The sequence below is a fragment of the Pseudorasbora parva genome, chromosome 19 (assembly GCF_024679245.1).
Source record: "Pseudorasbora parva isolate DD20220531a chromosome 19, ASM2467924v1, whole genome shotgun sequence".
Lineage (NCBI taxonomy): Eukaryota > Metazoa > Chordata > Actinopteri > Cypriniformes > Gobionidae > Pseudorasbora > Pseudorasbora parva.
The window spans coordinates 11,215,341-11,469,261 of NC_090190.1; the positions used below are offsets into that span (position 1 = coordinate 11,215,341).

Genomic DNA, 253,921 nt, shown 5'->3' on the forward strand with positions numbered 1-253,921 from the left:
GAGAACTCAAGTTCTGAGGTGTCCGGAACGCAGGATTGGACACAGTAAAGGAGAAATTCCTACTAGTAACCAATAGACTCATTGAAATAGCATTAAATATTTACCTATGCACATGTTCACATGTTTGTGCTATTTGACAGTATATCAAGTTTTTCATTATAGACAAAGATAGGTCCTTACTATATTTCATTTATCATTGTTATAGTAAACTGTGTGATGTCATTTACTTGTCATTTAAGTCTGAATCACACTGAATGCATTTGCGCCATTTCAATGGCTTGCTTCATGACATTCACGCATGTTCTACTTCCTAATACAATCTTTAGATTGAGGTTCCCCACAGAAGGCACTGGCCACATGAAGCCACCAAAATTCAGATACATTTAATCCCAAGATAACCCAATGTCAGACCATTGCTTTTGTCCATAAAAAAACCCTAACCTTTTCAGCAAGCTTTTAAGGACTGCTCTTGAACGACAGAATGAAGTGCACCTGTGGATTTTTACTGTGACAGGTGCTACATTGACATTTGTATTCCCTATTGTTCCCCCATAGCAGAGCTCTATTCTCACGGTGGACAAAATGAGCTGTCCAGTTTCAACCTAGAATCTTAAGTATCGCAGAAGTTGCCTGAGGCTGAGCTTTCCGGATCATGTTAAAATTGATTTCTTCTTTGCTTTTAATTCACTGAAACATTTCAGATTTGTGTTCTTTTTTTATAACAGCGAGCAATCCTGAATCCAGAATCTAGCTCCAACCCCAGTTACACATTTTGACCCAGCTAATCTTCAGAATTACAGGTTTAGATTTGGAGCAGTTTGAGTTCAAGAGATTTGAATGAATTGGTTACAGTTTCCTGGTTACAGTAGGCGTTTTGTTTACTTTAGATTTCCATGCACTAGTTTGTACATTTGATAGATGTTGACTGGGTTGCAGTGTCATCTTAAATGTTAAGGAGCTCTTACGTTCTTAGTCCCAGTTGTAGGTTTAAGCGCATCCATAATGCCCGAGGAAAGGGCACTAGCCTTCATCAGGCTTCTCTTAAATAAAAATAACTTCTTTCTTCATCCACATCTCTCCCTTTGTCTCATGACTTGTGTATGTCATCAATTAGAATAGAAATTCAGGAAAGTCATGTACAAAGGAATCCCCCTTTTCATCATGCGCATGGTACGTCTTCTAACATCTCAGAATGGGCTCACAGATGGCTGTTGGCTGCAATATCTATTGTACATTCGTAGTGGTGGATAAACAGCCCATTAGGCTGGTTTGTAACTATAGAAAGAGTATGATGATCAAGCGGTTTCTAACACACTATTGATCTCTTTGGGTGTGTATGCAGCCTGTGAAGTGCCACCCTGCAGGACACACTTTCATCCCACAATGTTTTTTAATCTGCCAAACTGCTATTCCCAGCTATTTGGATTTGGATTCAGGCACCAGGGTTGAGTGCCAGCCATGGCCTTCTATGCTAAATGTGAGCTGTCCTGGCAGTGATCACTTTTGCCTGCTACAGCAACACTGCCTGTCACGGCTTTACCCAATCCGCAAGGAAAAGCCCAAAAATATTAAGCATTGTACTAGAATGAAAGACAACTTGTTAGCATTAAACTGTGGAAGGCTGACCTACTTCTCTGCTTCTTTACAGACAAGTTCTGGTACTGTCGATTGTCGCCCAATCATAAAGTTCTCCACTATGGGGATTTGGAGGAGAGCCCTCAGGGAGAGGTACCCCATGATTCTCTACAGGACAAGCGTGAGTACAGCCTGCATTCTGATTACGGTGTAGTGGCTTCACTCTATAAAGATGGAATTTAATAGGCCACACCCTACCCTGTCTTATTAATTATTCTTTGTTCCCTGTGGCAGTTCCTGTGGCTGACATCAAAGCTGTTGTCACTGGTAAAGACTGTCCACACATGAAGGAAAAGGGAGCTCTGAAGCAGAACAAGGTGAGCAAAAATGCTCTTGAATATCAAAAGATCAAATTTTCCTTTGATGCAGTGGTGTGTGGCTTGGTGACAAAGGATGCATTAGTTATGCCTTGTAGCTTTGTGAGTAATGATACATCAGCTCACTTCAGTTTCAAATTCACCCTTTCTTCTTCCCACAGACAATGTCAAATGTATGCCAAAACTGTAAAAAATAAAATAAAAATGACTCCGTTGACTGAATTGATTAAACTTGAAGACAGGATATCAAGTATAGCTAGAACTTTCTGGCACATCCCCTTAATCCTGATGACACTGACTATAGAGTAGAGTAGTATTGCATCCTTCATATCTCCGAAAAGTCTTTAGTTTTATTATATTTATAAAATAAATATGGGCTGTACCGAGGAAAAAACCGAGCGCCTGGAGGCGTATCGTGTGGGCGGAGCTAAAGAATGACGAGCGCAAAGCGGTGACGTCCTCAAGCGTGGAGAAGCCCATTGCTAACGATCTCAGCTAATAGATATATGATCCAGAATCAGGCTGAAATAAATTGAACAGGAGAAACAGCAACAGCAGGACGTCCGTCTCTGTGGTATGTACTGTATTTAGTGGCCTGTCAACATTTGTGTGTGTTTACTCGCAGTTTATGAGGACATGATTCGGTTTATGGACTATTGTATGCGACTAAACCTTAGCAGTAGCAAGCAAAACTGTTTTGCACGTCAGACTAGTTTAACGTTATACATAGAACAACAATGAAGTCCGTTAGTGCATTTGAATGAGGAAGCACGCGATCGTGTCGTTTACTGATGTTTACTCACGCGACGATAGCCAACAGCACAGACATTTGAAGCAGTTTTACTCACCGGCTGCTTCCAAAGCAGGACCGAACCTTTATCGCTGGGACCGCTCCGTCAAAAACACACTTCTTTGGTATGATTTGGTAAAGTCCTGACAGCAGTGAACGGTGGAGATCCACTTTTAGACGCGACCGAAGCGATGTTGTGAAGCTTCCCTTAATTTCTGCGTTCAAATCGGTTCAAATGCAGCAGATCCTTTAAGATCCTAAACGCTGCCTTCCCGGAATGCTGTGCTGAAGCGTTGAAGTCGCTCGACGTCACCCATAGGAATAAAGTGGAACGCGGCGTGACCATAGGGCACGTCAGAAGTGTTCACGGATGACCGGATCTGCACCTTGAAAGAGTGTTTATGGGCGTGCATTTCCTCTCTCGCTCTAGTCACACACGCGTGCACCCTACCGGGAGAAGAGCCCGTACGGCCCATACAAGGACCTTCCGCTCTGTCTGACTTTCTAACACAGAAAGTTTTTGAAACTTTGTCTATGTTTAGGATGGGAATCCAAGTCTTTAACAGTGTAAAAAGCTCAGTATGCATGAAACAGCACCCCCCCCCCCCCCCCCCCCCCTTAAGTAACATTTATTTTAATAGGAATTTGACTTAAAAAAGTTCCATCATCAGCTGCTAAAAGATAGACAGTTGTATTCAGATCGACTTGATTGTCTGTAAACTCATCTCTACGTGGATGGATGTGAGGGGTCAGAAATGTATGCGTTTGCTCTCATTTGGATGTGAATGAGGTAGCTCTCATCCAATGATCCTTTAAGCTGTTTGGATGATCGAGTTTCATCCTGTTTTTTTAGGTTAGTTGACCCAATTAAGACGATTAGAGATGATGTGAGGGCAGATTTGATAAAGGCTAAGTAGCACTTCACCAGTAATGCCTGTAGTGAACTCAAGCAAAGAAAAGGATGTACTTTTCTGGCAAATAATTTGTCATGGACTTGTTTATCCTCCAGTGATAACTAGATACTTCTAAACTATGAAAATAACTATATTGTTATCACTGGAGGATAAACAAATATGGTCATTCAGGAGAAAGAGACTAGATACTTCTTAACTATGAAAATAACTATATTGAAAGTACAGTCTCTTTCTCCTGAATGACCATATTCCTGTAGATTTTAGCTCCAATCTGCATGGAATTTTTCTAATAATCCTGAAGACCTTAATTAGCTTGTTAATTAGATTTACAGCCACAGTCTGTAGATAGGCCCAGTAGCCATCACTGTACTAGGAAAGGAAGGAAATGACAAGACAAGGAACCTTAACCCCCAGTTGCTCCCAATACACCACCCCAAAAATGGCTGCTCACTACCCTAATTTGTGTGCACTAACTTAGATGGGTGCAGTGGACAAATTCTGAGTATGGATTACCATACTTGGCCTTCACATGTTTAACTTTTTTTAAGTAATTCCCTACTCGGACCCAGCCCCCTGCTTGAAAAAAAAACTGCTCTACAGCACTTAACTCTCTTGGTTGTTAGAGCTTCATCTTAACACTTTGTTTTAACTACCTGCATCTATTCTCTCATCACATTTGTGAATAAGGTCAATACATTTAATACTGTGTCAGCCATATAAAAATAACCTGGTATAGCCAAGGGGGTAATCTAGCGCTCGGAAAGCGTTCCACCCCTAGGGGCGGCCATTGCTAACCAAGCCATTACCTGCTGTTAGCATCCCATTGACTCCCATTCATTTTTGAGTCACTTTGACAGTGAATAACTTTACATCTGAGGCGTTTAAAGACTCCATTTGTCCATTGTTTATTTATAAAGAATACAATGCATAAAAGGCTCTATTACCTTATATCTTACACTATCGCCCCGTAGAAGCTGTTTTTGTAAAAATAGGCTAACTATTGCGTCATAACCAACGCGGCTCTGTTGTACAGTAGAGAAATTACCGCAGGAGGAGAAGCTCAGAAACAATCTTTTACTGTCTATGAGGCAGTCGGGGGGACGTGGAAACAAAGTCCGATAAACTCAAGGGAGAAGAATAGGGAGAAGCCGATAGTGAGCCAAAAGCAACGGGAGAAAATATTTAAACAACGTGATTCAGATTTCACTTTCCACAACTACTAGAAGACCTACAACTGTCAGACAGGAGGCTTACGTCACATCTACGTCGTCAAGCTCAGTCTGAGCCTGCGCAGTTCGCTCAGCCAGCAGGAAGTGAGTGCCTTTGATTGGCCTCATTTTTCCGCCGTTGAAGTCAATGGGAGCGCTCTGTCCATTTCTTTTAATGTCTATGGGTATAGCAAGCCTATTTAGTAGAAGTAGATTATGAATGAACAAAAAAAGTCCTGGTTTAGTTTAAACCGTCTGTTTAGTCAGGTCTAGACTGTCCAAGGGGTCTGAAAAGTGTTGTTAAGATTATTTCAAATATGCCATAAAAAGGATTAGATTGTTGGCCAATTAAACAACGAGTCCCTTTCTTAATTGAATTTATGACTTTGCTGGCATGCACATTTCGACAGGTTTGTTACCAAACACAATTACCCCAAAAGCTACCACAAAAACTACTCTGTGTATTTTCTGTGTAGAGCTGAGTCAATGAGACTCAAGGATCTTGTTAAGGTAAAGCATTTATGCACTTCTTGTGCTGATCATCCTACTGCTGTCTCTTGGTGCCCGGCAGGAAAGGCCTGTATACGAACACACACACAACAGATTGGACCATCTGCTGTTGTAATATGCTCGGAAAGGATCTGCAAAAGTCACGCAATAGGAGGCACACAAACACAGCAGCCCCATTAGCATTTGACAGACGGTGTCAATTCTCTTTCCTTCTTTAGGAGGTGCTGGAGCTGGCTTTCTCTGTCCTCTACGAGTCTGATGAGTATCTAAACTTCATTGCCCCTGACAAGCACGAGGTGAGCAACCAGAAACTGCAAGCTACAAAGTGGAAGCTGTAACACCTCCTTTGTGTGATTTGGACTTTGTGCATGTGGTTTAATGTCATTTTTTTCTGGCTGTTTTTCAGTACTGCGTGTGGACAGATGGGCTGAATGCACTGCTGGGGAAGGAGATGACCAGTGAGTTCACTCGCTCAGACATGGACACTCTTCTCAACATGGAAATGAAGCTCCGCCTCCTGGACCTGGAGAACATCCAGATCCCTGAAGTTCCTCCCCCAATCCCCAAAGAGCCAAGCAATTATGACTTTGTTTATGACTGCAACTAATCCCCTTTCACTGGACTGGCTGATTTTTCGTAAATGCATACTGGAAGAAAGAATCTTTCCTGCTAAAACTTGGCTCTCTAGTACGCCTCATCACAATGGATTTGCTGAACTTAATGGATTTGGCTTGCAAGGCCTATGAACCATCTGGTCTGGTTGAAGAACCACCACAAACTGGTCCTCAGGTCCTAAACTACTCTAGTCCGGTCGCAGTCATTTCCAGTCATCTCTTCAAACAGTTCTTTTCATTCTTCAGCCCACCTGCTCTGGCTTAAAAATTGTTATGTCAAGAGTTTTTGTCCCATCATCTTTTCTGGCTGTTCGGAGTGGGATGCTCCATGTAGAGTGTGCAAAAGAATCTAGGGAATTGTGGCATGTAGCACTCACTGTAGTATGTTTATCACTCCAACAAGCGGCAGCTATATTGCTAGCAAAGTCCAAGTTTGTTCTTGATTTCTCCAAGTACCCCATTCATGCCTCTTATACTGTAGACTGTTAAATTAAATAGGCAGCTTCATGCAAGAGGTTGCCTTTTTTTGTCTTAAACCATACCTGCTTTGTGCGTACATTATCATTGTCTGACTATAACGCAGGCATGTAGATATAGCTCTTTCGTTCACTTGACATCAACCAGACTCATGGCAGACTGCTGTAACATTCCAAAGCAATATTGAGCTTCTGTTTTTGTAAGCTGGTATAAACTTTTGTGATATTCGTGATTGCTGCCAAGTAGTCAGTATTATATACATTTCTGTGTGTTAAGGAATTTTATTTTTCAGGGCCGTAAAATTACATTTGATTTTATCATTTAATTTAAGATTGTGGGTATTATAATTGTTATGATTTATGATTTTTTTCCCCTCATGTTTGTTATAGGTTTAAGAACGCAACATCCTGCTGTTTACATTAAAGATGGATTCCAATTCAGTTTTCAGTTTCAGCATTTCTTCATCATGTTGTCTTGAATACTTTATATTAGGGATGACCGGTCCTGCTCCTAGAGGCACACCTAAAACTGGTTTAAATAATCAATTCTTCTGGAAAGTGGCGCTCCAGAAACAGGAATGGACTCCTCTAGTTTGTAAGTATTATTATTTACACTGATCAGGCATAACACTGATTGAAGTAAATAACACTGATTATCTCTTCATCATGGTACCTGTTAGTGGGTGGGATATATTAGGATTTTTTTCCCCCTCAAAGTTGATTCATTACAAGTAGGAAAAATGGCTAAGTTTGACTGGGTCAGAGTATCCCCAAAACTGCAGCTCTTGTTGATTGTTCCCGGTCTGCTGTGGTCCAATGAAGAAACAGTGGTGAACAGTTGGGTCATGGGCGACCAAGGCTCATTGATGCATGTGGGGAGTGAAGGCCTGCAAACAGACAAGCTACTGTACCTCAAATTGCTCAAGTACTTAATGCTGGTTCTGATGGAAAGATGTCAGAATGCACAGTGCATCGCAGTTTGTTGAGTATGCGGCTGCATAGCCGTAGACACTCAAGGTGCCCATGCTGACCCATGTCCACCACCAAAAGCGCCAACAGTGGGCACGTGAGCATCAGAACTGGACCACAGAGCAACGGAAGAAGGTGCTCTGGTCTGATGATTCACGTTTCTTTTACATCACTTGGACGGCTAGGTGAGTGTGCACCGCTTTCCTGGGGAACACATCGCACCGGGATGGACTGCTGGGAAACTTTTGGTCCTGCCATCTATGTGGATGTTACTTTGACATGTTGAATAAGCATTGTTGCAGGCCATGTACACCCTTTCATGGAAACAGTATTCCCTGGTGGCTGTGGTCTCTTTCAGCAGGATAATGCAACCTGCCACAAAGCAAAAATGGTTCAGGAACGGTTTGAGGAGCACAATGAGTTTGAGGTGTTGATTTGACCTCCAAATTCCCCAGATCTCAATCCAATCGGCCGAACAGTCCGATCCATGGAGGCCCCACCTCGCAACTTACAGGACTTAAAGGATCTGCTGCTAACATCTTGGTGCCAGATATCACAGCACACCTTCAGGGGTCTAGTGGAGTCCATGCCTCGACGGGTCAGGGCTGTTTTGGCAGCAAAAGGAGGACCAACACAATATTAGGAATATATATGTCTCCGTTATGCCTGATTAGGGTATATGCTTACATGTATTTGCTTGTATTTATATTTTTCTAAAATATTTTGTATAAAGTTGTGGGAACCACCTTTCATAAGTAGTGATCTCCAGAAGAAGTGTGTACACGTACCTCTCATATTACACAACTAGGAACATGGAATACTGCTGACTCAGGGCGTTCCAGAGTGTTCTTCACAGCTCTGTGGTAATAACAGGGCCAGGGTGTCAATAATCTACAGCCTGCTGGTCTTTGTAACCCCAGCATTTACATTAACTTTCTCCTCACTGCAACCTCATTTAACACCTGATGTTTCAACCTCAACAATTCACCAATGTGTTAACATGCAAGGTTTCAAGAATATGCTGTATTTAAACATTATGAGAGGTGCAAATACTTACTATGTTTATGGTGTGAAAATTAAGTTCCTGAGCTTAATGTTTGTTACAAAAAAGGAAGCACAGGGGTTGAGAAAGTGTTAAAGCCAGAAGTGGATGATTAATGACAGACTACAGTAAAAAAAAAGAAAGAAAAGAATGTAAGATAAACTATTACTTTTACTGTTGCCTAAAAACTGAGAAGAACCAAAAGAGAGTCTTCAACGTCATTCCTGAAGAAATTCAACATGCAGGCTTTATGGTCTAGACTAGATTTGATTATCCTTACCCTACCTTAATAAACATAAGGACAGGGTTAAAGGTGTAAAGATAAAAAAGACATCGGCACGTCAAAAAGAATATGTAGATACACATATTTACACATAAGTATACTGACAAATTAAAAAATTCGTAAAATGAACGGCTTGGCCCGTACGGGGATCGAACCCGCGACCTTGGCGTTATTAGCACCACGCTCTAACCAACTGAGCTAACCGGCCTCGAGGCACTGGAAAAAAAGACGTCATTCTTCCTGAAAATTTTGGTTTTGCCTGCATGTTCGTTTTAAATCCTATACAATATATTATTTACTCACCTTTATTTACTGGTATTTTTCCATTTTACTTTGCCTTCGATGGATATTATATTATAAAACATATGTTCTATTTTATTCAATTTGAATGACTGAACGCCAAATTTAAAGTGCTCCTATTATGGGTTTTTGAAATTTACATTTCATATATTTTGCAACATCTCTAAGTGAATGAAAACAGCCTGCAGAGTTTTAAATCTGAAAGTGCACCGTCCGTATATAAAGTTATTCTCTCAAAAGTAAGCATATTGCCCGCACCCATTTTCAGCCTGGCTTGGCATTTAATACAGTTCACTCGTGCACCTAAATAAATTCGGCAATTCTAACAAATGCCAATAAGACAGCAAGATTAATCAAATTACAGCACGTCACTAGAGACATTCTTAGTCCGATTCTGCATGATCAATCGGCATGCAGGTACCATAAACTCATAGAATGTAAAAAACAAAAAAACACACAATTGACACTTACCATAAAGTTCTGCTCCAGTCATGTTTGCGATTGATCAGCAACTCTGAACGTTTCCTCGTCAGACTCGAATTGGTAAAATTGATGGCTGTTCATATTAGCCTAGAAATCTAGACGCACCCTAGCGGCAGCAAATTTAATCTGCCCGCAAATGTCATCTAGCAACTCTCAATACACCTCTGAGCTGTATTCCCCTAACTCTTGCCGGGCCAATCACATCGTGTATAGAGTCGGTGGGTGGGGCCATAATGACGACGGCCGAGTTGCGTTTGCGTGCTTCTAGTAAACACAGAAACTGGCGAACGGCGGTCTTTCGAATCAGCTCTGACTCTGGAAGACTTGGAGTTCAGCTTTTCTCTGAGAAAAGGACAAAGAACGGCAGTAAAGTCATTCTTAAAAAGGGAAGATGTGTTCTGAGTTTTGCCGCCCGGATACGGCTAATGATCTATCAAAGAGCTCTGCTTCATCTTTGTTGCTCTGGTTGGTTGTAGCGCTATCCTATCGTGTGCAGAGGGAGTTTGAAAGACAACCGTTTATCCCGCCCCTCGGATTGAGCTGTCAATGGTGAGTTTCCAGGCCAAACATCTTGATGTGGGTCTGGCTTGTCAGGCTAACATAGTATAACATTTTCAACACGTGACAAAAGGCAATCCAGCACATGCGACCATCACAGCTGACTGGGCCATCTGACCATTTACCAAATTAGTCACTGCAAGAGGGGTTTGGAAAAATAAATCTTTGAACGAATCCTTTGGGAGCAAATGAGTTAAAAAATAAAAGCATATTACAAAACAAATAAAGTTTTTTTTTTTTTTGTATTATTTTTTTTCTTACCTTGCATGCATGTAAAATGGGAACCTTTCAAACGCCATTATGGGCACTTTAAAGTTGCAGTCGTTACTTTTAGCGCTCTTTTCTATGTCTATGGCAAGTCACTCAGGGACTGTGCTCCTCCGCAGCGGTTCCTACCAGTCCGGACTAATTTTGTCAAATGATTCATTAGTGTCTTTTCAAATGTCTTTTTTAATATATTTATTGGTAAACCAGTCATTTAATAGCATGCAAACAAGTTTAGCTTTCCAAGAGGGCCTTAGGTCACATTTCACAATGCTTTCCACACTATCTAATCAGCCTGGGGCATTGTTTCAAACTCTGAGGTCAGTTAGCTTAACTGCTGAGAGAACGCAGAAAAACGCAACCATACTCATACCAGACATTTTGACAGTTTGCTTCAATAAGCAGCTAAAGGAAGGACCGAGAACAAACTGAGGAACAACAGATAGGTGTACTAAGGAGGAATAGTTTGCCTTCCTTATTCGTTGGATAGTCCACAAGGCCAAGGCATTTGAACTGATTTATCCTTTATGTTAATGAAGTGAGAATTTAAATAAAATTTAAATTGTTAATAGAGATTCATACTTGATACTGATACTATCCTGAGTGTATAATAAAGGATGGATCTACAGACTGAACTGATGCACGGTGCCCTACTGAGAGCAATTTCACTTGTTTCATTAATTTTTTTTCACAAGCCAGTACCGTGACTGATTCTATTCTAGTCCCATGACGTCACTTGTTTTTATTCTGTTTTGGCTGAGATATGGTTTAATGGATCTTCTGTGCTCATGTGGTCCTTAGTGTAAGCCTATACAATACTAACATCAGGGGCCAGAACAAAGGCTGGCTATATTTACCTCAGCAGAAACTGCTGCATCAGGCTGTATGTGTATAGGCCATGGTGCATCTTGCAGCAACTCTGGATTCAGCTTAAAGACTTGTGAGAGGAAAATCCAAATGTGCTGAAAATGTGCCAGGAACATTAACTATAATCCAAGGTTCAGAGACAGCTGTAGCTCCAAGGCATGTCCTAAGGGGGACTAATGACTATGAAAAAAAATCAAAAATCAATTTAGGAGAACTCAGATCCTGGAGGTCTGCAGATGTCAGTTATCCACAGAATAAGCCAAAGGCCTTTACGGTTGATGAAATAGAAGATTCTACTCTTCTACAAAGAGAAGGACACACAGGTCTTTGAATACAGATTGAAAAATATCCATGTAGGAATTTTAAACAAACCAATTGGCTTTTGAATTGTAGGGATATACTGCCACCAACTGGTTGTGGTAAGTATCCATTGATATTGATGCAGAAACAGCAACAACATTGTCACATAAAAAAATAGCATTCAAATTAATTATTTACTATTTATGAATAATACCACTTTTGGATATACACCATGTTCAGTTATACTGAGGCATGTGCAATGTATCTGAGGCACTGAAGAAATTAAACAGGCTTCATAATTCTAAGAAGAATTGTAATTTATTAAAAAGTTAATTAATTACATACATATATATATATATACACATATATATATATATATATATATATAATATACACATTTTTTTTCTTTACAATATACTGCTTACAGCAGCTAAGCAAATTTAGCAAACACGTCACTTGATAAACTTCAAAATTACCTTTAAATTATTTGTTCAGTGTTACTGAATTCAAGTCAAATTATTGATACATCCCTCTACTTAACATTGCATGTATGCATTTGCTCTTGAGGCGAGGAGTAAAAAAGACCAGAATGTGTGATACAAACCAAGTCGAACATATCACACAAAAATGCACCTTCTAATGGCCTGAGCTGTATTAATCTCTGCGAGGCTCTCATTAAGCCAAGGTCACCCGCTGACCTGCTTTTAATGAAGCAGTTCTCTGAGACTTGCCTTCGTTTGAGGCTCCGAAAGACTCATATCTGCATAATGGAAGGAGAAAACCAACAGAAATATGTGATTCAGCAATGCAGTGGTCTAAATTGTGTAATTGAAATGTGTAAAAACGGTGCACTCACAGTTCAGTGTATCTCCTCCAGTCTTCTCTGCTGACAGATGCCCTAGTGTTAGCCAAAGCAGTGGTCAGGTGAGTTTGGCATATGAGAGAGCCAGGCTTACTGGGGCCAGCCTGCACCAGAGATGATTCATCCTATGAAAACAGAAGAGCAGCAAGTCTCATCACCTGGGCAGCTACACAATCTAATAGTCTTCTGGATGGATGGATGGTAAAATTAGATGGATGGATGGATGGATGGATGGATGGATGGTTGGATGGATGGATGGATGGATGGATGGATGGATGGATGGATGGATGGATTGAAAAATTAGATAAATGGATGGATGGATGGATAAAACTATAGATAGAAACATAGATGAATGGATAGGAAAATTAGATAGAATGATAAATGGATTGGAAATCTATATAGATAGAATCATAAATGAGAAAACTAGAGGAATATAGTAATGGATGGGAAAACTGGAAAAAATAGATGAATAGAATGATGGATGGATAATGATGGATGGATGGATGGATGGAAAAACTATAGAATCAGGGATGGATGTATAGATGGATGGGAAAACTATAGATGTAATCAGGGATGGATGGATAGGAGAACTAGAGGGATATAGCAAAATTGAATAGATGTAATGATGGATGGGGAAATTAGATAATAATGGATGAATGTAGGGGGAAATTAGATGGATGGGTGAATGAAACGATAGAATGATGAATGGATGATGGATGGATGGATGGATGGATGGATGGATGGATGGATGGATGGATGGATGGATGGATGGATGGGTAAACTAAATGGACATAATGATGGATAGGCAAGAAAACTAGTCATACAAATGAATGGATGGATGTGTTGATGGACGATGTTTGAGAAAGGCAACTGACCGTGTTTTTGCGGTAACTATTCTTAATAGTGCTGACTTCTGCTCGGAGGCGTTCCGACTGCTCGTGGCTCAGTTCCTGAAAGCCCTCTTGCAGACAGGACATAAAAAAGGGAGCCCGACAGGAGCTTGGATCCCTCATTGATGCCCCTGTCAGGTCGGGGGCAGTAGAATTGGGTCCAGACAGGCACTGAGAATTCTGGGAGCAGAGCAAACCAAATGTGATAGTCTCATAAACAGCTCAAAATCATTAAATTATCAAAGTAGTTGGAATGACATAGAATCAATTATTTTTAAATATACCATGAGCACATTTAGAATCTCACCAATTCAGATAGAGACTGGTTATCCAGTTCAGACTCAAAGGAGCTCCCGAAGTAAAGGCGCCAGATGTTGTGACGCGGGTCTTCAGGTGGGAGCTCACTGGGGTCCAGGAGAACCATAGAGTGCTCCAGCCCTGTGTCCCCCTCCCCAGCTGAGTCATCTGATCCACTGCTTTGGTTCAGGAAGATCAGGGAGGAGAGGCTGACATCACTGTCTGACCCTGAGCCCAGATCCTATAAAACGGCAGAGTCAAATTCACACACAAGCTTTACATTTAGCACTGATGAACTAACTACTTTTTATATAATTTCTATATCTAGTGTAGTTATATACTTGTATATGGACCAGGCCAGTTATTGATTACTTTGAGATTATCAGTGTTGATCACTTGGCTTGGCCAATCGTGTGTGTGTGTGTGTGTGTGTGTGTGTGTGTGTGTGTGTGTGTGTGTGTGTGTGTGTGTGTGTGTGTGTATACACTCTCACCTAAAGGATTATTAGGAACACCTGTTCAATTTCTCATTAATGCAATTATCTAATCAACCATCCAGTATGCTGCAGTCCTGTGGGCGAAAATGCCTTGTTGATGCTAGAGGTCAGAGGAGAATGGGCCGATTGATTTAAGCTGATAGAAGAGCAACTTTGACTAAAATAACCACTCGTTATAACCGAGGTATGCAGCAAAGCATTCGTGAAGCCACAACATGCACAACCTTGAGGCGGATGGGCTACAACAGCAGAAGACCCCCCCCGGGTACCACTCATCTCCACTAAAAATAGGAAAAAGAGGCTACAATTTACACGAGCTCACCAAAATTGGACAATTGAAGACTGAAAATATGTTGCCTGGTCTGATGAGTCTCGATTTCTGTTGAGACATTCAGATGGTAGAGTCAGGATTTGGCTTTAACAGAATGAGAACATGGATCCATCATGCCTTGTTACCACTGTGCAGGCTGGTGGTGGTGGTGTAATGGTGTGGGGGATGTTTTCTTGGCACACTTTAGGCCCCTTAGTGCCAATTGGGCATCGTTTAAATGACACAGCCTACCTGAGCATTGTTTCTGACCATGTCCGTACCCATCCTCTGATGGCTACTTCCAGCAGGATAATGCACCATGTCACAAAGCTCGAATCATTTCAAATTGGTTTCTTGAACATGACAATGAGTTTACTGTACTAAAATGGCCCCCAGAGTCACCAGATCTCAACCCAATAGAGCATCTTTGGGATGTGGTGGAACGGGAGCTTTGTGCCCTGGATGTGCATCCCACAAATCTCCATCAACTGGAAGATGCTATCCTATCAATATGGGTCAACATTTCTAAAGAATGCTTTCAGCACCTTATTGAATCAATGCCATGTAGAATTAAGGCAGTTCTGAAGGCTAAAGGGGGTCAAACAGTATTAGTATGGTGTTCCTAATAATCCTTTAGTTGAGTATATATTAGATTATATTATTTTAGGCCTTTTATATTATTGTATTTTGATCAAATAAATGTAGTCTTGGTAGGCATACGAGTCTTTCAAAAACACTGCAAAATCTTGCCGACTCTGAACCTTTGAACATCAGTGTATATGTTGACCATTGGCCACTTATCTTTAGAAATGGCCATCAGCCACAGAAAAACCCATGTAGATCCACCACTGATCATGTGTCTAGGGATGTATGTATGGGTCAATGTTTGAGATTGTGTGTAACGTACATGCAGAATGTTGGGCCCCAGGCTGCTATGGATCGCCTCTAGCTGAGCGTTATAGAGAAGGGCCTTCAGGTCGGCTCCAGTGAATAGCTCTGTCGCCACAGCTATCTGCTCCAGGTCCACATCTGCAGCCAGTGGCACAGAATGAGTCAAAGCCTTCAGGATCTCCAGCCGTGCTTCCTGAAGGACAGATACGTATCAGTGAAATAATATTATAGATCTTTTAGATGTAAAGATGTTAAACTGATGTGCGGCAGAAAACATGCTGACTCGGTCAGGAGGAGGGCAGTGGAGAGACTTGTCCAGTCGCCCAGGTCTCAAGAGAGCAGGGTCAATCAGGTCAGGACGACTGGTGGCAGCCAACACATACACCCCTGGAAATAAGAAAAGATGCAGTGACTTCAGACATCTCGCAACTAGAACAATGTGATCTTTCAAAAAACAAACAAACAAACAAAAAAAACAGGTATTTCACAACAACCCTGCAATTCTGAAGTCACAATTGGCTTTGCTCTACAGTTTCAGTCTTGGTTTTTTTGTGCTTGGCAAAAGAAATTGTTATTTAAATTTAGAACTAGATTGTATCAAGATAACTTGTCTAACAGCTACAGTATAAGAAATAACCACAGCAGAAAGTAAAGCAAGAAACTGAACTTCTCATAATTTTCCTCTTTCTTCCCAATTGTAATATAATACAGTTTTTATTAGAATACCTTTTTTTTTTTTTTTTTAATGAATTTGTCACTGCAGGACTACTGAGCAAAATATTGAATTAAAATGGAGGAAAAACCTGGTGACTTTACCATATACATACACTACTATTCAAAATTTAGGGGTCAGTATGATAATTTTTTTAAATAATTGTATTCAGCAAGGATGCATTAAATTGATAAAGTGACAGTAAAGATACTTACAATGTTACACAAGATTTCTATTCATCAAATAATCCTAAAATATTCAGCAGCACTGTTTTTAACATTGAGAAAATTATGAGAAATTATTCATAAGCAGCAAATCAACATTTTGGAATGATTTCTGAAGGATCATAAGACACTGAAGACCAGAGTAATGCTGAAAATTCAGCTCTGCCATCAAAAGAATATAGTACATCTTAAACTGTATAAAAATATAAAACTATTATTTTATGAACATTTTACAATATGACTTACCATCCCCAGACTTTTGAACGGTAGTGTAAATGAAAAACTTAACCTAACCTTACTCAGATCAACAAACTTAAACTATGAATCAGGTCAAATCGGAACTACCTCAGGTTGAACCCAGGTAAAAGTGTGAGCGTTTGATCTTCAGTACTGATGTACCTGTCAATCCTTCCACTCCATCCAGCTGAGTAAGTAGCTGATTAACCACGCGGTCAGTGACCCCTGTGTTGTCATGACCTCTTCGAGGGGCCAGAGAGTCAAACTCATCAAAGAACAGTATGCACGGCTTAGCTTGTTGAGCCCTACAGCAACAAAGGCAGACATATGGTGACGACTTGAGTAAACTGCAATTCTATTTCATATAGAAGAGCATTCGGACTGACCTCTGAAACACATCTCTAACTGCCTGCTCACTGGCACCAATATATTTGCTGAGGAGTTCGGGACCCTGGAGAAACACATAGGACATTGCAATACATCAGTTTCAAATCTGATATCAATACACATACTGTACACTTTCCCTTACCTTGATGCTTATGAAGTTCATGCCACTCTCTTTGGCCACAGCTCCAGCCAGTAAAGTCTTGCCTGTACCAGGAGCACCATAGAGCAGCACACCGGAGCACTGACGCATGGGCAGACTGGAGAAGAGCAGCGGGTACTGGACACATGACACTATTACTTCAATCACACACTTAAAGGGTTAGTAGACCCAAACATTTTAATTCTGTCATTAATTACTCGCCCTCATGTCGTTTGACACCTGTAAGTCCTTTGTTCATCTTCGGAACACAAATGAAGATATTTTTGTTGAAATCCGATTGCTCAGTAAGGCCTCTATTGACACCAATGTCATTTCCTCTCTCAAGACTCATAAAAGGCACTAAAGACGTCGCTACAAAGTCCATCTCACTACAGTGACTCTACAATAATTTTATGAAGCGACGAGAATAGTTTTTGTGCGCAAAAAACAACAACTAAATAACAAGTTATATAGGGATGGCCGATTTCAAAACACAGCTTCGTGAAGCTTCGTACAGTTATGAATCAGCCTATTGGTTCATGATTCGGATCGCCAGTCACGTGATTTCTGTAATTTGGCTGTTTGACACGCGATCCGAATCATGAATCGATACACTGATTCATAACTGTTCGAAAACACAAAGTGGTGTTTTGAAATCGGCCATCACTATACAAGTCCTTATTCAGTTTTTGTTTTGTTTTTTTGCTCACTAAAACTATACTCATCACTTCGTACAATTATTGTAGAGCCACTGAAGTGAGATGGACTTTGTAACGACGTCTTTAGTTTCTTTTATGGGTCTTGAGAGAGGAATTGACATTGTGGCCAATGGAGGCCTTTCTGAGCCATCGGATTTCAACAAAAATATCTTAATTTGTGTTTGAGAGATAAACAGTGGTCTTACGGGTCTGGATCAGCATGAGGGTGATGATAGAATTTTAATTTTTGGGTGAACTAACCATTTAATATTCAACAATATTATTGCTTTGACTGGACTGACTCTAAACTGAGCTGGACAATGACACACTTTCCAATACTGCTTTATAGATGAAAGGATAATTGATGATCTTTACACTGGAACTGAAACAACACTGAACTGACTTCAGTTGAACAGTAGCTGAAATGCATTATTTGTTATCACTGTAATGCTGCTTTGAAACAATACGTACTGTATAAAGTGTTATATAAATAAGAGTGACTTGACTTGGCATGAACAGGGATGTATAATGAAAATTCTTTGGGTTAAAAACTGTGGGAACTCTACGTCTCTCACAGTCATGTCTCCCAGTTATGATTACTGGTAAATGGTTTCTGCCACAGAAATCAATTTATAGAGATAGATGAATTCATATTTTGAGTTAAAAAAATTACACTTGGCATCTCAAATAACATTAAAAAAAACCCACCTGAGCAGTGTTATTTTAGTATCATTGATATACGGTAAGGTTTTGTTCAATTAAGATTTTATTTTTAAATTGTTGGTTATAACTTTAATTTTAGTTTAACTTCTAGTAATTTTGTTGTGTCTTTGTCATTTTTATAAAAAAAAATTGTCTATATAGATTTTTTAATTTAGTTTTAGTTTATATGGAATGCTATTTTAGTGTTTCAAGTAAAACAAAATTAAAATGAGAAATGTTTCCTTGGCAGGAAGTTATTTTATATTTTGTGTTATTTCAGTTAAAGGTAGGGTAGGTAAGAACGATCTAAAACATTTGTTTAAACTTTCTATATATGTCAATACATAATTAAAACGTAAATACTCTGAAAAAGAGTGTATAAAAATCGAGTGACTCTAGACCTTTTAATCTGCAATAAACACCGCTCATTATTTTCGTTCGGGACCAAACAAGTGATTGGATTGGGCGACTGTCACTCTCTCTGGCTACCTTGGCTACCACCACTTTCGCTACAGGATCTGCCCACATGCGCGCACCCCTAGGAAGAGCAAAAGCATTCAGAATTCACAGTGCCGGGTTTTGCAGTCAGTGAAGGCAAACAATGACAAAAAAGGAAGACAGTACAAGAAAAGGCAGTGCACAAAAAAGTCTTTGGATAAACAAAGAAATAAAACATGAGTAAATATCTGTGTGGCTTTTCAACGATGGCGAGAACTGAGGGACCTGAAGGGGCTGAAAAAGGACTCCTTGCTGGCTGTATTTCTGCTGGACAGGTAATCTTTCATTTTGATTATACATTTTTTTGGTTTATGTTTTCATGAAGCATGTATCAAGAGCACGTGAAGCAGCCAATATAGCTAACATAACATTACTTAGCATAAAGTTACAATGTTAAACACTTAGCCATTAGTAGAGATGATAAATACTCAATATGCTTAGCTCAAGTTGATCGCTGTCGTGTTGAATTTCGCTTTTTTTTTCCTGCAAATTTAACTTTAGATAACAAAATGCATGTGTTAGGACTAGATGGAGGCAGATGATTCGCTGTGACGACCCCTGAAGGGAAAAGCTGAAAGAAGAAAAAGAAGATAACAAAATGCATGTGTAAAAGCTAGTACACCGCATCTAGAAACTTTTTTTAGAACTAAGTTAGCTTTAACTTCTACTAATCAACAATGCTTTCACCATGGAAACTCTTACATGCAAAACACATTATATGTTATGAATCTTACACGATATTATAGCTATCATATATATTCTAGCTAGAATATTCGGTATTCTAGCTTAATAGTGAGTACTACAAGACATCTTATTTGTTTATTTTCATACTGATAAAAGTTAGATTTTTTATTAGATGTGATTCTGACATGATGTCACTGCAAGCACTCCGCTCGTCTGAGGTAAATAATGTGTCTTCCAGCTGAGCGGTCGGTGAGGCGCGTTCATGGAGAAGGTGGAGTGAATGGAAATAATGAGCTGTTTTAAAACAGTCGTGAGAGGTCTACAGACACTCAATTTTTATACTTTCTTTTTCAGAGTACTTACATTTTAATTATGTACTGACATATAAAGTAAGTTGAAACAAATTTGGAAAAAAAAGTTTCCAGTAAATTTTCAGACACTTTCCAAAAAACCCTGGAAAGTTTCTGGACACGTTGAAACCCTAAGCAAAACTGAATAAAATTTTGATTTAAAATAATCCCATGACTTTAAGATTTTTTGAAAATGAAGTCAGTTCAGTTAGATTGCCCTTTAACACAGATGTGTGACCTGTCTAGTTGATTCGCCAAATCTTCTTGCACATTAACTGGATTTTTTAATTTAGAAAAGGTGGTTTTACACTGAAAAGAACAAAGAAAAAAGATGTCTTCACACTGAAATTAAACTTTATAAACAGCGCAACGTTTCAACCAGTCAGGTCTTCATCAGACACAAGCTGGAATTTGAGCTGGAATTTCAGAGCATGGCCATTATATTTATTGTTGTTTATATATTGTTTTATCTTTTTGTCCTGCACCTGAGCCCATTAGTTTTTTTGGATGTGCACACATTTTTGTATTTTGATTCTTACACTGAAATGGACATTGCGAGCACAAAAGCTGTTTTACCTTAGCTGGCAGCAGTATAATGTCCATTAGGAGCTGACGTGCCTGATGAAGTCCCCCAATACGCTCCATGCCGGCTCCGGTTGGAGTCTGCAACTGAGCCCCCCAGAGGGAGGGTGGAGTGAAGCCCTGAAGGGCCTGTCTGAAGTCCTTATAGCTCAAATCTGTGGAACCAGAAAACTTTTTTGATTTAAGATTTCAGAAAAACAGCTGAATCATAAAAAGGTATAACTAGATTAAGCACTTGCCTTCAGAGTTGCCATTGTTTCTGCTGTGTAGAGTGTTGGCATGGATGGCCCTCTCAAGCAGCAGGTTAAGGTCTCGTGCCATGAAGCCTTCGGTTTCTTTGGCAACACTGTCCAGGTCAAGAGTAGTTTGACAGTCTTGGAAGTTTTTTTTGACTGTCAAAGACCTCAGAATCTCAACCCTTTGAGCCTATAAAGAGAAACCATCCTTTTACAGTTATTTAAAAAATAAATAAAACTAGTCTTGTGTAGCCAGACTTTTCACAACAGGCATACTGTTCAATAACAAGGATTCAATAACAGAAATATGACATTTTAGCAAATACAGTAATTTTGACTAAAAAATGACCATTGTATCCACCTTTGAAATGCAACACAAGTGCAATTGTTTTGTTATATTGCAGTAGGGCTGCATGATTCTCAATAAAACTGAAATTGTGATAGGGCTTTAATATTAAATTTAAGAAAGACACTCATAAATATATGTATTGTAATTTTTCTTAAGAACTTAAGTTACATCCGAGGACGCATGTTTATTTATTATTGCAGTGTTTTTGCAGTGTTGCAATTAGATTTTTCATACATTCCTAGAATTGCACTTTCATGAAACCCACCTGATCTGGTGTCTGAATCTTGCAGAAGCTTTGGAAGAAGTGTGAACCCTGCACCACAGTCAGAGTCTGATGAAGGGAATGTTCACTCTGTGCTGTGACTATCAGAGCTATGAGACTGGAGCGCACCACCATCTCATCCACCAAATCCCTCAGACCTGAGGAGAACACGCAAAGTACAGACGTCCATTAGATGATTCAGAGATACACGTAGAGCCAGGCACGTCTGTTATGATGTCTTACTCTGTGCTATTTGCTGCCGCAGTACGGCTTCTGGCCCATGCTCGTGCTCAGGTGAGGTCGCAGCACCGGTCACATGATCCAAGTCATCCAGCAGGACCACTGAGGGTTGTCTCCAAACTGCCTGCTCGAAAACCTCTTCCAACCTCTGTCTGATGTTGTCTGCTCTCTTACCTAACAAATTCATTCATAATATTGAGAAAATTAAAAAATTACAACACACAGTAAAACAGGTCAGTCTAATGTTCTTGCCTACCTTTCAGTGTCTTGCAGTCCACAACTTGAATGTGGGCATCCGACTCTTCACTGGCCTTTCGACACAGTGCTCTAGACAGAGAAGATTTTCCACTGCCCTGAAGAGAAAAGCAGGACATTTATCACATACATCCTATTTTCGTTCATTACTTTCACAGTATAAATGAACATGTCTTTGACTGTTACTGGAATTTTTTTTTAAAAGTCACAAAATTTGACAACAATTTAATCATCAAGGGTTTTGTTTAAAATGTCAAACTTCCTACTAAAAACGCCACCTGAAAATCGAACAAATAATTAATGCAGAAACGTTTAACCCCAAATGGTAATGCAAATGTACACTACCATTCAAAAGTTTGGGTTCAGTAAGATTTTTTTAAAGACATTGGGTGTTTTTTTGTGCGTGAAATGTGTGTACGAACGATTTTAAGAATTAACATTTTCACCAAAGATTTTTTTTTTTTTAATTACAAAAAAATATATAGGAACAACTGAAACCACATGTATGCAAAACGAATATACTCTGTATGGCTTTATAATGTTGTTAAGAAGTTATATTTCATCCTAACATGACTATAATTACATTGAAGTGTATTGCATTAATTGCATTATATTATCCATTAAAAAATATATATAATTAATTTATTCAATACAATAATTCAGCTGCGAGGTTTCTCTGAATAACGCAGATAAGGGTATGTACAGTTGGCTAATGAAATAATCATAATCTGGGTCTTTATTAAAGGTGTTTATTGTAAGAAATGGTGAAAATGGCACAGTTGGCATTGCTCGAGGGTCCAGGTGAGAGTGTGTCTGCGGTTTGACAAGTGACGAAGCCCTTATATGCACATGGTTTGGGCGTGTTTTATGCAAATGTCTAACCTTGTGTACGTGACCACTCATTTAGAATACTCCAAATTCACTAACATCAGAATGAGGTGACGAACAGATTTATGTGTGAACAAATGTTTTGTGAATCAGGTGGAGATTTTTCATGAGAAGTACGAAAAATATGAACGAAACCATGCAATTATTACTGAATGAGACCCATTAATACTATTATTCAGTAAGGATGCACTGAAGTGACCAAACATGACAGCAAATACATTTATGTACAGTATAACGTTACAAAATATTTATATTTGAAATAAAAGTTTCTATGCATCAAAGAATCCTGAAAAAAGCCTCACAAATCAGTAAATTAGATTGATTTCTGAAGGATCATATGACACTGAAGACCGGAGTAATGGATGCTGAAAATTCAGCTTTGCCATCACTGGAACCAGCCACAAATTTTTGAATGGTAGTAAACCTGATTGGTATGGTCCTAATTAATGTTTTCTGTTGATACTCGTAAATCTGTAAAAACAATTACTTGCATAAATAGAAGTATCCCACATCTGACTGAAACGGTCATAGCATATGTGTGTGAAGGTTACCTTTGCACCTGTGATGAGCAGAGCTCCACCCCTCAGTCCACGTCCTGTGGAGACCAGCTCACGCGACAGAGAACCTCCCATTAGAGCGTGAGAGATGTGCTCCAAAGCAGACTTGCTGATGTCCTCTACGCCACTGAGCAAACAGATTCAACAATCACAAACAACAAAGAACAGCTACACTGACTTGACTGAAAGTAAATAATGGATATTAAAAAAATAAATTGACATTTCCATACCCAAGAGAGCTGAGGGAAGGAAAGCCAAGATACAGATCTTTATCATCCTCAACACCACTGTGGTCAGAATCATGCGGCTCTCTGACAATCTAAACGGAGATTGAGTTGGTATGTTGAGCATACACGAGAAGGAAAATTCATTTCCAAAAATGATATGTGACTTTATACCTGCACGTCTGTTTTCTTTAGTAAACTGGATGATAGAAAGAACATCTCATCCTCTTGCTGTTGCTCTGGTTTTCCCACAGTCAAGTCAAACTCTTCTTTTCCTGAGAAGAGAAAAACCCCAAATGGTCTCTAATAATTGTAACATTGAAAACATCCATTTTGATGTTTCTTCCTCACACCTTCAGCACAGGGTAAGAGAATGACATTAGAGCGTCCGCTCAGACAGGTCAAAGGATGATGGCTCTGAGCATGCAGCCAGTTGAGGAATGCTGACTGAATATCTTCTTCTTTTTCACTTTCTGCCTGCAGACAAAAAAAGGGAATAACTTCACGATGCAATATTTGCATTACCTGACAATATAAAGCATTAGTCTGAAAGAAAAACTTACTAGCGGTTGTAAAGGCCGAACCGTGACTGCTTCTGCTACTCTTGGCAATGATCTCAAAGGCTGAATCCTCACAGCCGAGTGAGGCTCTATCCTCAAACGCCTCTGCAGCCCATTTGGGATCTACAACAACAAGTTTTTACCAGGGATGCATGTGCACAATATATCTGAACTATGTCAGTTATTACCCTAGATTAGCTTTTTTCATATTTGTATCGGTAAAATACACTATAAAGAATATTTCTATGAAACATTATAACTGAACTTGAATGTAATAACTTACCCAAACCTTCCCAGAGTAAATTTCTTCACATTTACAGAATTTCTGGTCTTCCTGCAGCCTTTTTATATTGTGACAAAGCATCCTGACCACAACAGCGTTCTCCTTACATTCCTCTGCGTCGTTCCCTTTGTGCGGTCCCTCTCTGATTTTCTTCTTCTCCATGGCCTGCTTGACTTTCTCCCTGAGTTCTTTAGGAGAAAGGATCTTTGAAAGTCTACCGTACGTTAAGGCAGACTGCCCTGGATTCCAGTTCCCTTGTTCTTGCAGGTTCCATGGAAGTATATGGACATCTCCATTAGATGAGCCTAAATGGCTGACAGAGCTAGGAGGGGTTCCACATGTTCTGAGGATACAGTCTTTCAGGATGGTGGGAATTGTGGGAACTGCAAGATTCTCCTTCGGCTCAAATCTTCTAATAAACAAGTATCTAAACAAGCTTTTCAGATCAGCTATACCTCCCCAATGGCCTTCATTGTGAGTCTCCAGATGATCATTAAGCGGTTCCCCATGGATAATTGAGCTGGAGGAAGACCTGACATCATCATTCTGGTGCTGTAGATGTTGGCTTGGCTCCACTGAACGAGTTTGGTGTAGTTGTTCATTTCCTGGATGTAGTTTTGGAGAGACAATGAGCTCAGTGAACTGCTCCAGTCGGCCATAAGGAACAGATGGAGATATAGATGCTAAAAATGGAAGAATCGTTAAAGTACAAGAATCAGCTCATACCCTACAACCACTTCAATATGGCAGACCTTTAAAATAGGGCTGACTTACCTATCCTGATATAGATGACAGTGTGCTGGTCCACCCATACAGGGAACACACCATCACTGTAGACCACTCGGATTTGATCCAGGAGTCGCTGCTCCATTGCAATGCTGTGCAGCTCCTGGAACAAGTTCAATCAAAATTTGACTGAAAATGCATTCACAACCCATTTTACTTGATTTAATGTATTTGTAAAGTAAAAAAAGGGTGTTCAATGAGAATTTTTTTTTATTGTTCGGGTCATGAAAAGTGGGTGTTACATACAAATTGAGCAAGATTGTAAGAATGTAAGTTTGCAGTGGATTTTGAAGGACTAACTTTATTGTTTTTTCAGAATGACATGCACTAATGTATTGTGCAAAACAGGATCAGAAAATGTGTATTATGAAAGAAAAAAAAGGGTCGATTTAAATTTCAACTAGGCTTTCTATTTATATGCATCATAATGGAAATACATCACTATAAGAAGACAGATAAATTATGCCATTATGGCCTCACCAGTATCTCCCAGTCATCTGGAGACAGAGGCTCTACGAACACCTGCTGCACTGACTGCACCTGAGGACATGGCCGCAGATACCCCTAAACACATCACAACCATGTTATCTACATCATTAGATTGACTACAAGGCACCTCATTGTCCACCGCAATATTTATTTATTTATGATTTAACGCCACATCAGCAGCAATGGCTATATTCATGGTCAACAACAGTATGACAATAAAAAAAAAAGTAATTTATTACAATATCACATCAATAAACTATTTAAAATAACAAGGCTTGTACAGATACTGGAAAACGAAATTCCAGGACTTTGAAGGTCTTTTCAAGAACTACTTTTTTGATGTTCAAGGACTACAATCAGAGATCTCACTTATAAAAACAATATCTTAATTATCTTTTAAATTCTAAAAAAGGTAAATAGATAAATAAAAATATACTAGTAAACAAAATGCTACAAATAAAATGCAGCACATGCAAAGTATGCAATGACTGTGGAAACTTTAAGAAAGGGAACATTAACAAAGCCCTAAAGTTTTCAGTGCACAGAAGAGCATATAGAAAGAGGGCATAAACTTCTTGTACAATTCTTATAATAACAGAAGAAAAGATTTCAAGTCCTTCATTATAACTAATTACAACGTAATTATATTGGAATCGAATGACTTGTTTGCATTAAAAGTTTATTTTTAAGGTTATGTTTTTTTTTTTTAAACTGTATCATATACTTGCAAGCAATATAAATTTAATAACCATGTGAAATGGCTCTATATATAGCCTGCAGCATTGATTTTGATGAAAATTTAAACACTAATTTACTGTCCTTCAATAAGTCATTTTCAAGTACCTTTGTCAAGAGTTTTCCAGGACTTAAATTTCAAAAAGTCAAATTCAAGTACTTCAAGCACCTTGTACACACTTCAATAATATTCAAAGGCCTTGTGACTTTCCCAGTTGTTCATGATTTAATTGATAAGTATAAGGACACACATTTATTATATATAATAATATAAAGCTCCAGGATATATATATATATATATATATATATATATATATATATATATATATATATATATATATATATATATATATATATATATATATATATTACACATACACACACAAAAAAGCTCATGAACATTTCCCAGTCTAGAAATCACACTTTTAAAATGAGGCATATATCCATTTCACCCCCTTACAAAACTAAAATGAAACCTGAAGTATCTTCATTTTAGTTGTTTTATTTTAATGCTTGTGTTTTGTCTTATTTTAAATTATCCCCATAGTTGGATCTACAGCCACATTCATCAAATCACTTCATATCTTAACCAGTGACAAACCTGTTCTCCCTCCTTGAGCCCAAGTTTTTCTCCCAGCTGTCTGCTAATCTCAACTCTGTCCTCTGGACCTGAAGACCTGATCCAGCTGAGGAACACGGGTGCAGAAACACCCCATGACAGCTCCAGGATCTGGTTCTGACATCACATTAGTGATACATGACTCTCAAAACATTCAGAATCAGAACGTTATATGCGATGGAAGGTTAAAAAAAACCTACAGCAGTTGCAGACTAGTAATTGGCGTGTATTATATTAGTGTATTATAGTATTATATTAGCAGCTAGCTAGACACGAACCTCATGAAGACAGAGATGAGAGGCGAAGTTTGATGACAGATGAAGAAAGCAGTTCTTGGAGTTATTGAAGCCCAGAGTGACAGGTTGAATCCCATGGCTTCCCAACATTTCCTGCAAGGACGAAGAAACTTTGCTCCTAATGCAAAATTACCCCTTATTGAAGTTAATCTGAGGTATTAAAGTCAGCATGCTAGAACTGTCAACATAAATTGCACGTCAGACATTATAAGCCAATGGAATGTGTCGATCAGTTGTAGGCGAACATTTTCGATTAGTTGTGTCTCGCAGTATTGCCAGATTTCACTGGAAAACCCATCGGGAAACAAGCAACACGGACTGATTAAAGCGACTAACCACATCAAAAATTATTTCGGAAATAATACCCAAAATACCGCAACCTACGACAGTCTATTTTTATAAGTGACTTTATTAATAAAGAAACGCCAAGTTGCTTATAAAAATCAGACATGGCAACACTCCTGCAACTTGATAATGGTTTCAAAATATTTTTTATTTACCCAGAAATTTCGTTAAATAAATAATTAGACGCAAAATAAAACACTGTTTTTAAGGTACTGTGTAAATGACTGGATTAAGTTAGTTTAAGTTACTGTTTATATATTCTTATATAGGTATACCATTATATCAAAATACCGAAAGAAAAACGGTCTAGCGTTCTAAGACTTTTATTCTGAAATGTTACATTACCGGATGTGTTGTGTTTGGTTCCATCGGTTTCATGCGCCTGACTTGCAGATGATTTCTGTTAAAATAAACAGCAATTCAGTTATTGTTGGAAAATAAGTTAAACCGATGGAAACTAATAATGTGTTTATCGTTTAGATACATTTTTACACAAATTTTATTGCTCTGAATATTTAGTGAATTTTGACATGGAGGAAGTGGAGACAGCAGAGGAGCTGTTAGCCAAACAGCATCGCAAGGAAAAGAAAGACCTGCAAGGTAAGGCTTCAGTGACATGTCGCTATTACATCTATAAATATTATTAGACTAATGTCTTAGAACTTGAGAGGGAGTAAACTGCAGAACTTTCCCTTTGAAATACCACAAAATGCATTGCATGACACTGAATTTGTGCTCAATACCAAATCTAGATGTATTTTTAATTTCACAGCAAAAATACAAACTATGAAAAATGCTGTTCCCAAAAATGATAAGAAGAGGAGGAAACAGCTGACAGAAGACATCGTCAAACTAGAGACCGAGCTCAATCAAAAACATGAAAATGAGCTCAAACAACTTCAAAACTCTTCCCCGGTAAGTCAAATAATGATGTTGTTGTTAGATGTTCAAACCTAGAAAGCACATAAACCAACTAGCTGCACATGACTGCAGCTCACTCATTCTGATATCATGGATTGCTGCAAGGCGGAGGAGGTTTCAAATGCATTGGATTCTGTGAGTTTGGCAAACAATGAGGAAAAAACGGAGTCAAGCAAGCAAAGTCGGACGTCTAAAGCCCAGAAAAAACGGGTGAGTTCTTTATCATATAAAGTGGCTGTACTTAAAGGGATAGTTCACCCAAAAAAATAAATTCTGTCATTGATCACTCAACTCTAATATTGTTCCAAACCTGTAAAAACTTCAGAACACAAATGAAGATATTTTTTATGAAATCCAAGAGCTCTCTGACCCCTCCATAGGCCCTGAAAGGTAGTAAAAACATTGTTAAAATAGTCCATGTGATTCCAGTGTTTAATTTTATGAAGATATGAGTACTTTTTTTTACACACACACACAAAAAAAAAAAAACTATTTTATTTTTATTTAACAATTTCTTCTAGCCTGTGTCATACTCTTGCGCTGTTGACACAGTGTAAACAGTACAGCGCTTCCAGAACACCGGCCTACCATTGGCTGCCGCTGTTCACGTGAGCACCACGACACATGCACAAGAGTCGGTCTGCCGTAGAACTTGGAAACACTGCACTGTTTTCATCATAAATATCTTAATTTGTGTTTTCCGTGTTGAACGAAAGTCTTACGGGGTTGGAAAGACATTAGGGGGTGAATAATTAATGACACTATTTAATTTTGGGTGAACTATCTCTTTCTATTTAGAAAATTCTTGAATAATTTTTTTCCTCTTCAGGACAAAAAGGCTGCTCTTGAGAAGGAGCGGGAGGTCCGGATTGCTGAAGCTGAAGTGGAGAATCTCTCAGGCTTCCGTCATCAGGAGGGTCTGAAGCTGAGACAGAAGCTGGTGGAGAGGCACCTGCAGATTAAAGAGATCTCCTCTGACGGTCACTGCATGTATCGCGCTGTGGAGGATCAGCTGAAAGAGCGAGGCCCCACTCTCTGCCTTAAAGAGCTTCGCGCTCAAACAGCTCAGTACATGAGGAGCCATGCAGACGACTTCCTGCCGTTCCTCACTGACCCCAATTCAGGAGACATGTACACTGCAGGTGAATGTCATAAACTTCTGTGGATAGATATATAGATATTGATAAAAAAAATTAAATATATGATTGAATATAAAAAATTAGATTATACAAGATCTAGACGAAAACTTGATGGAAATTACATCACATTTATTTCTATCAAGACAATAACAATGCAAGAGTCGAGCACTCTGTAAAGTCTCCTCCAGCACATCTCAAATGTTTTCAATTAATTTTTAGGTCACAATCTGAGCCTGATGAATATGGAATATGGCCATGATGTGTCTTCATACATGGTTGTTTACTAAATGAAAAGCTACACACTCCATCAATTAGGGTTAGATCTTAGAAGAATTGTTGCCAAACATATGACATGCTAGACACATAATAATCACTGCAGTAATGATCCAATCATTGACTCTTAAACATTTACCAATTTATATCCAGCAGACATCAACTTCTTTTGTGTGTATGGATGTGCAGAACTACTGTTTGTCATAAAGGCAAATGCTTGTTGTTACATAATATGAATGGATTCTGTTGGTAACTGTATATTAATTTTTACTTAAGATGAGTTTGAGAAATACTGCAATGATGTTGCAGACACAGCTGCTTGGGGTGGACAGTTAGAGGTAAGAATACCAGCCATTTATCCCAGCAACAAAAATGAACAAGTCATAATACATAATACCATTTGCCTATGTTTTAATATTTGAATATTTTCTCCATGACAGTTAAAAGCCCTTTCACTGGTCCTCCAGCTACCGATAGAAGTCATTCAGGCGGAATCCCCCTCTATTATTATTGGTGAAGAATATAACAAGCCACCTATCACACTAATGTAAATACCTCCAGTTGTATTTTTATTTATTTAAAAAGAATATTCTGTGCCCTAGCACAATCTCTACTGCTGTACTAAAGTTTGTTTCACTGTCTCTTTCAGTTATATGCGGCATGCTTATGGACTCGGTGAACACTACAACTCTGTGGAGCCTCTGAAGGATTTGGCAAATGAAGAAGAGGGCTGAACCAGTCACTGACACACATTAATATATGCATATGTGCATAGTGAACCCATAGAAATGGACCTTCTGGAGTTTGATTCTATTTTGCTAGGATGAGCAGAATTAAGGTTGTTCAGTCAGGATGCTCATAGAAGATACTGAAATAACACATGCTGGTGACTTCAATAGCAGTGGACAAGCTTTATGAAGTAGTCCTTGCTTGACAGTGTTATTTATGAATAAACTGCTATGTGCTTTGTGTCATATGTGGAAAACTGCATACTGCAAGTAATTTGTTCCAAGAGGTGCTGAAGCATGGTCATCACGTTTACTTCATCAAATAAAATTAACTTTCTATCAATATCAACAAGCTTCTGTCTTAAAGGGATAATTCACCCAAAAATGAAAATTCCTTCATCATTTACTCACCCTCAACTTTTGTTTAGCTCAAAGGAAGATATTTGGAAGAATGTTTGTAACCAAGCAGATCTCAGCAGCCACTGACTACCACAGTATTCCCTATTATCCCCTGAGATCTGCTTGGTTAAAAACGTTCTTCCAAATATGTTCCTTTGTGCTCAGCAGAAGAAATGTATACAGGTTTGGAACAACTTGAGCTAAATAATGACATAATTTTCATTTTTGGGTGAACTATCCCTTCAACAGCACATTAAACATACAGTCTCCCTAAAATGTGGATTTTGGCCAGAAATAACAAATTAGTGCATTAGTTTCACATACAAGGATTAAGATTAGTCCCAGACTAAAAATGCAACTTTGAACTGCTTGCACTTATATATCTCCGATATATCTAAAGATTTTAATTCTGTCATCATTTACTAACCCTCATGTCATTAGAAGGCTCACTTTTGTTCATCTTCGGAACACAAATGAAAATCTTTTTGATGAAATCAGAGCTTTCTGCCCTCCATTGACAGCTATGCAACTACCAGTTCATAAAGAAATCAGAAAACTGTTCTCTATATGAATTATATATGCCATTTAGTCAAAATTTCTTCTGTGAAGAGAACCAACACATTGGTTCTTGCTGAAGCTAAAGAGAATGAACTTCATTGGTTCTTGCTGAAGCTCAAACGTGCTGAGTAACATGCGAGAATGAACCTCATATTTCTGTTATGAAATATTATGATGACAAAATATTTAATATTTACTACATGACTACATTCTACTACCTGATTTAACCCATTAAAAAAAGAATGAAATTCCTTAAAATTATGATGCTTAAGCAATAATATTATTTGGACACTTATTTGTCATTACATTTTATTTTGTTTAAAGTTTACTACTAAAAATGCAGGAATGTAATCACACAAATCAGGGATCTAATAGTCTTAGTTTAGTCGTCCAGAGAAATGTAGTAGAAATACAAATTATCAAGATTTTCTCAAGGTTGCCCTTTCACTAAGCATTTGCTGGAAGAGTTTAATGGAAAAAAAGTTGAATTTCCTATTTGCTATAATATTCGTCAAACTTGATTTCCTGTACGTGGTCAAAATTGAGGCGCCATGCTATACTCATTTAAGCCGTTAGGCGGCGCTAGTGGCCTCAGGCAAGTTGCGTTGCATCTCCATAGAAACGTGGGGAACGTTCAAGAAAAATGGCTAATAATTCAATTATCAGAGCTTTAAAAGCGAAATCAAAGTCGCTTAATTTGAGTTCTAGCAAAATTACACACCTTCCAGAAGTTTTTGCGAGGCTCGCATGGATTGTTGTATTAAAGTTGAATAATAATTATCTGTCGAGTCTGCCGTCTGAACTGATGTGTTTAGAGAAGGTGAGTAACGTTACAATAGCATTGATTTAACAAATATTAACAAATATGTTAATAACTTACAATTTTAGTACAGTTTTTATTCATATTTGTGAGTGACCCAATGTTGAGCGATAGAAATAGGTAAAATACGTTTAACCAACAACAAACCATTGTAATTAGAAATTACAACTTAACAATGACAATTGAATTATTGCAAAGCCAAAATCTAGTATTTTGATCATGATAATACAAGTTAATTAGTTTTAATGTTTTCAGTTTGTATTGTAGCCTACATTTATTAATGTGCCTCTTAAGTTGACAGAGCTCAATCTGGGAAATAATGTTCTTGAGGAGATCCCGTCTGTGTTAAAACACCTCTGCTGTCTTAATAAACTTTATTTATATGGGAACAAAATCAGCCATTTGTCACCAGAGTTGCTGGGTGAGTTCAAACTCTTATTCATGTTTATTTAATTATATTTTATCGAACTGGGTTTTAGTACTGTTTTATGTATTTTCAGAGGGTCTACCAAACCTTGTGCTTCTCAATTTGAACCACAACAGAATCAAAATCATTCCTGCAGAAATTAAAAAGTAAGATGAATCTTGTCTGTTGGCATTGTGACATTTCACACTTTTCATCTATATATATATATTTTTAATGTTTCTTGATTATTTGCAGACTGTGCAGTCTAAAGAGCATCAGTGTCACAGACAATCATTTGCAGCAGATTCCAGCTGAACTGGGCTTGATGGAGAGTTTGACTGAGATTAACTTCACTAATAATGAACTGACTGAAATACCACAGCAGCTATACAATTTATCACAGCTGAGGAAGCTGTACTTGGCCCGAAACAACCTGACAGAACTACCAGAGGCAAGAGCGACGATTATCATCATACTTATCCTATTTGTATATATATTAGTTTAAGATGTGTCTGTTCTTTGCTTAGGGTGTTCTTGGTTGGAAAAATCTGAAGATCTTAGATGTTGCTGGAAATCGTTTATCTTTGTTTCCAGTTGGTGTAAGTTATTTGGACAAATTGCCAGCCAGCATTTCAGTTGTTTCTTTAAATGATTTTTGTTATTTATAATAATTATGTCATCCTTTAAATAAGCTTATTATAATTTAAATACATAGCCGATACTAAATGCTAATTAGTGGGACCCTAGTCCTCGAAATAAACACACAATTACCGTATTACCTTTATTATTAACACACACACACACACACACACACACACACACACACACACACACACACACACACACACACACACACACACACACACACACACACACACACACACACACACACACACACACACACACACTTGAAATGTGTTTTTCTCTTTTAATGTTTAGTTCCAGTTTCTCACATTGGAGGAACTTTTCTTTGAAGGAAACCGTTTAATTCCATGCACACTGGTGGAGTCCATTCAAGTGAAAGAAGTCCTCTCATTAAAAGTAACTTGTGTTATTATTATTATTACTGTATATATTTTATTTATTTAATTTTTATTTTAATGTGAGTGCCTGGCTTGTACTGCTGTACCATATTTATGGCAGGTTATACCTAGCAGTGTTATTTTAGTATTGAGATACTATTATATTTTTCAGTAGGCTAATATTTTGAATATGAATTTAGTTCAAGTTTTAGTAATTTTGTTGTGTGTTGACATTTTTATTTATTGTTTGATATTTTAGTTTTGCTTTTTTGTATCTATATAGTTTTGATTAGTTTTTATTTTTTGTTGTATTACTACATCAGGTTAAACTAAATTAAAATACAGTAAAAGTATAAGGTCATCTTTTACATCTTAAAACTAATGTGCCATTTTCTTTTTTTGGTTCCTAACCAAAAGAACCAAGACAAACACAGGCTTTGGCTAAATGTACACTGCAGGACTTGATTCCCAATTCTGCTTTGTTAACTATATCCAATATTTTGAAGACTCTTTCTTCAATTCTTTTAAAAGTGACCCATCTCCAATACCTGTATTTACACTATACACTCAGCGAAACAGGAAAAGCTCAGGACGAAAAAGAATAAAAAGTGCCACGATTTGCAATGGATAAAATTAAAATACAAGCTTTAAAGGTCAGCAAAACATTTGTCACTAAAGGCGGAGGAAAAAAAAGGAGGACAGCCATTGTTGCAGCATGGACACTGAAAAGAGTCACCGCCACTGTCAATTTTCAATGATGTATGTCTCACATTGACGGGAATATCCAATCTGTCCGCTTACATGGCAGACGCAAATGCACACATTTAATTAATTTCAGATTTATTTCCACATATGAGACCTGAAACCGATCTGAGAATATCAGAATCCATGTGCTTTTTTTTAGTTTATTTTTACTGCGTACACATTCGTGGGTCTTTTTCAATTTTTCACATGGGTGTAAAAAAATTGCAGTTGGGACTTGAACAATGTAATGTAAATTCGGTCTTAGTTAGTAACCTATAATAAGCCTGGTACCTTGTATGTGCTAAATGAAAATTAAAAGTTAGTTTTAACCATTATCACTGTAGATAACGTTACACTGGTGCTGATTGTAGTTTGTGTTTAGGAACTCTCAGCCAGGCTCATCCTCCAGGAGAGCACTAACAGGTTCTCAGTGATGTCCAGAGATCTGCCAATGTACCCAGAGCTGCAGGACATGCTGTCTCAATGGGGCCAGTGTAGCCTGTGCTCACAGCCCTTCCTCACCACCTGGCTAGAGTGTGTGCAGTTCATCAACACCAAGAAGGTATCAGTTCATACTGCATATTACTTTACCATAACACCAATGTTCAGCATTCAGCGCCCGTGGCAATACATGCAAAAAAAAAAAATGGTGCTGTAGTAAAGACTGACAGGACATGCTTCACTCATGTTTGATAACAGTGTAGTACACTATACCCTGGTTACACAGAAAAGGCTAAATATATAGTTTCAGACTAAAATCATGTTTGAGCTGTTTTAAATTAAGGCAACTTTCTCTGACATATCTTAAAATATGTCAGTGCCATTGTTTTGTCTCAAGATGCACACCATCATTTTTCCAAGGAATTAGAAAAGGCCCTAACTGAACCACTGTAGGGACTAATCCTGGTTTAATCTAAACCCTGTCTGTGAAACCGGGATTATTTGTATTTAGTATGCAACATTTGTTATTTGAATAAACATATGAACAGGGTCACAATTTAACTGAACTAATATTAGCAAAACAACAATGGCAATATTTTTCTTGCATCTACAACTTTTTTCTGCATGATCCTCACTGCAAATCAATAAAAATACAAGAGAACATTAGACTATCCTTCAGTAATATTCGTCTGTTGTATTGTCTTTGAACAGCACATGGGGATGAAAAGCTCACAGTCTTTTCCAGTGAGAGTTTTGCTGTGCTCTTATGACTGCTTCAACAGAGATGACCACCAATACTATGGGCTTGTTCGATTATAAATTAAAAATGTGTCTTTTTACTTTATCCCATGACTGATCATGATCTAAATCTCTTTTTATCACAAAGAATGAATATTTGATGTTCTTGTAATACACCAGCAGATGGCAACATTTGATCACTGATATTCTTTGATCTGGTTGTCAGATTGATATCTGCCGAAAAGAATAATTCCAGTCATTTATTTTTATAAATCTCACAATAACGCACATCAGTATCCTTGTTCTATTTTAATAATTAAATGCACAATATGACTTGTATTGTTGGTGGTTATTATACATTTCCCCATGAGTTTATTTTTTAAGTAATCTGAAGCACTCTGCCACAGACTATTCCCAATTTTTTCTATTAGTATTTTCACCCTTTCTATAGTATAGCTTTATGCTTGCCATTATAATTTCCTACAATGAATGCACTCCATACCTCAGTTTGGGCCAATGGCATCTGTTTTAACCTGAGAGGAAACTTCATCTCTCCAAATTAATTTCTCATGCAGGCCTCCTGAGCTCAGAGCAGAGTCTACTGAGTTGGGCCTGATGAATAATGCAGCAGGTTTAATTGCAAAGCCAGAAACTAATGACTTTGGACTGGTTAACAGCAGGGGAACCATACATCTCTGCAAACTGAATGAAAAATCAGTTCAGAAAAAAGAGGGGGGGGGGGTGGAGACAGAGAGAAAACGCTAATTGATGAATAATTAAAGCTTGAGCTAAAGGGCATAATTGTGACATTTTGTTTCAATCAATTTAGAAGTGCGGGGAAAAGTGCACTTAGGAAACTAATGGTGACTGTGTAGATGTCCACTGAAAAGTGCCACGAGACTCAGTCATTTATTATACAGCCCTCAGTCAAGCTCAGCCATTATTCCAGAGCAGTTGCCTCAATTTCCAAGTGATTGTGCACTTGGCGGGCGTTAATGTGCCTCACAAATGGTATATGGACTCCCGGTGAAAGGAGGAGAGGAGATAGTGTAAACAAGTCTGTTTCAGTCTGATGTTACTAAATTACTTTCTTTGAGGCGAATGTACCAACATGCAGAAAGCTGTCAGGAGAGCCGCCCGCTCGGCCATGATAAGGCTGTATTGTATTCAAACGTCTGCAAAATCAATCAACAAAAAGACAAGGCTCTCAATATAGCACTTCCTGAACCATCACAGCTGTCTATGCAAACCATCAAGAGTACATACCGATCTTTTGTTCATGGTTTGGCACATTGATGAAAAATCACACATTTGTGTTACATTTGATCCAGCATGCAATTTTTTCAGAAATACTCAAAAACGTGAATGAGTTTGAATCTACATTTGTTAGACCATATTCCTCCCAAATGTAAACCTGACTACCGGTAGCCTTTGATTGTTGTCTGAACCAACCGTTTCATATTGAAGGATGTTGCTGATTACTTTCTGATTTCAGGCACTCAGCATGCATGAATAAATTAAGTGGTTACCATTAAAAGATTATTAAAAGAAAAAGCTGTTGCTTTTTAATGCTGTTTAAGCAGCATCACAACAAGAGTGATGATATCCAAATGCATGGCACAAGGCCAATAGGTAATATCACAGCTATGCTGCTATTCAGAACAGTAATTCAGTGTGATATTAATTTTATACAACAGTTAATGTTGAATAAAGGTGCCATTGTACTGCAACTTTTTGCAGGTGAAATCCAGTGATTTCAGTAGACTTTGTGTATAGCTGCATCCCTTTTCAGCGCATATAATGTCAGGAATACACACAATCATAATTTGCACCAACAGAAGCTACTTGTTTTTTAAGCTATATACTTCTGTGTGAACTTCATACAGCGCTACAAAATGTGACAACTTGTTAGAAAACATTTCTGTTTAGCTTGTCTATTTGTGCTCTTCCAATGATGTTTTAAATGAAGTGGCAGCAGAATTAAATGTTGCGTCTCCAAGTAACAACGCAGCAGTGTCTAATTTCTGAATGAATCAGTGACTCGCTCACTTGACACCACCTATTGGGGTTACGAGAAAGATAATGGCTGTGTCTGAAAACTTAGGTAGCAGGTTTGTTGCCATGCTGAAATCAGGCAATGGCTTTGCAGGCAGCATTTGCATAAAGATACCTCACAAAACCGATTTCGGACAAATTTCGGTTTAATGCTTTGGTGATAACTAAGCAAATATTTTAAATACTGGTAATTTCTTACTAGAAATTACATCAAAAGTGATAAACGTAGGTCAAAAACATACATTTACACACGACAGTGGTCACAGAATGCGGGCAGGATTATGAGATATCAAAGGCAGTGAAGGATACATCTGTGCTGCCTTCTCAGGAGTCAGGAAGTGAAGCTAACTTTGGATTTGATGATTTGCCTTGATGACTTCCTACCTTGGAATGTGTCCTCCGTAGGCAGCATTTTTCAAATTTCAGATGCATCCAATGTGACACTGTTGTGGTCGACATAAATGCACACTCTCTCCTTCACAGTGGTAAAAAGAGGGAGCGAAACACTTAAAAACCCTCAAACCTCATGTTTCCTTCAGAAATGGATCAATTGCAGATGCTACTCTGGGAAGACTCTTTAATTGCAGCAAAATGTTTTTTCAGCTGCACACCCTCAGAAACCAATTACTGCCTTGATCAGTAAGATCCATTGTACATTCATATCTTGTTAAATGCTTATTTTATATTTTACTATATATATATTGCCTCTTATTTTATTCTTGCTTTAGCACCCTAATTGAATACTTTTTTAGTGTTATTTCTTATTATAAAATGTTATATTTCTTTTTCTTGTCATGACTTGAACATAATGCGTTGGCAATGTACAAAATCTTGCCAATAAAGTGACAAATTGTTAACAACAAAAACAGTCCTAATCACTAATGCACAGACTGACAAACTGTTTCTGAGTGGAAAAGTCCCAGTGATGCTAGTATCAGCACTCGCTGAAGCTCGGCCAATCAAATTCGGGAAACAGAACATTCTGTTTGTATGTTGTTAGTTATTTGTTTTGTGGCAATGTTAAGAGCTCATATTTTACTTGACTCGACATTTGACAATTATTAAGATAATTATTGAGAGAACATGTGCAAAAATACATTTTTATAGTGCGTACTGTAAGATTAAAAATACATAAAGGCTAGAGGGGCTCTTGATAATTTGTTTGTGTTGATTTACATTAGGAAGCACACCAGCCCGGATATTTCTTTGTGTGTCTAGACTGAAACAGTCTGCCTTTGTGGCAGAGCCCAGTGGCAGCCATTACTCAGTGCACTGGAAACAAATGGTGCACCAGTCTCCTCCATCTCTGTAGCTGGATTGCGAGTGCCCGAGGACAGCTTTGAGGCTACCAGAGCAGAGTTTACCGCATGATCTGTGGCCTTTGCATTACAGGCAGATCACCGCTCCATTTTAAAAAGAGAGGGAGCATCTGAAATGAAACATGCATTATTCCAGAGAGCAGATGTTGGGGTCCTGGAGCAGCAGGACCGCCTCAGGCCCTGTCTGGTGTCAGCGCGTGTGTGTTTGCGGATGTGTATATGTGCGTGAGCAGCTCTCCTCTGTCAGACCACTTTGTTAAAACAGAGCCCAGCCTTTCCTCTTGTTTTGCTAACCTCGTTTCACACAAACACTCCACTGTTGTTTTCATACATCAACGATGCGGGAATGTCACGACACGTCTGGTGTGCCCGATTCCCTATTTGTGGGCATTTGTGCCGCCTGAATAGATTGAATGTGTTTGATTGACATTAATAGCAATGCAGAATATCTGTCAGTGGAGAAAATATCACACAGTGGGAGACGTTGTGGAGAACTGAGAGCATTATGCCTCTACACTCTGAACATGTATGCCATATGTTAATTAGGAAGTCTACACTGATATAATTACTGAAAGGGAATATTGCCTATGGTGAGAATATCTCCCCACCACCTCATGGGGAACGTAAAGGAAGATAAAGTAGGTGTGCATAAATTTTAATTTACTAGCCTTGAAACGGGAAGAGTAATGTTGGCAAATTCACTCAGGATGATCTATTGGAAAGCCAGAGCTTTATTACATTTCTCCTTTGTCAGACTATTTAAGCTCCTATCAAGCCCTTACACACAAACATGCACAAATTAAGAACGCTTCAGTAGCTACGTTACAGATAAGATCTCTTTAATTAGGTTTCGTTTGACCCGTTTCAGAGATTTCACCGTAATGCGCCGCGGCATCACTTATAACGTAAAATAGGGTTTTACACACTTAAATATCAGCAGTAATGGGTTGCATAATGCATTTACTTTATTGACCTGCTGTCAATATTTCAAGCTTCCTTTATTGTTTTATTTAAGTGTCCTTACGCAACATGAATTGTTCATAAGATGCTTCTCAGAGGGCTTTATTGTCACTTTGGACTTTGGTAGATCAACCAAACAAGATTTCATCACACCATATTGCTTTCATAATCTCTTACACACAAGTAACCGGAAAGAGATTGCTTTGATTGTGCTTTTGCCCGAGGCATCCCTGCTCATCTCTCCCACCCGTGCCCAGTCTCCCGGGTCCATCTTTATAACGTCCTTGTGTGCTGGTGAGAAAATTTGACCCTGTTTAATTGTAGGAATATGCAATGAAAGAGTGAAAAGAGACAGGAAAAGAGAAATGAAAGACAAGCATCGATGTATAATATAATGATGTGGTCATTTGCATCAAATATTCATAGGGAAATGTTGGTGTTATTTTATCACTTATTGAGCAATAGGGTATATGGAGCCGTTTACCTCCAGTCTTTGTGCTAAGATAGGCTAGCGGGGGAAGCATCAGACAGAGTTATGGCATGCACAGAGATAAAAATGGACTTATCTAACTCTGGGGGATACGGCAAATAAGCTAAAGTCCCAAAGAGTCGGTGTGTTCCTTTAAGATATGCCTGCATGTGCAAGTTACTTTTAGTTAAAACAGGTTAAACATCCCTGTTTATCATATTCTGGTTTTGTCTTAGCTCATTTAAAGTAATGGCTTTATATATTTTATTTCTTGGCAAATCTTAATATTTGATGCAAATGACCACATCATAATTTTATACATCAATGCTTGTCTTTCATTTCTCAAATATGCCAAATCTCTAGGGAGAATAGGCCTACCCCTCCTCCGAATATGACTGGTGTGGGTCGATTTTTAGTCCAACAACCAGACCTGTTATCTTCTGTGTTCAAGTATTAAAATTAGCATCATTGATTGGTGTATTGGACTGCTTCTGAGAAGGGGAAAAACAGCTACTCAATACCACGCAGTGAACCACTGTCAAGCTACGAAGAGCACTCTCCAATCAGGGAAATCTATTGTCTCGCATCTTATGCTGAATGAGGGCTCTCCTATTGAGCTGCTGGCATGGCACCAAGGCGTTGTCAACATGATGGCTCCACAATCAATCTGCCACACTCCTTTCTAGGCGCCACTAGGAGGCACTGTGCCTCTCTGGTAAACATCTCGACAGAGCTCAGGATTGAAAAACATTGAAGCGGAGCCTGTGAAAGCATCTAAGAGGATGAGAATACCACACTAAACAAAATGGCTGAGGAGGGCTGGAGATGTGCCAAAATGTAACCAGAAAATAATCAGAAACACTGACAATAGGATATTTGAGGCACTGCTTTAGCCCAAAAAGACTGAAGGTCTGAATGAGACCTCATCAAGCTTTGCATATTGTCACGTTTATTCTTATATATAATTGTACCCAAATCAAAGCCAGAACTCTGTGTTTAAAGGAAATGTGCATCTAATGTTTCAAATACTTCCACAGCAACATTTTTCTTGTTATATTGTTCAACATTTTTCTTGGTATATTGATTTCCTTAAAAGAAAGAAAAATACAGTGCATTCAGAAGCATCCCAGCCGTAAGCCTTTGTTTTTTTTCTGTCTTGGCTCCGAACATATGAAAGGAAGTGTTAGAAAGAGTGAAGCGCAGAGGCTTTGAGGTGAAGATGAGGCTGTACCATCATTGGGTCTCTCCTCATTAGCTGGAGCGCTGCAGAAAGGCCCTTTCGCTGTGGCAGTTTTGGGTCATTCGCCCCTTTTTCCAAGTGTAAAAACACCTCATGTTGTTAAGAGCAAGAAAACAGAAGAAGCAAAAAACTTCAAAGAGCAAATAAGCTTTAATCTTGTTTCGTGCTCTTTGAGAGTTTCAGTAGTCACAATAATGACTGTAGACTATCCATAGGGAATTATAAACCTGGGCCTCTACTTTTGAGAGGCTTTGTTTTTCTCAGAGAGTTGGTTTTCAAGTTTTGTAATTTGAGACAAACTACAGCGGATGCACCGAACCAAACAATCCTTTGATGCACCTTGGTTGAAAGAAAAGGAAAAAGGAAAAAAAAGGTCAGCAAATTGTGTGCACAGACACTGAGGATGATATGAGCATTGAGTTATTAGGATGAAGATTCTCTGCTATAATTCCATCTTGCTATAAGTAGACATGAAATCAAAACGGAATAGTTTTAAACATTGCGCATAATTCTCAATGGACATTATTCAAACCAATTCAAAATGTTGTGTGTGTAATCTTTCATTTACATGACTTCCTCCACCGGAACAAACAAATAAACAATGTTTACCAATACCTCATTTCAAAAAGAAGAGTTACTGCTGGGGAACGTCATGATGCTCTTGAGGGTGAACTTGACCTCCTCAAAGGTGGATGTTAGTCGGTGTTTCAGGATGAAAGTAGCCTAGTCCTATTTTTTTCTCTCCTTGAATATCCTTCACCTTGAAATGTGTGCACATACAACACACACACAAAAAAACAGATTATTGTCAATAGATCTTCAATCCTCATGCTTGTGAAACATGAAAGCCTTATTCTATCATATTTGGTAAAATACTGTACATGAAAAAAATGTTGCAAATGTTGTTGACCTCAACCATTAAATTTAAATTAAATTTAAATTAAAGTTTTCTATATTTATTTTAAAATTTCCCTTCGTACATGGAAGTGTTGTGTATGTACATTTTGCCAGTCAGCATAATGTCTTGACCATCCCAGTGTAGGTGTCGTCTACTGTCTGTGTTTCGGTAATATGGGTCTGTTTTCCCCATTACTCCCGGATGGCTCACATGGCCCGAGGAGCATGCTCAATGTGAGAGTCAGCTGACACCAGCACGACCCAGGTAGAGGCATCTGCACGCAGGATTTTTCTGGAACATGCCGCGCCTGTGGCATTCTACCTCCACCGGCTCAACATCTGTTTCATATGGAGGGACAGGAGCAACGTCCTTGAGGAATATGTCCGCTGTATTCATTAATCTCTCTCTCTCTCTCTCTCTCTCTCTCTCTCTCTCTCTCTCTCTCTCTCTCTCTCTCTCTCTCTCTCTCTCTCTCTCTCTCTCTCTCTCTCTCTCTCTCTCTCTCTCTCTCTCTCTCTCTCTCTCTCTCTCTCTCTCTCTCTCTCAGTAACTCCCCACCACAGCATCAGTCATTGCCCTGTCATATGTTACATTTACCCTATCACATTGCCATATGTCTGGCTCATATGTGCACTCATGATTAGACTTAAAACGACAACAGGATTTTGACATCACATGCATAACAGATCTTTTAAAGGGACTTTTTTTTTACATTTTAACTTTCCTTACTCTGTAAACCCGAATAAGTTGGCAAAACACAACTTTTAAAAGTAAGAAAGTTTATTAAATTTTGTGCGCATACATTTTAATTGCTCTTAAATTGAACATTTGAAGTTAATTTGATCCTTTTCTTTAAAATGATCATGTAATCTCAATTTAAATATTTTTAGTAGTGGAAATTTAGCTAACTATACCAGCTAATTCAGCAAATACCATATCATAGCAATTGATGAACGAGTATACACAAACCTAAAGGATTATTAGGAACACCATACTAATACTGTGTTTGACCCCCTTTCACCTTCAGAACTGTCTTAATTCTACATGGCATTGATTCAATAAGGTGCTGAAATCATTCTTTAGAAATGTTGACCCATATTGATCGGATAGCATCTTCCAGTTGATGGAGATTTGTGGGATGCACATCCAGGGCACGAAGCTCCCGTTCAACCACATCCCAAAGATGCTCTATTGGGTTGAGATCTGGTGACTGTGGGGGCCATTTTAGTACAGTAAACTCATTGTCATGTTCAAGAAACCAATTTGAAATTATTTGAGCTTTGTGACATGGTGCATTATCTTGCTGAAAGTAGCCATCAGAGGATGGGTACATTGTTGTCGTAAATGGATGGACATGGTCAGAAACAATGCACAATTGGCACTAAGCGGCTTAAAGTGTGCCAAGAAAAAATCCCCCACACCATTACACCACCACCACCAGCCTACACAGTGGTAACAAGGCATGATGGATCCATGTTCTCATTCTGTTTACGGCAAATTCCAATTTTGGTGAGCTTGTTTCCTATTTTTAGTGGAGATGAGTGGTACCTGGTAGGGTCTTCTGCTGTTGTAACCCATCCGCCTCAAGGCTGTGTGTGTTGTGGCTTCACAAATGCTTTGCTGCATACCTCGGTTGTAACGAGTGGTTATTTCAGTTGCTCTTCTATCAGCTTGAATCAGTCGGCCCATTCTCCTCTGACCTCTAGCATCAACAAGGCATTTTCGGCCCGTCTGGCACCAACATCCATGCCACACTCAAAACTGCTTAAATCACCATTCTTTCCCCTTATAACATTCAGTTTGGAGTTCAGGAGATTCTCTTGACCAGGACCACAGCCCTAAATGCATTGAAGCAACTGCCATGTGATTGGTTGATTAGATAATTGCATTCATGATAAATTGAACAGGTGTTCCTAATAATCCTTAAGGTGCGTGTAGTAAGATGCTCATTTCCCACTTGTCATTATGATAGAAATCCCATCCCAGTTTCATGTAAATTGAAGTTTATCTAAATCAAAATAAATAAGTTTATAAAACTTAAAACAATAAAACAAATTTATATTACTTCAAATTTGTGAACTTAAAAGAAAAAGAAAGTTCTAAACTAATTACTAACTAATTTGTTTATTTTAAGTTCACCCTACTCAAACCAATTCATTATTTTGATTGTTGGGTTATTATTGGGTTTACAGTGTTGCTGTTTGAGCATAAACACATCTGTAAAAGGAGTTATATCAGTAAGCACTGTTTCCAAACTTCTCTGAAATGCCTTGACTGTAGTCTTGAGTTTTCTACTGGGAATGTACTCATCACAATATTCCTCATTTATATAATTTCCACCAAGCATATGCAAAAAATGTTACTTCCATAGTAGGAAAAAAAAAATACTATGGAAGTCAATAGTTCCAGGTAACTGTTTGGTTACTGACATTCTTTAAAATATCTTCCCTTGTGTTCAGCTGAAGAAAGAAATTCATACAGGTTTGAAACATCTTGACAGTAAGTAAAGGATGACAGAATTTACATTTTAAAGTGAACTATCCCTTTAAGTCACAGATTTTCAACCAGTTTCTTTGTGTGTTTTTTCCAATGTATATTATGAATCTATTAGATCTTGTGGTGCAGGTCTAGTGCGGCATATGGAAAGGCTGAGTTTGCTCCAGCAGGTGTGTTTGTGGAAGGGAAAGCGCTCCGAATGCTGGTGACGGGCGGCACTGCAGCCGTATGTGCTGGAACATAGCCAGCCTAATTGAAGCACCTGGCTTAAGTCAACCTCCGCAACCCACCCATTAATGCTACCGCTCTGTTAATGCAAGGAACATTTCTAAAATGAGACGATGAAGACTGTGAGTGACCCATTGAGACTGATATGCAGACTGTTTAGTTAGGAGCTAGTAGCAAAAATGATTTCCGGTGAGAAGAACTGCCCATATTTTTGACGAATAATATTAATAAGAGAGATGATGATTCCACATGTCTCATGATTACACCATACCACATAATAATAAAGTAGACTAAGACAGGTCCTTTTTCAATACTTTTTGTTCTTTTTGTCACTTTAATTTATTACTTCTCAACAGATGACATAATTATAGGGGACAGTGTATCAACTGTGTCAAACTTCTGTCAGACACATGAGCACCATGACTCATTATGACATGCTCACCAGTGGGTCATTGTTTCAACATGGATTGATTGCAAACTTTTTGACTAGTGAATCATTTGAATAATTTTTGTATTATTATGCCCAGAACGGTGGAGGGTTGAGCACCATTGAAGTGGTTTTGAAGTTCCTTCTTTAACAGCCAAAAATGTAATACAATTGAATATCGAAATTTGAATGAGATGACCTCGTAATCATGACTTCAGAAGTGGGAAGTATGAAAATTTTGATAGCACGTGAAGGCAGCTAGCCTGACAAGCCAGACCCATATCAAGTTGTTTGGTCTGGAAATTCACCATAGACAGGGCTCAATCCGAGGGGCGGGATGAACGGTTGTCTTTCAAACTCCCTCTGCACGCGATAGGATAGCGCTACAATCAACCAGAGCAACGAAGGTGAAGCAGAGCTCGTTGACAGATTAAACATTGGTCGGTAAAACTCCGAACACATCTTCCCTTTTTAAGAATGACTTCAGTGCCGTTCTTTGTTCTTTTCTCAGAGAAAAGCTTAACTCCAAGTCTTCAAGAGTCACGCTCAAAGCTGATTCGTAAGACCGCTGTTCGCCAGTTTCTGTGTTTACTAGAAGCACGCAAGCACAACTCAGCCGTCATTATGTTAAGCCCCGCCCACCGACTCTATACACGATGTGATTGGCCTGAGCAGAGTTTGGTTTTTACACCAAACATTTTTTTACATTTTGCTTGTGATGAAAATCATGAAAAAAAGAAAATGTTTATGTTATACCATTTGCAAATCATTTTATCTTGTCTTGTTTTACACATAAACTTCATGAAATCTTGTTATATATTTGCTCAAAATGTAATAAGATTATATGCTACACTGTAAAGAAATAAATAAATAATAATAATTCAGGTCTCCAACTGAACATTTTCTACATTTTTCAGTTGGCTAAATTGAATTTCTGTGAATTAAATTCCATCAATTTACAGAATTTCAATTTACAGTGTATAAGTCTTAATATGCTGTGCATATTTTTGTTTAAATATTAAGAAAAATACCGCTACATGTATTTATTCATTGTTATATTTTATTAGTAACATTTTGTATTTATTGAATTATTGTTATTTAGTTATTTTTTATTTATACTTGTTTTTTTTTTGTTTTTTTTTTAAACAAACTACTCCACAGAAAGTCCCTGGGCTAACCCTGGGCTAACCAGCTTTGTGATACCATTAATTTCTTGATTTTTAAAATTTATTGAAAGAGTACATTGTTTCTTTTTATCAGATGCTGCAGGGACAATAAAGTCAAGTGTCAATGTGTAAACAATCCTGACTTATACATTGATCATTATTCTTATCATCTCCATACAGCCATCTTAAAACTCCAACTTGAAGTGTGCCGCACAAATGATCAGCGGAAAGGAAAAATCAGCACAAGGAAATTCCAGCGTGTTCCATCCTTGATGTATTCAAGCCATTCAAGGTGGCAGAATCCTCCTCGGCACATCCGAATAAATCACTCTCGCTGAGACAGACAAAAGACCGTCTGTAAATATTTATCTGGAATCTATATAATTAAACGGGCAAATGTGTTATGTCAAATGTGTCAGGTTCTTCGCACAGCTGAATAATACAGTGGAACAGCTTGGTCAAACATTTGTTTTAGATCTGGGTGGCATCAGTCATTGTAGATGGATGGCTGGGACAGAGGGTGAGGAAATCTCACTGCTGAGCCCAGCGACTCACTGCTGGAGGGAAGTGCAGGGTATGAAAAACAAAGATGTATAATGCTGAAGAAATTATAGAGGGTAGTAAATCTGCATGATTAAGGCAAAGCATGACATTGAATGTGAGGGTGCAGCTACAATCCGCCCGAGGGGAGAGAATGGAACATGGTTTAGTTGGCACAGAGTCTCATTTACATGGGCTAGTGTCACACATTTATCTTGTATCCACAGGGCAAATGCTGAATACAGCTGCAGACCTACACTGCCTACAGGTACTATGTACTAAGTATGCCACAGTATGTTCTGCATCCCTTCTTTACCAGTGGGAATACAGATTTTGATCTCTAACAATAAACAAGCAATGAAAAATGATGATTACATTTTTTTTTCAATCCATGACCTTAACGATGAAACATAACATCTTTTCTTCCGAAATGTGATGTGCATCCAAGAGAATGTAATGGATTATAGAAAAAAATAAAAATAAAGGTACAGTTATATCTGGCTATAACCAGACCAAGCTCAATTTAAGATTGAACATGTCTGGGGAGTCTGCTCTGTATTTTCTACTGCACAAGAGGCGTGATCAACGGGCATAATTCAAATGAGTCTGTGCGCAATTGGATAATCCTTCAACCAATCAGACCACAAGAGGCGTGATCAACGGGCAATGACCCATCGCTTCTCTATCTGTCATCATTTTAAACCCGTCAATAGTGCACCAGGTGGATAAGCCAGTCTGTGATTGGATCCCACAAAAATGTAACAGAAGCAGAATAAATGAATGCACAGGTTTCTGGACTGAGCTGGTGGGTGAAATCAAATCACCAGAATATATATGTATATATATATATATATATATATATATATATATATATATATATATATATATATATATATATATGGGCATATATATATGGGCATATACAGTATATATATATATATATATATATATATATATATATATATATATATATATATATATATATATATATATATATATATATATATATATATATATATATATATATATATATATATTGTACATATATTTAACATTCGTTCACTAACGTTCTGTAAGATCTATAGCTCACAGAGTGAATTTTCCACTCAACACGTTCTTACAAGTTTACTGTTGTGAATCGGGCTACGGTAAGGAGATTGTTTTCAACACTGGCTGGTTACGTACTTGTCAAACATTTATTTTGGATAATTTTTAAACCATAAAAAGTTACACATTGCAGCTTTTTTTTAGCCATGAACTTGTATTTTAGGGTGCGTTCACACTTGTCATGTTTGGTTCGATTAAAACAAACCCTGGTGCGATTGCTCGTTTAGTGCGGTTCACATGAACATATGTGAACACTGCCATCCGAACCCTGGTGCGCACCAAACAAGCGGACCGAGACCCATCTTTTTAGCGGTCCGCTTCCAAACAAACCCTGGTGCGCACCAAACAAGCAGACCGAGACCGCTAAAAAGATGGGTCTCGGTCCGCTTCCAAACGAACTCTGGTGCGGTTCGATTTATATATGAACGCAACATGGACCAAAGACATGTAAACGGACCAAAAACAGGACATAATGTCACAAGATGCGACGCATAGTCAGCTGATTTGAAGACGCGGAAAGATCGTGTATCTAAAATGAGTAACGTTAACGTTAGAGGGCAAACGTGGAGCAACGAGGAAGTGCCTCATCAATATTTGGTCCGACGAGCATGTTTCGAAAATGCTAGAAAAAACGCACAAAAAGCACACCTGGTTTTTCTCATCAAAGGACCTGTGTTGCCCATTATTAGCAGGTACAGACGACAGAACGGCCATCTCTTTTGCATCAGAGACGACCATCTCTTTTCTGCACAATGAAGGAAATCCTAGTGCTGTTTTGAATGTTTTGAACATTTTATGAGCTCTTCATGAGTTCTCAGCATGTACACGCATAAAATGACCGCGTGTAATCCAGCACACAGCATTGTTTTAAATGTACGATAAGCAAGCTCCTACGTCATATAAGTCGACCAATCAGGTTGTGACCGTCTCCTTATGCTTTTAGTTCGGTAACTTTAGGTTCGCTGTTAAAAATGCCATTGTGAACGCTAAGCGGACCAGGACTATATGTTTTGTTTTTGTTTTTTGGTCCGGACCGAACAAACCGAACTGAAGTGTGAATTGGTTAGTTTAGTTTAGTCCCAGTTTTCCAATTTTAACTAGGTTGTATTTTTATTTCAATTAACAAAAATGTTTTGATTACATTTTTGTTTTAGTTCATGATAACACTGCCACTAAGCAACCACTCTTGTACCACTCACGTTTCCACTAGTAAATGTAAAAATCCAGTAGTTTTGCCCCTCAGAGGTTTCGGAGGATGAGATCATTCATCTATGCGCATGAAGGTGAAGATGAAAGAATTGTGGCATACGAGACGGGGTCTGTCTCACGAGGGGTTAGAGGTGTCGTCGCTGCCACTGGATTGATCAAGATGAGTGTGAATAGGGCGACTGTGCCAATCTTGACATGTCTTGCTCATCTGCTCTCGATGATCTTGCAGCTTGAAATTAATTCTTTTTTTCCCCTCTCTGTTAGAGGGCCCAGAGCCCAGATGCATATTTCAGTGTGATTTCAAATCATCTGAGGGTCTTGGGTGGGATTCCCATGTGAAGATAAGGTGCCTTTTAAGTCTCAACGCTATAAAAAATTTAATTTACTGAAAAATCAATTCCACATTTTGAAGCATCGGCCATCCATACAGATTCCCATTCCAACAGGGGCCACTTTTATCACATCTCATCAAAGTGTGACTGAGGGAGGCGGTTTATGCGCTTCCCAGAGACTCTAGGAATCTGATCTATGACGCTTGTCAGCATGAAATATGATTTGGGGGCCTGATAAGCAGACTTCGAGAGCTTGCTAATTTTAAATGCGGCAGATGCGTGATTGCTGCATTTCGCATTGAGACCCGAACAGCGTTTACCTGCAATGCTGTTTTGTTTTGCGCGTTTTTTTCTCCATCCTAACTCTATCGAGCACCTGCTGGGTGCTCGCGCTCCCTCACCCCTCCCTCTGTGGCCTGTGAGAGATGGATGGCTCGTCTCTCTCCCGGGCCCACGTCCAGGTGTGGAACAGCTGGGGAAGACCGTGATGGGGGGACGGCAGAGATGAGGATGGGGGGAGAGCGCGGCAGGAGCTATAAATTGCGCAGGAACTCTGGGTACTTAACACCGGCGTGTCTCTCTAGCACTATTAATCATGCGCAGGAGCTCAGGTGTGTCCTGTCACTCCTCTGGCCGTCAGCTGCACTTATTCACCTCCAATCCTTCTCTTGCTTTTTCTCTCTTCTACGTTAGCTCTCTTTTGCTCTATATTTCTCATTTGCCGCCCTCATGCCGTTCCTCTGTGCGTTCAGTAGGGAGAAGGATGGGGGAGGGGGAGGCCAGACGGAGTCCTACTGATTTATGACCTCTCTCTGGTTGTTTATTTGGTGGAATGAAAGGCACATCACCAGCTTCGCCACACTGAATTTCTCACATCCTCCATTTCCTAAGTGATCAGTGCAGTCGTGTGTGTGAGAGGAAACTTGAGTACAGATCAACGAGGATATTCGACTGACCAATTCACTCTACTTTTGAAGTAGACCTGTGGTTGACTTGCTCTCAAATTCAACACAACAATCTATCCACCTTAAGAGCGGTGCGAGGACTCTAGTATCGGCCACAAGTTATTTTAGCTCTACAAGAACAGTCAATTATGTTGCTTGATGTTGCAAACTGGTATCGTATTATTGTATGTATCATCAACACACTGGTTTTTAGAACTAGTAGGTTTACCATTTACTTCATTAGTTCTGTCATGATAACTCTTGGAGAGATTGGCATTGTAATGTAATGGATATGGCAATGTTAATGAATTTGGTCTTGAAAGAATAGATCTGCTACGCTGCTGCTGCTGCTGCTGCTGCTGCTGCCAAGTACCAAGACTTGCTACTGCCAATACACAGACATGCAGCTGCTGCTGCACATGTAACGTACATGAAATAACCCCCCATAGCAGATCTATACAGGTGGAGCTGGGGAAGGTGGAGGGTTGTGCTGCAGACAGCTAACAGCAGCGATACCAGTATTTAAACGCAGATGCCACAGAAACCAATCAGCGGGCTATGAAGATAATGATGTGATTGCTACCAAATAAGTTAAGTACCTATCAGCCTGCGCCATCTAGAGTTCCATTCCAGAACTTAAACCCTAACGCTCAAAATAATTAATCGGTTTCAATAGGGTATACTTTCATGATTATTACAACCCGTTCTCACTCCCAAGGCGTCAAAATCCGAAGCATAGTCAAGTGCCTTCCGCGTCACAATTAAGACGCTAAAGGTGCCCCTGGGCGTCATTTTGCGATGCGCTGGGTGCTCCATTCATTTCAATGAGAAACCTTTGGCGTAATAAACAGACGCATTTAATTATTTGCGTTTATAAAAGCAGACATGATTTTATTAATATTTAAAGGCTACTTTTATATTTTGGAGCAACTAACTCCACTCCTACCCTAAACCTACCCATATCTAATCAATATAAAACACTTACCAGGCAAATAAATGTACAGTCACAAGTATTTATTGCAAAAACTGACCAAAGCAGTATAAAAGTATTAACTCATGTTGCATTCCAAGTCTTCTGAAGTCATACGATGTCTTCCTGTGAAGAACTGAGTTGATCTTGATGTTTTAATCGCTGAAATGATGATCCCGCTGCCCCGTGAACGAACTCATTCAAATTATTCAAAAGACTCCTGAGCATGACGCAATCGGTCACAAGACACACGAGAGCCAATGACATTTTACAATCAATGCTGACGTAATGACGCAATTGGTCACAAGACATACGAGAGCCAATGCAATTTCACTATGAAATCTCACGTAACGGGCGCCAATATTTGAAATTTGATGTGTTTGTTGATGATCTTCTGCGGATGGAGATGCTGATCGCTTTTGGGGATTTTCTTCATGCAAATCAATCGTTTGGCCTCGGAAAACTTGGATTATTTAACTTTTTTGAATAACTTGTGTATGCAGTCGTATATGTCAGGCTATATCCTGTGTTTTATATCATGTTCAGACAAATGGGTAGGTTTAGGGATGGGATGGGGTTGGGTTACATGTTAAGCATGTCTAAATAGCGTAAATAAAATAAATGTAAATAAAATTATGCTTTTACACACATTTATGCTATTACACACTCCAACATGTCATAATGGCAAAATTATAAACGAATAAAATTTCACCATGACGATAACATTACTAATACCCAGCGCGTCTGTGTATGACGCCAAAGGTTTCTCACTGAAATGAATGGAACACCCAGCGCGTCGAAACATGACGCGTTGGGGCACCTTTAGCGTCTTTATTGTGACGCAGAAGGCACTTGACCATGCTTCGGTTTTTGACGCCTTGGGAGTGAGAATGGGTAAACATATTATACATTTTACTTATATAAAAGACAAAAAATTACATTTAATTGAAACTGGGGCTGGGATTTCTATTTTCCAGCATGCTTTGCCATGATATTTAAAGGGGAGAGTAAGTGCTAAAATAGTGTTATATAATTTTTTTTGTGCAATATTAATGTACAGTTGGATATTTAGTAGTGTTTAATGTTTTACTATGCTAATTTCGAAGATGTTCTATAATGACGTTTCTTTTGTAGGGTTACCATCATGATGGCAAGTGGAGCATGAGCTTGGTTTGAGAACAGGTTAATGTATTATATTGTCAAACTTGTTCAGCAATTGCTATGCTATACTTTTGCCATTAAAACATGTTACCAATTAGCAAGTTAGCATATATTGAATTAGCTATTTAAAGATAGACACAAATTAAAATATTTAAATTGAGATTACGTGACAATTTTAAGATAGCTCACTTAAATGCTTTAAGTTAAGAGTAATTAAAATGTACAAGTACAACATAAAACATCTGGAAGTTCTTCTTACTTAACCATTGAATTTCAACTTTAAAATTTTGATGTAACTGATCACCTAAAATGTTTTGAGTTTTGCCAACTTATTCAGGGTTTACAGTACGTATTTAGCCCAATGAACAAAGTCTTGCACATTCACAGGAAATAACTTACTAATAAGTTTGTTTTATTCTTTATAAACAAAAATAACAAAAATGAGAAATTGCTTTGAAACAACAGATAATAACTTACATTTGAGCTACAATATCGCCAGTGAGTTGTCTATGTCTATATTTTCTACGCTATCGCATTTCCCAACAAAGCCGCAGCTAAGGTTACGCATCTCTGAGCATCCCACAGCAGTGGTGCTTAATTGCTAAATTAATCAGTATTTCTGAACAAATTGTTCCATTAATGATTTAATGCATTACACATTTAAACTTGTTTCTTTCCTGAATGAATCATTGTTTGTGAAGGAATCGTTTGGGTGAATGATTCAATGACACATTCATTATAGTTGTGCTTGAAATCGCCCCCTATAGCTTTAAATAGGGCACTATTTGAGAGAATGGCTATTTGTAGTAGTGTCCGAAACCAGATGTTGAATGCACTCATTCAATCCCATAATGCACTGAGTCACGCTGACTGAATTCCCACATCTCGTCAGAAGGTGGCGTCTGTAGTTGAATCATCCATCCATCAATTTTCCGTAGTATCATACAGTTATAAATTAATTTTTAATTGACTATTAAATAGTTGAATTAAGGTTTGAACATAGTTTCCATGACAGGAATGTTTTCATAACTACTAAAGCTGCCAGTTTGCTCAGTTTCAAATGGTTATTAATTTAACTGCAAGCAGTCTGAATTCACTCGCTTGTTTTTATTCACTCCTTCAAGTGGACAATACTAATGGAGTAATGTAGGAAACAGTGAATGAGGATATAGGGGGCGATTTCGAAGGACTTGAATGAATCGGTGTTCTTAAAAAATAATTTCAATGAACAATTCAATGACTCACCCTCTACAAAGGCCTGTTCACAAGTATGATAACAATAACTATTTAATAAAGTTTGAATAATCATTCTAATTCTATGAAAATAGCAAAATTCACACTGAAGCTACAGCCACGACAGGAATCATATCAGATTTTTTTTTTTCAACTGATGAATGATAAAAACACTGACAGCCAATCAGAATTCACCAGAATTTAAAGAGCTCAAGCATTTTTACGCGGCAGAAGGCATAACTGGAGCACTCAACTATAATAAACAGAATGTGTAATATAAGCTAATATAATTATCGATCTTGGTGTGAATGGGCCTTAAGATATAACCTGCAGAAAGAGTCACTTCAGCATTGTTGGAATGCCACAGAACTAACTGTTTGTATAATAAGTACGTGTTTAATAACTGTATAATAATCATATCAAACATATTATTAAAATGAATGAGAGAAATAATAAAAGCTTACTTCGGATATTACAATAAAACTTATATTTGGCTCCAAAAGAGGAGGACACGTATGTGAGGCAGCACCTGACCCAGCTGCTCTACTGTATTGCTTTTTGCTGGCAAACTGAACGCCACATTTATTTGTAACCATTTATCAACATAATAAGCACTTGGAAAAACACAGTGTATGGGATCTCTGTTTACTCTGAAACTTGCCCGCTGTGATCTCTTTAGCAGCGTTTCTCAAAACAGTTTACAAAACAGATTACAAAAATGTATCAGCTGGCTGCAATATTCCGACGATGGCAGCCTGGATTGTGTTGGTGTGATATCTCACATGAGAAATCCTCTGTGGAAGACTATATTAGCAGAATGATGGATAACAGTCCCACTTCATGAATTCAGACGATTCTAGTGCCAAAATCCTGGAGGGGGAATGTGATGATTCAATGGTCCCAAACTTAGAGATAGAAACATTAATACCAAGGGCTTAACCACACGTCTTCATTTTACATTGATTCTTCATCAAGGTCATAAGATGAGCACGTGCCTGTTTCACAGCTGCATTAGTTTCAAGCTTAGCCAGCTGACAGTATGCAGAGCACATCCAGTGAGGTCTGAAAGTTGTGGGTTCCATATGCCTCCTAAAGTTTTATTGTGCATTAGGCTGGCTCTCATAAACACAAAGTTTGTATTTAAGTCAGCAAGTGCTGCCCTGTGTGTTTAGAGCAAGCTGTTCCTGTGAAGAGGGGGCTCGGGAGCCATGAAAAGCATCAATCACGCTTTAAACACACAGTGGGTAGCAGTCGGCCTGGTCCTCACTCTACTCTCATTAGCCATCAGTCATCTCAGCTGGGTAAGACCCACAGCTCTGGGCTTCTGGCGGTGTGCACGTCGGCACTTTTTTGCAAACCCAGGTTCAGTTTCAGGGGGCCTGCAGGTGATTCTCCTGTTCTGTCTCATCACTGCATTTCCAGAGGTGTGTTTCCCCTCCTGACCAGTCCTCATTAATGCACACTATCTAGGTAATTGTTTCTCAAATCAGCTTGTAAGTGTTGTTAAATAGGGAGACATCTAAATCATTCTGGAAAGTCGGTCCTGAAAACTAAAATTGACAAATACTAATCTAGGTGATGTTTTGTGTGTGGTTGTTTGTAAGGGAGATCAGCTAGTGAAGAGCTATGCAGGTAAACCTCACTCTCCTGACCTCAAGAGGCACACTAGCGCCTGACACTAGAGGCTACAGCCATTAGTGTTTTTTTTAGTGCGCCTGTCTCCCATGGCCGGAAAATGGGGCAATGGTAGTAGAACTGTTACACTGGTGCCTTGACCCAGATATGAGTGAAGTTTAGGGTCATGAGTGTAACAGAGGCCAGCTAGTAAAGAGCTGTACAGGTAAATCTCACTGGCTCCCTAGCTTTAAGAGGAGCACTGGCGACTGATGCTAGAGACTGCGGCCTATGGCGTCCTCTTTGGTGCTCGCCTCCCATGCCGGCAAAGCTGATTCGAATCCCGCTCAGAATGGGTGGAAGTAGGACCAATTGGATTGGTGCTGTGACCCGAATGGGAGTGAGGTTTAAGGGGATGAGTGTAACAGAGGCAAACTAGTAAAGATCTGTGCGAGTAAACCTCGCTCCCCTAGCTGTAAGAGCACACTGGTGACTGATGCTAGAGGCTGCAGTCTATGCAAAAGATATTGTTAGTGCGCACCTCCCATGCTGGTGACGCTAGCTTGAATCCCGTTTGGATTGGGTACAAGTAGACGCTAGAGGCTGCAATCAAAACTCTAATGGCGGACACACTAGTTTGAATTCCACTCTGAGCGGGGCATATTGTCTCTTTTTTATTTCAATATATTCCATACAATCTCTTAGTATAACAAACAAAAATGACAAAACCAAAGCACACACTTAATCGAAAATAAAGGATTCTCCAGAGCGTAGCGTTAGCTGCACTAACTAAAACAAAACTTACACAAAGTGGCACCCTCTCTGGGGGCTCGTCCGGGATCCACCTGCGTGTAGTGATCTCGGTTGTCCTTATTTCCTCAACAAAAAGATCCTAGATTTACACATTTTTGAAACTAGAGTTTATATGTCCACCAAGAACTATAATGGATTACACATTTTCTCGGTATAGCAGATTTTAAGATGGTGTGAGAAAGAGCAGTGTTGATCACTGGATAAATATAGGCTTGAGCTTTTTGGCCCCTGGAGATAAACGGTAGATATCTTTCAGTTCTTTTTTTCCGCCCTGTTCATCAGCAGGGTGCCGTGGAACCATTAGCTGACATTTAAGCAGTACTTTTGTCACTGACAGGCCGCATCCCCCCCACTCTCTCTCCATCACAGCCCACATCTTCTGTCTAGGATGATGGAGGGTCGGCTACATGCCTCATTCAGGCCTGGGTGGAGATGCAGTACTCCACTTCCTTAATAATGTCATTATGCTTGAATGGTATTAACAGATTATCCAGGCCCGGGGCAGTGAAGCATGTGCTGGAGAAAGATAACCTTGTGTTCTGTAATTTAATCAAAAATGTTTTCTCCACAGAGTCACTTTGCCCCCACCATAACAGGCCTAATATGCTCTCGTACCCCCTAGTTGTATTCCTCTGTGGTTGCAGAGAAAAAAAAAACCTATTACAAGAGAGTTTCACGAAGATTCCTCAACGAGGTGTTTCGAATCACTCAGCGCCTCATTCGTGGATGTGGGACTATAAACAGCTTAGATGAAATCAGATTTAAATCCTTAAATTTAGCTGGGCTGCATATCAAAGAGACACTCTCTCCCGACTCTCAAAGGCAGAGCGTTATTTTCTCCTCCGTCACTGAAGGCCTACAGTAATATTCCTCGCCGCATATCAGGTTCAAAAAAGCACGGTGAAATTCTACGACACAGTTTGATTCAGAGGCAAAAAATGTAAACCATTTAAAGGCGAACTCTTTATGGAGTTTAATCCTGCGTTCCATCCCTGGAAGCCGAATTTATATCCAGCATTAGCTCGTCGGAGTATTGCTCTTTTCCTCGCATGAGCGTTTTGGGGGCAGACGGCGGCCCTATCGCTCATGAGCACATGCACACACAGGCATTATGGGCTTATCTCATCTGGCGCAGCCCGCGCTAGGCCGCGGCTCGGTCCTCCGGGCTACTTTACTAATAACCTTTTCCTTATCAGGCACTCCGCACCTCTGCCTGTGATCAAAGACCCAATTAATAGAGCGGGGAAAGGTGAAGCATTCAAATAATAGAGACAGCTGTTTTTCTCTGTTTGAGAGAATCCATTTGTATTGTTATCGGCGGAGAACAGTTCTCCGGACCCTGCTTAATTGAGGGTCTGTCAATTCTCGGCACTTGATAAAAACGCGAGTTGAAACGCAAAAGGTGGTAAATGGCAGGAATATCTCAGTGTTTCAACTTATCCTTAGCTTTATGATCTCTTAAATGGTAATAAAAGCAGATAAGGGACATAAGAGGTTCACAAAAGCTTGGACCTCTTGGAAGAGTCCTGTGAATCTCTGAAGGTTTTGTAATGGCTCAGCAATCGCCAGGGTTCATTTTGGCGTGGCGTGGGGGGCGGGCGCATTTGTAAAGCCTTTGGCCGGGGCGAAGGTAATTGCTGGTAAATGTGTTGCCTCGTCAATGTTGCTGTCACATTTCAGGACAAAGTGGGCTGAATATTGCACATATTAACATTTCAACATTAGGTAAAATGTAAAAAAGGGGGACATGGGAATTAAGTGACACTTTAAATACAGACCTTCCACACTAATAGCTTTCCTTCAGAGAGCATTTACTCTTCAGTTCCCAAGGCTATTTACATTGGGTGTAGCAGGCATTTCAATGGCCTTTCAATGCCTAAATCTTTCACTCCAAGCTTCGCTGTTCACGTATACATGCATACTAAATCACTTTTACTCAACCTTTAACAGTACGTCTACACTTGCAGTATAGCTTTAGTTTTGGATACATTTGTTGCAAAAAGGTCATTTGAATTGAGTTTAGAAGAACTAAGAAGTCTATAATTCCCACACCTTTTGACCAATAACCATGAATGTCTCAGTCAATCCAAATCATTCTTGGTAAATCATAATTAAAATTCATAATTATGATAAAAAATACAAAATTACGAGATACTAAGACATTATTATAAAATAAAAAGTCAATAACAAGAAATTGTGAGGAAAAACTGACATAACAAGTAAAAATTATTACATAAAAAGTAATAAGACAAAAACGATTATAGGATAAGTCAAAAATTGACAACAAATTCAAATTCAAATTTTTTAAATTAGGACTTAAGTTATAATTATGACAGAAATAATATGATACAAAAAGTTGAAATTATGAAAAAAACTAGTTACAATTATTACATAAAAGTTAGATTTGAGACATAAGGTAAAAAAGTCTTAATTATTTTAGTATATTAATTTCATATTTTGTGATAATAATAATAATAATAATAATAATAATAATAATAATAATAATAATACATAAGATTTAAAAACACTTAAGGATATAGCATTCAGGATTTTTTAAGTCACATAAATAAGGTTTTCTATCTCAATTTGGACTTATGTCATAATGATTTACTGTGGGAATCCTGTCATTTAATAATAATAATAATAATAATAATAATAATAATAATAATAATAATATTCTCTATACTTTATTTCTTACATAGGCCTATATCGCTATTGTAGTCTCTACTCTGAACAATCTAGAACCACACTTTATTGTATTTCTTATTTTCTAAATTGTTAAATGAATAAATGCTAATGTAACGCATATGATGTATCCAAACAGAATGCATCCTGTCCTGTAGCATGCAACAGGTACTTTTGATTTCAGAGTACTTTAAAAAAGGCAAAAATAAATCCACAGTCTCCAATGCAGGTATGAACATATTTATTACACAGTAAAGAGTACAACAATACCAGAATCATACTGCAAAGATTCACAGACTGACAGACCATTTACTACAGCCCCCAAAAACGAGAGAATAAAATAAAGAAAACAGATTAAACAAGAAACCACAGTTCTGACATAGTAGACTCGAAAAACCCTAGAGTATACCGAAACGGTGTGACGAGAGACCACACCCTCCCAGCCCACCTGTAACCTGTGGTTCATGTTTCCGTTAAGTATTGCACAACAACTTTCATGAGTTTTTTCACAATAAAGATTTTCGAAGAACCCTATGACTGCCCGTCCTGAACCCACCCCACCAAGTTTCCACTGTCCCTTTAATATCCCAAAGTTTAATTAACTTTACAAACTGGAGAGAAAAAAGAAAAAGAAAACGTAAGAACACCTGGCAAAGGCATGCGCAAATTCACCAGTCGTTACTTTTCGCTCACGTTTGGTGCGAATCCCCATTAACACAAACCTAAATGACATTGACAAGCGGCCAAGAGTGTCTCACAACAGAAGACATAAACGGGGGGAAAGGGGGTGCAGGAGAAGAGGAGGGCAATAGGAATATATCACATTTCTCATTTATTGAATTATAGTGTATATCAAATGGAGTCAACACTCTGCAATCTTTTTTTAACTTTGAGTTGACTCAAAGCGATTTGTACATGTGACAAACTTAAAATGAACATAACATTTTTTTCCCGTTTTTTTATTTTACGTATTCTATTTATTAAGTTTTTTTTTCATTTTTCTCATGAGGTCTGCATTGTTACCAAGTAGTGATATGGTTTGCAGCTATATGAGCTTTTAACTTTGGGTTTAAGTCCTGTTCTCATGTGCCCATTTGGTTTGTCTAGACCAGTGTCCACTCGGCAACTGGTGCTCCTAACGTGCTGTCAGAGGTAGAGTGAGACTTTTTGCCACCGAGGAAAAAAGGTTGTAGCAAAACAGACGTACTAGAGTGGGAAGGAGGAGTTTCGTAATGCTTTGTCCGTGCTTATTTTATTCAGGTCACCCTGATTGAAGTTACTACACTAACTGTATGTATTTTTCAAAAATAGTACACTAGTGTGTCAAGACAGCTTAGCTGACAGGTTCTCTGGAGATGTGGACAGGTGTCTTACACCTTTGTTTTTTTGGATTATTTAACCGTAGCATGCCGGAGGAGGCCAGCCCCCCCTCCTAAGAGGTCAAATGCACAGCGTTTAGCACCATGGTTTGGAGGGCGTGAGCCATCGGAGTGCAGCTAAGTGCTCATTTAGACCCCTCTTCATCTTAAGCCATTGACGAGGTTGTTTCGTTTAGTCTTAGTTTCTCACATGGCTTTTTATCTTGAGCTGAAACACTTGAAGGTTTGGTTATGCGCCGTTAGTGAACGAGAAGAGCTTCGCTTCAGTCGGGCAGGTAGCCTTTTGGGGTGACGAATCCGTTTCGAGGAATGACAAGGAAAGAAAAAGGACGACAATGAAACGGTTGTGAAAACCTATAGCCCTGGAGGATCTAGATATGGGATCCATCTTTTCAGTTATTGCTCAATCATTCAGACCGCCTCATCCACACGTGAAACCCTCTTTTCTTAGGATCTGCTACATGGTTTTGAGTGGCTCCTCCTCCCTACGAGCTGAACAGGGCTGGTCTTGGCTCTGGACAGGGGAGAGTTAAAGGTTTTCAAATGGAAACATTGCTCAATGCGGCTTCCCCTGATAAACACGTTGAGAAAACAAGAATGCATTTGAGTGAGTCTCTTTTGTCATGTTTAAATCTTGGATAAAATCAGGTTTTGGTCCTTCATGTCTGTCTTTGGCTGTCTTCCATGTTAATTATTTTGTAATACTGTGTATCCTGGTGCTCTGCAGTGTTAAAGCTGTCTGTTTATCACCTCTGCATTTGGAAAGTTTGTTTCGTAGTGTCTTTTTTGTAAATTTTTTTCTTTTTTGTAGAAAACAAAAACAACATATACCATAGCGTTCAGTATGCATGTGCATGCACTGTCCTTAACTATTCAAAGCAAAATGTTTAGAAAAAAATGTTAACAAAAGCAGATTGTGATACTTCTGTTTAGTCTTTTTTCTATTTTCGTTTTGCTCTTTTTTTCATACATTTTCTCCATTTTTTTTAACAAGAAAAGAAAATCACAGATATGTAACGAAGCACTCCAAAGATAACCCAATGAAGTGAGGCTCCCTATGGAATAAAAAAAAAACTGCCAAAAGAAGCATGCCGAGAGAAACAGTGACAGTGCAAATACATTTATGTACGTCCCATGTACAAAAACATTTATGTTAGCATTCCATGTAACATGCTAGTTCTCAGAAAAAACATCTGAATGAGACTGAAGTAGCAGCTCTGAGAGATAGCGTTTGTCTTTCCAGGACAATGGGAAAAGGGTTTTTTTCTTCTTAAGAGAACTACAAGGGGACTAGCACAAACACATACAAATAGAAAAGCAGCTTGCGAGAAACAGAGAGCGACAGAGAGAAAAATATGAGAAAATATGTTCTTCCTTTTTGCACCTAGAAAGACTAAAAAGTTGTGACTGTGATTTAAACGATTAATGCGTCGTCACAATTGTCCAGCACATGTACAATAAATAACCATTGGAGACGGCACAGGACACAAGTGTTTAACACAATGAGATCTAGAAGGGCAAAAAGAAGCAGAACGAGGACTGATGGAGGGTTAGAGATAGGCAGGACAGGGGAAGGGCTCTGGACTGGTTCCAGTAGCCAGTGATTTATGGGTAATTCCTCAGCCCTTTGTTTCCCAGCGGCTGTCACATTGAGGTTCTGACAGTCCTGCTCTGGTGGGCCGATGACTTCACTTCCTGTTTTGGGAGCTGATGGAGTGCATTTGGGATCGGGGCTCAGAGCGCATCCTTCATTACGCCGTGTGGTACTCAAGATCCAGCACGGGCCCTCCTCACCCCCTACATTCCTCAGTGAAACAGCTTTTTATTTCTCAGACCATTGACCTGGATATTATCTTGCAGAAGAGGGACGAACATCTGCGTTCCTTCACAATCTGCTGCACATCTGCAGAGTTCAGCGCGTGAGCCAGAAACGCCGTCCGCCGTCTACTCCACCACGTCCGACGCAGATGCCCTTCACGGCATGTTTTTTTTACTTCTCAACGAGTTTGCAATGTCTTCTTTACAAGGAATGCTGTCCTAATAATATCCGGAGTCTCTGCTTACATCAGCTATGAAATATTTCCTTGGTTTTTGTCATTTAAAGTGTCTTTTTATGAGGTCAAATAGTTTCATATCCCAGCTACTGGATAAAGAGTTTTGAGAACAGAACGGAGGAGGGGGAAAAAAACGACAAAAACAAAATGAAGGGGAGGTCAAATATACTCATCAAGAGGTCCCGGCTGTCTACTCCATTTGTCTTCTTATTTACAAGAATGCAAGAGAGCCACAACAACAATAAACGACATTACCAGCAGTTATCGATAATAGCTGTAGTAACAATAAAAGAACAATGAGAATTTCAAACAAAGAATATCTTTGCGTTCTCTATCATGGCAAGTCAATATGACCCGAAATGGACCTCCTGTGGGTGATCGCCCTAAGTACAGTCTTCTTTCTTTGTTAGTGCGCTAGCTTTAGCATTTTGGAGCGAGTGAGGCAGGTGAGTCAGTCCCCAGTCTGCTGAGGCGTCAGAAACGGTCCGCTTGGACTCTAGCGCGGCGTGTTCTCTATGGTGGAGGGCGTGCTGGGCGTGGCTGAGCGGGGCGTGGCGGCGGACGGGGTGTCCGCTGGGCTGCCGGCTCCGCTGCTGGGGGTGGCTGAGGAGCTGACGGTAGCGGGGGTCTCGCCTTGCTGCTGTGCCTGCAGAGTCTGGCCACATACGTGGTGGTGCTTTTCCCAGTCTTTGTGCTGGCAGAAGGAACCGCAGTAACGCGCCGTGTTGCAGCCGCTGCAGGTCTCACTCGCCTTGCGCCCACAATTCCAGCAGCTCTGCACAGGAAAGAGGGGGGAGGGAGGTTTAAGCGGCGGTGTATTCAAAAAACGTGCACTTCTTTCCTTGGGTATTGTCCCAATTAGCAAATAATAGCTGCACAGACCTTTGAGAAAAGTGAGCGAAAGTCTCGGCTCATTAGCAGCAAACATTTCCCATTTGAATTTAAGTGTAAATACAGAATTCAGCTTTATTTTTCTTTGGATTTCCCTGCTTTGAAAACATGGAAATAATGAGCTGGCTGGGGAAAAACGCAGTCATTTTACCCAGTTCCACATGGCGCTATGAGAGGACACATTTGTAACAGGTTAACTACAAAACCCTCAAAGATCACACAGAAACTCAGGTTACCACTGTGGCCTCGTTGCGTTTGTCTGCGGGCCAAATAAGAGCAATTATCACAAAGTCTCGAATGTGTCCCAGAGACGAGAAGCCGGAGTTATAAACGGCTACCGATACAATCCTCCAGAGAGACTTGCATAAACATGGCTCGTGCAATTAAACTCAGATGCGTGCCGCCTTTCTCTGCTAACTGATTAAACGAGCCGTACCCCCGCTGTGCACAGACACTCGGCGCTCCCTTCCCAATTTCCCTCATCCAAATCAGTACCACCTTAACTGTCCACATGTTTCATTTAGTGGAGGAAAAGCACCACTCTGCCTGAGGTGATAAATGCAATGTTATATTCCTCGGCTCTGCGTGACACCAGCCCGCATGAGGAATTATCTGGGACACGCTTTCTCTTCCCCCTGTGCTTTTCATATGATCTCCATGTTTTTCTACAGATTTCCAAACTAAGGAGATCAATTGTATGTCATGGAAATAAAACTTCCCGGTAACACTTTATTTTGAGGTTCAGTTATTAACTATTAACTAGTTGCTTATTAGCATGCATATTACTAGGATATTGGCATTATTATTACGCCTTATTCTACATCCCTTAATGCTACCCAATACCTAAACTTAAATGCAACAAAAAATACCTTACTAACTATTAATAAGCAGTAAATTAGGAGTATTTATTGAGGCAAAAGTCGTAGTTAATAGTGAATATGTGCTCCCCATACTGAAGTGGGTAGCACTTTATTTTAAGGTTCAGGTATTAACTATTAACTAGTTGCATATTAGCGTGCATATTACTAGGATATTGTCTGTTTATTAGTACTTATAAAGCACATATTAATGCCTTATTCTGCATGACCTTAATCTACATCCCTTAATCCTACCCAATGCCTAAACTTAAATGCTACAAAAACTACCTTACTAACTATTAATAAGCAGTAAGTTAGGAGTTTATTGAGGCAAAAGTCGTAGTTAATAGTAACCAACTCCCCAACCAAGTAAATCAGGTATGTACAAATCATATAAAATATAAGAAAATACCCAAGATAATATCTAATGCAAAATATAAGAAAGTATGGAATATATTACCATCCCATTGAATCATTGTGCAGTATGCGAATGCTGCAGCTGTTCACTAATATAATAACAATGTGCGGTAGGCGTACAAGCTGTTACCTCACTAGAGTCCTCCTGCTGGTTGATGACTGACAGCGCGTCCTCCGCCGCTTGCCTCTTGGCCTCGGCCACCGTGCGTTCCATCTTGGCTCGCTCTGTGCTGATCATCTCGTGTGCCTTGCGCTCAGCCTCTGACACAGCTTTCTGCAGCTCAGACATAGCCTGCCTCTTCACCTCATTCACAGCCTCTTCTGAAAGAAAGAGCATAGTGCTTTTAAGTGTCCATGGCACAGCAACGAAAACCCAGAAAATAGTGCAGAAAGAATAGCCGATATGTGGACCCTGGATCACAAAACCAGTCATAAGTCGCACGGATATATTTGTGGCAATAGCCAACGATACATTGTATGTAAATTTTTATCAAAAATTTAAGTAAAGATCATGTTCCAATAAGATATTAAGTAAATTTCCTACCGTAAAGATATACAAAAGGTATTATTAGTAGTAATATGCATTGCTAAGAACTTAATTTGGACAACTTTAAGGGCGATTTTCACAATATTTCGATTTTTTTGCACCCTCAGATTTCAGATTTTCAAATAAAATGACCTGGTTTTATTAAAGTCAAATATTATTTTAAATGACTTCATCGACCTGTCTGCATTGTGTTACATCAAGTCAATTTTAAGGGAAATTGAAATAGCTCATTAAGTTAACAACGGCACATGTTGAACTGTTGACATGACATCTCACAGTTAAAGATTGTCTTCTAAAACAAAATTACCTAATTGTTCAAATTAATAGATACAAATTATAATTAAAAAAATAGTATCTGACATTATTTATTCCTTCAAAGTAACAGAACAACTTATTATTGTGCATTTTGAAAACTATATGTACGTTGTTTAATAGATCCTATTGGTTTGTTTTGTTCAAAAGCAGCCGAGAGATTAATCAGGGGATTAATTAGAAACATCAATTATTATTTGAATGTGCTCAGATGACTTTCTGTGTTTGCTGAATACAAATAGACAAGAATGAAATGCTTTTGTTTAGCCGCGAACCAAAGACTCTACTGTAGTGCACAAGACAGATTACAGGTAATCCTCGATATTTTTCCCTCTGAAGTATAAATGTATTTCCTTGAACTCGCACTTTATCTCTACTTTTACATTGTTATCCCATTAACCGTAAATACTTCTGGCTGGAAAACTCATCTCAAGAGCAGACTAGGGATTTTTAGTGTTTGTTTGTTTTCATTGTTCAAGGCTGCAGCCTGACTAATTGCATATGCAAATCTGGCAATTTATATTTAAATTATGCATTTCAATTGTGGCCCCAAAGGACCATGCAGATCAGGATATGGCACTGTGCGAGAAAACGGTTTGAATATTCATCACCTACTGTACACTGACTTTCTTTAAAAAAAAAAAAAAAGGACATTCACCTCTTACCCTGGGGCAACTTGTGAAGACCGCTTTAAGGCTGACTCTTTTTACTTGAGTTAGAAAAAGACTATTCTTAAGGAATTATAATAGACTTAACTGTCATGGCAGTCTCTTGTTTTGCAGAAATGGATGGCTGTGGTTGTGCAGACCCCAGTCTTAAATATGAAGGATAACAGAGCCAGAGACATTTTCATCATGACTGGACTGAATTGTAAAACCATGGTGGTTTGGGTGCACAAAGTCGTCTTCTTGATGGGTTGAGGTCACGGAAAATGCACCACATTCCCTGATATGTTTTATTGCATTTATACTTGAGTATTCAGATGGAATTTCAATCAGCAGTGATTTGTTTAGGGTGTTACTACCGCTGTTGTGTTGCAAATACATTGTATTAGTTGAAACAAGCTTCTTAGAGTCTCTTTTGTAACGCCATTTTCATGGCAAGGTTTGTTTGCTTTTATAAAGCCTTTGGTAAGACCACACAGTGAAGACAAACTGCTTAAGCAGATGCGTCGGTCGTGTAGTAGCGAGCTGAAGCCAAGGTAAACAATCTGCTATTACAGAATCCATCACTTGTCATATTTCACACAGATCAACTGCTCTTTAAACAAAGCCTTTTAATATCTTTATCCGTCTTTTAACCAGCTCCTCTGCTGTGATAAAACAGAGTGCCGTGGAGAGCGGAGAGCCTGTTGCACAGCTAATGGCAGGAGTGCTGAAGTGCTGTAAAGGCTGGGAGCACTTATGTGTCCTGTTCAGCCAGTGCAATAAAAGAGCTTTATGATCTGACATCACTGTTGGAATGTGTAGAGGTGCTTCCAGTGAAAGCCAATCACTGAATTGCCCAACACACGACTCAGGGACACTACAGAAGTCAAACAAAATGCCACAAAAACAGAAGTTTCAAAAGTCACTCGAGAGCTCTAAGACCTTCTAAGCTCCAAGTGTTTTTTATTCCTCTTTAAATGTAGGTTTTAAATGTAAATGAATGGTGAATTTTTTTAATTTATTATTTTAATAATATATATATTTTTAATTATCATCTGAAATGTGCATGAAATGGAAATAATTCTGTTTAAAAAAACATTTTAAAAGCATTAAATCTTTAACAGATATATGAATTAATTTATTATATTTTATTTATCATTTGTTAATTTATTTATAAATATGGGTTAATGTATTGAATTTTTTTGTTTTATTTGTGCATTACTTTACTTTAATTAACCTGCAATTAAATATACACATAATTTTTTTGAAAACAAACAATTTGGTGTGACACCGACCAGGAACTGACTCTGCAGTTCTGCATACAAATAACTGACTGATCTGACTGATTGAATTTCCGAGAGCTTTTAAATCGCAGACAGGCTTTTGAAAGAGCTCTGTGTGAATAATTTAGCTTTGATTTTCCACCTGTGCTTATTGAGTATGTGTACAAAAATAAGACAGCATGCTAACCGGCTTTCTTCCAGATTTCTTCAGGTACATATCCAGACACTGGCCTGTGAAGGAGCTCCCTATGGACATCTGTAAAAGAGAAAACAAAGGCCACTTAATTTACAATAAAATCAATAGACAGCATTTCCCCCCCAGTAAAAAATAACTCATATATCATTATATTGTCATTAAGACAATTGACTGTAAATCTGGTCAGACATATCAAATAGATGTAGGAAATAGGACATGATGCTTTCCAGGTGATACAGACATCTCAAACACATCCTGAAGCTGAATATGTGTTACCTAAAGGATTGCTTTCTTGGCTGGCTGGGCTCTGCTGTCTGGACTGAGTGCTGCTGGAGCTGCTGGTCTTTTTAAGGTCTTCAGCATCACTGTAACGACGGATCCAGTAGTTGAGCTCCTCCCGGTCGGCCTCCTGACACCTCCGCAACACCGTCAGCGAGCGACGGGTCTTCTCCACCATATCCATGATGCAGTTCAGGAGCTGTGGGGGAGATGCATGCAGAGTGTTACCAACATAACATCTTCAACATATCCAAATTTAGATATAAATATATATATATATATATATATATAGGCTTACATCGAACACTAACGAACACAGTGGTTAAAACACTAATGCTCTGAGGAGACTTTACAATTGTCTCAGATGTTTCTCCTGAAAACTCTTTTGACTAAAATAAGCAATTGTTCACAAAATTCTGATATTTGAACAACAAAAGTTTGCATTCATGGTAAAATCTCTGGCTTTGTTTAAAATTTATTTTTATTTGAAATCACATTTGAGCTCAATATAATCTCATTGCTGTCTTGGAGAAGTGCTTTTGTGATAAAGCAAAAAACACATGCAAAACACACATAAATGTACTAGCAAACACCCTTCTCGTGTTGTATACTTTCTCACTCTCTCTCACACACACATACACTTTGGATAGTAATAAAAAGGTTATTACTTTTCTTACATGGTCAAGGTGCTTCCACTCTTCTGCCCATTCTCTGTCTGTGAGCCTGTGATCTATGACTTCCTCCTGGCGTGTGCTGCCGTGCATCCCTGACACAGAACGAGAAAAAGAGAGAGAGCGAGTGTTAAACGTGTTACTATTTGGGCCTCGGTTTTCCATTTCTCTTGCTTGCCCTCAGCGGCATGTCGTGCCCGTCTGTTTCACAGCCATAGCTCACCCGCTTCCTGACATCCTCCATCGCTCACGCACTCTTCATTCCTCACATGCTCTCATCCCTCACTCCGCTCTCCTATGCTGCCTGCGGGCACGCTCCCTCTCTCCATGCTGCACCAGAGCTGCCAGGCTCATGCATATCTTGTGCATATATCACTGGCTAATGTGCGCAAGTATTTTTAGCACATTTAAACTTGATATGGCGAGTTGGCTTTATGTAAACCTCAAATCATTTTTAAAGAAGTTTATGTTCCTGATCCAACTGAGTCTCGCCTGGTTTAACTTCTAAGAGTGTGAGCGGCATGCAGTGGACTTTTGAGGATTTGAGGCATTGGCAAACTCAGCCTTGGAGAATGGGGCTCTCATAGTGCTTTTATTGTCAAATTAATTTGAAAAATGTATTTAAAATATTAACTGCACATTTCTTATTTTTGCAAATGTATACATATATATCATTATTTTTTAGTTAATTATCATTATTTTATTATTATTATTATTATTATTTAATATACAGTTTAATCAAGTGCACATTTTCCTCTAAAAAAGTCCTTTTATCTGGGACTTTCTATATTTTTGCTTATATTGCATGTCTCAGGCTCTAACAATCTTTCACAGCACAGTAAAGCTGCTGTAATCTGCCCTCTCTTACCTAGAGGCCGAGGACGGTCGCGGAGCTCACGGTGGTTGGGGTGGCGGTATGAATCTCTGTAGTGGTGTGCGATGGCCATGTCGTCCAGGCGGTAGTGCTGCGGAGGGGGCGGGGTGGGGTGTGGCAGGCCGTTGGGCTGGTAGGAGAGCCCGTTGGAGGGGCTGAAGCGCTGACCGGGGCTTATAGTGCAGGGCCTCTTGCTGGGGTGTTCGGGATGGAGTGGCTCCCGCTCAAATCCGTTCTCTTTGGTTCTGGAACGAGAAAGAAAATTCCAGAGTGAGGAAGAGGAAGGAAGGAGTGTTGCACTGACGTTACACTAGTGTAGAATGTTATCGCAAGACAGATAGATAGATAGAAAACAAAGACAGACAGACAGACAGACAGACAACTGGTTCTTTCCAAGTAAGGGAAAATGTTGACTCACTATATTTTTTTATTTTTTTACCACTCCAATGAGACAGACACTGGCATTGAGATGTCTTCTGAGGACAGTGTGTTCATTCATGTAATGTACTTTCCTTCGCTGTTGGTCAAGGGAGAATGTGAAACTGCTCCTGAGGCAGTAAGAGTCTGTCATCTAATGTGCTAAGTAGAAAAGCAGCTACTATGCCTCCGTCGAGCACTTTGTTGTCTGTAAAAGGAGGTCTTGACAGAGCACAGGAGGACCATAAGAGATGTGCACTTACAGGACTGTTTCAGCGCACCTAAACCCTGGGGCTTTCACATTGCTCTGCCCTTCACTTTCATGTGTCACGGGTCCAGGTGTTCGCAGATGCTGGTACTCGTGCGTGTGTGTGTGAGTGTGTGAGTTGTGAGGCGGTCGTCCCTCGGTTATCTCTGAAAGAGACTGAACTTCCTAATGAGCTGCTTTTATGAGCTGCTAATGTGCATCCATCACCGTCCATATGCTCCTCAAAAGCAACCTCTCTCCTCCACCCACACCTCCAAAACACAGCTGCCTTTATTTTACCCCAGTCTCATACATTTTAATACCAATTCTAATTCTATTCATTCTTCATGGACTTGTGTCTCTCATTCAGGTACTATATGCGATTTTCATGAGATTCTCCATCTTGCTTTTTTCCATCCACAAACATTACAATTTATTTTATTTTATTACACAGGTCTGAAATTCAGAGTATTACCTAGAAAACTGTTTTACTGTATTTTTGATCAAACTTTTTTTTTTTTTTTTTTACAATACTGTATAAAAGTAAGATCCCACTGATATTCCTTGCGAGTAAGCATTTTAAAATCCGCTTTTGAGGACCACTGAAAGCTGTGAACTGAATCTGAACCTTTTTTTTCTTTTTTCCCTCAAATATATAGGGGTCATGCAGCACAATGGAATATTTTATTCAAATAAGTCTCGGCACACATTTCTCTTCTAAATGAGGAGAGCGTACTAAGAATGCGTTGTGGGGTGCGCTCCTCTCCGTAGCCGTATTCCTGATTCCTTTGATATTAATCAGACTGAAGTGACCGTATATTGTACTCCATGATTAAGGACAGCATCGCTCCCTTTCAAATTCCAATATTGCTTTTTCTCTCTCTCGCACCTCCTCATTCTGAGCGTGGAGAGTCGAGTCGAGCTGAGCCGAGCTAAGCAGAAACAGAAGCGCTTACCCAGCCGTATCTGAGCTGAGTCTCATCTGTATGTGTTATCAGCCATGTCCCCAGGCTCACCTAGCCATACATTAGAGCTCACGCAAAAATGCAGGTATTACATTTAAAAAAAAAAAAAAACGAGAAAGAAAGAGAAAAAGAGAGAGCTGTATGTTCTTCTCTAATAACCACAGGGACCTGAGCTGATATGTATTCATATAAGATAGCATATTAAAAATGATGTTTCTTCACTGAAAAGGGGAAATAATTCTGAGCTTCTGGGTGTGAACTGATATATAAAAGCTTTTATATCTTTTCTCTCAGTGCACAGACTGTAGATTTGCTCTGGTTTTGCAGTGCTAATTCACGCTCCTCTCAACAGGAAGTCTCCAAAAAATCTACCTGCATTCTCCAGATGTGTCTGGTTCCTCCAGGTTCTGCTCCATTAAAGGATGAGAATCCAAATGACGCATGACAAAATAGACACTCATAACCCACTGCGACATTTCTACATCACTCCAGCTGTTTTACAAGCATGTATTCCTAGTCTATATATTTAGGTGCCTAAAGTCCAGTCACTACCAAACAAATGGTCTATTAAACATTTATCTCCTTTCATTATCTGGGCTCAACAATAAGAAAAGACCCATTGACCTGAGGCCCGGTGTGAGAAAGTTTGCATTGTCAACAAACTTACTTTTGTTGTGTTTTTATTTCTTGTAAACTTAAAGGAGCTGTATGTAAGAAATGTATTTCAATTAATCATAAAATGGCCCTGATATGTCACTAGACATTAAGAAATCGTGATAATTCCAAATACTTATATCACTGACAACAGTAGTCTGGCCAGGATATTGTCATTTAAAAATTTGTTGTAGCAGCCCACAACTGATGTTGATGTTGACATGTTGTTTTGGCCTGAAGCTCCGACCTCCACCTATCGACCAATCACAAAGGCAGTAGTGTTTGGGCATCCGGGTTGCCAGATCTGCTCTAGTTACCACAGCTGCAGCTACAAACATTCCTGCTGGATCCAGCAGCATATCTGGCAACCTCAAGGGATAGGGGATACACCCCTCTACAGTAATTTGAAAGTGATTGCAATACCAGTTTTAGGTTTTGCAATACCAGTTTTTTGGCCACAGTCTTACATACACTTCCCATTTGGTATTATGCAATGAATTGAACACTGATTTTGTCAATTCTGTTCAGAAAACTGTCAGAAAGTTTGCCTTGGAATCATTAATTTGAGCGTTTTAAGTATTCAGTGATGTAATATAAATTGCATTTTTTGCCTCAAAGCAAATAATATTTTATGTTTTTCTGGTGCAGGGGCAATTTTAAATACAGTGTGACTGGCTAAATACCAACCAAGCTACATGAATGATTGATGATGACAATTTACAGTTCGACCTCACCTGTCAGGCGTCCTTCTCTTGCCGTTCTCGTTGACATCCATCAAGAGTTCAGAAGAGTCGACTGGTGATGTGGTGCTTGTGTCCAGCAGGAGCTGCTCATGTTGGGCGAGATACTGAGCCGGGTTCTGCTTGGCCAGCCGCGCACAGTGCACCAACTCCCTCTGCAGTAGTGGCAGGTTGGCCTGTAGGGGGAGATAGCGGTCAGGTTGAGCTGAGCAGATGTAGCACTATGAAGCTGTCCACGGCCAGAGGCTCTAAACACCATTTCTTGTTTAATCATTATTATTATTACAGGTACATTCTTCCAAAATAAAGACACTCTCGCACTGTTTTGAGCAGCACTCTATTGTGACCTGAAACATGCATTAGTGCCCTGGGCCCTTGATATGAGCAATCATGGTCAACATAGAAAGTGACATCTTCAAAGCAGATGGTTTGGAGATGGGGGGGCAACGTTCGCTTTCTTTCTGTCTCATTTCCTCTGCATCTCCGTCATGATTACTAGCTGGCTTGGCTTTCTCCGTAAGCACTTGGAGGCCTTGCCACTTCAAAGACACTACGAGGAGCATTTTCACGGCAGATGAAAGGTTTTTGTGACTCCCCATCCAGCAACAGTTGGACTATTGCAGCATCTAAACAGCACAAGGTGTTAGTTGAAGGATGATGTCTATTTTCTCTTTTTCTGTGCTTTCTTCATTTCTGTTTTCTTTTTTTCTTTCTCTCTGGCCTGTGACTGTGATCTAAGACTATAATCAGACATCTTTTCAGCTCTGGAATATTCTTCAGTGTACTCCCACAGTGTGCCTTTTCAGTGATGTAATGGCTAAAATTAGGAGCAGTGCGTTGATTGAATATTGAACGAGACACAATGAAAGCCGTTTTAGACTTTAAAGGAAGCGTGGAAAAAAATCTATCCGTTGGTCATGATACAGATTAAATGGCAAAAATCTAAAAGTAAAATACAACAAAATGTAAATAAATAAAACTTATTATGATTCATTTTAATGATGATAATGATTGGGATTGTTTATAAAGGACCTCTTGGTCGCCAGCTGTATGAGGTAATGGTCTGTTAGTAGTTTATGGTGATAATTACCAGAGGCAGTGAAATTGCTTTGACCCGAAATGACCTTAAACTTTTATTAAATGGAGGTCCTCATAGTTAGTGACAGTTCACATACAGCTGCTGCTCACGCAGTGCTTAATGTACAAAGCACATTACAGTATTTTTGTCTTGCTTTCCAGTATGGTATGAATATCTAAACATTCTCATAACATATATTTGGTTGAGAAGCAAAATGACATAGGAATATAAAGTTCTCCGAAAAAAATGATCAAAATGTGACAAAATTTATCTGCCCGTAGGGTAAAAAAAAATCACATATGATTGTTTTTTTTAACCCCCTTGGGAGATATTTTTAGATATAATTTCTTTCAAAGAAAACAAGACCTAATATCATGTAATTTTGCTTTTCACTTAATTTATCTGGATTTTAAAGAGGGAAAATCATTTTTGCAGTGTATTTTCCAGACAATGAATGAGAAAAGCTTATTCATCAGAAGAACATTAATGCAACAGTCTAATTTCCGTCGTGTGCAACTCTGTATAAAAGCATTTTGGATAATGACGGTAAAAACAATTTGATCATTGTATTTTTTATAATACAATCCAGTAGCTTTATAAACATGATTATGTCTGAGTGTGTTCTCCAGCTCCTGTGTGGTCCATTAGCACACGGCTATTTGGAAACCAGCATATCAAACACAAGCCGCAAAGCAGTTTGCCATGTATATGTAATCCTCACTTCCTCTGCACTGCTAGCATGTGGTGAAGCGCCGACTATGTCACGCTGAGTACGTCTCTGAGCAATGAGGCACAGAGCCGCAGAGGAACACATGTGCTTACAGGCTTTATGGAGCCTGCTGAACGAAACAGCGGCTAAATATTACAAATTTATCTGATGAGGAATCCATTTGGAGAAATCATAAACAAAAGCCATCAGCACAAAGGCCGTCAGCTGGCGTCAAATTCGGATTACATCATTAGCGTGATGCACGCTGCCCTTCCTGTAAACACTTCCCCGCAAAACCCAACTCTGACGGGAGGGTCGCTAGACAACATTAGCCTAATGAAAAAATGCTGCTAATGCACATTGTTGCAGCTGCGCTTCTGCACACTTATAAAAGCCCCTGTTCCCACAGCCATATGGTATTTGTCATTAAAGGCTCCTTTGAGGAAAACCACTAAAATTAGACGAGAGGGAGAGAGGGAGCGAGGAAAAAAAAACACAAGTTGCATCTTTGATACCACCCCTCCTGACTGGATGATACAGTAACCATATGGTGTGAAGTTGTGTGAGAGCGAGCGAGTCAGGGAAGTGTCCCTGTATGCTTCTCTGCATCCGTCAGCGACCGACGCAACCCCTAATGGGACCGGTTTCTGCACGACAGAGCCGGCCAGGACACGCAGTGGACAAGATGAAATGCTTTCAAAATGGCATGCCGCGAGAACGGAGGCCCTATCAAACCGGCGGACCCATTCCATCATCTTCTAATGGAGTAAACAACACAGATTTGCTCCATCTCCACCGGTCGCTTATTTTATTATTATGGAAAGGAAGACGAAGGAAAGCAGAGCACGAGAGAAAGATGGGAAGCGGGGGAGGGGGTGAAGGTTAGACAAAGAGGGAGGGGAAAGGGTAGGTTGGTGCGTCGTGTGTAATAGCTGTCACTTACTAGCAGATGAATACGAATGGCTAACGATTGAGGGTGGATGGATACAGCAGTCACCATATGGATCAAAGCTCATGAGAATTTAATCTCTATCAAGCACTGATGTCTATTTGCTACATATGTCATAAATTAACAAATTATATATTCGCTCCGCAGGCTACAATCACTTTAATCTCGAACACGATAATGTGATACAAAAATGTGTCATGTGTAACTCAAATACTTCCCTCAGTGGAAAGAATAATATGCAGAGTGTTTATTTGAGCGGTTCGTGTTAAGTGCTCCAACATAAACAGGCCCAGAGACACATTTAACTGTAATGAAATAAGGGCCGTAGTGACAAATGGGCGGCAGTGAGGGCAAAGGTTGATGTTCTCCCAGACAACAGATCGTCTTACTGTGGTAATGGTTTCAGATGTGCCCTGCCCTCAGAAATTCAGCGTGTGAGAAAAGCAGTGGTCGAACAAGGGCGTCCGTCGACACATATGGATAAATAGAGACATTGTGCTGTGGGACGGTCCCGTATGGTGCTGTTACACTGAGTAATGTGGGTTCACATCATGCATTTCCAAAGAGAAATTAAAAAATAGGTCCCAGCGACCAAGAAACCTGATGCCTCTTTGCTCATGAGGAAACCATGTATCCATTTAGACCGTTTAAAAGCGAGCGATGAAAAAAAACATAGAGAGCTGGGAGAAATATGTACATCTGTGCCTCGGTTGTTTAAATGTTTTCCAGATTGCTTGCTTGTGCAATACCTTCAGAAACGGGATGACAAAAGGTCGGAGTGGGAAGTTGGTCGCTTCTTGCAGTTTGGAATGAAATTCCTCAATGGTTAGAGTGGAGTTCTGCAGGGAGAGAGGAAAAAAGACATGAATACATGTGGAAAACATTATGTGATAATATTACTTATTGGAGGCAAAACTATATCCTGCTGAAGATTGAATGATTTGAAGACTATAATGGGAGGCATATGGATGGCTGTGGTGAAAGGCCTCATGTGGGGAAGTTTGATCTGGTGGCTTTTACATGTGCACGCGCTGACCACATCATCATTGCATCAACAAACAGACACAAATACGTAGGATAACACAACTGCAGATGCAGTATTACACCATGCAGCTTGCTCTGTGAGATAAAACACGGCATAAACATCATAACACGCACAGAAGATTATGCAGCTTTTAAAAAAAACATGTCTTGTTCCCTACCAAACTGACACATATCTCACCCCTGTTATACTTGGCAGTGTAAAAAGAAAAAGAAAAAGGAGAAATGACTAATTTCTATCTCTCCTACCCTCTGCTCTATCATCTTTTAACAGACTGATAAGACTGATAGGACACTATTTTCAATTTTCTACATGTATTTTTTCTGAGAGCTAGCGGAAGGAAAGATGGGAAGGAGAGCGGGGAGTCGTACGTTTGAGAAAAATACACAGGCTTTTTTTCCCTCGTCTTTTCCCAGACCTGAATTTTGTTACATTAGGCTTACATCTGTTCGGCCAGATTGCAGCGGCCTGTTTTGACAGCCAGAAAGCCTCCTGAGCTTTTCTCCAGCATCGGCGGCGCTAATTAAGTGTGTCACTCTTTTCAATAAGGCAGAGTGGGGAGCGAATTAAAAAGAGCCATGGAAGCCAAGGGGACACAAGGAAGCCTCTGCGTGTAGACACAGTGAAGAATAAACAAATGCCCGCTGAAAAAAAGAGCTTTCCTTTGGAATGGCTAATTAAAGCAGCCCTCCTCTAGTACAGGCTGCTATTTCGCCTTTGTTTATTCCATAACTACATATTAATGAAAATAATGCTGTGGTACAGCTTATGGTGCACATCTTGTCAAGTGGATCGCTTTTTTTTCTCGTTATGCTGCCATCCTTAGCAACAGATGTGTTCCATTTGGTTTATCACTGTTGGACAAGCCATTATTTCCTATAATGAAAGGCAAATAAGATTTGGTGGCATAACCTTTTAAGTGACAAAAAAGCAAAACTATCAATTTTGACTGTCTGTTAACTTTTCGGGAGACACAATAATCACTAGTATCCTGGCAGTATAACTGACTAGTATAACTGTTTTTAAAGTCTTAAAGGTGTCATGGACTGGCTTTTAAATTTTTTTTATACTGTTGTCTGAGGTCAACTTATGAAGTCTGTGTGTTTTTTACATTAAAAAACATCATAACTAAAAAGTAATAGGGTATTTTTTACACTGGTTTTGAGGCTCTCTCCTGAACCCTGGGTTTTGATGGGCGTGCCGCACTGGAGACTTGAAAATAAAAGCCCACTGCTAGGATTGGATAAGATTTGCATATTTAATGAGCATCAGCTTCCCTGTAAGTTCAGTTCACATGAGGGAGGGATTGCTTTGAAAGCGGCAACCAGAATAATTCTCTCAAACACAGGGCTCGTAAATGTCTTTATCAAACAAACAATTTCTCATCAACCTGCGATTGATTGGAATATTATTTTTGTATTACTTGGCCTGCTCGATTGGTGCACACACACACACACACAGATCAAGAAAGGAGTATTATTTTACTATTTGAGATTAACTGGCCTGCCGACGGGCGTATGTTGTGATTGCCTGTCTGGAAAACACATGGCCCCGGGACTACCATTACATATAAAAAAGACATTTTACTCACATAAGTGTGTTGCACCATTCCTGTCGGATCCAATATAGAAGGCACAGCATTGTGTTTTAATCTCAATTTGTCTGCAAATCCAGCATCGACCTGAGGCTTGTTTACAAACGATTCCACAGTGAAATGAAGCGAACACGCGTACATGTCGCCCCTACGTGAGCTGGAACTTCATTAAAAATAAAGTTCAACCACACATTCCTAATATTAGGATCCGAAGGAAGCTTATGCAGCGACTGTGTTCTTCCACAAGCAGGAACAGCGCAATATCTTGCTATCTTCTTCGGCATGTTTATTGCTGCTGGCTATCTTGATTCGAACAGCTCCATGAGTTGGTGGGGGTCTAAAATGAATTTAGATGTGCTTTTAGGTGGTGTTTCGCGCCAGATGACGTCAAGATGCTTACACGATCATTTGCTGAGCCTGGTGTCTATAATAGCATTTCTTTGACTAACAAGGAAGTTTTTAGCTCTGAAACTTACAGGATATTCTTATATTACTGTGACCTTTTATATATCAAAAGCTCAAGGGAAAGTTGATTCCTCAATTCATCACCCCTTTATAGAGTCAGAGTCTATATTTTAGTCAGAATATAGACAATACAGTATGTTAGAAAAAATAAATAAATGTAGGTAGCAGCAGATATTTTCTTCCGTATTGTGACGTAAATGTGAGTGTAATGGCTTATCGTGAAAAAAAAGTTAAATTAATTAATATCTTATTGATTGGATTTTGAGATGTGGACGTTGCACTTAAAAACAGAGGCTGATGAATGTGAGAATGTGACTGCGGACTCACCACAAGCCCCAACACCAGCGTGCGCACTCGTTCTCCTATCTCGGGTGAGATGTCATTGCCGAACTGCTGCAGTGTCGTGAGGAAGCGTTTGAGCTTGCTGAGCTGCCTTGCGCCACATGCCGGTGGCAGCTGTTGATTGGCCAGTGAGGATGAAGATGACGATGAAGGCCCATTGCTGAAGCCATTGGGAGGGGATGGAGCTCCGTTCAGCGCAGTGGGAGAGTGACTAGTGCCATTCGTTACTGTAAAACAGAAACATATTATTTCACAAAGAGAACATTTTCATTTATTTTTAACCCAAGCATATTGAATGATCTAAACCCAAAATATTCATATTAAGCACTGCCAAGGAACATTCCTCAAAGGAAGCAGCAAGAGGATCCTTTGTCAAAAATGACATTGGCGTTGTGACTGACGGTGCTTGAACGAGGCTCTTGTGACAGTGGAACATTTGTTTTGAATCAGCCACGGCAGCTTTGAGAAGGAAGCCGTGCGTTCTTGCTTCCATACATCAGACACATTAAGTCCAGAGGAGGAGAATACATGTGGTTGAGTGCCCCCCATGCCACGATGAGAAACATACGTGGCGGAGGGATGCAGCTTGGAATCAACGTCTCTCTAATGAGATTAGGCTGCGTGATAGCCTCGTTTGCCTGGCCTCCCTCCAACAGAACAGAAACGAGATACTTGAGCTGCATCTGGTAACAATTACATGGAGGGGAAATCAAAGCGCTTGCTTTGTTAAACCTTCAGAATGTATAATTAGAGTCTGCCTTTAAAAAGGCTCCGGATTGCTTCAGACCCGGTTTGCTTTTTGTCTCTTTTTTTCATAAGCGCTAATTGCAGAGTCCAACTGATCTGTTTTTAGGGATGTAACATCAGAGAGAGGAATGTGTTACTGCTGTTGACGGCACACCACTGCTCAATTACACTGACATGGTGCTGGGAGGCTGCGGCACGGACGGCTTTGATAGTGAGCCACTCCAGCGCTCCCCTGAGCTACCATGTGTGATGCTCTTTGTGGCATCAGCCAACGGGCAGATGCACAAATCTACAGGTCAGAAGAACTCATATCAGCTGTAATAAGGGGAGAGCAAAATTACATATTCTTTTAAAAATGATCTGAACGGCTAGTCAATCCTTGTTATATAAATAAAATAAATCACTATTATTAGTACTTGTATTAATTAGGATGATTTAAGTTGCCATTCCCACTATATTTGACATTTGTGTACAATTATCGCATTTAAAGATTTTTTGCAGTGCAAAAACATTGGTAATTCTCACCTCACGCTCAGAGTTTTGATTAGAATGCATCACGTTCGATCTAGCAGTTGCATATGCTTTAATTATAAATGCTGTAAAATAATTTACAAACCAAAAGCTCAGATCAAAACATAAAGGGTAAGTTCATCCATAAATGAAAATTCTGTCATTAATTACTTACCCTAATGTCGTTCCACACCCGTAAGACCTTCTTCGGAACACAAATAAAGATATTTTTGTTGAAATCTGATGGCTCAGAAAGGCCTCCATTGACACCAATGTCATTTCCTCTCTCAAGACCCATAAAAGGGACTAAAGACGTCGTTTTAAAACCCATCTCACGAGAGTGGTTCTACAATCATTTTATGAAGCGACAAGTTTTATAGTTGAACTATTGACAAGTCAATAGTTTTTTTGCGCAAAAAAACTAAATACAACTTATATAGAGATGGACCGATTTCAAAACAAAGTGTCAAACGGTTATGTATCAGCTCATGGATTCATGATTCGGAACGCATGTCAAACTGCCAAACTGCTGACATCACGTGACATTGGTGATCCGAATCATAAATCGATAAACTGATTCATAACGTTCCAAACTTTGTTTTGAAATCGGCCCATCGCTATGTCGTTATTTAGTTGTTGTTTTTTGCACACAAAAACTATTCTCGTCGCTTCATAACTGTAGTGAGATGGACTTTGTAACGACATCTTTAGTGCCTCTTAAGAGAGGAAATGACATTGGTGTCAATGAAGGTCTTTCTGAGCCATTTGATTTAAAAAAAAATACCTTAAACTGTGTTCCGAAGATGAAGGGAGGTCTTACGGATGTCGAACAACATTAGGTTAAGTAATTATTGACATCATTTTCATTTTTGGGTGAACTAACACTTTAACATATGCATAAGACAGGAATTCCAAAGCTCCTCTACTTCTCTCCATTGGATACAAACACTACTTATTTAGTATTTAATGACTGAGTTGCTGTAAGAGCATCTTCTATAAACCAACTAGTCAACAATTCTGACACATCGCAAACTGTAAAATGCAGCAAGATGAATAAATAAACGCTCTATATACGCCCTCTCTATAAACCAAATGAAAAAAAACTGTACTGCAGTGATCTGGGTAGGCTAACTTGTTTAAAAGAGTTTGGATGCTGAAATATATTTAGGTTTGCACACTTTTCAAGAAAGAACAGCATTGGATTCAGTATAAAAGGTTTGCTATGAAAATATTTATATTACTTCATATATTTCACACTTGTGTGCCATTTAGACTGAATGGTTTTTCTTTTGTGGTGTTGATAGGCTAAACACATTGGCTACATTTGAAATCACATACTTCCCTAAAACAGGCGAAGAACAGTATGTGAGAAAAGAAGTAACTCCGAAATCATAGTACTCATAAAAGAAAAGTACCCGGATGATCTACTTCATCTGATGAGATTCTAATGTGTGCATATGATGGATATTATACCATGAGGCCACAGGAGAGGATTTATCATTTAGTGAAGCGAAGTAACTGACACAACACAACATGGTGCATGTGGTACGTCCAGATTACATTCATATATAGAACATACTTTTTTAGTGGTGTTCAAAATAAGTATCTACTCAAGAGAGTATGCGATTTAAGACACAGCCGGTGCGTATGAGTACTCACATGCAGTTGGGGTGAAGGAGCTGGTCCTGGGAGCTCCCTGTGTGGTGGGGGGAGGAGGCATGGTGGGTGGAGTTAACCTGGACTGTGTTTTCACATCAGCAGGTGAGTCGGGCATGGTGGAGCGCTTCTCAGTACGATCTGCAAAAGAAAAAGTGGAACAGTTCTTGTGAGACCTCAGTGATATCCCAACAGCTGCCTCTCCACAGCACCTGAGCTCCTGTAAGATACACACACATAGCTACATACACGGTACACGCCTTTAGAGAGTTCATAGATAGTAACACCAGTCAAATTCCAGCTGTCATCCCCATTTCCCTAATGATCAAAGACACCGGCAATACTCTCATTAAAACGTTTCAGAAATCTGGAGGAACCCCACAGAGATCTCCAGCATCTTCAACAGACAGGTAATATCTAAAGTACTCTGTTCTTCCAGATTAAAAAGTCAGTCAATCCATTTTACAGTTGATTATTGTTAAGAATAATAGAAATAGGTACATTAATAATTATTTTCTTGCATGTGCAAAAATCGCAGTTATAAGTGAGTTTTATCATGTGTTTCTATGTGGTTAGGGCTTGTGAGTGGTTTTCTTGAGCATTGCTAGGTGGTTCAACTTCATTTATTTTGTGTCAGATAGATGCCAAGGCATCCGAAAATCTAAAATCTGACTGCTTAGAATAACAAAAAAATACCTTAATAGTTTCAACAAACCCATAGCTCATAGTATGCTCATAGCTCCTTAAAGGTGCACTATGCAACTTTCCATCCACTAGAGGTCGCTCATTCTAAACAAAGGCGTAGTTTGATGACGCCAAGTTTGAGTGCAGTATCTTGGGACATGTGGTCTTCACCTCACAGCCGGTGGAAAATAGAAAACGGGCATAAATCATGTTCATGGATGCGGTTATCAATGTTACTGTAGTATGAAGCAGAGTAGGACCGAGTGTTGTGGAGCGGAGCATGGCTGCTGGAGTGATTGATACACAAATACCCGCCTCGCGAGCACCGGGGCTTTTATTATGACGGGACGGGACACAGTCGCCGGGCGCCCGCACTTCCGCGTTTCCGGTCATGATTATAAGGTAAAGCAGCTCTGTTTATCATATTAGATACATTTAAGTGTGTTTAAAATTATGTCATGACGTTACTCTGTGCGTTTGCTCGGTGCTGCTGTGACATGTTCACACTGCTAAGAGTAAAGAGCTTCTGCAGAATAAAACTGAAGGTAACACAGATATGACACATATGACAGGTGACTCCCTCAAACGCTATGCTGACACGTCTCGGCTCCTTGGTTAAAATAGCAATTTTCTTACAATTTACAAGTAGTTGGAAACATTTGGGATATTGTATGTACTCAACTGAACAAAATATATAACACTGGCCTAGTGGTTTTCGGATATTTTACAGCAAAAACACTACATAGTGCAGCTTTAAAATGCGAAGTATACTTCAGGGTTTAAAAAAAGCTAAATATTTAGCAAATACAAAGCCGATTGTGGGGAATACCTAACAAGACTGATCAGCATCTCTCTGCTTTGACAAAGATATCATTGGTAGAGATGGAGAGATATTTAAAGATGTTACTCATCTGTAATTCTTTCTTTAAATTTCGTCTAATGCAGGATCCTGCCTACTTATCTCTATTTGGTTAAAGGTGTCAGTGTTGCTTTTGATCACTAAAAATAAAATTATTAAAAAGTGCTTTTGTTAATTGAAATGAAATATAAATATTAAACTGAAAAACTGAAACGAAAATTTGAAATGGTGTCTTGGCAACAAACTGACATAAAATAAGTTAAATGTTTTGCTGAAATTACTATAACCAAAACTAAAAGAATTTTTTTATATATGTATAAAATCGGATAAAAATTACAAAAGCATGTAACAAAATCACTAAAACTTAACCTAAATAAAAACTTAAATAAAAGTATATAAATAATACTAAAACAACACTGTTTATTAAGAGAAGGTCTTCAAAACCCTAGATATAACGCACAAAACATGACATTTAGATAGTGTTTACTTCAGAAGGTCGTGACTAATGCTGGGGTTAAGGTGTCCTTTAGCTGCTATAACAATTACCCTTAAAAGCCCCCTTATCTATCAGACTAATGATAGCAAAGTCGCTCTCATTTTAGTTGTTTTACAAAATCATCATCTCTGTTTCTTATATATAGACAGACATGTACGTGTTGTACCAGCTGTGGGAACATTGTGTGTCAGGGCGGGCAGCCGCCCTACGTCTGGGACATGTAGCCTGACTTTACTGATTACAACTGTCCTGGGTGTCCTCTTGACTCTGATAACAGCAGGGGCTCCTGTCTTTCCTCTTCTCTTTCTCTCACCACTCTCTTTGCAGCAAGTCTTACTCCACAGAAGAACAAAAAATACAGCCAGTTTATAATGGCTTTACCTCTCTTTAAAGATGTTTCACTAACAGCAATCCATCTCACTGGCCATGTACACATTGCAGAATGATCTAAAAAGAAACCATAGTCTGAGCAGGAAAGCAGAAAAGATACAAATTTCTTAGACACCTCTACGGCTGTATGTGTGCACCAGAACCTAAACATATGTCAGGCTTAATCTGCCCCATACTTGCTCCCCATGCACTCAATATTTTCTCAAATTGATAGTCACTGGAGCTTAAAACAAAGCCAAAGCATTATACATTACACAGGGACACATCCATCTATCCCAGCCTGAGCTAACCTTTGATGACAGAAAAATCTATGCTGGTCTTTATTCCACGCTTACACATGTGCTAATTAATAGTTCTGTATCTGTATTGTAAAAATAAATAAAATGTATTATATATAAAAAAGCTAATAATATAAAGAATCCAGAGATGATGGATAGACTACTTTAAAAAAACAATGTTGGTAATGTCAATGTGACATAATTATTTCTAATAAGGCCACTCTGCGTTCGGTCTATGATATTCATTAAAAAACAATGATAGACATGAAAGATTCTTGAGTCAGTGAAAGGGACGAGGCAAAGCAAAGTGGCTTGATTCAACATTAAAATCTCAGTATGGGGTTAGTTATTACCTTGAAATGTTAACAACGTGACAAGTGCAGGCACTATAATTTATGAGAGCCACAGTACAAGTCTGAAATGAATAAAATAGCCCAAGCCCTAGTGCGAAAGCTATTCTAAACCAATATGCCTGTCAGATCGTTATAATTGGAAAAATATCATATGAAATTGTGAAAAATTATATTAATTGTCCAAGTCAGATAAGGTCTACGAGAAAGCCTTTTATTCGGCTTTGGTCTCAGAAGCAGCCCAGGGCAACCTAACAAGCAGTTTGTGGATCTACATATGTAATTGAGGATTAACATCTGGGTCAAAGTTGGGATTGGATTGGGAATCGGGAAAAGCGAAATAACCCTTTGGCGTCTAAACCTCATCCTCTCTCTTTACCTGTCGAACAGAAATGGATGATAGGAGGTATAGAATAGGCTGTAGTCCGTGCACACATTCATGTGTATGTTCACAGACATACCAACATGCACGCTAAGATTCAGATAACACAGGAAGTAAGGTGAAATATGAAAGTGGTGTGAACGTCCTCCATTAGAATATGTCAGCACAACATATCCATTAAGTCTCATATTTCCTTCACTATTTTCTGCCGGAATATTACACATCAGACAACTTAAAAGCATTGCACTTCCATAGCATGTGTCATCCTGTATTTGAGTGAAATAATAATCACCATAATACGTCTCACTTTTATACTGGCAGGATAGATGAATTCCACATCAAGTACAATCAATGACTGTAAAAACCCATCTGAAGAAAAGGAAAAAAAAACTTATTCAGGTAAAAGTGTTCTCTACTATTTATATTATAATCTCACTATTTCCATTAGACTAAGAGTGTTGGAATAAAAGCTAGGTGTTACATACGTAATATGGAGTGCAGGGTACATACGCACAATTTTTTATATATTTTATCTCCTATTAGTCAAAGCAAAAAGGATTGCCAATAAAAATGTATTGTACAAGAGCAGCATTAAACCCACCTAAAAGTGGTAGACTGTGCAAATATGCTGTGGGAAAAAAAGAGATGCATAACTCAATTCAAATGAGTTCCCTCTTGGAGTGGAAAAGAAGCAATTTTGCATTTTAAACAGGCTCAAAAAACATACCAGAGTGCACATCCATCCTGCTTTGATTTCGTAAAGTTAATCTGCGCAGAGTTAACGCACATAGTGCATTTGTTTGGCAGTTACCTGGCCTTTCAAAACATGAAATTGGCAGACGAGCGGCACAGATGAATATTAGGCGGGCCACCACGGATATTGATGCAGCAAGAGATTTAATGTGGCTCCCAGGAAGGACGATGAAGTGCTTTCCATTTTCCTGTTCGCCAAGGTCTTTTATTGCTTTTCAAAAGAGCTCTCGAGTAATATGGATCGCCATTAAACGGCACACCAAACTGAGCATTAGAAAGCACAGACTCGCTCATCTTCACTCCACGCCTGGTCATTTTTCATGACCTGACAGTGGCAGCGAATATCTTGCAAGGATGTGAATGGCTCTCCTAGCCCTTCTCCTTATATCTTTGTGCTTATATCACTAATTTGCATGCACAAACAAATACCAGAAGTCAAAGAGGAATAGCAAACTTTCGCATAATTTTTATGAAACCACTTTTAAAGACCAGCATGATTTGGTGCAGAACTGAGTCACATCCTTCAGGGTCAGTTAGTCAGTTCGCCTCTATGATCTAAACACTCAGCTGTGCATGCTGTCTATTTCTAGTCTTCCATGAAGGTGAATAATCCTGTCTATTTAAGAATTTATACTGAATAAAAAACATGCCTGAGCAAATGAGTGTACAGTTACAAGAAAATGTATGTGAACCGCTTGCAGAATCTGTGAAAATTTGAATTTAATTTTAACTAAATAAGCGAGATCATACAAAATGCATGTTATTTTTTATTAAGTGGTCTACTGAATAAGATATTTTACATTTAAAAAATTATTTACATAGAGTCCACAAGACAAAAAAAAAAAAAAAAGCTGGATTGATTAAAATTACCCCATTCAGGCTTATAAACTATTGGTTCTCAATACTGTCATCATCCGGATGACCCATTACGTTTTGTTTTGTGATGGTTGTTCATAAGTCCCTTGTTTGTCCTGACTAGTTAAACTGCCCAATGTTCTTCAGAAAAATTCTCCAGGTCCTGCAAATTCTTCCGTTTTGCAGCATATTTTGAATATTTGAACCCTCTCCAGCAGTAACTGTTTGATTTTGAGATCCATATTTTCACACCGAGGACAATTGAACGACTCAAACACAACTATATAAGAAAAAGATTCACTGATGCTCCAGAAGGAAACAACGCATTAAGAATGAATGTTGTTCGTAATACTGCCTACGAATGTACAGGCGCGGAATGTTGCCGCCGGTGTGTGTACACTCATTGAAAACAATGTGTTTGAATTTTAAAGACGTGGTGCGGCGCTGAGCTTCACACCAAACGCGAAGCTCAGTGCCGCACAGAGCCGTGCCACGTCTTTAAAATATTGAGCACCCCCATATTGCCAAAATGGTATGATTCTCTTTTCATACTCGTGAAGATTCGACTGTGAGATCGGTGGTCGAATCCGGCTCCGCATATCGATGCATCAAATCTTCGACTATTCAGGGTTACTTCTACCCCATTGGGTAGGTTTAGTGGTGTGGGGTGCGCGCATATAAAACGTTATAAAGTGCATTATCATATGCACTCAAAAACGGCGTAACATATGCACGTTAAAAACAAATTTTCGCGTATAAATCGCACGATAAATACAATACGTGCTATAGATACGCATCTGCATGAAATCGGGCTGGTCTCAAAGTCTAGATAGAATTAACTCAAAGTAAACATAGAATTATGTTACACATTGTTACACATACTTTTTCAATTTTAATAAGAAACAACTCTGTTTCATGGAGCAAATTTGCCTTAAATTATACAATCTACACAATATTACACAGAAACACAAAACTTAAGTTACGGAAAATGACTAAATACACCTGGTTTCAAATATTAAGCTTCATGCCAATTTAAAGCCTGCACTTTTGTATTCTAGCTATCAACATCAGTCTTTTATCCATCAGTCTTTTCTGCTCCTTTCATACATGCGTCAGAATCTTTTCTTCTGATAACATGACCAGAAAAATCAGAGAAAAAAAGTATGTTTGACGCACACAACTAGACTTGCAAGTCTCTTACATCACTCACTGCACAAGTGGTAATGTTCGGCTCATTCCAGGGTTGGTAAAACAGCCACCTGTGTACATATCCAGTACGTGATGAAAAAGAAGGTCACGAATCATCTCATTAATTTTCTTGTTGTGTATTAGAAAATGTTTCTGAAGCAGCCCTCCCCATGTGCAAACACACTATGAATTTAAAACCATAATCACGTAGGTGCATCTCTGCTTTTGTGTCATCATTGTGAAAACGGTAAAGCTGAAACTACATTCATCCTCCCACATGCCAGCTAAACTTGCTTATTCACTTAGTGACTTAGTTTAGAAGCTTTGTGAAACCTAATCTGCTGTGATGATTCAGCCATATATTTCTGTAGTGCCTGCAGCAATGCATAAATCCCCACAGATATGTGTTTGCAGGAAGTTCAGGAAGGGTTTCTCTCCATAAGAAAATTGTTTTTTTTCTCCTCTGAGAAAAGCTGTGACCAGTAATGTGAAGCATGACGTACAAAAGCTACAGGAAGCCAATCAGCTGCATACTAATGCTGACAAGTCGGCTGCTTTTAGTGGCCTCGTGCTCATCAGATCAGGGTCGTGAGGTGAGGGAGGCAAAGATAGAGAGCACCTTTTACAGGAGACATCTCGCGGGACAGATAGCGCCTTGAAAGGAGATGACGAAGGTGGCATTACAACCAGCTGCTGTGCTTTAGAGCCACCGTTCATTAAAGATAATGAAGTCAGTAATGTGGTGAGAACGGGAGAGAGAGAACATCGACTCTTTGGCTAATTGGAATTCAGATGGCGTCTCAGGTATCTGAGGCCGAGGGTGAACAGGGAGAGCGTGTTGCGTTGGTATGAATACATTATGAACTTGCGCACGCCGATGCACGATGCAATCATCTCCGCCAGATGGAACGGCGCACAGAGCGTGGCCCATCAAACCCTGCCGGCTTGTCAGGGAAGATGTATGGATGCCCCCACCCTCCTGGAACTCATTCCCAACACTTATTCCGCTCATTCTCCCTGCAACAAAGCCTGTCCCTTTGGATCTCCTTCTTCCTCTCCGTCTCATTCCCTCTCTCCCTGAGCCCTCACTTTTCAAGGCTTCTCCCCAGGCGCAGTTGTTTTCCCGGGCCCCACTTGGCCGGCGCCAGGTGGTGTGCCAACGTTCCATTCCATCCCATCAAATGTCGCGCGCTGAAGGGACCTGCATCAGTCTGTGCTCACTCAAGAGTTACCAACCCACCCAACCACCAACTGCAGCACACAGCAACCTGTGCACTCCGATATTTAAAGAGATTGCGTTCTTCCGTCGGGCTCATTCCTCAGCACACCCAACCGAGATGTTATTTCTGGATTACAACAGATGTATGAATCATTCCTCCTCTTAAACGCACCATAAATGCCATCATCAGTTACCGATGGCAGTAACCTTTAAAAGAAAGTGATTTCACACTATAGCTACCCACTTTGATGCCAGTCGTGCTGGCTTAAGTGGACACTGACGAGTGGGCACTGTTAGTTTTACAGTGTGGCTATAATGTGAGATAATGCGTTCCTGGAGCATTTCTGCAGTAAATAGGAAGGGCCGGGAGCCATCTGCTGATCCATTTCAAAATATGGTCTTGCGTCAAAGGAAAAAAAAGGATTGACCAATAAAACAGATGCAGCGTTTATATTGGAAGTCACTCTTTTTTCCTTTCGTCCTCTTCTTCAAAATGGATTTATCTTAACGTCTGTTTTAACCATCTGTTGAAATAAGGCCTCGTTGGCATGAAGCGAAGAGGAAGAAAACAAGTGTAGAGGAACAATAAAAGTGATTCACGGTTGCCGTTACGCATCCGTTGAAATCGCAGAGATTTGTGTGGTATCTTGTTGCCAGACTTTTAAAAAAATGAGGAAAAGGATACATCCGTAAAGGCTGTGAGAGTGTAAGACCTCACAGGGGAACTCGCATAAAAACACTTGTAATCTCCTCTTGTGCCTCATCTACAAACAGACGATCATAATTGAAATACGAACAATAGAGGTTTTGCAATTACACAACGAACACAACTGCAATTTTCAGCATCTTTTGAACAAACAGTAAATAATTATTTACTGACTTCTTATCTAGAGAGGCAGAATTAGAGCATTTTTTCAATAAAAGGCCTTTCATACTTAGATTAGTGCTCTCAAACACTAGTATGAAGCTCGTCCAACTCTCAAGTCAATGACTCACTCAGCTTACTGGCATGAGCAGATGCCAGCTGAAAAGTGGGGAGAAAGAGAGAGAAACAGAGAAAGATGGCACACGCAATATGGCTCAGCACCTAGACACATGGCTTTAACTGGCTATCCACCAACACTGCTGTGTTTTTCACTGTGTCCCTCATTAGCAGCGTGTAGGTTAAAGTCACACACGTTCCTATGGGATTTGTGCTTGGTCCACAAGCAACACTCTGTCATTGAAAAAGTTTGTTTGGTGAAAACAACATCACATAAACAGAATGTAACATAGCCAGAAAAAGTAACAACTTGTGATAGACCGATACTGAACGGCATTTGGCCATTTTGAGATTGTAACTTTGGGTGCGTCTCAATCTGCTCCCTAGTTCAGTTGTCAGTGCACTGTTCAGGGAGTCAGCCCATTGACTTATGTCCTAATCAGTGCCCTGAGTAGTGAACTAGGGAGCTGATTGAGACGCAGGGTATGTCTGCTTGGCGAATTAACAGAAGTAGTACTTCGCCCTTGTGCAAGGTGACAGTCCTGTATTTCAGCTCTATTTTTAGTGTCCAGAAATATTCTAAATATCTGTTTTTTTTTCCGTTCTAGGTATTCATGAAAGAGAGTACACTCTTAAAAATAAAGGTTCTTAAATGGTTCTTTAGCATGCTGTATGGTTCTATGAAGAACCTTTAATATCCAAAGAACCTTTCCATTACATAAAAGGTTCTTTGTAGTGCAAAAAGGTTCTTTAGACTATAAAATGATTAGAAAAAAATGTTTTTTTAAATAATCTGTTACTAAATGGTTATTTGGGGAACCAAAATGGTTCTTCTATCACCGTGAAACCCCATTTCTGGTTCTTCCTAGCACCTTTATTTTTAAGGGTGTAGTAGTCTTCTGTCACACGAGAATGGCTACCTTTGATCTTGTCATAGTCTATTTTTAAAATTATCATCCAAATCACAATTTGTTATCGATTAACTTGCAGCTAAGATCAAGTCAAAGGAGATTAAGTCATATCCAACGTTGTTAAAGAAGTGTGTGAATACATATAATGTATAATTAATGTGCACTAAAAAATAACTCAATGTGGTATCGCGCTGAATGACACACACCAGAAGTGCTCTCTTAGACAATGTGCAATTCCCAATTAATTTCTCTTTGAGCCTGAATGGTCAAATACAGACACAGTTGTAAAAGTGGCCAACATGTGGAGTATCTCCCGTAAATACAGAAACATCATGTGTCCAAAGCTTTGACTGGCCAAACAAGTGGCAATATCATTTCAGCAAATTTAAATAGTACGCTATCATTAAATAATATTATGTATGTACCTGTATCGATCAACAACATGCAACTACTAGTCTAGATTAAAAAGAGTCCATATAGAACTTCATGAAGTTCCCACACAGAGCCCTGAAAGTTCTCAAAACACTAAGAAACACACGTCAGTCGGTTTTATCCATATCCGTATACAGCTCCCATCCTCTCCTGCAGTTCAAGCAGACTGCAATTACCTCTGCACTCTGCTCATTGCCCTCAGCACCACTCAAACCTGCAAATTGTAGCCCACTTTATCCACTTATTCACTTTATTCATTTCAGTCACTTATTCTCACTGGCTGTGGCAGCTATGAACGGACGTCTCTCCACGCTTGGCAACAAAAGCACGGCAAAGTTTCTGATGCTAGGACGAGTCGAGCCCACGGCGATGGAGGCCAAATCAATTTTCGACAGATAATAAAGAGGCTCATGTTTTACATTAACGAAACGCTATATTACTACACTCAAAAATCTGAGCTAATAATATATTGCTCTCGCTAACTGAAAACACAGTTATGTGATAAAAGAATAACTGACAGGCATAGGGGAGGGGGGGAGGGGGCGATAGCGGAAAAAAAGAAAGACCCTGGCGGCAGAATGACGGTTTATTTCTGCTGGGACCTCTGTCTGCAAGTGTTTTGAAAATATCACATGACAGAAGCCATGTGTTCAAAATTAGAGTGAGTTAAGTCCGCTACGCAGAAAAATATGTCGACAATTTATGAAACGCAGTCCTGGATGGAGATTTACTAAGTAGAAACAGATTCAGAAAACAACTACATCCCCCCATCCCCTGCCCAATTACTACGCACACACACAAACTGTCTCTTTCTCGATCTCTCTCTCTCCCTCCCTCCTCCTCTTTCCCTCCACAAGACCTTAAAAATGGTTCGAGTCACATCTGGCAGGCAGGAGACGCAGGAGATGGTGGAGTATGACCTAACGTCAGGGCACTTCCACCCTGAGCGCTTTTCTGTGTGTGTGCGCATGATTGTGGCTCTGGCCACAGTTTGCTAATGGCTTTCAGTACAAGGAACTGAGGCGTAGCTCCAGGCAATGACTGCCCCTCAACCGATTGGCTGCCATCACTGAGTGGCTTCTTAATGACTAAATACACTCTAGAGAGGCTGTCTTTAATGCTTAAACTTGGGTCAAAAGCCTTGTTGCAGGGAAATTGCATGGGAAACATGTGACAAAAACAGGGTCTCAAACAAAACACTAACAAAACTAGAGGAAGAGATTTGCTACTTGTTTTCATGTTACCTGTAAGAGAACATCCTTCTCATCGCATTTCAGCTGTATAGCACCAGTAAAATACTGCAAACTGACGAAGTGGATTTTTTGTTTTTTCACAAAATCAGCCTTTACTCAAAAAAACAACAACAAAAAAAACATACAAGACTACAGGACAAGAGTATTTTTCCATGTCTCAAGAGAATTACCTCTTTTGGATTTTTTTGTTGATGTACCATACAGTAAAAACTTCCTTAACTATTTAAGTACAATCAAATTGGCTGTTTAAGTTATTTCAACTTAAATTACATAAAAAATAACTTTCGAAAAAGGTGAGAAAAAAATAAGTTTTTTGATGAGTTAAAGCAATGTAAAAACAATTATGATGTCATAACGTATTGGTTATATAATTTTTACAGTGTAAATAATACCGATTGATGGCACTTACTGATGTTTTCAAACTTTTTTTTTTTTTTACTTTTCATTACAATAGATGAACTCAAGCAAAATATTAAACTAAGCAAGTATGTTTAAAAAATATCGCATGACACTTTTGTATACAAATAAGCTACAATGCTACAGCTTTTTAGCCTTATTTATATATTTCCCAGGAAACATAACTAAGAAAATGCATTGAAAATATTATATGAAAACTGCTGCTAACAAAAAAAGCTACAAAAAATACCTTGTTTCCAAACTAACAAAGAACAATTTGTATCATGTTAGAGTAGCATTAATTGCAAGTGAAATATTGCGAACTAAGAAAGTATGTTGTACGAAACACTTTAGCTTAAAAAAAGATACAAAAACATGGATGGTTAGCCTTGTTTCTACACTACCCAAGCCTACACTACAAAAGTACATTGATAATGCATCATTCGACAGTCCTTGTTGAGTAGCATAACTTGCAACTGAAATACTGCAAACTAAGAAACATAAACGTATACTGTACTAAAACACTGTACGTAACAAAAACGATACAAAACTACAGGCGATTAGTCATATTTCCATATTACCCCATAAAATGACCTTTATCTCATTACAGTAGCATATTATTGCAAACTGAGAACATGCGTTATAAACACACTGTACGAAAACACTCTCGCTAACAAAAAAACCTATAAAACTACAGGCAGAGAGGAAGGAGCCAAGCTCTGCTCAGCACTGAGAGCTTCAGTCCCTGCCACAGATGGACGGCACTGTGTTTGGCATTCTGCCAGCGAGTGAACAGATTGTCCGTGGCGGCGGCCTGGAGGAACGGTAGCTCCAGTGCAGATGGGTGTCCGAAATAACCCGGTGTCAGTTCTGCTCAAGTGTCCCTGACCTGGCACACGCGCCTGCTTACAGCTGCTTCCTTCAGAGCTTCCCAGAACAATTCTACACATGCACACACGATTCACAAACACACACTGTACACAAAGGCCAATGCTAACAAACACGTTTTAAGTGGGCACTTGAAAATCATTCAGTAGGGAAAAAAAAAACAAGAAAGACATTTTTGCTTCATATATACCATTCCAAAATAAAGCGCAAATGTAGAAATGCAACTATCCGTAACTCCAGTACAATATGAACTTAACCAGAGAATTGCATCATTCAAAAAGCCACAGTTGCATTGAGCCAAATACGCAGCCAACAATGTTACACTTTCAAGTTTAGACACAAACAGAAAGAGAAGTCGAGGCTGGGTAGATGAGAGGGGGAGTCAGAGAGGTGGGCACCAGACGGGTTGGCTGGCAGAGAGGTAGTGGCCATGGCACACAGGAGAGCAGCAGTGCCAACAGAGCTTGTCTCACAACACCATCTGTGAAGAGCAGCACTGAGATCTCCCTGCAGCCTGCATACACACAGCACGCCAGCTGCCCTCTGCAACTCTCCTCTCTCATTTTCTTTCGTTCAGTCTGCTTTCTTCACTTTCATGCTCCTGTACAGTGATTTTACTGTTTCTATAGCAGATCTCTGATCTTCATGATCAGGGCTCAAAATAAGGATGTGAGAGAGATTAAGGCCCGTTGATGTACTGTCAGGCCAGTGCTGTATTGGTACTACATTTTACATTTCTTGGGCTTGTATTTAAGATTTCATAAGAATTTCATAGGATTTGATTTTCTGTGATAAACTAAATGCTGCAATTTGTGTTGATTTAAATCAGTGACCAAGATAAAATTATAAAGCTAACATAGAAAATTACTTTATGAGTATAGGAAGTCTTACTGAAAAAGGGTGGTAAAAAGTACAAAAGTTGGGTTTTAAACAAATGTGAAAATTTTCCAGGATTGGATTTAGATTATAGGGGCATAATTTGCAGCTATTATTGCAAATATTTTGCACCAAAAACGTAATATTTCATGTACATTAAAAAAGAAATGTGACCTACTGACCTGAACAGGCCACTAGAAAAAAAAGTATTATTGAGCCCTGTATTATTTCCTCTTTTATATCTTCTTTTTTTACATATTAACCAGCATTCCCTTGCACAGGCTGACATACCATTCAGCTAAGCTAATCAAAAAAGGACTCAACTGTACATAAAAAAAGACTCCTGTTAGTTAATAACAATAACTCGATAAATCCATTAATTTGAACAAAACAATATAAAAAAACAGCATTATTTGAATAAGGTTTTCTTCCAAGGCAAAAACAGCAGTAAAAGTTGTCCAAAATCCATATTTTACAAACTATTAACATTCGAAATGTAATTTCAAAATGCATTAACAAACATTTATTTACAATCAAAATGCCATTTCCCACTGACGGTCAAACACAAAGCTTCCCAATCTTACCTGGCATCATAGATGATGGAGACAATCTTATCAAATAATCCAGGGTATTTTTTCTATTTCTACCAGCTTCCCTGTCACCAAAGTCTTTTTGCGTCTTTCTGTGCTCGGCGAGGGGCACGGGGGTGGCACAGGACCCTAGTGCCGGTACGCCAGGTCCAAACGAGAGAGCTGAGCAGCCTGTCCTCCTGCTTTCAGAGCCTTAGAGGGACAGATGGAGACCTGCCTCTCGTTCTGCTCTGCTTCCAGGGATGCCCTGCACTAACGAGGGCACGTGTGGCCGCTGGGGCCTCGCGCTATCCTGCACACGCTTGCTCCCTGAGCCCGCAGACTGAGACAATGACAGCTAGAGCGCACGCAAATGCGAGAACACACGCTCTCCGCCTCCTCTGCTGACCCCTCCCAACTGATGTGCAGCAGCCACACAAAACACAGCACGCATTGGAGCGCGCGCGCGCGGGGGGGGGGAGGGGGGGTTAGATAGATAGATAGATAGATAGATAGATAGATAGATAGATAGATAGATACAAAGATAGACAGAAAGATATATTTGTGCTGTGACTCTGTCCTCTCATATGCTCTGAATTAAGTGCAGTCTTGCAAAAACAACCCTCTTCTGGTCAACTGGCCAATGAGAATTCATTCACATCTGCTTCTGTTTAGCCAGATTCACTCCATACTTTACTACTACATTCATATCAGATTAAAAATATAGATCTGCGGTGAACGCTGTGTTTGCTCATGTTAGTGATGTCTAGATGAACAGATTCGCTTAACAAGCTCTTGATTCATCCGCCTAAAAATTTACTGTGCGGATTCTTAAATGCTTTAGATCCATCCAAAATACCGGCATACAGCCATCCTGCCTGCATTAATCAGCCCCCTCCACCATTTCTTTTTGCAAGCAGAGGAGGGAACAACCTCATTAGAACCAAGAAAAATCAATTTGGAGAGTCCAAACAAAGGCATGCATCTGCCTCTACTGCTGTGTTATAAGTCTCTAGAGTGGCGCTCTTCCCCCTCTCCCCCCACCCCTCACACACGTTCTTTTTCTGCTCTCTTTCTCAGATTTGTCGTTTCTCTCTCTCCCCTCCCAGACTGCCATCACTGCATGTGATTAACATATGTCTGGGCTTTCAGCCCCTGTCAGCTTGAAGGCATTTCTCCCAGCCGCCTTAAACAGCAGATGAGCTCCATGTGGAGGAAACACTCAGGAGAGAGAGAGAGAGAGAGAGAGAGAGAGAGAGAGAGAGAGAGAGAGAGAGAGAGAGAGAGAGAGAGAGAGAGAGAGAGACAGATTTGTTGTTCTTGCACGTTTAGTGGCGGATCTTCTCTCTCTCTGCACCTCAAACCTGTCTCTCCACTGTGGGACAATTATCCTTTTTGTATTATTACCCATCTCTCCACTCTGAGATGGGTAATAATACAATAAGGATAATTGTACTTTAAATGTTCAATCACCAGCCCAAAAAAAAAAGAGTGACTTTTCTGAAATTCCTTACTGGCATAGCGTCAAACAATGCTGATTTGTTTTAATTGGCAGCGGTTGCATTCACATGTAAATGACCAAAATCTCCAACGATGCTAGAATGCCTGATTTGCTTTTTCCTGCAGCTATAAATACTAATGTAACATGCAGTGCAGTTATCAGTCATACAAGGCAAATTACACTGCTATACTGACAGAAACACTTTCAAACTTTGTGACTGACACCCACAGCAGCTCTTTCATAAAATGTAAACATAATCAAACAATTATATGATGATCACATACCATGAGGTAAAAAAACAATACTTTTCTGCATTTATATCCTGCAATGAGGAGTGTGGAAAAGGCCTTTCGACTTCTTTTTTGTCAGCATTTACACACCTTCATGTCCACTCAGCACAAAGCCAGATTCATCAATTCCCCTAGCCTCTAAACGAGTACATTTTTCAAAATGCGCTACATCTATGATTTTATTGAAAGGCAATGTAGCAAACTAAATATTCAGGCTTTTCTGTGGGTCCCTTCCGTCCCCTCCCTCCCCTTAAAACCAATATGACAGCCCTTTCAGAGCCGGGAGGAAGAGAATATATTTCCAGCCCAGCTTGATAAAGGCCTGCTTTAAGAGTTGGCTGCATTAACAGACTGAAAGAGCAGGAACGAGACAATGCAAAATGAGGAAACTGTGAGCTGAAGGGATTCCACTTCTTTGCGTTCCAAGAACCAATAGCACCAGATTATTTTAATTTTTTTTTGTGACAGGATTAGGAGCCCTTAATAAAAATCCAGTGAGCATACAGATACCTCTACATTAGGGTCTTTTCCTGCTAAGGTCCCAACTGTAGCGGGACAGAGTTGCACACATGCAGTGTCCCCACACGCTCACCCCTTGACCTGTGCTGCAGGCCAGGTTACACAGGGCGAACATGTTTTTTGTGGTCCGCTGACGCTAAAAAAGGGGCTCAAATTCGTTTTTTTGGTTACATAGTCTACTTCTCGACCCAACCCAAAAGGCTTTATCTTCCACACAGCTGGAAGTCATTAGAGCTCTCTGATGATCTGCTCATACGCAGGGTGGCTGAGCTGGAGAGGCTGCAATGAAAGAGAAAAATAGAAGCAGAGGAAGAAGGGAGGAAAAGTGGAAAGAAAGACAATCATTAGATCAGCCGGTATGTTGCTGTCTCTCAGAGGAAACCCAGAAGGGCACGACTGAGGGCACAAATCACAGAATAAATGTTTCTCAGCCACAACAGACAGCAGAAACCACATGATGACGCTCCTTGCAGGAGCAAAACACTGGATACAAGAAGCAAACACAGCATAACAACTCATATTTAGACTGAATGATAGGAGTCCTTGTGTTTCATCTCATGCTGATCTGCTACAAATATGAAGACTCAAACAGGTTGGAAATGATTCTGTTGATCTTGTGCTATCAATTCACACGTTAATATAAAGCCATAGATAAATTGTCTATATAATGCAGGAAATATTGTTATGAATGGATGACCTATGTTATGCAGCGATCCCATTGACCCTCCATTTTCCTATCAACCTGAAGTGTAGCCTACTATATGATAAAGGCAAAAAGCAATAAACAAAACATTAAGTGTTACTTTCTGCTTTATTGTGATGCACCGAAATGTCAGCAACCAAAATTTTTTGTATGAAATAGTTTTGGAGGGCCACAATCATTGCCCGAAACCAGTGATGTTTAATAAGCACTTCTCTGTTAATGCTTTTTGATTGTGTCAGCATGCATTTCATGCACACAATGTGTGATAAGATTTGCACTTTCTTGTAACCGAATATGATTATAGAGTAGCAATATGTTGAATAACCGAAGAAACTCACCAAAGAACTTTACTATGACTGGTTTCATTTATCACCAAAAAACAAGGACACCCAAAACAGCATAGAGTTCAATAACCCAATTACCCTAACTGAATCACCAAACCAGCTGAATGGAAACTTTACTTTGTTTCTGTATGTCTTGTGCAAATGAAGGCACCATGGCTTTCTTAGCCACCTTGGTGTTGAGGGTCTGCATGAAAAAAAGAAGAGAAAAAGCCAAAGCAAGCATGTGTGTGTGTGTGTGTGTGTGTGTCCAGTCCTGAGCCATCTGTCCGTTCTGCTGTCCCTGAGTCCCAGAGCAAGCTGTGGCTGAGGGCCGGGGCCAGATCTGTGTTCCACAGCTATTCATGATTTTCCCACTCCACCTTTTCAGCATGACTGTGGCACACAGAGCACGCCAATCAAGTTGAACAACTGTCGCCAGGTCCAAAGAAACCCCCCTGCTCGCCCCCTGTGATGGCAGAATGAACCCGCTCTCCAGTCTTTATAATGTGTGCAAGTATCATCTGAATGTACGGCTCACACTAGAAAGTGAAACAGGCAGTTGTGCTGATTCATGAAAAGCATGTCGTCAGTAACAAATCAGCCCCCTCATTCGGACCCGAGCCAGACTCTGCTCTCAGCCCAGTCCATGCACCGTCTGACAGCTGAGCCGCTCTTTCGCATTGCGGAAAACAGAGCGTGTTTCATTAGGCAATGGAGTTTAAATTCTTTTGTCTGTATAATAACAGAGAGTGGTACGTGAAGTAGAGATGCCTACATGGCTCATCCTTTAGTGTTTGCACACTAGGTGGTGCTAGTAATACATACTTCAGATATTACATTTTCACACATGCACGCACACACCAACACGTACAGTGTGACAGATTCATTGTGTCTGGTTTTGCATTTAGGTAACGAACAAAAACACCTACGTCTCCTTTCTAAATTCTGATCACAAGCCGTTCGGTTTTTAGAGGAGAGTCCAGATGCGCACTGACAGATTCACCAGCGAATGCTGAAGAGAAGAAAAAAAATGTTTCTGCTTTAGAACATTTTTGTCAACTTTTTCAAAAGTGAGGATACCAGCTGTCCCAGCTTATGTTTAGATTATGTAATGGAAACATATTGCGGAAAGAAGATAGAAACCGCACAATGCAGCCTCCTCTCAGTTCTGATATTACTTTCAGTATCCTCAAGAGTGACTTACACAAAAAGAGAGAGAGCAAAACAAAACAAGAGGAATCTGTCAGTGGGACCGGAGCTGGCTGAGCGAGAGATCGAGCCCAACAGGAACCAGTCATTCCTGGCCCAGCCCTTCTCCACACAATGGCCTTTAGAATGGAAGGAACCATAGGCCCGGCAGAGATAGCCCACTGTCAGGAACCAGGACGGACAGGGCCCGGCCTTCCCGGGCAGGATGTCGCTGCTGCGGGAATGCGCAGCCCGATATCCCACGTTCACACACTCTTCCCCCACCAGCAGGCCGGGATGTTTTGCTCCTCAGGTAATTAGAGTCGGAAGCCCTGAGGGCGGGCGGGCGAGCTCATGGCCTGACCTCCACTGTCCTGGTCGAGAGGTTGGTCCTGCTATCAGGCTTCCGCAAGCCACGGCTGCGGCTTCAACAAGCTGCCGCTATCCGCCGCACTCTCGCCCTTCTTTAGGAACACCCAGCAGGAATATGAATGGCAGAAACTACAAAGATTTCTACCAAAAAAAAAATTATGCTTGTCATACATAAAGTTATACATGCTCCTGCCCCTTTTTCAAAGGGACAGTTCCCCAAAAAATGAAACTTTCACTCTCATCATTTACTCACCCTCATGTCTTTCTGCATTTTTGTCTTCTAAACAATACTAAATAGGGGCAATATCAAAATAATGATATTGTGGCTGATATACAGCTCTGGAAAAAATTAAGAGGCCACTTAACATTGATTTCTCACAATATCTGTATCAGCTGATGTATGTTCATTTTAATGTTCTTGTTATCATCCCGATAAGAACATTTGCCTGATATATTAAAGCCATTAAATAATGGATTATTTCCTTCAGCTGAGACACTTCAGACACTGTTCACCGCATATGTTTTTGAATTGCTTGAAATATGATTGGAATCACTTCAAAAATGAAAATACAGTATGTGCAACAAGTCTTGGAAAATGGATTTTAATGGTGAAAGTTTTGTTTTTGTAATAAGGCTCTTAATAATTATTGAAAAATATGGATTTAGATTCAATGGGCAATATATCGGTTATCGCTTAACAAATATAAAAAATGAACGGTATCGGACAAAATCTTCATGCCTTATACTGATCCCTCGAAGAGGGGCTGAGGTATGGATTTCATAAACGTCCAGACTCAACACTCACAGATTAGGATAAAACACTCATAGCATCCTCATGAAATATTCACTAGTCCCCGTGAGGTGAGGACAGAGAGGGCTGCGTTTCTGTGGCACACTGACCCTGGGTGTCCCAGGCAGACTCCGAGCATCCCTCTGGTCAGCACTGCTCTACTTCAGCACACCTCCGACCACAAAGTACCGCCAGCCGCCCGCAGCAGTTGCCATGACAACAGGCACTGCAGATATGTTGTGAGGTGAGCAGCCTGTCAACCTGCAGAGGTGCTTTTGTGTGTGTAGTACATGCTAAATAAAGTCACCGCCACAACTAGAAAAAGAAATAAAAAGGACATAAAAAGAGAAACTCATCGCTATTAATAAAATATACAGCGACCAGCGCAACAGTGGATGAATTATGCTTGACCTCGCTTGAATCAAAACCATCAGAGCCATAAAACTAAAACAGTCCTCTGGCATATGTGTGCAATTAACATCACTTGTCCATTGCTCAGAAAGCTTCTTAGCCACTAAATCAAACCCACAGATGGCATGAAGTCTGATACGGAGTGGAGAGGCATTGAAGGAGAGAGGGGGCTAAACAACTGCTACACTCAGTTCAGTGTTTACATTGCTCTATCAGCCAAGGAAAACCAGGGACATAACAGCCTCACCACCTGAAAAACGAAACGTTAAAAAAGGAAAAAATTCTAAATTATTGGTTTACTCACTTAAGAATGAATTTAGACAGAAAAAAAAAAATCAGCAATTAACAGTAGTTTCCCCCCTCTTATTGTAATATTAAGAGTATTTTGTCTTTTAAAATATTAAAAAAAATACTCCCTAATTTTGTACATATTTTATTTGTTATTATTGAATTACATGTATCTTCTTCGTCATGAAAAATATATAAATATATTTTTTAAATTTAATTTCAGAATGTGTTCAACATTGGCAACAGACAGACAGATGCATTTTAATCAATATGTATAATCAAATTTACATTTCCAGTGATTCTGGGATTTGGAAAAAAGAAGTCCTTTGGCAAAGTAATTCATGACCCTAAGTCATTTTTCAGCCTGGAGCCCTGCACAGCCCAAAATCCACAACAGTAAGCCAGTAAACACAGACATGTGCAATGTTACTTGTGGGTAATGAACGTATTTCCACATCAACACAACTATGTGCTATTAAAAGTGTTTTATAAAAAACAAAAAAACTCAAACAATCCTCTGCTAAAACTCAAGAGATCAAAATGAAGACAGCTGATCAATAAAACTGTCAAGCACTCCAAAGTCAAAGTCTGAAATGAATGGCATGCACAGAGGCAGACGTCTTTGAACAAGTAAGATCTGCGAGAATGAGGACAGCAGGAGTTAATCGAACTCTCTATAGCCTCCAGCTACATGCTTCTACTACAAATGCAACATTTCTACCACAAATGTTCAGTTCTACTGAAATATTTTGTATTGGTTTGCATCATCACACTAATAAAAAATACATGAATCTGTAGTTATTTTGCTCTGTATAACGTATAACATTACAGCCTACATTATCCATAAACGAGGCAATCTGATTATAACATTATTCCACAAGCCATCGTAAATAGAGCAAGTGATTATGGGTGAACAAGCGCAGCTTGCAAGAATGAATCAAATCTCCACATTAAAACATGATACTGTGATGCTTCTCAATGTGCCCCTGTACAGACAATCTCCTCCCGTTTCATTCCTCCCTCACTTCTTCCTGCTTCTATAGTTTGTGGCATCTGGCACAGTGACTCTGCGTCTGTTAAATCGCTCTGAGCTCCACTCTCAGTCTTCTCTCTCTCTCTCTCTCTCTCTCTCTCTCTCTCTCTCTCTCTCTCTCTCGTCTCTCCCAGGGTTGCCTGATCTCCTCCTCCCTCTGGTTTCCTCTGCCACGTCCAGACTGGTCCTGCTCAGTGCTGATATAGTCCTGGCCCATAGACCTTCCCATCAATCTCAAGCCTGTGCCATCATTGAACACAGGAAGGCCCCACCCCGACAAATGCCTGTGAAAACTTTATTCCATCCAGTCCTTCTCTCTTTATCTTTGTCGTTCCTTGTGTCCTGAGGTCAGTTGTGACCCGGCCCCTTGTCTTTCCCAGCCTTTTTGCTCTATGCCGTCTGATTCCATCAGATCAATGCCTTGCTCTCTTCAGGGGAACGGCGAGCATGAGTCAAGGTGTGTCCAATAATCATACAGATCTGGAATTCTAGTCTGCTCTGATTTCGTTTTACTGTCCACTCTTCATCGACTCTCTCCGTTACCCATAATCCACTCTTTGGCTGAACTCCATTTTCATCTCATCATGTCTGATAGCATATTCCCAGAGGCTCTCTGGTTGTGTTAGACGGAGAGAAAAAAAATCACTTTTCTTTTCATGGTTCCAGATAACCCGTCACCCTCCCTCCGCGATCACACCCACCTCCGTCACCCCTTCCCCCCTCCCAGAATGTGGATAAATAATTGAAAACAAGTGCAGGGATTTGCCAGACTGTAAGCTTCCTTTCATATGTTAATTACTCACAAACAGTTGTTTTGAATAAAGGCATTCTCTTCTCTCTCCTCCTCTTCGGGCTCCAAATCCTATGTGGAGAAAAACGTGGTGCCAATCTCAGATAAATCCAACTCTCTGTTTATAGCATTAATCCATCTTGTGCACACAAGCATACGCACACACATACAAGCGCCTCCAGCGCTCAGCTGATGCAAGGGGCCTTTTAAGAGAATCGTGTTTGGCGTGGAGTGACAGGGAGCACCAGACGGGAGCCAAAAGTGAGATCTGAATAAGCATGCTGTGTGCGCACGCTCTCTAATCAGCCGCCGACTTTTCCGTTTACACTGTCATTAAAAGCAATAGCCTAAGGCAGTGCATGACAAATCATCTCTTTGGCAATAAGTGCGCAGGGAGGCTGCGTCCAGAAGGACCCCCTTGTCAGTGACGAGTGCCGTCTTCCACGCTTCCATGCTGTGCACAATGATGGGGGCGAATCACCCCAGGATATATCTGAACACCGTATTAAAAATAGGAATGGATCACAACGGTCAATTAGTTGTCTAAGAACTGACTAAACAATTTGGGAGGTCTATCTTTTTTCTATTAGTTATTTTAGCAGGGGTACTTTCATTAGCCTGCTGTGCTTTAACTGTTAGAGAAACTGTTCTTTAAACTGTTTGCACTGTATGTTTCATCGGGTCAGGTGAACCTAAAACCAGCCTACTTGTAAAGGCCTTTTTAAAGGGATAGTTGACCCAAAAATAAAAATGCTGTCATCATTTACTCACTCATGCCCTTCCAACCCTGTATGCAATGTTCAATATAACAATTACATGAAACGTGTAAACTTGCAAAACGAAGTGAAATAAGTTTGTTGAAATACTATAATTACTAAAACCGATATAAAAATATTAAAACTATATAGGAGATATAAAAAAAAAAATTACATTGAAAATATAACCATATTAATAGCATACACATAACACTAAAATAGCACGATTGGACCTTAATATCTTAAGCATATTATATTCCAAAATAAAATAAAAATCATAAGAGGTTTGAAATTATATGAGGGTAAATGACAGGATTTAAACTTTTTGGATGAACATCGTTTTAAGACAGATTACTCAACTACTCAATTAAAAAAATATGCTGTTTTGCACATCGCTAAGAAAAACACCTCAGGGTAGCTGTAGGTAGCTATACAAGGGTGAGCATTCAGACCGTAACCTGGCGAATGCAAATTCTAGATGCGATTAGGTCTCTGAAGGATGGAAATGTTCAGAATTAAGTGTCTCAGGGTGAATGAAACCATGACAAGCTCCTAATCCCTCTATTGAGAGGGCACGCTACACTGCGTGCAACTGCAACACAATCTAACCATCAACCGCACATAACGCTGTGCCGTATCGTACGCACAAACCCCTTTCATTTGACTGTAGCAGCATCTCCCATATGGTGCCGGGAGGAGGAGGGGCTGGAGGGAGACGGTGAGAGAGACAGAAAGAAAGAACAGTTAAAATTCGCAAACATAAAATTACAGCTGCACCATTATATTTCGTCCCAGTGCAGCTGTGAATTATTATGTGGACAATTTAATACTGCCAAAGAGGAAATAGCAGATTAAGATCATATCTTTGCATCGCTGCCAAAGTGTGCGCACGTTTCTGAGCCCCGAGCTTCAGAGGAGATGGGTTCGTTACAGACGCATCTCTTTCGCTTTCTCTGTTGGTAAGGTATGCAAGGAGGTGCAGACAGGACTGTGCTCTGAGGGATGAGCCATTCCCGTTTCACTCATGCAGCCCCGAATGCCCTGCGAGCCAGTAATTTGTCCAGTCACCGGGGGAACATTAAAACCAGACCAAAATAATTCTTTACAGTTATGGAAAAAGTGAAGAGAAGAAGAAAAACAGTCACATGCACACATCTTTCCCCTGAAAAGTTATTACATTTTGTCAATGGTATGGAGTAATGGCAATCATATGTGGAGCTGAACTCAGAGCGGTAGTCAAGGCTAGGCTAATCGCGCGAGCAGGACTGGGAACCCTTGACACATAACGGATACTTGTTACTGAAGTATTGCTTACAAAACCAGATGTTGATAAAGACACATTAAGACAGATGGGAGAACAATTACTGGCACACACAACTGTCCTGAAACAACTTAAAACATTTCTGACCTTATAAGGCAAGATGGATTTATAAGCTCTGCCATTTTATTGCTCCATGAGACCCCTTTCCAATTCGGAAAGGGGTCTCTATTTTGCCATAGCTGCGCCACTCGCCGCAACGTGCGGCTATTTAAAACACTGGCGCTGAAGTGTATTTTGAAAGGAATAAATCAGAGAGAGACCGCGGTGCAATGAAATACCACATAGTGCCATTCAAGTCCATACGTACCCCTTTATATTCTTGGATACGTTGTTGCGAAACCTTTCAGCCAAACTGAAAAAAATGCCAGAGATCACCACTTCATTGGGACTCATGCAATTACAAGCCTTAAAGTCAACATAAAATGACATTTGCAACGTATGTGGCGTAGAGTATTAAACAAGAAACTCAGTACTCAAACAATGCCTACATTTCTATTTGCCTACTAGTTAACATTATTTAATAACCCGCACGATCATCCCAGATGTGGTGCAAGTTATTATATTTTGATGAAAGATTATTCCTTTGGAATAACATGCACTGATGAAAAAGGGATCCAATCCAAGAAATGTTTTATGTTGACATTTCTCAAGTTCAAAACCAAATGCATCATAATAGTCAATATCATTGTCCACCCAAACCGAAATTATTTGATATTTAATGTATTAATAAATGATTAGATTTTTAGAACCTTCCACTAATGTTCACGTAAAGTTAATCTTTAAAAACATGAATAATTTTATAAGGCTGTTGATTGTTAGTATTGTACTGTGCATTACTTTTCACTTATTTACACATAATACAGAAAATTCAGGAATTGGTGCATCCTTACTACAAACTTCCAGGCAGCATTTCAGGTCTTTAAAGGCTGTGCCACACACACACACACACACACACACACACACACACACACACACACACACACACACACACACACACACACACAATCTACACAAGCTGAAGTGTCACGGATCACTGCTCTCCTCTCCCAACCCCCTCAACTCAGACCATATTGATCATAATGAACCGCTCCTCCACAACTACAGCACACGAGTCACATAATAACCATGAGCACTACATCATTTAGCTGGGCTTGATCTGCTTTGATGATCTTCGGAGGAGTATGAAATGTGATTGACGTGTTGGAGGTCTGTGGCAGCTGAGACCAGTGCCCATCTGTGGGTTCATTCTGTGGTCATGTGCGTGCAGTGGAGCTGGGCTGCTAATGGCGGAAGTTCTGAGTGACCAGGAATGGCTCCTGGCAGGGTGAATTCCTTCCCAGCTGTTTAAAAAAAACACACTCACATCCATACGGCCATAAACAGGATCTGAGGCAAGGTTCATTCTCATTTCACAGCTTCTGTGAAGTCTCCATTCAAGAGTCTTTTCTGAGAAACCTTGTTTGTCAGGAAACTTCCACTGGTACCGTCTTAGCTGCCATAATCAGTATGAAAAAAAGCATTACGTTTAAAAAAGCAATTGAGTAATCAATGCATTATCATCTTGTTCTTCAGTGTTTCATATAGTGGTATATTTTGACTTTTGTGTTAAATCGGCTCCTTTAGTCTTTCCAATGGCGATGATGGAAACATGGGGAGATAATGTCAAGTAATTCAGCCCAATTCTCTACTTGTTCTGCAGCTCCAAACACTTTTAATGCGGCAGGGGTGCCCCCTCCATTCACGGATAACAAAAGCTTAGATGCAACAACGTTTAACAAAATGACTCTTTTATGCTAAGCCGCATTGAAAATGAAGAGGTTCATCCACCCAAGCCCATGTGCCTCTTTACCTGCTCCCCACACTCTATCTTCCTCTACTTCTATACTTCAGCTCTGTCTTATGAATCACCTCTTCTAGAAATAATTGACATGGAGCGTTTATATCGAAGGCACCTGCTGATCGTTCAACTACAACACAATCTTCTAGTGTGCTACACCACAGAGCTATTGTCCCACCACAGTGTCTGTGACACTAACTGCCAACAACAGGAAGCCCAAACTATAGCCTCAATACAATTTGGACTAATTCGGAGACAAACCACACACACAGACACACAGACAGACACACACACACACACACACACACACAAATTGCTTTTTTGAAATAGTCTGTATACTCAGTTTATGAAGAAGCTTTTGAATACCAGGTGTTATTTTCTCTAGCTGTGTTAGAATCTATAGACGTTATAATGAATGCACACCATATGGCATTGTGTACTTTGGAAAATCACTGCGTTACACAATTGCATACTACATTATTTTTCATTTATTAAGACCATACAAGCATTGAGTACAATTCTACCGATCCATCTTGTTCTTGCCGTCTTTCTGCTCGCTTGCTTTCTCCTTTTCTCGGGAGCTCTAATTGACTGAGCGTGTCAATATGTGTAGTGAACACACAGGGGTCTACTGTCTCTGCCTATTGATCCATAGCTCTTGAAGGAGTTGAGCCTCTAGGCTCAAAACAAATCTTAATTACACTCCTCTTTACTGGGCCACAGAGGCTGCACTGGAGTGGGTGCCCTTTTCATAAATACATATCAGAATCCATAAATCAAAATTAATGGGCGTGAGCGGCCCATGAATCAAACATTAGTGACCGAACAGATACAGCTGACAGATTCCCACTCTGATCCCATAAATTTCAGGGGAAAAAACGGTAGTCCTTAATCCATCTGTGCTCCATGTAAACTGAGAACTCAGTAATGTTGTAAGTAGGGATGGGTATAGATACTGATTTCTCAAATTCAATTAGATTTGGTTTGATTCAAATTTCGATTTGATTCCGATTAATTTGGGTGTATTTCAGACATAATGTATTTTTACGACATCCCAGATAGCGCCTTATCCAAGTTAGTCAAAATTATCTGCTTTATAATGGCCGTATTTCTGCTGTTGGAAAGCAAAAATATATATTTTTGTTTTGAAATAGTTTTGGAGCCCCAGGATCTTTGACCAAAACAGTGATGTTTAATCAGCGCTGAAATGACTCAATTTGACCGTGCAAGCTTCTATTTCATGCACAAAAAATGGATGAGTAACAATTTTCCGGTTTCTGTAAAAAAATATTTTGGTGCATTACCATTATGAATCTTATCTTTTTAATTTGCATCAAGAAAAAGAATCAAATACGGTTTAGTGCCCCTCGTTTCTTAAGTATTTAAAGGTACAATGAAATCAATTAATTGAGAAGTTTTGTCAATCTGTATTGGCCATTGTAAAAAATTAATAATAAAAATACATTACATGTATGAACTATAGTAATAACTATGAATTAGGCATAATTACATGCACCTAACCCTAAACCAAACCCTAATCCTATACCCTCACCCTATAGTAAGTACATAGTTACACATTAAAATAAAGTGTAACCAAATTATTATTTAATAAAACGCATTATTACATGGTTAATTAATATATACAATATTTTTGGGTTGAAAATCCAGCATATTGTGTTAACTTTAAACTGTAAACGAAGCAAAGGGATAACTGAAAAGGATATTTCTGATGTCTCTTTGGCAGTTTGTCACTGACGAACACGTTTTTTTTATGGAGGAGCTTTATAGACTTTCTCAGAGAGCTGAGTCCATCCCTTAGCAATTGTTACCTCATAAAAAGAAGTAAATCCTAATGAAGCCATTACACAGTCCATATTCTCCATCAATCATGCATTTACACTGATACGCCAAAGCGTAATGTTGGTCATGTGCCATTCTCACCTTCTCCTTGGCAAAAGCAGCCCTTGAATCCACAGACAAAACCCAATTACAGATAACAATGTGCTAATCTCTGTTCCCAGGGAGCAGAGAGTCGGTCTGGAGAGAGATAGTGATGCCGCAAGGCTGAAACGCAGGCCAGATACAGCCTGTATGACAGACCCTGTTTTTTGTTTGTTTTTTTTGTCTCCTTCACTCCTTTCTGCTAAAGTCACGCTCCCTTCGACCATCCCATCCCCCTGCCCCCTTCGACACTCACACATACACACTCATCCTGACACCTTCACCACCCTGAATCTTTTACCCTTTTACGGCTAATCTTTAAATGTAAATTCTATGACGGGAAAATAGAGGAGGCATGAGATAACAGGTTACATCTTCACTCCTGCGCCGCTATCGTCTTCTGCATCGCTGAAAAGCACCCATTCAATAAGATTACCTTCTGGCAGAGTGCACGGCGACACACCGCGGCTTTGTATTCATTAAACACACATCCCGGCTTATCTGAAATATAAAGGGGCTTGTCAGGATGGCACATTGTGTGTGTGTCTAAGGGGAAGGCAATGTGCATTAGGGCGATTACAATATCAGCCTGGTCCAGATGGAGGCAGGAAAATAAACAGAGGGGGAGAGAGAGAGCGAAAGAGAGACAGAGACAGAAGACAGAGAGGTAGTTTAGCGTGCACGTGACTGCGCTTGTGTGTGTGAGTGAGTGTGGCTGATAGATGTGAGTGAAAAAGAGTATGTGTTGGAATAAGAGAGGAAGGGAGAGAAAAAGAAGTTAATTGGAAAGTGAATCTTGGATTAACAGAGAGAGAGAGAGAGAGAGAGAGAGAGAGAGAGAGAGAGAGAGAGAGAGAGAGAGAGAGAGAGAGACAGAGAGAGACAGAGAGAGAGAGAGAGAAGGACAGATAGTGAGCAGCCTGGACACCTGTCAGCTGGGGCAGCGGTTTGTTTAGTTAACCCTGGTGTCGGCCACAAAGACGGCTCAGGTTCAGATCGACCTCACTGCAAGTTCAGATACAACTTTATAGGAATTATTCTGTTGTTTTAAATGAACCACAAAAGGTATTTCAGTTTCAAGGGTTTTAATAATTACCTGATCAGAAGCATCCGAAAAACAAATGTTAATAATTTTTGGTTTGACTGTATATATATATAACATTTGTTTCGGATGCTTCTGATCAGGTAATTATTAAAATCCTTGAAACTGCTGAATATATATATATATATATATATATATATATATATATATATATATATATATATATATATATATATATATATATATATATATATAGAGGGGAGGAGACAAAAAACTTTTTTTCAAAGGACAATGAAAAAAAATTGTCATTAAGGTGGACAATAAGGGGACTGCCTGATGTCCTGGGGCCAGCGTGAAAAACACTGGGCCAGTTGATAATTTTTAAGCCATGCCAATTTAATTAAAGTGTCTCTCAGTTTGGTACTCCTGAAGAACAGCAGCACACACCGTAAGCTATGAATATTCACACAAAATTATGTCAAAATGCCTGTCTTGTCGAGTATCATAAACTAGTTGGTTATGTTCTAGTTAATGTAAACATGAAATTTGCTAGTTACTGCCAGGGTATTTAGTCATTTACACAAATTTCATGACCCACCGAATATATTGTATATATTTTATGAGTCTCTGCTTTATACTAGCTTCATGAATTGTTTTTTTAATAAACACTTGAATGTTGTAAGTTTCATGTAAAAGCTACATTTTGAGCATAAAGATGAAATAATACATTTTTTGCAAAATACTAATATTATGTCCGGATGTGATTCAGAACGATGATCAAAATGCACATGAAGTAGATCGAGTCCATTAACACACTTTTTTTTGGTAGGGCCAGTGAAAACTTTGGCAGGGCAAGTAAAAAATTTAACCAGTAGAAAAAAAATCATAAGCATTGGGCTCTAATATATTGGGAAAACATTTTTAAACACGTATGCGCACAAAAACAAATCTAGGGAAAACACTGATATATTATATATAATTTGAAGTATATTACATTTTTACAAATTTAAATAGATAGAATAGAATTGATAGATAGAATTTTGTAAAAAAAAAAGCCCCATGTAAATTCTTACACATCCCCCTTGACTTTATATTGCCTCATTATAGTGTACACTCCAACCCCACGATACAATAAAAACCACTCATCCTCTTCTCTCACATTATGCTTTCATGTTTTATGAAATCCAATAACCACACGCTAAATTCCTCTCGTTGAAAAATTTGTAGCCATTATGCCCCCTATCGATCCGAAGCATGGATTCTGGGAGATGGCGGCCACCTCAATCATTCATGGCCTGCTCTCCACAGAGACTCACGTCGAGTCAAATCTACAGCCCCAGCAAATAAGGGGTCTTTCTCCCCCTGACAAATCTCAACATCTCGCGTCGCTTATTTACAGTGCAAGATTGAGTGTGTCAGCAAGTCCAACAGTAGCCCTCAATGAATATAAAGAGCCTCATACATGATATAGCTCAATGGAAAGAGATGTGAGTGAAATACCGCTAATGTATTTTGGGAATGTTTCCCTTAAGAGCTGAAACATTAAGAGCGCATATAATGCACTTGGCTGATGTCGCGTAACTGAACTTGCTCGTTTTTCTTTTCTTTTGTTATTACAATTTTTATTCAACCAGAGAAATTATATGGTCTGTCAGATTAGACCTTTTTGCACACATACAGTTACTCGCTGCAAAATTTACAGTGTGTGTTTCTGTATCCTTATACACAAAGACCATGTTTTTGATTTAAATGTGCATGAAAGAGAAATTGTGAAGCAACGAGACATGCTGTCTATTTGTGCAAGTGTCTGGTGAGAATGTCTGCCAGTTTATGTATGGGGTTAATGACATCACTAATGAAATGAGTTACTGCAATGATAACACGCTTGGCTTTCGGCCAGAACGTCTGCTGTTCGTCATTTAAAATGCATAGTAAGCACTTAACTACAAATGTTTTTACGCTGCTGTGTTTAGGGTAAATGAGAAGCACATTTATCAGCAGAGGAACATGCAATGCCTGTCCTTCATGAACACAAAAACAAAAAGACTAATATTTTGCAATGCATGATTATTTTGTAGTGATGCATGATGCATATTTACAGATTGTCCATTCAGAAAGTATTCATTAAATAAAATATAAGCTTAAACAAATATGAGTAAACATCTCCCAGACATATTAGAAAATAATGGATGAGTATTTCCATATCACTCTCACACACACACAGCTGTGCGTGTTGGTGTGGGCAGCCGAGTCATCTCTTCATTATGCTGTGGCAGTGTCTGGTTTCATACGTTTGACCCGTGTGAGGCCAGTGGGAGTGGAGGAGAGGGGAACAGGTGTGAGGCAGGCAGGCTGGTGGCTGTGCAGATGGCCTCAGCCAGAGGATGTTGCTGCCTGCTAATGCTGGCTTCAAACACACGCACGCACGCACATGTTGTGTTTCCATGTTTTATGGGGACTTTCCATAGGCGTAATGGATTTAATACTGGACAAACTGTCCTCCTACACTGCCCCTGCCCCTAAACCTACCCATCACAGGAAACATTCTGCATTTTTACTTTCTCAAAAAAACTCCTTCTGTGTGATTTATAGGATGTTTTCCTCATGGGGACCTAAAAATGTCCCCACAAGGACAAGGATTTCAGATATTGCCATCTTTGTGGGGACATTTTGTCCCCATAACGTAGGGATTACCAGGTCTCGCATACACACACACACACACACACACACACACACACACACACACACACACACACACACACACACACACACGCACGCACGCACACACGCACACACACACGCACAGCTTATCGCTTACCGAACCCTCACCTCCAGCCACAATACACCAGGTTTGCCTTTAATCAAGGTACGTTCACTACCTGCACTGTCCCTTGGTCTCCAGTAAGAATCTCATGTTGACAGAAGCAGAGGGCAATGAGTGACCTTAATTAGGGGATGACCAAATCATAGTGGAGAGTGTCATAGTTACAGCATGCTGGTCATTGCCTCCATTCAACCAACATATCCTATATTTCCTGAATCATATTATATATATATATATATATATATATATATATATATATATATATATATATATATATATATATACACACAGTCAAACCAACAATTATTAAGACACCAGATATAATTTTTTACTAGTGGGTGCAAGAAACTCTAGTTAGTTCATGTAAGTGAGGATAGCAAATTAAAGTAAACTGTGACATATTATACCCAAACATTCTTCATACAGTGGACTACCAGTAAAATTGATTTAAATTTGAGGCCAAAACTATTCAGACACATTGATCTGATCATGTTCTGCTTAAGTGTTTTTTCTTTAATTGCTTATGCAACCTTTTACACGACAGACTGAACAAAATTAAGCATTGCTTGGTCATTGGTTGACGTAAATTGGTATTATCTAATTAAATACTTAATTTTAACAGCTGACAGCCTATTGGTTGATTGTAGTCCATTAAATACCTTTCTATCAAAGTTATCTGACATTATAGAGATGAATTTGTTCTGACAGTGTTCTGAGTTCTTGTCACATTTCATTACCATTTTCTAAACGATACTGAATAAACTGTAATGTGAAGTGTCTGAATAAACTTTGTTTTGACTGTATATATAGCAATACATATCAATAAAGAATAGCATGTCATCAAAAACCAGCAGAAACGATCCCTTTCAAAAAATACAATGAAAAATTGACTTGAGAATGTGTATGAGAATGTGAAGTCAATTGTAAAAATAAATAAATAGCCCTGATAAAAAAAAAAGCATACATCTTTGACATAAGCAACAAACAGAGAACGAGCATCTTTCGACAGAGAAAAGCATCTGCAAAATCCCTCTGGGTTTTCGTGTGTGTGTCTTAAATGCCCCTGAGAGCAATTTAAATAAAAATCTACTTTTTCATTTTATCTACTTCAGCCTTAAACTTCAGGAACTCAACTCTTCAGTCAAGAGAGAGCTTAAGCGCTGAGAGTGGACTATTCACATCATGATGGATTGAGAAGATGAGCTTGACAATTGTGACGGGAGAAGCTTTTAAAAAGCTGGCTCAGGCACAATTGATAAGCGCATCTTCTCAATTCACTGGGATGTCACAGTTGTCAATACAGCTTCTCAATCAACTGTGATGTCACAATTGCCAATGGATCTGTTCAATACATTTGATATCACAGTTGAAGACATTATCTTAATCTGATGTGATGTCACACTTGTCAAATGCATTTTAATACATTGCGACGTCACAAAGTAAACGGATCTTCTCAAATTATATCATTTTCGTTAAAACGCCTTCTCAATTGTGATGTCACAATTGTTCTATCACAATTAAACACATCAGTCTTTTAATCCACAGTGATGATATCCCAATTGTCAGACGCGTCTTCTCACACTTGGTTTATCAACATTGTGGTGTCATGTCTTGATTTGATCAAATTTGCAGCGCGTGAGAAGCTCGCGCACTGGCCAGCAACAATCCTCAAGCTTATTAGAGACGTTAGTGTGTTTATAGACGGAGGTGATATCGCATTCGGCCAACAGCTGACATGTCAGTTAATGTTTAACTGGTTGACTTCATAAATTACTACGAATATTATTAAATATCTGTCAGAAAAGAATATTCTTCTGAAAAAGACGAATAATAAATCTAAATCTGCATTAAAATAAAGACAAGCAAGGCTATATACGAGTGAAACTGAGCACGTGAGATTGTAGACAGCCTGTTAACTATATTCACAATATTACAATCTTCAGCGACAAATACAGTCTTTTTCCATCTCGCACCCTAGTTACGGAAAAAAAATTGATAACATTTTATTATGATATAAAATCCAGATGAAATCCATGCGCGCAAAATGAGAGAAAAACGCTTCGTATGATCGTTGATTATTTATTGTTTACGAATAGAGTCAAACCTTGTTAAACGTCATTTTTTGTTAAGATTTAAAGCAATAATAACGACAGTATAAGTGACCGTTTAACTTTTTTATGGGGAAATATGTATTGTTGGTGATATACGCTTTTCATTGTGAATAATATTAAGCCATGTGGGCAAAATGAGCGAGTTATAGGCTACTCTCCGAAATAAAAATAATTGTTTGTCATTAACCCAAATCCACATTAAAACATACAAATAAATGTAATAAACGTGTCTTAATTGCACAGACTATAGTAAGTATTCATCTGAGATCATGAGGGGGAAAAAAGATGAAGATAACTGCGCGACTTACACTGAAAAGAGGTAGAAATTCCCACCATGCGTAACGGCGTTGTGAGAGAAAAAAATAATTTCCTGTCCTCGACTCCGGTCGATATATTAGTGATGTTTCTCAGTCATAAACGTGTACTTCCAAGACGAAGAAGAAAATGTGTCCGTCAAACTCCAGTGCACAGCTCTACAAATGCTCCAGTGTGCTGAAGGGCAGTGAGCTCGAGGCTCGGATGAAGCTCAACCTGACAAGCGGATGATGCTGTTTGCTGTGTGTGTGCGTCTCGAGCGCAACTCATTTAGTGCAGCGTTTTCCTTCAACTGTCCGAGTGCATGAACACGAAACACACGAAAACGTTTGATTCTGGTGTTTGACAAGAGTCAGAAATTCTTCTAGAACAGCGAAGTAGTGATGAAAACGGTTTCTTCCGAAGAGCTTCTAACGCCCGCCCGGCTGCTTAGAGAAGCTGTGGTACTTTGCCTCTAGTCGGCGAGCTTCGGCGGGAAACCCAGGTGCAGAGTAGGCGGGGCTTTCTCTAGCGGTGGGCGGGACCTGATGCAACCGGCCTGGATATAAATATGTTAAGGTTTACAGGATAAACAGCATTTAGAGCGGGCGTATGGGATTATATGAGAAAGGGATGTGATAATAATGCATAAAGCTTGTTGTGGTCTCTCTGTCACACAGCTTGCGTTAACTTAAGGCAAACACTGGCCCATATAAGTCCTGTTTACACCTGGTACAAACATCTGTTAGGACAGCACTAAATACTACGGAAGCCATTTCCACTTCAGAGTATAGGCCTATATAAATGTAATTATGACAAAATTTAGGCTTAATGAATAAATAAAATCACACTGTGAGATAGTTCACCCAAAAATTCTGTCATCATCTGAACCTGAACACAAAAGAAGATATTTTGAAGAATGTTAGAAACCAAACCGTTGGGGGACCCCATTGACTTAGCATTTTTTCCCCCTATGAAGATCAGTGGGGTCCATTTACTAGTTACCGAAATTCTTCAAAATATAACATTTTGTGTTCAGCAGAAGAAAGAAATGTATACAGGTTTGGAACTTCATGGAAAGTAATTTATGGTGGAATTTTCATTTCATCCCTTGGTGTTGGAATGGTGTATATATATGGGTGTTTCTGCAACTACGGGCACTTTTAAGTCCCAGCAGTGAAATTTTAGATTTATGTTAAAATTTGTCATATAATGCTTTATAAATATATTCACAGTGCCATTACACACCTTGACAAAAAATATAATTACTGAGTAATGTGATTTAATATAATATTATGAAGCGTTTATAGCTCAAAACACCATTTTTGTTAGTGTCCCACACCTGTGGTCTCAATGTTGAGATACATAACATAAGCTAATTTAATTAAAATTTGATATTATTTCAAATGGACTTGTTTAATATACAGATTCATTTAAATCATCTTAAAATTCTTTGTATTATTTACTGATCATTTTTATGATTTTTTAAACTAAATGTGCCTGTCCCACACTTTTGAGTCCTTACCGCAACAATGAAAAAAAACTTTTATTATGAAATGTCATCAAACACAAACAAGTCTAGTTTTTATAGAAACAGAAATTATCACTTGAGCACATTGCTGACAGACTGGGCCACCACACTACCTCACTCAGAAGATGCCAAAAAAATAAGGTAAACATGATCTTTTCTGCTCTAGTATTTATTGTGCGTCCTTACCATTCAGCTTAATAACTGTGTATTTTGGACTACATTCAAAAAATAAATGTAAATTACTGTTGAATTATTGTATATTAAGATGCTAAGAGTCAAAACTAATGTAGTAGGCATTGCTAGCTGCAATTAGCTAAAATATTAGCAAAAATGTCATTACCGCAACATGTCTTTACCGCAGCAAATTTAGGTGTTGCGGTAAAGACCTTGTGTCGCGGTAGAGACAAATTCAAGGTTTACTTTACATTCTTTTTAAATTTAAATGACAGTATTAGTACTGAAATATATATATATATATATATATATATATATATATATATATATATATATATATATATATATATATATATATATATATATATATATATATATATATATATATATAGTAGGTACGGAAAGTATTTGTTATATTGCAGCCATTTGCTAAAATCATTTAAGTTCATTTTTTTCTCATTAATGTACACACAGCACCACATATTGACAGAAAAACACAGAATTGTTGACATTTTTGCAGATTTTTATAAAAATCTAAACTGAAATATCACATGGTCCTAAGTATTCAGAGACTTTGCTGTGACACTCATATATTTAACTCAGGTGCTGTCCATTTCTTCTGATCATCCTTGATCCACACCTTCATTTGAGTCCAGCTGTGTTTGATTATACTGATTGGACTTGATTAGGGAAGCCACACACCTGTCTATATAAGACCTTACAGCTCACAGTGCAGGTCAGAGCAAATGAGAATCATGAGGTCAAAGGAACTGCCTGAAGAGCTCAGAGACAGAATTGTGGCACGGCTCAGATCTGGCCAAGGTTACAAAAATATTTCTGCTCCACTTGGCACTGTGGCCTCCAGAATCCTTAAATGCAATACGTTTGGGATGAACAGAATCCTTCCTAGAGCTGGCCGTCTGGCCAAACTGAGCTATCGGGGAGAAAAGCCTTGGTGAGAGAGGTAAAGAAGAACCCAAAGATCACTGTGGCTGAGCTCCAGAGATGCAAAGCTGGGAGAAAGTTGTAAAAGTCAACCATCACTGCAGCCCTCCACCAGTCAGGGCTTTATGGCAGAGTGGCCCGACGGAAGACTCTCCTCAGTGCAAGGCACATGAAAGTTTGCATGGAGTTTGCTAAAAAAACACCTAAAGGACTCCAAGATGGTGAGAAATAATGATTCTCTGGTCTGATGAGACCAAGATAGAACTTTTTGGCCTTAATTCTAAGCGGTATGTGTGGAGAAAAATATCACCAGCATGGTGGTGGCAGCATCATGCTGTGGGGTGTTTTTCAGCTGCAGGGACAGGACGACTGGTCGCAATCGAGGGAAAGATGAATGCGCCCAAGTACAGGGATATCCTGGACGAAAACCTTCTCCAGATTGCTCAAGATCACAGACTGGGCCGAAGGTTCACCTTCCAACAAGACAATGACAACCCTTAAAATGTTCTTGAATGGCCCAGCCAAAGCCCTGACTTAAACCCAATTGAGCATCTCTGAAGAGACCTGAAAATGGCTGTCCACCAACATTTACCATTCAACCTGACAGAACTGGAGAGGATCTGCAGGAGGAATGGCAGAGGATCCCCAAATCTAGGTGTGAACAACTTTCCCAAAAAGACTCATGGCTGTATTAGATCAAAAGGGTGCTTCTACTAAATACTGAGGAAAGGGTCTGAATACTGAGGACCATGTGATATTTCAGTTTTTCTTTTTTAATAAATCTGCAAAAATTTCAACAATTCTGTGTTTTTCTGACATTATGGGGTGCTGTGTGTACATTAATGAGAAAAAATGTTGTGGTGAGATGTTGTTAGTGCTATGGGTTTGTGTTATTTTATTACTAAGGTTTGTGCAGCATCAACTTTAGGAGACAATGTTTTTAGCACTTAACTATCCATTAATTTTTGTTTGTTTGTCCCAAAAAAAAAAAAAAAAAAAATAGTGTACCGTGCTAATTAATTGAGATTTCTTACAGCTCTTACAGGTTGTTGGCCTTGTTTGTTTCGTTGATTCTATTGCTCTCCCCTTTTTTGTAAGTCGCTTTGGATAAAAGCGTCTGCTAAATGATTAAATGTAAATGTTTTTAAAGTAGTTAAAAGAGTTAATTAAAAGAGTTATTTAGTAGCATTTTTGCAGTATCTTGCATGCAATACCTGTTTCTTTTACTGTTGTTCTTTAGCCTGTTTTTGATTTCGTGGCACTTTAACAGTGTCCTTACCGACACAAGATGTCATTACTGCAGCACTGCTCTTTTTCTATTTTTTACACATTTTCATTTGCAAAAAAAATATTTTAACACTTAAGCTGACATGATTTACACATTCAAATTGCAAAATCTGTTACAAAAAAAAATAAATGTTAAATTTTGTGCGTATGGAGACAATTGACATCTAAGGTTACTGTAAATTTTTTACATGGCATAGAAAAAAACATGAAATTCCCTATTTTGTATATTATCATTTTTATATCAGTATTTACAAAACTGTGTAAAATTTGAAAAAGCTATTTAAATATGATATTTTTTTTTAGAAACAAATAAAGGAAAATGTATGAAATGAACGTTATTGTAACGTTGCGGTAAGGACACTTTTTAAGAAGATGACCCCAAAAACATAAAAAATAAACATGTTCCAGATTAAAATCTTAACGACTACATTACATTTTGTGTACATTGTTATGTGTATTACAGACCATGATGGTTAAAATGTAAATTCAAAAAGGTTGATTTTTTAAAAATTGGGATAGTCAAAAGTGCCCGTAGTTGCAGAAACACCCATATATATATATATATATATATATATATATATATATATATATATATATATATATATATATATATATATATATATATATATCCAAAGTAAAAAACGATGTTGTGTTGGATTTGCAAGCTATAAACTCTAAGATGATGTATTTATTGAGCATGTGAGATTGTAGACGGAGCCCATTGACCATATCTCAATATCTCAAAAAGAGAACGATTTTATAGTGAATTTTTTATAGGAATTTTTTTAAAAGAAAACTGCAATTATTAATTTTTTACTAAGCTTACAAAAAGTAGATTTAAATGGAGCTATACACGTGATATCAGACATACTGTAAAGTATACATTTTGTACACCAATACATTTTTAATACTGTTGCTGTTTCACAATCTGAATAGAAACAGAGACAGTAACAACAATGGATAGATACTCATAGCTTTAGTTTAAATGAGTACACAGACATTAATTGTTCATAAATGTTGTAGAGAAATACATTGAACAATGAAACTTTCTAATGTGCATGTGAAAACTCTCCGCATTTGTGCAAACTATCAAATGCATTATAAATGAAAGCCACTTGACTATGTGCAAACGGTATTTGTAAAATTTAATTAAATAAAAAAGACACAAAAAAAAAAAGACCAAAAAAAAGAGACAAAATTCTTTAGGCTTAAATAATAAATGGCAATGTTCTTCATTACAGGTACTCCTCCAGTGACAAATCAAAACAAAAGTGTTCAAAGGAGACATGGAAACACATTGTAAACGCCAATGTTTCTCATCTGACCACTTCTGATTGGATCACCCGAGATCAGGTATAAACAGGGCCATGAATATCCCCAACGTTCCCCTAAACCAAGCCAAAAAACAAAACAAAAAACCACACAAAAAAAACAAAGATGGATTTGTAGTCAATCAATATGAGTTTTTCAATGACCCCTTCTTCAACTTTTACATTTGGTCCCCCCTCAATCTGGAATATTTGGTTACATCCTTGGGCAAACACTTCTCCGACCATCTGGACTTCATCTCGGCCCGCCGAGCCAGGAAAAGCAGAAGCGCCATTTACAGCCCGATGATAACAACCTCTTTCACACAGACGCCGTTCATGAAGTTAATGCGTCGCAGACTCTCTCTCAAATCTTGCTTTTAACCCCAACTCGACCCATACGTTGTATGCTTCAAGTGAGATGTGTATATTCTATGGGGCTTATTTTACAGTAAGGTTCTGCAGTAAGATTATGAAATCATTTTGGCAGCTACCATCAACTTGGCCACAGCCCAAAATGTGATGTCTTGTACTCATGTTAACAATGTTCTCCTCTTGTTTCAGTTGCTCAATTGAGGATTTATTTGTGTAATTGCATAGAATGAGCTTGATTCTGGGTATTTATTTTCTCATTTTGAGTCGTTACGGTTTCTCAGAGATGATGAAAAGTCTGGAATTCTGACAAGGCTTCTCTCACCGGAGTTCGTGATGTGCAGGTTTGAGCCTTTGTTCCTCTCAGACAAAGACAACTCGGTGAGATGCCTCTCAATTTGGGAGCCTGCGAGCCGCCGGCTGAATGAAACGTGTTTGTGTCAGATCAGCACAAACAGACCCGACCCTCTGTTATCACAAGGACTCAATCCGATCTTTTTTGTGCACAGCGTGCGTTAGAGAAAAGCTTCTTGTGGCAATCACAGGGCAACATCTTGACACCGGAGGCAAAAGGATGGTGGTTTAGGAAACCTGCAGGGGCACGAGCGGGTGTCGTGTCCACTGATAACAGAACAAGAGACCAGGAAACACACAGTGCTGTTTTTGCCGCTGCACTGATAAAAACAACTTGTAAGATTTACTTGATAAAATCTTTGTAACAATTTGCACTCAGTTTTTCTAAGTAAAATTTACTGCTGCGATATCAAGTACAACTTACTTGCCAATATCAAGTAAAATGTACTTAACTATAAATGTAACATTTGCAAAGACATTAAGTAAATGTTACTTAATTATATTTAACTTAGCATGTTGTATTTATTAAAGGTAATCAAGTAAATTTTATAAATCTGTATTATTTACTCTTATGAAGTAATTAAGTAGATTTTATAATGTTTGTCCATTTGACATTTTGAATTACTTAGTTGAATTAATTTATATTAATCACTATTATTATGTAAATGTTGCTATTTTAAACCAAATAAATGTAATAATTTTCTCTGCATCAAATACAATTATCACAAATCACACATAAATACAATAAAGTTGAACAGTTTATTATGTCAAAATTTACAATTAACCATTAAATCAGTAATGTTCACATCAACTGATTAAGTAGTTAAGGTACATTCATTATAATTTACAATAACTGTAGAATTAACCATGTATGGTTCAACTAAACATCAGCAGCCAACAGTGGCATAACTAACATTAAAGGGTTAGTTCAGCCAAATATGAAATGAATCACATTTGAGTCCAAAAATAACAAAAACTACGACTTTATTCAGCATTGTCTTCTCTTCCGTGTTTGTGTTCAATCCTCAAATAAAGATTCAAACGGTGAAGAGAAGCCAATGCTGAATAAAGTCGTAGTTTTTGTTATTTTTGGACCCAAATGTATTTTGGATGCTTCAAGAGACTCTAATTAACCCACTGATGTCTCATATGGACTACTTTGATGATGTTTTTATTCCCTTTCTGTACATGGACAGTATAGTGTGCATACACTTGCATATGCTCTCGGATTAAATATCTTAAACTGTGTGTGAAGATGAACGGAGGTCTTACGTGTGTGGAGCGACATTAGGGAGAGGAGTTAATGACAGACATTTCATTTTTGACTGAACTGAACTAACTTAACCCTTTAATGACAAGCACATGCATAGTCCAGCTGAAACAGAATGGTCACTTTTCCTTAATGCTCATTCATCGACTGGATCCTCTCGATCAGCTCCATGGATGACCATATTAAGGATATGTTCAGCAGCAACACTGCGACTGTCCTCCTGCATACAGTTTGTAAGAAAGAAAGAACACAATTCCATTTAAGAAATAGAATTAATGTCTTTTGTTCAGTGTGTTTATGGTTTATTTGTGGCACTGGGTGGGGATTGGGGTATGTTATAGGGTTTTGTACAAGGGAAGATCTGTACAGTCTATCCTGTATTTTGTACTGAAATGTAATATTAAAACCCAATAAATATAATGTAAAAAAAAGAAGAAAAAAAAGAAATAGAATTACATTTATAACATTACATTTTATTTTCATTAAAAAGGTGACCGGACCTTCATGTCGTTAGCTCACTAAAATAGAATTGCTGACATTCATGCACTTGTTGCTAACGTTATACATCAATGCTTATTTGGTATCAGAGTTCACCTGCCATACAAACTTTCCTTCTTTAGTGCAGAGTGCAGACTAACTTATGCTTTGATAAAATGATTGCTGTGAAATTTTCAGTGGATATAAAAACAACTTAGACACTTTAAAAAAATGCTAACATTAGCTAGAGGACACACACACAAGCAGCCAGCACTTAATCACGGCCAGCTAACATTACATTATTTTGAAGTTAACCAGACAGGGTGACTTTTTCTACAAGAACGTGGCTAACTACATTTAATCCCCTCTATCTTTGACTAAACACCAGTCTCAACTTTATAGAAGTGGATAATGCTTTAGCTTTAGCTACCGCTTTTAGCTATTGTGATTAAAACTCACTTTTAGTCAATTTTAAACCGTAACGTATATGCAATAATCAAACCATCAAAACGAAGTACATCGTTATCACAAATCTAAAATAGAAAGGTCAGAACTTACCGAGAATAAGTCAGCCATGTAAAAGCGACATCCCAAACCGACCGTCTCTGCCACTGAACCGGGATCTTTTTGAGCAACAACAAAAATGGGCGGGCAGATTCACTTTGCTTTTCAGATTAAAATTTACTTAGTATTTTTAGGTGAATGTGCTGTGACTATAAAACATTAAATACTATTTGTAAATATATGGTAAAATGTACTCTTTCTTCTCAGTTAATTTATTACATTAATAAATTGTGTAAATTTTACATAAGATATATAGTTCCAACTTTATCTTGATTTTACAATGTATAAATTACATGAATTAATGTAATAGATTTTACAATACCACAGAGTCATTTTTTTCAGTGTGGGGTTCCTGAAAGTTAGCCGCCCTGGGCGACGGGCCGCACACACACAGGATACCTCGCCTCTGCTGAGGGAAAAACATGCTGGGTCTGACACACACAAACGGCCTCACAGACTTCCTGCATTTCCCCACCTACCGGTCAGCCACCTGTGGCATGCATGCGAACATGTTGAATCAAGCCACTGTCTGGGAGCTCTAACACAACAGTAAAACATATGCTAATGGTGTGTGTTGACATTTATATTTACTAATCAATATAGCAGACACTATTAAGAAGGAAGTAACTTGTATAAAAAAGTTTTCATTTTTTTTGATGAATGTAGCGAGAAAATACTCCTACTAAAGCACCTACTTGAGAAAAAAATAAAAACACCTCAGTTTTATTCAGATGCCTGAAGTGAGCCAAATCTGTAAACTGGTGCAATTGTTGTCATTGATATGGGCGACTCAAGAATAACCAGGGACTCACCGCACCTCACAAAATGTTTTAGTCTACACACCTCTAGGTGAGTTGTATATACCAAAAATCAAAACAGGAACAAGATTTAAAAGAGGATTTTTCAATGCCTAATGAACAATACAAATCAGTACACTGTAAAAAAAAATGCAGGCCTCTCCAACTGAACATTTTCTAGTGACTGGTCACATCTAAATTTTTCAGTTGGCCAAATTGAATTTCTGTGATTTGATAAATTCACAGAAAATCAATTTGGCCAAAAAAAAAAAAAAAAAAAAAACAGTGTACAGGAGCCATCTTAATATAAGAAGTCATATGGTTATATCGATCACATGATAAAAACACATGACAAACCAAACCAAGATATGCTGCATTCACACATGGGCGTCGGAACCATTGTGTGTGGGTGGGACAAGACCCACCCACTTTTTAAGAACAATGAATTGGACCCACTCACTTTTTATCGTCTCTAATTCAGCACATGTCTGTTTACCTTGACTACCAATTAACCGAGAAACTTATTAAGAAACGTATTATTAAACACATGTTAACGCTTTTCTAATATGTTCTCTTTTTTTATTGAAAATAAATTTTCCGATCTGATATGTGATGGATCTTTTCCGATCTGATATGCGAGAGTGGCTAAAGCCGGATTCAAACCTATGTTCGAAATGTGTCAAAACTTAGCCACGGTAAATAATTTAGTGATTTCTTTGATTTTGTCTGGCCCAATAAATCGTTTAGTAAACGGCACTTTTTCTGTCTAGACATGGAGGACGGAGCATAAAAAACATGCAACTTGTTCATTATCATTATCTGTGAAACTGTTGATTATGGCAGTTAAATGAATATAGCCTTTTTATTAGACTATTGGTATTGACTGGTTTGAGGTCTTTTTGGTATAGGAAAGGGATATGGCCTAAAACGCACCATAATGCAGGAAATCACATCTATGAAATCATTTTTTTTCTGGGGGAGAACCCCAAGACCCCCCGCAAAACAATTTCCCCACCTATCATATTTTGCCTTAGCCGCTACTGACCCACCCACTTTTTATTTGCTTCCAACGCCCATGCATTCACGCCATGTGACGTTCTAGTTATTCACATCCTTTGATTGAGAATTATGTGTTTCAAGGTAATATAATCAAAGCCTAAGTGAATCTGCAGCTTCAGGTGGTACAGTAGATCCATAGTACAGGTAGGAGCTCTTTTTTTTCATTGTTGCACTTTGAGATTCTTTGGAATGAAAAGTGCGTTATAAATAAAATCTAGAATTAGTATTTATTATTATGTACAAATAAAATTTAAGCGAACCTAAAATTATTAGTATTTATAATTTTTAATAAAAAAAATGATATATTTATTTTATATATTTATATATTTATATATTTAAAAAAAAATATATATATATACATATATGTATACATATATGTATACATATATATATATATGTATATATATATATATATATATATATATATATATATATATATATATATATATATATATATATATATATATATATATATATATATATATATATATATATGTATATATATATGTACATATATGTATATATATATATATTTTTTTTTTCTAAATAGGCACCCTCTTAGTCTTAAATAAAATCTAGAATTATTATTTATTATTATGTACAAATGAAATTTTATGAGGACATAAAATTATTAGTATTTATAATTTTTATTTTAAAAAAGTATATATTTTTTATATACATACATACATACATACATACACACACACACACACACACATATATATATATATATATATATATATAAATATATAAATTATAAATGTAGGCACCCTCTTAGTCAAAATAACCCTCACCCTCAACACCCTCTTAGAGCACAAAACAAAATAACAGAATAAAAGCGGAGTGATGAAATATTGGATTTTTAAAACGTTTAAAACTCCAGAGTGCCTCATGCAGTTTAATCCTCCATTGGAGTTGCTATTATCCTTAATGGAAAATAATGTCAATATCAACAGAAAGTGCACACTTTACAGTTGTGTCCTATTTTCGCTCATTTAAAGTTTGCACTGCACTGTCCAATGTCTTGCATAGCAAATGAAATGTATTATTGATAAGGATGCACAAGTTAACTCTACGGCCAAAAAACTGTTTCTGCAAAAGTCATGACTTCATTCGAGATTTTTCTTGCAAAGAGACAGTGCAGGCTCACGGTTCACTTGGCATATTATTGAATTCAAATTCCGTCTGGCAGCTCCCTTTTCCTGAGAGTGAAGGGGAGAATCTAAGTGGGAAGAAATTGACAAGCGCTTCTACCTCTGCGATAATGTAATTAGCAGGTCGTTCTCCAGAGCTTCACCTAATTCTCCAACCAAGTTCTTGTCAGAAGGCTGAATATTACCGGATGATGTTTCACACCTTCCATTTTCTCCACAAATCACACTTGCCTTTACATTTACTTCATTGTTTAAAAAGAGAAGGGAAAAAAAAAATCTCTCAGACAATTCCTCAGATAAATCAACCAACAGGCCTCTCTTTGTGTAAATGAAAATATGGAGGGAAGCAATACAGTACAGTCCTGCTCTTGGGTCTCTCGTAAGGCATATCAGTCCAAAGTGGCAGATATATAAGTCTCTCAATGCTGAAGTTTGGGGATCTGGGGGCGTCCTCGGTTGCTGGGATCTGTACAGTTCTTTTTGAAGTGCACACATGTGAAAAACACATCTTAGTGCCTTCAACCAACTCAGCTCCCATCGGCAATAAAAGTTGACAGACAAGATATATGAAGTGTAACGTTGCCCTGCCTGTCAGTCACAGATGTATAAACACACACACTCAGCACACAGTCTTTCTGAACCCCGCTCCTTGAAATACGTCCCAGTCGTTGTGCCATGAGAATGAAAGACAGTGTATTGATTTGCCCAGACCTGCCTTGTTTCAACAACTGGAAGTGCTCTCAGTCAAATGGATTTCCCACACATCAGGAGAAGCTCGTCTGTGAAGCAGACAAATTAGGAAGCCAGAAAGAGGAAGCATTAACACAATCTGGCATACAGTACATATGAGGACACCCCTTACACACACATTTGAAACATTAGATAAACATGATTTATGTAGCTAAGGCCTGCTTTTGGAATAGTGTTTGTTTGCATCGGGAGAAGACATCAACATACAAGAATCACCTCAGTGAAATGGGATATTAACAAATATGTTTTTAACCAGGGAGTATTCTGAGCTTGTGTTTACAGGCTTGGCCTACCTTGATTCACATAAACTAAATGAAGCAAAATGTTATGAGGTTCTCAACAGAGACACATATATGTATATACAATAAATCTTGTATATTGCAAATATTTTATATAAAATATAACCAATATTTTATACAAATATATAACCAATGTTTTACCACTTTTTGAAGGGGCTTAAAAGTGTGATATGTACTAACACATATCCCTGTTTTCTGTCATTAATGCCCTTGTCCTTCTGCTTTGTTTGATTGGTTTGCATCCAGTGTGCCCGTAACCCAAAATGGAAAAATGGCAAAGGATAGCTTTCTCCGGGTATTATAGACATCCATGATTCTAAAGGCTCCATGGGTCTGAATCTTAGTCTGGTATTGCCAGTCACTGTGCTAAGAAAGTGTCTGCTAAGAACATAAATGGTAATTTAATATAAGTCTTTAGGCGGAACTTGCTATGCACAGTAGCCTCTGGAACAAATGAGCTCTGCAGACGATTTATGTGCAGAGAACATCTGACCCTCAAACTGACTGCTCGAGTCTAGAGACTTCCCACACGCTGCAATTAATGGAATAGTTCACCCAAAACTGAAAATACTGTCATTATTAATTAATCCTTGCGTGGTTCCAAGCACGTTGGACTTTCTTAACTCCCATGGAACTCTAAAGGTGAATTTTTGAAGAATAGCCACTCTTGGCCACTCAATGTAATGAAAGTAAACGAGTGCTGGGGCTGTCAAACATCAAAAAGCACCATAAAACTATCATTAAAGTATCCTAAAAAGTAGCCAAATGAATCACACACTATAGTCCAAATGTTCTGAAGTCATACGATAGTTTTGTGTGAAGAAAAGACTAAATGTCATTATTCTCTGATATTTTTTCAGGCTGTTAACTGTTGAATCTGAACTATTGAGTCAGAGAACAAATCATTCAGACTGATTAAACCTTCAAAAAAAAAATTGGTGTTATTTTTATTTCCATTATATTATACAGTAAAGTGTAGCCAGGATATTCATCAAAAGTGAACCATGGAAGAAAGTCCTTTATGTTTGGGTCAACATGAGGGTGAGAACATTTTTGGGTAAACTATCTCTTTAAACCTGCCATAGTATACTTTTCCACTGGTAGATAGGAGAAACAGAGAAGAAGAGAAAACAGACCTTCTTTTTTTTTGGAAGGAGAGAGCCGTCTCTGGCTGAGGAAAAGAGAAGAGAAAAGTAAAGGAGAGCCCAACTGCAGAGGAGTGACACTGCCAAAGGTAGGCCTGATTGGCAGCATCACTTCTCACCATTCATCACACAGGAACTCCAGACTTCCCAAATCCTTCAGCAGATGGAGCGGCCACTCGGTTTAAACACCTGATATGAAGCCATCCGTCATGCTGTAATGCGGCAGTTGGGTCTGCAGCTGGGCCCCCGATACGGTGCGGCATGGCTCTGCCGGGCTTGGAAAGTAGCCTGAGTGCACCCGTGATGGACTAGAGCCAGGCAGGCTGTACCGCACCACGCTCTCCCCTGATAGCATTCACAGCCCTCCACTGGACCATGGAACAGGTGGATATGAGAGAGAGAGAGAGAGAGAGAGAGAGAGAGAGAGAGAGAGAGAGAGAGAGAGAGAGAGAGAGAGAGAGAGAGAGAGAGAGAGCGAGAGAGAGAGCGAGAGAGCGAGAGAGAGAGAGAGAGCGAGAGAGAGAGCGAGAGAGAGAGAGAGAGAGAGAGAGAGAGAGAGAGAGAGAGAGAGAGAGAGAGGGAGTGACTTGAAGCGTAGTGGAGTGAGGGCAAGGTTGAAGCAGAGCAGAGGATAGAAAAATGCACACAGCTTCCTGTGTTGAATACCAATGATTTGAGAACCCAAGAGCTGTACACCAACTCTACACTGATAAATAATCATTACTGTCCTTTAGTCAAGAACAGAATTTTTTAAAACTTTTTCATCAAAATAAACCAGGTGCAGATGCTCTGTTCGTAAACGTAGTTTGCCGCCTACTAAGGCAGCCTTTTTAGGCAAAATAAAAGCTGTTCCAAAAGATAACTTAATTATGCAGCGGCCCTTCTCAAAAATTAGCATATTGTGATAAAGTTCTTTTTTTTCCCATAATATAATGATAAAAATTAAACTTCCATATATTTTAGATTCATTACACACCAACTGAAATATTTCAGGTCTTTTATTGTTTTAATACTGATGATTTTGGCATACAGCTCCTGAAAACCCAAAAATCTCAAAAAATTAGCATATTTCATCCGACCAATAAAATAAAAGCGTTTTTAATTCAAAAAAAGTCAACCTTCAAATAATTATGTTCAGTTATGCACTCAATACTTGGTCGGGAATCCTTTTGCAGAAATGACTGCTTCAATGCGGCGTGGCATGGAGGCGATACTTCGATAGCGGCCTTAAGCTCATCCAGAGTGTTGGGTCTTGCCTCTCTCCACTTTCTCTTCACAATATCCCACAGATTCTCTATGGGGTTCAGGTCAGAAGAGTTGGCAGGCCAATTGAGCACAGTAATACCATGGTCAGTAAACCATTTACCAGTGGTTTTGGCACTGTGAGCAGGTGCCAGGTCGTGCTAAAAAACGAAATCTTCATCTCCATAAAGCTTTTCAACCGATGGAAGCATGAAGTGCTCCAAAATCTGATAGCTAGCTGCATTGACCCTGCCCTTGATAAAACACAGTGGACCAACACCAGCAGCTGACATGGCACCCCAGATCATCACTGACTGTGGGTACTTGACACTGGACTCATTTATACTATATAGAACATACTTTTTTAACAAAGTAAGTTCAAATTCAAGGGCCCTATTTTACTGACCTGAGCGCGTGGTTTGAAGTGCATGGTGCAGGTGCACATAGGGCATTTCCGAATACACTGAAAATGGTCAGCGTGGTTTAAAAGGGTTGTACCTAGTACCTAGTCATGGGAGTGTCTTGGGTGTAACGTGAAAGAAACCAATCTCATCTCCCATTCCCTTTAAAAGCCAGTTGCACTTGCACTGTGTCGGATTCGCTATTTACATGATGGAATTTGCGAGCGGGAAGACTAAACACTTCTCCAGAAAAGGATTCCATTTATTTTTAAGATTTAAATTTGTTTGTGTGCTGCTGCCCTGTGTGAAAGGCGGGATGCTGCCCCAAAAAGGCGGGATGTGGGCATAACTCTGGTGACGCAATGACTGTAGACGGCAGATAAATGACTATCCACTGGTCACTCAAAGTAACCAAGCCCTTAATTATGCAGAACTTTATGGCTTTATATAATGTAAACGAATGAGTTAAAAAAAATTCACCCCCCTCACAGCTGTCATGGCGGTCAAAATTAGCCGTATAGACCAAAACCACAATTTGTACCAGGCTGTAAACATGTTTTTTTCCTGCTGTAAAGTTGGGAATTTTAACATGGGGCTCAATAAGATTCTGCTCCCTTCTGGAACCTGTCCCTAGTGGTCAGTTGACGAATTGCAGTTTACATTACTTCCGTATTGGCTTCAAGAGATCACGGGAGGTTGCGTCTTGGCTTAAACTAACAAAAAAACACTTGTGTTGCGCCTGGCGCCGCATTGTGCCAAGTGCATGATAGGGCCACAAATGTAGTACCTACTGAGGCAGGATCCGCCAATTATGTATACAGCGATTGTTTTATAGAATTTTAAAGAAATTCAGTTAGCTTAGCAACATGCTAATATCAAACTCTTAAAATCAACTGCAAGTCGAGTTCACCGCAGTGCTCTCAAACTCTCACCCAAGATGTTCTGTGATGGTTAGTATGCTCCCTGACAGCTCCCTGGCAGCTGACTATGTTGGCAGCGAGTCAACTTTTTGGAACAGAGCTAAGAAAGTCTCTTTCTGTCTCTCTCACACACAGACACCAGACACACACATAAGGATTGTACAGAGGATCTCTCATTAGCTGGAGCTCTGCTGTAGGCTTTGTGGAAGCCTCGAGTCTGAGGGCTAATTTGTCAACAAAAACAATTAGGGGGAATGATCCGTTACACTGGTTTTAATGAGTACAGTCAGGTCACAACACTAGAAGTGACAATGGAAAGGTCATCACAGCACCACTCAGATGCCCACCCACCCACACACACACACACACCCACACCCACCCCACAGACTGTGCCGAATGAGTTGCTTATGAAAACTGCAATTGTTCAATACTTAAACACAGCATGAACAGGGATGCCTAAGAGTTCGCATTCGTAAAGACACCATTTCAGCTTTGCATTCAGCTATTAAAAAGAGTCAACGGCGCTATCTGTAGTTTTTCATCACTGCGTTCACAAACATTTTATGTGAGAGCTTTGTTTATTTCTATGACCTTGGCGATGCCTTAGTGGATATCTAATAGAGAAAGTGGTTGCTGTAGCTATGGTAACCATGACTACCATTTGTGGAGGATTCTAACTTTTGTTTGATTTGAATGGGAATGTCTTTACCCAGTTAAGCTTGGCATTGCTTCACGTATTCTGAGAGCAACAATGTCTACAAATCAAATGAGTGTCTTAACTACAGTTAATTAAAAACTCCAATTAAAAGCATGTGTATTCATACATGCACGGTAACCTTTTTGAAAAATGTGAATTGTTTCGAATAATAGTATGTTTGATCAGCTTTGGTCTGCTTCTTTGAAAACAATATCATTAGCGTTTTAATCTATTACTGACGCACGAATGCTAACAAACTCGTCCGAGCACATAACATCAAAGTGCCAATTGAAGTTGATCAATACTGCATTAATTACAGCATCTGGCAAATTGGGTTCAGCCTGGGTAATTGTACTGGCTTTTAATAAATAAATAAAAAATAATGTTACCATTAAAAGCTCATTTTGCTCTCAGAAATGAGGACACTTTCCAAAGCTATGTGTTCCTCCCTGTCCTTGTCCCTCCATTATCTGATTTCAGGCTTTAACTATGTAGAAAATATCTTTTTTTTGTCACGGATCATTGCTTAACCTTTACAAATGCTTCATCTGCACCCCATCACAGACCTTTGTCGTCTGTCTGCTGTCTGATGGAGGAAATGGCTCACATTTGTGGACTCTCTACCTTCCCCCCACTTGTATGAAATGCATTTGAAAGCAGGTGAAAAAGAGGGCAGATGGACTGCAGGGAAGATAGTGTATGCTTCTAAAAAAAATCTGTATACGAATATTACGTTGACCCACTACATTTGTCCTAATGCTCAGTATATTTAATTGCAGTCCATCTCAACCTGACGGCCAATTTCCAGTGAAACAGAAATAAATTATTGCATATTTCTTGACTTTTCCTAAAGTTAAAGGGATAGTTCAACCAAAAATGAAAATTCTGTCATCATTTACTCACCCTCATGTTGTTCCAAACCTGTATGAGTTTCTTTCTTCTGCTGAACACAAAAGAAGATATTTTGAAGAATGTTTGTAACCAAGCAGATAGAACAACCATTCACTACACACTTCATTTTTAGGTGAACTATCGCTTTAACTTCCGTTAAGGCCCATCGATTTGCTTCAGAAGGCTTTTATTAACTCCTGTAGTGGGTTTACTGGATTGCTTTTATAATGGATGGATGCACTTTTTTGATCTTCAAATTTTTGGTTGCCATTATAATGCAGGACATATCTGAATAAAACTTGATTATGTTAGTCTGAAAGAAGAATGTCAAATACACCTAGGATGGCCTGAGGGTGAGTAAATCATTTCTGTGTGAAATATCCTTTTAACGTAAATTGTTGTTTATTTTATTATAATTTTTTTTTAAAAAAACTTGATTTCTATCATGACAACTCTCAGGAGAGTTTAGTATGGTGACATGAGACATGCTACTGTCAACTTGTATTGCTGCTTCACAAATTGCATAATAGGATCTTTACAGATGAAGCTGTGGAAGATGGAGGATTTCAGAGGAACTTTGAAAGCGTGCTGCAAACTGCTACAGCAAACACTGACCAACTATTTAAATGTTGAACAGCAAGCTCATTGGCTGCAGATGCAACAGGAATCAGCTTGTGCCTTGTAGTTAACAATATAATTGTCAGCAGGTTGCATTAAAGGGGTACTTCATCCAAAAATGAAACTTTCTGACCCCCATAGACAGCAACGTACAAAAAATAGTACACTGTATATGACTACAGTGGTTCAACTTTAATTTTATGAAGCAATAAGAATATTTTTGTGTACTCAAAACAAATGACTTTATTCAACAACACTTAAAAAAAAAAAAAAAATTCTCCAATTGAAAATTTTCTGGTGACTGATCACATCTAAATTTTTCAGTTGGCCGAATTTAAATTCTGTGAACTGTGAATTCAATGAAATTCAATTCAGCTACCTGAAAAATGTAGATGTGATCAGTCACCAGAAATTTTTCAGTTGGAGACCTGATTTTTTACAGTGAATATATTCTCCTCCGTGTCAGTCTCTGAGGCTGTTTATTTGACGCAGGAGCCAGCCAGTACTAAGCAGGCTTTCTTTCTTTTTTACCCAGAAGCGCTGCTCTGTTGTTATAATGTGAGTAGTGTCTTTACTACCTTTCTGGGCCTTGAAAGTGGCAATTACGTTGGGGGCGGGTCAGAAAGCTCTAGGATTTAATTCAAAAATATCTCTTCGGAACGACACTAGGTGAGTAATTAATGACAGAATTTTCATTTTGGGGTAAACCAACCCTTTAAGGACCCATCAGCCTGTGCCATTTATATACTTCTGTTTAAAATGTGTATTGTGCCATAAGATACTCCTTACGAGTATTAAAACAGTAGACAGTATATAGATTTTATATACTATATAGAAGTATAAACACCATAATTTGTCTAAAGTTCGCTTTAAAAATATAATTGCAATCATTCAATCAAAAATAAAGAAAAAATACAGATGGAGTTGTACTGGTAGTGTGGCATGCTCGGGTTGTGTCAGTGCGGTGGTGTTGCAATTAAGACATGGTTGATTTGTCTGATCAGGCATGTGAGCAGAGAGACTGGAGCTGTCAAAGACAGCCTGAGCAATTTATGGAGGTGCAGCCGCCTATGAAAGGAAATGTCATCAGAATCGGTGAAAAGCCATTATGTTAGAAGGGTAGAAAACGCTTTGAAGGTAATAATGCACTCGGTAATTAAATGAATATGAATGCCAAGTGTCCACGCCACTTTGAGAGAGTCGTTTTCACAAAGAGATCATTTTCTTATTGTCCAATCAATGGGGGAGGGCGGAAAAACCTGAAAAATGAACTCTTCGCATCAAGTGCTTCTCGTTAAGCGAGGTATTTCGAGTTTGTCGAGGGTCAAGGTTAAAACGACAATGCAAACACAACACACATCTGGCCATACCTACACAACCACATGTTGAGTCTGTGAAAGAATGCAGGTAAACCGAGCTTTGCCGCACACAATGAATGAATTGACAGAGGAGCATTCTGACTCTTATCAGATAGCTTTTATTCTCTGGTCTGGTGGATCAGGCCATTTCATGCAGTGAGAGCTGTGCAGTAGGGAGATAAGGAGAGAGCCTCTACAAAGAGCTCAATTTATGAATGCGGTCAATATCCGAGGCATGCAACACTTAGTCACATCATCATGCTTCTCCAGCTGGATGTTATCAGAGTCTACGACAAAACACGAGGAAGAAAGAGGGAGTGTAGAGAGAGGAGAGAGATTGTATTAATGTGAACAGTACACACAGTTGGACAATGCCACCCCCCCAGTGAGATAATTTCCTCTCAAAATTGCAATCAAAGCTGCCGAAACACTTCAGCAACAATATTAACTCAACGGCTCCTAGGGGGGAACTTTTTATCCCTCTGTTTTTTGCCAACCCATCCTTTCTTTTATTCTGTCGTGCAAAATTGCCCCTGTTAATGTCCTCAACATTGACGTTTAATCATAAATTTAAAGCATGCTGAACAGGGGGCGTTTTTAATTTCGGGAATAATAAACGTCCTTCAAAGCCTAAAATAACAGTGCAGATCAAAAGTACTTGAGCAGAAGTATTGAGCAGACCCTTAAATCCCTATTCTGATTACATGGAAATAGCTGTGAATTCATAACAGAAATTTTACTTTTTCTATCAGTTATAATAACTGAACCTTTGTCTAGACATTCTGAATTGTAGGATGTGTGAGGTTCATAACAGTGTTTTCAAATTCACCAGAGGAATGTATTGCTCAGATGTTGCTCTTTCATAGCTTATGAGACTTATGTTTTAAGTAGACGTTTTTCCTAAAGGATTAAAAGACACAAATACATTCCCTTTAAAAGCCAATTGCACTCGCCAATGGATCACCCTTTACAAGGCGGAATTTGCAAGCGGAAAAACTGAATGATTCTCTAGGGAGGAAACGATCTGCTTGTCCAATAATGCCTGCTTGCTCGTCATTACTGCAAATATATAGGTTAATTCTGATATTTTATATAAAATTTAATTTTAACCAAGGAGCCGGGACGCCTGAGAATGGCGTCTGACCGAGTCGTGCGTCATATCTGCTTTAACCTCAGTTTCCGGTTTTATTTGGCAGAAACGCTTTATTCTTATAAGTGTGCGGCAAGTGTCACAGCTGCTGCTGAGCGAACGCACAGAGTAACGTCATACTATAATTTTTAACACACTTAAATGTATTTAATATGATAAACAGAGCTGCGTTACCTTATACTCATGACCGGAAAAGCGTAAATAGCGCCCGCGACTGTGTCCCGTCATAATAAAAGTTCAGCTGCTCACGAGGCGTGTGTTGCTCAACAATCGCTCCAGCGGCCTTGCTCAGTTCCCTCAACATTCGTTCCTGCTCTGCTTCATACTACAGTAACATTAATAATCGCATTAATGAACAGTAGTCCTATCCCGATTCTTTTCCACCAGCTGTGAGGTTATGCGCTAAAACTTTGCATCATCAAACTACGCCTTTTTTTTTTTAAATAGGCGCCCTCTAGTGGATGGAAAAATTACATAGTGCAGCTTTAAAGGGGTCCTTAATTGAGGAATCAACTTGTAACACAGTTCGTAATAAGGAAGGAGGAGGCGGGAACTGACGAACATTTAAAAGACTTTAATGAAATAAACAAGCTGAAAGTAAAAGCGGCAGTTCCTCATGGACGACTGTTACTCACACACATAATAAAACGTAAACAAAACATAACGTAAAGCCCTGGCCTGGTCCTTTCTCGTCCTTCACTGGTGCCACTCGTCATATGCCTCCGAGCTTTCTCACGCTGTCTCCCCCCACGTCTTTCGCTCGACTACCTTGCCACATACCCTCATTGCCCTCGCAGGCCGGGGGGGGTACACACGAGACGGCGCCTGCTCCTCCCCGGGGCCCAATCTCCGCGTCTCCTGCGTTTGGGGGTATGGACAGATGAGACGAGAGAAACAGGAAAAAAAATTCAGGTCCGGCTCCCGCGCCTATAGTCGGCATTACTAACACGTTATTTAAATAACCCCCCAAAAATTGTTCCATTGACTTAAAGGTCCCTTTCTTCACGATTCCATCTTTCAAACTTTAGTTAGTGTGAAATGTTGCTGTTAGAGCATAAATAATACCTGTAAAATTATAAAGCTCAAAGTTCAATGCCAAGCGAGATATTTTATTTAACAGAAGTTCCCTTTCAAAGCCTACAGCGAACGGCCGGTTTGGACTACAGCAGGAAGTGCAGGGATGTAATGACGTCACTAGAACCATTTGTTGACTAACCCTCCGCCCACAAGAACACGCAAAATAGGGGGCGTGGTCTTGTTGCTCTCCCACGTGGAGAAGAGCGCGCATTCCGCGCTTGCATCTCCCCGTTATGGTAAGAGGTGGGACCTTTCTGGGCAAAGTGCGCTAAGCTGCTGTCCAATCACAACACGGGAAGCGCTGGCCCAATCAGAACTCGTTACGTATTTCTGAAGGAGGGACTTCATAGAACAAGGAAATCATCAGGCCGTTTTTAGGACAGAGGAAACAGCGGTGTACAGATAAGTCAATTGTGTAAAAAATACTATTGCACACTGTAAACATAATCAAAGCTTCGAAAACACGCGAAGAACGAGACCTTTAAGAATAGGTGTTTCTTGGTCAGTGGTTCAGCCTTTAAAATAGCAATGGGGCAACAATGCTGAACACCTCGTTTTCAGATCAGCACGCCCATGGATTCACAAATGGCCGCAAATGCATTTACTATTTACACAACGTGGCACTGGACATGTCTCGTGCCGCACCTGCGCCGGGCGTATGATACATTACATTTTACTGTGCTATCTTTGCAAACTTTTTATATATTTTTGAGGTCTCTTCTGAAATGCACATGATCACTGGGGTCATTATTAATTTGCTTGCCATTTATTTTCATTGATGTATATAAGAACCTTTTGGTAACTTCAAAAGGACAGTCACATTTTCACTCTTTTCAATAAATATTAACTCAACACAATTAACTCCCATTCATACGCATTTCACATTTCGCTGTGTTCAAGTTTGGCATAAAGTCTAGTGTGACCTCGGCATGAGACACCTAAAAAAATTGCATTGTAAAACTGTTACAAGCAGTTACAGTGAAAGTGCAGCTTCATTCCAAACCTTTAAAGTAGACCTTTAAAAATGTCTGGAAATATTGCATGGTGCCAAAAATGTGCAAAAACAGTCGCAGACACCCATAGCATGTTTACATAGAAAAACAAATACAAACCAGTGCAGCCGAAGTGTAAAAAACAGTAGTTTACCATTCACACAGCCATTCAGTAGTACCATTCATCATACTGTACATTATTAAAGCACCTCTATTCCTATGCTGCGTCCCAATTTGTCTACTTATACTATAACCTAAAAGTATGTACTCTTTTTGTGAGCAGTCTGTAGTAGAAGAGTATGCAAGCTTTAGGACATACTACTTTTCATTTTTAACAGCTCTGTTGCTTAGCTAAAATGCATCCTGTCACCTTTTAAACAGCCTTGTCCATCATCTTGTCAGAGTTAAAATAAATCATCCACATTCAATTTAATTAAATTTCTTAATGTATCAGAGAAAAATGTAGTAGCACGTTGATCTGCCCGTCGTCTTTCATGCGGACACTCTCCTTTTGTTTGTGCAATTTAAATATAGTGACGCATTTAAAAGTGAATGGACAAATGTTTTATTACAAAAGTTCACAATTCTGTTGCAAATTAAATTTAATGTGGATAAAATTGAATAAATATATTTTTGTCACGTTAGATACTGATTATTACTCAGTCAAACCCCTTTATCTAAACCTCTTTTAACCGTCAGACTTGCACATCTGTCATGTTTTTAGTTTTTTTTAAAACACTTTTTATCCGTGTCTGTGGTTCTAATCAAATCATTTTCCAGTTGATTAGAACTACATTAATATTAGTATATATTGGCTAATATTGCCAACAGGTTGTGGGCAATATTAGCCTTTAGAGTGATCATCGATCTGCACTTTTTTATGCAGGTCTGGATCCACGTTCTCTGTTAGAATAAAATCCCTTATTCTAACTATAAGCTTTGCAGGTCTTATACATCTACAAAGGGATACACAAGGAAGGAAAAGGAAAACATTATGCCCTCTTTAACTCATTTGAACTTGAGTTCCGTTTTTACTATCATGCGCAAGACACCGCAAAAGATGAGAGATGTGAGCACAACGGTCAAGGACATCTGTCTAGTGCATGTTTACACAGAAAAACAAAGCAAAAGCGGAGCAGAAGAATGCAAAAACACATTCTGTGTGAACGGACCCCAACGACTGCAAGATTTTCATGATGTGACATGCTAGTCTGACTGTTTCCTCTGCAGGGGCAAGTTGACACTAGGACTATTCCATTACTAGGAAAGAAGTCCTCAGACCCGGAGTTTGTATGAACTCCTCTATTTGTCATAATTACTTGATTGAGGGGGACGTCTAGGAAAGGTCTAATCAATCTGATTTAATTAAGTGCAGCCAGACAGTTGAAATGAGCAGAATGGAAGTAATAAGCACATTTAAATCTGCATATTTGAGCTCGACTAACATCGCCAATTCAAGGCACTTACCCATTTGCCATTCTTTTGTCTCCAGAAAAAAAGGAAATCTAACACGTGTCTCTCACTTAGAATAAAGTGAAGAAATTGTGTTTTCAGCTTGATTATTTTTGAAGGATTTAAAGAAATAATGTTCATTTTCTAATGTAACGTGCTATTATCTACTAAACTGAAGTGCCCTGTTTTTCAAGGGCACAGTAGGGTCAGGCACATTTGCAGCATTACAGCTGGAAATGGTGCAGGGGAAGCTTTGGTTTCTGGTGAAGCTAGGGAGGGGTGTAGACAACATGACAAACCAGAAGAGACAGAGGATCATTAGGCTTCCCTCAGGCCAAGCACAGGCACTCATGGAGAAAGGAAATGCTCACTAGCTCCTGAAAGAAAAGACAAGGTGACTGGTACAAAACTGTCCAGTTTATGACAGCCCCTCAAACCAGCGTCCGCCCCTCTGACATGGGCTTCAGCAAAAGGTGACATTGGGTGTATTCAAGGGGGTGTAGTAGAGCTGATACACAAGCCTGTCTGTGCATCTGACAACACATGCTGGACAACAACTTCAATATTTGAATGTGTTACCGTTTGATCAGTATACTATATAAAGCTACGTGTTGATGCCAACCAAAGCAGAATCCCAGCTTACAGGGAACCTTCTCAGAACACTGGCTAACATTTATAAGTTGTTTATGTTTTTGTTGGATGTTCATCAAGTCTTTTTTTTAAAAACGTTTTACTTGTCACATTTGAATGTTCTCTAAACATTCTGAAACATTCCTTATATTGTTTGCAAAATTATAAAATGGAATGTTCCCTTACATTTGAATAACCAAAAAAAAAAAAAAAAGAGAGAGAAAAGAAACAGAAAACGCTTTAAACAGTCAGAGAACATTAAAAAATAATGTTTTTATAACAAAGGTAACGTTAGCAAAAAAATGTGTTACATGTTGCGTTTGAGCTTCTGCAGAACCAGTGAGGTTCATTCTGGTGTTACACAGAACATTTGAGCTTCCTCAAGAACCAATGAGGTTCATTCTGGTGTTACGCAGAACATTTGAGCTTCCTCAAGAACCAATGAGGTTCATTCTGGTGTTACACAGAACATTTGAGCTTCCTCAAGAACCAATGAGGTTCATTCTGGTGTTACGCAGAACATTTGAGCTTCCTCAAGAACCAATGAGGTTCATTCTGGTGTTACACAGAACATTTAAGCTTCCTCAAGAACCAATGAGGTTCATTCTGGTGTTACGCAGAACATTTGAGCTTCCTCAAGAACCAATGAGGTTCATTCTGGTGTTATGCAGAACATTTGAGCTTCTGCAGAACCAATGAGGTTCATTCTCATGTGTTATGAAGCACGTTTGTGGTTCCTCAGGAACCAATGAGGTTAATTCTTGTGTTACGCAGAACATTTGAGCTTCTGCAGAACCAATGAAGTTCATTCTTGTGTTACACAGCTCATTTGAGATTCTGCAAGAACCAATGAGGTTTGTTCAAACACGTCAAGCAAGGTCAGTTCAGCTTTTATTTATGTTCGCAGATCAATGTTTATATGTGAATGACAACCTAAATGTAATCTGTTTATCATATAAAGAAAATTTGGACTAAACTGCTTAATTCATATTAATTCGTTTAACATCAAAGTGATAGTTGTGTATCTGCAACTGAGGGATAGAAAAGCTCTCAGATTTGATTAAAAAAATATCTTAATTTTTGCTCCAAAGATGAACATAAGTCTTACAGGTTTGGAACAACATGAGGGTGAGTACATAATAACAGTAAAATGAACCAACCACTATACGCAAATAATGAAAATGTGAGGTAAAAAATTGTTCCCTTGCAAAAACAATTGTTTGAGACAACACTAAAAATGATTAGTGTCCTAATCAAGACATTTCTTCAAATAAATACTTTTAGCACAATCAAATCTTGCTCGTTAATGCTATTACTGGGTTTTGCATCTGATAATTGGAGTTGGAGTCTTTATGATGATAGTGGAGTTTGGTAATGTGTTTTAGCAGATAGCAGGTGTTTCTTAACATCAGCACCCTGTCAGGTTTTGAAGAGGCATTTAATAAAGCTGCATATGCCTTTTGTCTTGTCTCAGCCATGTGTTTACATGTGCCACTTTCAAATAAAGAACAGAAGATATATGCGCTTTGTTGCATGACCCAAAAAAAGAATGCCAACAAAGCACATATAGATCAAGATCAAGCGTTTCGTCAATCAGCCTACAGTGAATCATACCATAGGCTGAACCAATGAATCTTGATCTTTATGTGCTTTGTTGCAAAATAAAAAGCGAATAATTCATTAAGAAGACACAAGTGAGTGCAGATCTTCATTTTAAAGTTTTGCAATTTTCACTGATCTACGCACCCCCCCCCCTCCCAAAAGTGCAGTGATTTTATATATTTTTGATCTTTTACACGTCAGCCATCTATAAGTCAGAGTTAGTCTTGTATTTGATATAAAATTGTAAGCATGATGCTTAGCATTGATAAGCCTGAGGCAATCGATGCAGTTGATTTGCTTTTAATGCAACTGTGTAACGGGGCTTGAATACAAACTAATATTTTTTTATGGGTCTATGCTGACCTAGAGCAGGGTGATCAGTAATAATAATACGTGAAATATTCTTTGATTATAGCAAATAAAATTAATTTAAATGAAGACTTACACTATATTAGCTTTTAATAATATTAGTATATACTAACCAGAGTTAAAGGGATAGTTGACCCTAAAATGAAAATTCTCTCATCATTTAGTCACCTAGTTGTTCTAAACCTGTATGAATTTATTTTTTCTGCTGACAGAACAAAAGCACACACATAAACGCACACATAAAAGCATAAACCTGTACTGTACCAGTGATTGGTTATGTATAATTGAATATCACTGAATAAATGTATGGAATAAGTGTAATATTACATCCCGTTTCTGGTCGACATGGAGTGCCGTGCAAAGACAGTTTCATATTGAAGATAACAAGTGCAGAGTTGATTTGGGAGCTACTGTGAGTGAAAGTGTGATGTGCTATTGATTATGTTTGACATTTTTTATTGTAAGACTCATCCAAAAAACCCAGCATTCAGAAAGATACAACAAATTACAACTCCATAAAACAATTCAAGTTAAGTAAAAAACAATTTCTAAGGGTGCTTTCACACTAGCACTTTTGGTACGCACCCAGGTTCGATTGACGTTTGGTTCGTTTGGATGATGTGAACGTGGTCTTCCGAGTCCGCTTATAATGGTGGTCTGGGGTTCAGTTCATGTGAATTCTGGTATGGTTCGCTGCTGATGTGAACGCAATCGTACTAAATCGTGGAAGTGAACCGCTATTAATGACGTACGATAATAATATAATAATAATATAATATGAACAGAGTCCAGCCGGGGCAGGAGAGGGGGGGGGGGGGGGGGGGGGCAATAGAAATCGGGTTCGGTCCAGGCAATCAAACCAAGTGTGAAAGCACCCTAAAAGCAAGCTTCAAATTACGTTCTCACATATTTCTAAGACACTTCTTTTAATAGATGATGAAATCTGATTAACCACATTTCTATAATTGACCATATCATAAAATATCCAATAACCTAAAGAGCTTGTTTCCACCACTATAGGAGCTCTCATTGGCTGTCTCCTCCCTTTCCAAACCAGCCTAAGATGGATATGAGGTGATTACCCCCAAAGTCCTGCTGGGGAGGCCCAGCTCTGTGTGCTGCTTATTAAACATAAGTACCATGTAACCTCCCTGCACTAAATCAAGGGACATGTTATTGGTCCCCGGTGAGAAAGCAGGGGTCAAAGGGCCTTGGAGATGGGTTGTGCTGTACTGAGCTCATCCTGGGGAGACACCAGCTGACAGCTGCCACTAAACTAACACACACACACACACACACACACACACACACACACACACACACACACACACACACACACACACACACACACACACACACACACACACACCAGGGACGTCTGTCAGCATAACTTGCACACTCCATGGCAAATGTGGCCCAATCAATACTCATTGGAAGTGAGAGGCTGAATAGAACATTAATGAGGGAGAAGAATTGGGTGGAAGGCTCATTTCCCTCTCATCGAGCATTTTCCAGGTATTTCAAGCCTATTTATGGTGGATAAATAAATCCAAACATCCACCATATTTAAATATTCTTTCCAATATAAATTTGGCTTATTGGTGCAATCCTAAATTTCCAAAACGGTTTATTTTTCGATAATTTATAATGTATAACCACTCTTTTAAAACATGCTTATTATTATTATTTTTTACTTTTGCACCAGCCCTTTTTACACATCTTCTTGCTTTGTTTTACACGGCATCAGATAAGCTTGTAAAATGTTGGGATTAACTTTGAAGCAAATGCAAAAGCAGGTTTTAAAAAATCTGCTCACTTTAATAATAATATAAAATATAATGATAGGGCTGATCACACACACACACACACACACACACACACACACACACACACACACACACACACACACACACACACACACACACACACACACACACACACGTTTGAAGGAAACGAAGGAAACTTTATGTGAAAATGTTCAAAAAACATCACTTATTCAAAAAACATGAATCACAAAAAAAAAAAAAAAAAAAATCACAGGTTATTTAAGCTTTTTTTTGTCATGCGGACCAAATAAATGAATGTGGATTTTAGATATTGCCATCTTTGTTGGAATCCCATCCCATAAATCCATCCCACATACACCTTAAAAATGTAGGAAATTGGATGCCTGGGACAAATATTGGTTTATAAAATTCAGAGTCATTACTAAAATATTTGACCACAAAATAGCACATTTTGCACAATATCACAATCAACACTATGAACTATAATCTGATTTTGCATTTGCCTGAATGTTGATCAACAACTGAAACATACATGGACAATAACAAAGTTTATAGGCTCTGATAAATCATTTAAAGTATACTGAGCAAGAAGGGCAAACAATGCTGGTGTAAAATCAAATATAAATCCAAAGTAATAATTAAAAAGTGTTGTATCCTCTTTTAAACAATGACAGAACTAGATCATATTTCCCCTCTGTGAGGGAAAAGCTATCTGCCTATGTTGATAATAGAAACAAACTAGATTTTAATTCACAGCTACAGTTATCGGAAAAATGCCAGGGCTGTACACCCTCCATAACTTTACCGTTCACACTCATTTCATTAACAATGAGTTCCCTGTCTGACTCATCCCAGTCCGCCAGGCCACTGCTTGTTATAATAATGGGCTTGGCTTGTAGCGTCTGAAGGAAAGGCATTAATATTTGAGAGCATTTAAACCCATTAGGCTGTTTGCGGGAGAGAAGACAGTATGTTTTTAACTCTGTTGAGAGTGTGTGGTAAGAGGTTATCATCTGCTAAGTAAATAAAGGAGCACACAGTATCTCTCATTCCTGTGATTCCTGGAAGCGGCTAAAATGTGGCGAGCAGGATCGGGTTGTAACGAGAGACTGACGCTCTTTATTAGACAGCAGTGCAGTGCTATTATCATTTCCTAAATGAATTATTCAAAATGAAGTATTGCCTCAGAGATGCTCCTTGCCTCGCCGTCTGTTCATGAGGGTTCGTGAGTGTGTGTTTCCGAGGTCCTGAGATTAGCTTTTTCTTGGCCTCTAAGCGAGCACATCTGCAGTCAAGGCTTCACATCTGGTTCTCACATTTTCCCCTTGCACTGCTGAAAGGGAGCAAAAGAGAAAAGAGTAAAAGAGAGACGGAGATAAGCACTGAAGCAGCGAGAAACCAATCATTACACTTGAACAGAAGGGCAAATTCAGTTGTGTCATTTTTTACGCATTCACAAAGCAGCCACAATTTACTTTAACCCTTGCCTTTTCAATTTAGTTAGTTAAATGTTACTATAGTTTTCTAATTTCATTTATGGACATAAAGTCCCAGTTTTCTCAGCAGTGTTGCTGTCATATTGTCCTATTAGTGCTTTTTTCATGTTTGATGCAGGCGGGTTGCAATGGTTTTTTAGCTAAAAAAAGAAAGAAATTTATTTTATAAAAAGTATTTGTTTAATCATATTTTCCCACAGGTATGTCGTACTTTTTATGTATGTCGTTTTCCCTTTCAAAAATGAAATGTATGTCATTAATGACCGTAAGTCCTCCGTTCATCTTCGGAACAGCTTAAGATATTTTATATTTAGTCAGAGAGCGTAAGTGTATGCACACTTTACTGTCCATGTCCAGAAAGGGAATAAAAACATCATCAAAGTAGTCCATATGTGACATCAGTTAGTTAGTTAGAATCTCCGGAAGCATCGAAATTACATTTTGGTCCAAAAATCACAAAAACTACAACTTTATTCAGCATTGTCTTCTCTTCCGTGTTTGTTTTCAATTCTCAAATAAAGATTCAAACGTTATGAATCAGTGTATTGATTCATGATTCAGATCGTGTGTCAAACTGCCAAAATCACGGGACACGCGATCTGAATCATGAATTAATATGCTGATTCATAACCGTTTGAATCTTTATTTGAGGATTGAAAATAAATCGCCCATGGTTAGCAGGCCATAAACAGAAATGGGTTTTATGGATCATGCCGATCATTCTATCAATTATATTCATGTTCACCTTTGGAAATTTTAATAACTCAGCTCTAAACCACAAGACTAGGAATTGTGTAGTACAAATTGCATTTTTTAACATGTTTGCAGTGTTACCTGTTTAGTAAATGAAGTGCCAAAACAGTGCTATTGAAGGGTGCAATAAATTCTTAGTGGATTCCTCCAGCAGATCCTTTTGTTTGTTCCCACACCTCCTCCATTTCCTTCGCTCTCCTTGTCTTTTTCTTTCTTTGTGTCCCCTCCCCATCTCACCTGGAATCAAAATCAACCCAATTTTTGTCATGACTTTGGCAAAATGTCCTCCGCTATGATTTATCAGTTAAGAAGTAAAGCATCTTAATGTGGGTTGGCTGTTTAGCCAGGGAAAGCTTCCAGTTTCTATTCCACTCCTTACCCTCACAGCAGATGTTTTGAACTCCTTTAAGCACGGCACGGCCCAGCCTGGATTCCGCGCTCCCTTCCAAGCTGCGCTGACCCTGGCGACCCTGTAATTGGTGGAATAATTTGCCCTGGTTTACATAAACACTCCCTGAAAGGCCAATTCTGTGGAGCTCTCCTGGAGGCTGAGCTGCATCACGGATACACGCAGTGGGAGACTGAACGAGACTACAGGCCTCCAGTGACATACCGATACTCAGACTGATGCAATAACAACTGTGTCCATCAACACACGTGGTGTAATGGTCTTCAAGGAACATTACCGACAAAGGAAAAAAAAAAGCCTGTTCGTAAGAAAGGCAGATTTTGGTTTCATGTTTTACGAAACTGGGTGGTTTTGGATACACTGAACGACTTGAGACACAATATGCACTCGAGACTGTTTTATGACAAATGTAAAACCAAAGCATGGTTAGCATGCGCAAAATCTCTTTTGGTAAAGATCCCATTAAATCACATCAAGAACAGTTTTTTATTTCCATTGCTGATATATGGCCTATAGAGACATCAACATCTTTTTTTAAATAGCTACTAGCCTTTAGTTTATGTCAAAGACGTGAACCAAAATGCATGATTGAATTTTTTTTTAAAAAGTGTACATTTTATATGAGTACATACAACTCTGCTAGCATATAGATAGCCTCAAAGCCAAACAGTAAAACTACAGCTCTTTCACAAGTGCCTCTTTCTTCATGTGTAAGTACTGCACACTTCCATTTATAACCCAGAGGATGATACTTGTGGGGTTCAAAATGTCATACGGCTTTCATCCTTCAATGTCAAGAACGAACAACTCTAAAGCGTGCTCTGCTGTCCTGCCTACAATTACAAGCCGCCATTTGGACGTGGATTAGCCCGTTGGATCTTTTGAACATGTGTTAACGTTTTAATCAATTTGATTCCATATTAGTTTTGACAAATTTCAGCAAATGGACGCGAGCGCTTGTGAAGCGTATACAGGCATGGCATACAGGGATAGAATGGGTTCCATATGTAGACATGGTTCCTCGCCAGCACCTTATTTGCTCTTTTCCTAATTGTGGCAGTTACATGTAAGAAAAAAGCCTGGCAGGCTGAAAGCAATGACGGAAACATGGAAATGATTAGACATGGAAAAATAGAAATGTCTCATATCTTAGTTCAGACATTTTCATTCCCGATAACTGTCATATATGTCTGGTGTACAAGAACAGACGTGTGTGTGTGTGTGTGTGTGTGTGTGTGGGGGGGGGGGGGGGCATATACAGTTCATTTTATTTAATGGTGCCTTTCATTACACCCAAGGTCACCTCACAAGTGAAAATACAGATCACAACACAAGACAAAACACACAATGAACATTCGATAAAGTGCAGTAAAGACTCAATAAAACACATAAAAAAGCCTATATAGCCTGTATAAAAAGATGTCTTAAGATGACTTTTAAAAGTCATCAAGTAATCGCTACTGCAAAACACCAAGGGAAGGGAGTTCCATAGGTGAAAGGCAGCATAACTAAAAGATCTGGCAACCATTGTAGTTAGTCGGAGAAATCTGAGGTACCACAAGAGAAATTGAAGATCACAACACACAAATCAGAGCACGTAAAGGAGTGTAAACAAGGAGAAGTTGAATAAGGTTTTGGGGTGCAAGATTACAAAGTGCCTTGTAAGTAAGTAGCAAGATCTTGAATTCAACTTGATATTTTACTGGAATCCTGTGCAACGGCTGAAAAACTGGCGAAATGTGCTCAGTAGGTGTTCTAGAAAGAACACGAGCTGCAGAATTCTGAACCATCTGAAGCTTATGTAGCAATTTAGAGGGAACACCTGTGAGAAAAGCATTGCAGTAGTCTGTACGTGATTAGTGCGTGAATAAGAATTGCTGTATTGTTGGTTGAGAGAAAGGGATGGCGACCGTTAATATTATACGCAAGTGGAAGAATGAGGTATGCATGATATTATCCATTTGAGTTTTTAAAGGATAGTGTGCTATCCATGATTACACCCACACTGTTAACCTGTAAGAAAGGACAGATTGCATTATTGTCAATGTACAAAGAACAATTAGATTTAGATAAAACAGATCTAGTGCCAACAAGTAAGGCCTCCGTTTTGTTGCTTCAGGAAGTTAGCTGAAAGCCAATCTTTAATTTCAGCTAAACAGCTGGAGGATGGTGGAGGATGGTAAAGATGGTGGAGGAAAATAACCAATGGGGTTGGCAGTCAGGTAAAGTTGGGTGTCATCCGCATAACAATAACAATAAATCCCATGTTTCCTCAAAATATAATCAAGACGGAGTGTATAAATGAGAAGAAGTAGGCCTAAAATAGAACCCTGGGGAACACCAGTGGTGAGATGTTCTTGATCGAAAACATTTGAATTACTTACATACATACATACATAAAAAATATGATGCTATGCATGAATGGAAAATACAAAGCGTCTGTGTGCATGTAGCTGTGTTCTCAGTTTTATTTACCCTTCTCCCCGGTCAGGATTAAAAATGGACGACAAGACCACTTTCACTTCTCTATTACCTTTTTCTTGATTACCCTTTTCTTCTCGCTGTTGGATGGTCCAACCAGCCAGTTCATCAAATATTAAAGAACAGCAGTGTCTATTAATGCTGCCAGGGCAATTGAAATATGTGTGATGGATTTTTACTGCTGTAGTGCAGAATGTCTCTCTCAGTGGCCCCCTGGGATCCCCCTCCAGCTGTTTAATCCATAGCTCCATCACAAGTGTGTGAGGATGGGGGTCGACCTCCACCAAATGTCTTGATTTCTCCCTGTACCTTCCTCCCCCCTCGGGATAATGGCTAACGAGGCCTTTTCGGTAATAACGTTGAAAGACTCAATTGGAGCAGAAACTCTCACAGGAAGGTCACAGCCGAAGTTGCCATGTTAGGATGAGGAGTGATTGATAGAAGCGTGTCTCACGTCACGCCATTCGCTTTCCATCCACGTGTGCTCTGTAAAATCACATATGAATATTCCATGCCGTGAGTGAGCCGGGCTAATGAGATGAGAGGTTTTATGAGCGCTATAATGTCTCAAGGAGCATTTCATTTGATTGCTCTCTGACGTAACAGGATGCGCCAAATGAATGAATCATGCTTGCCTATGTTATGTTTATCAAACATATCTGGATCTGAAAAAAATCGTATAGGTTGGCTATGTACGTTCCATCAATTTTTGCGGATGATTCACACAGCAAGGTATGGCATGATCATCTGTTCACATATCCAGATTTCCTGTTGTGTTTCATTTTGAAACATTGTTGACACAGGCCAGAGTAATTTTAGGTAGTGCGTTCAAGGAAATTATATCACTTTAGCATTCAGACAAACTGGTAGGTAACATTTCTTCATTGACCGTTAACTGTGGCATCAAACCTGCGGGGTTTCTGGCTCAGGCTCTATGAATGACAAAACGATTCCTGGCTCTGGGTGTGTTGTGGATTGAACAAGCACAATTGATCATTAGACTAAATGACGAAGTGTATCGGCCTTCCAGGAAACTGATATGGAGTCAGAGTTTCAGATGGCGGCAGTCCAATAGTCTCAGAGCGTGTTCCCGTGGTCCGCTTCAATTCAAAGGATGTGAGGAGAGAAAATACAGCCCACTGACCACAGACGATGGCGGCACGGGCGTCGTGGCGGAATGCAGAAGGGCACTGCAATTAGCGCAGATTGATTTAGCACTGCCGCCGTGCCACCCACACTTGGAGCAGAGGTGGCCAGCTGTGCATAGCATCAGGTTAATTATGGCCGCGTGTGCGGGCTAATAGAATTCCTCATTCGCAGCGTGCCGCAGATGTGAGCACTAAATCACACACGGTATTAATTCCGCTCCTTCGTCCTCTCAGCCCAACCGAGGCCGCATGGAGCTCTGTGCCTCCCCCGGGGTCAACTGTCCTATATGTGTGGAGGAGGGCAGACACAAACGCACTTCATGCTCTCTAATCACAGGTGTGTGGATAGGAACATCACTCCTCTCCTTCACCTCACACTTTTCCCCAACAATTAAGACCCCATTTTAAATGTCATTAATCAGCGGGTTGCATGGCAAGATCCAATTCATATCTGTCAGATGCACTGGGCAGAAACTAATAGGGGAGCAATTACCTGAAAAGAACCCTACGTGGCAGAGATGTCTATGACAGTGTGTTTTAATACAATGAGCTTACTGTATTTTGTAGTTGTGTAGACCAGTACCAGAATCGTGTACCAAAATCTCTCTCCCTCAAGAAAACACAATAGAAGCGAGTGAGCAAGAAACATCCATGGATACCAGAAGACTAAAATGGATCAAGATGTTTTCCGAAAGGGAAAACAGCTGTGCTTCAGAGATTTGAATCACTGCGTAAGTAGATAACACTCTTTCTTTGCCGTTCCCTGCTAAAGTAACACAAATCTTTGAAAGGACAATAGCGTTTGAGGGGGTCATCGGTATTAAAGTTGAAATGAAGCAGAAGTAGTGACAGATCATTGTGACAGTTCTGTATGTTACATACATTGGAGTCGAATGGTTTAACAAAAAGTAAAAATGTAGGTTGAGGGATTGGATCTATGCATTGGTTGTTGAGTTGGATTTTGAGATGTGGGTGGGCAGAACAAGGCAACGTTGAAGAGACGGTGGACAGTCACTGTAGTCAATAATTCTATCCCCTAAAACTAATCTATAAATCACCAAAATTACAAAATTTTTTTTTTTTCCTGTGAAAAATGTATTCATGCCTTAAAATAGCTTGAATGTAACTACACCCATATACGCTTGGTACATACTCCGCAAGAACAAAGAAATTAATTTGTTTTCTTGAGGTGGCAAGAACAAGGACAAAGTTCATTTTGGCCAGGACATTCCATACTTCACAAGAAAAGCAGGTGCCAAACATTTCCGTTTCTCCACATTAACCCTGCCCACTTTCAATTTCTGACCAATCAGACAATAGTTCTCGGACACCCACAAGAAAAAAGTTCTGCTCAGTTGATGTGTCGAGAACAAGCTGTGAGAACTCGCAAACCAGGGCAGCGAGAACAAATTGGCACCATTTTGTTCTCGCAGCCCTGGGAGCAAGAACTTTTTTCTCCATTCTTGCGGAGAATGAAATGGCCTTTAATATAGACAGATCCATAATTATGCAAATTAATCCTGCCTCCACTATCAAATAGCTAATAATGTGTTACTGATATTACACAAACCGTGTTCCCATTCACCATGTCAGAGCCAGATAGCTGACTTCTAAAAAACCAACAACCTTAAAAATGCTTTGAAAATAGAAATTCAGCCAAAAAAAGGCATAGGCTATAGTTCAACATAACGTCATCGTATCCTATACATAATTGACATGCTATATGGCTAAATGCACCCAATTTTTCATATCAACAGAAAAATATACTGGGATAAATTGGATTCTCTTGAGACTCACCTGATTCAGAAAATAGTTAATGATGCTAAAGCCTGCTCGCACATTGACGTGATTGGACACAAGGATAGCATTTTTCAAGGAGAAAATACTCAGCAATGGTGGTGACTTATGAATCTACACATGGTTTGTCTTAAAGCACATTAAACACATAACATATACATATAAACAACATTAAAAACATGATTTTCTCCACAGGGGATCTTTAAGTAGACTGTAAATGATTGAAGAAGTCTTGTATACAACCAAAGAGAAATCTATCATTGCCCCACAGGGTCCATTTTGAATAAAAGTTATGAGGTTAAAACACAGATGCATGGATACATTGTTCACAATAAAATCTGTAGGGTGCGTGTAGAAAAATAGATAGGCCGAATTTTCATTTCATGCTGACTTAAAGGATCAATTCAGAACCAGATACGCATGTTGCATACTGTGATGTGGCAACTGCTCAGATGGGCTGTGCGCTGGGAGAGATGAAATATAATACAGTGTTGAGAAAGGATCCCATTACAAATAAACAGGCAGCGTGACTCAGGCCTCACACTGGTGAGTGCTGGTTTCCTTTGGAAAACAAATAAATAATCCTAAAGTTTCTTCCCTTCTTGGCAAGTGCGCAGATAGTAGTGTGTGTTTTTTATTAGTGTCACAGGAAAAACGGAAGAAAACGCTTCTCTTTCGTTCGTACAAGATGTGCCTGAAAGAAAGGCTTGATTAAAGGGGGTCAGCATAGTATGCATTTAACAGATTTACAAACTGTTGTTTTTTTGTGTAATATTATTTATCATTAGTTTTCTTTTTTCAATTTAGTAATTAAAGTTAATTTAATTGTTTAGGCTGATTTAACTTTCTTAATTGAGGCATTTTTTTTAAACGCGACTCATTCACCTTGGATTTTATTTATCTGAGATTTTTAATATTTCAAGGCTATTCATTCTTTTTTTCTTTTCTTTCTTTTTTTTTTAAATGTGCTGTGATATTTGTCCTTCACTTGGGTTTATAGATACTTTGTTTGGTAGAATTTGTCATTTTGTTTTTGTGTCGGTGATGTTAAATGATTTCAAAGCTTCATACTTCACATTTTTCTCCTCCATGAACACAATTGTCAACTCTAAAAGGCCCTTATTTAAACACACACACACACACACACACACACACACACACACGCACACACGCACACACGCACACACGCACACACGCACACACGCACACACGCACACACGCACACACGCACACACGCACACACGCACACACACACAGACACACAGACACACAGACACACACACACACACACACACACACACACACACACACACACACACACACACAGACACACACAGACACACACACACACACACACACACACACACACACACACACACACACACACACACACACACACACACACACACACACACACACACACACCTTCCTCTTGTGCAGTTTAATTTATAGTATTATAAATTATCACAATTATAAATAAAAAAAAATAAAATGACAAGATTTCTATTTGAAATAAATGTTGTTGTTTTTTACTGTTCTTACAATTTATCAAAAAGGTTTTTCACATGTGCTTAACCCCGAGTTATTGTCATTCTAAATATACTGCTTTTAACCCTGGGTAAAGGAACGCTTCACACAAATTTTAAAGCGGTGTTAGCACCGTTTACCTGCAATACATCTTGTTGGTTTTGTTCTGCTTACCCTCAAGGGGATTATTGCTTCTCTCCCTGCTCTTATCCATGCTAGGCTTCATGGATGCACATGGAGTTCTTGCCCAGAACGGAACCATACCGCAAATCCAAAATATATGCGAACAGTCAATCAATCATATTTGACGATAGGGGTCCTGACAGAAACCCAGGATTATTTGTTAACCCCAATGACCCCTATTCAAGAGTGCTCTGTGACGTCAGCCTTAAGTCAGCTGATCAATGGCTCAAAAATTAACACCACAAATGAATTAGTGAGCAAATTTAGCCAATTTGATGCCATGTTGAGTTTAAAGCCAAACCAGTTTTTTCATTTGCACATAATGCTTCTACCCTATCTGCATGAGACAACTGCTTCTCAAATATATAATGATTTATTGCATGCTCATCCATCAGGCGCGTGTCTAGGCCATTGATGACATTCACTTGAGCTTTGTATTTATGTGCAGGTCAGACCAGGTCAGCTCAGCCACTCAGTTCTTAAGGACAACACTGATCACAAAAGAAGGTTTATAGGAAGGAGGAGCGCTTGTAGATTCCAGTAGCTTTGTTAGTCCAACAGTGCATGAGACAGAAAGAGTGGAAAAGAATAAGAATAATGAGGATCGTGCCATACGTTTCCCCGGCCTCAGGGGAGACGCTCCCCGCTTTGATCATACACCTCCAATCAGACCGTTTCGGCAAGCCACGGAGTCTACAGGACCTCAAACAGCTGCCAGACAATACAACCCTATTACCATGAAATACACGTCAAATTCATGTAAGTTGCCAGGGTTTCAAAAGCAAAAAGGTTTTGATAAAAGCGCTCCACGGCAGGCTACGGAGTGCTGCCCTCCAGTCAGAAGAACAGCGTCTCTGTGTAGCCATGGAGCAAAATTAGATTGAAAGGTTAAAGAAAACATTTAACATAACAAATGAACAACCAAAAACATAAATGCCCACTAATGTGCTGCTTTTGATTTTTGAGCCAAATAGATTGAGTACAAACAACAACAACAAAATCTCTTTGATAAATTAAGTTACTAAGTGCAATAGTTTTTCTCTTCTTCATTAAAATCAAACCTGCTCATCAATGATTGTATATTAAGAGCACGGACATGTTTGTGTGTATTTTGTATAGTGATTGCACCGGAAAGTCTCTCTCCGCAATTGCATTAAGCGATAGATTGATGCGCATGTCTGCATGTGAAGACTGCTGATTTGTTTGGCCATCTCAATCATTTTGACATTGACGAGTGCCGTTAGACCTGAGGCAACCCAGACTAAAAATGTAACTTTTAAACCTTTTGTCATTCTGACATACAGAGCACTGCATGTCTTTGCTGTGTGTGGACACAACCTCACTACAATGATAAAAATCCATGTGCTTTTTTATTTTATCCTCAAAAAGCCTTGACACTCAATAAGCAAGCCGTTTTAATTTTATGAGCAATATGATGTCATATTGCTCATGCTCCACCCACGACTGCTGATGGACTGTCCCATATTAGGATATTTCCACCCTCAGCCAGTTGTACACTGTCCGCCAAGGCAGCACTTCACTTGTCTGCACGCCCCACGGAAGAGAGGGGTGGAGTGAGCAGTAGCTCATTATCATTTAAAGAGACAAGCACCGAAACAGGTCGCTGTGAACAGAGCTGTTTCTGAGGAGGTAAAAATAGTGTTGTTTTACACAATCAGGAGGAATTTTATCCAAAGTATATTACAAACTTTACGCGAAGACCCTAAAGAATCAAACCAACTTGTGGAAAATATGCATCAATGACCCTAATACATCATTTCTTATTTTTCATACTAAATGTATTTTTACTTGTACATAGAAATTGTTTTGAGAACAAAATCCTATGTGTTACCTACAAAGACAACATGCCTTCATGTATATCTGTTCTGCATCACCAGATTCCCTTCCTGATCTGGGTTAAATTGTGATTCCTCACTGGATAAAAGCTGAATTCAGTATAAACTGAAATATTTTCAGATGTAAATGTAAAACATTTTAGAACATTTTGCGTAAATCATAAATAGTAAGGAGCTTTGAGTAATAATGGAAGCACAGATTTCTGTTCTAAGATAAAAAAATGTGGCTCTAAATTGTTAATGCCTTTGAAAGGTTGATAGAAAAGCTGCAGTATGGGGAAAATGAAAGGAAAAGCACAGTGTTTTTCTGCCACTATAGCAGTGAAGTCACAAATGCTTCAAATCAAAATCGCAATGACTCGACAGCCTGGAAATGCTTGTTCTACTGACAGGCCACAATTTTCGACTCAAAACCGTACCCTTCTACAAGGCGCATGAGGGCACTCCTCTCATTGGCTGATACCTTCTACAGTAATACATTACAGTTGAAGATGGGCTAAGGGCTGTGTAAGCTGCCTTTTAGAATGGCAGCCACTTAGCCAGAAAGCTGGGGAATAATAAGCAGTCTTGATGGAAGAAGTGGCATGCATAACATTTGCTCAGCTAAACCATTTCAGCTGCGGTTTCTGGGCCTTTTTTTTTTTTTTTACTTCGTCCTTTGAATGATATGACTGATAAGCAGTCTGATACATCGTGGCAAATGTGAGGATGTTAACAGAAAGGAAGAGGAAGACTTCCATGAGAATAAAGGTGATACAAAAAACAAAAATATAAAAGTAACATTTTACATTCAATACAAAACGGTAAATGGTATGCATTTATATAGCACACTTTTAACAGACACATGGCCACCAAAGCGCTTTGCATATTGCCTCACATCCACCCTTTCATTCATTCATTCATACACTGAAGTCAATTTCATGTCAATCTTGAGTGCCTATAGAGTAGCATTACATCCTTCATATCTCAGAAAAGTCATTTGTGGGCGGAACTAAAGAATCTCAAGAAAGCACAGCTATTGCGTTGAGCGCATCTGAAATCTGTGACATCCTTTAATCGTGGAGAGAGAAAAAGTTATCCTAAATAAACCATGGAGATCAATCAGATTTAGCCATACATATGATCCATAATCAGATCTAGAGGCTGAAATTGAACAGGAGAAGCAGCAATGACAACTACAAGTTTTTCAACATTTGTGAGTGTTTACTCGTGGTTTATGAGGACATCATTTGGTGTATGGACTATTGTATGTGATTTAATGTTAGCAGTAGAAAGCGGAACGGTTTTACACGTCAGACTCGTCTGTGTTTACATAGAGAAACCAGGAGTATTTTTGGCACTGAAATACTCCATCAAACTACCAACTTTGTCCAAGTTTTTAACAGTGTAAAAAACTCGGTATTCATGAAACAGCACTTTCCCTTGAGCTTTTGATATATAAGATTATCCTGTAAGTTTCAGAGCTGAAAACTTCCTTTTTAGTCAAAGAAAAGCTTTTATAGACACCAGGCCCAGAAAACGATTGTATGCTTCATCCTTACGTCATCGCACGACGAAACACGCCTATACAGAATAAAAAGCATGTGTAATTCAGTAGCCCCGCTCACCGACTCATGGAGCTGTTCGGATCGCTAGCCAGCAGCAATAACAATGTGGAAGAAGATAGCAATATATTGTGGAAGTCACTGCATAAGCTTCCTTTGGATCATATATAGAAATGTATGATACTTCATTTATTTTTAATGAACTTCCAGCTCACGTGGGGAAGACCGTACATGTGTTCGCTTAATTTCACTGCGGAATCGTTTGTAAAAAAGTCTCAAGTTCTGGAAACAATGTTGTGCCTTCAATATTGGATCCGACAGGAATGGTGCAACACACTTATGTGAGTAAAATGTCTTTTTTATGTAGTATTAGTAGTATGGGGTCTGTGTGTTTGGAATGTGTACCAAAAAGTACATCCGTCAGCAGAAATTCTTTCTTGATCTGGTTGCTCACGTGTGTGTGTGTGTGTGTGTGTGTGTGTGTGCGCGCGCGCATGCGGTTTGCCTTATATAGGCTGATCGTGCAAGCCTAGTAATACAGAAATAATATTCCAATCAATCACGGGTGGATGAGAAATAAATCATTGTGTTTGCTTTATAAAGATGTTTACGAGCCCTTTGGTCGAGAGAATCTTTGCAGTTGCCGCTTTCAAAACAATCCCTCCCTCATGTGATCTGACAGGGGCATAGATATAACAGTGGAGCTGAAGCTCATTAAATATGCAAATCTTACCCAATCCTAGCCGTGGGCGTTTACTTCCAAGTCTCCAGTGCGGCACGCCCATCAAAGCCGAGCGTTCAGAAGACAGCCTCAAAACCAGTGTAGAAAATAGCCTATTACTTATTAGTTAGGATGTTTTTGAATGTAAAAACCCAGGCTATTCTCACAAAAATGCGTATAAATAGTACAAGTGTGCAATGTCGTGGAATGTATATGCCAAAACTCATTTTGGCGTGTCTATGGCACGCTGTTTTCGCGTGCATATGACACTCATTTTATGGCGTATTATACATACGAACCCCCCACCCCACTACCCTAAACCTACCCAAGAGCATGTCATATATACGCCATAAAGTGCGTATCATATGCACGCGAAAAACAGCGTATCATATGCACGCCAAAATGAGTTTTGCCGTATACATTCCACGACATTGCACACTCGTACTATTTATACGCATTTATGTGTGATCGGGTTGAAAAACCACACAAATGTCATGAGCTGACCTCAGACAACAGTATACAAAAAGAAAAAAAAAGCCAGTTCATGACACCTTTAATAAAAGAAGAATAAAAATTATTGCCTAACCACCAAATAGTTGGCGATGTGCACTAAGTAGGTTATGAAAATCACTATTAAACAACAGAAGAAGAGGAAGTATATGGTATATAGTTTTTTTCTGTTTCCATGGTGAATCATCCAGTTGTTGCTCTGTTGAGAATTGTGTGTGTGTTAACCAGGGAACATACTCCGCGTTGCCTGAATTACTCCCTGACGTGTTTTGGAACCAGCATACCTCAAGTAAACAAGGTTTGGGAGAGTTCAAGGTATATGTGATGTTAAGTTACACCCCTTACTCAAGGTTTGATGCGTTGTGTGTTAAGAGATGCTCTTTTGCAGACCTCGGTTTTAACGAGTGGCTATTTGAGTTACGGTCGCCTTTCTGTTAGTTTGAACCAGTCTGGACATTCTCTGAACTCTGGCATCAACAAGGCATTTTTGTCCACAGAACTGCCGCTCACTGGATATTTTCTCTTTTTCGAAAATTAATAATCACGCGCACACACACACACACACACACACACACACACACACACACACACACACTTTATTACCTAAAGCTTAGCTCTGCAGACATAACCAGAATATAATAAACTTTATTTATTTTACTGACTTATTAAATGTAGCAAAAATACAAGCTTTGAATAAAGCTTAACCAGTGTACATCTCCACTTATGAAAGGAATTCATCAGCAAAGAGAACAATCTACTCCACACTCGCCTTATTCAGAGGAAGTATACCTGCAGCTTTGTGCACAAGGTTGTCAAACACTTAAACGCCATGGAAACATTACAGCAGGTACCTGGGAAAAACTTGATGACACATTCTTTAAAATCATTATGTCTACCCACACTATCACAGAGCACTCTTCACTGATTCACACATACATACACACACCAGCTGCAGAACATATGGACCTTCACAGAGGGACATCCGCAAAAGAGAGCAAGAGAGAGTGCAGGCGTGTGAGCACAAACATTTCAGCCTAAATTCAGCTGCAACCCCCCACAAAAAAAAAGAGAGAATGAAAAATAATACTCCATGCCTTCTTGTAAAACCTCTCCGATCAGGGCACACATGCTTGGCCTGGCACCAGCTTTTGCAGCTATTTAAAGCAGCTTCTCTGCGTTTTAAGGGAGATAGCAACAGCCACTGACACAGATGTTGAAACAGAATTTTTTTTTTCCCCTCGCGCTCTTGGTGCACCTGTGCACATTTAGAGCCAAATTCCTGTTGTGTCTAAATGGGAGGTCCAAACATTCCACCCGCTTAAAGCATGAAAGCAAATATCACATTATTACTTATTATGAGCAGGCTCTGGGGTGGGCGTTTTGGCTGCGGCCCAGTATCTGAATGATGAGTAGGGTCATGTGAACACACACACACACACACACAAACACACACACACACACACACACACACACACACACACACACACACACACACACACACACACAAGGAAGAGGGATTGTATATGCAGAGTATTCAAGAACACTTGACGTTAAACAAAATGTCAGAGCGTTTCAATATCAGCACATTTATCTATCATCAGGTAACATACAGGAGTGGAGGAGATCATGTTAACAACCACTTCTATCATTAAGGAAATAATAGCAGAAAAAAGTTATGTTTTTATCAAAGCAAACATCACTATAGATCATTGTGTAGAGGTAGGAATTCAAACAAATCTCTGAATACAAGTATTAAGCTGTCAAGTAACTCATCTGGCACAGTGTTTTGCACATGAATGATACCTCGAATCATATGGCTTCTTGAGGAAAGGTCTGTCATCAGAATGTCTATGTCTATCATAATATAGAGACTTGTAGATGGGATATTTCTGTGCATGCGAATGAGTACTGCAAATACTGAAACAGACAAATACACACAAAATCATCTCAAAATATCCATATAAACACAATGGGTCTCGTTCACTAATAATTGTGTGGATTCTTTCGTATTTGTACACACAGCAGGAGACCTTCTCACAAAAAAATCAGATTCATAAAACATTTGTTTGTACACAAATTTGTTCTTAAAGGGACAGTTCAACCAAAAATAGAAATTAGAAAATGGAAACCCCTTATTTACTCACCCTCAAAGCATCCTAGGTATACACGACATTCTTCTTTCAGATGAGTTATATTAAAAATGTCCTGGATCTTTCAAGCTATAATGGCAGTGAATTGTTGCATAAGCCCACGAAAGATAATCAAGGCCTTCTGAAGTGAAGCGATTGGTTTGTGTAAGAAAGATCCATTTTTAGGCACTTTATCCACAAGTTGAATACACACACACACACACACACACACACACACACACGCACGCACGCACAACCTTTTGGAATAAGAATCAAAATGGATCATTTCAGAATTGGAAAAATTCTAAAGATAGCTTATAAACAGATTTTTTTTTAAAGTTACGGCTAAAAACTGAATGAAAAATTTGAAATTAGATTTGCTCAAGATGACTTTTAGTTGGTGACATTATTATTGTTTTTCAAAATTATGCCTAAGGTAATCTATATATAAAAACACAGGAAATGATCTAGCAAAATATCCAATATAGACCAATATGAAAAATAATACTTAAAAAAAAACATATCATTAGATGATGTGATACCAATATATTGTGGATCTTTACATGCTTGCATAATGGGAGAGTCTTGTCAGTCATTTTAGCAATTTAACACACACACACACAGCACAGCACGCCGCACATTTACACATACACAAAACACGCGCGCACAGGCACCAGATGGACCTCAGAGCAATAAAGCAGAAAGAAAAAAATCTTTTGTTCTCCCAGCAGTGTATCTGCAAATCTATTAACATTGTCCCTTCTCTCCTCCTTTCCTTCTCTCTTCTCTCTCCCTCTCTGCGCAGATGTTACAGGCACATTCCATTACACCTACACGTCATTACACTTAATGGCTCGTTCAGATGAAAGTCGAGCGTGGACCTCATCTGTGACAGGACCCTAGAGCTGCATTTCCTGGTCCTTCGAACCGTTTTCCCCTCTGTTCCCCAGACTCCCACCCTAACTCCCCGATCATGGAAGCGAGCGAGGCCCAGGGCCAAACATTTTACAGAGTCCCTTTGCTCCCTTCATGTCCAGGTTTCCCTATAAGAGGCTCCAAGAACAGCAACACAGGCGTATAATACCAACACACAGATGCCGTTTGTCTTCTTTTTCTTCTAAGCAATATATGCATTTTATCTTGGACATATAAATCAAGTACTTTCATTACCTTTACCGTTATAGAAATATTAATTAATTTACTCACTCTCAAGTCAAAACTTACTTTCTTCTGAAGAACACAAAAGCATATATTTTGAAGAATGTTTAAGCTGTTTTTGCCCATATTATGAAAGGCAATGGGATCAAATCAGAGTTTTGATTTGCATCAATTCAGAAGATGTGGAATATTAGCCTGACAAGCCAGACCCACATCAAGATGTTTGGTCTGGAAACTCACCATAGACAGGGCTCAATCCGAGGGGCGGGATAAACGGTTGTCTTTCAAACTCCCTCTGCACGCGATAGGATAGCGCTACACCAACCAGAGCAACGAAGGTGAAGCAGAGCTCGCTGACTGATTAAACATTCGCCGTATCCGGTCGGCTAAACTCCGAACACATCTTCCCTTTTTAAGAATGACTTCAGTGCCGCTCTTTGTTCTTTTCTCAGAGAAAAGCTTAACTCCAAGTCTTCCAGAGTCGCGGTCAGAGCTGATTCGAAAGACCGCCGGCGTTCGCCAGTTTCTGTGTTTACTAGAAGCACGCAAACGCAACTCGGCCGTCGTCATTATGGCCCCGCCCGCCGACTCTATACATGATGTGATTGGGCCGTCCAGATTGTGAGGAACACAGCTCAGAATGGTATTGAGAGTTCCTAGACGACACTTGCGGGCAAATTAAATTTGCTGCCGCTAGGGTGCGTCTAGATTTCTAGGCTAGTGGAATATACCAGTCGTTTGGAATAATTTCATGTTACCTTCATGTCCTTTTTGGAGCTTGGAACATTTGGGATTACATTGTTAGGGCATGAAATCTGTTTTTATTTTTCTCAAATTCTATGTTTTCAGTTTACATTTGTCTGGATTTCCTTTTGATGGTTTAATTAAATTTAAATACTCCAAAAGCATGTATAATAAACTAAATTCATAAAATTTTGATTTTGAATAACATTTTCGTGGCATTTATGATTTAATACAAAATATATTATATATATATATATATATATATATATATATATATATATATATATATATATATATATATATATATATAAAGGGCCGGTACTTTAACGCGTTAATTAAGATTAATTAATTACGGGACTTTAACGCGTTAATTAATTACACAAAAAATAAATAACAATTTTAACCACACTTATTTTTGCACCGCGGAACGTTTTTCAATGGATGAGTTTCGACGGACCGATTATTCTGAAATACTAGCGCTCACGAGTCACGACAACAACAAACCATAGTGAACATGAACGAAGAAGCTGATGAGACAGCTTTGCTTGGCCCCGTGGATGGGAAATTTTGTTTTAAAAAAACGAAAGGATGGAAGCGTCGACAAGAGCATGGTTGTGTGCAAGCTATACAACAAGGAATTAGCGTATCACCGCAGCACATCGAGCCTCAAATATCACAAATATGCTTTTGCTACACTTAATTGCAAACATTGTACTGGTCTGCTGGACAGAAATAAATAAACAATATTTTGTTGATTAAGCTGAAGTATTCAGTCATTATTCAATAGTATACTAAAATCCATGTGAAAAATTACTTCTCACTGTTCTCAGGTCAAATATTTATTATATATATATATTCATGTCTCCAGCTGAAAAAATTCTAGTAACTGATCACACCTACATTTTACAGTTGACCAAACAGAATTTTTGTGAATTGATGCAATTTAATTCTGTCGAATCATATTTTAATTAAATTTGGCCAACTGAAAATTTTTGATGTGATCAGTCACTGGAAATGTTCAATATATGCAGTTTCATATATTCACCTAAAGGATTATTAGGAACACCATACTAATACTGTGTTTGACCCCCTTTCGCCTTCAGAACTGCCTTAATTCTACGTGGCATTGATTCAATAAGGTGCTGAAATCATTCTTTAGAAATGTTGGCCCATATTGATCGGATAGCATCTTTCAGTTGATGGAGATTTGTGGGATGCACATCCAGGGCACGAAGCTCCCGTTCCACCACATCCCAAAGATGCTCTATTGGGTTGAGATCTGGTGACTCTGGGGGCCATTTTATTACAGTGAACTCATTCTCATGTTCAAGAAACTCATTTTAAATTATTTGAGCTTTGTGACATGGTCCTGCTGGAAGTAGCCATCAGCGGATGGGTACATGGTGGTCATAAAGGGATGGACATGGTCAGAAACAATGCTCAGGTAGGCCGTGGCATTTAAACGATGCCCAATTGGCATTAAGGGGCCTAAAGTGCACCAAGAAAACATCCCCCACAGCATTACACCACCACCAGAAGCCGGCACAACAAGGCATGATGGATCCATGTTCTCATTCTGTTTATGCCAAATTCTGACTCTACCATCTGAATGTCTCAACATAAATAGAGACTCATCAGACCAGGTAACATTTTTCCAGTCTTTAACTGTCCAATTTTGGTGAGCTTGTGCAAATTGCTGCAACTTTTTCCTATTTGTAGTGGAGATGAGTGGTACCTGATGGGGTCTTCTGCTGTTGTAACCCATCCGCCTCAAGGTTGTGTGTGTTGTGGCTTCACAAATGCTCTGCTGCATACCTCGGTTGTAATGTTATTTCAGTCAAAGTTGCTCTTCTATCAGCTTGAATCAGTCGGCCCATTCTCCTCTGACCTCTAGCATCAACAAGGCATTTTCGCCCACAGGACTGCCGCATACTGGATGTTTTTCCCACAGTAAATTTGAAATCCGGAAATCAACACCAATAGAGTTAATTTCAACACTTTAAAAGTGTATATATGGGAACCACCCGCAAAGTGTTAATTCAACACTTTTAAAAGTGTTGCCTCTCACAACACCCAACTCGGTGTTACAATAAACTCTAATAGAGTAAAATATTAACACCAATGCAGATAACAACAACACTGTTACAGAGTTAAGTGCAGCTTTGTAGAAAACACTGGCAGAGTTAAAATTCTACACTGTTCTGGTGTTGACCTAACACTTCAGAAAAATGGAAATCAGTCTATATATATATATACACATACATGCATACACACACACACACACACACACACGCTGTTCATTGTAAAGTAAAAAATAAAGAATGCAAAAAGTTGTTTTAAACTAGTTCTTTATTTACAAGCAAGTCCATTTACATCACAGAAGGTTAACTTTTAAAATAAATGATGAAGGCATAATATATGCATTTCTTTCATAAGCTATTAAAGCTGCTTATAAGTGTGTAATACTTCAAGTCCTGCATGTCAGTGAATATATGTCCTGTGTCAGTGAAGTTGGTTCAGTACCTTCAACTTTGCAACAGAACAGCAGTACTTGAGTCAACACAACATTCAGCAGATGAAAAAACAGTCACAGGATATCTGTGGATCAGTTGTGTCCAGTTGCTAACAGTGCAGTTCAGTTGTGGTTTCATATGCAGAACAGGAAAAGCTGTGTAGATCCAACTCTCTGGAATCCTGGTTCCCTAAACAACACAATACCAGACCAATTACAATTAATTCTAGTTGTATTTTATAAATACAGTAAGTTTATGGTGCAAAAAGTTCAATCATCTTGGACTTTGGTGACTCAACCAATAAACTATTTTGGTTAGAATTGACTGATTTCCAAGTACATTAAAGGCTTACTTCACCCAAGTTACTTCTGTTATTAAATTACTCACCCTCATGTTGTTCTTAACCCGTAAGACTTTTTTTCATCTTTTTTTCCATATTTTTAATAATATCTAAGAAATTTCTGTCCTTTCATTTACAGCCTATTCAGCCTCCACTTCCAAAGCCTAGAAAGGTACAAAGGAAATCATAAATCATAAGTGATCTATGTGACTCCATGGGTTTAACCTCATTTTTATGAAACAAGTGCTTTATTTGCTCAAAAAATCTCAACTCCATTTATAAAATATATATATATATATATATATATATATATATATATATATATATATATATATATATATATATATATATATATATATATATATATATATATATTTTGCAAACACGGCATTTGCATAGTTTAATGAAAATGTATGTTAAAACACTGGAGTTGCATGGAGTACTTTAATGATGTACCTTTATATATTTCTGTGGCTTGAAAGTGGTAGTTGCATGGACTGTCTATGATTCAAAATGCGCCGAGGCTTAATGAAGCCGTGTTTTGAAATCTGCCATGCCGTTATTTAGTTTTTTTTACGCACAAAAACTATTCTCGTCACCTCAGAAAATGATTGTAGAGCCACTGTAGTGAGATGGGCTTTGTAACGACATCTTTAGTGCCTTTATGGGTCTTGAGAGAGGAAATGATATAGGTGTCAATGAAGGCCTTTCTGAGCCATCGGATTTCAACACTAATATCTTCATCTGTGTCTGAAGATGAATGGAGGTCTTAAGGGTGTCCAACGACATAAGGGTGAGTAAATGATGACAGAATTTTCATTTTTGGGTGAACTAACCCTTAAGAAATCTCACTTACTAGTCATCTGCTGGAATGATTTTTGTTCCCTTCTTCCTGACTTTGTGATGTTGGGGGCAGGTGATTTCCCAATCTGTTGAGTCTAAAATCAAACAGAAAATATATACCTGTCAAATCATGAAAACAATTAGTTTGACTCGATTCTATTAGCCAAATACCAACAAATGTGATGTTTGTGGCCATGATTCTCTCATGTTATATGTTAAATCGTACCATCTCCAGACAGGTTCTAGTCTGTACAGCCTTCAAACACCAAGCCAGGTACCCTTTACTTGCTGCATCATAGAAATTCTCCTAAAAACACAAACAGCAAAAACAATACATTTAAACATGAAGGCATATCCAAACGTTAACCAAAAGTTAGTGATAATTAGCCTACATTTTGCATAAATATTTAGTCTGAAAGAATGACTTACCCATTCTAAAAGTATTGGTCCTCCAATAATAGTGACACTTTCAAGGGTATTGGTCTGCAGTTTGTGGAGTTGTTCTTCTGTTTTTCAGTCATATGGTAGGTGTGCTGGCAACGAGCAAAATATATTTTGAGGATGAAGAAATACTTTAAACAGTCTTAAAGTATACACGTTTCATTAGTTTTAAACTAGGGCTGGGCGATAAATCGATTTAATGGATTAATTCGAGTTTTTAGTTTACGACGATTTTTGTGAATGAAAATCGGTTTTCTCTTTAAAATCCGCCCCTCTGGGCTCCCGTAATGGCTCAGCACTCCCCGCGCGCATTTGCCACAGAGATACACAAACAACAAAGATAGCGTCTGACAACATACAGTGTCATTCGTAATTGGTTCAGTTTTTCACAGAACAATTAACAATACCCCGCTGCAAAGTGTGTCTGAAGTCTGAACGGAACCGCGCTAGGCGCTACTCATTTAAAGCTGCGCTGACACGAACGCAGCGCGAGCTCACACACGGGCCAATCTCGTGACAGACACGATACACAGCGCTGGTGATCCAGTGAGAGACCGTTTAAATTCACCACAGAATTAATACCATCGCTACTGTGATCTACTGGAAGCGGTCAGCGCAGAATTCTGTTATAAACCACAGATATCAGATCAAACAGAGCTGAGCGAAGGTCAGGGGTTTCAGTCACAGATCACCAACATTCACCATGATTTACCGTAGTAAAACCACATGGATTTAACGTTGTTGTTGTTGTTGTCATTATTTATCTCAGGATTCGTACAACCTTTTGAGATTGAAATTCAAGCACTTTCCAATGGTTTTCAAGAGCTTCACACTTTTTTCCAGCACTTCAAAGCTCTAAATATCCGATTGTAATGTTATTTTTAATGTGATGGTTTGTAAAACTAAAAGTTTAAAGGGGTCTTGTGAAAGAAATAGTGGAATGTTTTTTTTTAGTTTATTTAAAAAAAATGTGTAATCCATTTTGTAGCATTTTTATTTAAAAAAGATATTAAATGCCCACCACTATAACCAGCAGAAGAGCACTTATTGATTTATTAGCGATTTCCACTCCCTAATGTATGGAGAAAAGTACGAAGTCACAAAGTCTCAGGAAAAACTAAACTTTTCTTCAAATTGTGACTAAATTACACAGAAAAAAAGTAAAGAGCTCCTTTAATAATCACTGAAGCTGTCGGTCAGTTCAGTGTGAGACTAAAACAATGCTAATCTATATTTAATACGAGCATAACATTAAAATTTTCCCTATACTTCTTTTGCACATTACTGTTGTTAATAAAAGTTATCTGCATATCAATTCATAAACCTTTGATATGTATACTGTATATTGCAAAAGATATGGTGCCCATTTATACTGTGGAATAGTCGGGGGTTATTCACACTCTACCAAGCTGCAGATATTTAATTTTACCTAAACAAAATAAAGGTAAAACTTGTTTTGAACAATTTCTTTGTTATCTGCAGATTGATTTTAAGTAGGAGGGGGAAAAAATTCGTTTTAAATCGTAAATCGAATTTTTGGTGAAAAAATCGGGGATTTTTTTTTTGGGCCATATCGCCCAGCCCTATTTTAAACACAGACTTTAGTGCATCTATCCATTATAAAAGTGCATCTATCCATCATAAAAGTGCATCTATCATCATAAAAGTGCATCTATCATCATAAAAGTGCATCCTATCCATCATAAAAGTGCATCTATCATCATAAAAGTGCATCTATCCATCATAAAAGTGCATCTATCATCATAAAAGTGCATCTATCATCATAAAAGTGCATCCTATCCATCATAAAAGTGCATCCTATCCATCATAAAAGTGCATCTATCATCATAAAAGTGCATCTATCCATCATAAAAGTGCATCTATCCATCATAAAAGTGCATCTATCCATCATAAAAGTGCATCTATCATCATAAAAGTGCATCTATCCATCATAAAAGTGCATCTATCATCATAAGTGCAGGTATCCATTATAAAAGTGCATCTATCATCATAAAAGTGCATCTATCCATCATAAAAGTGCATCTATCCATCATAAAAGTGCCTCTATCATCATAAAAGTGCATCTATCCTCATAAAAGTGCATCTATCATCATAAAAGTGCATCTATCATCATAAGTGCAGGTATCCATTATAAAAGTGCATCTATCATCATAAAAGTGCATCTATCATCATAAGTGCAGGTATTCATTATAAAAGTGCATCTATCCATTATAAAAGTGCATCAATCCATCATAAAAGTGCATCTATCATCATAAAAGTGCATCTATCATCATAAAAGTGCATCTATCCATCATAAAAGTGCATCCTATCCATCATAAAAGTGTATCTATCATCATAAAAGTGTATCTATCATCATAAAAGTGTATCTATCATCATAAAAGTGCATCTATCTATCATCATAAAAGTGCATCCATCATCATAAAAGTGCATCTATCATCATAAGTGCAGGTATCCATTATAAAAGTGCATTTATCATCATAAAAGTGTATCACCATAGACATTGATCTTTTTCTTTCTCACACTGTTGATCTCTAGTGTATAAGATCCAGCATCCATGGAGGGATGCATGCACGTTTTGCCTTAGTTGTCCTTTATTGTAAATAAATATTATTGATCAATATCTGTGCTTAAAGATATTTACCAATAATCTGCCAAGAAAAGCACTACAGTTTTCTATACCTTAAACATACCTTTTTGCTGCAGAACAGAAAGCATGGTCATCTGTCAGCCTTGGTTTCAGTCCAGGGGGGTGGTCAAAAATCAATGTTGATGCAGCTGATGAACATGATGCTTCTTAAGACAGAGACAGGTCAAAAGCAAATTAGGTCAACATTTTTAGAAGTTCATAAAACAATCCTGCCTAAAACTTTGTCACTTGATTTCGCAAAAAAATAGCTTTCCTTTGTTAGTAATATGAGTCTTTGAATCTGGAATTCTACCCAATAAAAATCATACACAAAGATTAAGTAGTGCAATAAGATTACAGTTCGGTGAATGAACTATAACGGGGAAGAGAAAGCATGTTAGAAACCCCGGTTTGATGCTGCTTCACCAGTGAGGCCAGTGATTTTTCCAAGACATAAATACATAATTATACAGCAATTATACAGATTATTATATGTGTAGAACACTTACTTTAGGTGTTTTCTCTGTTAAAAGCACACTCCGTGTCTCAACTGCGTCACAAGCCTAGTCTGTAAGAAAGGTTTAGGCGCGTTTTAAAAGCGTTAGATATCGTTAAACGACGTCATTAAAAAAACACGTTGCAAATTAGGCTAAACACTTACTTTCGTCGTTTCCCTCATAAAGTGCAAGCGGCGTGCACCCGCCTCCTCGTCGTCAGTTCCATGTCACCACTCACGAGTCAAAGAAAATGCCGCATGTGAGAAAGGTTGTTTCGTTTAAGCGTGCAGAGCATTTAAATATCGCGTTAAATAAACATTTTATAAAATACATATTGTAAATGAGCTAAAACACTTACTTATGGCGTTTCCCTGTGAAAAAGCACCCGCCTGGTCTGCTCCGTCCGAATCACGTCAACGAAAATGCCTCTATGAGAGCTGTTTAACCGTGCACAGCACATAACTAGTTATAAAACAATATAATGCTATAAAATGGATACGTAAATGAGATGGAACCAAAGGATGAAACACGCAATATCAGCGTTTCCCCTCATTGATGTTACGCATCGCGAGGCAAAGAAAATGGCGTCTGTGAGAAAAAGTTCGAGGCTTGAGCTTGTTCCGCTGCCGAAATGTCCCGGATGTGACTATACTCTCTGTCAGTGTTATTGATATTTAACTCTGAATATGTTCACCAGCCAGAGAGTGCGGTTTACACTAGCAGTGTTAATTCAACACCAGAAAATTAACTCTTTACTCTAAGAGTCCTTAACACCAAGATTTTGACACTTCTTTGTAAACCCTAGAAATGGTTGTGCGTGAAAATCTTAGTAACTGAGCAGATTGTGAAATACTCAGACCGGCCTGTCTGACGCAAATAACCATGCCACACTCAAATTTGCTTAAATCACCTTTCTTTCCCATTCTGACATTCAGTTTAGAGTTCAGAGTTCTTGCCAAGGACCACACCCATAAATGCAAAGCAACTGCCATGTGATTAGTTGATTAGATAATTGCACTAATGAGAAATTAAACAGGTGTTCCAAAAATCCTTTAGATGAGTGTGCATATATATATATATATATATATATATATATATATATATATATATATATATATATATATATATATATATATATATATATATATATATATATATATATATATATATATACACACATAAATATATATATATATATATATATATATATATATATATATATATATATATATATATACACACATAAATACATATACACATACATACCCACACACCTTAAAAAGTTCAATTTATTATTACTTTGAAAAGTGCACTCTACTGTAAAATAATATATAATAATAAAAATTATATTTCTGTCACAATTTCTTCAAGTTAAACCAAACTATTTTAGCAAGTTGTAGAAAAGACCTTTGAGTTACTGTCTGTTTATCTGTCTAAGTTCATGCGGATGCTGAAAACACAACAAGCACCACGCGTGCACAGTAAACAGATAAAACTGATCCACTCATTTACACAGAACATGCAAACTTCATATTTTATTGGCAGTCTTTATGTCTTTTAATATGGCACAGACACTAGTCAACAACATGATTTGAGTAATTTTACAGCCTACTTTTTATTTCATGCTGTAAATTGCATTTTGATGACTGATTTCATGATTCTGTCCATGTTTTCAACATTGTGGAAATTATAGGGCCCTAGAATTGCGATGAGAATGAATGTTTATTCATTTTTTCAAGTTCCAAAGCCAAACTCACAAGTGTTGTACCAACTCCCTCCAACAGCACAGGTGTCTCTAATGATGGTGTTGTGGCTTTTGAAAAGAGCTCAAGGTCTGAATACATTGAAGTATCTTTTTTTCTCTACATAGTGAACAAAGAATTAAGATTAGACAAGCAGGGACTCACTCCCACCTCAGGCTACCGAGGCGTTTCCATCCATCTCTGCTCTGCTATCATCATATTAACATAGATGACAATCTGGCGAGAAGGTGCTGATCAAAGATAAATTTCACACCCTGGCTCAGCTTCCTCTAATTACGCCATCTGTGGCACGTTCCTTCATGCCACGCCGGGTGCAGATCTGTCAAACGCCGCGTATCAACGGGAATGCACCGGAGACTAATCACCCTCCAAACCTTGTGCTCACGGAGAGCTGCTCCCCCACCCCATTACGCTCCTCGGCAATTCAGATAATCCTGAACACCCCGACGCTGTTCCAGCAATGCAGTTAGATTAGATATTACTCGATTTTATTATTGACACATTACACTTGCATTTACAAGTAAGTATACAGCAAACAATTTCCATAAGCAATAAAACAGACTCATAAAAACTTAACAGTATGCTCCACCATTAGCCATGAGTGCTGCACTAAATGATATTAAATATGAATTGCTGGGCAGGATTAGTGTTAATTATATATCAAGTATATATATCAAGCTAAAATAACAACAACAACCAACAGTGGATCATGCACAGACAATGGATATATATATCCATTATATATATATCCATATATATATATATCCATTTTTCATTTTTCAATTTCATTTTTCTCTCTCTCTCTCTCTCTCTCTCTCTCTCTCTCTCTCTCTCTCTCTCTCTCTCTCTCTCTCTCTCTCTCTCTCTCTCTATATACACATATACATATATATATATATATATATATATATATATATAGAGAGAGAGAGAGAGAGAGAGAGAGAGAGAGAGAGAGATAGATAGATAGATAGATAGATAGATAGATAGATAGATAGATAAATTTATAAGATTTAAAACACAAATGACAACATGCCCTATCCTGACTATCAGCTAAAACCTGTTTTCATTATAGCCTATAGCTTGTGGAAAATGTATGATTCTTCCCTATATGCTTTTATATATATATATATATATATATATATATATATATATATATATATAGCAGAATATGACAAGCAGAATATATAAAATGAGATATATATATCTGTCATTTTATATAGCTTATTAACTGCAATTTTTTTCCAGCTAAAACAATCATTTGATATTATGCATGTCATAGTTTTAACTGATTAATGGGAGTTTCCACTGTGACAAATGTGCCCTGCAATAGGGAGTTGTTAAGAGTAAATGTAAAAAAATAAAAAATAAAAATAAATTAATTAATTTTGTAGACTATGATTTTTTTACTTTATTGCTGGAAAATAACTTTATTGCATATAAAATTTAGAGAGAAAAAAAGCCCATATATATCATTCTACAAATCAGCATGTCATTAAAAATATAAAAATACAATTATGACCAGAATAGCTCTAAAATAAACCCCGCCCTCTCCATGCAATCTAATGAGTGGCCTTTTATTGTGGTAAGCCTACACTGTAAAAAAAAATTTTTTTTAAATGAATGTCTCCAATTGAAAATGTTCTACTGACTGATCACATCTACATTTTTCATTTTTTTTTAAAAAATTGAATTTTCATTGAATTTTTCTTTGAATTTCTGTGAATTGATGCAATTTAATTAACAGAAATTCAATTTGGCCTACTGAAATTTTTTGATGTGATCAGTCACTAGAAAATGTTCAATTAGGGCCTGAATAATTATTATTATTATTTTTACAGTGTAAGTCACACCTGTGCAATAATAATGCTGTCTAATGTGAGGTGGATGGATTATCTTGGCAAAGGAGAAGTGCTCACTAACACAGAGAAATAGACCTTTTACATAGAAAAAGTCTTAGATCAGCTCAGATCAGATCAGCCTGAGTTCAGCTCATGAAATACGGGGGCAAAAACAAAAGTGTTGTGTTCATAATTTCGGTTCAGATTGTTTTAGCACACATTTTGAATCATATTTCATCTTTTAAGGGCCACTGGTAAAGGCATGCATTAAATCAGCATTGAAAATGCATCAACCTGTGTCCTTTTAATGTTTCAGAAAGAAAGTTTCCACTAACATGTGCTTTGCAGCAAAGCCCCTTACACATTTTGGTTAACAAAAGTACATGAGCGCATGAGTTCACGGTCATTACAAAATAGTTATGAACATAAACGGTAAATTTTTCTTTCAATGTGATTAATCATTATTCTTTCTTTTTAATTTAGTAATACCATTCATAAACAAGCCTCTTCATCATGCCATCATGAAATCAGGGAAATAATTGGCTGGCTGCTTAAAAGATGTAATTATTGCGGTTACTTAGCAACTGAGAAATGAATCGATATGTCTTACAAGGACAAAAGGCCCTGTAGTGCAACCTTAAACACTTCTTGAATAACCAGGCAACAAAAGCAATGTCTGAACACATTTCATTTGACTTTGAAGTGGTGCTGGGAATTCAGCCCTTGTTGGGTGCAGACATGCAAGATAGAGTTTGTGTAACAATTCACTTTTTGAATTTACATGTATTTTTCATCCATTTGATGAATACCTATAGATAATTTATAACACTACATGAATTAATGATGAAAACATGAGACTACAAATCCTCACTCCATTTCGGAGGAAGACACTACATCAGACAGCATCTGCTGTGCATTTTAGCGGGTACACTTAATACTACCCTCGCAAAGAAAATAAGCGCAGTGCATTCCTAGTAAGAGCCCTCTTCCAGAGCGTGCCCTGGTTAACCACAGCCCTGGCACTGAGAGAGCAGAGGAGCTTCCTCTTGCCACTGAGAGCCAATATAGAGCGGTACGACAGGGCTGTTGCCAGATGTTGGGGGAAGCTTTCTTTTTTTATCAGTGGCGCCGGCACAATGTGCCACTGTAGCGGAAAGACACAAATCATTAATCCCTGGCCCCTGGGAGCCACTGATGGTGTTCTGCGCTGTGATGGAGGAACAGTGCCAGCTCTTCTCCACCTCCCCGTTCCCTCCAGACATCACCTCGCTACAGCCCCCCAGTCCCGTGGCTGATGAAGTTGTCTCGACTGCACCGGCCATTTCGCTGGCAATTATTGACTGCATTAGGCTAGCCAGGCAACGGGATGTGCTGCAACATTGAGCACAAGATTTGCCGGATCGATAAAACCCATGTGGCCACGGCCAAGCGACTGGATATTAGGCTAGAAGAAAGGGCTTAACACGATTACGGTAAGCAGTAGGGTGGGGCGCGACAGATAGCTAAGCGGCTTTACTGAGCAGAAGTGCTTTATATATATATATATATATATATATAATTTTTTGCTCACTAAATGTCATGACTAATGTACTACCTTATGCATACCACCAAAGACCAGAGATGCCATGTCAAGGACCCGATAAAATGGATGACTTTTCTGCAGAATTCTGTTGAATTGACCAGGGTTACTAACTAAAACTATAAACAGTTTTTATTACTGGTAATATAAATAAAGCTGAAATAAAATTAAATATTATTTGAAAAACTTAATGAAAATTACCTGGAAATAAAAACTAAACTAAAGTACATCACAAAATCACACTGAGATTAACATGAAAATTTAAAAATAAAAATACAAGCGATTTCAAAATAAGAATAAAAAAAATAAAAATAAAAAAAATAAACAACACTGGAATGGATTTTAACATGGAAAGAGAGTACACCCAATGTAATGTTATGGCTGATGAATGACAGATAAAAGGCTGATATAAAATTGTATCATATTTTTTAAATTTGAATAAAACATAAATAACAAGAAAGTTTTATTTAACCATTTAAAAACATCAAATTTAAGTATCACAACAAGTAAGTGATCTTAAGATGACTGCAAACGTAATTTAATCTAAAATAGATGAAATTAAAATTCACAATGAAATATGAATTGGCTGAAACTGATATATATCAATGAGGACTATTACAAGCAACTTGCAATTTTAAAATAGTTATAACATAAATAAATAATTTCAGCATAAATTTGGATTGCAATAAGACCAAAACATGTTTCTCTAGTTTCTAAAATTAGCATTTGGCAACAACAAGATAATCTCTTCATCAACAGCAACTTAAACCAGGTGCAAACAGTATAAAACATTTTCTGTTGTACAAGCTCGCAGGCATTTTTCACTAGCTTATTTTGTCCATTAGACTGAAAGACATGAAAAAAGCCCATATATTTACATGCCCATAGAAGCAATCAGGACAGAGGTAATTGAAAGGGTAATTGAAATCATTAAAGTAAAACAAGTGAGCGAATTCAGACAGCCATTGAGTGTACATTGGCTGTAGACTCAATATTGCAGATACAACGATTGCACTCTATAATGTCTACTATGGTTTCAGACACCAAAAAAAAAAAAAAAAATTGTGTCAGTCCCTTCACATAATGAGGTTATGAGGATTTCAGATTCAGCCCAGGGATAAACAGGTATGTCTCTCTCCCTCGCATCTTAATACCAAGTGTAAACAGGGCCTTGGTTGTGTTCTTTTGTTGTAATGCTTCATACAGTTTTTAAAAGTTGCCTCTTTTATGATTTCCTCACACTGAAGATTCAACATGTAAATTGATGAAAACCTAAGGCAATTCTTTTGGTTCACACAAATCAATCAATAAATAAATAGATCAAATAAAATATGATCGCGGGGCCTGCCTACATGAGAATCCTGACAGTGAAGGGGAGTACAGAAGGCTCACTCTTCACACAAATCGAACACAGTCCGCGGGTCAAAGGGGCGGAGAGATAAAAAGAGAGATAACATCAAACAGACTTCTTTTAACATTGTGGTGGATTATACATGAAATACATTAACATTTTAGGCCAACATTTCCTTTCCTTTCACCCCATGATCAGGTCAGGCTTTTCCTCTAAATGTGGTGAAGGTCAAAGGTTTCACACTGAGCCAAACCAAGGGAAGAAAGGAGGCAGAAGGAGGGTGGTGGAGGAGGAAGAGAGCATCTGTTTGTGATTATGGTGCAAATTCAAACCTGCTGATGAGTGTGAGGCGTGCCGTGCATCTCCTGGAGATATCCCAGATGGCCTGTGCCACCCTCTTCTATCTCCAGCCTGCTGGCACTGCCAGCTCACAGGGCACAGACTGCAGCTTTGGCACGCCGCTGATGCCCGGGACAAAAGAGGAACTTTCTAGAGGTCAATGTCAATGTGCTAAAGTCAGAGCTGCTTCTTCACTGAGCTGGCAAAGCCACCCTTTAATTCCTCAGTCATTTTGTACTGGAACACTCAGCAAAATATTCAGCACACACGCACTTTTTCCAACTCTGACTTGCTAAATCAGGGCTGCCCATCTTCAGTCCTGGACAGCTACTGTCCTACAGAGTTTAGCTTCTATAGAGAGCAACCCTGATAAAAACGCCCCTGTCTGTAGCTTTCTAGTAGTCATGAAGACACTGATTAGCTTGTTCAGGTGAGTTTGAATAGAGTTGGAGCTAAATTCTGCAGGACAGTGGCCCTCCGGGACCAAAGCTACTCATTCCTTTTCTAGACTGAAGTAACTTTATGCCAAATTTACGCAAATATAACAAGTTTTGTTTAAATTAAAATTGTTATAAGTATGAAACTCCAAGGAGGTTTGAAGTTTAAAGTCGAGGTATGTATTTTTTTCTCTCTATCCTGTCTTAACAAGTTAAGTCTACTATAGGTAAACTGATTATTCCTCCTAAGTGCAAGTGCAAACACATGTGTTTTAGCATCTTAACCAGCCCAAGACAGCCCCATTAGCTCAACCAATGCTATACATTTAGGGTGGCCTCATGAAAACGGTCATTTTTTGCAGTTTTGTTTGGTGCCGCTAGAGGAACTGAAGTATGTAGGATAAATGAAAGAATAATATAATTTAATAATTCAAACATGTATGTTTTAACGGACATAAAAAAAAAAAAAAAAAAGCATTTGCCAATTGCTTCCCCATTTGCTAGTGAAGTTAAAAAAACACAAAAAATAACACTGAATATTTATTTTGTACAAGCAACCAAAGAAATAGATTACATTTTAATATTGCTTTTTTTAATATAGTAATAATGCATACACTTGTTTAATTATGTTTGCATGGTCTCCTAAATATATATTAAAAACAATGCTACAGCCAGTTATTCTACTATGAAATTCCATGTTGGAATGTCTCTTTTTATTTTAGTCCATGTGATCCCTCCCACTGCCAATTTATCCAATATTATTTTGTTGCCAGTCAACAAACAAACTGGTTCAAAGATTGTAGATTCTATCTATGCATCCATCTAAGAAGCTCTATGATGACGCATATTAGACTCATATACAGGCTTGTCGCCTTCCATTGTCAATTGCACTCGTTTATATTGTGTGTCCTCACTCTGGCAACCCATGTGAGCATTGAGGGAAAGCAACTTCAAAATTTAGAATTTGGACTGCAGTACCCATTTCTACAGCTAGCTGTCAATTATATACTGCACTTACTTTGAAGATATACAGCCTCTCCCATGCACCACTCAAATGTAGATGTATGACTGACCATCATTGGTCAGAATGCATCAAAGATCAACCTGACCCTGACCTGATGCAATGCATGCTGGTTAGAAAGTTTGTCTGCCTTACTTATTGCTATTATTTATTTTTTAAGCAACACTCTTGCTCTTCTACATAAAAAAACAGTTCGGTAATTCTGAGTGACAAAGCATCAGTTTAAACTAAACCAAGGTGACATTTTCTGCTTCCTCATCCTTGTTTCGTTCAATCAGCTCTAGATTGCATCATTAACCTTCTTGCCCCAATCCCAACAGCCAAAGAATGCCTCTCTTATACTTGCTTGGAACATTTTCGGAAGTAACTTTCAAACTTCAGTTTTGCAGAAGTTGGCAACTCTAAAAGTGAAGCCAGTAGACAATGGTAGATAGAAAATGAATTGATACAGACATTAAGACTGTATAAAAGATGTGCTGAGGGTGAAGGACAGAATAAATTGAAATGGGCTGGTTTTCAGACTAAAGTTGGAAAACACTCAAACTCAGTAATCATTCATTGTTTATGGCTGGCTCCTCGAAAAAGACTGTTACATTCTGGCATAATGCTGACACTTACAAAGGAGGAAACTGAGGGAATAAGGATGGGATGATAAGGTCCAGAAAAACGGCTTTGTTTACCACCACTTCTGAATGTTCAAGCCCCTCTTGGACATTAACAAGTGGAGTTAAACAAAGCCGTTTTTCTGGATGAAGAAGAGAGAGAGGGAAGAACTACCTACTTCCTTTTAGATCTCCTCTTGCCCAAGATACTTGGCACTATGGTCCACATGCACCTGTTGAACTGGCACCAGCTGCCCATATAAGTGTTAGCGAGTCTCATACAGGGCTTCATCTCCAACCAGAGAAAGACTTTAGAGTTTACCCTGGTGCTTTAATTCACTGTGAAAAGAGAAGGAAAAAATAACATATCAAGAAGATGAAAGAAGCCATCAGTTCCTGAGCTAACAGTGATCAAAGGAATGTTAAATTGCACTGTTCACATGGAAAGACTTGAGTCCATTAACAAGAAAATGCTACGCCTACTACGAGGCATCGGTCTGAATCACTCATCTGCTCATAATTGATTCATGGCTATCATCTAAGTTTCAAGAAGAAAACAAAGTTGACTAAAAGATAAATTTAACCTCCATGAAGACGAACTGTCAAATGTAATTTTTCAGTCTCCTCAGGTATCCAGACCCCACCGAGGCAATTCCAGCAGGGGCCTGGTGTGTGACTTTAATTACATGTACCCTTTCCTCTTTTAATGCCTTTATTTTATTACTTTGATGTGATTTATTTTACAGAGCTTTGACATAATTCAGCTATAAAACTCTTTCTTATCAGTGAGTCACTCCACATGGCTGCATCTGAATTCAATTATCTCTCATCATCTCATGCTGTGAGCGAACACTAACTCTGAGGCTATCACTAACTTTAACCTCTTTTTTTCCCTTTGTTTTTGACTTCTTCCAACTGAAGGTCATTATTAATCCAGTCCTGCTGGAACATTTTATAGTATGTTAATGAGCAATAAAGAACTGTAAGATAACTATTCATTGCAGCCACTGATAAACATGTGTAACTCTTCAGTTACAATCTTGCAGCTCGATTCGTCCAAAAAAACATGTTCTCACTTGAGGCTTGTCAGTATTAACAACTTTCAACACCACTGCAAGTCATCATCATTACAATCCCCAACTCAGAGTTGTTTAAGCTATGAGGTGCACATTAGCTAAAATTAATTGTCTACTTCCTGTAAAAGAAAAAGTTATTTAGCACATTTGCAGACCTCAACAATAAGGAGTGTTTCGGATGAATTGACGAACTCCAGTGCTGCGCCACCCTTAAAACGTTTTCATCCATTTTTATGCCTAGAAAACCTTAAATGTTGGTTTTGTTATGCATGATATTGCGAATTCTGCTGATTTATCAGTAAGGCAATGTTCTCTAGCTTGCTAAAATAGATTTGGTTTTACTGAATTTGCAAAAATGACAGCAAAAGTATATTTATGAAGGTCCCCTGCAGTCAAAAATTGTATCCCTTAAAGCATTTTCTATAATCAAAATAACGTATTTAAAGTGTTTTATCCTGTGAAACTATTTTTTTCATGCTTTAAAATAGCTTGAATGTAATTCTACATCCTTGCTTCATTTAGTACAATTGGAACTATGAATATGCAAATGAATATATCCCCGTCTGCCTCTAATCAATCACACCAGCTGGGACTACCTGATACTCTAGGTCAACTCTAGTAAAGGCTACACACTGGCAAGTGGAAATACTTGTTTAATTCAGCTATATATGTATGAACCAGAAAGCCTTTGGCTTGACTACATTATCAAACAGCTAATAATGTGCTGTTAATGTTCCACAACCCATGTCCTCGTTCACCATCTCAGAGTCAGACGGCTGCTACTCAAAATCAGTATCCTTAGAAATGCTCCGAACATAGAAAGTCATTGGAGAAAGGCATATAGTTCATCATCATAATATACCTCACACATGCATACATCATATACCTGATTCACCCGCTATATTGCTAATACAGTATGTCCATGATTTTTTCTTCAAGGTGTTATTGTGCTCACTGCCTGAAAAGTTACACTGTGTAAATTTTAGGGGCATCTAGAGGTGAGGCTGCGAACTGCAACCGCCTACCGCTCACCCCTCCCTTTTGAAGCACATCGTCTTAGGCCAAAGAAGTCGTCGTCTGAGACAGCAGCGACTGACACTCTATAGAACAGTTTGTCCGTTTAGGGCTACTGTAGAAACAGCGCAAAATATTGACTTCACTGTATGTAGATATAAATGACTCATTCTAGGGTAATAAAAACAGCGATTCATTATGTAAGGTTTTTAGACACCACTGAAAACATAGTTCAATAGTTTGAGACTCCCAGATATCAATATACTTTCACACAGCATTTACTACAAAAAAATTACTACAACAAATTTGTTTTCTACAAAAATTAACAGTAAAATATATTTATACATATACATATATATATATATATATATATATATACATACATATATATATATATATATATATATATACATACATATATATATATATACATACATATATATATACATACATACATACATACACACACACACACATTTAAAAAAGGAAAATATTAGGAGGTAAATTTAATTGACAAGTGGATTTGGTTAGAGGCCAAATCAGTATGCTTAACATGACCAAATATTAGCTGATTACTAGCCAGTTTACTATGTCTTATATAACTAAGTTGAAACTATGAGCAATATTATTTACTATTAACATTATATTATTTTGCAAAGCAGGAATTGTAATACATTTTATAATAATTTAGAGTAGACTAACAGATAATGACTTTAAAAAAAAATATTTTAAGTTACAATATAAAAAGACAAATTATGTTGAAGAACATTAAAGGTAAAACATTTAAGGCAAAATCTAAGATATAAACAAATAAAAATAAACATTTGAGTTTGGGCCAGAGAGTGAAAGTAAAAATTGGAACTAGAAAAAAAATATTGCTGATTCTAACTGCACACAAGCTGAATATTAGGTCAGAATTTATGGAAATGCATTTTTGTCCTACTACTTCCATCTAAACATGCTGTTTTCACAAAAAAAATGTGTCAACATGCCAGATTTTTTATTCCCCATTACATTATTACAAGATTACATTATGTATGATGTCAAATGAACAGTGTTGTAATGCTGTTACAGCTTGCTGAAGCTGGAACACCGCAGCATATGGTAAAACTACACAACATTAGCCATTTTGGAGCATGTTCCTCCCCTGTGTCTGGATGGCAGAGTGCCTCGGTAAATAAAATATCATCAGAAATGACTTATTGACTCACTTATCGCAGACAATGTTCATTCTGGACTGTCAGTGAAGCAGGCACAGGCTTTGAATGGAAACATAAGTAGCTATATGTACACGCACAAACACACACGCGTTGTCAGCTCACGACGCACTCGAGTGAAACACGCCATCACCGCGTTGCGTAAACATTAATAGTGACAGATATACAATCGTTATGGTGTTTTTATTTCTCTGTTGTTTCCAATCTTGCTCAAACCAGGATTCATGCGAGCTGTTTACAAAGGTCACCTGTCTGCAAGTCTTTGCAGTCCAACCTGTTTTCCCAGCATCTTTCTTCCCACCTGGAGCTCTGTGCCCCTCTCCACACTTCACTGCCTAATTATATCCAAGACTTGTAAATGTATTCATATTCATGGAGGCACAGATGCTAAATTAACTGTGGCAGGGACACATCTCACTGTGCCGGCTTCGCAATCTGCTTCCTCTATACGGAGGGAGGGATGTGAAAGGGGGAGGAGGACAAGAGAGAGTGAAAACAAAGAGGCAAGAGGAAGAAAAGGAGGAGGAGGAGGAAAGGAGATGTAGGAATGAGGGGGATGATGGTGGAAAGGCTGGTTATTGACTCAGAGTATCAGCGTGGATCTGGGGATAGAGGAACGGAGGACAGGTCTGCGAAGGCTGATGGCCTCTGATGAGTGACAAATCAAAAAGTCGCGCTGAAACTTCCCATGATGCCTGAGCCCGTGGCACCAGAGCAATTGCAATACTACTTTCCTCTCTTTCTCTCTCTCTCTCTCTCTCTCTCTCTCTCTCTCTCTCTCTCTCTCTCTCTCTAAAGCCAGGCAGATGGAGGGAGGTGCAGTAGTGCAGAGCGAACAGATGGCCGCTCCAAACTTGATATATGAAATTAATAACGTTTCTCAAATAGAATGCAGACACAGGAATACATTGCCTGAATTTTAATAACTGATGATTCCCCCCCCCCCCCCCCCCATGCATTTGCAAGTCAATGAGAGAAGCAGAGAAACAAATATGCAATATGTCAAATTTTGAGGACATTTTTTATTCAAGTGGAAGAGTATACCGGAAAACATTAGCATGGACAAAAGTAATAATGTTTTGTTGTTGCTGTATAAATGACGCTGTAGTATGTATTTCACACACTACATTAGAAATTCATTGAGAATTAACGATTTATCCAGCAATTTCATTTTAAATTGGTGGCTGATTTAGATAGGTGAAATAAATAGGTGACTGGTATAGATAAATTGTAATCATTGCAATCATTGCAATCATGGTATATTAAGGTATTTATCTGCAGGAAAAACAATGGTGATCTCCGTTAGGGTAACATTATTGAACAAAATATAATAATATACAAACTAGTGGTCCACTAGTATGAGATCTAGTGTGGCCAGTATAAAATTTGATTTTAACATGCAATTTAATGTCAGCAAATGAGAAATGGAGATAATTGCTCAAATACTCTCATAATATTTACCAAAACTCATTTCCCACTGTTCAAAAGTTTGGGTCTGCATTAAAAAATGGAAAAAAAGTAAATTTACATTTAAAATTTAATAACAAAAAAATTCAGTTTACCAGTCCCATAATAAATGTACTGGTCATATAATTAGAATATTATCAAAAAAGTTGACTTATTTCACTAATTCCATTTAAAAAGTGAAACATATATTACATTCATTCATTACACACAAACTGATATATTTCCAATGTTTATTTTTTTTTATTTTGATGATTATAACTGACAACTAAGAAAATCCCAAATTCAGTATATCAAACTAGAATATTGTGAAAAGTTTCAATATTGAAGACACCTGGTGCCAAGCAATATGAATAACCAGACCCTGGAGAGGATTATGAAGCAAAAGCCATTCAAAAATGTGGGGGAGATTCACAAAGAGTGGACTGCAGCTGGAGTCAGTGCTTCAAAAACCACTATGCACAGACGAATGCAGGACATAGGTTTCAGCTGTAGCATTCCTTGTGTCAAGCCATCCTTAAACAACAGTGTCAGAAGCGTCTCGCCTGGGCTAAAGACAAAAAGGACTGGACTGCTACTGAGTGGTCCAAAATTATGTTCCGTGATGAAAGTGAATTTTGGATTTTCTTTGGAAATCAGGTCCCAGAGTATGGAGAAAGAGAGGAGAGGCACACAATCCACGTTGCTTGAGGTCCAGTGTAAAGTTTCATGACATTCCGCATTGCTGCAGTAATTCAGGCAAAAGGAGCACCAACTAAGTATTGAGTACTTTTCAGTTGGTCATAACTGAAACTGGCATATTATATATTTAGGGAATTAAGAGACCATTTAACATTGATTTCTGAACTTGGAGTCATCTCAATTTTTCTATAGCTGTATAATCGAATCGTTCTTGGAGCAGGTGCAAGAAGGACTAGTTACACAGTGTAACCAAAAATAATGATTTAGCTCTGTTACACTTCAAATTGTTACTGGAAAAGCTGCACTAAAACATCTGAGCTATTGTCATTCAAATGAAAAATGCAGATAGGTAAGCAGCAGTATTACTTACTATGTCCGTTTACTTACTCCTCAATACTGTGACAAACACTCTCAAGCTGACTCGCACATTTAACTTGCTTTAGTGTTTGGAGAGCGTAAATAAGCGAAATTCATTCTGTTGAGATACAGAAGATAAGCAATCAAGTGCCACTCAGTATGCCGTGCCAAGCGTTTTCAACACATTCAAACCACTGTGTCACGTTAAACCTTCTTGACACTCATCCAAGAATTCAGGGACGGTCTCAATTACTCAATATCTGCATCTGTTCTGGAAAGTCAGAGAGACTCTCAGCAGATGAAAGAGAGGAGATGCCGTAATTGAGAGCAGGCTGCATGCTGCGTGGGTTTCAGCAGATGTAATGCACTGGAGCAGAATTAGGTTAAAAGGCGGAGTGTTCGTTTTTACTGTCTCTGGTGGCCTCTGAGCCTGTTGCCAGTGCTTGTGACTGCATTATAAAACCCACTTCACACACTTCCATCCCATGTTGATGTCGCTATTGGAAAACAGCTTGGGAATGTCCCCTCTGGGTCATTCAGCACAAGTCGTGACAAAGGAGGCTTCCTTCTAAACAGGACACAGTGGGAACTGGTGTGATGGCCCGGCTTTCCCACTTCCACTCAGTGTCATAGCAAACAGATTGCGATACTGAACAGGCTCAGAGTTGTTTCCTCCCTACTTGCCCATCTCAAAGACCATAAAGCCTAAACACTAACAAGGTTGGCCAGATTAGACCAGCCTTATATGGTTAGCTGGTTTCCTAGATTGGCCAAGCTGGTCTGTGTTGATGGTTTTAAAGAGGTTTTGGATACTTGTGAGCTGCTGAAAAAAAATGGTTTGCCGGTCTCATCTGGGCTTCTGGTCTGGGCATTAATTTAGCTGTTCAGCCTGGGAGGCCCAACTTAGCCAGGCTGGGAGTACATTTTAAACCAGCTAATACCAGCAAACTATCTTAGACTGTTTAACTAAGTTTTTTTTTTTCTTTCCCCAAATCAAACCAGCTCAGGCTTAGGAACCAGTTTAAGAATCTTTACCAGGCTGGGAGAACAGTTAAAACACTTTAAACCAGCTAAGACCAAAAATGACCTTAGGCTGTATTAAGCCGTTTTTTTTAGCAGCTGAAAATCAAAATAATAATATAATTAATATAATATAATATAATATAATATAATATAATATAATATAATATAATATAATATAATATAATATAATATAATATAATATAATATAATATAATATAATACATTATATTATCATTATTATTATTATTTCGATTTTCAGCTGCTAAAAAAAACGGCTTAATACAGCCTAAGGTCGTTTTTGGTCTTAGCTGGTTTAAAGTGTTCTAATTGTTCTCCCAGCCTCGTAAAGATTCTTAAACTGTATATGTATACATATGTATATATGTATATGTATTGTTTCTGTAGACATTGTACCATATTTTGAGACAACTCAAGAAGGAAAAAAAACACCCTATTAGTGTTTGTGCCTTTAATAATTAATTTGAAATTCTGCACTGCAAAAACATGTACTAAAGAAAATGCAACATACACCCTATGAATTTTACAACAGGGAAGCATCAATTCTTTCAATAAAAAGAACAACATGTTCCTGCTAGGAAAACCTACTCGTCTACATGGACTGCATTGGAATCAAAACAGCTGAGGATGGACCAATTCCTCAATCCTTAGTGTAAGAAACAAGGGAGCCTCATTTAAAAGTTCATCCTCATTAATCATTTATGTTGTTTTTCGTTTAAATCCCCCGTTATTTTGTTATATAGATGGAAAAATGAACTCATAACACGCTCACTTCCAAACACCAACTACAAGCAAAAAATGAAGAGAAAAAAAATCACGAACAATAAAGGTTCACATTTCCCTTATGTTTCAGATGAGTGATCGACTTGAGCCCTTCACACATTCTCAGACTCCAGGAAGAGCTTTGCTCCCATCTTCCCCGAACCATTACTTCCCACATGTCATTATCAGTCATGGACGATGCAGCAGCAGAAAGGTATGTCTCAATCCACAGGGTATAAGTTCCCCCCAAAACAGAAGGTAAAGTTGGCTCTCTGCTCCACACACAGAGAGTGTTACTTACTGGGTATTGTGGTGGTCATACTGTGTCCCGTATGGCAGTGTATTAACGAACAGCATGCAAACACCTTCTGTTGAAACATCTGCGACAGGCACATTTTTAGGCTGCCTTCCAAATCTGAAAAAAGGAAAAGAAAATGTTCTCGATCTGCTGCTTTCTGCTTTTGAAGGTGTGCAAAATATCTCTCTCGCATATGCGACAGTTTTTTTTCCTTCTTTTGGTCCCTCTTTTCACTCTCCCTTCTTTGAAACCTTAATACATTGGCTGAACTCAATACAACTTCTCAAAAGTAGTGGCCAAGGACAAGAACAGAAGCAAGTATTCAGAAAAATGTTTAGCAGACATTCAATGCAGTTTATTTAGTCTTGAGTCCTTACTATAATAATTCCCAAAAATGCTGTCTGAAGACGTTGGGTTTTTGTTCTGAATCAGGAATGCAGGTCAGATTGAAAATGGCCATTTATTTCTTACAGTCAAAAATGTAAATCAGTTTGCGTAAGTTGCATGAGATATTCATATACCGCCTTCCTTATTTATTTATTTATTTTTTTTGTGTGACAGCTTGCTTCATGAAAAATTCACCTGCTTTCATTTTAGAAAAATATCAGCCGATATTACAAAACCATTTCATATTTCAGCTCTGATTTTTTCATTCTAATAGGCTGCATTCATATAGTCATTCATATGTTTGGGATTGACAGCTGCATTTATCTCTGACAAACAACAGGTCGGAAGTCATTCATTTCCAATGGAATAGTACAGAAGTTGAGCTTATACATCTGATTTGAGCTTTGGATGCATTTAAATATTTGAACTTTTGCATCTAGACCAGAGGTGGACAAAGTACACAACTCTATTCAGTCCCTCCAGGATTTCGCGATATTTTTTTGTGATTTTTGCGATCAATATGACTGATTTTGTGGTGGTAATTTCCAGAAATTTGCAAAAAATTTTGCAATGTTTTTTATTTTATTTTTTATATATAATTAATATAGGCCTACCACATTTACCATATCATGTATTATGTTAGATGCACAATAGTCATACACATCAATAGAACAAACAAAATGCACAAATCTTCTTTATTTTGGTATCTTACAAAAAGGCTAGCCCAGTGGTGTACTATAGCTTTAATAACATGATCGCTTAGAAATATCTGGGAAAAGTAAATACAGCAATAAGCAATTGCCTAATATAAAAAGTTCTCAAATAATTAATTAATCAAGTTAACAGTCAGTAATACGAGGACGAATAAATATAGCATAAATATACAGATAAACAGTGTTTTTTAAAGTCGTTTAAAAAAAAAAAATCAAAAAAGTCAGAATACTGTTTTTTTTTTTGTTTTTTTTTCAGTGGTTGAGGTAGCCTATAGGCAGCTATATAGGTTGCTTTCACTTTAAAGATTACTGCCTACAGTGGCCTAATACCAATTAGGGCTGTTTCGAATGCCATTTTTTGAGCTTCGAAGCTTAGGTGGCAATCAATATCGAATATTCGAAGCTTCGGTGGGTGGGGCTAAATATATAATAATAGTGTCGGTTTGCATTTGTATCATCTTTCACGAATTCACGTTTCACTCTTCGGCATCATAAATGTGTTGCGGCAGACCCAGTGGAGTGCAGTGTTGCATTTGGTGCAATATGATCAGGTGGCACACAATCTTTAAATATTAATAAACATTTAATAATCTTTTAAATAGAACAGTTTCCGGTACGCATTACACGGGCAGGTTTATGCTCCGAAAACGGACAGTGCACAAGTGATACAAAACACAAAGTCTGTTGAGAGCAAGAACTTAATAAGGTATTAATAACGAACCTTTCTTTAAAACAAATGAATCCCAAAACAGAAATTAAATTAGTAACACACAGTGATTTCAATGAACTGTAATAAATAAAGAACACGGTAGCATGCTTATAAACAGTTGAATAAGAATAAATGAATTGTTTTTAAAATGACAAAATGTAATATCTATTACAATTAGTTTTATTCTATAAAAGGGATTTATTTTGTCTTATTCTGACTTTTTGTTAATTTAAATCTTTAAAATGCGCAATGCTTTTATTGAAAGCATGTTGCGTTTTTTTTTTAAATTTATTATTATTATTTCAAGCATGAGTGAGAATGAGTCCGCGACGGAAGTCACGTGTTGAAAAAAAAAAAAAACGAATATTCGAATCTCAAAACTGAAAATCGAATGCCACCTCACCGAACGAATATTCGAATATTCGATTATTCTAGTACAGCCCTAATACCAATACACAGACCCAATAGCCTACTGTCACACGTCCCAAACCTATTCACTTAAGACACCTCCAAGACGGACATTTAGGCATAATCGTGGATGTATTTGATTATGATTGTTCAAGGGCATTAATCCTATAGAACAAATCTGTACACTGGAGAGTGCTGATAGGCGGCAAACGCACAGAATCCTCCGCCAGTCTGACATCAGTCCGTGTGTCAGGAGCAAATTGAGTTCGTGGTATACAGCGCTTTTATTAACTTTTTTTTTTAGTGTTATCTGGCATATTATACTTTTATTTGCTCATTCATCCATCTAGAGTAATCAATTCGCCCGGTCCTTGGCACTTATGCGAGACGAGACGGTAGGCGAGAAAGATTCACTTTCGCTTTCACAAAGACCACACACAAGCACCCCAACGTCTGTAATCCTCATAAAAACTATGTATTAAAGCTTAATATATAACTATGTATAAATTAGAGAGTTCAATTAGTTATTTATTTATTTTTTGGGTTTTGAAAATAATTTTTTTGTGATTTTGCGGTGAAATGGCAAATTATGCAGGATCGCAAAAAAACGCGACACATTGCTGATTTTGCATTGTATTCAGCGATCGCGGAATCGCGAAAAACTGGAGGGACTGTCTATTACTTGAGTAACAGTAAAAGTACTTCTAGTCAAATATTACTCCGTTACAAGTGAAAGTTGTAAAAAAATAATCCTCCAGTAAAGTACAGATACTCAAAAAGTGTACTTAAGTACAGTACTCAAGTAAATGTACTTAGTTACTGTCCACCTCTGATCTAGACCATATATAACTAACTCCGTTACAAGTGAAAGTTGGAAAAACAGATTTTTACTCAAGAAAAAGTACAGAAGTATGTGTTTTCGAAAGTACTTAAGTATAATTTCCTTTTTTTTAATTTTATTATTGTTGTATAAATGCACATTATGCCATCATGGTTTAAGCCAGTCAGTGATGCTCCATCTGACATACTAGCATACGGCTAACTTAAACTAATTTAAATACTTGTATAAGTTACAAAGCTCTTTACAAAGCTGCAATCACTTTAAGGCCGAATGCACGGATCCAATACACTGATACACATCTGTTATTCTCCCAACTTTACCATTCTCTTTCTCCCAGACATTTATATTTTTTATATTTTATAAGACATACACCAAGTGTATGCCAACTAAACTAATTTTGATTTTTTTTTTTTTTACTGAAACATACTTTCAAAGTATGGCTATGGGTGCACACACTTGTGCCTAAGAACTGTCTTCTTCCATTTTGCTATGAACAGATCAGTGTTCAAAAAAAGTTGGGGAAATGTATATGACTATAAGAGTGATTCCTGATCTGGACTGTCTGCAACAACAACAACAACAACAAAACCTTTTAAAGAAGGAAAATATCATCCACCGACTTTCAGAGCTGCAACAGAAACGACTTTCGACCTAGATAGAAATGTAGTGGAGTAAAAAGTATGATATTTGTCTTTCAAATGTAGTGAAGTTAAAGTCATAAGTTTCCAGAAAAAATAATCCTTCAGTAAAGTACAGATTCTCAAAAAGTGTACTTAAGTACAGTACTCAAGTAAATGTACTTAGTTACTGTCCACCTCTGATCTAGACCATATATGACTACTAGACCCAACTTGATGTGTTTAAAAATATGTGTGCAAAGTTAAACCAATATTTTTGCATGATTTCATTGATTCCTGGAAAATTTACTGTGATTTATTTCAAATGCACTCTTGGTGTTTTGTGTGGATATATACATTCATTATACATCAATTTTAACATAAGCGTAGGGTAACAGTTAAAAATGAAACCAGTTTAAAATTCTGTGCGACCGCCACAATGGGGCGAAATGCAATTGTATGTGAATGTCAATTTAGCGGAAAATTGGTTTGAATCTGATACAACAGCACTTACAAAATATATGAATAAACAGTTAACTGAAGTAAAGGCCTAAACCCGTCAGAAATCCAAGAGCTCTGTGACCCCTCCATAGACAGCAATGTAACTAACACTTTAAAGGCCTAGAAATGTAGTAAAAACATAAACGCGCCTATAGAGAGAAATGCACATCATGGATTATCTAATCAGAGAGTAGCCCATTTCTTTTCGTTTTAAATTGTTAAAAGACATTTTGAGCTTTCTTAAAGGGGTACTTCAGCGCTGGGAAGATGAATCTGTATTTAAACTGGGTCATCAATGCAGTAGAAATATGAAATTAATTTTGAATTTGGTGTCTTCTAGACTGAGAAAAGACAGAAAATGCATTTTTGTCCCATGGGGATGAAAGACTACAATTCCCAGAATGCTTCGCTGCCCTGTGAGGCCATTCCCAACACCACCAACTTCATTACAGTGACTGAGTTAGAGAAGACACTACAATTAAAAACTGAACGTGTCTGTTCAATATAATGAGTGAGTCACCGCGCGAGTGTCACAGCCCTGAGCACTAACTGCACGAGTGATGAGAGCTGAGGTAATTGCGAATACATTCGCGGCATACATTCACAACACGAGTTCAGTCTGGCACGCGTTTCAGTTCATGCCTTTGCAAGCTTAACTTTCATAGAAATGAATTTGAGAAGTTAAAAGACTTACATTGCTCACCATAGCTCCGTTTAAATGATCCTGTCTGCAAGCTGAGCTCTCCCTGCCAGCTGAGTGTAATCTCCCATCCCCCATGCGCAGATTCAAAACATGCGGAAATGGCTCCCTCTGCTGGCTGTAGTCTTTAGCCTCTGGGCAAACATTCCTCCTATGATGCAAAAATCGTCATTTTGCATCATAGGAGGAATTTTTCCAGAAATAAAATGCATAAATCTCTTGTCTCAGGGAGATATGAGGGGGGAAAGCACAATAATTTGAATATACTCCAGGGTTTCTACTGATACAAAGCCATATGCTAATCGCTGAAGTAACCCTTTAAGATATATTTCATGTCTGTGAGGCGTACGCTGAGTTTCGTTAAATTAGGATGAGATGCACGCTCCAGTTCACGAGCAATGCAAGTGGCCGCGAGGGCGCCTGCATGATTAGGGCATTAGTAAAATATGCAGCCGAGAATGATTCACACAGCGTTTGACTCGCGCGACTGAGCCTCTCCCGGCAGAGAGTTCAAGCATCTGTGGACTCGTTCCTTCAGCTCTGGCCATCTTGCTTTCAGTCCGCGATTAGCTCTTTTTGTTTGCTTCATTACAGTTAAAGTAACGTCTGCTTTTCGCTAGTCCCTCACACGTTTCTCACTTCAAACTTTCTTTCTTCTGATCCGTTATGCACAGCGCGTGCGGCTCCCGCTCTGCTTCTGCCCTAATGCGACTTAGAGTCCACTGCGACTTACAGTCTTGTTCAAAATAATAGCAGTACAATGTGACTAACCAGAATAATCAAGGTTTTTAGTATATTTTTTATTGCTACGTGGCAAACAAGTTACCAGTAGGTTCAGTAGATTGTCAGAAAACAAACAAGACCCAGAATTCATGATATGCACGCTCTTAAGGCTGTGCAATTGGGCAATTAGTTGAAAGGGGTGTGTTCAAAAAAATAGCAGTGTCTACCTTTGACTGTACAAACTCAAAACTATTTTGTACAAACATTTTTTTTTTTTCTGGGATTTAGCAATCCTGTGAATCACTAAACTAATATTTAGTTGTATGACCACAGTTTTTTAAAACTGCTTGACATCTGTGTGGCATGGAGTCAACCAACTTGTGGCACCTCTCAGCTGTTATTCCACTCCATGATTCTTTAACAACATTCCACAATTCATTCACATTTCTTGGTTTTGCTTCAGAAACAGCATTTTTGATATCACCCCACAAGTTCTCAATTGGATTAAGGTCTGGAGATTGGGCTGGCCACTCCATAACATTAATTTTGTTGGTTTGGAACCAAGACTTTGCCCGTTTACTAGTGTGTTTTGGGTCATTGTCTTGTTGAAACAACCGTTTCAAGGGCATGTCCTCTTCAGCATAGGGCAACATGACCTCTTCAAGTATTTTAACATATGCAAACTGATCTATGATCCCTGGTATGCGATAAATAGGCCCAACACCATAGTAGGAGAAACATGCCCATATCATGATGCTTGCACCTCCATGCTTCACTGTCTTCACTGTGTACTGTGGCTTGAATTCAGAGTTTGGGGGTCGTCTCACAAACTGCCTGTGGCCCTTGGACCCAAAAAGAACAATTTTACTCTCATCAGTCCACAAAATGTTCCTCCATTTCTCTTTAGGCCAGTTGATGTGTTCTTTGGCAAATTGTAACCTCTTCTGCCTTTTTTTTAACAGAGGGACTTTGCGGGGGATTCTTGAAAATAGATTAGCTTCACACAGACGTCTTCTAACTGTCACAGTACTTACAGGTAACTCCAGACTGTCTTTGATCATCCTGGAGGTGATCATTGGCTGAGCCTTTGCCATTCTGGTTATTCTTCTATCCATTTTGATGGTTGTCTTCCGTTTTCTTCCACGTCTCTCTGGTTTTGCTCTCCATTTTAAGGCATTGGAGATCATTTTAGCTGAGCAGCCTATCTTTTTTTGCACCTCTTTATAGGTTTTCCCCTCTCTAATCAACTTTTTAATCAAAGTACGCTGTTCTTCTGAACAATGTCTTGAACGACCCATTTTCCTCAGCTTTCAAATGCATGTTCAACAAGTGTTGGCTTCATCCTTAAATAGGGGCCACCTGATTCACACCTGTTTCTTCACAAAATTGATGACCTCAGTGATTGAATGCCACACTGCTATTTTTTTGAACACACCCCTTTCAACTAATTCAACTAATTGCCCAATTGCACAGCCTTAAGAGCGTGCATATCATGAATGCTGGGTCTCATTTGTTTTCTGAGAATCTACTGAACCTACTGGTAACTTGTTTGCCACGTAGCAATAAAAAATATACTAAAAACCTTGATTATTCTGGTTAGTCACATTGTACTGCTATTATTTTGAACAAGACTGTATGTTATTTTCCTCTTCATGACGCATTTTTTGACTGGTGCGACTTATACTCCGGAGCGACTTATAGCCTGAAAAATGCGGTAAGCACTGCATTGCAATACTTACATTTTGCCCCGTCACTCTCAATTTTAAAGTGCTCCCCTTACGCTCTACTTTTCTTTGCCCGCTTAGAAACTAAGCTGGTCATGACTTCTTGTGGATATTACAAATGTCTGGGAGCGCTCTGCCGGTCTCTTTTGGTGCAAAAATATATTACAACTAAATTCAAAGCATGTCATTGACGCCAGTTAACAGACCAAATGTTTCACTCGGTTACGCAATTTTTAACGGTTAATCGGTTAACCACGGACACCCCTAGTGAGCAGCATCAGCTGTCATAGAACTTTAAACCGCTGTCAAATGGACGGTTTTAACAACGCTCAGAGAGCTCTTGGATTTCATCAAAATATCTTAATTTGTGTTCAGAAGATAAACAAAGGTCTTATGGTTATGGGATATAATAACAGAATTTTAATTTTTGAGTGAACTAACCTTTAAACCCTAACCCAAAAAGTTTAATTTACATCATTCACCAGATTAAACGTTAGACCAAACACTTACAGTACACACACTGACGAACAATAGTCATTTACATTCTTGAAGTGAAACAACTTTAATTCTAAGGTGGGCATGTAATTGTTGGGTAGGATAGTGAAAAGGCACTGAACTCCTTCTTTGAAAAGCATACATTTCCCTCACTTTGTCGTCTCAAACAAAGAAAATCAAATGATAATCTACTGCTTCCAATGTATTTACCTCCCACTACAGGCCTAGTCACATAGTCTGCCTGGGTGTCACTGAGTCAGTGCTCTGTGAAGACACCACACAGTCACTCCGCACGCTTGTTTACCAGCTCTTCCCATAATGCTGTCCTGATGCCTGCTGGCATAGTGAGTAGTGTCAGAGAGGGATATGGAAAAAGATAAAGAGAAAAGTAGAAGCCTGTAGGGCTACCAAGTTACTTGAGCTGAATGCAGAAGCTGCCCCAGAGTTAAGTGAAATTACTTGGAAAATATCTGAGACAGGCTGGGAAAAAGTCCCTGTTGATTACATATGCAGATGTGACATCTGTGAACTTGACATTATTTCTGACAAAATTTTCTGGAAGCGCATTTTCGCAGACGCGAGCATTTCGAATGCCTCTAGTCCGCACCCATATAAAGCTTTTTTAGCAGAACGCCAAGCGCTCTCCCATGGCCCCGACTGCTTCACAGCTGAATATTTGCTCTGCTCGCTGACCTATCGCATGAAGATGTTTTTTTATCCAAAAGTTACATGACCTGTTTGATGCTGTGTACACAAGTCCTTGGCATGGCGTAACATAACTGGCCAAAGAGGCGCCTGTTGTAAAAATACACAATGAAGCTTGGCTGGAGCTCTGCTCACTCTCAAGCCATAACGTCATGCATTCCTTCTGTTTCGCCTCATTTTCCAGCTTTTCGTGTTTGCCCCCGAACAAGTCTTATAAAAGACATCCAATGTCGGCCAATTATTTTTTACTTTGAAGGTCATAAATCAAAGCTGACTAATAAAATGAAGACAGCCAAGTATAATTTCATGTGTGACTCCAACTGGATTAAAATGAAACCAGATGGGCTGGTATATGGCCACTAAACATATCTGGATCGGCACAGTAAATGTCTGTGTTTTCCTTTTTGCACAAATTACTGCGGGGATTCGTAGTGCACTCTAAATCAAGGTCCAAGCTACGGTGAAGAGGGGCGCTCTCTCGCTCAACACACACAAAGGCATGAATGTTCTGGCTAGTCTCTGGATAGCTCTAGTGACCCCCAGTGTTTTAGGGTTAATGCTATTAGTTTTCTTCAACATTCAAATAGATTTTTACATCCTTCTTTCGCTTTAAAAGACTGACTGGGTCAGTTAAAGAGGATGTAGAGCACTACAAAACTAAAAGCTTTACCCCTAAAGAAATTAATAGTACAGAATTTTTTTTAAAAACATCTCGCATGAGACGAAGACTCTATATCAGAGACCTAATACATATTTTACATTGAGTGGATCACCTCATGAGGGCGACATGGCCGGCTGATTTCTATTGTTAACCTAGTGTTGAGAACATTTGAATGGTGTTTTTCAAAGATATTATCAAGTATATATAAAGTCTCATTAAGGATTTCACACACATAATAATGGTGATCCATTTCCAAAGCTGCAAACTCTATCGTGTATATGTATTTGGAGTTGCTCGTATCTCCTCAGTTGACGCGCGAACCACCGCAAATTAAACCTAAATGTTTAGCGTCGCATCCTGAAGCTCAACACACCGTTGTCTTCATTAAAAAATAGCGAGCCTAAATGATTTTACCAGTGCTGATGCCGCTCTCTCTCTCGCATTGCAGTCTTTGATCTCAACATGAGCTGAAAACGAAAGTTAAAGAACGACACATTCATTGTGTTTTACCGTGGAATGAGAGTTCCGCGTCTTTATTCAAATCAACACATTAATGATTTTCCTCATCCACCTGCAATTTTTGGGATGTTTACCCACCTAAACCATGGATATAACCACAGTCCGCGCATACTCCGAGTCCTTACACAAAAAATGTCTTTCTGAAACATCCGTGTGTAGTTAAATGGACTAAACGAGTGAAACAAATGAAAATATAGAGGCATGGAAGATGAGGAGAGAGTATCAACTTTTCCACCTTCATTTCTCATCCAGGGATCCCACCAGCCTGGCAGTCCTAAGCCTGATTTTCTCATTAAACTGTTAGATGGACTCAGTGAAACAAAGAAAGGGTTTTGTGGCTTTCCAGAGCTCACAGAATTTATGGTGGACGACCATAATATTTTTGTTCCCCACTACTTCGATCCACAGCCTCAGAAAAAAGCTAAAATAACAGTGCTATCTGGATTTATTAAAAGCTGGGAAGGACATGTTCACTTCACAAATGTTCTTTAGGCCTGCCGAAGTCAAGAAGGCTTTCCAAGCATAACACGACTCCTCCATCTCAAAGACTTGGACTACTTCATCAGCTGATGATTTTAAAAAAAGTTCAGAGGGGAAGGCTCTGCACTCTATGAGAAATGATTTGGTAAATTGGAGCATGGTCTGATCTGTAAGGTTTAACACTCATCTAAGAAAGCCTGTCATTTAGATTCGCAATGCCTCTTTTTCTTTACACTGTGGTTGTACCTTCTACACTGAAAATCACTAAATCAGGGGAACTGAGATTTGAAATATACATTTCGCAATGTCACATTGTATCATAATTCACCATATTTTTTTACATGTCAAAAAACGATATAATATATCAAATATACAATGATTGGCTGTAATATTAATGCAAGAAGTTAGAGATAGCTTGTAGAAAATATATTAAAATGTTGAGAATTATCACAATTTTTTCCTGATTACAGATAAATAGCAGATATTGAAACTATCCTATTTTGTTTAATTAATTCAAAATAAAACTACAAATCAAGCACAAATACTACATGTGGGTTTAAGCAATTTTTTAGTCCTTATATCATTGTTTTGACTAAAATATTTTCCTACAATAATCTCTGAAGGAATTGTGTTTTTGTTTGAATCACGAGTACAGCTCAGATAAGTTGATCATTATTTTCATATTATAGATGATAACCAACAAATGGTAGATAGTCAAATTATATTCTAGTTTGTCTAAATATACTAAAAATAAAACACTAAAAACTACAATCAATCTTTTAAAAATGTACAATTAATTATAATGTACTGTATATTAATTTTGACATTTGCTAAAGATTAAATTTAACAGTATTATTAGAGATTTTAAAGATTAACTTTGACGGCAAAGGTAATAATGTGAAAACCGGTGAAATAAGACATGATACTAACTTTAAAAAAAACAACAACAAAAGAACTCAGAAACACTTAATTTTACAGTGTCCTTGTTATATACTGTATGTTACATGTACTAACCATGGTAATAACAGTAATTTATGCATAACTGCATGCAACTAACCCTCTTGCAACTAACCAAACCATATTCCTACCCTACCCCAATAGTAAGTACATATAGTAAATTAATATTACTCAGTACTTGAATATACAATTACACTGTAACAATAACACATTAAAATAAAAACTGTAACCAAAAAAAAATCTAATATTGATCAACAATTGATCTAGTATAAATGCATTGTGCATTTCTAGCTGTTTGCATATTTCTTCCCCACAAACAAAAACAGTGATTCTAAAGATTATGCTTTCTAGGAAGTCTAAAGAGTTCAGCATACCCAGAGGCACCAGAGACCAGACAGTGGGCAGACCATAAGTAAACAAGCATGGGAAGATGTTAGCCAGGACTAGGGAGGGATCTGGACAAGGTACTAAGTAATATTTTGTGTCATGCAACACAGTCAGTAGAAATACGCTTATGTATACGTGTATACTTTGGTAGACAGCATGTATCAGCTACAGTCAGACTGCTACAAGGCAGCCTTCATATTTTCATCACAACTGCTTTAAACGAGGAACCTCATGGGGACTATTAATCAACTATAGAGGTTGGTTGAAAGAGAACCTATTCCCTCAGAGAACTGCACGGCCTAACCGTCGCTTTGACTAATTCAATGCCACATATTATTTCAATCTGAAGAAGTCTATTAGTCATTACTCAAACAGTTACCACAATCTTGTGGGAGCTCCCAATGCACTTGGTTTTCAAATTATTCCCATCCTTGTCCAAATGCATTTGAAGAATGTGAAACATGAAGGTATTCCCTGAGCAGCCAGGGCATTCTTATGGCAGGGGACCCAGTGGAGAGACCCTGTCCTGACTTAATCTCTGTCCTCTTTAAGGTTGTCTGACTGGGCAAAAAGCATTTGAGACAATCTAACAGGCCTGAAGCCAAAACAATGCATGTCATATGTTATTTTGGGTGGAAACTGTCAACAAGCAGCAGGCATCACCTTGCAGACTAGTCATTTATCTTCAGCATTTTCACAGGGGGGCCTGGCTGGGGTCATACGTTTAGAGAGACACAAAAGCAACACAGTCTCACCCCTACTCGTCAAATGTTGCCGAACGGTCAAGGGACCCTGACGTCAGCTGTTGACGCACAGGGTACCCCTAAATCGGCATTTTTCGACGTACTGGGTAATCCACTGATTTCAATGAGAAACCTAGGACGTCATAAACAGACGTGTTGGGCATGTGCATGTTATCGTCATGATGGAATTTATTGGGTTATAATTTTTCCATTATGACATGTTGGAGTGTGATTCTCAATTTAATCAGCCAGCACAATTGTATTTACATTTATTTACGCTATGATACACGTTTGAAACAGTAGTCAAACCCCACCCCGCCCTAAACCTACCCATTTGCGTATTATATTATATAAAACACAGGCTGTAACAGACAACAGGCACACTTTATTGAAAAAGTCCAACTATTCCGAGGCCAAACGATTGAATTGTGCGAAGAAAAGACCCAAAAGCAATCACCGTCTCTATCCGCGGCGCGCGGCGCGCGGCCCGCGCCCGTGCGTCACACTGAAGACGCCACAGGTAGACCCCTCGGCGTCACGCGATGGACGAACTGGGAACCCAATTGCTTTCAGTGGGAAACCTTTGGCGTCAACATTAGACGGCAATTCTATCGGTATGAAATCGCGCTGAAGAAGTCTCATTCAGAACACATCGCGATGTTTGGCATCAGATCACGTGTGCCACATGTTGGTGAGTAGTCATACATATTATGTCCTAATATTTGATATAAAGTATTTTCTGCTTGTCGTTATCGATCATGTTCAGTCACTGCATTGTATCTGTCATCATCTCCACTGAGGCTTTGCATTTCTTTGCTTTCTAAATAAACACACCTTGCTAATAGGGTAATTTAACACTGTCACGTGACGTGCTATATAGACCTTTAAACAGTTGTTAATATTTAATAATAATTACTAGTGTAGTTCCAACGTGGCATTTGTAGTAGAAGCACAATAAAAAAAAAAACCAACACTTGCCATGCGTTTACCACAGTATTGGTAGTTTTAATGTGATGTTTGTTGTAAATAAACAGTAGCCACAACAATTACCATGCTTTAAATGCATTTTAATGTAAAATCCAAATATTGTTATTTAAATAGTATACTTTATAATGCTATATATTATATATTATGACTTTTTTCTCTCTTTCTTTTTTTTTTTTTTTTTACCTGAAAAGACCAAAAGGGCCTCTCGGACTCAGTCAACCCATTCTTGTTTGTGGAGAAGTAACGGAGAAAACCGAAAGCTGCAACAGCAAATATTTGTAATGGTATGTATGAGTTGGTTTGAACCCTTTATCAAACATTTTATTTAGCATTTGTTGTTACTTATTCTTACAAATCCTATAGCTCAATCAGTAAGAACATATTCCCAAAGTCTTAATAATTCACAAGATTTAACAAGTTGTCAAATTCGTATGATTCTCGTACATATAGCTCTGAAAAAAATTAAGAGACCACTTAACATGGATTTCTAAATGTTAAGTGGTCTCTTAATTTTTTTTTTTCAGAGCTGTATTTGTATATGAAGAGTTCAGATGCAAAAGCCTCAAAAAGCCACTTCGGTCACATGACATCAGATATTCAATTATTTTTTCTTAATCAGATCAGTTGCAATGTTTATAACGTCCCGTTTGCATGTAAATAATTTATGTGATCACAAAATCAAGTGAGTTATCTACATTTTCAAACAAATTCATATGATATAGCTTGCTATTATATACTTTTAATAATGGGAATACACACATATCTGTGAACTTACTAAATAAATGTATTTAACATTTAATTATGCAACGTTTTTTACAGAAATAAATCCTACAGTTATGTATAAACTGACAACATCATCATCATGTCCTGTCCTGGGCACATTGGGCAACATGTGTCCTCCAACATATTCGATCTGTGGCCACGTTTTCACATCTTCTCATGGAACACCGGCATTGAGGTCTTCGTGAAACATCTGTCTCATATCTTCCTTGGTTTTCCCTGTCTCGTGCGTCCTCCTGGTGGTGTCCACTTCATAAATGTTTTGGGTGTTGTTGTTTGGGCATACATGAGACATGTCCAGTGAAGTGCACCCTTTGCTCTGTCACAGTGTCTCAAAGTCTTCACGTGGAGTCTGTGGAGTCTTATGATCTCTTTGATATATGCAGAACCAATATTCATAAACTGTTCTTGATGTCTGCCTATGCCTTTATCATCAGGAGTTTTAGTGAAGGACATATCTATTGCCATCCACTAGTTCTAGTCATGCATTGACTTCATGATGCCATAGTCCAATGTATATTTCTGCATTTGTTGTTTGTTTGAACAAATGATGATAGTGAGAGTTAATACCTTTTGAAATCAATAATTATTCATTAAAACTTTTATTACAATGGTCACTAAAGTACATGTTCACCATAACTACCTCTATCATTATTTCACTATCATTATATCACTACCTTGTTAATGTAACTGTAACATGAATGTACTTTATAGAAGTATTTTCTTACTGAAAATGGTTAACATTAACAATAATCATCAACTATTTTAATTGGCATTTAATTTAGTTACAATAAAAGTGAACAATAATCGCAAATATATAGTATTAAAGTTTAGAATGTAAAATGTTCTTTTTTTGCATATATATATATATATATATATATATATATATATATATATATATATATATATATATATATATATATATATATATATATATATATATGGGCACTACATTTGTATTCAAACTGTTTGACATTAAATATTGGAATATGCTTACAAAATTGTGTGCATTCATTGTGCTTTTGTTATATTTGTTTTAATTCCAAGAGTTCAGATTGTAAAGGATGGCTTAAAGAAGTTTATGCTTGTAGACCATTGCATAGAAAAAGGTTTCTCTTTCAAATATATTTATTATGCATCAGTTTAACCACACAAAGAAGACTTTCGTTTTAAAATGTGAGTTTTATTATTTAATTAGAATAAATAAATATTTAGCAGCCTAAATATTAAATATTTAAGGAATCTACCCCTTCAGTTGAACCGGATGAGATGTGATATAATTTACCATAAATGGACAAGGAAGTGTGACGCCTCTGTTCAGCTGGGTTGTCATTGGCTGTGACTTTATCGCAGAACGCGCTGTGATTGGACTATCTGTTTTAACCATATAAAACGGCGTTTCATGTTACAAAGTATGTTTTGGTGTTATTATTACGTCAGTTATACGTTAAGCTAACTATAAAGTGTCGCTATGTTGTGAGAAATGACTCCTTTACTGAGAACCCAACCCTAACCCTAAGCATTTCTGCACACTTCTATGAACTACAGCGCCATGTTTCCCATTGCATTGATACAATGACAGATATATGGGTAATGTAGTTTAAACGGTTTCATAATGAAACAATAAATGTTAAGTAAATTACATATTTAATGGACAACTGGATATTAAAATATGTTCATTGTGTAAACCTTTATGACATATATGAGGGCCAAGCTGAAATTGTATATTTTACTGTGAGCACTTTTAAATAAACCTTTATGGCAGCTTTCCATATATGTCTGAAAACTGTGGCCAACATTATTTAGTAAACATTGCATATGCAGTTGTCCTGCCAATTTTCTCTGTTATACGCTAACCAGACTTTGAGTTAAAGCCATTTGAAATATGCTTTTTTTTTGCTCTTCCAGGGGCCACTACTGGGTCCCTGGAGGTGTAAGGGCAGTACAACATACACAGATCTATTCTCCTCATCACGGACAACAAACTTTGAGTCACATTTAAATATCAGAGTATTTTGTCTTTTCTATTCTAACGTCATGCTTGTGTATAGGTTTTGATATTGTAAGACCATCTGATGAAATACAGAAATATTTGAAAGAAATGTTTTAAAATAATAATTATTAAGTTTTCTTTTCTTTTATGGATAAACACTAATAAATATAATGGATGAACCTGCAACAACTTGCCATTATCCACTTTCCAGAGTAAACAAAAACAATTTATATTATTTACACTTCATTATTACTATTAAATATAGGACAATGCACCATTAAGTAAAATAACAAGAGACATTGTCACAATTTCATCTACACCCTCTTCACGAACCTGGCATCGAAAATGTGCATGCTTTAATTTGTATTGCAGTAGTAGATGTACCAGAATGATCAACATGGATCATCTTCAGTTAAGCTTGAAGTGTTTGTAATCCTTTCCTTTATTTCACTGAAAACTGACATACTTGTCACAGCATGCAAGTATATACAACTTTTTGGAGCATTTTACCAAATATAATATAACCAGATAAAAAATGTTTACTTCTCAAGTAAAATATTCTTGGTAATTAATAAGATAACCTAAATAAACTGGTTGAATGTGTATTTACTGTACCAAACACCATACACAATACTCACCATACTTTATCACTCAACACTTTATTGGAGGATACAGTATACAGTTGATAAAGTAGAATAAAGTCAAATAAGATTCAAGATAAATAAAAATGGGTTTTAAAAAACACATTAACATCATATTAATCCATTCACAGCTGCTGAAGCCACACAAATGAGTGCCACATAATCCCATCCAGTCAACTATGATACAGAAAACAGATTTGATATAGTGTTGGAAAATAATGATTCATTATTACAACTAGACTGGTTTCTGTCTCTTCCCTCTATCATGTTCATGTTCTTCTTCTTCTAAACAGTTCGCCCACTTGTACCCTACAGTATAATCAATGTACAGATGATGTGATCACTGATGTTGTGTAGCCTTATTTCAACCAGAGGAAGAAGTCGTATAATCCGGCGTTCTCCAGTCCTGGTCTAAAAGTAAAACAACAAACACAATTCAGATTAAGTTTAATGTACAGTCAGGTTAACCTATGTTCTTCAGTAAACTCTCCACCTCAAAATGGGCAGAAATGCCAATTCCTGATTTAAATTTACAAAGCAGCAGTCAGTACATAAAATAATATACACATTGAAGCATTATGTATAATATTGCAGCCCATAATATTAGCCAAGTACTGAACAAAAACTAATTTACCCATATCAACAGCAACCTTTTAAACAGTAGATCTTTTAGAAAGGCATGGTCTCTTCTGAGCCTTTGTCAGTGATGCTAGATTTCTTTAGTTACTTGTTTCAAGAGCATCACTTGTGATAGCCTTTACAATATAAAATTGTTCAAATACTGCAATACAACTTTCATGGACAGAATTAAGAAATAGGTACCCAGGCACCAGACTTACCATGCTTATGAAGCACCCATGGCCATGTATAGTTCTCAGAGAGCAGAGTTTTTGCCTCTTGTATTCCTCCTTGGCAGCACATCTTTTTCCTGTAGAATTTGTGCCTTCTCTTGCTATCCATCTTAAAACACAAATGCAATGTGTTTAGTCTGTGGAGTATAAGGCCTTGTTTCAAGCCAAAGAACTAACCAGATATTACACATAATTCAAAGAACATTTACTATTTGATTCCTAATATGTCCCAACTCATTATCTTCTAAAGCTACCCAGAACCATCCATGGTCTACAAAACAATGGAGAAATACATGGAGTTTATAACAACTAAATGCTTTTTCCCACACTTGTCTGCTTTTATCTAAGACAAACAGACGGTGCAGTTTTTAAGAACTGAAGGCCAAAAGTGTAATAATAATTGTATCAAAAAGGGAAAACAAATATTTACCATTTTAAATAAATCCAAGATACAGAACCTCATTTGCTTATTTTAGGAGTTATTAAAAGATTTAGACATGAATAATGGTACGTATTTTATCAGAGTAGAAAGAATGATCACTGTTGAAATGAATAGTCCTTTGAGAGATCAACATCAAATTTTGTACTACATATTACAGCATTGCTTCAATACAAGACATACCAATGGACTTGCGCACTTTTCTGTCTTCTTCGGGCACAAGATGTCCATCTTCCTTCCTCACCCTAAACAAATGACTTATTTTCTTAGCTTGCTTCGATATAAGGTCTGGTCTTCTCTTCTGTAAAACAAGAAAGTCTCACTTACTCTGTGAAGCAAATACTATTGTTTTTAAAACATATAAATTAAGACAGTTACAATAAAGTTAATTTATCATAAGATTAAGGTGAGCATTCGATGAGTATATATATTAAAACTGTATATACTTTAGTATATATACTGATACTGATAATATTCAACTTTACCTGTGAAGGGCTGATTACGGCAAGATTCGCTGAGAATCACTTGAAGCTCTTGTGAGGGTTGACTCTTAAAAGAGCTGTTGAGTTTGATATTGTAGAGATCTTTTAAACAAAAATAAATAAATAAAAGTAATCTGCAAGTAATCCTGCAAGACAGAAAGAAAGAGGAAATTGTATTACATTGCATGCAAGTTGTGAGTTCATACATAACTGTTTCTTGCTGTAAAAAAACGTTGCATAATTAAATGTTAAATACATTTATTTAGTAAGTTCACAGATATGTGTGCATTCCCATTATTAAAAGTATATAATAGCAAGCTATATCATATGAATTTGTTTGAAAATGTAGATAACTCACTTGATTTTGTGATCACATAAATTATTTACATGCAAACGGGACGTTATAAACATTGCAACTGATCTGATTAAGAAAAAATAATTGAATATCTGATGTCATGTGACCGAAGTGGCTTTTTGAGGCTTTTGCATCTGAACTCTTCATATACAAATACAGCTCTGAAAAAAAAAAAAATTAAGAGACCACTTAACATTTAGAAATCCATGTTAAGTGGTCTCTTAATTTTTTTCAGAGCTATATGTACGAGAATTATACGAATTTGACAACTTGTTAAATCTTGTGAATTATTAAGACTTTGGGAATATGTTCTTACTGATTGAGCTATAGGATTTGTAAGAATAAGTAACAACAAATGCTAAATAAAATGTTTGATAAAGGGTTCAAACCAACTCATACATACCATTACAAATATTTGCTGTTGCAGCTTTCGGTTTTCTCCGTTACTTCTCCACAAACAAGAATGGGTTGACTGAGTCCGAGAGGCCCTTTTGGTCTTTTCAGGTAAAAAAAAAAAAAAAAGAAAGAGAGAAAAAAGTCATAATATATAATATATAGCATTATAAAGTATACTATTTAAATAACAATATTTGGATTTTACATTAAAATGCATTTAAAGCATGGTAATTGTTGTGGCTACTGTTTATTTACAACAAACATCACATTAAAACTACCAATACTGTGGTAAACGCATGGCAAGTGTTGGTTTTTTTTTTTATTGTGCTTCTACTACAAATGCCACGTTGGAACTACACTAGTAATTATTATTAAATATTAACAACTGTTTAAAGGTCTATATAGCACGTCACGTGACAGTGTTAAATTACCCTATTAGCAAGGTGTGTTTATTTAGAAAGCAAAGAAATGCAAAGCCTCAGTGGAGATGATGACAGATACAATGCAGTGACTGAACATGATCGATAACGACAAGCAGAAAATACTTTATATCAAATATTAGGACATAATATGTATGACTACTCACCAACATGTGGCACACGTGATCTGATGCCAAACATCGCGATGTGTTCTGAATGAGACTTCTTCAGCGCGATTTCATACCGATAGAATTGCCGTCTAATGTTGACGCCAAAGGTTTCCCACTGAAAGCAATTGGGTTCCCAGTTCGTCCATCGCGTGACGCCGAGGGGTCTACCTGTGGCGTCTTCAGTGTGACGCACGGGCGCGGGCCGCGCGCCGCGCGCCGCGGATAGAGACGGTGATTGCTTTTGGGTCTTTTCTTCGCACAATTCAATCGTTTGGCCTCGGAATAGTTGGACTTTTTCAATAAAGTGTGCCTGTTGTCTGTTACAGCCTGTGTTTTATATAATATAATACGCAAATGGGTAGGTTTAGGGCGGGGTGGGGTTTGACTACTGTTTCAAACGTGTATCATAGCGTAAATAAATGTAAATACAATTGTGCTGGCTGATTAAATTGAGAATCACACTCCAACATGTCATAATGGAAAAATTATAACCCAATAAATTCCATCATGACGATAACATGCACATGCCCAACACGTCTGTTTATGACGTCCTAGGTTTCTCATTGAAATCAGTGGATTACCCAGTACGTCGAAAAATGCCGATTTAGGGGTACCCTGTGCGTCAACAGCTGACGTCAGGGTCCCTTGACCGTTCGGCAACATTTGACGAGTAGGGGTGAGACTGTGTTGACAAAAGAGTTCATTGGCCTGAGTGGAAACAGAAGAAAGACAGAATGAATCTGCATCTTATCACAGGGGTTGTGTAACAGAAAGCAGACCGCTGGTCAGCAACAAATTAGGACTGGGAGCTCCAGTCTCTCTCTGTCACAATGTAGTGACACAGTCCAGCCCTGTCGGCAGTGCCTGTGCTCACAACGGACAGTGATAGGGCAGGAATGCTCTGTGGGGCGGCGTCCCGACACACAGGCACTGGGAACGTGTTCCTATCAATGTCTGGGGTCAGGGATAAGTTTGGGACTCCCACTTTATTTCACGCTTTGGAATTACCCTCATGTGATCTGGCAGAAGGGCATAAGCAAAGCCAAATTTAAAATAATAATAATTGAAGGCAAAATATAGCATTTTAGTGCTGCACAATATATCAAAATGATCGAAATATCACAAATGCACATAACAATGCACATCACAATGGCTTGTGATACATTTTGGTCCAAAGATAAACAAAACTACGACTTTATTCAGCATTGTCTTCTCTTCCCTGTTTGTTTTCAAACCTCAAATAAAGATTCAAATTGTTATGAATCAGCACATTGATTCATGATTCGGATCGCCAATGTCATGTGATTTCAGCAGTTTGGCAGTTTGACACGCGATATGAATCATAAATCAATATGCTGATTCACAACCGTAGTTTTTGTTATTTTTGGACCAAAATGTATTTTTGAGGTTTCAAGAGATTCTGATGTCACATATGGACTACTTTGATAATGTTTTTATTCCCTTTCTGGACATGGACAGTATAGTGTACATACACTTCCATATGCTCTCGAACTAAATATAACATATCTTAAACTGTGTTCCGAAGATGAACAGAGATCTTACGGGTGTGGAACGACATTAGGGTGAGTCATTAATGACATCAATTTTTGGGTGAGCTAACCCTTTAATTTCTACAAGCCTGTAGATTGCTGAAATGCAGCTTACTTGTTTATTGATGTTTTCAGATCATCTGCGCGTGAGAGAGAGCGCGTGCATATGGTTGCCAGATTGGACATGTATAGGTAAAACACTGGATAGTATACCTGTTCTTTTGACAGAAGAGCTCTGTTTGGGGAATTTAAATTACTGAAATCTGGCAATCGTAAGCGATCTGAAAACGCCAATAAACAAGCAGGCTCCATTTGAGACGTTCTGCTTTAAGTGTCATTCAGTCGGTCTGTGTTCTGTCAGGACTCATGAGCTGCTTCGCTGAACAGCTGAACTGCAGTATGCTGTGAGCTGCTGAAATAAGCCAATCAGAGCAGAGCTCAACATTAATATTCATGACTCTTCCAAATAAGGCAAAACAGAGCATCACATCGTAGGGACAAATTATATGGTTGTAAATGGACCTGTAAAACTGTATCTGGACAATTTTTGCCCTTAAATAAGCCAAATACACTCTACATAGATATCAGAGAACAATTTAACATATTGTTTCAAATCATTCTAGGGCACCTTTAAATATATTTAAATATAATTCAAATCTATTTTACACACTTTAAGGATTATTGTATCACATATTGAATATCACATTATTTAAAGGGGTCATGAATTGAGAAATCAACTTTCCCTTGAGCTTTTGATAAATGGTCATGGTAATATAAAAATATTCTGTAAGTTTCAGAGCTGAAAACTTCCTTTTTAGTCAAAGAAAAGCTTTTATAGACACCAGACCCAGCAAATGAAAAATTTCAGAATGTGCCACATCCTGATGTCATTGTGAGGTGAAACACCGCCTACAGAATAATTGGCAAGTCTAATTCAGTAGCCCCGCCCACCGACTCATGGAGCTGTTTGGATCGCACTAGCCAGCAGCAATAAAAATGCCAAAGATAGCAAGATATTACATTATTAACAGAACATACCTTAGCACGCTGTCACAGGCTGGAGAATCTATTGTTTGCTTGTTTCTTTGCAATTCAGTGTCAGACTCGGACATGGGCCAGGACTCGCAATGTGTTTTTCAGACGGGCGTGTGTGTGTGTGTGTGTGTGTGTGTGTGTGTGTGTGTGTGTGTGTGTGTGTGTGTGTGTGTGTGTGTGTGTTTGTGTGTGTGTGTGTGTGTGTGTGTGTGTGTGTTAGCATGGTTTGCGCTTATATCCACCGATCGGGCAGGCCAAGTAATACAAAAATAATATTCCAATCAATCGCAGGTGGATGAAAAATAAATCATTGTGTTTGTTTGATAAAGACGTTTACGAGCCCTATGATAGAGAGAATCATTCCGGTTGCCGCTTTCAAAACAATCCCTCCCTCATTTGAACAGCTGAAGCTCATTAAAAATGTAAATCTTTGCCAATCCCAGCCGTGGGCGTTTACTTCCTGGTCTCCAGTACGGCACGCCCATCAAAACCCAGCATTACGGAGAGAGCCTCAAAACCAGTGTAGAAAATAGCCTGTTACTTATTAGTTATGATGTTGTTGAAAGTAAAAAACACACAAACATCATTAGTTGACCTATGGAAATGATGGTATACATTTAAAAAAAAAAAAAAAACAGTTCACGACACCTTTAACGAGTTATCACATATCACATTTTTATTCAATGTCGCTAGTAAGCAGCTAAGACCTCCAGATGAAATAAAAGTGACGAGAAAGCCATTGGCTCTTAAAATGAAACATTTAGAAACCAAATGACTTATTCAGATAAAAGTTGTAAGCAACTAAATGATTGGAGACGTCAGGCACATGCCATCAGAGAGAAATATGCGGTTTCTCTGGATGTAATGACATTTTGACATTACAAGCTAATGACATTACAAGGTAAAAAAAAAAAAAGAAAGAAAAGAAATGAAACATGTTTTGATGAATCGTTCGCAATAAAATCAATAACATGCATTTAGAAAATAAGTTGCATTTTCATTTTTTAATGTTGACTAAAGTAAGAAGCTAAAGTATGAAGCTATGTGCCATGATGGAGATGTGTGTATGGCTGTTGCATGCAGGAAACACTGGCGTGCACGCTAATGAGATTATATCTGACAAAATCCCATATGGAAGCGCACAGAGCTTTTACAATTTCCTGCCATTTGTGCCTTAACCTGATTTTCACAATTAGTTAAGTGAATTGTGTGCTAAAACAACGCAGATATATTAATAGTGAATTCCCTTCTTAATGTTCTTGTAACAATAAAACTTTACTAGAAATGAAAGCTGTTGGAATGTCAAGAACGTATACCACAGTGTCCTCAAGGCCATTCTACAGCTTTATCTGAAGATTAGCTTGGCCAGACTGATTGTCATCTGATATCACTCTACTTTTCAGTGTTACGAAGATTTCTTTAGGTTTAGTCTTCCTTTGTGACATTGAAGTGACTGTTTAAACCCCTCACCTTTCAAACAGAGTCATATGTTCTTGGCCAGTTCAGTCACCACAGTGAGAGGACTGAACAAGCCTCTCTAGATTTTTTGAAGGATTTAATTTACACTTCACCTAGGGCAAGTACCAGGGGAGAACATGATGAGTCACACTGTTAATCTTGGAGCTGTTCTGGTGCTTTCTGTTGGCTCAAGGGCAAGGGACTGAGCACCCAGGGTCTGCTGACTCTACTTTTCCATCCTGTTACTGAGGACTGTCTCTCCAAGCAGTCTGGATTTAGTTAATTGCTGGAACTGCTTTCATATCTGTAGATTGCCATGTCATGAAACTCTAAATTTAGGATTGAAAATTAAAGTGTATTTGACTTGCAGATATGGAACTGGCTCCATTTCAATTCATGAGTATGAATTTGACCTGACTGAATCATTGCATCAATGAATCAGTCTGCCTGTCTGTCTGCCTGCCTGTCTGTCTGTAATTTATTGCATATAAGCCTTCAAGGATTTTTAATTTGTCAAAACATTCAAAGAAGGCTTTAAACAAGGCTACTTCAGCTACATGGCTTTTGGCAGTAATAATAATAATTAATAATAATAATAATAAATAAAAATACATGTGTTACATTTATATAGCGCTTTTCTAGGCACTCAAAGCACTTTACATAGAAGGGGGGGGGGATCTCCTCAACTGACATGAACTGGTGTGTGGTGACTGAACTCTCCTCAACTTACATAATAAACTTTTATAAATGTAACGTAACATCATTAAGGAAACAGCACATATAAATATTATGTAACAGTGACAAATTCAAATGGTATGTTTTTACCATAGAAATTGTGCCGGCTTTACTTGAATTGTTTTTGTTCATATAACTAAATTGTTATTCGTAAAAATTGCTCAATATAGTTTTGTGCAACCACATATTTTTTAAGTAAATTCAAGTCATTTTTTTGAGTGATATGAACCTTAAGGTACATATTTCTACACTAAGGCGGACAGTAGTGGAGTATTTTTAAAAAAAGTGTTTTTCTTTGGAAAACTTTTACTTCACTACATTCCAAAGCATAATATATAATGTTATACTTTTTACTGTACTGCATTTCATAAATCAAAGGTTTTTTCTTTGGTTTTTTTTACCTTTAACTCTTAATTATATTAAACATATAGTACTTTCTTACTTGTACTCAAGTAAAATTTAAATTAAAAAGTAAAAGTATACAGCACTACATATACTTTAATGTAAATAATTAAATGATATTCAATATGAAACTGCGGAGTAAAAAGTACAATACTGTTTTGGAATGTTGTGAAGTAAAAGCTTTCCAAAGAAGAACACCCTTAAAGTACATATACTTTAAAAATAAAATTACTTGGAAAGTAAAAATACTGCACTACTGTCCGCCTTTGACTAAAATGCATCTTTTAAGGGTGAAAAAGGTACAAAGTTGTCCTTTTAAGAAAATAATTATTGTGTGCCTCAATCATTATTATCATAAAACTTGAAGGCTAAAAATCACTATACAGCTTGCCTGGCTCAAATAATCCCTCTCAACTACTGTACTTTGCCTTTAAAACTTTATGAACTGTAAACCATGCTAATATATACACTTTTAGGATCGGGCCAATGGTCTGATGGGCCAAACAGTGAAACTTTGAATGTGAAGTTCAGGTTCCAAAAAAACATGTTTTTATATTTACTTTTCTGCAAGGCTGCACACTACAAGGCAAGAGATTGTACCCAGTCTTCACATAAACTCTGTCTTTGTGAAGCTGCTGCACTCCTCCAATCCTGAGGGGCTTTTGATAAATGTAAGATTTAAACACCTGGTCCTAAGCTAGCTCAGTTCTCCTTTTACAGGGTAATGAATGGAAAGCGAATATGTTGCCAGTGGTGGCACACATGGGGCAGTCAGTTGTCATTAACTCACAAAAGCTGGGGAAGTTGTATTGCTGCACTTTTAATGTGATAATGAAAGGACAGGCTTTGCAAACGCAAACAGCTTGTGCACTTAACTCTGCATTAAGTGCATTGTTAACTAAGAGCAGTCATATCCTCAAGCTTGCTTAGAGCGGAATCATATTCAAAAGACTGGCATATGAAACACCTCAACAGCTCTAATTTTTGTAGCATCATAAAACATTTTGGAAATACTTTCAAAGAATGCATTAATTTATTCAAATTTATTATGAGGTTATTGGAACACTACAATAAGGTTCAATTTGTTTTACAGCATTTATTATTATGTAAAGATTTAAATATATTTGTTTAAATTTTAATGTTAAAAAGTATAACATTAATCTAGAATAAACATGTAGTGTATTTATGGTGAAGTTATTTATTTTATCAATATTATTGTACATTTTATATATTTACTGTAAAATATAAATATATTTCCTGTAAAATACTGACTTAAAAGCAGACAGTAGCAAATTTTATTTTCATTATTTTCATACTTTTTCATATTTTCTGTGATGATATACGTCACAAATGCACCATACATGGAATCTTACAAATGCACCATATACATGGAAAATTAGTTACTTAGGTATCACATGGGAACATAACATGAAAATTGCAGTTGGATCATGTGTATTTTTATATCATATATATTGCAATTGGTTAAAATTATTTACATTAGCATGTTGCTGATTGTAAAGTGTAAAGATAAGAAGACCTTGTGAATCCCTTAGAATGCATTGAATTGCATTATACACTGGCATTACAGAAAGTGTTACCAACAATTCTAGCTCAAAAAGAATACTAAACAACGTAAGATTTGAAACACGTTTTAGTTTGTTCTTAATGCATAATGGCTGTGCCCCTCAAACTGAATGTTATCAGTTCATGAAGGGCGGAGTCAGTATGAAGGAGGTGTTATCAGGTATCTGTGTGTGAACAGTGTGGTCGGACTGATGTCATTGCCCTCATGTTGTCTCAGCGTGGCTCTGTGGAAAGCACTTTGTCTGCAAAGCCTGAGTAAGTCAAAGTGGTGTGTCTGCAGCACCTCCATATCAGCTAATCAGTGCAAGCCAAAATAAACTCTGTACAATGTCATGAGACCATGTCCCAGCCCAACCACCGTCAAGTTCTTTTGTGTTTGTCTCGCTCACCATACCATCATCCATATGTTCTCTATTAATCACTATGACAACAATGATCTAAAAGATCAAAACATTTATAACAAGATAAATTCATGCAAGTAGAAAATTTTAGATACAAGATATTAATACTTGTTTTCAGATAATCTATCTTGAGTATACACTACTGTTTAAAGGTTTAGGTTCAGTAAGATTTTTACTTAAAATAAATGAATACCTTTATTCAGAAAGGAGTCAACATTTACAGTAAAAGATTTATGAATAGCATATGAATAAATGCTCTTCAAAGAACCCTAAATAAAAATGTATCAGAGTCCACAAAGATATTAAGCAGCACAGCTGTTTTCAACATTGATAATTATAGAAATGTATTTTGACCACCAAAAATATACTCCTTCCGGTTTCTCACAAGTTTCAGAGTTTTTTTCGAGTATGGGTCGGCTTGACGTTAATAGAGCGGAAGTTCCTTGTATGGGCCGTACGGGCCATAAACACTGCTCTCAAGCTGCAGATCCACTCGTCCGTGCTTCACTTTATTCCTATGGGTGATGTTAAGCGACTTCAACGCTTCAGCACAGCATTCCAGGAAGGCAGCGCTGCATTTGAACCGATTTGAACGCAGAAAAAACAGGAAGCGGCACAAAATCACGCTTCAGTCGCGTCGCAAAAGTGGATCTCCACGGTCACTGCTGTCACCGGACTTCACGAAATCAACAGTTACCAAAGAAGTGTGTTTTTGATGGAGCGGTCCCAGCGATAAAGGTTCACGGGCCTGCTTTGGAAGCAGGCAGTGAGTAAAACTGCTTCAAATGTCTGTGCTGTTGGCTATCGATGCGTGAGTAAACATCAGTAAACGACACGATCGTGTATAACGTTAGTTAATTTATCAATGGAGCATGCGATCTATGGTGTGTGTTTAAATACATTTGTTTAGCTGACCAATATAGGTGTCAGTTTGTTTATTGTGAAACCACCCAAACATAAACCTAGCGTTCTCACAAAGCGTGCTTCGTCATTCAAATTCGCTAACGGTTACTCCATTGTTGTTTTATGTATAACGTTACACTTGTCTGATGTGCAAAACCGTTTTGCTTGCTACTTCTAAGGTTTAGTCGCATATAATAGTCCATAAACCGAATCATGTCCTCATAAACTGTGAGTAAAGACACACAAATGTTGTCAGGCCACTAAATACAGTACATACCACAGAGATGGACGTCCTGCTGCTGCTGTTTCTCCTGTTCAATTTATTTCAGCCTCTGGATCTGATTCTGGATCATATATGTATTAGCTGAATCTGATTGATAGCTATGGTTTATTTAGGGTAGCGTTTTCTTCTCCACGCTTGAGGACGTCACTGCTTTGTGCGCGCTCGTCATTCTTTAGCTCCGCCCACACGATACGCCTCCAGCCGCTCGTTTTTTCCGGAAAGACTCGGTACAGCCTATATTTCTTTTATAAATATAATAAAACTAAAGACTTTTCGGAGATATGAAGGATGCAATACTACTCTATAGGTACTCAAGATTGACATGAGATTGACTGAAACTGAGTGTTTCACCCCCCCTTTAAAAATATATAATTTGTTCCCATAACTTCAACATCATGGAATGAAGTAGTCTCGGAATGATTTTAATATGGCTTCCTAACAGCCATATTGCCAGCAGACCCTGCCTCTTTAATCAAATCACAAGTTTATTTTGTTTTTTGTATTTTGTGGTCACTTGACTGATTTATAAGACTGTGCTAACTAGCTTTCATTCTATTAGCCAGCAATAGCACATAATGAACATATCAAGTGCTATGTATGAAATGCTCTTTTTGAAATGTGCTGTCTCACATTCTAGTAGATTGCAAATTTTAGAGAATAACAAAAATCGAAAACAAAGAAATCAATCTCGTTGCAAAGATAATATGATTAAGTAAATTGGACAATGTATGTGTTCCTGTTTTTAAGTGTTTTTACTGTATTGCTGTATTCAAATAATTTTGAAAGAAGTCATGCACGCCAATGTGTGTGTGTGTGTGTATATATATATATATATATATATATATATATATATATATATATATATATATATATATATATATATATATATATATATATATATATATATATATATATATATATATACACACACACACACACATTGGCGTGCATGACTTCTTTCAAAATTATTTTTACCAATCTTGCCGACATTGTCATTTTACTTGCATATTGTTTTCACTGGTTTTGAGCATATTCTCTCAACAGTCAACATTTGTTTTTTAAATGCATTCACTTTAAAGGTTGGATTCCAGCTGAACCAAAGGAATGTTATTTATTTTTGTGTGACTGATAGTGATATATTTGAGTATGACATGATAAAGAATATACATTTTGCTATAAATCATTGTATGAAAATAGACAGGCCACATGCACATGTAGCATCAACTACACTTCATTAAGTTTCACACACACAAACAGGCATACACAAACTACTCCTGTCATCTTGTCTGGTATCTGTCAGTCACACGATAGACAACGGTGGCGCCCTAAAGCAGTCTGACATGTTGTTCCCCTCCCATCCCTGACGTCCCGTCGGTCTTCTCTCGGCCTGCAGGGCTCAGCTCTGCCCTGTGGCACTGATGGGCGTGTGGCATTCCTAATTAAGGCACTGGCACAGCTAGACTTCAGCATGTCATCACCTAAACGCCACAGGCTATTTACAGTCTGTGCATGCCATCATCAAAAAGACTAGATATGGATGGATGGTGGTCTGACAAGCCTGATGAATCCCCACAATAATGGACAGGGGTGAATCCAAATTATTATTATTTTTGGCAATTAAAGCAAATTAAATAGCCAGTGGGGTTTCAGCCCACTCTCAAACACGCTGATGCAGAATGATCAGACACAAAATCCCTCAAGAACGCTGTTCAGCCAGGACTGTATTCATACACACTCAAAACTGTGAAGGCTTAGATTTTTTGAATAGTACTGTAAAGTTATGAAATTTAGTATTTTTTCCCATATATAGTAATATCTGTATATAGTATAACTGTATAACTAGTATAGAGGTATTCGAAAATGTTGATGACACGTTTAGTTAACGCATACTACACTCCATTGTGCCTGCTATTTTTATAATGTTATATTTGTGATGATGCAGTGAAACCTGCCAAATTGTGATATTTTCATGATTTATAAAATGTTTATGTGGTTCAGATACAATAATATTTTGAGTTTCTATTTATTAAACCAATTCCCTCCATTGTATCAACTCAAATTTTTATTTCAATAAACTACTTACTTTTTTAAGTTAAACCAACATTTTTTTCAGCCTCCTTTTTGACACAATTTACGCAGAATTGGCTTTCGTTGGAGGAGCCTGATTGGCAGATCTACTGATGCGCCAGGGTGGCTCTAATCGAAGAGAGATGGAGCTCATTTTGGCATTGGCCTTGTGGCGTGAATAAGAGCTCCAGATGCCTCCACCCGTCGACAGATCCCAAAATCTTCAGTTGACTAAGTCCGTTTGATTTAATCGGGTTCATATTTTTTGTGGCTTAATCTAAGCCCTGTCTGTGAAACCAGGCCATATAGAGTTATTGGTTATCTGTATCGGACAGAATTTTGTATATCTGGAATAATGCAGACAACCTTATTCTCTCAGTATATGTACTGTTTACACTGTCTGGCATGAAGGATGAGATTTTGGATTCTTGCATCTCCCGATGAGAAAAAGACACGATGGCCTTTCACACCGATCGTGGACACATACCCAATTGTCCGTCGTGGCCTGGGGTGTGCATAGCGGGAGAGCTGATATGATAGCGAGCTCTTTGAGAGGGCAAGGGGCTGGGCGGGAGGTTAAGCCCCTCCATCTCCCACTCAAACTGGGGGAGCATGGGGTCGAGAGATGGGACATCACACAGTGCTCACTTCACTTTCAATCAAAGCTATGCTCAATCACCCTCAATCACAGCTGGGAGCGCAGAGACAACGGCATTGGATAACACCCTGACTGTGAGCACAAACACACACATTCACGCTCTAACGCAAAAGCCATGTTCTTTCTTTTTCCACAGCCGATGCATTACCGAACCAGGAGGAATGAGTTATAATTAACATAAGCATAGGAATGCATGTGATATAGATAAACTGTTAAGGAGTATGATGATATTGTTAAAAACTTGAATATGCTACAACTGAATTTAAACATCAAAATATTATACAGTATACAAAAAAAATGTTTTTGTATTTGACATTAAGTGAGCATGGATAATAGCACATCTATCTAAAATGTAAAAATAAAGGAAATTATCACAATTAAATAAAAATCATACACTAAAAAAACAAATAACTAATATTGACCAATAACCAATATGGTACAGCAAAAAATAAAATAAAGTATACAAATTTAGTTTAGAAAAGAGATTTTTTTTTTTTACAAATACAATTGAAAACCATCCCCATGTCGCGTTGGGAGTAATGTTAGGAAGCATGAAATATATATATATATATATATATATATATATATATATATATATATATATATATATATATATATATATATATATATATATATATATATATATATTCAATGCAAGTAGTGACAGAAGGCACTTTTTTTTCACTTACGTTTGGCTTTAAAAAAAATGAAAACATGGTTGCTTGCTTCAATGAAATCAAAAGACAAAATTTGAACATTTGGGTGAGTAAAATACACATTTTTTTGTAAAAAATATTTTTGTAGGCTACTAAAGTACAAAGAGACATGCAAAATGAAAATGCATCTATTTTCTAAATGCACGTTATTACCCTTACTTTGAATGCATTTTTTATTTTATTTATGACCTCATAATTTTTAATCAAAATGTCATATCTTCTTTTCAAAACGTCAGACTTCTCTCTCCAATTTTCTCATCTATTTAAACCACGCACGCCCTTTTTTACGATCAACAGCAGGCTCGCTTTCAGATCTGCCTCAAGTCCCTCTAATCAATAACTAATGCACAGAAGAACCATGTCCGACCCTATATTTATACAGAAGATCTGTCCCTTTTCAGTTTCATCAGTACTTCAGTTTCATTGTGAATTTAAATGCTTTCTAACCGCTGTCAAAAACACTCACACTCACCACTACAGCCATGATATCGTTTTTCTGCAGGTTACCTACGTACCGTCAAAAACACACACATACAGGATCTCCTATGTCATCCACTCAGAAGCACACACAGGCAGATAGAGCAGAGTGGTCTAAAGATACGTTGTGGAGAGGGTGCCGCTGAAGAGAAACAGGCTAGCACATGGTAGGAAACAGCAGCAGCAATGAGAGATGAAATAGATGGATTGCTCTAGTTAGCAATCTAAACATGGAAAATGATTTATGATAAAAGGTTTCAAGGAAATGTGAGGCTAAACCGGTGTAATTATATCACTGTAAAAATATTTTGCTTAATATTTTTCAATCTCAAACAAGTGCTCTTATACATCTAACTACAGGTTGAGTCAGACACTTACGGAGTGGTTTGAACGCTTTCAAAATACGTAAATATAAGGGGAGAAATATGGAATACACACTTGACTTTTTCACTATTCTGAGATATAGGCATTTCTGTATGGATTTGAAATTGACTATACAAGGAACTTGATGTAATGGCCACATTAAACCATATAATAATATTCCATTCATAACTTATGTGTTTATGATATGGTTAAATTTTTACAGTAGCATATGGGCAATGTAAAAGAGATGAAGCCACCAAACAGCTATTAAACTGGCATCATTGCACAGAGCATTTTGCTAATTACTAATGCTAAAACCCTGCCATGTTGTTGTCTCACACAATTTTCTAAAGTTTTCTCTTCTAGGTAGATTTATTCAAGCACAAAATTATAGCTCAACATATAGTGGCACAGCTAAAAAACAACAATCTATTTCCAAATTCTCAATGTGAATTTTATCTAGAATAAATGCGTACACTGACATAAATGTTCATGGAAAAAATGTTCAAAAAAGGGTACAAGGACTTTTACAGAGAAAACACTTGTGCCCTCTGGCATTCTGCCCCAGCATGACTTGAGCAGTTAAGTGCAAACACAAACACACACACACACACACACACACACACACACACACATACACACACACACACACACACACACACACACACACACACACACACACACACACACACACACACACACACACACACACACACACACACACACACACACACACACAACTTCAGCTGGAAGCCTATTTTTCTAGGACCATATCTGGCTTTAACCCTGTGAGATTGAGTTTGCTACAGGGGTCAAACAGACCTGTAACAACCATAACATGAGGAAAACCTTGTATGTAGAAGACCTTCATAAGTTTTTGAAATACTATGATAACAACTGGAAATAGTTTATTTTCCAAGAACATTTCAGGTAAAAATGTAAAATTTATGTAAGTGTTTGAATTTCACTATTTCTTCACTATTCAAGTTTAATTTTTTATTTGATCAAGTTACTGATTTTCCTTTTGATGACAAATGAATATGAATTTCATTTCAATGAATTGATATGAGTCCGCAGGATGATGCTTTGACAGCTCCAGGGCTTTCATAGAAAAAACAGCTTAAACTTATGCCTTTTTGGATCCACAGAGGTTTATTAACAGAACAATTATTGTACTGGTAAGTTGATTACTGAAAATTGTATTGTACTGTGTCTACTATTTAAACATCATTATGGCAAAAATGCAATGTTACAACATATGGCTGTTCAATTAATCATAATTGATTTTTTATTCTGGCTTTGGCTTCCAATGATTATGAAAATAATCTATAATCAACAATTATAGATGTGAAATGATTATTGTGCCGCTGCCGCATTCAGTTCAGCGCACCTTCTTTTCCTTCGCACTTTCATTCATTCCTAAAAGCCCAAACTTGACATTCAAATCAGCCAAATAAGTGAGTGTTGAAAAATGCAGTCTACTGTTGCTAAACTGCGGGACGTGCTTGATATTAAACTGTGTTATTAAAAGTGTATTAAGACACGTCCTGTGTGCACACTTTGAGATAGGGCGAAATGCGCATAAGCAAAGTATACTGTGGGCTTCAGATATTTGCCTCAAAAGTCAAACAGCCAACACAACAATTTGAAGAAATGCCATTTTGGTAAGTATCCTCGTAAACACACCTTATGTCTTAGGTAAACCAAGAGCGCGTATGTAACAGTATATTGGGTCCGTGACTGTGTTAGTTGACTGTGTGTTAGTTCTTAAAGTGACAGCAGCCTAATAAATCTTCAAGAACAAAATTATAGCTCAACATATAGTGGCACAGCTAAACGAGACAAGAATCTATTTCCAAATTTTCAATGTGAATTTTATCTAGAATAAATGCGTACACTGACATACAACTAAATGTTCATGAAAAAAAAAAAAAAAAAAAGGGTACAAGGACTTTTACAGAGAAAACACTTGTGCCCTCTGGCATTCTGCCTCAGCATGACTTGAGCAGTTAAGTGCACACACAAACATATATACACACACACTACTTCAGCTGGAAGCCTATTTTTCTAGGACCATATCTGGCTTTAACCCTGTGAGATTGGGTTTGCTACAGGGGTCAAACAGACCTGTAACAACCATAACATGAGGAAAACCTTGTATGTAGAAGACCTTCATAAGTTTTTGAAATACTATGATAACAAATGGAAATAGACATAAACCTACACACTAATTTGACAAAATGCCGGTTTGGTAAGTATCCTCGTAAATACAACTTATGTCTTATGTAAACAAAGAGCACGTATGGGTACGTGACTCTGTGTTAGTTGACTGTGTGTTAGTTCTTAAAGTGACAGCAGCCTAATAAATCTGCTGCAGTCATTATTGTTAATCAAACTAAAAAAAACAAAAACAAAGATAAAATCACTCACTGCTCTTGAGTGAATAACTGTAGTTTTAAGGATTAGTCTATATTTAATGTATACAGTTATTTTACATTTGATTACTTTATTCAATTTCTGTTGTAGGCTGTTATCTGAACACCAGTGTTAGTACATCTTCCCGAAAAACCTAAATCACTTTTTATTTAATTTGTATTTTGTCGATTTAGTTTGTAATTTAGTTTCTTTGTTCTTATTGAATTGCTGACTGTTTATTTGTCTTAAGTAACTGTTTTTACCTACATTAATTAGCATTAGTTTTTGCTGAAGTATTGAAAATAGTGAAATTTCAATGAAATTTTAAATTACTCATATCATGAAACAAGATTTTGATCATATCACCCACCTATTATTGTGTTAAAAAAATCGTGATTTCAATATTAAGCTTAATAATTGTAATTATGATTTTTGCCATAATCAAGCAGCCCTACTATAGCAACAGCTTTTTTACCTGTACACGATACCGTTTTGCTTGGGGTGGTACTGACAGAACAGCAGTTTCTTTCAGTTTTTCACTTCCATTTGGCTTAAAACAATGTGTTTGTGTGGTCATCCAATTTGAAATGTTGACAGCAAACATAGGTTTTTCAGCCTATACAACACGCTGGATCGTTCAATGGAAACTGGAAGTAACTCACTCCCACTAAACATTTAATCTTTGAATTCTTGCACCCGGGAACAATACAAAGTCGACACCATTTTGACTAAAAGTTTGCAAAGAATTATTTCCTACTAAGGCAAGGCTATTATAGCATGGCTTTATCTGACTCTTGTATGCATATCCATAGCAGACTGGTGGGAATGGCCGCGAGCTGCGCAACGTGACAAAATACAATAGAACCCATTAAAAAAAGCAATGCTGTCACGAAGATAATTTATGGGTATGTGCAAAATCAGTTTCATTTGCATACCAAATGATGAGATCATTTTCATGTGATGAATTGATGAAATTATAAAAGAAAACAATAACAGTGAAACTACATGCCACATCAACTGCCCTTAAAATAACAGCTTGGCCTGGCTCAGATTTGTCATCAGCTCCCTCAACTTGTTACATTGGAAACAGTTCAGTTAGATACATGTTGGGAACAGAGGTATTAAAGCTAGCAAAGCTTGAAATACGTCAGAACATGTGCAAACTCACTTTGAGTCATGATATTTCAATCCTCAGAGACTAACACAAACACCAAGAACATATTGGGAAAGATTTAAGGACAGATCTCACAAAACTCTATGCCTAAGCCTACATCACAAATTGTTTGTTCCAGTCATTGTTTACAGACAAGGCAACCTGGCAGAAGACCCAGTTTTTCCAAGCTTCCCTGAAAAAAGGGGAAGCCACAGCTAGGTTCTCTGTGCGAAAAACAAGCAGAGCCTCTGAATACACGTGCACACAAAAAACGGCTCAACTAAAAGTGTAGTTGAGAACTAATGAGATCTTTTAAAGCAGTGAAAACATCCTTCTCGTGGCTCAGGGAGACGCTCAGCACGGCCTCCTCAGAACAAGCTGAACAGATGACAGTTATTCCTCTCAGCGTTGTGCTCATTCCACAAAATCGAGCCAGATGTCTCCAGGCTGAGAAGCAGGTGGGCCAGGGCTGCTGCGCCACCCCGTGCTGGCACTGCTTCAAACCTGCTGGGTATAACCTTTAATTTGCATGCTTTTTCCTGGCATGTGGGCAAGGGGTGCCATCTGCCTGGGCCACAAGAGGACCCCGCCGTGTGTGTGTCAGTGTGTTTATGCAGGGGCTGGACGGATGAGCATTGGAGCAACCCAGACTGCAGCACAAGGCCATACTGGTGGCCTGTCAGCTCTGCCCAGCAGAAGCCTCCTCCCGGGCCCATATGGTCCATCCATGCGGATGCGCGCTCATCACACACACGCACAAGCACACATGCAGGGATGCGCGAATGCTCAGACATACACTGAAGCTCAAATTAACAGTCTTGACCTTGCAACAAGGCAAAGTCCTGCCTATTTAATATCATAACATACTCAGAGAGAAAGACAAATGAAACAATTGTACTGCACAGCTTTGGAGTACTTAATTCTGACAGGTCAATTATGGTGTTTTTGAACATATAATAGCGTACTGAAATGTTCTGACAAATGTTTCTGCAAAACCGCTACTGAATTGAAAGTGCAAGGCATACACGAGACACGATTTCTGAATTAATGACTCTAATGAGTCGGTACTTTTTAGTGAATCAACAACATGAAGAGTTGAGTCCGATTCCATAATGAATTAGTCGGTTCCTTTTACTGAATCAAACACAGCAACTGTAGCCTGATTAAAGGTGCACTATGTCTTATTTTTGCAGTAAAATATCCAAAAAAAAAAACAGGTCAGTGTTATATATTTTGTTCAGTTGAGTTCTAACAATATCCCAAATGTTTCCAACTATTTGTAAATTGTGAGAAAATTGCTATTTTAACCAAGGAGCCGGGACGTCTGAAGGAGTTGCCTGTCAATTACGGTTTCCAGTTTTATTCTGCAGAAATGCTTTAATCTTAGCAATGTGCAACAAGTGTCACAGCAGCCGCTGAGCGAACACACAGAGTAACGTCATAACATCATTTTAAACACACTCAAATGTATCTAATATAATAGAGTTGCGTTACCTCATACTCATGACAGGAAAAGCGGAAAGGGGGGCGCCGGCGACTGTGTCCCGTCATAATAAAAGTCCAGTCGCTCACGATTTTTTACTGAAATTATTTCATCATTTGGCAAGAGTTGCATTTCTTTTACCCCAAATATTTATTCTATTCAAACTTTGGGGTCGGTAAGACTGTTTGATGTTTTTGAAAGAAGTCACTCTTATGCTCACCATAACACCATTTATTTATTTTAAAAAAATGTTTATAGTAGTAAAAACTACTTTCTATTTAATAAAATTTGTATTTATTTCTGTGGTAACAAAGCAGCACTTTTTTTGCAGTCTTCATTGTCAAATGTAGCCTGGTCCTACCACACTCTCTTACACTTCATTTGTAGGCTGTCTGGCAACTTTCCATTGACTAGCGTCAACTTCCTTGAAGGTGGGAAATCTGTGGGAAATCTGCCCCGAACCACTCTGGAACTGCCATAACCAGTCGCTAACGTTTGTATGTCATCTCAAACTAGCGCACGACATCCACGTCATTGTTCTCAGCCACTCCCTCTGTTCACTGATTGGACCGGTTAAAATTTGACCAGAGAAAACCAGAGAATATACCGCAATCCTAGACGGGTACTGAAGGAACATTAAAATTGATTGGAAGTGCGTAGGAGGGCAAAGCCAGGCTGTCACATGACCCTTCAGAAATCTATATCCTAACATTTCTTATCTTCAATGTTTAAAACAGTTGTGCTGCTTAATGTGTTTGTCGAAATCAACCCTGAATAGATGAAAATGTCACTACAAAAAAAGGGGAAATTATGATCTGTTCTACCAAGCACATTTGTAAGTGTAAGATAAACTGATCACTAGGGGTGTCAACAATTCGATCCGATTCGGCGATGCATCGCGATGCGGGGCATGAACGATTCAGCATCGATGCGGCAAAGTGCCATAATCGATTATGTCACTGTTTATTTTCTGGCGGAGGATAAAGTTGTGAAGTTTCAAATACTTCCGGTTCCAGGAGAATAATAACAACAACAAGGAAGATGGCTGAGGCGGAGGGAGATGACCGCGATTGACGGGTTATTAAAAACGCGCTAACGACCAGAGGTGTGTAGGATTGTACGTATATTTTTTTTGCACAATAATCAATGAATCTATAATGACGAAAAACGCCGCAATTCACCTTTATTCCACAAGGTGGCAATGTCTGATACCCAATGATGAAGTGACGTTTCACTCATAGTTACCTCTGACAGAAAACGAAACAATAATCTGCAAAACTTGAAATGGCTCAGTGATTTACCGCAGAAAGCAAGTACTAAACACAATCATATGTTAGTGTCACTGTCTCTTGATGATGGATGTGGTCAAGAAGCTGTCAGTGATCAAAATATTGATTTTGAAGACATTGAAAATGAGTTTGGAGAATATGCTGGAGATCGCGAATATGAGGCAGATGCTGGTAAACGAACTCTGACGAGGTCATATGATGATGGTATTAAACATCTGCTCAAACTGAATCCTTCCAAGCTCCAAAAGGTAACGAAATAGGTTTTATTTTATTCTTCTGTAGCTGTTACTCTAAAATCAGGAGTTTTATATATTATCACGACAGGTCAAGGTCTATCCATGTTAAATATAGATCTGGGTCGCTAACGACCTGAATATGTAAGAATGGTTGGTGAAACAGTCATGCATTTAAGGGCAATTGCATTTTATTTAATTACATTTTATTTTATTTAATAACTTTTATGTCAAAGATACAGGAGACACATAGCAGCCAATACAATCTGTTGTTTAATATCTGCTTGTATTGCCTCATGGCTGATGAAAAATTTGCTTTGTGTGCAGTAGAATTTTGATGCATCACAATGCATCGTAGAATCGAATCGAATCGTTACCGGGTGAATCGTAATCGAATCGAATCGTGAAGGAAGTGCCAATGCACACCCCTACTGATCACCATTGTGAACAAGTTTTAAATCTACCAAGCTGGTGATATCCTGACACATATATTTACATGGATCACTCTGCACTACCACACACATCCAAGATATCTCAACCAAACTCTATCCTCACCTCTCAGATCTGTCTTAGAGACAGCTCTTTCATATGGTACCAGACAGCATTAATTAAACTCAGAACAAAACCGCACGCAAACCCAAAACCATGATAACAGCTTCCATTTCTACTATACTAGAAGTAAAAAGCCACTACACACAAGGAATAGCAAAGTTATGAATCACATGGAACTAAATGAATTGATGATATCTCAAGGTCAGCAAACACTGCTGAAACGACGTAACCGGCGCATAAAATAGAAAATAAAGGGAAGCGTTTTAGCAGATTTAAATGCCTCTGGTTACAGGGGCCTTGCTTTGTGATTTGCCCGGAAGTCTTATTTGTCCTCTCTCAACGAAGTGGATCTTACTGTTGACAATCTCTGTCACCAGCAGCTTGGTTACTTGTCGTTTAGCGGAGGCTTTTATCTAAAGTGATTTCCAGTACAATAACGGTTGTATTCATTGTCAAACCATTAGCATTTGATGATATGTGATGAAATGCAGATTTAATGAGTGTAAACAGCAATGTTTTCAGGCTTGAAAGGGATGTTGTTTTGTAGTGAAACATACTGCAAGCAGCACTTGGGCATAGTGCCATTGCTCCAGGTGGGGAGGCAGCTAATCGCTAAGGTGAATCCATAACAAAACCCGCCCTAATTTCTGACTCCAAATGTACATTTCCCTCATTCAAATTAGTTTGTTTTCAACATGCGACCTACTTTTGGTAAACGAGCCAAACACAAACAGTTCTGTATTCATTATGACACACTGAGTAAATAGCTTCACACCCATTACACCTTGAATAATATTATAGTTTACATACATTACCATTGCCATTTTGTGATGTAATTGTGACAAGGAGACCACATTTTTGAAATAGAAACTACTGACATTTCTCAGTATGCATATTATAAGGGCATAGTCAAAACAGGGGAACAATAACATAGCAGGGTTATTTAAAAAAAAAAAAAATCTTTCACAATACAACATTTCAGCTGGAACAGAAAAATAATAATATAAACTAAACATATTCACTAATGACCTTCATATCTTGACAAAAATAATGAACAAAAAAGAAAGAACACTTAACTAGTAACTCCAAAAAATGAATAGTTTGACGGATAAATTATGATTATTTAGTATGAACACGCAAATAAACTATCTCTCTAACCTATATAGGATACACTTACGTTTCTATAAAGAGTGTAACGTTACAGTAATTGACTTTGTTTATGACGTTAAGTTCCATTTGCTAACAGGAATACACTACATGGTTCATAAACAACTATTCATAAATAAATACTTTTTTTTTTTTTTTTAATTAGGCCTACGTAAACTATCAAAAGGTTACAAGCGCCTCTGCGTCTGCATGAAGATTATTATTCGGAATCATGAACAACCGTCTGGGCACAATGTTCCCTAGCTAAGAGAGCTATATCAGACGTGTAATGAAAATTGTGCCTTACTTTTTAAGATGATGAATGTCTTGCAGACAGTTGATCACCCTGGTCCAGTTTTCAATCCCAAACGCTAACGACGACTAATTAGACGATTAGAAGCTACTGGAGTGAGCATCGCCCTCTATAGGTCAAAACCCTATGGTCAAAACCTTTTTGATAATTTGAGGTAAACACTATTGCTGCCTTCACGCGCTATCGGAAATTTGATAATTCCCACTTCTGAAGTCGTCATTTCGAGCTCACCCCATTAAAATGTTGAAATGGGAAGACGTTCATGTGCAATTTTTACCTAGGAAACTGGTATGACAATTCCGGGAGCACGTGAATTCAGCATAAACTAAACAGTGCGCCTGCGTGGTCTCCGTGACGTCGGCAGAAATGAATTTGATTAATAAATACAGACACGCTTTTTTTTCATGGAGTGTCAAGGACCATTTACAAACATGGATTAAGAATTTAATTAGGACCAATTAATATTATAATAACCCCAATCCATAGTATATATATATATATATATATATATATATATATATATATATATATATATATATATATATATATATATATATATATATATATATATATATATATATATATATATATATATAAACAGAAGCCTGTATCTTAACCATGTAATTAATCTTGAAGTATCAACAGAACACCTCGTACAGTGTAATTCACTAAAAGCCGCAAAAGCTACCACTTTGATTTGGCTTTTCAACAAGAAAATTTCACAGAATTTTGCAACATGAATAACATTGAGTGTCAAGTTAAAATCTTCCTTATTCTTTTTCCTTCCTTTTCTCCTTAGAGACCACAAAAGGGAAAAGAAGAAAAAGAGAAAAAAAGACAGAAACTGAGACAGGGACCTGCTGTGCAGTGCATCACAGCGCCTCATCATTGGGCTAATTATGATGAGTATTCTCCCTGCAGGCGCGTGGCTGTGGAAATGTACAGGCTTTGTTCTCCCACATCCTGATGGAGCTGATGGGGCATGGCGCGGTGTAGATGAGCAGCCCCCAAATGTGTCCCGCCACCAGGCTCCCTACACGCAGTGAGAGAGAGAGAGAGAGAGAGAGAGAGAGAGAGAGAGAGAGAGAGAGAGAGAGAGAGAGAGAGAGAGAGAGAGAGATTTAATCCTCAGCAGCACATCACACACAATAAAATGCACCCAAACAATAATGTGTCAAACACAAAGCAACAGACGTAAATGCAAACATGGAAATACAGGTTAGCAAATCAATTGTGCCTATACTGTAACTGAAGAGAAAGAAGAGTGTGGAGGAATGCAGTAATTGAAATGCAATTCATGTAACAGCATTTCTATTGTTTTCTGGGAGATTTCTCATAGTACAGTAAATCATTGGCTAACATTACACACAACATATGCCAACCAACAATGCCACCATCCCTTCCTTTATAAAGAAGACAGTCTGTTTTCATCTGCCAGCAATATAATGAAACACTTTAAAACAGACAATAGACTGGCACAGCAGTTAGCAAATATGCAAATATCCATACAAGTTATGGTGCTTATGTGAGTGATGCAGGTTTAAATCTGCCGTGTGTGTGCGTGCGTGCGTGCGTGCGTGCGTGCGTGCGTGTGTGTGTGTGTGTGTGTGTGTGTGTGTGTGTGTGTTTGCCCATTCTAGAACATACTATACTCTCTCTTTTTTGAGCTTCACATTTTTTATTGGTAAAAAGAAAACCATGTTGTTGTTTTTCGTATTATAAGATCTCATGAGAATCAGGCATTGTCAAGTGGACAGCTAAAAATCAGGAACCACAGAACAGGACAGGTGAGCAGTGCATCTCAAGCCACACACACACACAAACAGATATGTAAATGTTTTAACTGAAACCATAGTGTGTGTTAAGAGTGTTGGTGAGAAAGTAACAGGTGCTGGAGCAACGTTCGCCCTCATCTGAACTCCGCGAGATGTTTTGTCTCCAAATTAAAATTGGACTGTTTTGTCCTCACTGAACACTGAATTTCCATATCATTTACCATATTGTGCTATGCAATAGCGACATGACCGGGCTAATCTCTCCTTCAGTTAACAATCTGAATATTGTGTAGGACAAATATCAAGTGATATCAATGAGCAATTGTTGGCCTATCAAAGGCCCATATGCTTCAAATCAACTCCAGGTGTAAAAGTGGCCAAAGCTTAAGAGCTTACTTACTTCACCCAAACTTGACAATACAGAGCCCGGGCAGCCTTTGTCCAGGGGCCATATTGAGTCAATGGCTTCCTCATAATGACAGAACCAAAGGCACATTCAAGTGCAACACAGTGAAGTTAAGTTTCTCTTTCAGGACTCAATGGGAACAGAGTCCCGACTGGCTCGTGATGGACTACTGCTGCCATTTAGGTAGGCATGCACGCAATGGGAGAGAGAAAGGATTAGGGTGCTGGTGAATGGGATAGACAGCTCTTTGAGTGGGCAGTGAGTGTGTGTGTGTGTGTGTGTGTGTGTGTGTGTGTGTGTGTGTGTGTGTGTGTGTGTGTGTGTGTGTGTGTGTGTGTGTGTGTGTGTGTGTGTGTGTGTGTGTGTGTGTGTGTGTGTGTGTGTGTTTAGGGGCCCCAGGCACTCCGTAAGTCTTTGTGGCAGCTGCCCTCGTGCAGACTCGCGCTTCCAGCTCCTCCTCACCACTCGGCTCCTTCTGCCAGGTCCCATCATTCTGGCCACACCGTTAGGCTGATTGTTTACAGCTCTCTTCAAAGCCCAGTGAATAAATACCCATTTTCTCTCGTCCTCCCCTGCTGCTGAGACTATCAAAGCTCTGGAAGTGGCCCGCAAATGCGCAATTTGATTTGGCAAAGACCGTGTACACTCACCTCCCCCAAATACACGCAAACACACAACAGCGCTGATGTCCAACTTTTACTTGATTCCATCTTTTTTTCAGGCGCATGTTTAAGCATTGTTCAGACCTACTTGGCGCTTGCTTTTGAAGCCTGTGTGAGGCCAATTTAATTCTATTCAATTAAAAACAAGCTAACGCTTTTAACTAGAGCTGTCATTTTAATTTAGCGTGATTAATTTAAAAAAAAAAATGCAATTCAATCATCCAATACCACCATCATATTATTATGAATTTGCAGTCAGTGCTGCTCTAGACGGTGCAAGGAAATGCGGCAGAACACATACGGTAGAATGTAACAGAAAGAAACATAATGCAAGATTACTGATCGGCGTAACTCAGTCTCCTCTCGTGGAACGATAAGCAGTTGTTCTAATACTAACTAACTGACTAAGAGGGGGAGTTAAACCATATAATCTTATACATCAGGCACAGATTTGCATATTTAATCATCAGATTATATATTTTATGTATTGAACAATGTTGAAAGTGTACCAGTTTCTTATCAAGAACTTTAAAAAGTCTCAAATGGTAGCCGTCTCTAACAACATAATCTCTAGTAAGCCTTAATCTGCCAAACTTTTTTTTTTTTTTTTTTTTTTTTACCTGAGCTTTAAAAATAAGTTTAGAATCAATTAATATTCCAAGATATTTATATTGAGAAACTTCCTGCACAAAAAAAAAAAAAACATCTGGCTCTTTGCTGATAATGTTTGACTTAGAAAAAAAAACATACATAATGTTTTAGCAATTTTCCTTTAAACATGCCAATACAATAACCATATAATTTGTAAGTTAGAAACTTTCGTGTTATTACCATGTAAAAAAGAATTACAGTGTCATCTGCATGCATGTGTATAATGATGCCAGGACATAGGGAATGAAGATTATTTTATATATAAAGCAAAAATCATTGGACACAAAATCCCAACGATCCCAGGGGAAAACCAGTAGATGCACATAAGTTGATCTATACACTGTAAAAAAAATATTTTAAAAAAAAATTAAGTTACCCTGGTTGCCTTAATTTTTTGAGTTCATTGGAATTAAAAAATTAATACAATAAGCATTTTTGAGAGTCGACAACCTTTATTCAAATTTTATTAAAGTATGTAAACATATTGGGTAATTTTATTTGTGATGACGCAGTGAAACATGCCGAATTGTGCTATTTTCATGATTTATCATTTTTTTATGTGGTTCAGATACAAAAATATTTTGAGTTTCTTTTTATTAAACTAATTTCCTTCATTGTATCAACTCAAATTTTTAATTTCCATAAACTAAAACATTTAAGACAACCAGCACTGTAAAATATTTTGGTTGTTTTTTGTTGGTTTAACTTTAAAAAGTCAGTAACCTGGTTGCCTTAAAATTGTGAGTTTATTGAAATTAAAACTTTGAGTTGATACAATGAAGGAAATTTGTTTAATAAATAGAAACTCAAAATATTATTGTATCTGAACCACATAAAAAATTTGATAAATCATGAACATAGCACAATTTGGCATGTTTCACTGCATCATCAGAAATAAAACACACACAATTACCCAATATGCTAAATCTTTTAATAATATTTTAATAAAGGTTGTCGAATCTCAAAAAATGTTCATTGTATTAACTCAAAATTTTAATTTCAGTGAACTCAAAATTTTAAGGCAACCAGGTAACTTTTTTTCTAAATATGTTTTTACTGTGAGGTTACTTACTTTTTAAGTTAAACCAACAAAATCTTTTTTCTTTTTTTTCTTTTTTTTTTACAGTGTAAGATAAATGTTTTGTGCTTTTGGCATTTATAATGTAGTTTTATTTCATAATCACTTAAATTTAAGATCTGTTAGTTGCAAATGCAATATTTCTAATTCCCTTTTTTAACACTTTTTTTAAAGCTTATTTTATTTCCTATTATTTTCATTAACCAATAGTTTAATTGTTTTTCATTAAGGTTAACACTGGCCCATAAAAAGTGGGCCTACTTTTGTTTGTGTGATGTAATGACATTTTTAATGACATTAAATTAATTAATATGCATTAATTCTGTAAGGAACAGTAGTCACATTGATTTTGTTTAATAAACTATTGTTTATATAGTTTTATATAGTCTCTCTCTCTCTCTCTCTCTCTCTCTCTCTCTCTCTCTCTCTCTCTCTCTCTCTCTCTCTCTCTCCCCCCCTCTTCAAGCATTAACCTGTCCGAATTGCACTTATTCATCAACCCTTTTAAGACACTCAGGCTGAAGTAACAGGAGTTGGCAGAATAGTTTTTCTTTCCGCTGCACATCCCAAGGCTTCTAAAGTATCTTTGTGTATGCGAACCTCTTATGAATGCCCATAATCCAGTTTTACTGAGAGAGGCAATTCTGCCTCTCAAAGTAACAACATTAACTGAGATGAATAGAACATCAATGGTGCAAAGAAAATTTGTGGCCCCCATTCAATTGGAATTGCTATGCAGTTTCAATTGGGTAAACATAGATTTCATTTTCCTTCTTCTTTCTCCTCTCCATTTCTGTTTTAACAAAGAGGCCTGGAGATGTTTAAATGGAAATAAATGCAACATGACAGAAACAAATTCGGCAAACATTACATATGAAGCAGGTGCATTGGTGATGAAAATGCAGTGAGGGAGAAGGAATGAGGATGGAAGTGGCTCCAGTGGGGCTTTGATCATATTGGTGCTGGAGATCTTTCATATGATGCTGTGATGATGAGAATCGGGCATCTGTGTATGTGACAGATTGATCTATCTAACTGCATTCAGGTGAACACTCATCTTCAGAAATCAGCTGGCTGTGAGTGTCAGCCAATTCACACACACAATTTGTTGTATAGGCTAGCTGAAACAAACATTTACAGAATCAAGTGACGTTTTATGATATTGCGTTTGAAGTCGCATTTACCTACAAATAATGCAGTTTTGTTCATTGAAAAAGCTAACTAATTGTCCATGTTATAGGAGGAAGAAAATAAGCTAGCTGACATTTACATCAGGCCATAAAGTGTGTATGAAAACCTTGGGTACCATTTAAGTGAATTTCTTTGCATTGCTTTTTTCATAACAGCTATCTCCTAAGAGTGATTGTGATCTGTTTCTTAATATGTTTACTCTTATATGAATAATTAAAAACTGAAATGCAGTTATTAAAAAAACTATAATAATAAATTCTTGTTGAAGTTTAGGAGATGCAAATGTATCATGTCTTGTTCTCAGGGATCCTATGCAGTAAATGAAATTTAAGTCTCAGTAGCTTCCCTTGATTAACAATATGGTTAAAAAAATGAAGGGATTGCTCATGTTCCAATACTTTTTGAGTACTTTCTGGGCATTGTCCTGATGACACATTCCGAGTTTCGTAACAATATGCCAATGTGTGTATAAATTACAGAATTTTATGTGACTAAATTCTAAACCAGTGTTTCCCAAACTTTTTTTATTCATGGCACCCTTTGAAAATGTTCTAAATGTTGTGGCACCCCCTCGCATACTTTACGCTAGGAGTGTAACGGTACAGATTGCTCACGGTTCGGTTTCATCACGGTTTTAGGTTCACGGTTTCAGTACAGTTCGGTATTTGCTATGTTCAGGGAAAAAAGGACTACTGTCAAATAAAAATAAAGAAAATGAGAACAAATAACTTAAATACAAGCAGAAGCACAACATTAACATTGGGTCTAACATTAGTTTTTAGGTAGAGAAATTTAATAATGTAATCAAATGTAAAATAACTGCATATTTCACTGTTTAAATTAAAAATGAATCCTTATTAAACTTACAAAAGCTATTCAATCAAGAGCAGTAAGTGATGTCTTTATCTTTTGTTTGGCATTAAACAGACAGTAGTAAAGGGTACTGCCCCTTTAAGACATAATGCAACTATAGTCGTCGTCTTTCTCGACTGTATAAAGTTCACTTAAGGCAAATGTCTGCTAGGATATTCATTAAGATGAGCGGGTGCACCGTGAGAGTTTGTCCATTCAAGCGCAATATTTGGAAGAGAAGTCAATAGTTGGGGCTACTACTAATACTCTGGGACGAGTGCAGATAAATCTTCTCACAGCGTGTGCGAGTTCTCATTCGCGACTTCTGGCTCTGCCTGCGGGTGATGACGGAGAAAATGACTGGTCATATTCGAACATACAGCAGCACTCACATACATTGAACATTTTTTACAAAGAGAGACCGCTTTGCCCATTTTTCTTTTATTATCGCTGTTGTTTTAGTGTATAACTGAGGAGCCAGCATGTGAATCCATCGACAGAAACATACATAAAGCATTATTTTAAAGTTACAGCCCATATTAAAGATGCATCATCAGATGTGAGATGAACCGCTCGCAGTACAAGTGCGTCCCGGCACCTTTTACACGGCACCGCTGCTCACATCAGATGGCACCCCGGTTGGGAAACACTGTTCTAAACGACCAAATGGCTGATATGAGAAAATGAGTATCATTCACCTTTGTATGCTACACTGAATCAAAAGTAGATTTTTGGGCGAACCATTCAGAAGTTATAAGCAAAAATGGCAGATGCATTTGGGATAGTGGATACTATCTTAAATGCATCTGATTGGTCATTGCATTCTAGAAATCAACACATATGTCCATGATTGGCTACATTGCACAACGCAGCAAAAACACGTTATAAACAGAAACTCTGCTTATGTTTGTGCCTGTAAATCATTTTATTTTGTATTTTGATTAGGTTGTTTTTGTTGCTTTTGTGCAATACATGAACAATTTATTTATTTTTATTATTATTTTTAGATATTTCTATTTTACGGGACTCCCGAGAATAGTTTTATTTCTCTCTTGCAATCCGCACACACAAGTACCTTACCGCCCGCACCCGCACTACGTTTAATCTAGTGCCGTGCCGTGCCGTGCCGTGCCGTGCCGTGCCGTGCCGTGCCGTGCCGTGCCGTGCCGTGCCGTGCCGTGCCGTGCCGTGCCGTGCCGCACTCTATAGCATTGGGTCCTGCAGGACTGCAGGTCTCTAGCCTCAGGTCATGCATATTATGGTATTGCATTTGTAGTCAAATTTACCTACAAATAATCATTTTACTTTCATTCAAATATCATTCGACTTTGTATGCAGCACGGAATCAAAAGTTTTATGATTTTTGGGAAAACCATTCAGAAGTTATAAGCAAACAAAAGCCATTTTTTCTTGACCAATAGGTGGCGATGTGCCAAAATGTTGTGATGACATGTTCCAAGACTTGTCTCCATGCATTGTGGAGCTATAGCCTTCCTCGAATTTGTTAACACGTTATTAAAGAACATAGATGATGGATCTGAAGATAAAAATCTGACAAGCCGTCTAGGACGAGGATGGGTAACACTTTATTTTGATAGTCCACTTTAGACATTCTACTAACTATAAGGAACTTTGCAACATGTCAAATAACATTAGAGTATTTGTAGACTGTCTGATTAATATTTACTAAAACTTTATTTTGTTGGTCCCCCAACAGACATTCTACTGACTATAAGTAAATTGGCAACTACAATTCAACTTATTCTACTAACCTGAACCCTAACACCTAACCGTAACCTACCAGTCTACTAATACTCTAATGAGAGTTAGATGACATGTAGTTGCAGAGTTACTTATAGTTAGTAGAATGTTTAAAGTGGACTATCAAAATAAAGTGTAACTGGGGAATGTCTAGCCCCGACAGTTAAAAAGTTATCAGCATTTACATGAGAGCAACTTTGGACAGTTAGTGGCGCTAGAGGGATTGAGTTAGAGACTCCAAAATTGCTGTGGTTAATGTACAGACTGCCCTCAATCTGTGTGCCAAACTTAACAACTTTTTGCCATGCGGTTCTGTGGGCTGCCGTCAGGGGCGTAGCCATCTTTTCAGAAGTGAGGGGGACAGAAATGTCGTAATACCATTTTTTGGGGGGGACTGATATAATTTATCGCATCTCTTGCTTTTAATTTGGTAAGATATCAAATACACTGCTGAACAATAACCCCTAATATCTATAATATTATTCTCCTATTTTTTATGCCAATTTCATGATTGGTTTATATATTACAGACACTTGTGCATTAAGTCTCCATAGATTTTATGCAATGTAAAAAAAAATTTTTTTAATTCTCTGAATATATAGTAAAATGCAATTTATTCCTGTGATCAAAGCTGAATTTATCATCATTACTCCAGTCTTCAATGTTACATGATCCTTCACTAATCATTCTCATATGAGGATTTGATGATCAACACGCATTTTTACCACAAATTTTTAGATGGTTTCAACAAAATTTAAGCATCACCATGAGCAGCACAGCTTTGATCACATAGGAATTTTTTTTTTTAATTTGTAATAATATTTCACAATATTACTGTTTTAACTATTTTTGATTAAATAAATGCAGCCTTGGTGAGCAGAAGATACTAAACATTAAAAAAAGCTGCATTATTCATATAATAGGCTATTTATTGTCAATAAATAGGCTACATTGAGATGGCTTGAAAAACACACATAAAGCATATATTGTTGCACTCGTCTGATTGTCTTCGTCACGTTTCATAACTCATAACGATTGTTTTCCTTCAGCTGCAGCTCCAGCGTGACTGGATATTACCTCTACGAATCCGCTTTTGGAATTTGGACTTTCTGTGAGAGCACCCTCCTCATATTTAGATGCGAATAAAATGACAGCAGGACATGCATAGATTAATTTTTGTCTCTGATTTGAAATCGTAATGTATTCACATTGGTTGGTTTCTATGTAAATACACTTGCCCGTGACCTCAAAAAGCGTTCTATCAACCGAGATTAGAGAAGGCTGTATTTAGCGTCCCTGTTAATTTGGCCGTCGCCGCGCAGGGTAACGCTAGTTCGAATCCAGCTCGGAGCGGGTCGACTAGCATCGGTGAGACCCAGTAAAAGTGCGGGGGACGAAAATACATTTGATTAAAAGTGAGGGGGACACGTCCCCCCCGTCCCCCCCGTCCCCCGCGTAATCTACGCCCATGGCTGCCGTAGACTCAAGAGCAGAAAAAGAAAAAGAAGACTTGGCCCCTAATTACCATGACTTAATGAATGAATGAACATAAATGAAACTACCACATACCTAACTTTAAAGTCCTCTGCAAGTACATTAGGAGGCAAATGCTGGAGGGTGCATGAGTGTGTGTATGTTAACTTATGATGCGTAGAGAAGAAGGGATCTGACCTCTTGACCTGCCGGTGGGTGACTCAGGAGGCAAATATGCAGAGATGCGAGTCGGTACCAGTGTGTGTAAAGGCCTGTGATCTGTCTCTCCCACATGCGGCATGTCTTGGGGGGGCAGAGGAAGGAAACTTTCGCTTGGGTACCTCCAGACTCCCATAAGACCCACGAGGTGTGAGTTCAACCCGCAGCGCTCTAACCACAAGCTTCTGTTCTAATGGCTTACAGGTGGCAAGGCAGTTTCTCACACTCTCACACTTCAGGGGCACAAGCAAAACTATGAAATGTTCCAGAAATATTGCAGGTTAAATTCAGGTTAATGGGATAGATCCAAAACTGAAACTGAAAATGTGAATTTAAATTATTCAAAAGTTGTCTTTTATTGTATAAAAACTAGGGCTGTCAATAGATTTTTTTTAAAAATTGTGATTAATCGCACCTGTTTTGTGCAATTAATCGCGACTAATCACATGCTTATTATGAAATTAAACAGTTGACATTTATCTTATTAAACACATAAATTTTGTCATAATTTGCTAAACTAAAGTAAACATTACACAAAACTGTATTTTCTGCAAGCTTCAAGGATCATTGGAAACTCCAAAAGGAAACCAAATAACCACATATAAGGAGTCCATATAATTCTATTATATAATACATTTGTACACACCTAAGCACCCAAGAAAAAAAAAACATTACTAAAGAACCTTTACAGAATTTATCACAGTGTATAGTATGTGTAAAGAGCAACAACAAGGAGATTGTTTTCATTTTAGACATGTTACGTAAAATGGACATATAAATGTAGACCCCTCAATCACTAAAACGCGCCGTGAGTCTCGATTCTCTCTGGTGTATCAGTCTGGCCTTACATTAGCACTGTTTGGATGATGTTTGGTAATGCTTAAACTCACAAACAGAGAATCAGGTTAAATAGTTAGAATGGAAATGAACTCCCAACTTCTAATCGACTGTATGATGCATATAACTTTAATATTGTTGTAATTTATTTGTGTTAATTGTGTTCAATTATTTTAACGCGTTAACAACTTTTAATTAATCTCATGCGTTAACGCGTTAAAGTCAACAGCCCTTATACAGTTTGTACTCTTCTGTTTTGCTGAAGAGCATGGAAGCTCGTTTCTGCCACTAAATAAAAAAATAAAAAGAGTAATTTTGACTTTTATCTCAGAATTCTTTTTCTCTCACAATTGTGTTATTAAGTCAGAATTCTGAGAAATAAACTCGCAATTGCATGATATAAGGTCAAAATTCTGACTTTATTTCTCAGTCAGAATTGTGACTTTACAACTTTTTTTTAATTTTGAGTTAAAAAGTCTTTTTTATTTAGTGACGGAAATTGTTTTTATAGAAGAAACTCATACATGTTTGGAATGACATGCAAGTCATTTTTGAACTACCCCTTAAAGGGATAGTTCACTTTAAAATGAAAATTCTGTCATCCTTTACTCACCCTCAAGTTGTTTTAAACCTGTATGAATTTGTTTCTTCAGCTGAACACAAGGGAAGATATTTTGAAGAATGTCAGTAAACCAATCAGTTAACTGGAGCAATTGACTTCCATATAATATTTTTTCCTACTATGGAAGTCAATGGCTCCAGGTAACTGTTTGGTTTACTGACATTCTTCAAAATATCTTCCCTTGTGTTCAGCTGAAGAAACAAATTCATACAGGTTTGAAACAACTTGAGGGTGAGTAAAGGATAACAGAATTTTCATTTTAAAGTGAACTATCCCTTTAAAGCTCTATTTATTTACCACAGAAAATAACTGACTTTTCTCAGTTTGTAAACACAAACAAAAAACTGTCTAGGATAAGCGTTCAGCTCCTACTCAAACTTTTAATTTTGAATGTTTACTTCTGCAAATTTCATTTTAGTTGCAATCCACATTCAGTTCACACCAGCATTAATAACATTTGATCCCATCTCAGCCATAAACAAATCAGCACGGATCAAAATAATTGTGATAATAAACATAACAGAGCTGATTATCTCTTGCTTCCTCCAGATATCATTGCTGCTCATTTAAATCTAAATGTAGCGAGCTGAATGGGCCCATGAGGAGCCATGCGTGGCAGTGTTAGGGCTACATCGCGCCAGCGTTATTGGTCAGGTCTGGTTGTGAGACTGTGATTAGGGCCACAGGTGTGCCATTCTCATTCCCATCATTAAGAAGGGGCTTGGCACTGATAGGTGCTCGCTTTGGCCACACAATGGCTGCCGCAGCTGTCAAAACATATTATGTTTGCAGCTTCCCCATCTCTGCTCTTCAGCTTGTACCATAAAACACACTGTAGTTACTCAACTGGACAACCAGCTCAGCTTCCCTCAGGAGAACCATGTCAAGACAAACACCTGAGGGAAAGAGGAGAGGACACGTCAACAGTTGGCCATTTTCTCTTGGTCTGCATTCCTCACTGTAAATAATGAAAGATAGAGAGTGAGTGTCTTGATCCAGTCTTGTTGGGAGACCAGGTCTGTTGTGGCCATGGGCTGCAGTAATTATGAGGTTTTGAGTCTAATTACACAAAAGCATACTTTCTCTAATCCGTATTCATTCAAAACTCTCTTAAATTAAAAAAAATGTTGTGTGAATTTTACATTTTAGTAGTAAAGGCATCAATGAACAATACTGTTCAAAAGTTTGGGGTGTGTACGATTTTTAATAGACATCTCTTATGCTCATCAAGGCTGCATTTATTTGATAAAAATATTGTGGAAAATCACAATTTAAAATAATTGTTTTCTATTTTAATATATTATAAAATATAATGTATTTCTCTGGTGTCAAAGCTTACTCCAGTCTCCAGTGTCACATGATCCTTCTGAAATGAATCTAAGGGTGCGTTCACACTTGTCATGTTTGGTTCGATTAAAACGAACCCTGGTGCGATTGCTCGGTTAGTGCGGTTCATTTGAACATATGTGAACGCTGCCATCCGGACCTTGGTGCGCACCAAACAAGCGGACCGAGACCGCTAAAAAGATGGGTCTCGGTCCGCTTCCAAACGAACTCTGGTGCGGTTCGATTGATATATGAACGCAACACGGACCAAAGACATGTAAACGGACCAAAAACCGGACGTAATGTCACAAGATGCGACGCATAGTCAGCTGATTTGAGGACGCGGAAAGATCGTGTATACAAAATGAGTAACGTTAACGTTAGAGGCCAAACGTGGAGCAACGAGGAAGTGCCTCATCAATATTTGGTCCGACGAGCATGTTTCGAAAATGCTAGAAAAAATGCACAAAAAGCATGCCTGGTTACTGTTACTGTCAAGGACCTGTGTTGCCCATTATTAGCAGGTACAGACGACAGAACGGCCGTCTCTTTTGCATAAGAGACGCTGTCTCTTTTCTGCACAACGGAGGAAATCCTGCTGCTGTTTTGAATGTTTTGAACATTTTATTAGCTCTTCATGAGTTCTCAGCGGGTAAAAATAATGCCACACGCATAAAATGACCGCGTTTAATTCAGCACACAGCGTTGTTTTGAATGTTTTGAACATTTCATGAGCTCTTCATGAGTTCTCAGCGGGTAAAAATAATGCCATATGTACACGCATAAAATGATCGCGTGTAATCCAGCACACAGCATTGTTTTGAATGTTCGGTAAGCGAGCTCCTACGTCATATGAGCCGACCAATCAGGTTGTGACCCAGGTTGTGAGGTGTCTCCCTATGCCTTTGGTTCAGTATCTCTAGGTTCACTGTTAAAAATGCCAGTGTGAACGCTAAGCGGACCAGGACTATATGTTTTGTTTTTGTTTTTTGGTCCGGACCAAACGAACCAAACTAACCGAACTACAAGTGTGAACGCACCCTAATATGTTAATTTGGTACATTTCTTATTATTATCAGTGTCGAAAACTACTGCTTAATATTTTTGTGGACCGTGATACACTTCTTTTCCCCAAGATTCTTTAATGAATAGAAAGTTCAAGAACTTTTTTCATGTTTTGTGTGGACTTTCCGCACTGAAAAAAGAGATGTATACGGCTTGTTCAGATCGCTTACTTAAAATGAGCTAAAGCAACACAATTGCTATACATTTTGTCCAAACTTAATTTGATTGTGTTCAATCCACTTAAATATAAGTCAAATTGAAGTCAAACTCAATCCGTTTGTGTTGTTACATGAATGATTTGTGTTGCACTAACTGAAACTGGGTTGTTATTTCCCAGCATGATTTGCATATGGCTAAATAAAGAGCAATGAAATGTTATTTTATATGTAAAAGTGTTTTTTTATGTATTTTTGAGCAAAATGAGAAAGGGGGAAACTTGATTGTGTTTAATAGAGTTTAATATTTAAGTATGTTGGAATTATTATAACTGTTGAAATGATTGTGGGTTACCATTGACTAGAACATTTTCTTAAGCTGTAGACTAATACAACTAATGTCATAATGACTTTGCTAAAGGATCTATAATACTATATAATGTGTACCCTTGCTAACTAAAAGTGTGTCAGCTAGGTGGTGTGGTATTCAAATTCAGTTGTATAATATTAAAGTATAGGAAATTGAAGTGGATGAAAAAATATATGAAACTGAATGTCTGAATCATGACAGGAAGTCATATAAAATTCACTTTGAAAATATGTAATTGAGTCACTAAAAATGTATTAATTCCATAATGCTGAGGTTACATGAACAAAATATGTTTGTTTAATGCAATTCATTCATGTGGGACCATTGTACACAATTAAATAATGTAAATCAAACACTTTTTTTCAGTGCATAGACCAGAGTCCTGCACGGGTCAGATTTTGTAAATCCGCACCCGCCCATACCCGCGGTGCATGAAACCGCATCCGACCCGTTTTCCGAAATGGAGCACTAATTAAAATCCGCACCCGACCCGACCCGCTTAAAATAGAACCGACACCATACAGCACCCGAAATAAAATCAGTTTAGCATATAACATTATATAGGTCTACAGATTTATTGCCAGGTCATACAAAAGTAGGCTAATTACAGCACCGTGTCACGTCTTTAAAACTCAAAGACATTGTTTTCAATGAATGTATGCACACCGGCGGCGGCATTCGTTTTTGTAGCTGTGTTCCTAAAAATATGCATATATTTTTATGTTGGCACGTGACTGTTTTACGTCTGTGTTAGACCTGTGTTTCCCCCTTGTCCGACCCGCATCCGTATCCGACACAGTGTGATGTTTTTCACCCCTTTCAGCTAAATTTGCGGGTTGACCCGAACCCGTGCAGGACTCTGGCATAGACAATGATTTTTATACTGTAAAGCACATACTATCCTCTAACCAACACTATACCCATAAACCTACCCTTCACAGAAAACGTTCTGCATCTTTACATTTTCAAAAAACATTTTATTCTGATTTATAAGATGTTTTCCTCTGGGGGCCAAAAAATGTCCCCACATGACAAGGATTTTGGATATTGCTTTATTTGTGGGGATATTTGTACTCATAACGAAGGGTTTACCAGGACCACACACAAGTTGGGTTTCCATGTTTTATGGGGACTTTCCATAGACAATGATTTTGATCATTATTATTTTTAATAATTTACTAGCTGGTTTCCTCACAGGGACAAAAATGTCCCCATAAGTTGAAAAGATTTCTAGTATTAATATCTTTGATGGACGTTTGGTCCCCACAACCTAGGGTTTACCAGGACCACACCCACATGGGGTGTTTTGCAAGGGGTATTTGAGAGTCAAATAGCAAAATTTAAAAGCTGCTTTTTTTCTAATGGGAGGATAAGACACCTGTGCAAACTGTCAACACACAACTATGTGAAATCAAATGTACAGTTGGTAAGTTCTTGCTTCCACTGAAGCACAAGATACTATTCTCATACATTTTTTTGGAGTTCATTGGGGGTGTTGCCGGCAAAAGAAATATTAAGACATTCTGAAAATCATATTCATTTTTCAGTTCAACATTTCATTCAAATATTTATGTTGACTTTTTATTTTTTATTTTTTAAATCAAAAACTGCAGAATAGGAGTTACTAGTGGTTCCAGATTCCCAACTGAACAACTTAATAGTAAAACCATAATGCAACGTCCTGGGACAGACTGAATAAAGTCTTGACATTTGGCTCTGATTAGACCTGAGTCAACTTCACATGATATCTCATGAATGGTCTCTTTTGTGTTCAATCTCCCACCAATCTGTCCCACTATAATATCACAATGCACTAAACATCTAGAATGACCATTGAAAAGAAAAAGCAAAGAAAGACATCCCTTCATAATTCGAGCCTTTCTTTGAGAGAATATCTCTCAAGTTGACCTCTACTGACCCGCAGGCCATGCCAGGGTTCCTTCACTGGTCTTGTTGTAGAGAGGGACAGCGGCATCTGTTTGGAAGAGTGGTGGTTGGTCTCTCCTGCCCTTGGGGGACAGCGATGGACCTCAGAGAGAGAAGAGCGGTGGTGGACGTGTTTAGCGCCTTTAATTGCATACTCCACCCTGTGCCCTTGTTACGGGGCAGTGCCCCTGCTTTCATGCTGAGGGCAGTTCTCATGGCCCCTGCTCAGTTCCCATCTCTCCCCAGGGGCCCCACACAGACCTCACTGTTCATGGCAGACAGGAGACCTTCAGCCAGGTGAAACAAAGACAGCCGGCTTCAGGCAAAATAAGCTAGGGAGGGGCAGATGGCTGGTTTATGCAGTGGTATAAGTGTTTGTGAATGTAGGTTTCACATGGAAATTGATAGACCTTTCCTACACATCTTTTGCCACTGCTTACAGGCCCTTTCATCATTAATTATTAATTATAAAAGCTCAGTTGATGTATATCTTACAAAGACACAAACAATACTTAAAGGGGGGGTGAAATGCTGTTTCATGCATACTGAGTTTTTTACACTGTTAAAGACTTGGATTCCCATCCTAAACATAGACAAAGTTTCAAAAACTAATGTTGGACGTTTGATGGAGTATTTCTTTGTCAAAAATACTCCTTCCAGTTTCTCACAAGTTTCGGAGAGATTTTTTCGAGTATGGGTCGGCTTGACGTTAATAGAGCGGAAGGTCCTTGTATGGGCCGTACGGGCTCTTCTCCCGGTAGGGTGCACGCGCGCGTGACTAGAGCAAGAGAGGAAATGCACGCCTATAAACACTCTCTCAAGCTGCAGATCCACTCGTCCGTGAACACTTATGTCGTTATAGTCCGCGCCGCGCTCCACTTTATTCTTATGGGTGACATCAAGCGACTTCAACGCTTCCGGGAATGCAGTGCTGCATTTGAACCGATTTGAACGCAGAAAAGACGGGAAGCTTCACAACATCGATTCAGTCGCGTCGCAAAGTGGATTTACACGCCACTGCTGTCACAGGACTTTACCAAATCATACCAAAGAAGTGTGTTTTTGACGGAGCGGTCCCAGCGATAAAGGTTCGGTCCTGCTTTGGAAGCAGCCGGTGAGTAAAACTGCTTCAAATGTCTGTGCTGTTGACTATCGTCACGTGAGTAAACATCAGTAAACGACACGATCGCGTGCTTCGTCATTCAAATGCGCTAACGGTTACTTCATTGTTGTTCTATGTATAACATTACACTAGTCTGACGTGCAAAACAGTTTTGCTTGCTACTGCTAAGGTTTAGTCGCATACAAAAGTCCATAAACCGAATCATGTCCTCATAAACTGCGAGTAAAGACACACAAATGTTGACAGGCCACTAAATACAGTACATACCACAGAGACGGACGTCCTGCCTATATATATATATATATATATATATATATATATATATATATATATATATATATATATATATATATTAAAATGTTGCTCTACCAATTCAAAATGAGGTTACAATTATATATAACCTTGTTTCTTTAAAATACAAAAGTCCACCAAGCAAAAGGGGGACAAACAAAATACCAAGACATTAAGAAATCCATGTTCAATTTACTGAAATATTTATGCAAATAAGATTTGTTATATAATTTTGTTATATTAAATGATAAAATTGCAGAATATGTTATCATAAATATATGAGTGAAATTTTTCTCACTAGCATTCAGATACTACAAATTAAACAGAAACATAAGCTGTCAATTCAGAGGCTGCATCCTTCGAAGGACTTGGGGGTTCAAAACCATGCCTTCGAAGTCAGCGAAGATTGAAACCGAGTGTTGTTAAATGACGGTCTAGCCTACGGAGGATTGCTCGTCACCTAGCAAATGTGACAGCAAAATATGCTCGCCATGGTTAATTTTTGTACATAATAAAAGAGTATAAACTATAAACTTACATCTTAGAAAAATACAAGTCAACATTTAAACCAAGTTTCGTGATGAGACCAATTTTCCAGTTTGGTGATGTGACAACTGACATAGAACCTAAAAAAACGATACAGTTCATTTAACATCTGCGCTGACATTTTGTCAGAGGGTTGTATATTTTAGTTTAAAGGTCAAAATTTAAAAAAAAAGAAGAAACATTGGTCACATTATCTTGAATATGTTATATTTTATTGAAATGTTTTTCTCGTGTAAATTGATCTTATTTATAAGGACATTGATATGTTTCTACTGGAAAATAATTTACATAAGGAAATCATTTTAGTATTTTAACTCCTTGAGGTTTTATGTATTATTATTTTTTACGAGTATTACAATTTCATTTTTAAATGTACACTGAAAACCCAATGTTTTTTTTGTTTTTTTTTATCTGCCACATCTGTAAGATGAATCCACTCATATTGAAAAAAGGATTCTCTGAAAAAAAGTCTTAACCTTTTGCAGTGTTGTTTCTCAAGCAGACTTATCTTGTCAAGGATTTCTAAATATTTAAACTGGACAAATAAGAAAACAAATTGTATTAATCCTATATTAAGAATAGGATATTTGCTGTATAAATGATGAACTTCTTTATGTTAATTCTAGTTTTCACTGTCTACTGTGAATTTTATCCTCTAATATACAATCAAAGCATTCCTGAAAGTTTTTTTTTTTTTATCTCCATACAGTCTTTGCACCTGTGGCCCAGGGATATTTTCTGAACAATTTAATTCTGCAAAGTCGCTGGCTGTTGCTTATCAAGCGGAGGCTTGGATGTTGTGTGTGTGAGTGTGTATGTGTGGTTCCTGGTCTGGGAAGGAACTGGCAATGCGCCATGCTCTGGCGGCCAGCCGGACCAGGTGCGCAGAGCCCAGGTGTGTTTCTATGAATAACACAATGAACTAGTGCAAACAGAGAGAGAGAGTGAGTAGAGAGGAGGAAAAGAAAGAATGCAAATAGACAATGCGTAGTGTCATAGCTCACCTGTTGAACACCTGTGCTGTGCTGTCCAAAACACACAGATACATATTTCAAAAACTGATTCTAAACTGCTTAATATTTATTCATCTCTGTTTACCTTCCTTTCCCCTGTTATGGATGAATGCAGCAGCACTCTTAAACAAACTCATCATTCATATGAATCAGATTTCACTGTGTCCTTTCCCTCACACAATCCATTTTGGTTGCTCTGTTCTGATATTAAAAGCACATCTGGGATTAGGGATCCAATCAGGGTGTGTGATAGGCTCAGAAATCCTTTAAGTCTGGCATTACCACACACCTCACAAAGCACAGAGGTGTTCTAATCCACACAGCCCCCAATCCCGCTAATGCATGCACATCAGTCTCACACTTTCTTGGCTTTGCTGTCTCATTGCCCTCTTGTTCTTCTCCCTATATGAAAACAAGACAGCCTCCAAGTGGCCCTAATATGCATCTAATATTACTTCAGTTATCACTATGAATGGCGATGTCTTGTAAAGTATTATACTTAAAGGCCACATCCTTCTGTTGAACTAGTGTGACGTATAATATCTAAATGCAACTAGCTCATTGTAAAAAAATGACCGTCTACATTTTTGAAAAACTCCAAAAACTTTCCTATACATACAATTTACTGCACTTTCCAGCTAAAATGTACACTAATGGCAGTAATACACCAACAACCTTTATTCCCTTTTCACACAAATTGTGATTATAGTGGTGAAATATTGATTAATAATGACAATAATGTTTTCTTGTGGTTCTTTGCACAATGGGACTTCAAAGCACTTTTACCATGCATGATTTGTAAACAAATAAATTTTAATGCTTGCATCACATAGCCAGCTCAACGTTTGGCTTTTCTGATGTAGTAATGGTACAGCACAACACCGCAAAACACTCGGGTAGTCACGATAAAAGAGCTTGAAGACTTTTTCTGTTAATAATAGTATAGGGTTTCGTGTTGGTGGTTGGCCTACATTATTTTTAAACTAGTATTAAACTTTTAGCTGCACTTGCCGGACATTTAATACCTGAACTGCAGCAAAATACATACAGGTGCGTGTCATATAATTAGAATATCACCAAAAAGTTGATTTATTTCACTAATTCAAAAAGTTAAACTTGTATATTATATTCATTCATTACACATATATATTTCAAATGTTTATTACTTTTATTTTTGATTATTATAACTGACAACTAAGGAAAATCCCAAATTCAGTATCTCAGAAAATTAGAATATTACTTAAAACCAATACAAAGAAAGAATTTTTAGAAATCTTGGCCAACTGAAAAGTATGAAAATGAAAAGTATGAGCATGTACAGCACTCAATACTTAGTTGGTGCTCCTTTTGCCTGAATTACTGCAGCAATGCGGCGTGGCATGGAGTCGATCAGTCTGTGGCACTGCTCAGGTGTTATGAGAGCCCAGGTTGTTCTGATAGTGGCCTTCAGCTCTTCTGCTTTATTGGGTCTGGCATATCACATCTTACTATTCACAATACCCCATAGATTTATTATGGGGTTAAGGTCAGGCGAGTTTGCTGGCCAATTAGGAACAGGGATACCATGGTCCTTAAACCAGGTACTGGTTGCTTTGGCACTGTGTGCAGGTTGTCCTGTTGGAAAATGGAATCTGCATCTCCATAAAGTTGGTCAGCAGCAGGAAGCATGACGTGCTCTAAAACTTCCTGGTTTATGGCTACATTGACCTTGGACCTCAGAAAACACAGTGGACCAACACCAGCAGATGACATGGCACCCCAAACCATCACTGGCTGAGGAAACTTTACACTCAACCTCAAGCAACGTGGATTGTGTGCCTCTCCTCTCTTCCCCCAGAATCTGGGACCTTTTTTCAAAGGAAATGCAAAATTGACTTTCATCAGAGACCATAACTTTGGACCACTCAGCAGCAGTCTTTTTTGTCTTTAGCCCAGGCGAGACGCTTCTGATGCTGCCTGTTGTTCAAGAGTAGCTTGACACAAGAAATGTGACAGCTGAAACACACGTCCAGTCTGTGCGTAGTGGTTCTTCACTGACTCCAGCTGCAGTCCTCTCTTTGTGAATCTCCCCAACATTTTTGAATGGGTTTTGTTTCACATTCCTCTCCAGGGTGTGGTTCTCCCTATTGCTTGTACTTTTTTCTACCACATCTTTTCTTTCCCTTCGCCTCTCTATTAATGTTCTTGGGCACAGAGTTCTGTGAACAGCCAGCCTCTTTAGCAATGACCTTGTGTGTCTTGCCCTCCTTGTGCAAGGTGTCAATGGTCGTCTTTTGGACAACTGTCAAGTCAGCAGTCTTCCCATGATAGTGTATCCTACAGAACTAGACTGAGAGACCATTTAAAGGCCTTTGCATGTGTTTTGAGTTCATTAACTGATTAGAGTGTGGCACCAGGTGTCTTCAATATTGAACCTTTTCACAATATTCTAGTAATTTTCTGAGATACTAAATTTGGGATTTTCCTTTGTTGTCAGTTATAATCATCAAAAATTAAAAGAAATACACATTTGAGATATGTCAGTCTGTGTGTAATAAATGAATAGAATATACAAGTTTCACTTTTTGAATGGAATTAGTGAAATAAATCCACTTTTTGATGATATTCTAATTATATGACCAGCACCTGTTCAACGTTACATTCATCTCTTTTGGATAAAACTGAACAGGCATTAAGCGGCACTCACTGTAATTTTAAAGTGATGTGAAATGTGCATTTGTGCAAGAAGCAACATAATATCATTTTGCAAAAATGTCAAAACATGCAAATTTTTCCAAGACCCTGCAGTTTGTCTAAATTGTCCTTCACGAGATAATATCTATTTGATTAATTATTCATAGAAAAAACATCACAAAAAGTAAAGTCTGTAAATATACAGTAGGCTTGCATAATAATGTTTCATATTTTTGCCTGAAACTTAATTCATATAAGCCCTACATTAAGATTATAAGTCCTAATGTTAAAGTTTTTTTGTGCCAAATAGTTTCCAGAAATCTTGTTTTAAGGATGTACAGATATTTTTTAAACAGGTGGAAAATAAGACTTTTTTAAAAACATTGTATTAGTATTTTTCCAGTCAAAATACAATTTCCAGTTTTTTTTTTACTGTTGTAAATTAAAGTATAAAGTATAAAATATGCAGAAAATATTGAATTTATCCCACATTCATGTCAATGTATGGATGCCAAAATCCCACAATAATTAATAATAAGAATAACAACTGAAGTTTTGGCGAACTGTTTCTTAAAAACAGCACATATTTACTGTAGAGCGCATGTATAATATAATCTATTGTTGAAATATGCACAAATATAGATTTGATTTACTCTATGAGTGACTGATATTTAAGCTCTCTATAGTAATGTGCATCAGACTGCTTTACAAACTCAAAAATGCATTTGTATAATCATCCCTAATTGTGCATATGATGCACAGACTCTTTGAGATGCAAATGTGCTGCAACGCTAAATAATTCTTCAGGGGAGAAAACGCACGTGTGGGAGAAGAAAGCAAAAATAACTAGGGACAGGTGGAGAAAAATAAAGATGGGAAAAGAATGTTGTAAGAGAGACGGAGAGAAATGAGAAGGTAGGTGTTCCCTGTGTGGGATTAGAGGCTGCCTGTGATGTGGATCATGAGCCCCGGTGCCGCTCGCACAACCTTAATGACTGAGTGGGATATTGTTACTGACACATATTGGGGCTGTGTTATAAGGGCTGCCAGGCCCACCTGTCACATAGGAATATGAAGCGAGGGTAAAAGAGGATAGGGGAGATGATGGTAATAGTAAGAGGGAGGAAAAACTATACAGAGAGAAAGTAAATGAGCCTCTCTCCTGAGAGTGACCCTCCTCTCGTCTCTCGCCTGTCTGTCAGTGCTGCAGGTGTCTGTGCAGTCAGTGAGAACGAGTGTGTGCTCCACTGGAGCATGCAGCTAGACCAGGAAGTGTTCTGAATACTGAAAACACATGCGCGCACACACACACACACACACACACACACACACACACACACACACACACACACACACACGAAACAGGACGGATATACTAAAAAGCTGACCTGCTCTGAATGCCTAAAATCTTTATTCTGTTGCCCTGCATGTCACAGGCTGTGGTGGCCATTGTTCTGGAAGGTCCTGTTTTTTCGTCATCATTTGGCTTCAGTTCTTTTCCTGCATGCACACGTTCTCTCTCACACACACAAAGCAGGCTAGGTGCTCTGAGATAGATCCCATGAAATCAAAATTGGGGTTTTGAGGCTATAAGTCTCTAAGCTTTGAGATCATCTATTTACAGATATACAGTAGTCCTACAGTTTGCAAAGTGAGCAATTTGCAGATATACTGTAACAAAACCAGACGTGACAAAAGCCGACAGAACCCATTATAATCAGTGGTGCTGTCTACATCGGATGTAACGCGACACGACGCAACATGACAAATGCACGACATTAAAATTATATCCCGTTCTATTTCTGAAGTACTTCACATGGTCGCGCTACTTCTGATACAAAAAACAAATGGATTTGCAACGGTTACTTTGTTATATCCATCAGCCCCAAGCTGTTGTGGTGACGTGACAGGTGCAGACACGGTGTAAGCAATTAAAATGGCTCTCTCTTTCAGGAAACCAAAAACATTACGGACTCCTCCTGTACCACACAGTTTTTTGTCCAATTAAATCCTTTATAGTAGAGTGACAGCCTTGGGCAGTCTTGAAACTGGAAGCTTTGTCCCACATACTGCAAACAGTCTCCAATGTTTAATTTTATTTTTTATTTCTTGAAATTACAATACCACAATAAAAACATTCTATCTATCTATCTATCTATCTATCTATCTATCTATCTATCTATCTATCTATCTATCTATCTATCTATCTATCTATCTATCTATCTATCTATCTATCTATCTATCTATCTATCTATCTATCTATCTATCTATCTATCCATCTATCTATCTATCTATCTATCTATCTATCTATCTATCTATCTATCTATCTATCTATCTATCTATCTATCTATCTATCTATCTATCTATCTATCACCACAGAATAAAAAAATCTCACAAATTTCTTTTTGACTTAAAAATGACTTTCTCACAATTCTAAAAAAATTATCAGAATTGTGTGATATAGCCACAATTACGAGTTATAAAGTCAGAATTGTATGATATAAACTTGCAATTTCAAGTAATAAAGTCAAAATTGCATGATATAGTAGTCGCTATAGTAGTCCAATTCTGAGGGGAAAAAAAGATTTGCAATTTCTCAAAATTTGAGCAATTAGAGTTTATATCTGAAGTCTGACTTTAATACCCAAAACTATAACTATAACTCAAAATGTGAGATATAAACTCTCAATTCTAAGAATTGGACTTTATAACTTGCAATTCCGAGTTTATATCTCACAATTGTGAGAAAAGGAGTCAGATATAAACTCGCAAATTGTGAAAAAAAGTAAGAATTACGAGTTTATATCTTGCAATTCTGAGAAAAAGTAATAACTGAAAGAAAAAGTCAGAATTTAAAAGCTTCCATTATGTTCTTGCCAGAGTGAGGTAAATAACCTACCAGCGCATTTATGTTTTTCACAGTTTTCAACATTGATAATAATAAGAAATGTTTCTTTAGCATTAAAATAAGCATATTTGAAAGATCTCTGAAGGATCATGTAACACTAAAGTCTGGAGTAATGCTGAAAATTCAGCTTTCCCAAATTAAAACCATTATTTTAAATTGTAGAAACAAAGAAGCAATCAAGTAAACAATGTCATTTAAGACAACTTAACGGTTTAAAACGAGGATCACAAGGGAAAACTTAAAAAAAGTAACAAAATGGTGCTCATTGCTAATTATTTCGAATATAATGCAGCATCGTGCAGATCATAACAATGTTTATGTAAAGCTAAACAGATCAGCTTGGAGTCTTACTTTGTAAAAAAACGCTTCCATAAATCATCAATTTAAGTGCAGCATTGCACAAATCTGAGCTGTTAATTTCAGACATGACTCTTAACGCTTACATTTGTAATGAAAGCAAAAAGCAC

The 253,921-nt window shown here is 38.2% G+C and overlaps 5 protein-coding genes, 4 long non-coding RNA genes and 1 other non-coding gene across 25 annotated transcripts in view; 4 read left to right on the forward strand and 6 right to left on the reverse strand.

Moving 5' to 3' along the window:
• The window catches only part of elmo1 (engulfment and cell motility 1 (ced-12 homolog, C. elegans)), a 114,595-nt gene extending 107,690 nt beyond the window's left edge, over positions 1 to 6,905 (forward strand). For all 8 annotated transcript variants that reach the window (XM_067426644.1, XM_067426649.1, XM_067426648.1 and 5 more), the window contains 4 exons: positions 1,649 to 1,756; positions 1,870 to 1,952; positions 5,593 to 5,670; positions 5,781 to 6,905. In XM_067426644.1, coding sequence (XP_067282745.1) covers positions 1,649 to 1,756; positions 1,870 to 1,952; positions 5,593 to 5,670; positions 5,781 to 5,981 — 470 coding nt within the window. In that variant the 3' untranslated portion in view covers positions 5,982 to 6,905. The remainder of the gene's footprint in view (positions 1 to 1,648; positions 1,757 to 1,869; positions 1,953 to 5,592; positions 5,671 to 5,780) is intronic.
• Positions 6,906 to 8,892: 1,987 nt separating this feature from the next.
• Positions 8,893 to 8,966, reverse strand: trnai-aau (transfer RNA isoleucine (anticodon AAU)). The gene has a single exon. It is a non-coding gene; the product is annotated as a tRNA-Ile (tRNA).
• A 2,966-nt stretch (positions 8,967 to 11,932) lies between these two features.
• Positions 11,933 to 27,587, reverse strand: pex1 (peroxisomal biogenesis factor 1). The gene is made up of 24 exons (XM_067425752.1): positions 27,251 to 27,587; positions 26,955 to 27,089; positions 25,610 to 25,693; positions 25,118 to 25,232; positions 24,344 to 25,026; positions 24,064 to 24,183; positions 23,854 to 23,977; positions 23,675 to 23,775; positions 23,507 to 23,595; positions 23,271 to 23,403; positions 21,833 to 21,929; positions 21,580 to 21,750; positions 21,340 to 21,494; positions 20,729 to 20,915; positions 20,484 to 20,644; positions 16,979 to 17,113; positions 16,836 to 16,900; positions 16,612 to 16,754; positions 15,560 to 15,663; positions 15,293 to 15,469; positions 13,590 to 13,820; positions 13,268 to 13,462; positions 12,387 to 12,517; positions 11,933 to 12,290 (listed from the first exon to the last, which is right to left on the reverse strand). Exons 1-24 carry the CDS (start codon positions 27,356 to 27,358, stop codon positions 12,206 to 12,208), a joined length of 3,729 nt encoding a protein of 1,242 aa, XP_067281853.1. The 5' UTR covers positions 27,359 to 27,587; the 3' UTR covers positions 11,933 to 12,205.
• A 358-nt stretch (positions 27,588 to 27,945) lies between these two features.
• Positions 27,946 to 31,019, forward strand: otud6b (OTU deubiquitinase 6B). Of its 2 annotated transcripts, none has more exons than XM_067425753.1 (7): positions 27,946 to 28,213; positions 28,386 to 28,528; positions 28,607 to 28,744; positions 29,364 to 29,676; positions 30,223 to 30,284; positions 30,387 to 30,493; positions 30,596 to 31,019. In XM_067425753.1, the coding sequence occupies exons 1-7, from the start codon at positions 28,144 to 28,146 to the stop codon at positions 30,678 to 30,680; spliced, it is 918 nt and encodes a 305-aa protein (XP_067281854.1). In that variant the 5' UTR covers positions 27,946 to 28,143; the 3' UTR covers positions 30,681 to 31,019. The 2 variants fall into 2 exon arrangements, with proteins under 2 accessions (XP_067281854.1, XP_067281856.1); XM_067425755.1 differs by having other exon boundaries at positions 27,947 to 28,213; positions 28,640 to 28,744.
• Positions 31,020 to 32,207: 1,188 nt separating this feature from the next.
• On the forward strand, positions 32,208 to 38,661 carry lrrc69 (leucine rich repeat containing 69). 2 transcript variants are annotated; one of them, XM_067425991.1, is made up of 8 exons: positions 32,208 to 32,451; positions 32,746 to 32,872; positions 32,952 to 33,024; positions 33,113 to 33,308; positions 33,385 to 33,456; positions 33,797 to 33,898; positions 35,006 to 35,185; positions 38,397 to 38,661. In XM_067425991.1, the coding sequence occupies exons 1-8, from the start codon at positions 32,275 to 32,277 to the stop codon at positions 38,436 to 38,438; spliced, it is 969 nt and encodes a 322-aa protein (XP_067282092.1). In that variant the 5' UTR covers positions 32,208 to 32,274; the 3' UTR covers positions 38,439 to 38,661. The 2 variants fall into 2 exon arrangements, with proteins under 2 accessions (XP_067282092.1, XP_067282091.1); XM_067425990.1 differs by lacking the exon at positions 38,397 to 38,661 and adding an exon at positions 35,776 to 36,525.
• Positions 38,662 to 59,899: 21,238 nt separating this feature from the next.
• On the reverse strand, positions 59,900 to 116,751 carry runx1t1 (RUNX1 partner transcriptional co-repressor 1). Of its 4 annotated transcripts, none has more exons than XM_067424987.1 (11): positions 116,299 to 116,751; positions 82,194 to 82,331; positions 79,263 to 79,504; positions 76,584 to 76,673; positions 73,093 to 73,274; positions 70,070 to 70,320; positions 69,208 to 69,296; positions 68,528 to 68,729; positions 68,243 to 68,311; positions 65,397 to 65,587; positions 59,900 to 63,876 (listed from the first exon to the last, which is right to left on the reverse strand). In XM_067424987.1, exons 1-11 carry the CDS (start codon positions 116,324 to 116,326, stop codon positions 63,598 to 63,600), a joined length of 1,761 nt encoding a protein of 586 aa, XP_067281088.1. In that variant the 5' UTR covers positions 116,327 to 116,751; the 3' UTR covers positions 59,900 to 63,597. The 4 variants fall into 4 exon arrangements, with proteins under 4 accessions (XP_067281088.1, XP_067281087.1, XP_067281086.1 ...); XM_067424986.1 differs by having other exon boundaries at positions 65,397 to 65,584; positions 69,199 to 69,296; XM_067424985.1 differs by having other exon boundaries at positions 69,199 to 69,296.
• A 21,073-nt stretch (positions 116,752 to 137,824) lies between these two features.
• Positions 137,825 to 228,609, reverse strand: LOC137047903 (uncharacterized). 2 transcript variants are annotated; one of them, XR_010899285.1, is made up of 4 exons: positions 228,526 to 228,609; positions 187,536 to 187,649; positions 179,802 to 179,961; positions 137,825 to 137,904 (listed from the first exon to the last, which is right to left on the reverse strand). It is a non-coding gene; the product is annotated as an uncharacterized lncRNA (long non-coding RNA). The 2 variants fall into 2 exon arrangements; XR_010899284.1 differs by lacking the exon at positions 137,825 to 137,904 and adding an exon at positions 147,636 to 147,674.
• LOC137047900 (uncharacterized) lies at positions 165,720 to 171,474 on the reverse strand. 3 transcript variants are annotated; one of them, XR_010899281.1, is made up of 8 exons: positions 171,051 to 171,474; positions 170,857 to 170,925; positions 170,705 to 170,763; positions 170,260 to 170,362; positions 167,537 to 167,640; positions 167,334 to 167,414; positions 167,121 to 167,202; positions 165,720 to 166,113 (listed from the first exon to the last, which is right to left on the reverse strand). It is a non-coding gene; the product is annotated as an uncharacterized lncRNA (long non-coding RNA). The 3 variants fall into 3 exon arrangements; XR_010899280.1 differs by having other exon boundaries at positions 170,857 to 171,474; XR_010899279.1 differs by lacking the exons at positions 170,857 to 170,925; positions 171,051 to 171,474 and having other exon boundaries at positions 170,705 to 170,850.
• On the forward strand, positions 199,810 to 201,800 carry LOC137048384 (uncharacterized). Its single transcript, XR_010899394.1, has 3 exons — positions 199,810 to 200,493; positions 200,981 to 201,073; positions 201,609 to 201,800. It is a non-coding gene; the product is annotated as an uncharacterized lncRNA (long non-coding RNA).
• LOC137048430 (uncharacterized) lies at positions 204,212 to 205,786 on the reverse strand. The gene is made up of 3 exons (XR_010899404.1): positions 205,677 to 205,786; positions 205,043 to 205,163; positions 204,212 to 204,614 (listed from the first exon to the last, which is right to left on the reverse strand). It is a non-coding gene; the product is annotated as an uncharacterized lncRNA (long non-coding RNA).
• Positions 228,610 to 253,921: the final 25,312 nt, after the last annotated feature.

What these genes read in the sequence shown, in the direction of transcription:
- pex1 (XM_067425752.1), bottom strand. Translation starts at nt 27,358, where the DNA reads ATGTTGGGAAGCCATGGGATTCAACCTGTCACTCTGGGCTTCAATAAC. An exon ending in TCTCTTACCCTGTGCTGAAG is followed by an intron (nt 23,776 to 23,853) that starts GTGTGAGGAAGA and finishes TTCTCTTCTCAG; the next exon opens with GAAAAGAAGAGTTTGACTTG. An exon ending in TGGGGCCCAACATTCTGCAT is followed by an intron (nt 13,821 to 15,292) that starts GTACGTTACACA and finishes GCCGTTTTATAG; the next exon opens with GATCTGGGCTCAGGGTCAGA.
- otud6b (XM_067425753.1), top strand. Translation starts at nt 28,144, where the DNA reads ATGGAGGAAGTGGAGACAGCAGAGGAGCTGTTAGCCAAACAGCATCGC. An exon ending in CTAAAGCCCAGAAAAAACGG is followed by an intron (nt 28,745 to 29,363) that starts GTGAGTTCTTTA and finishes TTTCCTCTTCAG; the next exon opens with GACAAAAAGGCTGCTCTTGA. An exon ending in AGGAGACATGTACACTGCAG is followed by an intron (nt 29,677 to 30,222) that starts GTGAATGTCATA and finishes TTTTTACTTAAG; the next exon opens with ATGAGTTTGAGAAATACTGC.
- lrrc69 (XM_067425990.1), top strand. Translation starts at nt 32,275, where the DNA reads ATGGCTAATAATTCAATTATCAGAGCTTTAAAAGCGAAATCAAAGTCG. An exon ending in TTTGTCACCAGAGTTGCTGG is followed by an intron (nt 32,873 to 32,951) that starts GTGAGTTCAAAC and finishes ATGTATTTTCAG; the next exon opens with AGGGTCTACCAAACCTTGTG. An exon ending in AAGAAGTCCTCTCATTAAAA is followed by an intron (nt 33,899 to 35,005) that starts GTAACTTGTGTT and finishes GTTTGTGTTTAG; the next exon opens with GAACTCTCAGCCAGGCTCAT.
- runx1t1 (XM_067424985.1), bottom strand. Translation starts at nt 116,326, where the DNA reads ATGGTGGGAATTTCTACCTCTTTTCAGT. An exon ending in AATTTCTACCTCTTTTCAGT is followed by an intron (nt 82,332 to 116,298) that starts GTAAGTCGCGCA and finishes TTTCTTTTGCAG; the next exon opens with ATCGTACTGAGAAGCGCTCC. An exon ending in TTGTCATCCCGTTTCTGAAG is followed by an intron (nt 73,275 to 76,583) that starts GTATTGCACAAG and finishes CTCCCCCTACAG; the next exon opens with GCCAACCTGCCACTACTGCA.